This window comes from Stegostoma tigrinum, chromosome 27 (assembly GCF_030684315.1).
Source record: "Stegostoma tigrinum isolate sSteTig4 chromosome 27, sSteTig4.hap1, whole genome shotgun sequence".
NCBI lineage: Eukaryota > Metazoa > Chordata > Chondrichthyes > Orectolobiformes > Stegostomatidae > Stegostoma > Stegostoma tigrinum.
In genome coordinates, this window is record NC_081380.1 from 3,155,466 (window position 1) to 3,437,903 (window position 282,438).

Here is a 282,438-nt window from a genome sequence, read left to right on the forward strand (position 1 = left end):
TTGTGAATTGCATAGGGTCATAGAGCCACACAGCATGGCAACAGAGCCTTTGGGCCAAATTGTCCACGCTGACCAGGTGTTTTTAACTAAACCAGTCGCACTTGCTTTCATTTGGCCCTGTATCCCTCCACGACTTTCGTATCCACGTACCTGACCGAATGTCTTTGAAACGTTGTGATTGTACCTGACTTTAGCACTTGCTCTGGCAGCTTGTTCCATGTGCACGCCACTATGGGTATGAAAAAGTTAGCTGTCAGGTCAGTTTTAAACCTTTCTGCTTTCACCGTAAACGTACGCTGTCCAATTTTGGACCCCCCTGTCCTGGGGAAAAGACCCTGGCTGTTCACCTTATGTATGCCCCTGTTGATTTCCTGAACCTTTGTAAGGTCGCCTTTCAACCTTCAACGCTTCAGGGAAAACTGTCCCAGCCTATGCGGCCTGTGCGTAGAATTCAAAGCCTCCAGTGCCGGCAACATTGTTGTAAAGCTTTTCTGTAGACTTTGTAGTTTAATATTATCCTTGCAGTTGAAGTGCTGTTAAGATGGTTGTCTGCAGCATGAGTACCTGATAGATGCAGCCAAGAGCCTGACAGCAAGCAAAGAAAGAAAGACGCTTTGCACTTGATCGTACTTGAATCCGAATGCCGTCTCGAAGCCAAGTTTCTACGTTGTATTCCCGCACGGCTGTTGATCCTCGTATCTCACTGACCTTATTCACTGCGCTGTGTGTTTTGCATTTGTGCTTTAGAGAGCTGTTGTTGTGTTCCAGATAGTAGCTGTTTACTTGCTGCTGTCTCAAATGGAACTATCCCCTTCTCCAGTGCGAAGCAACACTCTCCCGTTATTCACCGAGATGCTTTCAGTTTGTCTGAGGTGGTGCCCGTTTTCAGCTGGCAATAAGCAGCACCTCGATGGAGGGGCAAGCTGAAGCTGGCCAGTGTGCTGTGCGAGTGTGTAAGTGGGTGAGCGTGCGCGGGTGTATTAGTGCGAGCTGTGTTAAGAGAGGGCGGAGGAGTTGCTGCGTAATGTTGTGATCTTGTGTCTGTAATGGAGAGCTTGCTGGGTTGGTGGGTAGGACCAGCAAGACACGGAAAGAGGGTTGTGGCGTTTGTAAAAGTTGTTTGCGAACACAGGAGAAAAGACATGTTGAGAAAGCACGTGGACTCGTGGCAAAAGAGCCCGGGGTGGTCTGTGAGCAGAATTGGCCAGAGTGTCCGGGAGAAAAAGCCGCCTCCCGAGGGTGGGCACTGTCAGTGATGTGGGAGCAGATATTTGGAGTGAATGAGTGAGGGAGGGGGTGAGTGAGTGTGTGTGTGGGTGAGGTAGTACCTGGTGCAAGAAGGGCAGATTTGAAGATGTAAGTGCGATAACGAAGAAGGCTGAAAGCAGTGGCGCCGGCTTGATGCGATTTATCCGGTGAGTTATTGAGAGAATTGTTAACGGTGGGGGTGACGTATGTTTGGTGTCGTGAGGCCGCGCGGATGGATGGAGTTAAGGCCAGAATGGGACGAGCCATGACGACGTTGACTGTGTTTGTGGTGTGTGATTTGTGAGAGTGTGTTGTTCTGGAGAGTGTAAGAGTTGTAGTCTGTGCCTGTGAGAGCGGAGAGAAGGAGAATAGGTTGGAGAGCACGAGGAGAGGAATAGTGCGCTATAAATTTGTGGGTGCAGTGAAATGCCGCAGTGCGTAGAAGGGAATGAAAACTGGGCTACGTGCTTGCAAGATGTCAGAAATGCTGGCAGTCAGCGCCTACGGCCATACTAGTCTGAAAACGCCCGATCTCGTCTGATCTCGGAAGCTAAGCAGACTCAGGCCTGGTTAGTACTTGGATGGGAGACCGCCTGGGAATACCAGGTGCAGTAGGCTTTTGCAGCCAGCAGAGGCTGCCCGCAGCCCTGCACTCTGACGCTGCCATTCATGAAGCCACCAAGGTCCTTTTAACTGCGTGCTCATTCGCTCTGTCTGCCTGTGTCTTTCACTTTTGCTTCGTGCAGTCAAAGCTGCGCTTTCCCTGCAGGAACTTGTTCTCCTTTGCATGATGTCTTCCGCTGTATTTGCATTCTGTCGTTTTCTTCAGGATGACTGTGTCCTTTGTGCCTGGACTGTCGCACGTCGCTCGTCAGATGCTGAAGCAGTGCTCCACAAGTACAACGGAATGTCGGACGGTATCCAGACTTGGGCTGACAAGTGACAAGTAACGTTGGCGCCCCACAATTGCCAGGAAATGATCGTCTCCAAGAAGAGACCATCTCAGCACCCCACCCCTGATATTGAATGTTGTTACCAGCAGTATTCATGTAAGGCCCGGTCTGTTCCAACGTTATCCCGTCATCACTAGTGGGCTGTGGGGTTCACTGGCTGGACCAGCATTTCTTGCCCATCCGTGGTTGCCGTCGAGAAGGTGGTAGTGCGCTGCCTTCTTCAGCCTCTGCAGTACATGTGCTGTGGGTGACCCACATCACCCTGAGGGAAGAAATTCCATGATTTTGACTCAGCAAAAGTGAAGGAAGGGTGAAATATTTCCAAGTCAGGATTTTGAGTAGCTTGGAGGGGATCTTGAAGGTGGCGGTGTTCCCATGTATACGCTGCCCCTGTCCTTCCGGATGGAAGCGGTCGTAGGTTTGGACCGTGGTCTACGTGGATTTCTGGTGAGTTTCAGAAGTGCATTTTGTTGGCAGTATACACTGCTGCGACTAAGCGTCGGTGGTGTAGGGAGTGGATGTTTGTGGATGTCGTGGCGATCAGGCGCACTGCTTGGTCCTGGATGATGTCAGCCTCCTTGAGTGCACTCATCCAGGCGAGCGGAGAGTATTCCATCACGCTCCTGCGTGGACAGCCGTTGGGGTGACAGGAGGTGAGTTACTCGCTGCAGTATTGCTAGCCTCTGATCTGGTACCCCCCCACCACGGATGTTGATACTGGGGGATTATGCCTCCTCAGTCTGTCTTGAAATCATTTTTAATTCCACAAAAGCACAGGATTCTGCGAACCTGGTCGCTGAGACCACATATTGACCAGCAGAGTGTTTTTTTTACCCTTCGCGTTGAACGTCTGTCATTCATCAGCGACATTCACCTAGGTGTCAAAGTGGGATTTCAAAGCTTTTGAATTTTCTGTAGTGTCTGTTTTGTGCTCGTCGGCAAAGTTCGTGGTGACGACAGTTTGAACGAGTCCCTTTCCGATCACAACAAGAGTGCGGCGGTGTGTTGCTGCTGTAGCTTGTTAAAGAAATGGTAGCTTATCATTTTGCCGTTGCGCGTGGGCAGATTGCCCGTTTGCTTCATATCGCCATGGAACTGGGAGGGGAAGATGTGCAGCCGTTGTACCTCTCACAGTGTTTCAGCTTTGGGCAGTTTCCTTTGTGATTCAGTTGCCTGTTGCAGCCTTGACAGCTGGGAACATTGCTGTGTCTCTCTCTGTTAGTAGTCGTGCGTTTTTTTTGTACAGCTCATGAGTACCTAGGACCAGCTTCACGTCTGACAGCATGCTGTGAGATCGGCAGAAAGCAGTTCATTGTGAATTGCATAGGGTCATAGAGCCACACAGCATGGCAACAGAGCCTTTGGGCCAAATTGTCCACGCTGACCAGGTGTTTTTACCTAAACCAGTCGCACTTGCTTTCATTTGGCCCTGTATCCCTCCACGACTTTCGTATCCACGTACCTGACCGAATGTCTTTGAAACGTTGTGATTGTACCTGACTTTAGCACTTGCTCTGGCAGCTTGTTCCATGTACACACCACTATGGGTATGAAAAAGTTAGCCGTCAGGTCAGTTTTAAACCTTTGTGCTTTCACCGTAAACGTACGCTGTCCAATTTTGGACCCCGCTGTCCTGGGGAAAAGACCCTGGCTGTTCACCTTATGTATGCCCCTGTTGATTTACTGAACCTTTGCAAGGTCGCCTTTCAACCTTCAACGCTTCAGGGAAGACTGTCCCAGCCTATGCGGCCTGTGCGTAGAATTCAAAGCCTCCAGTGCCGGCAACATTGTTGTAAAGCTTTTCTGTAGACTTTGTAGTTTAATATTATCCTTGCAGTTGAAGTGCTGTTAAGATGGTTGTCTGCAGCATGAGTACCTGATAGATGCAGCCAAGAGCCTGACAGCAAGCAAAGAAAGAAAGACGCTTTGCACTTGATCGTGCTTGAATCCGAATGCCGTCTCGAAGCCAAGTTTCTACGTTGTATTCCCGCACGGCTGTTGATCCTCGTATCTCACTGACCTTATTCACTGCGCTGTGTGTTTTGCATTTGTGCTTTAGAGAGCTGTTGTTGTGTTCCTGATAGTAGCTGTTTACTTGCTGCTGTCTCAAATGGAACTATCCCCTTCTCCAGTGCGAAGCAACACTCTCCCGTTATTCACCGAGATGCTTTCAGTTTGTCTGAGGTGGTGCCCGTTTTCAGCTGGCAATAAGCAGCACCTCGATGGAGGGGCAAGCTGAAGCTGGCCAGTGTGCTGTGCGAGTGTGTAAGTGGGTGAGCGTGCGCGGGTGTATTAGTGCGAGCTGTGTTAAGAGAGGGCGGAGGAGTTGCTGCGTAATGTTGTGATCTTGTGTCTGTAATGGAGAGCTTGCTGGGTTGGTGGGTAGGACCAGCAAGACACGGAAAGAGGGTTGTGGCGTTTGTAAAAGTTGTTTGCGAACACAGGAGAAAAGACATGTTGAGAAAGCACGTGGACTCGTGGCAAAAGAGCCCGGGGTGGTCTGTGAGCAGAATTGGCCAGAGTGTCCGGGAGAAAAAGCCGCCTCCCGAGGGTGGGCACTGTCAGTGATGTGGGAGCAGATATTTGGAGTGAATGAGTGAGGGAGGGTGTGAGTGAGTGTGTGTGTGGGTGAGGTAGTACCTGGTGCAAGAAGGGCAGATTTGAAGATGTAAGTGCGATAACGAAGAAGGCTGAAAGCAGTGGCGCCGGCTTGATGCGATTTATCCGGTGAGTTATTGAGAGAATTGTTAACGGTGGGGGTGACGTATGTTTGGTGTCGTGAGGCCGCGCGGATGGATGGAGTTAAGGCCAGAATGGGACGAGCCATGACGACGTTGACTGTGTTTGTGGTGTGTGATTTGTGAGAGTGTGTTGTTCTGGAGAGTGTAAGAGTTGTAGTCTGTGCCTGTGAGAGCGGAGAGAAGGAGAATAGGTTGGAGAGCACGAGGAGAGGAATAGTGCGCTATAAATTTGTGGGTGCAGTGAAATGCCGCAGTGCGTAGAAGGGAATGAAAACTGGGCTACGTGCTTGCAAGATGTCAGAAATGCTGGCAGTCAGCGCCTACGGCCATACTAGTCTGAAAACGCCCGATCTCGTCTGATCTCGGAAGCTAAGCAGACTCAGGCCTGGTTAGTACTTGGATGGGAGACCGCCTGGGAATACCAGGTGCAGTAGGCTTTTGCAGCCAGCAGAGGCTGCCCGCAGCCCTGCACTCTGACGCTGCCATTCATGAAGCCACCAAGGTCCTTTTAACTGCGTGCTCATTCGCTCTGTCTGCCTGTGTCTTTCACTTTTGCTTCGTGCAGTCAAAGCTGCGCTTTCCCTGCAGGAACTTGTTCTCCTTTGCATGATGTCTTCCGCTGTATTTGCATTCTGTCGTTTTCTTCAGGATGACTGTGTCCTTTGTGCCTGGACTGTCGCACGTCGCTCGTCAGATGCTGAAGCAGTGCTCCACAAGTACAACGGGATGTCGGACGGTATCCAGACTTGGGCTGACGAGTGACAAGTAACGTTGGCGCCCCACAATTGCCAGGAAATGATCGTCTCCAACAAGAGACCATCTCAGCACCCCACCCCTGATATTGAATGTTGTTACCAGCAGTATTCATGTAAGGCCCGGTCTGTTCCAACGTTATCCCGTCATCACTAGTGGGCTGTGGGGTTCACTGGCTGGACCAGCATTTCTTGCCCATCCGTGGTTGCCGTCGAGAAGGTGGTAGTGCGCTGCCTTCTTCAGCCTCTGCAGTACATGTGCTGTGGGTGACCCACATCACCCTGAGGGAAGAAATTCCATGATTTTGACTCAGCAAAAGTGAAGGAAGGGTGAAATATTTCCAAGTCAGGATTTTGAGTAGCTTGGAGGGGATCTTGAAGGTGGCGGTGTTCCCATGTATACGCTGCCCCTGTCCTTCCGGATGGAAGCGGTCGTAGGTTTGGACCGTGGTCTACGTGGATTTCTGGTGAGTTTCAGAAGTGCATTTTGTTGGCAGTATACACTGCTGCGACTAAGCGTCGGTGGTGTAGGGAGTGGATGTTTGTGGATGTCGTGGCGATCAGGCGCACTGCTTGGTCCTGGATGATGTCAGCCTCCTTGAGTGCACTCATCCAGGCGAGCGGAGAGTATTCCATCACGCTCCTGCGTGGACAGCCGTTGGGGTGACAGGAGGTGAGTTACTCGCTGCAGTATTGCTAGCCTCTGATCTGGTACCCCCCCACCGCGGATGTTGATACTGGGGGATTATGCCTCCTCAGTCTGTCTTGAAATCATTTTTAATTCCACAAAAGCACAGGATTCTGCGAACCTGGTCGCTGAGACCACATATTGACCAGCAGAGTGTTTTTTTTACCCTTCGCGTTGAACGTCTGTCATTCATCAGCGACATTCACCTAGGTGTCAAAGTGGGATTTCAAAGCTTTTGAATTTTCTGTAGTGTCTGTTTTGTGCTCGTCGGCAAAGTTCGTGGTGACGACAGTTTGAACGAGTCCCTTTCCGATCACAACAAGAGTGCGGCGGTGTGTTGCTGCTGTAGCTTGTTAAAGAAATGGTAGCTTATAATTTTGCCGTTGCGCGTGGGCAGATTGCCCGTTTGCTTCATATCGCCATGGAACTGGGAGGGGAAGATGTGCAGCCGTTGTACCTCTCACAGTGTTTCAGCTTTGGGCAGTTTCCTTTGTGATTCAGTTGCCTGTTGCAGCCTTGACAGCTGGGAACATTGCTGTGTCTCTCTCTGTTAGTAGTCGTGCGTTTTTTTTGTACAGCTCATGAGTACCTAGGACCAGCTTCACGTCTGACAGCATGCTGTGAGATCGGCAGAAAGCAGTTCATTGTGAATTGCATAGGGTCATAGAGCCACACAGCATGGCAACAGAGCCTTTGGGCCAAATTGTCCACGCTGACCAGGTGTTTTTACCTAAACCAGTCGCACTTGCTTTCATTTGGCCCTGTATCCCTCCACGACTTTCGTATCCACGTACCTGACCGAATGTCTTTGAAACGTTGTGATTGTACCTGACTTTAGCACTTGCTCTGGCAGCTTGTTCCATGTACACACCACTATGGGTATGAAAAAGTTAGCCGTCAGGTCAGTTTTAAACCTTTGTGCTTTCACCGTAAACGTACGCTGTCCAATTTTGGACCCCGCTGTCCTGGGGAAAAGACCCTGGCTGTTCACCTTATGTATGCCCCTGTTGATTTACTGAACCTTTGCAAGGTCGCCTTTCAACCTTCAACGCTTCAGGGAAGACTGTCCCAGCCTATGCGGCCTGTGCGTAGAATTCAAAGCCTCCAGTGCCGGCAACATTGTTGTAAAGCTTTTCTGTAGACTTTGTAGTTTAATATTATCCTTGCAGTTGAAGTGCTGTTAAGATGGTTGTCTGCAGCATGAGTACCTGATAGATGCAGCCAAGAGCCTGACAGCAAGCAAAGAAAGAAAGACGCTTTGCACTTGATCGTGCTTGAATCCGAATGCCGTCTCGAAGCCAAGTTTCTACGTTGTATTCCCGCACGGCTGTTGATCCTCGTATCTCACTGACCTTATTCACTGCGCTGTGTGTTTTGCATTTGTGCTTTAGAGAGCTGTTGTTGTGTTCCTGATAGTAGCTGTTTACTTGCTGCTGTCTCAAATGGAACTATCCCCTTCTCCAGTGCGAAGCAACACTCTCCCGTTATTCACCGAGATGCTTTCAGTTTGTCTGAGGTGGTGCCCGTTTTCAGCTGGCAATAAGCAGCACCTCGATGGAGGGGCAAGCTGAAGCTGGCCAGTGTGCTGTGCGAGTGTGTAAGTGGGTGAGCGTGCGCGGGTGTATTAGTGCGAGCTGTGTTAAGAGAGGGCGGAGGAGTTGCTGCGTAATGTTGTGATCTTGTGTCTGTAATGGAGAGCTTGCTGGGTTGGTGGGTAGGACCAGCAAGACACGGAAAGAGGGTTGTGGCGTTTGTAAAAGTTGTTTGCGAACACAGGAGAAAAGACATGTTGAGAAAGCACGTGGACTCGTGGCAAAAGAGCCCGGGGTGGTCTGTGAGCAGAATTGGCCAGAGTGTCCGGGAGAAAAAGCCGCCTCCCGAGGGTGGGCACTGTCAGTGATGTGGGAGCAGATATTTGGAGTGAATGAGTGAGGGAGGGGGTGAGTGAGTGTGTGTGTGTGGGTGAGGTAGTACCTGGTGCAAGAAGGGCAGATTTGAAGATGTAAGTGCGATAACGAAGAAGGCTGAAAGCAGTGGCGCCGGCTTGATGCGATTTATCCGGTGAGTTATTGAGAGAATTGTTAACGGTGGGGGTGACGTATGTTTGGTGTCGTGAGGCCGCGCGGATGGATGGAGTTAAGGCCAGAATGGGACGAGCCATGACGACGTTGACTGTGTTTGTGGTGTGTGATTTGTGAGAGTGTGTTGTTCTGGAGAGTGTAAGAGTTGTAGTCTGTGCCTGTGAGAGCGGAGAGAAGGAGAATAGGTTGGAGAGCACGAGGAGAGGAATAGTGCGCTATAAATTTGTGGGTGCAGTGAAATGCCGCAGTGCGTAGAAGGGAATGAAAACTGGGCTACGTGCTTGCAAGATGTCAGAAATGCTGGCAGTCAGCGCCTACGGCCATACTAGTCTGAAAACGCCCGATCTCGTCTGATCTCGGAAGCTAAGCAGACTCAGGCCTGGTTAGTACTTGGATGGGAGACCGCCTGGGAATACCAGGTGCAGTAGGCTTTTGCAGCCAGCAGAGGCTGCCCGCAGCCCTGCACTCTGACGCTGCCATTCATGAAGCCACCAAGGTCCTTTTAACTGCGTGCTCATTCGCTCTGTCTGCCTGTGTCTTTCACTTTTGCTTCGTGCAGTCAAAGCTGCGCTTTCCCTGCAGGAACTTGTTCTCCTTTGCATGATGTCTTCCGCTGTATTTGCATTCTGTCGTTTTCTTCAGGATGACTGTGTCCTTTGTGCCTGGACTGTCGCACGTCGCTCGTCAGATGCTGAAGCAGTGCTCCACAAGTACAACGGAATGTCGGACGGTATCCAGACTTGGGCTGACAAGTGACAAGTAACGTTGGCGCCCCACAATTGCCAGGAAATGATCGTCTCCAAGAAGAGACCATCTCAGCACCCCACCCCTGATATTGAATGTTGTTACCAGCAGTATTCATGTAAGGCCCGGTCTGTTCCAACGTTATCCCGTCATCACTAGTGGGCTGTGGGGTTCACTGGCTGGACCAGCATTTCTTGCCCATCCGTGGTTGCCGTCGAGAAGGTGGTAGTGCGCTGCCTTCTTCAGCCTCTGCAGTACATGTGCTGTGGGTGACCCACATCACCCTGAGGGAAGAAATTCCATGATTTTGACTCAGCAAAAGTGAAGGAAGGGTGAAATATTTCCAAGTCAGGATTTTGAGTAGCTTGGAGGGGATCTTGAAGGTGGCGGTGTTCCCATGTATACGCTGCCCCTGTCCTTCCGGATGGAAGCGGTCGTAGGTTTGGACCGTGGTCTACGTGGATTTCTGGTGAGTTTCAGAAGTGCATTTTGTTGGCAGTATACACTGCTGCGACTAAGCGTCGGTGGTGTAGGGAGTGGATGTTTGTGGATGTCGTGGCGATCAGGCGCACTGCTTGGTCCTGGATGATGTCAGCCTCCTTGAGTGCACTCATCCAGGCGAGCGGAGAGTATTCCATCACGCTCCTGCGTGGACAGCCGTTGGGGTGACAGGAGGTGAGTTACTCGCTGCAGTATTGCTAGCCTCTGATCTGGTACCCCCCCACCGCGGATGTTGATACTGGGGGATTATGCCTCCTCAGTCTGTCTTGAAATCATTTTTAATTCCACAAAAGCACAGGATTCTGCGAACCTGGTCGCTGAGACCACATATTGACCAGCAGAGTGTTTTTTTTACCCTTCGCGTTGAACGTCTGTCATTCATCAGCGACATTCACCTAGGTGTCAAAGTGGGATTTCAAAGCTTTTGAATTTTCTGTAGTGTCTGTTTTGTGCTCGTCGGCAAAGTTCATGGTGACGACAGTTTGAACGAGTCCCTTTCCGATCACAACAAGAGTGCGGCGGTGTGTTGCTGCTGTAGCTTGTTAAAGAAATGGTAGCTTATAATTTTGCCGTTGCGCGTGGGCAGATTGCCCGTTTGCTTCATATCGCCATGGAACTGGGAGGGGAAGATGTGCAGCCGTTGTACCTCTCACAGTGTTTCAGCTTTGGGCAGTTTCCTTTGTGATTCAGTTGCCTGTTGCAGCCTTGACAGCTGGGAACATTGCTGTGTCTCTCTCTGTTAGTAGTCGTGCGTTTTTTTTGTACAGCTCATGAGTACCTAGGACCAGCTTCACGTCTGACAGCATGCTGTGAGATCGGCAGAAAGCAGTTCATTGTGAATTGCATAGGGTCATAGAGCCACACAGCATGGCAACAGAGCCTTTGGGCCAAATTGTCCACGCTGACCAGGTGTTTTTAACTAAACCAGTCGCACTTGCTTTCATTTGGCCCTGTATCCCTCCACGACTTTCGTATCCACGTACCTGACCGAATGTCTTTGAAACGTTGTGATTGTACCTGACTTTAGCACTTGCTCTGGCAGCTTGTTCCATGTGCACGCCACTATGGGTATGAAAAAGTTAGCTGTCAGGTCAGTTTTAAACCTTTCTGCTTTCACCGTAAACGTACGCTGTCCAATTTTGGACCCCCCTGTCCTGGGGAAAAGACCCTGGCTGTTCACCTTATGTATGCCCCTGTTGATTTCCTGAACCTTTGTAAGGTCGCCTTTCAACCTTCAACGCTTCAGGGAAAACTGTCCCAGCCTATGCGGCCTGTGCGTAGAATTCAAAGCCTCCAGTGCCGGCAACATTGTTGTAAAGCTTTTCTGTAGACTTTGTAGTTTAATATTATCCTTGCAGTTGAAGTGCTGTTAAGATGGTTGTCTGCAGCATGAGTACCTGATAGATGCAGCCAAGAGCCTGACAGCAAGCAAAGAAAGAAAGACGCTTTGCACTTGATCGTACTTGAATCCGAATGCCGTCTCGAAGCCAAGTTTCTACGTTGTATTCCCGCACGGCTGTTGATCCTCGTATCTCACTGACCTTATTCACTGCGCTGTGTGTTTTGCATTTGTGCTTTAGAGAGCTGTTGTTGTGTTCCAGATAGTAGCTGTTTACTTGCTGCTGTCTCAAATGGAACTATCCCCTTCTCCAGTGCGAAGCAACACTCTCCCGTTATTCACCGAGATGCTTTCAGTTTGTCTGAGGTGGTGCCCGTTTTCAGCTGGCAATAAGCAGCACCTCGATGGAGGGGCAAGCTGAAGCTGGCCAGTGTGCTGTGCGAGTGTGTAAGTGGGTGAGCGTGCGCGGGTGTATTAGTGCGAGCTGTGTTAAGAGAGGGCGGAGGAGTTGCTGCGTAATGTTGTGATCTTGTGTCTGTAATGGAGAGCTTGCTGGGTTGGTGGGTAGGACCAGCAAGACACGGAAAGAGGGTTGTGGCGTTTGTAAAAGTTGTTTGCGAACACAGGAGAAAAGACATGTTGAGAAAGCACGTGGACTCGTGGCAAAAGAGCCCGGGGTGGTCTGTGAGCAGAATTGGCCAGAGTGTCCGGGAGAAAAAGCCGCCTCCCGAGGGTGGGCACTGTCAGTGATGTGGGAGCAGATATTTGGAGTGAATGAGTGAGGGAGGGGGTGAGTGAGTGTGTGTGTGGGTGAGGTAGTACCTGGTGCAAGAAGGGCAGATTTGAAGATGTAAGTGCGATAACGAAGAAGGCTGAAAGCAGTGGCGCCGGCTTGATGCGATTTATCCGGTGAGTTATTGAGAGAATTGTTAACGGTGGGGGTGACGTATGTTTGGTGTCGTGAGGCCGCGCGGATGGATGGAGTTAAGGCCAGAATGGGACGAGCCATGACGACGTTGACTGTGTTTGTGGTGTGTGATTTGTGAGAGTGTGTTGTTCTGGAGAGTGTAAGAGTTGTAGTCTGTGCCTGTGAGAGCGGAGAGAAGGAGAATAGGTTGGAGAGCACGAGGAGAGGAATAGTGCGCTATAAATTTGTGGGTGCAGTGAAATGCCGCAGTGCGTAGAAGGGAATGAAAACTGGGCTACGTGCTTGCAAGATGTCAGAAATGCTGGCAGTCAGCGCCTACGGCCATACTAGTCTGAAAACGCCCGATCTCGTCTGATCTCGGAAGCTAAGCAGACTCAGGCCTGGTTAGTACTTGGATGGGAGACCGCCTGGGAATACCAGGTGCAGTAGGCTTTTGCAGCCAGCAGAGGCTGCCCGCAGCCCTGCACTCTGACGCTGCCATTCATGAAGCCACCAAGGTCCTTTTAACTGCGTGCTCATTCGCTCTGTCTGCCTGTGTCTTTCACTTTTGCTTCGTGCAGTCAAAGCTGCGCTTTCCCTGCAGGAACTTGTTCTCCTTTGCATGATGTCTTCCGCTGTATTTGCATTCTGTCGTTTTCTTCAGGATGACTGTGTCCTTTGTGCCTGGACTGTCGCACGTCGCTCGTCAGATGCTGAAGCAGTGCTCCACAAGTACAACGGAATGTCGGACGGTATCCAGACTTGGGCTGACAAGTGACAAGTAACGTTGGCGCCCCACAATTGCCAGGAAATGATCGTCTCCAAGAAGAGACCATCTCAGCACCCCACCCCTGATATTGAATGTTGTTACCAGCAGTATTCATGTAAGGCCCGGTCTGTTCCAACGTTATCCCGTCATCACTAGTGGGCTGTGGGGTTCACTGGCTGGACCAGCATTTCTTGCCCATCCGTGGTTGCCGTCGAGAAGGTGGTAGTGCGCTGCCTTCTTCAGCCTCTGCAGTACATGTGCTGTGGGTGACCCACATCACCCTGAGGGAAGAAATTCCATGATTTTGACTCAGCAAAAGTGAAGGAAGGGTGAAATATTTCCAAGTCAGGATTTTGAGTAGCTTGGAGGGGATCTTGAAGGTGGCGGTGTTCCCATGTATACGCTGCCCCTGTCCTTCCGGATGGAAGCGGTCGTAGGTTTGGACCGTGGTCTACGTGGATTTCTGGTGAGTTTCAGAAGTGCATTTTGTTGGCAGTATACACTGCTGCGACTAAGCGTCGGTGGTGTAGGGAGTGGATGTTTGTGGATGTCGTGGCGATCAGGCGCACTGCTTGGTCCTGGATGATGTCAGCCTCCTTGAGTGCACTCATCCAGGCGAGCGGAGAGTATTCCATCACGCTCCTGCGTGGACAGCCGTTGGGGTGACAGGAGGTGAGTTACTCGCTGCAGTATTGCTAGCCTCTGATCTGGTACCCCCCCACCGCGGATGTTGATACTGGGGGATTATGCCTCCTCAGTCTGTCTTGAAATCATTTTTAATTCCACAAAAGCACAGGATTCTGCGAACCTGGTCGCTGAGACCACATATTGACCAGCAGAGTGTTTTTTTTACCCTTCGCGTTGAACGTCTGTCATTCATCAGCGACATTCACCTAGGTGTCAAAGTGGGATTTCAAAGCTTTTGAATTTTCTGTAGTGTCTGTTTTGTGCTCGTCGGCAAAGTTCATGGTGACGACAGTTTGAACGAGTCCCTTTCCGATCACAACAAGAGTGCGGCGGTGTGTTGCTGCTGTAGCTTGTTAAAGAAATGGTAGCTTATAATTTTGCCGTTGCGCGTGGGCAGATTGCCCGTTTGCTTCATATCGCCATGGAACTGGGAGGGGAAGATGTGCAGCCGTTGTACCTCTCACAGTGTTTCAGCTTTGGGCAGTTTCCTTTGTGATTCAGTTGCCTGTTGCAGCCTTGACAGCTGGGAACATTGCTGTGTCTCTCTCTGTTAGTAGTCGTGCGTTTTTTTTGTACAGCTCATGAGTACCTAGGACCAGCTTCACGTCTGACAGCATGCTGTGAGATCGGCAGAAAGCAGTTCATTGTGAATTGCATAGGGTCATAGAGCCACACAGCATGGCAACAGAGCCTTTGGGCCAAATTGTCCACGCTGACCAGGTGTTTTTAACTAAACCAGTCGCACTTGCTTTCATTTGGCCCTGTATCCCTCCACGACTTTCGTATCCACGTACCTGACCGAATGTCTTTGAAACGTTGTGATTGTACCTGACTTTAGCACTTGCTCTGGCAGCTTGTTCCATGTGCACGCCACTATGGGTATGAAAAAGTTAGCTGTCAGGTCAGTTTTAAACCTTTCTGCTTTCACCGTAAACGTACGCTGTCCAATTTTGGACCCCCCTGTCCTGGGGAAAAGACCCTGGCTGTTCACCTTATGTATGCCCCTGTTGATTTCCTGAACCTTTGTAAGGTCGCCTTTCAACCTTCAACGCTTCAGGGAAAACTGTCCCAGCCTATGCGGCCTGTGCGTAGAATTCAAAGCCTCCAGTGCCGGCAACATTGTTGTAAAGCTTTTCTGTAGACTTTGTAGTTTAATATTATCCTTGCAGTTGAAGTGCTGTTAAGATGGTTGTCTGCAGCATGAGTACCTGATAGATGCAGCCAAGAGCCTGACAGCAAGCAAAGAAAGAAAGACGCTTTGCACTTGATCGTACTTGAATCCGAATGCCGTCTCGAAGCCAAGTTTCTACGTTGTATTCCCGCACGGCTGTTGATCCTCGTATCTCACTGACCTTATTCACTGCGCTGTGTGTTTTGCATTTGTGCTTTAGAGAGCTGTTGTTGTGTTCCAGATAGTAGCTGTTTACTTGCTGCTGTCTCAAATGGAACTATCCCCTTCTCCAGTGCGAAGCAACACTCTCCCGTTATTCACCGAGATGCTTTCAGTTTGTCTGAGGTGGTGCCCGTTTTCAGCTGGCAATAAGCAGCACCTCGATGGAGGGGCAAGCTGAAGCTGGCCAGTGTGCTGTGCGAGTGTGTAAGTGGGTGAGCGTGCGCGGGTGTATTAGTGCGAGCTGTGTTAAGAGAGGGCGGAGGAGTTGCTGCGTAATGTTGTGATCTTGTGTCTGTAATGGAGAGCTTGCTGGGTTGGTGGGTAGGACCAGCAAGACACGGAAAGAGGGTTGTGGCGTTTGTAAAAGTTGTTTGCGAACACAGGAGAAAAGACATGTTGAGAAAGCACGTGGACTCGTGGCAAAAGAGCCCGGGGTGGTCTGTGAGCAGAATTGGCCAGAGTGTCCGGGAGAAAAAGCCGCCTCCCGAGGGTGGGCACTGTCAGTGATGTGGGAGCAGATATTTGGAGTGAATGAGTGAGGGAGGGGGTGAGTGAGTGTGTGTGTGGGTGAGGTAGTACCTGGTGCAAGAAGGGCAGATTTGAAGATGTAAGTGCGATAACGAAGAAGGCTGAAAGCAGTGGCGCCGGCTTGATGCGATTTATCCGGTGAGTTATTGAGAGAATTGTTAACGGTGGGGGTGACGTATGTTTGGTGTCGTGAGGCCGCGCGGATGGATGGAGTTAAGGCCAGAATGGGACGAGCCATGACGACGTTGACTGTGTTTGTGGTGTGTGATTTGTGAGAGTGTGTTGTTCTGGAGAGTGTAAGAGTTGTAGTCTGTGCCTGTGAGAGCGGAGAGAAGGAGAATAGGTTGGAGAGCACGAGGAGAGGAATAGTGCGCTATAAATTTGTGGGTGCAGTGAAATGCCGCAGTGCGTAGAAGGGAATGAAAACTGGGCTACGTGCTTGCAAGATGTCAGAAATGCTGGCAGTCAGCGCCTACGGCCATACTAGTCTGAAAACGCCCGATCTCGTCTGATCTCGGAAGCTAAGCAGACTCAGGCCTGGTTAGTACTTGGATGGGAGACCGCCTGGGAATACCAGGTGCAGTAGGCTTTTGCAGCCAGCAGAGGCTGCCCGCAGCCCTGCACTCTGACGCTGCCATTCATGAAGCCACCAAGGTCCTTTTAACTGCGTGCTCATTCGCTCTGTCTGCCTGTGTCTTTCACTTTTGCTTCGTGCAGTCAAAGCTGCGCTTTCCCTGCAGGAACTTGTTCTCCTTTGCATGATGTCTTCCGCTGTATTTGCATTCTGTCGTTTTCTTCAGGATGACTGTGTCCTTTGTGCCTGGACTGTCGCACGTCGCTCGTCAGATGCTGAAGCAGTGCTCCACAAGTACAACGGAATGTCGGACGGTATCCAGACTTGGGCTGACGAGTGACAAGTAACGTTGGCGCCCCACAATTGCCAGGAAATGATCGTCTCCAAGAAGAGACCATCTCAGCACCCCACCCCTGATATTGAATGTTGTTACCAGCAGTATTCATGTAAGGCCCGGTCTGTTCCAACGTTATCCCGTCATCACTAGTGGGCTGTGGGGTTCACTGGCTGGACCAGCATTTCTTGCCCATCCGTGGTTGCCGTCGAGAAGGTGGTAGTGCGCTGCCTTCTTCAGCCTCTGCAGTACATGTGCTGTGGGTGACCCACATCACCCTGAGGGAAGAAATTCCATGATTTTGACTCAGCAAAAGTGAAGGAAGGGTGAAATATTTCCAAGTCAGGATTTTGAGTAGCTTGGAGGGGATCTTGAAGGTGGCGGTGTTCCCATGTATACGCTGCCCCTGTCCTTCCGGATGGAAGCGGTCGTAGGTTTGGACCGTGGTCTACGTGGATTTCTGGTGAGTTTCAGAAGTGCATTTTGTTGGCAGTATACACTGCTGCGACTAAGCGTCGGTGGTGTAGGGAGTGGATGTTTGTGGATGTCGTGGCGATCAGGCGCACTGCTTGGTCCTGGATGATGTCAGCCTCCTTGAGTGCACTCATCCAGGCGAGCGGAGAGTATTCCATCACGCTCCTGCGTGGACAGCCGTTGGGGTGACAGGAGGTGAGTTACTCGCTGCAGTATTGCTAGCCTCTGATCTGGTACCCCCCCACCACGGATGTTGATACTGGGGGATTATGCCTCCTCAGTCTGTCTTGAAATCATTTTTAATTCCACAAAAGCACAGGATTCTGCGAACCTGGTCGCTGAGACCACATATTGACCAGCAGAGTGTTTTTTTTACCCTTCGCGTTGAACGTCTGTCATTCATCAGCGACATTCACCTAGGTGTCAAAGTGGGATTTCAAAGCTTTTGAATTTTCTGTAGTGTCTGTTTTGTGCTCGTCGGCAAAGTTCGTGGTGACGACAGTTTGAACGAGTCCCTTTCCGATCACAACAAGAGTGCGGCGGTGTGTTGCTGCTGTAGCTTGTTAAAGAAATGGTAGCTTATCATTTTGCCGTTGCGCGTGGGCAGATTGCCCGTTTGCTTCATATCGCCATGGAACTGGGAGGGGAAGATGTGCAGCCGTTGTACCTCTCACAGTGTTTCAGCTTTGGGCAGTTTCCTTTGTGATTCAGTTGCCTGTTGCAGCCTTGACAGCTGGGAACATTGCTGTGTCTCTCTCTGTTAGTAGTCGTGCGTTTTTTTTGTACAGCTCATGAGTACCTAGGACCAGCTTCACGTCTGACAGCATGCTGTGAGATCGGCAGAAAGCAGTTCATTGTGAATTGCATAGGGTCATAGAGCCACACAGCATGGCAACAGAGCCTTTGGGCCAAATTGTCCACGCTGACCAGGTGTTTTTACCTAAACCAGTCGCACTTGCTTTCATTTGGCCCTGTATCCCTCCACGACTTTCGTATCCACGTACCTGACCGAATGTCTTTGAAACGTTGTGATTGTACCTGACTTTAGCACTTGCTCTGGCAGCTTGTTCCATGTACACACCACTATGGGTATGAAAAAGTTAGCCGTCAGGTCAGTTTTAAACCTTTGTGCTTTCACCGTAAACGTACGCTGTCCAATTTTGGACCCCGCTGTCCTGGGGAAAAGACCCTGGCTGTTCACCTTATGTATGCCCCTGTTGATTTACTGAACCTTTGCAAGGTCGCCTTTCAACCTTCAACGCTTCAGGGAAGACTGTCCCAGCCTATGCGGCCTGTGCGTAGAATTCAAAGCCTCCAGTGCCGGCAACATTGTTGTAAAGCTTTTCTGTAGACTTTGTAGTTTAATATTATCCTTGCAGTTGAAGTGCTGTTAAGATGGTTGTCTGCAGCATGAGTACCTGATAGATGCAGCCAAGAGCCTGACAGCAAGCAAAGAAAGAAAGACGCTTTGCACTTGATCGTGCTTGAATCCGAATGCCGTCTCGAAGCCAAGTTTCTACGTTGTATTCCCGCACGGCTGTTGATCCTCGTATCTCACTGACCTTATTCACTGCGCTGTGTGTTTTGCATTTGTGCTTTAGAGAGCTGTTGTTGTGTTCCTGATAGTAGCTGTTTACTTGCTGCTGTCTCAAATGGAACTATCCCCTTCTCCAGTGCGAAGCAACACTCTCCCGTTATTCACCGAGATGCTTTCAGTTTGTCTGAGGTGGTGCCCGTTTTCAGCTGGCAATAAGCAGCACCTCGATGGAGGGGCAAGCTGAAGCTGGCCAGTGTGCTGTGCGAGTGTGTAAGTGGGTGAGCGTGCGCGGGTGTATTAGTGCGAGCTGTGTTAAGAGAGGGCGGAGGAGTTGCTGCGTAATGTTGTGATCTTGTGTCTGTAATGGAGAGCTTGCTGGGTTGGTGGGTAGGACCAGCAAGACACGGAAAGAGGGTTGTGGCGTTTGTAAAAGTTGTTTGCGAACACAGGAGAAAAGACATGTTGAGAAAGCACGTGGACTCGTGGCAAAAGAGCCCGGGGTGGTCTGTGAGCAGAATTGGCCAGAGTGTCCGGGAGAAAAAGCCGCCTCCCGAGGGTGGGCACTGTCAGTGATGTGGGAGCAGATATTTGGAGTGAATGAGTGAGGGAGGGGGTGAGTGAGTGTGTGTGTGGGTGAGGTAGTACCTGGTGCAAGAAGGGCAGATTTGAAGATGTAAGTGCGATAACGAAGAAGGCTGAAAGCAGTGGCGCCGGCTTGATGCGATTTATCCGGTGAGTTATTGAGAGAATTGTTAACGGTGGGGGTGACGTATGTTTGGTGTCGTGAGGCCGCGCGGATGGATGGAGTTAAGGCCAGAATGGGACGAGCCATGACGACGTTGACTGTGTTTGTGGTGTGTGATTTGTGAGAGTGTGTTGTTCTGGAGAGTGTAAGAGTTGTAGTCTGTGCCTGTGAGAGCGGAGAGAAGGAGAATAGGTTGGAGAGCACGAGGAGAGGAATAGTGCGCTATAAATTTGTGGGTGCAGTGAAATGCCGCAGTGCGTAGAAGGGAATGAAAACTGGGCTACGTGCTTGCAAGATGTCAGAAATGCTGGCAGTCAGCGCCTACGGCCATACTAGTCTGAAAACGCCCGATCTCGTCTGATCTCGGAAGCTAAGCAGACTCAGGCCTGGTTAGTACTTGGATGGGAGACCGCCTGGGAATACCAGGTGCAGTAGGCTTTTGCAGCCAGCAGAGGCTGCCCGCAGCCCTGCACTCTGACGCTGCCATTCATGAAGCCACCAAGGTCCTTTTAACTGCGTGCTCATTCGCTCTGTCTGCCTGTGTCTTTCACTTTTGCTTCGTGCAGTCAAAGCTGCGCTTTCCCTGCAGGAACTTGTTCTCCTTTGCATGATGTCTTCCGCTGTATTTGCATTCTGTCGTTTTCTTCAGGATGACTGTGTCCTTTGTGCCTGGACTGTCGCACGTCGCTCGTCAGATGCTGAAGCAGTGCTCCACAAGTACAACGGGATGTCGGACGGTATCCAGACTTGGGCTGACGAGTGACAAGTAACGTTGGCGCCCCACAATTGCCAGGAAATGATCGTCTCCAACAAGAGACCATCTCAGCACCCCACCCCTGATATTGAATGTTGTTACCAGCAGTATTCATGTAAGGCCCGGTCTGTTCCAACGTTATCCCGTCATCACTAGTGGGCTGTGGGGTTCACTGGCTGGACCAGCATTTCTTGCCCATCCGTGGTTGCCGTCGAGAAGGTGGTAGTGCGCTGCCTTCTTCAGCCTCTGCAGTACATGTGCTGTGGGTGACCCACATCACCCTGAGGGAAGAAATTCCATGATTTTGACTCAGCAAAAGTGAAGGAAGGGTGAAATATTTCCAAGTCAGGATTTTGAGTAGCTTGGAGGGGATCTTGAAGGTGGCGGTGTTCCCATGTATACGCTGCCCCTGTCCTTCCGGATGGAAGCGGTCGTAGGTTTGGACCGTGGTCTACGTGGATTTCTGGTGAGTTTCAGAAGTGCATTTTGTTGGCAGTATACACTGCTGCGACTAAGCGTCGGTGGTGTAGGGAGTGGATGTTTGTGGATGTCGTGGCGATCAGGCGCACTGCTTGGTCCTGGATGATGTCAGCCTCCTTGAGTGCACTCATCCAGGCGAGCGGAGAGTATTCCATCACGCTCCTGCGTGGACAGCCGTTGGGGTGACAGGAGGTGAGTTACTCGCTGCAGTATTGCTAGCCTCTGATCTGGTACCCCCCCACCGCGGATGTTGATACTGGGGGATTATGCCTCCTCAGTCTGTCTTGAAATCATTTTTAATTCCACAAAAGCACAGGATTCTGCGAACCTGGTCGCTGAGACCACATATTGACCAGCAGAGTGTTTTTTTTACCCTTCGCGTTGAACGTCTGTCATTCATCAGCGACATTCACCTAGGTGTCAAAGTGGGATTTCAAAGCTTTTGAATTTTCTGTAGTGTCTGTTTTGTGCTCGTCGGCAAAGTTCATGGTGACGACAGTTTGAACGAGTCCCTTTCCGATCACAACAAGAGTGCGGCGGTGTGTTGCTGCTGTAGCTTGTTAAAGAAATGGTAGCTTATAATTTTGCCGTTGCGCGTGGGCAGATTGCCCGTTTGCTTCATATCGCCATGGAACTGGGAGGGGAAGATGTGCAGCCGTTGTACCTCTCACAGTGTTTCAGCTTTGGGCAGTTTCCTTTGTGATTCAGTTGCCTGTTGCAGCCTTGACAGCTGGGAACATTGCTGTGTCTCTCTCTGTTAGTAGTCGTGCGTTTTTTTTGTACAGCTCATGAGTACCTAGGACCAGCTTCACGTCTGACAGCATGCTGTGAGATCGGCAGAAAGCAGTTCATTGTGAATTGCATAGGGTCATAGAGCCACACAGCATGGCAACAGAGCCTTTGGGCCAAATTGTCCACGCTGACCAGGTGTTTTTAACTAAACCAGTCGCACTTGCTTTCATTTGGCCCTGTATCCCTCCACGACTTTCGTATCCACGTACCTGACCGAATGTCTTTGAAACGTTGTGATTGTACCTGACTTTAGCACTTGCTCTGGCAGCTTGTTCCATGTGCACGCCACTATGGGTATGAAAAAGTTAGCTGTCAGGTCAGTTTTAAACCTTTCTGCTTTCACCGTAAACGTACGCTGTCCAATTTTGGACCCCCCTGTCCTGGGGAAAAGACCCTGGCTGTTCACCTTATGTATGCCCCTGTTGATTTCCTGAACCTTTGTAAGGTCGCCTTTCAACCTTCAACGCTTCAGGGAAAACTGTCCCAGCCTATGCGGCCTGTGCGTAGAATTCAAAGCCTCCAGTGCCGGCAACATTGTTGTAAAGCTTTTCTGTAGACTTTGTAGTTTAATATTATCCTTGCAGTTGAAGTGCTGTTAAGATGGTTGTCTGCAGCATGAGTACCTGATAGATGCAGCCAAGAGCCTGACAGCAAGCAAAGAAAGAAAGACGCTTTGCACTTGATCGTACTTGAATCCGAATGCCGTCTCGAAGCCAAGTTTCTACGTTGTATTCCCGCACGGCTGTTGATCCTCGTATCTCACTGACCTTATTCACTGCGCTGTGTGTTTTGCATTTGTGCTTTAGAGAGCTGTTGTTGTGTTCCAGATAGTAGCTGTTTACTTGCTGCTGTCTCAAATGGAACTATCCCCTTCTCCAGTGCGAAGCAACACTCTCCCGTTATTCACCGAGATGCTTTCAGTTTGTCTGAGGTGGTGCCCGTTTTCAGCTGGCAATAAGCAGCACCTCGATGGAGGGGCAAGCTGAAGCTGGCCAGTGTGCTGTGCGAGTGTGTAAGTGGGTGAGCGTGCGCGGGTGTATTAGTGCGAGCTGTGTTAAGAGAGGGCGGAGGAGTTGCTGCGTAATGTTGTGATCTTGTGTCTGTAATGGAGAGCTTGCTGGGTTGGTGGGTAGGACCAGCAAGACACGGAAAGAGGGTTGTGGCGTTTGTAAAAGTTGTTTGCGAACACAGGAGAAAAGACATGTTGAGAAAGCACGTGGACTCGTGGCAAAAGAGCCCGGGGTGGTCTGTGAGCAGAATTGGCCAGAGTGTCCGGGAGAAAAAGCCGCCTCCCGAGGGTGGGCACTGTCAGTGATGTGGGAGCAGATATTTGGAGTGAATGAGTGAGGGAGGGGGTGAGTGAGTGTGTGTGTGGGTGAGGTAGTACCTGGTGCAAGAAGGGCAGATTTGAAGATGTAAGTGCGATAACGAAGAAGGCTGAAAGCAGTGGCGCCGGCTTGATGCGATTTATCCGGTGAGTTATTGAGAGAATTGTTAACGGTGGGGGTGACGTATGTTTGGTGTCGTGAGGCCGCGCGGATGGATGGAGTTAAGGCCAGAATGGGACGAGCCATGACGACGTTGACTGTGTTTGTGGTGTGTGATTTGTGAGAGTGTGTTGTTCTGGAGAGTGTAAGAGTTGTAGTCTGTGCCTGTGAGAGCGGAGAGAAGGAGAATAGGTTGGAGAGCACGAGGAGAGGAATAGTGCGCTATAAATTTGTGGGTGCAGTGAAATGCCGCAGTGCGTAGAAGGGAATGAAAACTGGGCTACGTGCTTGCAAGATGTCAGAAATGCTGGCAGTCAGCGCCTACGGCCATACTAGTCTGAAAACGCCCGATCTCGTCTGATCTCGGAAGCTAAGCAGACTCAGGCCTGGTTAGTACTTGGATGGGAGACCGCCTGGGAATACCAGGTGCAGTAGGCTTTTGCAGCCAGCAGAGGCTGCCCGCAGCCCTGCACTCTGACGCTGCCATTCATGAAGCCACCAAGGTCCTTTTAACTGCGTGCTCATTCGCTCTGTCTGCCTGTGTCTTTCACTTTTGCTTCGTGCAGTCAAAGCTGCGCTTTCCCTGCAGGAACTTGTTCTCCTTTGCATGATGTCTTCCGCTGTATTTGCATTCTGTCGTTTTCTTCAGGATGACTGTGTCCTTTGTGCCTGGACTGTCGCACGTCGCTCGTCAGATGCTGAAGCAGTGCTCCACAAGTACAACGGAATGTCGGACGGTATCCAGACTTGGGCTGACAAGTGACAAGTAACGTTGGCGCCCCACAATTGCCAGGAAATGATCGTCTCCAAGAAGAGACCATCTCAGCACCCCACCCCTGATATTGAATGTTGTTACCAGCAGTATTCATGTAAGGCCCGGTCTGTTCCAACGTTATCCCGTCATCACTAGTGGGCTGTGGGGTTCACTGGCTGGACCAGCATTTCTTGCCCATCCGTGGTTGCCGTCGAGAAGGTGGTAGTGCGCTGCCTTCTTCAGCCTCTGCAGTACATGTGCTGTGGGTGACCCACATCACCCTGAGGGAAGAAATTCCATGATTTTGACTCAGCAAAAGTGAAGGAAGGGTGAAATATTTCCAAGTCAGGATTTTGAGTAGCTTGGAGGGGATCTTGAAGGTGGCGGTGTTCCCATGTATACGCTGCCCCTGTCCTTCCGGATGGAAGCGGTCGTAGGTTTGGACCGTGGTCTACGTGGATTTCTGGTGAGTTTCAGAAGTGCATTTTGTTGGCAGTATACACTGCTGCGACTAAGCGTCGGTGGTGTAGGGAGTGGATGTTTGTGGATGTCGTGGCGATCAGGCGCACTGCTTGGTCCTGGATGATGTCAGCCTCCTTGAGTGCACTCATCCAGGCGAGCGGAGAGTATTCCATCACGCTCCTGCGTGGACAGCCGTTGGGGTGACAGGAGGTGAGTTACTCGCTGCAGTATTGCTAGCCTCTGATCTGGTACCCCCCCACCACGGATGTTGATACTGGGGGATTATGCCTCCTCAGTCTGTCTTGAAATCATTTTTAATTCCACAAAAGCACAGGATTCTGCGAACCTGGTCGCTGAGACCACATATTGACCAGCAGAGTGTTTTTTTTACCCTTCGCGTTGAACGTCTGTCATTCATCAGCGACATTCACCTAGGTGTCAAAGTGGGATTTCAAAGCTTTTGAATTTTCTGTAGTGTCTGTTTTGTGCTCGTCGGCAAAGTTCGTGGTGACGACAGTTTGAACGAGTCCCTTTCCGATCACAACAAGAGTGCGGCGGTGTGTTGCTGCTGTAGCTTGTTAAAGAAATGGTAGCTTATCATTTTGCCGTTGCGCGTGGGCAGATTGCCCGTTTGCTTCATATCGCCATGGAACTGGGAGGGGAAGATGTGCAGCCGTTGTACCTCTCACAGTGTTTCAGCTTTGGGCAGTTTCCTTTGTGATTCAGTTGCCTGTTGCAGCCTTGACAGCTGGGAACATTGCTGTGTCTCTCTCTGTTAGTAGTCGTGCGTTTTTTTTGTACAGCTCATGAGTACCTAGGACCAGCTTCACGTCTGACAGCATGCTGTGAGATCGGCAGAAAGCAGTTCATTGTGAATTGCATAGGGTCATAGAGCCACACAGCATGGCAACAGAGCCTTTGGGCCAAATTGTCCACGCTGACCAGGTGTTTTTACCTAAACCAGTCGCACTTGCTTTCATTTGGCCCTGTATCCCTCCACGACTTTCGTATCCACGTACCTGACCGAATGTCTTTGAAACGTTGTGATTGTACCTGACTTTAGCACTTGCTCTGGCAGCTTGTTCCATGTACACACCACTATGGGTATGAAAAAGTTAGCCGTCAGGTCAGTTTTAAACCTTTGTGCTTTCACCGTAAACGTACGCTGTCCAATTTTGGACCCCGCTGTCCTGGGGAAAAGACCCTGGCTGTTCACCTTATGTATGCCCCTGTTGATTTACTGAACCTTTGCAAGGTCGCCTTTCAACCTTCAACGCTTCAGGGAAGACTGTCCCAGCCTATGCGGCCTGTGCGTAGAATTCAAAGCCTCCAGTGCCGGCAACATTGTTGTAAAGCTTTTCTGTAGACTTTGTAGTTTAATATTATCCTTGCAGTTGAAGTGCTGTTAAGATGGTTGTCTGCAGCATGAGTACCTGATAGATGCAGCCAAGAGCCTGACAGCAAGCAAAGAAAGAAAGACGCTTTGCACTTGATCGTGCTTGAATCCGAATGCCGTCTCGAAGCCAAGTTTCTACGTTGTATTCCCGCACGGCTGTTGATCCTCGTATCTCACTGACCTTATTCACTGCGCTGTGTGTTTTGCATTTGTGCTTTAGAGAGCTGTTGTTGTGTTCCTGATAGTAGCTGTTTACTTGCTGCTGTCTCAAATGGAACTATCCCCTTCTCCAGTGCGAAGCAACACTCTCCCGTTATTCACCGAGATGCTTTCAGTTTGTCTGAGGTGGTGCCCGTTTTCAGCTGGCAATAAGCAGCACCTCGATGGAGGGGCAAGCTGAAGCTGGCCAGTGTGCTGTGCGAGTGTGTAAGTGGGTGAGCGTGCGCGGGTGTATTAGTGCGAGCTGTGTTAAGAGAGGGCGGAGGAGTTGCTGCGTAATGTTGTGATCTTGTGTCTGTAATGGAGAGCTTGCTGGGTTGGTGGGTAGGACCAGCAAGACACGGAAAGAGGGTTGTGGCGTTTGTAAAAGTTGTTTGCGAACACAGGAGAAAAGACATGTTGAGAAAGCACGTGGACTCGTGGCAAAAGAGCCCGGGGTGGTCTGTGAGCAGAATTGGCCAGAGTGTCCGGGAGAAAAAGCCGCCTCCCGAGGGTGGGCACTGTCAGTGATGTGGGAGCAGATATTTGGAGTGAATGAGTGAGGGAGGGTGTGAGTGAGTGTGTGTGTGGGTGAGGTAGTACCTGGTGCAAGAAGGGCAGATTTGAAGATGTAAGTGCGATAACGAAGAAGGCTGAAAGCAGTGGCGCCGGCTTGATGCGATTTATCCGGTGAGTTATTGAGAGAATTGTTAACGGTGGGGGTGACGTATGTTTGGTGTCGTGAGGCCGCGCGGATGGATGGAGTTAAGGCCAGAATGGGACGAGCCATGACGACGTTGACTGTGTTTGTGGTGTGTGATTTGTGAGAGTGTGTTGTTCTGGAGAGTGTAAGAGTTGTAGTCTGTGCCTGTGAGAGCGGAGAGAAGGAGAATAGGTTGGAGAGCACGAGGAGAGGAATAGTGCGCTATAAATTTGTGGGTGCAGTGAAATGCCGCAGTGCGTAGAAGGGAATGAAAACTGGGCTACGTGCTTGCAAGATGTCAGAAATGCTGGCAGTCAGCGCCTACGGCCATACTAGTCTGAAAACGCCCGATCTCGTCTGATCTCGGAAGCTAAGCAGACTCAGGCCTGGTTAGTACTTGGATGGGAGACCGCCTGGGAATACCAGGTGCAGTAGGCTTTTGCAGCCAGCAGAGGCTGCCCGCAGCCCTGCACTCTGACGCTGCCATTCATGAAGCCACCAAGGTCCTTTTAACTGCGTGCTCATTCGCTCTGTCTGCCTGTGTCTTTCACTTTTGCTTCGTGCAGTCAAAGCTGCGCTTTCCCTGCAGGAACTTGTTCTCCTTTGCATGATGTCTTCCGCTGTATTTGCATTCTGTCGTTTTCTTCAGGATGACTGTGTCCTTTGTGCCTGGACTGTCGCACGTCGCTCGTCAGATGCTGAAGCAGTGCTCCACAAGTACAACGGGATGTCGGACGGTATCCAGACTTGGGCTGACGAGTGACAAGTAACGTTGGCGCCCCACAATTGCCAGGAAATGATCGTCTCCAACAAGAGACCATCTCAGCACCCCACCCCTGATATTGAATGTTGTTACCAGCAGTATTCATGTAAGGCCCGGTCTGTTCCAACGTTATCCCGTCATCACTAGTGGGCTGTGGGGTTCACTGGCTGGACCAGCATTTCTTGCCCATCCGTGGTTGCCGTCGAGAAGGTGGTAGTGCGCTGCCTTCTTCAGCCTCTGCAGTACATGTGCTGTGGGTGACCCACATCACCCTGAGGGAAGAAATTCCATGATTTTGACTCAGCAAAAGTGAAGGAAGGGTGAAATATTTCCAAGTCAGGATTTTGAGTAGCTTGGAGGGGATCTTGAAGGTGGCGGTGTTCCCATGTATACGCTGCCCCTGTCCTTCCGGATGGAAGCGGTCGTAGGTTTGGACCGTGGTCTACGTGGATTTCTGGTGAGTTTCAGAAGTGCATTTTGTTGGCAGTATACACTGCTGCGACTAAGCGTCGGTGGTGTAGGGAGTGGATGTTTGTGGATGTCGTGGCGATCAGGCGCACTGCTTGGTCCTGGATGATGTCAGCCTCCTTGAGTGCACTCATCCAGGCGAGCGGAGAGTATTCCATCACGCTCCTGCGTGGACAGCCGTTGGGGTGACAGGAGGTGAGTTACTCGCTGCAGTATTGCTAGCCTCTGATCTGGTACCCCCCCACCGCGGATGTTGATACTGGGGGATTATGCCTCCTCAGTCTGTCTTGAAATCATTTTTAATTCCACAAAAGCACAGGATTCTGCGAACCTGGTCGCTGAGACCACATATTGACCAGCAGAGTGTTTTTTTTACCCTTCGCGTTGAACGTCTGTCATTCATCAGCGACATTCACCTAGGTGTCAAAGTGGGATTTCAAAGCTTTTGAATTTTCTGTAGTGTCTGTTTTGTGCTCGTCGGCAAAGTTCGTGGTGACGACAGTTTGAACGAGTCCCTTTCCGATCACAACAAGAGTGCGGCGGTGTGTTGCTGCTGTAGCTTGTTAAAGAAATGGTAGCTTATAATTTTGCCGTTGCGCGTGGGCAGATTGCCCGTTTGCTTCATATCGCCATGGAACTGGGAGGGGAAGATGTGCAGCCGTTGTACCTCTCACAGTGTTTCAGCTTTGGGCAGTTTCCTTTGTGATTCAGTTGCCTGTTGCAGCCTTGACAGCTGGGAACATTGCTGTGTCTCTCTCTGTTAGTAGTCGTGCGTTTTTTTTGTACAGCTCATGAGTACCTAGGACCAGCTTCACGTCTGACAGCATGCTGTGAGATCGGCAGAAAGCAGTTCATTGTGAATTGCATAGGGTCATAGAGCCACACAGCATGGCAACAGAGCCTTTGGGCCAAATTGTCCACGCTGACCAGGTGTTTTTACCTAAACCAGTCGCACTTGCTTTCATTTGGCCCTGTATCCCTCCACGACTTTCGTATCCACGTACCTGACCGAATGTCTTTGAAACGTTGTGATTGTACCTGACTTTAGCACTTGCTCTGGCAGCTTGTTCCATGTACACACCACTATGGGTATGAAAAAGTTAGCCGTCAGGTCAGTTTTAAACCTTTGTGCTTTCACCGTAAACGTACGCTGTCCAATTTTGGACCCCGCTGTCCTGGGGAAAAGACCCTGGCTGTTCACCTTATGTATGCCCCTGTTGATTTACTGAACCTTTGCAAGGTCGCCTTTCAACCTTCAACGCTTCAGGGAAGACTGTCCCAGCCTATGCGGCCTGTGCGTAGAATTCAAAGCCTCCAGTGCCGGCAACATTGTTGTAAAGCTTTTCTGTAGACTTTGTAGTTTAATATTATCCTTGCAGTTGAAGTGCTGTTAAGATGGTTGTCTGCAGCATGAGTACCTGATAGATGCAGCCAAGAGCCTGACAGCAAGCAAAGAAAGAAAGACGCTTTGCACTTGATCGTGCTTGAATCCGAATGCCGTCTCGAAGCCAAGTTTCTACGTTGTATTCCCGCACGGCTGTTGATCCTCGTATCTCACTGACCTTATTCACTGCGCTGTGTGTTTTGCATTTGTGCTTTAGAGAGCTGTTGTTGTGTTCCTGATAGTAGCTGTTTACTTGCTGCTGTCTCAAATGGAACTATCCCCTTCTCCAGTGCGAAGCAACACTCTCCCGTTATTCACCGAGATGCTTTCAGTTTGTCTGAGGTGGTGCCCGTTTTCAGCTGGCAATAAGCAGCACCTCGATGGAGGGGCAAGCTGAAGCTGGCCAGTGTGCTGTGCGAGTGTGTAAGTGGGTGAGCGTGCGCGGGTGTATTAGTGCGAGCTGTGTTAAGAGAGGGCGGAGGAGTTGCTGCGTAATGTTGTGATCTTGTGTCTGTAATGGAGAGCTTGCTGGGTTGGTGGGTAGGACCAGCAAGACACGGAAAGAGGGTTGTGGCGTTTGTAAAAGTTGTTTGCGAACACAGGAGAAAAGACATGTTGAGAAAGCACGTGGACTCGTGGCAAAAGAGCCCGGGGTGGTCTGTGAGCAGAATTGGCCAGAGTGTCCGGGAGAAAAAGCCGCCTCCCGAGGGTGGGCACTGTCAGTGATGTGGGAGCAGATATTTGGAGTGAATGAGTGAGGGAGGGGGTGAGTGAGTGTGTGTGTGGGTGAGGTAGTACCTGGTGCAAGAAGGGCAGATTTGAAGATGTAAGTGCGATAACGAAGAAGGCTGAAAGCAGTGGCGCCGGCTTGATGCGATTTATCCGGTGAGTTATTGAGAGAATTGTTAACGGTGGGGGTGACGTATGTTTGGTGTCGTGAGGCCGCGCGGATGGATGGAGTTAAGGCCAGAATGGGACGAGCCATGACGACGTTGACTGTGTTTGTGGTGTGTGATTTGTGAGAGTGTGTTGTTCTGGAGAGTGTAAGAGTTGTAGTCTGTGCCTGTGAGAGCGGAGAGAAGGAGAATAGGTTGGAGAGCACGAGGAGAGGAATAGTGCGCTATAAATTTGTGGGTGCAGTGAAATGCCGCAGTGCGTAGAAGGGAATGAAAACTGGGCTACGTGCTTGCAAGATGTCAGAAATGCTGGCAGTCAGCGCCTACGGCCATACTAGTCTGAAAACGCCCGATCTCGTCTGATCTCGGAAGCTAAGCAGACTCAGGCCTGGTTAGTACTTGGATGGGAGACCGCCTGGGAATACCAGGTGCAGTAGGCTTTTGCAGCCAGCAGAGGCTGCCCGCAGCCCTGCACTCTGACGCTGCCATTCATGAAGCCACCAAGGTCCTTTTAACTGCGTGCTCATTCGCTCTGTCTGCCTGTGTCTTTCACTTTTGCTTCGTGCAGTCAAAGCTGCGCTTTCCCTGCAGGAACTTGTTCTCCTTTGCATGATGTCTTCCGCTGTATTTGCATTCTGTCGTTTTCTTCAGGATGACTGTGTCCTTTGTGCCTGGACTGTCGCACGTCGCTCGTCAGATGCTGAAGCAGTGCTCCACAAGTACAACGGGATGTCGGACGGTATCCAGACTTGGGCTGACGAGTGACAAGTAACGTTGGCGCCCCACAATTGCCAGGAAATGATCGTCTCCAACAAGAGACCATCTCAGCACCCCACCCCTGATATTGAATGTTGTTACCAGCAGTATTCATGTAAGGCCCGGTCTGTTCCAACGTTATCCCGTCATCACTAGTGGGCTGTGGGGTTCACTGGCTGGACCAGCATTTCTTGCCCATCCGTGGTTGCCGTCGAGAAGGTGGTAGTGCGCTGCCTTCTTCAGCCTCTGCAGTACATGTGCTGTGGGTGACCCACATCACCCTGAGGGAAGAAATTCCATGATTTTGACTCAGCAAAAGTGAAGGAAGGGTGAAATATTTCCAAGTCAGGATTTTGAGTAGCTTGGAGGGGATCTTGAAGGTGGCGGTGTTCCCATGTATACGCTGCCCCTGTCCTTCCGGATGGAAGCGGTCGTAGGTTTGGACCGTGGTCTACGTGGATTTCTGGTGAGTTTCAGAAGTGCATTTTGTTGGCAGTATACACTGCTGCGACTAAGCGTCGGTGGTGTAGGGAGTGGATGTTTGTGGATGTCGTGGCGATCAGGCGCACTGCTTGGTCCTGGATGATGTCAGCCTCCTTGAGTGCACTCATCCAGGCGAGCGGAGAGTATTCCATCACGCTCCTGCGTGGACAGCCGTTGGGGTGACAGGAGGTGAGTTACTCGCTGCAGTATTGCTAGCCTCTGATCTGGTACCCCCCCACCGCGGATGTTGATACTGGGGGATTATGCCTCCTCAGTCTGTCTTGAAATCATTTTTAATTCCACAAAAGCACAGGATTCTGCGAACCTGGTCGCTGAGACCACATATTGACCAGCAGAGTGTTTTTTTTACCCTTCGCGTTGAACGTCTGTCATTCATCAGCGACATTCACCTAGGTGTCAAAGTGGGATTTCAAAGCTTTTGAATTTTCTGTAGTGTCTGTTTTGTGCTCGTCGGCAAAGTTCATGGTGACGACAGTTTGAACGAGTCCCTTTCCGATCACAACAAGAGTGCGGCGGTGTGTTGCTGCTGTAGCTTGTTAAAGAAATGGTAGCTTATAATTTTGCCGTTGCGCGTGGGCAGATTGCCCGTTTGCTTCATATCGCCATGGAACTGGGAGGGGAAGATGTGCAGCCGTTGTACCTCTCACAGTGTTTCAGCTTTGGGCAGTTTCCTTTGTGATTCAGTTGCCTGTTGCAGCCTTGACAGCTGGGAACATTGCTGTGTCTCTCTCTGTTAGTAGTCGTGCGTTTTTTTTTGTACAGCTCATGAGTACCTAGGACCAGCTTCACGTCTGACAGCATGCTGTGAGATCGGCAGAAAGCAGTTCATTGTGAATTGCATAGGGTCATAGAGCCACACAGCATGGCAACAGAGCCTTTGGGCCAAATTGTCCACGCTGACCAGGTGTTTTTAACTAAACCAGTCGCACTTGCTTTCATTTGGCCCTGTATCCCTCCACGACTTTCGTATCCACGTACCTGACCGAATGTCTTTGAAACGTTGTGATTGTACCTGACTTTAGCACTTGCTCTGGCAGCTTGTTCCATGTGCACGCCACTATGGGTATGAAAAAGTTAGCTGTCAGGTCAGTTTTAAACCTTTCTGCTTTCACCGTAAACGTACGCTGTCCAATTTTGGACCCCCCTGTCCTGGGGAAAAGACCCTGGCTGTTCACCTTATGTATGCCCCTGTTGATTTCCTGAACCTTTGTAAGGTCGCCTTTCAACCTTCAACGCTTCAGGGAAAACTGTCCCAGCCTATGCGGCCTGTGCGTAGAATTCAAAGCCTCCAGTGCCGGCAACATTGTTGTAAAGCTTTTCTGTAGACTTTGTAGTTTAATATTATCCTTGCAGTTGAAGTGCTGTTAAGATGGTTGTCTGCAGCATGAGTACCTGATAGATGCAGCCAAGAGCCTGACAGCAAGCAAAGAAAGAAAGACGCTTTGCACTTGATCGTACTTGAATCCGAATGCCGTCTCGAAGCCAAGTTTCTACGTTGTATTCCCGCACGGCTGTTGATCCTCGTATCTCACTGACCTTATTCACTGCGCTGTGTGTTTTGCATTTGTGCTTTAGAGAGCTGTTGTTGTGTTCCAGATAGTAGCTGTTTACTTGCTGCTGTCTCAAATGGAACTATCCCCTTCTCCAGTGCGAAGCAACACTCTCCCGTTATTCACCGAGATGCTTTCAGTTTGTCTGAGGTGGTGCCCGTTTTCAGCTGGCAATAAGCAGCACCTCGATGGAGGGGCAAGCTGAAGCTGGCCAGTGTGCTGTGCGAGTGTGTAAGTGGGTGAGCGTGCGCGGGTGTATTAGTGCGAGCTGTGTTAAGAGAGGGCGGAGGAGTTGCTGCGTAATGTTGTGATCTTGTGTCTGTAATGGAGAGCTTGCTGGGTTGGTGGGTAGGACCAGCAAGACACGGAAAGAGGGTTGTGGCGTTTGTAAAAGTTGTTTGCGAACACAGGAGAAAAGACATGTTGAGAAAGCACGTGGACTCGTGGCAAAAGAGCCCGGGGTGGTCTGTGAGCAGAATTGGCCAGAGTGTCCGGGAGAAAAAGCCGCCTCCCGAGGGTGGGCACTGTCAGTGATGTGGGAGCAGATATTTGGAGTGAATGAGTGAGGGAGGGGGTGAGTGAGTGTGTGTGTGGGTGAGGTAGTACCTGGTGCAAGAAGGGCAGATTTGAAGATGTAAGTGCGATAACGAAGAAGGCTGAAAGCAGTGGCGCCGGCTTGATGCGATTTATCCGGTGAGTTATTGAGAGAATTGTTAACGGTGGGGGTGACGTATGTTTGGTGTCGTGAGGCCGCGCGGATGGATGGAGTTAAGGCCAGAATGGGACGAGCCATGACGACGTTGACTGTGTTTGTGGTGTGTGATTTGTGAGAGTGTGTTGTTCTGGAGAGTGTAAGAGTTGTAGTCTGTGCCTGTGAGAGCGGAGAGAAGGAGAATAGGTTGGAGAGCACGAGGAGAGGAATAGTGCGCTATAAATTTGTGGGTGCAGTGAAATGCCGCAGTGCGTAGAAGGGAATGAAAACTGGGCTACGTGCTTGCAAGATGTCAGAAATGCTGGCAGTCAGCGCCTACGGCCATACTAGTCTGAAAACGCCCGATCTCGTCTGATCTCGGAAGCTAAGCAGACTCAGGCCTGGTTAGTACTTGGATGGGAGACCGCCTGGGAATACCAGGTGCAGTAGGCTTTTGCAGCCAGCAGAGGCTGCCCGCAGCCCTGCACTCTGACGCTGCCATTCATGAAGCCACCAAGGTCCTTTTAACTGCGTGCTCATTCGCTCTGTCTGCCTGTGTCTTTCACTTTTGCTTCGTGCAGTCAAAGCTGCGCTTTCCCTGCAGGAACTTGTTCTCCTTTGCATGATGTCTTCCGCTGTATTTGCATTCTGTCGTTTTCTTCAGGATGACTGTGTCCTTTGTGCCTGGACTGTCGCACGTCGCTCGTCAGATGCTGAAGCAGTGCTCCACAAGTACAACGGGATGTCGGACGGTATCCAGACTTGGGCTGACGAGTGACAAGTAACGTTGGCGCCCCACAATTGCCAGGAAATGATCGTCTCCAACAAGAGACCATCTCAGCACCCCACCCCTGATATTGAATGTTGTTACCAGCAGTATTCATGTAAGGCCCGGTCTGTTCCAACGTTATCCCGTCATCACTAGTGGGCTGTGGGGTTCACTGGCTGGACCAGCATTTCTTGCCCATCCGTGGTTGCCGTCGAGAAGGTGGTAGTGCGCTGCCTTCTTCAGCCTCTGCAGTACATGTGCTGTGGGTGACCCACATCACCCTGAGGGAAGAAATTCCATGATTTTGACTCAGCAAAAGTGAAGGAAGGGTGAAATATTTCCAAGTCAGGATTTTGAGTAGCTTGGAGGGGATCTTGAAGGTGGCGGTGTTCCCATGTATACGCTGCCCCTGTCCTTCCGGATGGAAGCGGTCGTAGGTTTGGACCGTGGTCTACGTGGATTTCTGGTGAGTTTCAGAAGTGCATTTTGTTGGCAGTATACACTGCTGCGACTAAGCGTCGGTGGTGTAGGGAGTGGATGTTTGTGGATGTCGTGGCGATCAGGCGCACTGCTTGGTCCTGGATGATGTCAGCCTCCTTGAGTGCACTCATCCAGGCGAGCGGAGAGTATTCCATCACGCTCCTGCGTGGACAGCCGTTGGGGTGACAGGAGGTGAGTTACTCGCTGCAGTATTGCTAGCCTCTGATCTGGTACCCCCCCACCGCGGATGTTGATACTGGGGGATTATGCCTCCTCAGTCTGTCTTGAAATCATTTTTAATTCCACAAAAGCACAGGATTCTGCGAACCTGGTCGCTGAGACCACATATTGACCAGCAGAGTGTTTTTTTTACCCTTCGCGTTGAACGTCTGTCATTCATCAGCGACATTCACCTAGGTGTCAAAGTGGGATTTCAAAGCTTTTGAATTTTCTGTAGTGTCTGTTTTGTGCTCGTCGGCAAAGTTCGTGGTGACGACAGTTTGAACGAGTCCCTTTCCGATCACAACAAGAGTGCGGCGGTGTGTTGCTGCTGTAGCTTGTTAAAGAAATGGTAGCTTATAATTTTGCCGTTGCGCGTGGGCAGATTGCCCGTTTGCTTCATATCGCCATGGAACTGGGAGGGGAAGATGTGCAGCCGTTGTACCTCTCACAGTGTTTCAGCTTTGGGCAGTTTCCTTTGTGATTCAGTTGCCTGTTGCAGCCTTGACAGCTGGGAACATTGCTGTGTCTCTCTCTGTTAGTAGTCGTGCGTTTTTTTTGTACAGCTCATGAGTACCTAGGACCAGCTTCACGTCTGACAGCATGCTGTGAGATCGGCAGAAAGCAGTTCATTGTGAATTGCATAGGGTCATAGAGCCACACAGCATGGCAACAGAGCCTTTGGGCCAAATTGTCCACGCTGACCAGGTGTTTTTACCTAAACCAGTCGCACTTGCTTTCATTTGGCCCTGTATCCCTCCACGACTTTCGTATCCACGTACCTGACCGAATGTCTTTGAAACGTTGTGATTGTACCTGACTTTAGCACTTGCTCTGGCAGCTTGTTCCATGTACACACCACTATGGGTATGAAAAAGTTAGCCGTCAGGTCAGTTTTAAACCTTTGTGCTTTCACCGTAAACGTACGCTGTCCAATTTTGGACCCCGCTGTCCTGGGGAAAAGACCCTGGCTGTTCACCTTATGTATGCCCCTGTTGATTTACTGAACCTTTGCAAGGTCGCCTTTCAACCTTCAACGCTTCAGGGAAGACTGTCCCAGCCTATGCGGCCTGTGCGTAGAATTCAAAGCCTCCAGTGCCGGCAACATTGTTGTAAAGCTTTTCTGTAGACTTTGTAGTTTAATATTATCCTTGCAGTTGAAGTGCTGTTAAGATGGTTGTCTGCAGCATGAGTACCTGATAGATGCAGCCAAGAGCCTGACAGCAAGCAAAGAAAGAAAGACGCTTTGCACTTGATCGTGCTTGAATCCGAATGCCGTCTCGAAGCCAAGTTTCTACGTTGTATTCCCGCACGGCTGTTGATCCTCGTATCTCACTGACCTTATTCACTGCGCTGTGTGTTTTGCATTTGTGCTTTAGAGAGCTGTTGTTGTGTTCCTGATAGTAGCTGTTTACTTGCTGCTGTCTCAAATGGAACTATCCCCTTCTCCAGTGCGAAGCAACACTCTCCCGTTATTCACCGAGATGCTTTCAGTTTGTCTGAGGTGGTGCCCGTTTTCAGCTGGCAATAAGCAGCACCTCGATGGAGGGGCAAGCTGAAGCTGGCCAGTGTGCTGTGCGAGTGTGTAAGTGGGTGAGCGTGCGCGGGTGTATTAGTGCGAGCTGTGTTAAGAGAGGGCGGAGGAGTTGCTGCGTAATGTTGTGATCTTGTGTCTGTAATGGAGAGCTTGCTGGGTTGGTGGGTAGGACCAGCAAGACACGGAAAGAGGGTTGTGGCGTTTGTAAAAGTTGTTTGCGAACACAGGAGAAAAGACATGTTGAGAAAGCACGTGGACTCGTGGCAAAAGAGCCCGGGGTGGTCTGTGAGCAGAATTGGCCAGAGTGTCCGGGAGAAAAAGCCGCCTCCCGAGGGTGGGCACTGTCAGTGATGTGGGAGCAGATATTTGGAGTGAATGAGTGAGGGAGGGGGTGAGTGAGTGTGTGTGTGTGGGTGAGGTAGTACCTGGTGCAAGAAGGGCAGATTTGAAGATGTAAGTGCGATAACGAAGAAGGCTGAAAGCAGTGGCGCCGGCTTGATGCGATTTATCCGGTGAGTTATTGAGAGAATTGTTAACGGTGGGGGTGACGTATGTTTGGTGTCGTGAGGCCGCGCGGATGGATGGAGTTAAGGCCAGAATGGGACGAGCCATGACGACGTTGACTGTGTTTGTGGTGTGTGATTTGTGAGAGTGTGTTGTTCTGGAGAGTGTAAGAGTTGTAGTCTGTGCCTGTGAGAGCGGAGAGAAGGAGAATAGGTTGGAGAGCACGAGGAGAGGAATAGTGCGCTATAAATTTGTGGGTGCAGTGAAATGCCGCAGTGCGTAGAAGGGAATGAAAACTGGGCTACGTGCTTGCAAGATGTCAGAAATGCTGGCAGTCAGCGCCTACGGCCATACTAGTCTGAAAACGCCCGATCTCGTCTGATCTCGGAAGCTAAGCAGACTCAGGCCTGGTTAGTACTTGGATGGGAGACCGCCTGGGAATACCAGGTGCAGTAGGCTTTTGCAGCCAGCAGAGGCTGCCCGCAGCCCTGCACTCTGACGCTGCCATTCATGAAGCCACCAAGGTCCTTTTAACTGCGTGCTCATTCGCTCTGTCTGCCTGTGTCTTTCACTTTTGCTTCGTGCAGTCAAAGCTGCGCTTTCCCTGCAGGAACTTGTTCTCCTTTGCATGATGTCTTCCGCTGTATTTGCATTCTGTCGTTTTCTTCAGGATGACTGTGTCCTTTGTGCCTGGACTGTCGCACGTCGCTCGTCAGATGCTGAAGCAGTGCTCCACAAGTACAACGGAATGTCGGACGGTATCCAGACTTGGGCTGACAAGTGACAAGTAACGTTGGCGCCCCACAATTGCCAGGAAATGATCGTCTCCAAGAAGAGACCATCTCAGCACCCCACCCCTGATATTGAATGTTGTTACCAGCAGTATTCATGTAAGGCCCGGTCTGTTCCAACGTTATCCCGTCATCACTAGTGGGCTGTGGGGTTCACTGGCTGGACCAGCATTTCTTGCCCATCCGTGGTTGCCGTCGAGAAGGTGGTAGTGCGCTGCCTTCTTCAGCCTCTGCAGTACATGTGCTGTGGGTGACCCACATCACCCTGAGGGAAGAAATTCCATGATTTTGACTCAGCAAAAGTGAAGGAAGGGTGAAATATTTCCAAGTCAGGATTTTGAGTAGCTTGGAGGGGATCTTGAAGGTGGCGGTGTTCCCATGTATACGCTGCCCCTGTCCTTCCGGATGGAAGCGGTCGTAGGTTTGGACCGTGGTCTACGTGGATTTCTGGTGAGTTTCAGAAGTGCATTTTGTTGGCAGTATACACTGCTGCGACTAAGCGTCGGTGGTGTAGGGAGTGGATGTTTGTGGATGTCGTGGCGATCAGGCGCACTGCTTGGTCCTGGATGATGTCAGCCTCCTTGAGTGCACTCATCCAGGCGAGCGGAGAGTATTCCATCACGCTCCTGCGTGGACAGCCGTTGGGGTGACAGGAGGTGAGTTACTCGCTGCAGTATTGCTAGCCTCTGATCTGGTACCCCCCCACCGCGGATGTTGATACTGGGGGATTATGCCTCCTCAGTCTGTCTTGAAATCATTTTTAATTCCACAAAAGCACAGGATTCTGCGAACCTGGTCGCTGAGACCACATATTGACCAGCAGAGTGTTTTTTTTACCCTTCGCGTTGAACGTCTGTCATTCATCAGCGACATTCACCTAGGTGTCAAAGTGGGATTTCAAAGCTTTTGAATTTTCTGTAGTGTCTGTTTTGTGCTCGTCGGCAAAGTTCATGGTGACGACAGTTTGAACGAGTCCCTTTCCGATCACAACAAGAGTGCGGCGGTGTGTTGCTGCTGTAGCTTGTTAAAGAAATGGTAGCTTATAATTTTGCCGTTGCGCGTGGGCAGATTGCCCGTTTGCTTCATATCGCCATGGAACTGGGAGGGGAAGATGTGCAGCCGTTGTACCTCTCACAGTGTTTCAGCTTTGGGCAGTTTCCTTTGTGATTCAGTTGCCTGTTGCAGCCTTGACAGCTGGGAACATTGCTGTGTCTCTCTCTGTTAGTAGTCGTGCGTTTTTTTTGTACAGCTCATGAGTACCTAGGACCAGCTTCACGTCTGACAGCATGCTGTGAGATCGGCAGAAAGCAGTTCATTGTGAATTGCATAGGGTCATAGAGCCACACAGCATGGCAACAGAGCCTTTGGGCCAAATTGTCCACGCTGACCAGGTGTTTTTAACTAAACCAGTCGCACTTGCTTTCATTTGGCCCTGTATCCCTCCACGACTTTCGTATCCACGTACCTGACCGAATGTCTTTGAAACGTTGTGATTGTACCTGACTTTAGCACTTGCTCTGGCAGCTTGTTCCATGTGCACGCCACTATGGGTATGAAAAAGTTAGCTGTCAGGTCAGTTTTAAACCTTTCTGCTTTCACCGTAAACGTACGCTGTCCAATTTTGGACCCCCCTGTCCTGGGGAAAAGACCCTGGCTGTTCACCTTATGTATGCCCCTGTTGATTTCCTGAACCCTTGTAAGGTCGCCTTTCAACCTTCAACGCTTCAGGGAAAACTGTCCCAGCCTATGCGGCCTGTGCGTAGAATTCAAAGCCTCCAGTGCCGGCAACATTGTTGTAAAGCTTTTCTGTAGACTTTGTAGTTTAATATTATCCTTGCAGTTGAAGTGCTGTTAAGATGGTTGTCTGCAGCATGAGTACCTGATAGATGCAGCCAAGAGCCTGACAGCAAGCAAAGAAAGAAAGACGCTTTGCACTTGATCGTACTTGAATCCGAATGCCGTCTCGAAGCCAAGTTTCTACGTTGTATTCCCGCACGGCTGTTGATCCTCGTATCTCACTGACCTTATTCACTGCGCTGTGTGTTTTGCATTTGTGCTTTAGAGAGCTGTTGTTGTGTTCCAGATAGTAGCTGTTTACTTGCTGCTGTCTCAAATGGAACTATCCCCTTCTCCAGTGCGAAGCAACACTCTCCCGTTATTCACCGAGATGCTTTCAGTTTGTCTGAGGTGGTGCCCGTTTTCAGCTGGCAATAAGCAGCACCTCGATGGAGGGGCAAGCTGAAGCTGGCCAGTGTGCTGTGCGAGTGTGTAAGTGGGTGAGCGTGCGCGGGTGTATTAGTGCGAGCTGTGTTAAGAGAGGGCGGAGGAGTTGCTGCGTAATGTTGTGATCTTGTGTCTGTAATGGAGAGCTTGCTGGGTTGGTGGGTAGGACCAGCAAGACACGGAAAGAGGGTTGTGGCGTTTGTAAAAGTTGTTTGCGAACACAGGAGAAAAGACATGTTGAGAAAGCACGTGGACTCGTGGCAAAAGAGCCCGGGGTGGTCTGTGAGCAGAATTGGCCAGAGTGTCCGGGAGAAAAAGCCGCCTCCCGAGGGTGGGCACTGTCAGTGATGTGGGAGCAGATATTTGGAGTGAATGAGTGAGGGAGGGGGTGAGTGAGTGTGTGTGTGGGTGAGGTAGTACCTGGTGCAAGAAGGGCAGATTTGAAGATGTAAGTGCGATAACGAAGAAGGCTGAAAGCAGTGGCGCCGGCTTGATGCGATTTATCCGGTGAGTTATTGAGAGAATTGTTAACGGTGGGGGTGACGTATGTTTGGTGTCGTGAGGCCGCGCGGATGGATGGAGTTAAGGCCAGAATGGGACGAGCCATGACGACGTTGACTGTGTTTGTGGTGTGTGATTTGTGAGAGTGTGTTGTTCTGGAGAGTGTAAGAGTTGTAGTCTGTGCCTGTGAGAGCGGAGAGAAGGAGAATAGGTTGGAGAGCACGAGGAGAGGAATAGTGCGCTATAAATTTGTGGGTGCAGTGAAATGCCGCAGTGCGTAGAAGGGAATGAAAACTGGGCTACGTGCTTGCAAGATGTCAGAAATGCTGGCAGTCAGCGCCTACGGCCATACTAGTCTGAAAACGCCCGATCTCGTCTGATCTCGGAAGCTAAGCAGACTCAGGCCTGGTTAGTACTTGGATGGGAGACCGCCTGGGAATACCAGGTGCAGTAGGCTTTTGCAGCCAGCAGAGGCTGCCCGCAGCCCTGCACTCTGACGCTGCCATTCATGAAGCCACCAAGGTCCTTTTAACTGCGTGCTCATTCGCTCTGTCTGCCTGTGTCTTTCACTTTTGCTTCGTGCAGTCAAAGCTGCGCTTTCCCTGCAGGAACTTGTTCTCCTTTGCATGATGTCTTCCGCTGTATTTGCATTCTGTCGTTTTCTTCAGGATGACTGTGTCCTTTGTGCCTGGACTGTCGCACGTCGCTCGTCAGATGCTGAAGCAGTGCTCCACAAGTACAACGGAATGTCGGACGGTATCCAGACTTGGGCTGACAAGTGACAAGTAACGTTGGCGCCCCACAATTGCCAGGAAATGATCGTCTCCAAGAAGAGACCATCTCAGCACCCCACCCCTGATATTGAATGTTGTTACCAGCAGTATTCATGTAAGGCCCGGTCTGTTCCAACGTTATCCCGTCATCACTAGTGGGCTGTGGGGTTCACTGGCTGGACCAGCATTTCTTGCCCATCCGTGGTTGCCGTCGAGAAGGTGGTAGTGCGCTGCCTTCTTCAGCCTCTGCAGTACATGTGCTGTGGGTGACCCACATCACCCTGAGGGAAGAAATTCCATGATTTTGACTCAGCAAAAGTGAAGGAAGGGTGAAATATTTCCAAGTCAGGATTTTGAGTAGCTTGGAGGGGATCTTGAAGGTGGCGGTGTTCCCATGTATACGCTGCCCCTGTCCTTCCGGATGGAAGCGGTCGTAGGTTTGGACCGTGGTCTACGTGGATTTCTGGTGAGTTTCAGAAGTGCATTTTGTTGGCAGTATACACTGCTGCGACTAAGCGTCGGTGGTGTAGGGAGTGGATGTTTGTGGATGTCGTGGCGATCAGGCGCACTGCTTGGTCCTGGATGATGTCAGCCTCCTTGAGTGCACTCATCCAGGCGAGCGGAGAGTATTCCATCACGCTCCTGCGTGGACAGCCGTTGGGGTGACAGGAGGTGAGTTACTCGCTGCAGTATTGCTAGCCTCTGATCTGGTACCCCCCCACCGCGGATGTTGATACTGGGGGATTATGCCTCCTCAGTCTGTCTTGAAATCATTTTTAATTCCACAAAAGCACAGGATTCTGCGAACCTGGTCGCTGAGACCACATATTGACCAGCAGAGTGTTTTTTTTACCCTTCGCGTTGAACGTCTGTCATTCATCAGCGACATTCACCTAGGTGTCAAAGTGGGATTTCAAAGCTTTTGAATTTTCTGTAGTGTCTGTTTTGTGCTCGTCGGCAAAGTTCATGGTGACGACAGTTTGAACGAGTCCCTTTCCGATCACAACAAGAGTGCGGCGGTGTGTTGCTGCTGTAGCTTGTTAAAGAAATGGTAGCTTATAATTTTGCCGTTGCGCGTGGGCAGATTGCCCGTTTGCTTCATATCGCCATGGAACTGGGAGGGGAAGATGTGCAGCCGTTGTACCTCTCACAGTGTTTCAGCTTTGGGCAGTTTCCTTTGTGATTCAGTTGCCTGTTGCAGCCTTGACAGCTGGGAACATTGCTGTGTCTCTCTCTGTTAGTAGTCGTGCGTTTTTTTTGTACAGCTCATGAGTACCTAGGACCAGCTTCACGTCTGACAGCATGCTGTGAGATCGGCAGAAAGCAGTTCATTGTGAATTGCATAGGGTCATAGAGCCACACAGCATGGCAACAGAGCCTTTGGGCCAAATTGTCCACGCTGACCAGGTGTTTTTAACTAAACCAGTCGCACTTGCTTTCATTTGGCCCTGTATCCCTCCACGACTTTCGTATCCACGTACCTGACCGAATGTCTTTGAAACGTTGTGATTGTACCTGACTTTAGCACTTGCTCTGGCAGCTTGTTCCATGTGCACGCCACTATGGGTATGAAAAAGTTAGCTGTCAGGTCAGTTTTAAACCTTTCTGCTTTCACCGTAAACGTACGCTGTCCAATTTTGGACCCCCCTGTCCTGGGGAAAAGACCCTGGCTGTTCACCTTATGTATGCCCCTGTTGATTTCCTGAACCTTTGTAAGGTCGCCTTTCAACCTTCAACGCTTCAGGGAAAACTGTCCCAGCCTATGCGGCCTGTGCGTAGAATTCAAAGCCTCCAGTGCCGGCAACATTGTTGTAAAGCTTTTCTGTAGACTTTGTAGTTTAATATTATCCTTGCAGTTGAAGTGCTGTTAAGATGGTTGTCTGCAGCATGAGTACCTGATAGATGCAGCCAAGAGCCTGACAGCAAGCAAAGAAAGAAAGACGCTTTGCACTTGATCGTACTTGAATCCGAATGCCGTCTCGAAGCCAAGTTTCTACGTTGTATTCCCGCACGGCTGTTGATCCTCGTATCTCACTGACCTTATTCACTGCGCTGTGTGTTTTGCATTTGTGCTTTAGAGAGCTGTTGTTGTGTTCCAGATAGTAGCTGTTTACTTGCTGCTGTCTCAAATGGAACTATCCCCTTCTCCAGTGCGAAGCAACACTCTCCCGTTATTCACCGAGATGCTTTCAGTTTGTCTGAGGTGGTGCCCGTTTTCAGCTGGCAATAAGCAGCACCTCGATGGAGGGGCAAGCTGAAGCTGGCCAGTGTGCTGTGCGAGTGTGTAAGTGGGTGAGCGTGCGCGGGTGTATTAGTGCGAGCTGTGTTAAGAGAGGGCGGAGGAGTTGCTGCGTAATGTTGTGATCTTGTGTCTGTAATGGAGAGCTTGCTGGGTTGGTGGGTAGGACCAGCAAGACACGGAAAGAGGGTTGTGGCGTTTGTAAAAGTTGTTTGCGAACACAGGAGAAAAGACATGTTGAGAAAGCACGTGGACTCGTGGCAAAAGAGCCCGGGGTGGTCTGTGAGCAGAATTGGCCAGAGTGTCCGGGAGAAAAAGCCGCCTCCCGAGGGTGGGCACTGTCAGTGATGTGGGAGCAGATATTTGGAGTGAATGAGTGAGGGAGGGGGTGAGTGAGTGTGTGTGTGGGTGAGGTAGTACCTGGTGCAAGAAGGGCAGATTTGAAGATGTAAGTGCGATAACGAAGAAGGCTGAAAGCAGTGGCGCCGGCTTGATGCGATTTATCCGGTGAGTTATTGAGAGAATTGTTAACGGTGGGGGTGACGTATGTTTGGTGTCGTGAGGCCGCGCGGATGGATGGAGTTAAGGCCAGAATGGGACGAGCCATGACGACGTTGACTGTGTTTGTGGTGTGTGATTTGTGAGAGTGTGTTGTTCTGGAGAGTGTAAGAGTTGTAGTCTGTGCCTGTGAGAGCGGAGAGAAGGAGAATAGGTTGGAGAGCACGAGGAGAGGAATAGTGCGCTATAAATTTGTGGGTGCAGTGAAATGCCGCAGTGCGTAGAAGGGAATGAAAACTGGGCTACGTGCTTGCAAGATGTCAGAAATGCTGGCAGTCAGCGCCTACGGCCATACTAGTCTGAAAACGCCCGATCTCGTCTGATCTCGGAAGCTAAGCAGACTCAGGCCTGGTTAGTACTTGGATGGGAGACCGCCTGGGAATACCAGGTGCAGTAGGCTTTTGCAGCCAGCAGAGGCTGCCCGCAGCCCTGCACTCTGACGCTGCCATTCATGAAGCCACCAAGGTCCTTTTAACTGCGTGCTCATTCGCTCTGTCTGCCTGTGTCTTTCACTTTTGCTTCGTGCAGTCAAAGCTGCGCTTTCCCTGCAGGAACTTGTTCTCCTTTGCATGATGTCTTCCGCTGTATTTGCATTCTGTCGTTTTCTTCAGGATGACTGTGTCCTTTGTGCCTGGACTGTCGCACGTCGCTCGTCAGATGCTGAAGCAGTGCTCCACAAGTACAACGGAATGTCGGACGGTATCCAGACTTGGGCTGACAAGTGACAAGTAACGTTGGCGCCCCACAATTGCCAGGAAATGATCGTCTCCAAGAAGAGACCATCTCAGCACCCCACCCCTGATATTGAATGTTGTTACCAGCAGTATTCATGTAAGGCCCGGTCTGTTCCAACGTTATCCCGTCATCACTAGTGGGCTGTGGGGTTCACTGGCTGGACCAGCATTTCTTGCCCATCCGTGGTTGCCGTCGAGAAGGTGGTAGTGCGCTGCCTTCTTCAGCCTCTGCAGTACATGTGCTGTGGGTGACCCACATCACCCTGAGGGAAGAAATTCCATGATTTTGACTCAGCAAAAGTGAAGGAAGGGTGAAATATTTCCAAGTCAGGATTTTGAGTAGCTTGGAGGGGATCTTGAAGGTGGCGGTGTTCCCATGTATACGCTGCCCCTGTCCTTCCGGATGGAAGCGGTCGTAGGTTTGGACCGTGGTCTACGTGGATTTCTGGTGAGTTTCAGAAGTGCATTTTGTTGGCAGTATACACTGCTGCGACTAAGCGTCGGTGGTGTAGGGAGTGGATGTTTGTGGATGTCGTGGCGATCAGGCGCACTGCTTGGTCCTGGATGATGTCAGCCTCCTTGAGTGCACTCATCCAGGCGAGCGGAGAGTATTCCATCACGCTCCTGCGTGGACAGCCGTTGGGGTGACAGGAGGTGAGTTACTCGCTGCAGTATTGCTAGCCTCTGATCTGGTACCCCCCCACCGCGGATGTTGATACTGGGGGATTATGCCTCCTCAGTCTGTCTTGAAATCATTTTTAATTCCACAAAAGCACAGGATTCTGCGAACCTGGTCGCTGAGACCACATATTGACCAGCAGAGTGTTTTTTTTACCCTTCGCGTTGAACGTCTGTCATTCATCAGCGACATTCACCTAGGTGTCAAAGTGGGATTTCAAAGCTTTTGAATTTTCTGTAGTGTCTGTTTTGTGCTCGTCGGCAAAGTTCATGGTGACGACAGTTTGAACGAGTCCCTTTCCGATCACAACAAGAGTGCGGCGGTGTGTTGCTGCTGTAGCTTGTTAAAGAAATGGTAGCTTATAATTTTGCCGTTGCGCGTGGGCAGATTGCCCGTTTGCTTCATATCGCCATGGAACTGGGAGGGGAAGATGTGCAGCCGTTGTACCTCTCACAGTGTTTCAGCTTTGGGCAGTTTCCTTTGTGATTCAGTTGCCTGTTGCAGCCTTGACAGCTGGGAACATTGCTGTGTCTCTCTCTGTTAGTAGTCGTGCGTTTTTTTTGTACAGCTCATGAGTACCTAGGACCAGCTTCACGTCTGACAGCATGCTGTGAGATCGGCAGAAAGCAGTTCATTGTGAATTGCATAGGGTCATAGAGCCACACAGCATGGCAACAGAGCCTTTGGGCCAAATTGTCCACGCTGACCAGGTGTTTTTAACTAAACCAGTCGCACTTGCTTTCATTTGGCCCTGTATCCCTCCACGACTTTCGTATCCACGTACCTGACCGAATGTCTTTGAAACGTTGTGATTGTACCTGACTTTAGCACTTGCTCTGGCAGCTTGTTCCATGTGCACGCCACTATGGGTATGAAAAAGTTAGCTGTCAGGTCAGTTTTAAACCTTTCTGCTTTCACCGTAAACGTACGCTGTCCAATTTTGGACCCCCCTGTCCTGGGGAAAAGACCCTGGCTGTTCACCTTATGTATGCCCCTGTTGATTTCCTGAACCCTTGTAAGGTCGCCTTTCAACCTTCAACGCTTCAGGGAAAACTGTCCCAGCCTATGCGGCCTGTGCGTAGAATTCAAAGCCTCCAGTGCCGGCAACATTGTTGTAAAGCTTTTCTGTAGACTTTGTAGTTTAATATTATCCTTGCAGTTGAAGTGCTGTTAAGATGGTTGTCTGCAGCATGAGTACCTGATAGATGCAGCCAAGAGCCTGACAGCAAGCAAAGAAAGAAAGACGCTTTGCACTTGATCGTACTTGAATCCGAATGCCGTCTCGAAGCCAAGTTTCTACGTTGTATTCCCGCACGGCTGTTGATCCTCGTATCTCACTGACCTTATTCACTGCGCTGTGTGTTTTGCATTTGTGCTTTAGAGAGCTGTTGTTGTGTTCCAGATAGTAGCTGTTTACTTGCTGCTGTCTCAAATGGAACTATCCCCTTCTCCAGTGCGAAGCAACACTCTCCCGTTATTCACCGAGATGCTTTCAGTTTGTCTGAGGTGGTGCCCGTTTTCAGCTGGCAATAAGCAGCACCTCGATGGAGGGGCAAGCTGAAGCTGGCCAGTGTGCTGTGCGAGTGTGTAAGTGGGTGAGCGTGCGCGGGTGTATTAGTGCGAGCTGTGTTAAGAGAGGGCGGAGGAGTTGCTGCGTAATGTTGTGATCTTGTGTCTGTAATGGAGAGCTTGCTGGGTTGGTGGGTAGGACCAGCAAGACACGGAAAGAGGGTTGTGGCGTTTGTAAAAGTTGTTTGCGAACACAGGAGAAAAGACATGTTGAGAAAGCACGTGGACTCGTGGCAAAAGAGCCCGGGGTGGTCTGTGAGCAGAATTGGCCAGAGTGTCCGGGAGAAAAAGCCGCCTCCCGAGGGTGGGCACTGTCAGTGATGTGGGAGCAGATATTTGGAGTGAATGAGTGAGGGAGGGGGTGAGTGAGTGTGTGTGTGGGTGAGGTAGTACCTGGTGCAAGAAGGGCAGATTTGAAGATGTAAGTGCGATAACGAAGAAGGCTGAAAGCAGTGGCGCCGGCTTGATGCGATTTATCCGGTGAGTTATTGAGAGAATTGTTAACGGTGGGGGTGACGTATGTTTGGTGTCGTGAGGCCGCGCGGATGGATGGAGTTAAGGCCAGAATGGGACGAGCCATGACGACGTTGACTGTGTTTGTGGTGTGTGATTTGTGAGAGTGTGTTGTTCTGGAGAGTGTAAGAGTTGTAGTCTGTGCCTGTGAGAGCGGAGAGAAGGAGAATAGGTTGGAGAGCACGAGGAGAGGAATAGTGCGCTATAAATTTGTGGGTGCAGTGAAATGCCGCAGTGCGTAGAAGGGAATGAAAACTGGGCTACGTGCTTGCAAGATGTCAGAAATGCTGGCAGTCAGCGCCTACGGCCATACTAGTCTGAAAACGCCCGATCTCGTCTGATCTCGGAAGCTAAGCAGACTCAGGCCTGGTTAGTACTTGGATGGGAGACCGCCTGGGAATACCAGGTGCAGTAGGCTTTTGCAGCCAGCAGAGGCTGCCCGCAGCCCTGCACTCTGACGCTGCCATTCATGAAGCCACCAAGGTCCTTTTAACTGCGTGCTCATTCGCTCTGTCTGCCTGTGTCTTTCACTTTTGCTTCGTGCAGTCAAAGCTGCGCTTTCCCTGCAGGAACTTGTTCTCCTTTGCATGATGTCTTCCGCTGTATTTGCATTCTGTCGTTTTCTTCAGGATGACTGTGTCCTTTGTGCCTGGACTGTCGCACGTCGCTCGTCAGATGCTGAAGCAGTGCTCCACAAGTACAACGGAATGTCGGACGGTATCCAGACTTGGGCTGACAAGTGACAAGTAACGTTGGCGCCCCACAATTGCCAGGAAATGATCGTCTCCAAGAAGAGACCATCTCAGCACCCCACCCCTGATATTGAATGTTGTTACCAGCAGTATTCATGTAAGGCCCGGTCTGTTCCAACGTTATCCCGTCATCACTAGTGGGCTGTGGGGTTCACTGGCTGGACCAGCATTTCTTGCCCATCCGTGGTTGCCGTCGAGAAGGTGGTAGTGCGCTGCCTTCTTCAGCCTCTGCAGTACATGTGCTGTGGGTGACCCACATCACCCTGAGGGAAGAAATTCCATGATTTTGACTCAGCAAAAGTGAAGGAAGGGTGAAATATTTCCAAGTCAGGATTTTGAGTAGCTTGGAGGGGATCTTGAAGGTGGCGGTGTTCCCATGTATACGCTGCCCCTGTCCTTCCGGATGGAAGCGGTCGTAGGTTTGGACCGTGGTCTACGTGGATTTCTGGTGAGTTTCAGAAGTGCATTTTGTTGGCAGTATACACTGCTGCGACTAAGCGTCGGTGGTGTAGGGAGTGGATGTTTGTGGATGTCGTGGCGATCAGGCGCACTGCTTGGTCCTGGATGATGTCAGCCTCCTTGAGTGCACTCATCCAGGCGAGCGGAGAGTATTCCATCACGCTCCTGCGTGGACAGCCGTTGGGGTGACAGGAGGTGAGTTACTCGCTGCAGTATTGCTAGCCTCTGATCTGGTACCCCCCCACCGCGGATGTTGATACTGGGGGATTATGCCTCCTCAGTCTGTCTTGAAATCATTTTTAATTCCACAAAAGCACAGGATTCTGCGAACCTGGTCGCTGAGACCACATATTGACCAGCAGAGTGTTTTTTTTACCCTTCGCGTTGAACGTCTGTCATTCATCAGCGACATTCACCTAGGTGTCAAAGTGGGATTTCAAAGCTTTTGAATTTTCTGTAGTGTCTGTTTTGTGCTCGTCGGCAAAGTTCATGGTGACGACAGTTTGAACGAGTCCCTTTCCGATCACAACAAGAGTGCGGCGGTGTGTTGCTGCTGTAGCTTGTTAAAGAAATGGTAGCTTATAATTTTGCCGTTGCGCGTGGGCAGATTGCCCGTTTGCTTCATATCGCCATGGAACTGGGAGGGGAAGATGTGCAGCCGTTGTACCTCTCACAGTGTTTCAGCTTTGGGCAGTTTCCTTTGTGATTCAGTTGCCTGTTGCAGCCTTGACAGCTGGGAACATTGCTGTGTCTCTCTCTGTTAGTAGTCGTGCGTTTTTTTTGTACAGCTCATGAGTACCTAGGACCAGCTTCACGTCTGACAGCATGCTGTGAGATCGGCAGAAAGCAGTTCATTGTGAATTGCATAGGGTCATAGAGCCACACAGCATGGCAACAGAGCCTTTGGGCCAAATTGTCCACGCTGACCAGGTGTTTTTAACTAAACCAGTCGCACTTGCTTTCATTTGGCCCTGTATCCCTCCACGACTTTCGTATCCACGTACCTGACCGAATGTCTTTGAAACGTTGTGATTGTACCTGACTTTAGCACTTGCTCTGGCAGCTTGTTCCATGTGCACGCCACTATGGGTATGAAAAAGTTAGCTGTCAGGTCAGTTTTAAACCTTTCTGCTTTCACCGTAAACGTACGCTGTCCAATTTTGGACCCCCCTGTCCTGGGGAAAAGACCCTGGCTGTTCACCTTATGTATGCCCCTGTTGATTTCCTGAACCTTTGTAAGGTCGCCTTTCAACCTTCAACGCTTCAGGGAAAACTGTCCCAGCCTATGCGGCCTGTGCGTAGAATTCAAAGCCTCCAGTGCCGGCAACATTGTTGTAAAGCTTTTCTGTAGACTTTGTAGTTTAATATTATCCTTGCAGTTGAAGTGCTGTTAAGATGGTTGTCTGCAGCATGAGTACCTGATAGATGCAGCCAAGAGCCTGACAGCAAGCAAAGAAAGAAAGACGCTTTGCACTTGATCGTACTTGAATCCGAATGCCGTCTCGAAGCCAAGTTTCTACGTTGTATTCCCGCACGGCTGTTGATCCTCGTATCTCACTGACCTTATTCACTGCGCTGTGTGTTTTGCATTTGTGCTTTAGAGAGCTGTTGTTGTGTTCCAGATAGTAGCTGTTTACTTGCTGCTGTCTCAAATGGAACTATCCCCTTCTCCAGTGCGAAGCAACACTCTCCCGTTATTCACCGAGATGCTTTCAGTTTGTCTGAGGTGGTGCCCGTTTTCAGCTGGCAATAAGCAGCACCTCGATGGAGGGGCAAGCTGAAGCTGGCCAGTGTGCTGTGCGAGTGTGTAAGTGGGTGAGCGTGCGCGGGTGTATTAGTGCGAGCTGTGTTAAGAGAGGGCGGAGGAGTTGCTGCGTAATGTTGTGATCTTGTGTCTGTAATGGAGAGCTTGCTGGGTTGGTGGGTAGGACCAGCAAGACACGGAAAGAGGGTTGTGGCGTTTGTAAAAGTTGTTTGCGAACACAGGAGAAAAGACATGTTGAGAAAGCACGTGGACTCGTGGCAAAAGAGCCCGGGGTGGTCTGTGAGCAGAATTGGCCAGAGTGTCCGGGAGAAAAAGCCGCCTCCCGAGGGTGGGCACTGTCAGTGATGTGGGAGCAGATATTTGGAGTGAATGAGTGAGGGAGGGGGTGAGTGAGTGTGTGTGTGGGTGAGGTAGTACCTGGTGCAAGAAGGGCAGATTTGAAGATGTAAGTGCGATAACGAAGAAGGCTGAAAGCAGTGGCGCCGGCTTGATGCGATTTATCCGGTGAGTTATTGAGAGAATTGTTAACGGTGGGGGTGACGTATGTTTGGTGTCGTGAGGCCGCGCGGATGGATGGAGTTAAGGCCAGAATGGGACGAGCCATGACGACGTTGACTGTGTTTGTGGTGTGTGATTTGTGAGAGTGTGTTGTTCTGGAGAGTGTAAGAGTTGTAGTCTGTGCCTGTGAGAGCGGAGAGAAGGAGAATAGGTTGGAGAGCACGAGGAGAGGAATAGTGCGCTATAAATTTGTGGGTGCAGTGAAATGCCGCAGTGCGTAGAAGGGAATGAAAACTGGGCTACGTGCTTGCAAGATGTCAGAAATGCTGGCAGTCAGCGCCTACGGCCATACTAGTCTGAAAACGCCCGATCTCGTCTGATCTCGGAAGCTAAGCAGACTCAGGCCTGGTTAGTACTTGGATGGGAGACCGCCTGGGAATACCAGGTGCAGTAGGCTTTTGCAGCCAGCAGAGGCTGCCCGCAGCCCTGCACTCTGACGCTGCCATTCATGAAGCCACCAAGGTCCTTTTAACTGCGTGCTCATTCGCTCTGTCTGCCTGTGTCTTTCACTTTTGCTTCGTGCAGTCAAAGCTGCGCTTTCCCTGCAGGAACTTGTTCTCCTTTGCATGATGTCTTCCGCTGTATTTGCATTCTGTCGTTTTCTTCAGGATGACTGTGTCCTTTGTGCCTGGACTGTCGCACGTCGCTCGTCAGATGCTGAAGCAGTGCTCCACAAGTACAACGGGATGTCGGACGGTATCCAGACTTGGGCTGACGAGTGACAAGTAACGTTGGCGCCCCACAATTGCCAGGAAATGATCGTCTCCAACAAGAGACCATCTCAGCACCCCACCCCTGATATTGAATGTTGTTACCAGCAGTATTCATGTAAGGCCCGGTCTGTTCCAACGTTATCCCGTCATCACTAGTGGGCTGTGGGGTTCACTGGCTGGACCAGCATTTCTTGCCCATCCGTGGTTGCCGTCGAGAAGGTGGTAGTGCGCTGCCTTCTTCAGCCTCTGCAGTACATGTGCTGTGGGTGACCCACATCACCCTGAGGGAAGAAATTCCATGATTTTGACTCAGCAAAAGTGAAGGAAGGGTGAAATATTTCCAAGTCAGGATTTTGAGTAGCTTGGAGGGGATCTTGAAGGTGGCGGTGTTCCCATGTATACGCTGCCCCTGTCCTTCCGGATGGAAGCGGTCGTAGGTTTGGACCGTGGTCTACGTGGATTTCTGGTGAGTTTCAGAAGTGCATTTTGTTGGCAGTATACACTGCTGCGACTAAGCGTCGGTGGTGTAGGGAGTGGATGTTTGTGGATGTCGTGGCGATCAGGCGCACTGCTTGGTCCTGGATGATGTCAGCCTCCTTGAGTGCACTCATCCAGGCGAGCGGAGAGTATTCCATCACGCTCCTGCGTGGACAGCCGTTGGGGTGACAGGAGGTGAGTTACTCGCTGCAGTATTGCTAGCCTCTGATCTGGTACCCCCCCACCGCGGATGTTGATACTGGGGGATTATGCCTCCTCAGTCTGTCTTGAAATCATTTTTAATTCCACAAAAGCACAGGATTCTGCGAACCTGGTCGCTGAGACCACATATTGACCAGCAGAGTGTTTTTTTTACCCTTCGCGTTGAACGTCTGTCATTCATCAGCGACATTCACCTAGGTGTCAAAGTGGGATTTCAAAGCTTTTGAATTTTCTGTAGTGTCTGTTTTGTGCTCGTCGGCAAAGTTCATGGTGACGACAGTTTGAACGAGTCCCTTTCCGATCACAACAAGAGTGCGGCGGTGTGTTGCTGCTGTAGCTTGTTAAAGAAATGGTAGCTTATAATTTTGCCGTTGCGCGTGGGCAGATTGCCCGTTTGCTTCATATCGCCATGGAACTGGGAGGGGAAGATGTGCAGCCGTTGTACCTCTCACAGTGTTTCAGCTTTGGGCAGTTTCCTTTGTGATTCAGTTGCCTGTTGCAGCCTTGACAGCTGGGAACATTGCTGTGTCTCTCTCTGTTAGTAGTCGTGCGTTTTTTTTGTACAGCTCATGAGTACCTAGGACCAGCTTCACGTCTGACAGCATGCTGTGAGATCGGCAGAAAGCAGTTCATTGTGAATTGCATAGGGTCATAGAGCCACACAGCATGGCAACAGAGCCTTTGGGCCAAATTGTCCACGCTGACCAGGTGTTTTTAACTAAACCAGTCGCACTTGCTTTCATTTGGCCCTGTATCCCTCCACGACTTTCGTATCCACGTACCTGACCGAATGTCTTTGAAACGTTGTGATTGTACCTGACTTTAGCACTTGCTCTGGCAGCTTGTTCCATGTGCACGCCACTATGGGTATGAAAAAGTTAGCTGTCAGGTCAGTTTTAAACCTTTCTGCTTTCACCGTAAACGTACGCTGTCCAATTTTGGACCCCCCTGTCCTGGGGAAAAGACCCTGGCTGTTCACCTTATGTATGCCCCTGTTGATTTCCTGAACCTTTGTAAGGTCGCCTTTCAACCTTCAACGCTTCAGGGAAAACTGTCCCAGCCTATGCGGCCTGTGCGTAGAATTCAAAGCCTCCAGTGCCGGCAACATTGTTGTAAAGCTTTTCTGTAGACTTTGTAGTTTAATATTATCCTTGCAGTTGAAGTGCTGTTAAGATGGTTGTCTGCAGCATGAGTACCTGATAGATGCAGCCAAGAGCCTGACAGCAAGCAAAGAAAGAAAGACGCTTTGCACTTGATCGTACTTGAATCCGAATGCCGTCTCGAAGCCAAGTTTCTACGTTGTATTCCCGCACGGCTGTTGATCCTCGTATCTCACTGACCTTATTCACTGCGCTGTGTGTTTTGCATTTGTGCTTTAGAGAGCTGTTGTTGTGTTCCAGATAGTAGCTGTTTACTTGCTGCTGTCTCAAATGGAACTATCCCCTTCTCCAGTGCGAAGCAACACTCTCCCGTTATTCACCGAGATGCTTTCAGTTTGTCTGAGGTGGTGCCCGTTTTCAGCTGGCAATAAGCAGCACCTCGATGGAGGGGCAAGCTGAAGCTGGCCAGTGTGCTGTGCGAGTGTGTAAGTGGGTGAGCGTGCGCGGGTGTATTAGTGCGAGCTGTGTTAAGAGAGGGCGGAGGAGTTGCTGCGTAATGTTGTGATCTTGTGTCTGTAATGGAGAGCTTGCTGGGTTGGTGGGTAGGACCAGCAAGACACGGAAAGAGGGTTGTGGCGTTTGTAAAAGTTGTTTGCGAACACAGGAGAAAAGACATGTTGAGAAAGCACGTGGACTCGTGGCAAAAGAGCCCGGGGTGGTCTGTGAGCAGAATTGGCCAGAGTGTCCGGGAGAAAAAGCCGCCTCCCGAGGGTGGGCACTGTCAGTGATGTGGGAGCAGATATTTGGAGTGAATGAGTGAGGGAGGGGGTGAGTGAGTGTGTGTGTGGGTGAGGTAGTACCTGGTGCAAGAAGGGCAGATTTGAAGATGTAAGTGCGATAACGAAGAAGGCTGAAAGCAGTGGCGCCGGCTTGATGCGATTTATCCGGTGAGTTATTGAGAGAATTGTTAACGGTGGGGGTGACGTATGTTTGGTGTCGTGAGGCCGCGCGGATGGATGGAGTTAAGGCCAGAATGGGACGAGCCATGACGACGTTGACTGTGTTTGTGGTGTGTGATTTGTGAGAGTGTGTTGTTCTGGAGAGTGTAAGAGTTGTAGTCTGTGCCTGTGAGAGCGGAGAGAAGGAGAATAGGTTGGAGAGCACGAGGAGAGGAATAGTGCGCTATAAATTTGTGGGTGCAGTGAAATGCCGCAGTGCGTAGAAGGGAATGAAAACTGGGCTACGTGCTTGCAAGATGTCAGAAATGCTGGCAGTCAGCGCCTACGGCCATACTAGTCTGAAAACGCCCGATCTCGTCTGATCTCGGAAGCTAAGCAGACTCAGGCCTGGTTAGTACTTGGATGGGAGACCGCCTGGGAATACCAGGTGCAGTAGGCTTTTGCAGCCAGCAGAGGCTGCCCGCAGCCCTGCACTCTGACGCTGCCATTCATGAAGCCACCAAGGTCCTTTTAACTGCGTGCTCATTCGCTCTGTCTGCCTGTGTCTTTCACTTTTGCTTCGTGCAGTCAAAGCTGCGCTTTCCCTGCAGGAACTTGTTCTCCTTTGCATGATGTCTTCCGCTGTATTTGCATTCTGTCGTTTTCTTCAGGATGACTGTGTCCTTTGTGCCTGGACTGTCGCACGTCGCTCGTCAGATGCTGAAGCAGTGCTCCACAAGTACAACGGAATGTCGGACGGTATCCAGACTTGGGCTGACAAGTGACAAGTAACGTTGGCGCCCCACAATTGCCAGGAAATGATCGTCTCCAAGAAGAGACCATCTCAGCACCCCACCCCTGATATTGAATGTTGTTACCAGCAGTATTCATGTAAGGCCCGGTCTGTTCCAACGTTATCCCGTCATCACTAGTGGGCTGTGGGGTTCACTGGCTGGACCAGCATTTCTTGCCCATCCGTGGTTGCCGTCGAGAAGGTGGTAGTGCGCTGCCTTCTTCAGCCTCTGCAGTACATGTGCTGTGGGTGACCCACATCACCCTGAGGGAAGAAATTCCATGATTTTGACTCAGCAAAAGTGAAGGAAGGGTGAAATATTTCCAAGTCAGGATTTTGAGTAGCTTGGAGGGGATCTTGAAGGTGGCGGTGTTCCCATGTATACGCTGCCCCTGTCCTTCCGGATGGAAGCGGTCGTAGGTTTGGACCGTGGTCTACGTGGATTTCTGGTGAGTTTCAGAAGTGCATTTTGTTGGCAGTATACACTGCTGCGACTAAGCGTCGGTGGTGTAGGGAGTGGATGTTTGTGGATGTCGTGGCGATCAGGCGCACTGCTTGGTCCTGGATGATGTCAGCCTCCTTGAGTGCACTCATCCAGGCGAGCGGAGAGTATTCCATCACGCTCCTGCGTGGACAGCCGTTGGGGTGACAGGAGGTGAGTTACTCGCTGCAGTATTGCTAGCCTCTGATCTGGTACCCCCCCACCACGGATGTTGATACTGGGGGATTATGCCTCCTCAGTCTGTCTTGAAATCATTTTTAATTCCACAAAAGCACAGGATTCTGCGAACCTGGTCGCTGAGACCACATATTGACCAGCAGAGTGTTTTTTTTACCCTTCGCGTTGAACGTCTGTCATTCATCAGCGACATTCACCTAGGTGTCAAAGTGGGATTTCAAAGCTTTTGAATTTTCTGTAGTGTCTGTTTTGTGCTCGTCGGCAAAGTTCGTGGTGACGACAGTTTGAACGAGTCCCTTTCCGATCACAACAAGAGTGCGGCGGTGTGTTGCTGCTGTAGCTTGTTAAAGAAATGGTAGCTTATCATTTTGCCGTTGCGCGTGGGCAGATTGCCCGTTTGCTTCATATCGCCATGGAACTGGGAGGGGAAGATGTGCAGCCGTTGTACCTCTCACAGTGTTTCAGCTTTGGGCAGTTTCCTTTGTGATTCAGTTGCCTGTTGCAGCCTTGACAGCTGGGAACATTGCTGTGTCTCTCTCTGTTAGTAGTCGTGCGTTTTTTTTGTACAGCTCATGAGTACCTAGGACCAGCTTCACGTCTGACAGCATGCTGTGAGATCGGCAGAAAGCAGTTCATTGTGAATTGCATAGGGTCATAGAGCCACACAGCATGGCAACAGAGCCTTTGGGCCAAATTGTCCACGCTGACCAGGTGTTTTTACCTAAACCAGTCGCACTTGCTTTCATTTGGCCCTGTATCCCTCCACGACTTTCGTATCCACGTACCTGACCGAATGTCTTTGAAACGTTGTGATTGTACCTGACTTTAGCACTTGCTCTGGCAGCTTGTTCCATGTACACACCACTATGGGTATGAAAAAGTTAGCCGTCAGGTCAGTTTTAAACCTTTCTGCTTTCACCGTAAACGTACGCTGTCCAATTTTGGACCCCGCTGTCCTGGGGAAAAGACCCTGGCTGTTCACCTTATGTATGCCCCTGTTGATTTACTGAACCTTTGCAAGGTCGCCTTTCAACCTTCAACGCTTCAGGGAAGACTGTCCCAGCCTATGCGGCCTGTGCGTAGAATTCAAAGCCTCCAGTGCCGGCAACATTGTTGTAAAGCTTTTCTGTAGACTTTGTAGTTTAATATTATCCTTGCAGTTGAAGTGCTGTTAAGATGGTTGTCTGCAGCATGAGTACCTGATAGATGCAGCCAAGAGCCTGACAGCAAGCAAAGAAAGAAAGACGCTTTGCACTTGATCGTGCTTGAATCCGAATGCCGTCTCGAAGCCAAGTTTCTACGTTGTATTCCCGCACGGCTGTTGATCCTCGTATCTCACTGACCTTATTCACTGCGCTGTGTGTTTTGCATTTGTGCTTTAGAGAGCTGTTGTTGTGTTCCTGATAGTAGCTGTTTACTTGCTGCTGTCTCAAATGGAACTATCCCCTTCTCCAGTGCGAAGCAACACTCTCCCGTTATTCACCGAGATGCTTTCAGTTTGTCTGAGGTGGTGCCCGTTTTCAGCTGGCAATAAGCAGCACCTCGATGGAGGGGCAAGCTGAAGCTGGCCAGTGTGCTGTGCGAGTGTGTAAGTGGGTGAGCGTGCGCGGGTGTATTAGTGCGAGCTGTGTTAAGAGAGGGCGGAGGAGTTGCTGCGTAATGTTGTGATCTTGTGTCTGTAATGGAGAGCTTGCTGGGTTGGTGGGTAGGACCAGCAAGACACGGAAAGAGGGTTGTGGCGTTTGTAAAAGTTGTTTGCGAACACAGGAGAAAAGACATGTTGAGAAAGCACGTGGACTCGTGGCAAAAGAGCCCGGGGTGGTCTGTGAGCAGAATTGGCCAGAGTGTCCGGGAGAAAAAGCCGCCTCCCGAGGGTGGGCACTGTCAGTGATGTGGGAGCAGATATTTGGAGTGAATGAGTGAGGGAGGGTGTGAGTGAGTGTGTGTGTGGGTGAGGTAGTACCTGGTGCAAGAAGGGCAGATTTGAAGATGTAAGTGCGATAACGAAGAAGGCTGAAAGCAGTGGCGCCGGCTTGATGCGATTTATCCGGTGAGTTATTGAGAGAATTGTTAACGGTGGGGGTGACGTATGTTTGGTGTCGTGAGGCCGCGCGGATGGATGGAGTTAAGGCCAGAATGGGACGAGCCATGACGACGTTGACTGTGTTTGTGGTGTGTGATTTGTGAGAGTGTGTTGTTCTGGAGAGTGTAAGAGTTGTAGTCTGTGCCTGTGAGAGCGGAGAGAAGGAGAATAGGTTGGAGAGCACGAGGAGAGGAATAGTGCGCTATAAATTTGTGGGTGCAGTGAAATGCCGCAGTGCGTAGAAGGGAATGAAAACTGGGCTACGTGCTTGCAAGATGTCAGAAATGCTGGCAGTCAGCGCCTACGGCCATACTAGTCTGAAAACGCCCGATCTCGTCTGATCTCGGAAGCTAAGCAGACTCAGGCCTGGTTAGTACTTGGATGGGAGACCGCCTGGGAATACCAGGTGCAGTAGGCTTTTGCAGCCAGCAGAGGCTGCCCGCAGCCCTGCACTCTGACGCTGCCATTCATGAAGCCACCAAGGTCCTTTTAACTGCGTGCTCATTCGCTCTGTCTGCCTGTGTCTTTCACTTTTGCTTCGTGCAGTCAAAGCTGCGCTTTCCCTGCAGGAACTTGTTCTCCTTTGCATGATGTCTTCCGCTGTATTTGCATTCTGTCGTTTTCTTCAGGATGACTGTGTCCTTTGTGCCTGGACTGTCGCACGTCGCTCGTCAGATGCTGAAGCAGTGCTCCACAAGTACAACGGGATGTCGGACGGTATCCAGACTTGGGCTGACGAGTGACAAGTAACGTTGGCGCCCCACAATTGCCAGGAAATGATCGTCTCCAATAAGAGACCATCTCAGCACCCCACCCCTGATATTGAATGTTGTTACCAGCAGTATTCATGTAAGGCCCGGTCTGTTCCAACGTTATCCCGTCATCACTAGTGGGCTGTGGGGTTCACTGGCTGGACCAGCATTTCTTGCCCATCCGTGGTTGCCGTCGTGAAGGTGGTAGTGCGCTGCCTTCTTCAGCCTCTGCAGTACATGTGCTGTGGGTGACCCACATCACCCTGAGGGAAGAAATTCCATGATTTTGACTCAGCAAAAGTGAAGGAAGGGTGAAATATTTCCAAGTCAGGATTTTGAGTAGCTTGGAGGGGATCTTGAAGGTGGCGGTGTTCCCATGTATACGCTGCCCCTGTCCTTCCGGATGGAAGCGGTCGTAGGTTTGGACCGTGGTCTACGTGGATTTCTGGTGAGTTTCAGAAGTGCATTTTGTTGGCAGTATACACTGCTGCGACTAAGCGTCGGTGGTGTAGGGAGTGGATGTTTGTGGATGTCGTGGCGATCAGGCGCACTGCTTGGTCCTGGATGATGTCAGCCTCCTTGAGTGCACTCATCCAGGCGAGCGGAGAGTATTCCATCACGCTCCTGCGTGGACAGCCGTTGGGGTGACAGGAGGTGAGTTACTCGCTGCAGTATTGCTAGCCTCTGATCTGGTACCCCCCCACCGCGGATGTTGATACTGGGGGATTATGCCTCCTCAGTCTGTCTTGAAATCATTTTTAATTCCACAAAAGCACAGGATTCTGCGAACCTGGTCGCTGAGACCACATATTGACCAGCAGAGTGTTTTTTTTACCCTTCGCGTTGAACGTCTGTCATTCATCAGCGACATTCACCTAGGTGTCAAAGTGGGATTTCAAAGCTTTTGAATTTTCTGTAGTGTCTGTTTTGTGCTCGTCGGCAAAGTTCATGGTGACGACAGTTTGAACGAGTCCCTTTCCGATCACAACAAGAGTGCGGCGGTGTGTTGCTGCTGTAGCTTGTTAAAGAAATGGTAGCTTATAATTTTGCCGTTGCGCGTGGGCCGATTGCCCGTTTGCTTCATATCGCCATGGAACTGGGAGGGGAAGATGTGCAGCCGTTGTACCTCTCACAGTGTTTCAGCTTTGGGCAGTTTCCTTTGTGATTCAGTTGCCTGTTGCAGCCTTGACAGCTGGGAACATTGCTGTGTCTCTCTCTGTTAGTAGTCGTGCGTTTTTTTTGTACAGCTCATGAGTACCTAGGACCAGCTTCACGTCTGACAGCATGCTGTGAGATCGGCAGAAAGCAGTTCATTGTGAATTGCATAGGGTCATAGAGCCACACAGCATGGCAACAGAGCCTTTGGGCCAAATTGTCCACGCTGACCAGGTGTTTTTAACTAAACCAGTCGCACTTGCTTTCATTTGGCCCTGTATCCCTCCACGACTTTCGTATCCACGTACCTGACCGAATGTCTTTGAAACGTTGTGATTGTACCTGACTTTAGCACTTGCTCTGGCAGCTTGTTCCATGTACACGCCACTATGGGTATGAAAAAGTTAGCCGTCAGGTCAGTTTTAAACCTTTGTGCTTTCACCGTAAACGTACGCTGTCCAATTTTGGACCCCGCTGTCCTGGGGAAAAGACCCTGGCTGTTCACCTTATGTATGCCCCTGTTGATTTACTGAACCTTTGCAAGGTCGCCTTTCAACCTTCAACGCTTCAGGGAAGACTGTCCCAGCCTATGCGGCCTGTGCGTAGAATTCAAAGCCTCCAGTGCCGGCAACATTGTTGTAAAGCTTTTCTGTAGACTTTGTAGTTTAATATTATCCTTGCAGTTGAAGTGCTGTTAAGATGGTTGTCTGCAGCATGAGTACCTGATAGATGCAGCCAAGAGCCTGACAGCAAGCAAAGAAAGAAAGACGCTTTGCACTTGATCGTGCTTGAATCCGAATGCCGTCTCGAAGCCAAGTTTCTACGTTGTATTCCCGCACGGCTGTTGATCCTCGTATCTCACTGACCTTATTCACTGCGCTGTGTGTTTTGCATTTGTGCTTTAGAGAGCTGTTGTTGTGTTCCTGATAGTAGCTGTTTACTTGCTGCTGTCTCAAATGGAACTATCCCCTTCTCCAGTGCGAAGCAACACTCTCCCGTTATTCACCGAGATGCTTTCAGTTTGTCTGAGGTGGTGCCCGTTTTCAGCTGGCAATAAGCAGCACCTCGATGGAGGGGCAAGCTGAAGCTGGCCAGTGTGCTGTGCGAGTGTGTAAGTGGGTGAGCGTGCGCGGGTGTATTAGTGCGAGCTGTGTTAAGAGAGGGCGGAGGAGTTGCTGCGTAATGTTGTGATCTTGTGTCTGTAATGGAGAGCTTGCTGGGTTGGTGGGTAGGACCAGCAAGACACGGAAAGAGGGTTGTGGCGTTTGTAAAAGTTGTTTGCGAACACAGGAGAAAAGACATGTTGAGAAAGCACGTGGACTCGTGGCAAAAGAGCCCGGGGTGGTCTGTGAGCAGAATTGGCCAGAGTGTCCGGGAGAAAAAGCCGCCTCCCGAGGGTGGGCACTGTCAGTGATGTGGGAGCAGATATTTGGAGTGAATGAGTGAGGGAGGGTGTGAGTGAGTGTGTGTGTGGGTGAGGTAGTACCTGGTGCAAGAAGGGCAGATTTGAAGATGTAAGTGCGATAACGAAGAAGGCTGAAAGCAGTGGCGCCGGCTTGATGCGATTTATCCGGTGAGTTATTGAGAGAATTGTTAACGGTGGGGGTGACGTATGTTTGGTGTCGTGAGGCCGCGCGGATGGATGGAGTTAAGGCCAGAATGGGACGAGCCATGACGACGTTGACTGTGTTTGTGGTGTGTGATTTGTGAGAGTGTGTTGTTCTGGAGAGTGTAAGAGTTGTAGTCTGTGCCTGTGAGAGCGGAGAGAAGGAGAATAGGTTGGAGAGCACGAGGAGAGGAATAGTGCGCTATAAATTTGTGGGTGCAGTGAAATGCCGCAGTGCGTAGAAGGGAATGAAAACTGGGCTACGTGCTTGCAAGATGTCAGAAATGCTGGCAGTCAGCGCCTACGGCCATACTAGTCTGAAAACGCCCGATCTCGTCTGATCTCGGAAGCTAAGCAGACTCAGGCCTGGTTAGTACTTGGATGGGAGACCGCCTGGGAATACCAGGTGCAGTAGGCTTTTGCAGCCAGCAGAGGCTGCCCGCAGCCCTGCACTCTGACGCTGCCATTCATGAAGCCACCAAGGTCCTTTTAACTGCGTGCTCATTCGCTCTGTCTGCCTGTGTCTTTCACTTTTGCTTCGTGCAGTCAAAGCTGCGCTTTCCCTGCAGGAACTTGTTCTCCTTTGCATGATGTCTTCCGCTGTATTTGCATTCTGTCGTTTTCTTCAGGATGACTGTGTCCTTTGTGCCTGGACTGTCGCACGTCGCTCGTCAGATGCTGAAGCAGTGCTCCACAAGTACAACGGGATGTCGGACGGTATCCAGACTTGGGCTGACGAGTGACAAGTAACGTTGGCGCCCCACAATTGCCAGGAAATGATCGTCTCCAACAAGAGACCATCTCAGCACCCCACCCCTGATATTGAATGTTGTTACCAGCAGTATTCATGTAAGGCCCGGTCTGTTCCAACGTTATCCCGTCATCACTAGTGGGCTGTGGGGTTCACTGGCTGGACCAGCATTTCTTGCCCATCCGTGGTTGCCGTCGAGAAGGTGGGAGTGCGCTGCCTTCTTCAGCCTCTGCAGTACATGTGCTGTGGGTGACCCACATCACCCTGAGGGAAGAAATTCCATGATTTTGACTCAGCAAAAGTGAAGGAAGGGTGAAATATTTCCAAGTCAGGATTTTGAGTAGCTTGGAGGGGATCTTGAAGGTGGCGGTGTTCCCATGTATACGCTGCCCCTGTCCTTCCGGATGGAAGCGGTCGTAGGTTTGGACCGTGGTCTACGTGGATTTCTGGTGAGTTTCAGAAGTGCATTTTGTTGGCAGTATACACTGCTGCGACTAAGCGTCGGTGGTGTAGGGAGTGGATGTTTGTGGATGTCGTGGCGATCAGGCGCACTGCTTGGTCCTGGATGATGTCAGCCTCCTTGAGTGCACTCATCCAGGCGAGCGGAGAGTATTCCATCACGCTCCTGCGTGGACAGCCGTTGGGGTGACAGGAGGTGAGTTACTCGCTGCAGTATTGCTAGCCTCTGATCTGGTACCCCCCCACCGCGGATGTTGATACTGGGGGATTATGCCTCCTCAGTCTGTCTTGAAATCATTTTTAATTCCACAAAAGCACAGGATTCTGCGAACCTGGTCGCTGAGGCCACATATTGACCAGCAGAGTGTTTTTTTTACCCTTCGCGTTGAACGTCTGTCATTCATCAGCGACATTCACCTAGGTGTCAAAGTGGGATTTCAAAGCTTTTGAATTTTCTGTAGTGTCTGTTTTGTGCTCGTCGGCAAAGTTCATGGTGACGACAGTTTGAACGAGTCCCTTTCCGATCACAACAAGAGTGCGGCGGTGTGTTGCTGCTGTAGCTTGTTAAAGAAATGGTAGCTTATCATTTTGCCGTTGCGCGTGGGCAGATTGCCCGTTTGCTTCATATCGCCATGGAACTGGGAGGGGAAGATGTGCAGCCGTTGTACCTCTCACAGTGTTTCAGCTTTGGGCAGTTTCCTTTGTGATTCAGTTGCCTGTTGCAGCCTTGACAGCTGGGAACATTGCTGTGTCTCTCTCTGTTAGTAGTCGTGCGTTTTTTTTGTACAGCTCATGAGTACCTAGGACCAGCTTCACGTCTGACAGCATGCTGTGAGATCGGCAGAAAGCAGTTCATTGTGAATTGCATAGGGTCATAGAGCCACACAGCATGGCAACAGAGCCTTTGGGCCAAATTGTCCACGCTGACCAGGTGTTTTTAACTAAACCAGTCGCACTTGCTTTCATTTGGCCCTGTATCCCTCCACGACTTTCGTATCCACGTACCTGACCGAATGTCTTTGAAACGTTGTGATTGTACCTGACTTTAGCACTTGCTCTGGCAGCTTGTTCATGTGCACGCCACTATGGGTATGAAAAAGTTAGCCGTCAGGTCAGTTTTAAACCTTTCTGCTTTCACCGTAAACGTACGCTGTCCAATTTTGGACCCCCCTGTCCTGGGGAAAAGACCCTGGCTGTTCACCTTATGTATGCCCCTGTTGATTTCCTGAACCTTTGCAAGGTCGCCTTTCAACCTTCAACGCTTCAGGGAAAACTGTCCCAGCCTATGCGGCCTGTGCGTAGAATTCAAAGCCTCCAGTGCCGGCAACATTGTTGTAAAGCTTTTCTGTAGACTTTGTAGTTTAATATTATCCTTGCAGTTGAAGTGCTGTTAAGATGGTTGTCTGCAGCATGAGTACCTGATAGATGCAGCCAAGAGCCTGACAGCAAGCAAAGAAAGAAAGACGCTTTGCACTTGATCGTACTTGAATCCGAATGCCGTCTCGAAGCCAAGTTTCTACGTTGTATTCCCGCACGGCTGTTGATCCTCGTATCTCACTGACCTTATTCACTGCGCTGTGTGTTTTGCATTTGTGCTTTCGAGAGCTGTTGTTGTGTTCCTGATAGTAGCTGTTTACTTGCTGCTGTTTCAAATGGAACTATCCCCTTCTCCAGTGCGAAGCAACACTCTCCCGTTATTCACCGAGATGCTTTCAGTTTGTCTGAGGTGGTGCCCGTTTTCAGCTGGCAATAAGCAGCACCTCGATGGAGGGGCAAGCTGAAGCTGGCCAGTGTGCTGTGCGAGTGTGTAAGTGGGTGAGCGTGCGCGGGTGTATTAGTGCGAGCTGTGTTAAGAGAGGGCGGAGGAGTTGCTGCGTAATGTTGTGATCTTGTGTCTGTAATGGAGAGCTTGCTGGGTTGGTGGGTAGGACCAGCAAGACACGGAAAGAGGGTTGTGGCGTTTGTAAAAGTTGTTTGCGAACACAGGAGAAAAGACATGTTGAGAAAGCACGTGGACTCGTGGCAAAAGAGCCCGGGGTGGTCTGTGAGCAGAATTGGCCAGAGTGTCCGGGAGAAAAAGCCGCCTCCCGAGGGTGGGCACTGTCAGTGATGTGGGAGCAGATATTTGGAGTGAATGAGTGAGGGAGGGTGTGAGTGAGTGTGTGTGTGGGTGAGGTAGTACCTGGTGCAAGAAGGGCAGATTTGAAGATGTAAGTGCGATAACGAAGAAGGCTGAAAGCAGTGGCGCCGGCTTGATGCGATTTATCCGGTGAGTTATTGAGAGAATTGTTAACGGTGGGGGTGACGTATGTTTGGTGTCGTGAGGCCGCGCGGATGGATGGAGTTAAGGCCAGAATGGGACGAGCCATGACGACGTTGACTGTGTTTGTGGTGTGTGATTTGTGAGAGTGTGTTGTTCTGGAGAGTGTAAGAGTTGTAGTCTGTGCCTGTGAGAGCGGAGAGAAGGAGAATAGGTTGGAGAGCACGAGGAGAGGAATAGTGCGCTATAAATTTGTGGGTGCAGTGAAATGCCGCAGTGCGTAGAAGGGAATGAAAACTGGGCTACGTGCTTGCAAGATGTCAGAAATGCTGGCAGTCAGCGCCTACGGCCATACTAGTCTGAAAACGCCCGATCTCGTCTGATCTCGGAAGCTAAGCAGACTCAGGCCTGGTTAGTACTTGGATGGGAGACCGCCTGGGAATACCAGGTGCAGTAGGCTTTTGCAGCCAGCAGAGGCTGCCCGCAGCCCTGCACTCTGACGCTGCCATTCATGAAGCCACCAAGGTCCTTTTAACTGCGTGCTCATTCGCTCTGTCTGCCTGTGTCTTTCACTTTTGCTTCGTGCAGTCAAAGCTGCGCTTTCCCTGCAGGAACTTGTTCTCCTTTGCATGATGTCTTCCGCTGTATTTGCATTCTGTCGTTTTCTTCAGGATGACTGTGTCCTTTGTGCCTGGACTGTCGCACGTCGCTCGTCAGATGCTGAAGCAGTGCTCCACAAGTACAACGGGATGTCGGACGGTATCCAGACTTGGGCTGACGAGTGACAAGTAACGTTGGCGCCCCACAATTGCCAGGAAATGATCGTCTCCAACAAGAGACCATCTCAGCACCCCACCCCTGATATTGAATGTTGTTACCAGCAGTATTCATGTAAGGCCCGGTCTGTTCCAACGTTATCCCGTCATCACTAGTGGGCTGTGGGGTTCACTGGCTGGACCAGCATTTCTTGCCCATCCGTGGTTGCCGTCGAGAAGGTGGGAGTGCGCTGCCTTCTTCAGCCTCTGCAGTACATGTGCTGTGGGTGACCCACATCACCCTGAGGGAAGAAATTCCATGATTTTGACTCAGCAAAAGTGAAGGAAGGGTGAAATATTTCCAAGTCAGGATTTTGAGTAGCTTGGAGGGGATCTTGAAGGTGGCGGTGTTCCCATGTATACGCTGCCCCTGTCCTTCCGGATGGAAGCGGTCGTAGGTTTGGACCGTGGTCTACGTGGATTTCTGGTGAGTTTCAGAAGTGCATTTTGTTGGCAGTATACACTGCTGCGACTAAGCGTCGGTGGTGTAGGGAGTGGATGTTTGTGGATGTCGTGGCGATCAGGCGCACTGCTTGGTCCTGGATGATGTCAGCCTCCTTGAGTGCACTCATCCAGGCGAGCGGAGAGTATTCCATCACGCTCCTGCGTGGACAGCCGTTGGGGTGACAGGAGGTGAGTTACTCGCTGCAGTATTGCTAGCCTCTGATCTGGTACCCCCCCACCGCGGATGTTGATACTGGGGGATTATGCCTCCTCAGTCTGTCTTGAAATCATTTTTAATTCCACAAAAGCACAGGATTCTGCGAACCTGGTCGCTGAGACCACATATTGACCAGCAGAGTGTTTTTTTTACCCTTCGCGTTGAACGTCTGTCATTCATCAGCGACATTCACCTAGGTGTCAAAGTGGGATTTCAAAGCTTTTGAATTTTCTGTAGTGTCTGTTTTGTGCTCGTCGGCAAAGTTCATGGTGACGACAGTTTGAACGAGTCCCTCTCCGATCACAACAAGAGTGCGGCGGTGTGTTGCTGCTGTAGCTTGTTAAAGAAATGGTAGCTTATAATTTTGCCGTTGCGCGTGGGCAGATTGCCCGTTTGCTTCATATCGCCATGGAACTGGGAGGGGAAGATGTGCAGCCGTTGTACCTCTCACAGTGTTTCAGCTTTGGGCAGTTTCCTTTGTGATTCAGTTGCCTGTTGCAGCCTTGACAGCTGGGAACATTGCTGTGTCTCTCTCTGTTAGTAGTCGTGCGTTTTTTTTGTACAGCTCATGAGTACCTAGGACCAGCTTCACGTCTGACAGCATGCTGTGAGATCGGCAGAAAGCAGTTCATTGTGAATTGCATAGGGTCATAGAGCCACACAGCATGGCAACAGAGCCTTTGGGCCAAATTGTCCACGCTGACCAGGTGTTTTTAACTAAACCAGTCGCACTTGCTTTCATTTGGCCCTGTATCCCTCCACGACTTTCGTATCCACGTACCTGACCGAATGTCTTTGAAACGTTGTGATTGTACCTGACTTTAGCACTTGCTCTGGCAGCTTGTTCATGTGCACGCCACTATGGGTATGAAAAAGTTAGCCGTCAGGTCAGTTTTAAACCTTTCTGCTTTCACCGTAAACGTACGCTGTCCAATTTTGGACCCCCCTGTCCTGGGGAAAAGACCCTGGCTGTTCACCTTATGTATGCCCCTGTTGATTTCCTGAACCTTTGCAAGGTCGCCTTTCAACCTTCAACGCTTCAGGGAAAACTGTCCCAGCCTATGCGGCCTGTGCGTAGAATTCAAAGCCTCCAGTGCCGGCAACATTGTTGTAAAGCTTTTCTGTAGACTTTGTAGTTTAATATTATCCTTGCAGTTGAAGTGCTGTTAAGATGGTTGTCTGCAGCATGAGTACCTGATAGATGCAGCCAAGAGCCTGACAGCAAGCAAAGAAAGAAAGACGCTTTGCACTTGATCGTACTTGAATCCGAATGCCGTCTCGAAGCCAAGTTTCTACGTTGTATTCCCGCACGGCTGTTGATCCTCGTATCTCACTGACCTTATTCACTGCGCTGTGTGTTTTGCATTTGTGCTTTCGAGAGCTGTTGTTGTGTTCCTGATAGTAGCTGTTTACTTGCTGCTGTCTCAAATGGAACTATCCCCTTCTCCAGTGCGAAGCAACACTCTCCCGTTATTCACCGAGATGCTTTCAGTTTGTCTGAGGTGGTGCCCGTTTTCAGCTGGCAATAAGCAGCACCTCGATGGAGGGGCAAGCTGAAGCTGGCCAGTGTGCTGTGCGAGTGTGTAAGTGGGTGAGCGTGCGCGGGTGTATTAGTGCGAGCTGTGTTAAGAGAGGGCGGAGGAGTTGCTGCGTAATGTTGTGATCTTGTGTCTGTAATGGAGAGCTTGCTGGGTTGGTGGGTAGGACCAGCAAGACACGGAAAGAGGGTTGTGGCGTTTGTAAAAGTTGTTTGCGAACACAGGAGAAAAGACATGTTGAGAAAGCACGTGGACTCGTGGCAAAAGAGCCCGGGGTGGTCTGTGAGCAGAATTGGCCAGAGTGTCCGGGAGAAAAAGCCGCCTCCCGAGGGTGGGCACTGTCAGTGATGTGGGAGCAGATATTTGGAGTGAATGAGTGAGGGAGGGTGTGAGTGAGTGTGTGTGTGGGTGAGGTAGTACCTGGTGCAAGAAGGGCAGATTTGAAGATGTAAGTGCGATAACGAAGAAGGCTGAAAGCAGTGGCGCCGGCTTGATGCGATTTATCCGGTGAGTTATTGAGAGAATTGTTAACGGTGGGGGTGACGTATGTTTGGTGTCGTGAGGCCGCGCGGATGGATGGAGTTAAGGCCAGAATGGGACGAGCCATGACGACGTTGACTGTGTTTGTGGTGTGTGATTTGTGAGAGTGTGTTGTTCTGGAGAGTGTAAGAGTTGTAGTCTGTGCCTGTGAGAGCGGAGAGAAGGAGAATAGGTTGGAGAGCACGAGGAGAGGAATAGTGCGCTATAAATTTGTGGGTGCAGTGAAATGCCGCAGTGCGTAGAAGGGAATGAAAACTGGGCTACGTGCTTGCAAGATGTCAGAAATGCTGGCAGTCAGCGCCTACGGCCATACTAGTCTGAAAACGCCCGATCTCGTCTGATCTCGGAAGCTAAGCAGACTCAGGCCTGGTTAGTACTTGGATGGGAGACCGCCTGGGAATACCAGGTGCAGTAGGCTTTTGCAGCCAGCAGAGGCTGCCCGCAGCCCTGCACTCTGACGCTGCCATTCATGAAGCCACCAAGGTCCTTTTAACTGCGTGCTCATTCGCTCTGTCTGCCTGTGTCTTTCACTTTTGCTTCGTGCAGTCAAAGCTGCGCTTTCCCTGCAGGAACTTGTTCTCCTTTGCATGATGTCTTCCGCTGTATTTGCATTCTGTCGTTTTCTTCAGGATGACTGTGTCCTTTGTGCCTGGACTGTCGCACGTCGCTCGTCAGATGCTGAAGCAGTGCTCCACAAGTACAACGGGATGTCGGACGGTATCCAGACTTGGGCTGACGAGTGACAAGTAACGTTGGCGCCCCACAATTGCCAGGAAATGATCGTCTCCAACAAGAGACCATCTCAGCACCCCACCCCTGATATTGAATGTTGTTACCAGCAGTATTCATGTAAGGCCCGGTCTGTTCCAACGTTATCCCGTCATCACTAGTGGGCTGTGGGGTTCACTGGCTGGACCAGCATTTCTTGCCCATCCGTGGTTGCCGTCGAGAAGGTGGTAGTGCGCTGCCTTCTTCAGCCTCTGCAGTACATGTGCTGTGGGTGACCCACATCACCCTGAGGGAAGAAATTCCATGATTTTGACTCAGCAAAAGTGAAGGAAGGGTGAAATATTTCCAAGTCAGGATTTTGAGTAGCTTGGAGGGGATCTTGAAGGTGGCGGTGTTCCCATGTATACGCTGCCCCTGTCCTTCCGGATGGAAGCGGTCGTAGGTTTGGACCGTGGTCTACGTGGATTTCTGGTGAGTTTCAGAAGTGCATTTTGTTGGCAGTATACACTGCTGCGACTAAGCGTCGGTGGTGTAGGGAGTGGATGTTTGTGGATGTCGTGGCGATCAGGCGCACTGCTTGGTCCTGGATGATGTCAGCCTCCTTGAGTGCACTCATCCAGGCGAGCGGAGAGTATTCCATCACGCTCCTGCGTGGACAGCCGTTGGGGTGACAGGAGGTGAGTTACTCGCTGCAGTATTGCTAGCCTCTGATCTGGTACCCCCCCACCGCGGATGTTGATACTGGGGGATTATGCCTCCTCAGTCTGTCTTGAAATCATTTTTAATTCCACAAAAGCACAGGATTCTGCGAACCTGGTCGCTGAGACCACATATTGACCAGCAGAGTGTTTTTTTTACCCTTTGCGTTGAACGTCTGTCATTCATCAGCGACATTCACCTAGGTGTCAAAGTGGGATTTCAAAGCTTTTGAATTTTCTGTAGTGTCTGTTTTGTGCTCGTCGGCAAAGTTCATGGTGACGACAGTTTGAACGAGTCCCTCTCCGATCACAACAAGAGTGCGGCGGTGTGTTGCTGCTGTAGCTTGTTAAAGAAATGGTAGCTTATAATTTTGCCGTTGCGCGTGGGCAGATTGCCCGTTTGCTTCATATCGCCATGGAACTGGGAGGGGAAGATGTGCAGCCGTTGTACCTCTCACAGTGTTTCAGCTTTGGGCAGTTTCCTTTGTGATTCAGTTGCCTGTTGCAGCCTTGACAGCTGGGAACATTGCTGTGTCTCTCTCTGTTAGTAGTCGTGCGTTTTTTTTGTACAGCTCATGAGTACCTAGGACCAGCTTCACGTCTGACAGCATGCTGTGAGATCGGCAGAAAGCAGTTCATTGTGAATTGCATAGGGTCATAGAGCCACACAGCATGGCAACAGAGCCTTTGGGCCAAATTGTCCACGCTGACCAGGTGTTTTTAACTAAACCAGTCGCACTTGCTTTCATTTGGCCCTGTATCCCTCCACGACTTTCGTATCCACGTACCTGACCGAATGTCTTTGAAACGTTGTGATTGTACCTGACTTTAGCACTTGCTCTGGCAGCTTGTTCATGTGCACGCCACTATGGGTATGAAAAAGTTAGCCGTCAGGTCAGTTTTAAACCTTTCTGCTTTCACCGTAAACGTACGCTGTCCAATTTTGGACCCCCCTGTCCTGGGGAAAAGACCCTGGCTGTTCACCTTATGTATGCCCCTGTTGATTTACTGAACCTTTGCAAGGTCGCCTTTCAACCTTCAACGCTTCAGGGAAGACTGTCCCAGCCTATGCGGCCTGTGCGTAGAATTCAAAGCCTCCAGTGCCGGCAACATTGTTGTAAAGCTTTTCTGTAGACTTTGTAGTTTAATATTATCCTTGCAGTTGAAGTGCTGTTAAGATGGTTGTCTGCAGCATGAGTACCTGATAGATGCAGCCAAGAGCCTGACAGCAAGCAAAGAAAGAAAGACGCTTTGCACTTGATCGTGCTTGAATCCGAATGCCGTCTCGAAGCCAAGTTTCTACGTTGTATTCCCGCACGGCTGTTGATCCTCGTATCTCACTGACCTTATTCACTGCGCTGTGTGTTTTGCATTTGTGCTTTAGAGAGCTGTTGTTGTGTTCCTGATAGTAGCTGTTTACTTGCTGCTGTCTCAAATGGAACTATCCCCTTCTCCAGTGCGAAGCAACACTCTCCCGTTATTCACCGAGATGCTTTCAGTTTGTCTGAGGTGGTGCCCGTTTTCAGCTGGCAATAAGCAGCACCTCGATGGAGGGGCAAGCTGAAGCTGGCCAGTGTGCTGTGCGAGTGTGTAAGTGGGTGAGCGTGCGCGGGTGTATTAGTGCGAGCTGTGTTAAGAGAGGGCGGAAGAGTTGCTGCGTAATGTTGTGATCTTGTGTCTGTAATGGAGAGCTTGCTGGGTTGGTGGGTAGGACCAGCAAGACACGGAAAGAGGGTTGTGGCGTTTGTAAAAGTTGTTTGCGAACACAGGAGAAAAGACATGTTGAGAAAGCACGTGGACTCGTGGCAAAAGAGCCCGGGGTGGTCTGTGAGCAGAATTGGCCAGAGTGTCCGGGAGAAAAAGCCGCCTCCCGAGGGTGGGCACTGTCAGTGATGTGGGAGCAGATATTTGGAGTGAATGAGTGAGGGAGGGTGTGAGTGAGTGTGTGTGTGGGTGAGGTAGTACCTGGTGCAAGAAGGGCAGATTTGAAGATGTAAGTGCGATAACGAAGAAGGCTGAAAGCAGTGGCGCCGGCTTGATGCGATTTATCCGGTGAGTTATTGAGAGAATTGTTAACGGTGGGGGTGACGTATGTTTGGTGTCGTGAGGCCGCGCGGATGGATGGAGTTAAGGCCAGAATGGGACGAGCCATGACGACGTTGACTGTGTTTGTGGTGTGTGATTTGTGAGAGTGTGTTGTTCTGGAGAGTGTAAGAGTTGTAGTCTGTGCCTGTGAGAGCGGAGAGAAGGAGAATAGGTTGGAGAGCACGAGGAGAGGAATAGTGCGCTATAAATTTGTGGGTGCAGTGAAATGCCGCAGTGCGTAGAAGGGAATGAAAACTGGGCTACGTGCTTGCAAGATGTCAGAAATGCTGGCAGTCAGCGCCTACGGCCATACTAGTCTGAAAACGCCCGATCTCGTCTGATCTCGGAAGCTAAGCAGACTCAGGCCTGGTTAGTACTTGGATGGGAGACCGCCTGGGAATACCAGGTGCAGTAGGCTTTTGCAGCCAGCAGAGGCTGCCCGCAGCCCTGCACTCTGACGCTGCCATTCATGAAGCCACCAAGGTCCTTTTAACTGCGTGCTCATTCGCTCTGTCTGCCTGTGTCTTTCACTTTTGCTTCGTGCAGTCAAAGCTGCGCTTTCCCTGCAGGAACTTGTTCTCCTTTGCATGATGTCTTCCGCTGTATTTGCATTCTGTCGTTTTCTTCAGGATGACTGTGTCCTTTGTGCCTGGACTGTCGCACGTCGCTCGTCAGATGCTGAAGCAGTGCTCCACAAGTACAACGGGATGTCGGACGGTATCCAGACTTGGGCTGACGAGTGACAAGTAACGTTGGCGCCCCACAATTGCCAGGAAATGATCGTCTCCAACAAGAGACCATCTCAGCACCCCACCCCTGATATTGAATGTTGTTACCAGCAGTATTCATGTAAGGCCCGGTCTGTTCCAACGTTATCCCGTCATCACTAGTGGGCTGTGGGGTTCACTGGCTGGACCAGCATTTCTTGCCCATCCGTGGTTGCCGTCGAGAAGGTGGGAGTGCGCTGCCTTCTTCAGCCTCTGCAGTACATGTGCTGTGGGTGACCCACATCACCCTGAGGGAAGAAATTCCATGATTTTGACTCAGCAAAAGTGAAGGAAGGGTGAAATATTTCCAAGTCAGGATTTTGAGTAGCTTGGAGGGGATCTTGAAGGTGGCGGTGTTCCCATGTATACGCTGCCCCTGTCCTTCCGGATGGAAGCGGTCGTAGGTTTGGACCGTGGTCTACGTGGATTTCTGGTGAGTTTCAGAAGTGCATTTTGTTGGCAGTATACACTGCTGCGACTAAGCGTCGGTGGTGTAGGGAGTGGATGTTTGTGGATGTCGTGGCGATCAGGCGCACTGCTTGGTCCTGGATGATGTCAGCCTCCTTGAGTGCACTCATCCAGGCGAGCGGAGAGTATTCCATCACGCTCCTGCGTGGACAGCCGTTGGGGTGACAGGAGGTGAGTTACTCGCTGCAGTATTGCTAGCCTCTGATCTGGTACCCCCCCACCGCGGATGTTGATACTGGGGGATTATGCCTCCTCAGTCTGTCTTGAAATCATTTTTAATTCCACAAAAGCACAGGATTCTGCGAACCTGGTCGCTGAGGCCACATATTGACCAGCAGAGTGTTTTTTTTACCCTTCGCGTTGAACGTCTGTCATTCATCAGCGACATTCACCTAGGTGTCAAAGTGGGATTTCAAAGCTTTTGAATTTTCTGTAGTGTCTGTTTTGTGCTCGTCGGCAAAGTTCGTGGTGACGACAGTTTGAACGAGTCCCTTTCCGATCACAACAAGAGTGCGGCGGTGTGTTGCTGCTGTAGCTTGTTAAAGAAATGGTAGCTTATAATTTTGCCGTTGCGCGTGGGCAGATTGCCCGTTTGCTTCATATCGCCATGGAACTGGGAGGGGAAGATGTGCAGCCGTTGTACCTCTCACAGTGTTTCAGCTTTGGGCAGTTTCCTTTGTGATTCAGTTGCCTGTTGCAGCCTTGACAGCTGGGAACATTGCTGTGTCTCTCTCTGTTAGTAGTCGTGCGTTTTTTTTGTACAGCTCATGAGTACCTAGGACCAGCTTCACGTCTGACAGCATGCTGTGAGATCGGCAGAAAGCAGTTCATTGTGAATTGCATAGGGTCATAGAGCCACACAGCATGGCAACAGAGCCTTTGGGCCAAATTGTCCACGCTGACCAGGTGTTTTTAACTAAACCAGTCGCACTTGCTTTCATTTGGCCCTGTATCCCTCCACGACTTTCGTATCCACGTACCTGACCGAATGTCTTTGAAACGTTGTGATTGTACCTGACTTTAGCACTTGCTCTGGCAGCTTGTTCATGTGCACGCCACTATGGGTATGAAAAAGTTAGCCGTCAGGTCAGTTTTAAACCTTTCTGCTTTCACCGTAAACGTACGCTGTCCAATTTTGGACCCCCCTGTCCTGGGGAAAAGACCCTGGCTGTTCACCTTATGTATGCCCCTGTTGATTTCCTGAACCTTTGCAAGGTCGCCTTTCAACCTTCAACGCTTCAGGGAAAACTGTCCCAGCCTATGCGGCCTGTGCGTAGAATTCAAAGCCTCCAGTGCCGGCAACATTGTTGTAAAGCTTTTCTGTAGACTTTGTAGTTTAATATTATCCTTGCAGTTGAAGTGCTGTTAAGATGGTTGTCTGCAGCATGAGTACCTGATAGATGCAGCCAAGAGCCTGACAGCAAGCAAAGAAAGAAAGACGCTTTGCACTTGATCGTGCTTGAATCCGAATGCCGTCTCGAAGCCAAGTTTCTACGTTGTATTCCCGCACGGCTGTTGATCCTCGTATCTCACTGACCTTATTCACTGCGCTGTGTGTTTTGCATTTGTGCTTTAGAGAGCTGTTGTTGTGTTCCTGATAGTAGCTGTTTACTTGCTGCTGTCTCAAATGGAACTATCCCCTTCTCCAGTGCGAAGCAACACTCTCCCGTTATTCACCGAGATGCTTTCAGTTTGTCTGAGGTGGTGCCCGTTTTCAGCTGGCAATAAGCAGCACCTCGATGGAGGGGCAAGCTGAAGCTGGCCAGTGTGCTGTGCGAGTGTGTAAGTGGGTGAGCGTGCGCGGGTGTATTAGTGCGAGCTGTGTTAAGAGAGGGCGGAAGAGTTGCTGCGTAATGTTGTGATCTTGTGTCTGTAATGGAGAGCTTGCTGGGTTGGTGGGTAGGACCAGCAAGACACGGAAAGAGGGTTGTGGCGTTTGTAAAAGTTGTTTGCGAACACAGGAGAAAAGACATGTTGAGAAAGCACGTGGACTCGTGGCAAAAGAGCCCGGGGTGGTCTGTGAGCAGAATTGGCCAGAGTGTCCGGGAGAAAAAGCCGCCTCCCGAGGGTGGGCACTGTCAGTGATGTGGGAGCAGATATTTGGAGTGAATGAGTGAGGGAGGGTGTGAGTGAGTGTGTGTGTGGGTGAGGTAGTACCTGGTGCAAGAAGGGCAGATTTGAAGATGTAAGTGCGATAACGAAGAAGGCTGAAAGCAGTGGCGCCGGCTTGATGCGATTTATCCGGTGAGTTATTGAGAGAATTGTTAACGGTGGGGGTGACGTATGTTTGGTGTCGTGAGGCCGCGCGGATGGATGGAGTTAAGGCCAGAATGGGACGAGCCATGACGACGTTGACTGTGTTTGTGGTGTGTGATTTGTGAGAGTGTGTTGTTCTGGAGAGTGTAAGAGTTGTAGTCTGTGCCTGTGAGAGCGGAGAGAAGGAGAATAGGTTGGAGAGCACGAGGAGAGGAATAGTGCGCTATAAATTTGTGGGTGCAGTGAAATGCCGCAGTGCGTAGAAGGGAATGAAAACTGGGCTACGTGCTTGCAAGATGTCAGAAATGCTGGCAGTCAGCGCCTACGGCCATACTAGTCTGAAAACGCCCGATCTCGTCTGATCTCGGAAGCTAAGCAGACTCAGGCCTGGTTAGTACTTGGATGGGAGACCGCCTGGGAATACCAGGTGCAGTAGGCTTTTGCAGCCAGCAGAGGCTGCCCGCAGCCCTGCACTCTGACGCTGCCATTCATGAAGCCACCAAGGTCCTTTTAACTGCGTGCTCATTCGCTCTGTCTGCCTGTGTCTTTCACTTTTGCTTCGTGCAGTCAAAGCTGCGCTTTCCCTGCAGGAACTTGTTCTCCTTTGCATGATGTCTTCCGCTGTATTTGCATTCTGTCGTTTTCTTCAGGATGACTGTGTCCTTTGTGCCTGGACTGTCGCACGTCGCTCGTCAGATGCTGAAGCAGTGCTCCACAAGTACAACGGGATGTCGGACGGTATCCAGACTTGGGCTGACGAGTGACAAGTAACGTTGGCGCCCCACAATTGCCAGGAAATGATCGTCTCCAACAAGAGACCATCTCAGCACCCCACCCCTGATATTGAATGTTGTTACCAGCAGTATTCATGTAAGGCCCGGTCTGTTCCAACGTTATCCCGTCATCACTAGTGGGCTGTGGGGTTCACTGGCTGGACCAGCATTTCTTGCCCATCCGTGGTTGCCGTCGAGAAGGTGGGAGTGCGCTGCCTTCTTCAGCCTCTGCAGTACATGTGCTGTGGGTGACCCACATCACCCTGAGGGAAGAAATTCCATGATTTTGACTCAGCAAAAGTGAAGGAAGGGTGAAATATTTCCAAGTCAGGATTTTGAGTAGCTTGGAGGGGATCTTGAAGGTGGCGGTGTTCCCATGTATACGCTGCCCCTGTCCTTCCGGATGGAAGCGGTCGTAGGTTTGGACCGTGGTCTACGTGGATTTCTGGTGAGTTTCAGAAGTGCATTTTGTTGGCAGTATACACTGCTGCGACTAAGCGTCGGTGGTGTAGGGAGTGGATGTTTGTGGATGTCGTGGCGATCAGGCGCACTGCTTGGTCCTGGATGATGTCAGCCTCCTTGAGTGCACTCATCCAGGCGAGCGGAGAGTATTCCATCACGCTCCTGCGTGGACAGCCGTTGGGGTGACAGGAGGTGAGTTACTCGCTGCAGTATTGCTAGCCTCTGATCTGGTACCCCCCCACCGCGGATGTTGATACTGGGGGATTATGCCTCCTCAGTCTGTCTTGAAATCATTTTTAATTCCACAAAAGCACAGGATTCTGCGAACCTGGTCGCTGAGGCCACATATTGACCAGCAGAGTGTTTTTTTTACCCTTCGCGTTGAACGTCTGTCATTCATCAGCGACATTCACCTAGGTGTCAAAGTGGGATTTCAAAGCTTTTGAATTTTCTGTAGTGTCTGTTTTGTGCTCGTCGGCAAAGTTCGTGGTGACGACAGTTTGAACGAGTCCCTTTCCGATCACAACAAGAGTGCGGCGGTGTGTTGCTGCTGTAGCTTGTTAAAGAAATGGTAGCTTATAATTTTGCCGTTGCGCGTGGGCAGATTGCCCGTTTGCTTCATATCGCCATGGAACTGGGAGGGGAAGATGTGCAGCCGTTGTACCTCTCACAGTGTTTCAGCTTTGGGCAGTTTCCTTTGTGATTCAGTTGCCTGTTGCAGCCTTGACAGCTGGGAACATTGCTGTGTCTCTCTCTGTTAGTAGTCGTGCGTTTTTTTTGTACAGCTCATGAGTACCTAGGACCAGCTTCACGTCTGACAGCATGCTGTGAGATCGGCAGAAAGCAGTTCATTGTGAATTGCATAGGGTCATAGAGCCACACAGCATGGCAACAGAGCCTTTGGGCCAAATTGTCCACGCTGACCAGGTGTTTTTAACTAAACCAGTCGCACTTGCTTTCATTTGGCCCTGTATCCCTCCACGACTTTCGTATCCACGTACCTGACCGAATGTCTTTGAAACGTTGTGATTGTACCTGACTTTAGCACTTGCTCTGGCAGCTTGTTCATGTGCACGCCACTATGGGTATGAAAAAGTTAGCCGTCAGGTCAGTTTTAAACCTTTCTGCTTTCACCGTAAACGTACGCTGTCCAATTTTGGACCCCCCTGTCCTGGGGAAAAGACCCTGGCTGTTCACCTTATGTATGCCCCTGTTGATTTCCTGAACCTTTGCAAGGTCGCCTTTCAACCTTCAACGCTTCAGGGAAAACTGTCCCAGCCTATGCGGCCTGTGCGTAGAATTCAAAGCCTCCAGTGCCGGCAACATTGTTGTAAAGCTTTTCTGTAGACTTTGTAGTTTAATATTATCCTTGCAGTTGAAGTGCTGTTAAGATGGTTGTCTGCAGCATGAGTACCTGATAGATGCAGCCAAGAGCCTGACAGCAAGCAAAGAAAGAAAGACGCTTTGCACTTGATCGTGCTTGAATCCGAATGCCGTCTCGAAGCCAAGTTTCTACGTTGTATTCCCGCACGGCTGTTGATCCTCGTATCTCACTGACCTTATTCACTGCGCTGTGTGTTTTGCATTTGTGCTTTAGAGAGCTGTTGTTGTGTTCCTGATAGTAGCTGTTTACTTGCTGCTGTCTCAAATGGAACTATCCCCTTCTCCAGTGCGAAGCAACACTCTCCCGTTATTCACCGAGATGCTTTCAGTTTGTCTGAGGTGGTGCCCGTTTTCAGCTGGCAATAAGCAGCACCTCGATGGAGGGGCAAGCTGAAGCTGGCCAGTGTGCTGTGCGAGTGTGTAAGTGGGTGAGCGTGCGCGGGTGTATTAGTGCGAGCTGTGTTAAGAGAGGGCGGAGGAGTTGCTGCGTAATGTTGTGATCTTGTGTCTGTAATGGAGAGCTTGCTGGGTTGGTGGGTAGGACCAGCAAGACACGGAAAGAGGGTTGTGGCGTTTGTAAAAGTTGTTTGCGAACACAGGAGAAAAGACATGTTGAGAAAGCACGTGGACTCGTGGCAAAAGAGCCCGGGGTGGTCTGTGAGCAGAATTGGCCAGAGTGTCCGGGAGAAAAAGCCGCCTCCCGAGGGTGGGCACTGTCAGTGATGTGGGAGCAGATATTTGGAGTGAATGAGTGAGGGAGGGTGTGAGTGAGTGTGTGTGTGGGTGAGGTAGTACCTGGTGCAAGAAGGGCAGATTTGAAGATGTAAGTGCGATAACGAAGAAGGCTGAAAGCAGTGGCGCCGGCTTGATGCGATTTATCCGGTGAGTTATTGAGAGAATTGTTAACGGTGGGGGTGACGTATGTTTGGTGTCGTGAGGCCGCGCGGATGGATGGAGTTAAGGCCAGAATGGGACGAGCCATGACGACGTTGACTGTGTTTGTGGTGTGTGATTTGTGAGAGTGTGTTGTTCTGGAGAGTGTAAGAGTTGTAGTCTGTGCCTGTGAGAGCGGAGAGAAGGAGAATAGGTTGGAGAGCACGAGGAGAGGAATAGTGCGCTATAAATTTGTGGGTGCAGTGAAATGCCGCAGTGCGTAGAAGGGAATGAAAACTGGGCTACGTGCTTGCAAGATGTCAGAAATGCTGGCAGTCAGCGCCTACGGCCATACTAGTCTGAAAACGCCCGATCTCGTCTGATCTCGGAAGCTAAGCAGACTCAGGCCTGGTTAGTACTTGGATGGGAGACCGCCTGGGAATACCAGGTGCAGTAGGCTTTTGCAGCCAGCAGAGGCTGCCCGCAGCCCTGCACTCTGACGCTGCCATTCATGAAGCCACCAAGGTCCTTTTAACTGCGTGCTCATTCGCTCTGTCTGCCTGTGTCTTTCACTTTTGCTTCGTGCAGTCAAAGCTGCGCTTTCCCTGCAGGAACTTGTTCTCCTTTGCATGATGTCTTCCGCTGTATTTGCATTCTGTCGTTTTCTTCAGGATGACTGTGTCCTTTGTGCCTGGACTGTCGCACGTCGCTCGTCAGATGCTGAAGCAGTGCTCCACAAGTACAACGGGATGTCGGACGGTATCCAGACTTGGGCTGACGAGTGACAAGTAACGTTGGCGCCCCACAATTGCCAGGAAATGATCGTCTCCAACAAGAGACCATCTCAGCACCCCACCCCTGATATTGAATGTTGTTACCAGCAGTATTCATGTAAGGCCCGGTCTGTTCCAACGTTATCCCGTCATCACTAGTGGGCTGTGGGGTTCACTGGCTGGACCAGCATTTCTTGCCCATCCGTGGTTGCCGTCGAGAAGGTGGGAGTGCGCTGCCTTCTTCAGCCTCTGCAGTACATGTGCTGTGGGTGACCCACATCACCCTGAGGGAAGAAATTCCATGATTTTGACTCAGCAAAAGTGAAGGAAGGGTGAAATATTTCCAAGTCAGGATTTTGAGTAGCTTGGAGGGGATCTTGAAGGTGGCGGTGTTCCCATGTATACGCTGCCCCTGTCCTTCCGGATGGAAGCGGTCGTAGGTTTGGACCGTGGTCTACGTGGATTTCTGGTGAGTTTCAGAAGTGCATTTTGTTGGCAGTATACACTGCTGCGACTAAGCGTCGGTGGTGTAGGGAGTGGATGTTTGTGGATGTCGTGGCGATCAGGCGCACTGCTTGGTCCTGGATGATGTCAGCCTCCTTGAGTGCACTCATCCAGGCGAGCGGAGAGTATTCCATCACGCTCCTGCGTGGACAGCCGTTGGGGTGACAGGAGGTGAGTTACTCGCTGCAGTATTGCTAGCCTCTGATCTGGTACCCCCCACCGCGGATGTTGATACTGGGGGATTATGCCTCCTCAGTCTGTCTTGAAATCATTTTTAATTCCGCAAAAGCACAGGATTCTGTCAACTTGGTCGCTGAGACCACATATTGACCAGCAGAGTGTTTTTTTTACCCTTCGCGTTGAACGTCTGTCATTCATCAGCGACATTCACCTAGGTGTCAAAGTGGGATTTCAAAGCTTTTGAATTTTCTGTAGTGTCTGTTTTGTGCTCGTCGGCAAAGTTCATGGTGACGACAGTTTGAACGAGTCCCTTTCCGATCACAACAAGAGTGCGGCGGTGTGTTGCTGCTGTAGCTTGTTAAAGAAATGGTAGCTTATAATTTTGCCGTTGCGCGTGGGCAGATTGCCCGTTTGCTTCATATCGCCATGGAACTGGGAGGGGAAGATGTGCAGCCGTTGTACCTCTCACAGTGTTTCAGCTTTGGGCAGTTTCCTTTGTGATTCAGTTGCCTGTTGCAGCCTTGACAGCTGGGAACATTGCTGTGTCTCTCTCTGTTAGTAGTCGTGCGTTTTTTTTGTACAGCTCATGAGTACCTAGGACCAGCTTCACGTCTGACAGCATGCTGTGAGATCGGCAGAAAGCAGTTCATTGTGAATTGCATAGGGTCATAGAGCCACACAGCATGGCAACAGAGCCTTTGGGCCAAATTGTCCACGCTGACCAGGTGTTTTTAACTAAACCAGTCGCACTTGCTTTCATTTGGCCCTGTATCCCTCCACGACTTTCGTATCCACGTACCTGACCGAATGTCTTTGAAACGTTGTGATTGTACCTGACTTTAGCACTTGCTCTGGCAGCTTGTTCCATGTACACACCACTATGGGTATGAAAAAGTTAGCCGTCAGGTCAGTTTTAAACCTTTGTGCTTTCACCGTAAACGTACGCTGTCCAATTTTGGACCCCGCTGTCCTGCGGAAAAGACCCTGGCTGTTCACCTTATGTATGCCCCTGTTGATTTACTGAACCTTTGCAAGGTCGCCTTTCAACCTTCAACGCTTCAGGGAAGACTGTCCCAGCCTATGCGGCCTGTGCGTAGAATTCAAAGCCTCCAGTGCCGGCAACATTGTTGTAAAGCTTTTCTGTAGACTTTGTAGTTTAATATTATCCTTGCAGTTGAAGTGCTGTTAAGATGGTTGTCTGCAGCATGAGTACCTGATAGATGCAGCCAAGAGCCTGACAGCAAGCAAAGAAAGAAAGACGCTTTGCACTTGATCGTGCTTGAATCCGAATGCCGTCTCGAAGCCAAGTTTCTACGTTGTATTCCCGCACGGCTGTTGATCCTCGTATCTCACTGACCTTATTCACTGCGCTGTGTGTTTTGCATTTGTGCTTTCGAGAGCTGTTGTTGTGTTCCTGATAGTAGCTGTTTACTTGCTGCTGTCTCAAATGGAACTATCCCCTTCTCCAGTGCGAAGCAACACTCTCCCGTTATTCACCGAGATGCTTTCAGTTTGTCTGAGGTGGTGCCCGTTTTCAGCTGGCAATAAGCAGCACCTCGATGGAGGGGCAAGCTGAAGCTGGCCAGTGTGCTGTGCGAGTGTGTAAGTGGGTGAGCGTGCGCGGGTGTATTAGTGCGAGCTGTGTTAAGAGAGGGCGGAGGAGTTGCTGCGTAATGTTGTGATCTTGTGTCTGTAATGGAGAGCTTGCTGGGTTGGTGGGTAGGACCAGCAAGACACGGAAAGAGGGTTGTGGCGTTTGTAAAAGTTGTTTGCGAACACAGGAGAAAAGACATGTTGAGAAAGCACGTGGACTCGTGGCAAAAGAGCCCGGGGTGGTCTGTGAGCAGAATTGGCCAGAGTGTCCGGGAGAAAAAGCCGCCTCCCGAGGGTGGGCACTGTCAGTGATGTGGGAGCAGATATTTGGAGTGAATGAGTGAGGGAGGGTGTGAGTGAGTGTGTGTGTGGGTGAGGTAGTACCTGGTGCAAGAAGGGCAGATTTGAAGATGTAAGTGCGATAACGAAGAAGGCTGAAAGCAGTGGCGCCGGCTTGATGCGATTTATCCGGTGAGTTATTGAGAGAATTGTTAACGGTGGGGGTGACGTATGTTTGGTGTCGTGAGGCCGCGCGGATGGATGGAGTTAAGGCCAGAATGGGACGAGCCATGACGACGTTGACTGTGTTTGTGGTGTGTGATTTGTGAGAGTGTGTTGTTCTGGAGAGTGTAAGAGTTGTAGTCTGTGCCTGTGAGAGCGGAGAGAAGGAGAATAGGTTGGAGAGCACGAGGAGAGGAATAGTGCGCTATAAATTTGTGGGTGCAGTGAAATGCCGCAGTGCGTAGAAGGGAATGAAAACTGGGCTACGTGCTTGCAAGATGTCAGAAATGCTGGCAGTCAGCGCCTACGGCCATACTAGTCTGAAAACGCCCGATCTCGTCTGATCTCGGAAGCTAAGCAGACTCAGGCCTGGTTAGTACTTGGATGGGAGACCGCCTGGGAATACCAGGTGCAGTAGGCTTTTGCAGCCAGCAGAGGCTGCCCGCAGCCCTGCACTCTGACGCTGCCATTCATGAAGCCACCAAGGTCCTTTTAACTGCGTGCTCATTCGCTCTGTCTGCCTGTGTCTTTCACTTTTGCTTCGTGCAGTCAAAGCTGCGCTTTCCCTGCAGGAACTTGTTCTCCTTTGCATGATGTCTTCCGCTGTATTTGCATTCTGTCGTTTTCTTCAGGATGACTGTGTCCTTTGTGCCTGGACTGTCGCACGTCGCTCGTCAGATGCTGAAGCAGTGCTCCACAAGTACAACGGGATGTCGGACGGTATCCAGACTTGGGCTGACGAGTGACAAGTAACGTTGGCGCCCCACAATTGCCAGGAAATGATCGTCTCCAACAAGAGACCATCTCAGCACCCCACCCCTGATATTGAATGTTGTTACCAGCAGTATTCATGTAAGGCCCGGTCTGTTCCAACGTTATCCCGTCATCACTAGTGGGCTGTGGGGTTCACTGGCTGGACCAGCATTTCTTGCCCATCCGTGGTTGCCGTCGAGAAGGTGGGAGTGCGCTGCCTTCTTCAGCCTCTGCAGTACATGTGCTGTGGGTGACCCACATCACCCTGAGGGAAGAAATTCCATGATTTTGACTCAGCAAAAGTGAAGGAAGGGTGAAATATTTCCAAGTCAGGATTTTGAGTAGCTTGGAGGGGATCTTGAAGGTGGCGGTGTTCCCATGTATACGCTGCCCCTGTCCTTCCGGATGGAAGCGGTCGTAGGTTTGGACCGTGGTCTACGTGGATTTCTGGTGAGTTTCAGAAGTGCATTTTGTTGGCAGTATACACTGCTGCGACTAAGCGTCGGTGGTGTAGGGAGTGGATGTTTGTGGATGTCGTGGCGATCAGGCGCACTGCTTGGTCCTGGATGATGTCAGCCTCCTTGAGTGCACTCATCCAGGCGAGCGGAGAGTATTCCATCACGCTCCTGCGTGGACAGCCGTTGGGGTGACAGGAGGTGAGTTACTCGCTGCAGTATTGCTAGCCTCTGATCTGGTACCCCCCCACCGCGGATGTTGATACTGGGGGATTATGCCTCCTCAGTCTGTCTTGAAATCATTTTTAATTCCACAAAAGCACAGGATTCTGCGAACCTGGTCGCTGAGACCACATATTGACCAGCAGAGTGTTTTTTTTACCCTTCGCGTTGAACGTCTGTCATTCATCAGCGACATTCACCTAGGTGTCAAAGTGGGATTTCAAAGCTTTTGAATTTTCTGTAGTGTCTGTTTTGTGCTCGTCGGCAAAGTTCATGGTGACGACAGTTTGAACGAGTCCCTCTCCGATCACAACAAGAGTGCGGCGGTGTGTTGCTGCTGTAGCTTGTTAAAGAAATGGTAGCTTATAATTTTGCCGTTGCGCGTGGGCAGATTGCCCGTTTGCTTCATATCGCCATGGAACTGGGAGGGGAAGATGTGCAGCCGTTGTACCTCTCACAGTGTTTCAGCTTTGGGCAGTTTCCTTTGTGATTCAGTTGCCTGTTGCAGCCTTGACAGCTGGGAACATTGCTGTGTCTCTCTCTGTTAGTAGTCGTGCGTTTTTTTTGTACAGCTCATGAGTACCTAGGACCAGCTTCACGTCTGACAGCATGCTGTGAGATCGGCAGAAAGCAGTTCATTGTGAATTGCATAGGGTCATAGAGCCACACAGCATGGCAACAGAGCCTTTGGGCCAAATTGTCCACGCTGACCAGGTGTTTTTAACTAAACCAGTCGCACTTGCTTTCATTTGGCCCTGTATCCCTCCACGACTTTCGTATCCACGTACCTGACCGAATGTCTTTGAAACGTTGTGATTGTACCTGACTTTAGCACTTGCTCTGGCAGCTTGTTCATGTGCACGCCACTATGGGTATGAAAAAGTTAGCCGTCAGGTCAGTTTTAAACCTTTCTGCTTTCACCGTAAACGTACGCTGTCCAATTTTGGACCCCCCTGTCCTGGGGAAAAGACCCTGGCTGTTCACCTTATGTATGCCCCTGTTGATTTCCTGAACCTTTGCAAGGTCGCCTTTCAACCTTCAACGCTTCAGGGAAAACTGTCCCAGCCTATGCGGCCTGTGCGTAGAATTCAAAGCCTCCAGTGCCGGCAACATTGTTGTAAAGCTTTTCTGTAGACTTTGTAGTTTAATATTATCCTTGCAGTTGAAGTGCTGTTAAGATGGTTGTCTGCAGCATGAGTACCTGATAGATGCAGCCAAGAGCCTGACAGCAAGCAAAGAAAGAAAGACGCTTTGCACTTGATCGTACTTGAATCCGAATGCCGTCTCGAAGCCAAGTTTCTACGTTGTATTCCCGCACGGCTGTTGATCCTCGTATCTCACTGACCTTATTCACTGCGCTGTGTGTTTTGCATTTGTGCTTTAGAGAGCTGTTGTTGTGTTCCTGATAGTAGCTGTTTACTTGCTGCTGTCTCAAATGGAACTATCCCCTTCTCCAGTGCGAAGCAACACTCTCCCGTTATTCACCGAGATGCTTTCAGTTTGTCTGAGGTGGTGCCCGTTTTCAGCTGGCAATAAGCAGCACCTCGATGGAGGGGCAAGCTGAAGCTGGCCAGTGTGCTGTGCGAGTGTGTAAGTGGGTGAGCGTGCGCGGGTGTATTAGTGCGAGCTGTGTTAAGAGAGGGCGGAGGAGTTGCTGCGTAATGTTGTGATCTTGTGTCTGTAATGGAGAGCTTGCTGGGTTGGTGGGTAGGACCAGCAAGACACGGAAAGAGGGTTGTGGCGTTTGTAAAAGTTGTTTGCGAACACAGGAGAAAAGACATGTTGAGAAAGCACGTGGACTCGTGGCAAAAGAGCCCGGGGTGGTCTGTGAGCAGAATTGGCCAGAGTGTCCGGGAGAAAAAGCCGCCTCCCGAGGGTGGGCACTGTCAGTGATGTGGGAGCAGATATTTGGAGTGAATGAGTGAGGGAGGGTGTGAGTGAGTGTGTGTGTGGGTGAGGTAGTACCTGGTGCAAGAAGGGCAGATTTGAAGATGTAAGTGCGATAACGAAGAAGGCTGAAAGCAGTGGCGCCGGCTTGATGCGATTTATCCGGTGAGTTATTGAGAGAATTGTTAACGGTGGGGGTGACGTATGTTTGGTGTCGTGAGGCCGCGCGGATGGATGGAGTTAAGGCCAGAATGGGACGAGCCATGACGACGTTGACTGTGTTTGTGGTGTGTGATTTGTGAGAGTGTGTTGTTCTGGAGAGTGTAAGAGTTGTAGTCTGTGCCTGTGAGAGCGGAGAGAAGGAGAATAGGTTGGAGAGCACGAGGAGAGGAATAGTGCGCTATAAATTTGTGGGTGCAGTGAAATGCCGCAGTGCGTAGAAGGGAATGAAAACTGGGCTACGTGCTTGCAAGATGTCAGAAATGCTGGCAGTCAGCGCCTACGGCCATACTAGTCTGAAAACGCCCGATCTCGTCTGATCTCGGAAGCTAAGCAGACTCAGGCCTGGTTAGTACTTGGATGGGAGACCGCCTGGGAATACCAGGTGCAGTAGGCTTTTGCAGCCAGCAGAGGCTGCCCGCAGCCCTGCACTCTGACGCTGCCATTCATGAAGCCACCAAGGTCCTTTTAACTGCGTGCTCATTCGCTCTGTCTGCCTGTGTCTTTCACTTTTGCTTCGTGCAGTCAAAGCTGCGCTTTCCCTGCAGGAACTTGTTCTCCTTTGCATGATGTCTTCCGCTGTATTTGCATTCTGTCGTTTTCTTCAGGATGACTGTGTCCTTTGTGCCTGGACTGTCGCACGTCGCTCGTCAGATGCTGAAGCAGTGCTCCACAAGTACAACGGGATGTCGGACGGTATCCAGACTTGGGCTGACGAGTGACAAGTAACGTTGGCGCCCCACAATTGCCAGGAAATGATCGTCTCCAACAAGAGACCATCTCAGCACCCCACCCCTGATATTGAATGTTGTTACCAGCAGTATTCATGTAAGGCCCGGTCTGTTCCAACGTTATCCCGTCATCACTAGTGGGCTGTGGGGTTCACTGGCTGGACCAGCATTTCTTGCCCATCCGTGGTTGCCGTCGAGAAGGTGGGAGTGCGCTGCCTTCTTCAGCCTCTGCAGTACATGTGCTGTGGGTGACCCACATCACCCTGAGGGAAGAAATTCCATGATTTTGACTCAGCAAAAGTGAAGGAAGGGTGAAATATTTCCAAGTCAGGATTTTGAGTAGCTTGGAGGGGATCTTGAAGGTGGCGGTGTTCCCATGTATACGCTGCCCCTGTCCTTCCGGATGGAAGCGGTCGTAGGTTTCGACCGTGGTCTACGTGGATTTCTGGTGAGTTTCAGAAGTGCATTTTGTTGGCAGTATACACTGCTGCGACTAAGCGTCGGTGGTGTAGGGAGTGGATGTTTGTGGATGTCGTGGCGATCAGGCGCACTGCTTGGTCCTGGATGATGTCAGCCTCCTTGAGTGCACTCATCCAGGCGAGCGGAGAGTATTCCATCACGCTCCTGCGTGGACAGCCGTTGGGGTGACAGGAGGTGAGTTACTCGCTGCAGTATTGCTAGCCTCTGATCTGGTACCCCCCCACCGCGGATGTTGATACTGGGGGATTATGCCTCCTCAGTCTGTCTTGAAATCATTTTTAATTCCACAAAAGCACAGGATTCTGCGAACCTGGTCGCTGAGGCCACATATTGACCAGCAGAGTGTTTTTTTTACCCTTCGCGTTGAACGTCTGTCATTCATCAGCGACATTCACCTAGGTGTCAAAGTGGGATTTCAAAGCTTTTGAATTTTCTGTAGTGTCTGTTTTGTGCTCGTCGGCAAAGTTCATGGTGACGACAGTTTGAACGAGTCCCTCTCCGATCACAACAAGAGTGCGGCGGTGTGTTGCTGCTGTAGCTTGTTAAAGAAATGGTAGCTTATAATTTTGCCGTTGCGCGTGGGCAGATTGCCCGTTTGCTTCATATCGCCATGGAACTGGGAGGGGAAGATGTGCAGCCGTTGTACCTCTCACAGTGTTTCAGCTTTGGGCAGTTTCCTTTGTGATTCAGTTGCCTGTTGCAGCCTTGACAGCTGGGAACATTGCTGTGTCTCTCTCTGTTAGTAGTCGTGCGTTTTTTTTGTACAGCTCATGAGTACCTAGGACCAGCTTCACGTCTGACAGCATGCTGTGAGATCGGCAGAAAGCAGTTCATTGTGAATTGCATAGGGTCATAGAGCCACACAGCATGGCAACAGAGCCTTTGGGCCAAATTGTCCACGCTGACCAGGTGTTTTTAACTAAACCAGTCGCACTTGCTTTCATTTGGCCCTGTATCCCTCCACGACTTTCGTATCCACGTACCTGACCGAATGTCTTTGAAACGTTGTGATTGTACCTGACTTTAGCACTTGCTCTGGCAGCTTGTTCATGTGCACGCCACTATGGGTATGAAAAAGTTAGCCGTCAGGTCAGTTTTAAACCTTTCTGCTTTCACCGTAAACGTACGCTGTCCAATTTTGGACCCCCCTGTCCTGGGGAAAAGACCCTGGCTGTTCACCTTATGTATGCCCCTGTTGATTTCCTGAACCTTTGCAAGGTCGCCTTTCAACCTTCAACGCTTCAGGGAAAACTGTCCCAGCCTATGCGGCCTGTGCGTAGAATTCAAAGCCTCCAGTGCCGGCAACATTGTTGTAAAGCTTTTCTGTAGACTTTGTAGTTTAATATTATCCTTGCAGTTGAAGTGCTGTTAAGATGGTTGTCTGCAGCATGAGTACCTGATAGATGCAGCCAAGAGCCTGACAGCAAGCAAAGAAAGAAAGACGCTTTGCACTTGATCGTACTTGAATCCGAATGCCGTCTCGAAGCCAAGTTTCTACGTTGTATTCCCGCACGGCTGTTGATCCTCGTATCTCACTGACCTTATTCACTGCGCTGTGTGTTTTGCATTTGTGCTTTAGAGAGCTGTTGTTGTGTTCCTGATAGTAGCTGTTTACTTGCTGCTGTCTCAAATGGAACTATCCCCTTCTCCAGTGCGAATCAAAACTCTCCCGTTATTCACCGAGATGCTTTCAGTTTGTCTGAGGTGGTGCCCGTTTTCAGCTGGCAATAAGCAGCACCTCGATGGAGGGGCAAGCTGAAGCTGGCCAGTGTGCTGTGCGAGTGTGTAAGTGGGTGAGCGTGCGCGGGTGTATTAGTGCGAGCTGTGTTAAGAGAGGGCGGAGGAGTTGCTGCGTAATGTTGTGATCTTGTGTCTGTAATGGAGAGCTTGCTGGGTTGGTGGGTAGGACCAGCAAGACACGGAAAGAGGGTTGTGGCGTTTGTAAAAGTTGTTTGCGAACACAGGAGAAAAGACATGTTGAGAAAGCACGTGGACTCGTGGCAAAAGAGCCCGGGGTGGTCTGTGAGCAGAATTGGCCAGAGTGTCCGGGAGAAAAAGCCGCCTCCCGAGGGTGGGCACTGTCAGTGATGTGGGAGCAGATATTTGGAGTGAATGAGTGAGGGAGGGTGTGAGTGAGTGTGTGTGTGGGTGAGGTAGTACCTGGTGCAAGAAGGGCAGATTTGAAGATGTAAGTGCGATAACGAAGAAGGCTGAAAGCAGTGGCGCCGGCTTGATGCGATTTATCCGGTGAGTTATTGAGAGAATTGTTAACGGTGGGGGTGACGTATGTTTGGTGTCGTGAGGCCGCGCGGATGGATGGAGTTAAGGCCAGAATGGGACGAGCCATGACGACGTTGACTGTGTTTGTGGTGTGTGATTTGTGAGAGTGTGTTGTTCTGGAGAGTGTAAGAGTTGTAGTCTGTGCCTGTGAGAGCGGAGAGAAGGAGAATAGGTTGGAGAGCACGAGGAGAGGAATAGTGCGCTATAAATTTGTGGGTGCAGTGAAATGCCGCAGTGCGTAGAAGGGAATGAAAACTGGGCTACGTGCTTGCAAGATGTCAGAAATGCTGGCAGTCAGCGCCTACGGCCATACTAGTCTGAAAACGCCCGATCTCGTCTGATCTCGGAAGCTAAGCAGACTCAGGCCTGGTTAGTACTTGGATGGGAGACCGCCTGGGAATACCAGGTGCAGTAGGCTTTTGCAGCCAGCAGAGGCTGCCCGCAGCCCTGCACTCTGACGCTGCCATTCATGAAGCCACCAAGGTCCTTTTAACTGCGTGCTCATTCGCTCTGTCTGCCTGTGTCTTTCACTTTTGCTTCGTGCAGTCAAAGCTGCGCTTTCCCTGCAGGAACTTGTTCTCCTTTGCATGATGTCTTCCGCTGTATTTGCATTCTGTCGTTTTCTTCAGGATGACTGTGTCCTTTGTGCCTGGACTGTCGCACGTCGCTCGTCAGATGCTGAAGCAGTGCTCCACAAGTACAACGGGATGTCGGACGGTATCCAGACTTGGGCTGACGAGTGACAAGTAACGTTGGCGCCCCACAATTGCCAGGAAATGATCGTCTCCAACAAGAGACCATCTCAGCACCCCACCCCTGATATTGAATGTTGTTACCAGCAGTATTCATGTAAGGCCCGGTCTGTTCCAACGTTATCCCGTCATCACTAGTGGGCTGTGGGGTTCACTGGCTGGACCAGCATTTCTTGCCCATCCGTGGTTGCCGTCGAGAAGGTGGGAGTGCGCTGCCTTCTTCAGCCTCTGCAGTACATGTGCTGTGGGTGACCCACATCACCCTGAGGGAAGAAATTCCATGATTTTGACTCAGCAAAAGTGAAGGAAGGGTGAAATATTTCCAAGTCAGGATTTTGAGTAGCTTGGAGGGGATCTTGAAGGTGGCGGTGTTCCCATGTATACGCTGCCCCTGTCCTTCCGGATGGAAGCGGTCGTAGGTTTCGACCGTGGTCTACGTGGATTTCTGGTGAGTTTCAGAAGTGCATTTTGTTGGCAGTATACACTGCTGCGACTAAGCGTCGGTGGTGTAGGGAGTGGATGTTTGTGGATGTCGTGGCGATCAGGCGCACTGCTTGGTCCTGGATGATGTCAGCCTCCTTGAGTGCACTCATCCAGGCGAGCGGAGAGTATTCCATCACGCTCCTGCGTGGACAGCCGTTGGGGTGACAGGAGGTGAGTTACTCGCTGCAGTATTGCTAGCCTCTGATCTGGTACCCCCCCACCGCGGATGTTGATACTGGGGGATTATGCCTCCTCAGTCTGTCTTGAAATCATTTTTAATTCCACAAAAGCACAGGATTCTGCGAACCTGGTCGCTGAGGCCACATATTGACCAGCAGAGTGTTTTTTTTACCCTTCGCGTTGAACGTCTGTCATTCATCAGCGACATTCACCTAGGTGTCAAAGTGGGATTTCAAAGCTTTTGAATTTTCTGTAGTGTCTGTTTTGTGCTCGTCGGCAAAGTTCATGGTGACGACAGTTTGAACGAGTCCCTCTCCGATCACAACAAGAGTGCGGCGGTGTGTTGCTGCTGTAGCTTGTTAAAGAAATGGTAGCTTATAATTTTGCCGTTGCGCGTGGGCAGATTGCCCGTTTGCTTCATATCGCCATGGAACTGGGAGGGGAAGATGTGCAGCCGTTGTACCTCTCACAGTGTTTCAGCTTTGGGCAGTTTCCTTTGTGATTCAGTTGCCTGTTGCAGCCTTGACAGCTGGGAACATTGCTGTGTCTCTCTCTGTTAGTAGTCGTGCGTTTTTTTTGTACAGCTCATGAGTACCTAGGACCAGCTTCACGTCTGACAGCATGCTGTGAGATCGGCAGAAAGCAGTTCATTGTGAATTGCATAGGGTCATAGAGCCACACAGCATGGCAACAGAGCCTTTGGGCCAAATTGTCCACGCTGACCAGGTGTTTTTAACTAAACCAGTCGCACTTGCTTTCATTTGGCCCTGTATCCCTCCACGACTTTCGTATCCACGTACCTGACCGAATGTCTTTGAAACGTTGTGATTGTACCTGACTTTAGCACTTGCTCTGGCAGCTTGTTCATGTGCACGCCACTATGGGTATGAAAAAGTTAGCCGTCAGGTCAGTTTTAAACCTTTCTGCTTTCACCGTAAACGTACGCTGTCCAATTTTGGACCCCCCTGTCCTGGGGAAAAGACCCTGGCTGTTCACCTTATGTATGCCCCTGTTGATTTCCTGAACCTTTGCAAGGTCGCCTTTCAACCTTCAACGCTTCAGGGAAAACTGTCCCAGCCTATGCGGCCTGTGCGTAGAATTCAAAGCCTCCAGTGCCGGCAACATTGTTGTAAAGCTTTTCTGTAGACTTTGTAGTTTAATATTATCCTTGCAGTTGAAGTGCTGTTAAGATGGTTGTCTGCAGCATGAGTACCTGATAGATGCAGCCAAGAGCCTGACAGCAAGCAAAGAAAGAAAGACGCTTTGCACTTGATCGTACTTGAATCCGAATGCCGTCTCGAAGCCAAGTTTCTACGTTGTATTCCCGCACGGCTGTTGATCCTCGTATCTCACTGACCTTATTCACTGCGCTGTGTGTTTTGCATTTGTGCTTTAGAGAGCTGTTGTTGTGTTCCTGATAGTAGCTGTTTACTTGCTGCTGTCTCAAATGGAACTATCCCCTTCTCCAGTGCGAATCAAAACTCTCCCGTTATTCACCGAGATGCTTTCAGTTTGTCTGAGGTGGTGCCCGTTTTCAGCTGGCAATAAGCAGCACCTCGATGGAGGGGCAAGCTGAAGCTGGCCAGTGTGCTGTGCGAGTGTGTAAGTGGGTGAGCGTGCGCGGGTGTATTAGTGCGAGCTGTGTTAAGAGAGGGCGGAGGAGTTGCTGCGTAATGTTGTGATCTTGTGTCTGTAATGGAGAGCTTGCTGGGTTGGTGGGTAGGACCAGCAAGACACGGAAAGAGGGTTGTGGCGTTTGTAAAAGTTGTTTGCGAACACAGGAGAAAAGACATGTTGAGAAAGCACGTGGACTCGTGGCAAAAGAGCCCGGGGTGGTCTGTGAGCAGAATTGGCCAGAGTGTCCGGGAGAAAAAGCCGCCTCCCGAGGGTGGGCACTGTCAGTGATGTGGGAGCAGATATTTGGAGTGAATGAGTGAGGGAGGGTGTGAGTGAGTGTGTGTGTGGGTGAGGTAGTACCTGGTGCAAGAAGGGCAGATTTGAAGATGTAAGTGCGATAACGAAGAAGGCTGAAAGCAGTGGCGCCGGCTTGATGCGATTTATCCGGTGAGTTATTGAGAGAATTGTTAACGGTGGGGGTGACGTATGTTTGGTGTCGTGAGGCCGCGCGGATGGATGGAGTTAAGGCCAGAATGGGACGAGCCATGACGACGTTGACTGTGTTTGTGGTGTGTGATTTGTGAGAGTGTGTTGTTCTGGAGAGTGTAAGAGTTGTAGTCTGTGCCTGTGAGAGCGGAGAGAAGGAGAATAGGTTGGAGAGCACGAGGAGAGGAATAGTGCGCTATAAATTTGTGGGTGCAGTGAAATGCCGCAGTGCGTAGAAGGGAATGAAAACTGGGCTACGTGCTTGCAAGATGTCAGAAATGCTGGCAGTCAGCGCCTACGGCCATACTAGTCTGAAAACGCCCGATCTCGTCTGATCTCGGAAGCTAAGCAGACTCAGGCCTGGTTAGTACTTGGATGGGAGACCGCCTGGGAATACCAGGTGCAGTAGGCTTTTGCAGCCAGCAGAGGCTGCCCGCAGCCCTGCACTCTGACGCTGCCATTCATGAAGCCACCAAGGTCCTTTTAACTGCGTGCTCATTCGCTCTGTCTGCCTGTGTCTTTCACTTTTGCTTCGTGCAGTCAAAGCTGCGCTTTCCCTGCAGGAACTTGTTCTCCTTTGCATGATGTCTTCCGCTGTATTTGCATTCTGTCGTTTTCTTCAGGATGACTGTGTCCTTTGTGCCTGGACTGTCGCACGTCGCTCGTCAGATGCTGAAGCAGTGCTCCACAAGTACAACGGGATGTCGGACGGTATCCAGACTTGGGCTGACGAGTGACAAGTAACGTTGGCGCCCCACAATTGCCAGGAAATGATCGTCTCCAACAAGAGACCATCTCAGCACCCCACCCCTGATATTGAATGTTGTTACCAGCAGTATTCATGTAAGGCCCGGTCTGTTCCAACGTTATCCCGTCATCACTAGTGGGCTGTGGGGTTCACTGGCTGGACCAGCATTTCTTGCCCATCCGTGGTTGCCGTCGAGAAGGTGGGAGTGCGCTGCCTTCTTCAGCCTCTGCAGTACATGTGCTGTGGGTGACCCACATCACCCTGAGGGAAGAAATTCCATGATTTTGACTCAGCAAAAGTGAAGGAAGGGTGAAATATTTCCAAGTCAGGATTTTGAGTAGCTTGGAGGGGATCTTGAAGGTGGCGGTGTTCCCATGTATACGCTGCCCCTGTCCTTCCGGATGGAAGCGGTCGTAGGTTTCGACCGTGGTCTACGTGGATTTCTGGTGAGTTTCAGAAGTGCATTTTGTTGGCAGTATACACTGCTGCGACTAAGCGTCGGTGGTGTAGGGAGTGGATGTTTGTGGATGTCGTGGCGATCAGGCGCACTGCTTGGTCCTGGATGATGTCAGCCTCCTTGAGTGCACTCATCCAGGCGAGCGGAGAGTATTCCATCACGCTCCTGCGTGGACAGCCGTTGGGGTGACAGGAGGTGAGTTACTCGCTGCAGTATTGCTAGCCTCTGATCTGGTACCCCCCCACCGCGGATGTTGATACTGGGGGATTATGCCTCCTCAGTCTGTCTTGAAATCATTTTTAATTCCACAAAAGCACAGGATTCTGCGAACCTGGTCGCTGAGGCCACATATTGACCAGCAGAGTGTTTTTTTTACCCTTCGCGTTGAACGTCTGTCATTCATCAGCGACATTCACCTAGGTGTCAAAGTGGGATTTCAAAGCTTTTGAATTTTCTGTAGTGTCTGTTTTGTGCTCGTCGGCAAAGTTCATGGTGACGACAGTTTGAACGAGTCCCTCTCCGATCACAACAAGAGTGCGGCGGTGTGTTGCTGCTGTAGCTTGTTAAAGAAATGGTAGCTTATAATTTTGCCGTTGCGCGTGGGCAGATTGCCCGTTTGCTTCATATCGCCATGGAACTGGGAGGGGAAGATGTGCAGCCGTTGTACCTCTCACAGTGTTTCAGCTTTGGGCAGTTTCCTTTGTGATTCAGTTGCCTGTTGCAGCCTTGACAGCTGGGAACATTGCTGTGTCTCTCTCTGTTAGTAGTCGTGCGTTTTTTTTGTACAGCTCATGAGTACCTAGGACCAGCTTCACGTCTGACAGCATGCTGTGAGATCGGCAGAAAGCAGTTCATTGTGAATTGCATAGGGTCATAGAGCCACACAGCATGGCAACAGAGCCTTTGGGCCAAATTGTCCACGCTGACCAGGTGTTTTTAACTAAACCAGTCGCACTTGCTTTCATTTGGCCCTGTATCCCTCCACGACTTTCGTATCCACGTACCTGACCGAATGTCTTTGAAACGTTGTGATTGTACCTGACTTTAGCACTTGCTCTGGCAGCTTGTTCATGTGCACGCCACTATGGGTATGAAAAAGTTAGCCGTCAGGTCAGTTTTAAACCTTTCTGCTTTCACCGTAAACGTACGCTGTCCAATTTTGGACCCCCCTGTCCTGGGGAAAAGACCCTGGCTGTTCACCTTATGTATGCCCCTGTTGATTTCCTGAACCTTTGCAAGGTCGCCTTTCAACCTTCAACGCTTCAGGGAAAACTGTCCCAGCCTATGCGGCCTGTGCGTAGAATTCAAAGCCTCCAGTGCCGGCAACATTGTTGTAAAGCTTTTCTGTAGACTTTGTAGTTTAATATTATCCTTGCAGTTGAAGTGCTGTTAAGATGGTTGTCTGCAGCATGAGTACCTGATAGATGCAGCCAAGAGCCTGACAGCAAGCAAAGAAAGAAAGACGCTTTGCACTTGATCGTGCTTGAATCCGAATGCCGTCTCGAAGCCAAGTTTCTACGTTGTATTCCCGCACGGCTGTTGATCCTCGTATCTCACTGACCTTATTCACTGCGCTGTGTGTTTTGCATTTGTGCTTTCGAGAGCTGTTGTTGTGTTCCTGATAGTAGCTGTTTACTTGCTGCTGTCTCAAATGGAACTATCCCCTTCTCCAGTGCGAAGCAACACTCTCCCGTTATTCACCGAGATGCTTTCAGTTTGTCTGAGGTGGTGCCCGTTTTCAGCTGGCAATAAGCAGCACCTCGATGGAGGGGCAAGCTGAAGCTGGCCAGTGTGCTGTGCGAGTGTGTAAGTGGGTGAGCGTGCGCGGGTGTATTAGTGCGAGCTGTGTTAAGAGAGGGCGGAGGAGTTGCTGCGTAATGTTGTGATCTTGTGTCTGTAATGGAGAGCTTGCTGGGTTGGTGGGTAGGACCAGCAAGACACGGAAAGAGGGTTGTGGCGTTTGTAAAAGTTGTTTGCGAACACAGGAGAAAAGACATGTTGAGAAAGCACGTGGACTCGTGGCAAAAGAGCCCGGGGTGGTCTGTGAGCAGAATTGGCCAGAGTGTCCGGGAGAAAAAGCCGCCTCCCGAGGGTGGGCACTGTCAGTGATGTGGGAGCAGATATTTGGAGTGAATGAGTGAGGGAGGGTGTGAGTGAGTGTGTGTGTGGGTGAGGTAGTACCTGGTGCAAGAAGGGCAGATTTGAAGATGTAAGTGCGATAACGAAGAAGGCTGAAAGCAGTGGCGCCGGCTTGATGCGATTTATCCGGTGAGTTATTGAGAGAATTGTTAACGGTGGGGGTGACGTATGTTTGGTGTCGTGAGGCCGCGCGGATGGATGGAGTTAAGGCCAGAATGGGACGAGCCATGACGACGTTGACTGTGTTTGTGGTGTGTGATTTGTGAGAGTGTGTTGTTCTGGAGAGTGTAAGAGTTGTAGTCTGTGCCTGTGAGAGCGGAGAGAAGGAGAATAGGTTGGAGAGCACGAGGAGAGGAATAGTGCGCTATAAATTTGTGGGTGCAGTGAAATGCCGCAGTGCGTAGAAGGGAATGAAAACTGGGCTACGTGCTTGCAAGATGTCAGAAATGCTGGCAGTCAGCGCCTACGGCCATACTAGTCTGAAAACGCCCGATCTCGTCTGATCTCGGAAGCTAAGCAGACTCAGGCCTGGTTAGTACTTGGATGGGAGACCGCCTGGGAATACCAGGTGCAGTAGGCTTTTGCAGCCAGCAGAGGCTGCCCGCAGCCCTGCACTCTGACGCTGCCATTCATGAAGCCACCAAGGTCCTTTTAACTGCGTGCTCATTCGCTCTGTCTGCCTGTGTCTTTCACTTTTGCTTCGTGCAGTCAAAGCTGCGCTTTCCCTGCAGGAACTTGTTCTCCTTTGCATGATGTCTTCCGCTGTATTTGCATTCTGTCGTTTTCTTCAGGATGACTGTGTCCTTTGTGCCTGGACTGTCGCACGTCGCTCGTCAGATGCTGAAGCAGTGCTCCACAAGTACAACGGGATGTCGGACGGTATCCAGACTTGGGCTGACGAGTGACAAGTAACGTTGGCGCCCCACAATTGCCAGGAAATGATCGTCTCCAACAAGAGACCATCTCAGCACCCCACCCCTGATATTGAATGTTGTTACCAGCAGTATTCATGTAAGGCCCGGTCTGTTCCAACGTTATCCCGTCATCACTAGTGGGCTGTGGGGTTCACTGGCTGGACCAGCATTTCTTGCCCATCCGTGGTTGCCGTCGAGAAGGTGGGAGTGCGCTGCCTTCTTCAGCCTCTGCAGTACATGTGCTGTGGGTGACCCACATCACCCTGAGGGAAGAAATTCCATGATTTTGACTCAGCAAAAGTGAAGGAAGGGTGAAATATTTCCAAGTCAGGATTTTGAGTAGCTTGGAGGGGATCTTGAAGGTGGCGGTGTTCCCATGTATACGCTGCCCCTGTCCTTCCGGATGGAAGCGGTCGTAGGTTTGGACCGTGGTCTACGTGGATTTCTGGTGAGTTTCAGAAGTGCATTTTGTTGGCAGTATACACTGCTGCGACTAAGCGTCGGTGGTGTAGGGAGTGGATGTTTGTGGATGTCGTGGCGATCAGGCGCACTGCTTGGTCCTGGATGATGTCAGCCTCCTTGAGTGCACTCATCCAGGCGAGCGGAGAGTATTCCATCACGCTCCTGCGTGGACAGCCGTTGGGGTGACAGGAGGTGAGTTACTCGCTGCAGTATTGCTAGCCTCTGATCTGGTACCCCCCACCGCGGATGTTGATACTGGGGGATTATGCCTCCTCAGTCTGTCTTGAAATCATTTTTAATTCCGCAAAAGCACAGGATTCTGTCAACTTGGTCGCTGCGACCACATATTGACCAGCAGAGTGTTTTTTTTACCCTTCGCGTTGAACGTCTGTCATTCATCAGCGACATTCACCTAGGTGTCAAAGTGGGATTTCAAAGCTTTTGAATTTTCTGTAGTGTCTGTTTTGTGCTCGTCGGCAAAGTTCATGGTGACGACAGTTTGAACGAGTCCCTTTCCGATCACAACAAGAGTGCGGCGGTGTGTTGCTGCTGTAGCTTGTTAAAGAAATGGTAGCTTATAATTTTGCCGTTGCGCGTGGGCAGATTGCCCGTTTGCTTCATATCGCCATGGAACTGGGAGGGGAAGATGTGCAGCCGTTGTACCTCTCACAGTGTTTCAGCTTTGGGCAGTTTCCTTTGTGATTCAGTTGCCTGTTGCAGCCTTGACAGCTGGGAACATTGCTGTGTCTCTCTCTGTTAGTAGTCGTGCGTTTTTTTTGTACAGATCATGAGTACCTAGGACCAGCTTCACGTCTGACAGCATGCTGTGAGATCGGCAGAAAGCAGTTCATTGTGAATTGCATAGGGTCATAGAGCCACACAGCATGGCAACAGAGCCTTTGGGCCAAATTGTCCACGCTGACCAGGTGTTTTTAACTAAACCAGTCGCACTTGCTTTCATTTGGCCCGTATCCCTCCACGACTTTCGTATCCACGTACCTGACCGAATGTCTTTGAAACGTTGTGATTGTACCTGACTTTAGCACTTGCTCTGGCAGCTTGTTCCATGTGCACGCCACTATGGGTATGAAAAAGTTAGCCGTCAGGTCAGTTTTAAACCTTTCTGCTTTCACCGTAAACGTACGCTGTCCAATTTTGGACCCCCCTGTCCTGGGGAAAAGACCCTGGCTGTTCACCTTATGTATGCCCCTGTTGATTTCCTGAACCTTTGTAAGGTCGCCTTTCAACCTTCAACGCTTCAGGGAAAACTGTCCCAGCCTATGCGGCCTGTGCGTAGAATTCAAAGCCTCCAGTGCCGGCAACATTGTTGTAAAGCTTTTCTGTAGACTTTGTAGTTTAATATTATCCTTGCAGTTGAAGTGCTGTTAAGATGGTTGTCTGCAGCATGAGTACCTGATAGATGCAGCCAAGAGCCTGACAGCAAGCAAAGAAAGAAAGACGCTTTGCACTTGATCGTACTTGAATCCGAATGCCGTCTCGAAGCCAAGTTTCTACGTTGTATTCCCGCACGGCTGTTGATCCTCGTATCTCACTGACCTTATTCACTGCGCTGTGTGTTTTGCATTTGTGCTTTAGAGAGCTGTTGTTGTGTTCCTGATAGTAGCTGTTTACTTGCTGCTGTCTCAAATGGAACTATCCCCTTCTCCAGTGCGAATCAAAACTCTCCCGTTATTCACCGAGATGCTTTCAGTTTGTCTGAGGTGGTGCCCGTTTTCAGCTGGCAATAAGCAGCACCTCGATGGAGGGGCAAGCTGAAGCTGGCCAGTGTGCTGTGCGAGTGTGTAAGTGGGTGAGCGTGCGCGGGTGTATTAGTGCGAGCTGTGTTAAGAGAGGGCGGAGGAGTTGCTGCGTAATGTTGTGATCTTGTGTCTGTAATGGAGAGCTTGCTGGGTTGGTGGGTAGGACCAGCAAGACACGGAAAGAGGGTTGTGGCGTTTGTAAAAGTTGTTTGCGAACACAGGAGAAAAGACATGTTGAGAAAGCACGTGGACTCGTGGCAAAAGAGCCCGGGGTGGTCTGTGAGCAGAATTGGCCAGAGTGTCCGGGAGAAAAAGCCGCCTCCCGAGGGTGGGCACTGTCAGTGATGTGGGAGCAGATATTTGGAGTGAATGAGTGAGGGAGGGGGTGAGTGAGTGTGTGTGTGGGTGAGGTAGTACCTGGTGCAAGAAGGGCAGATTTGAAGATGTAAGTGCGATAACGAAGAAGGCTGAAAGCAGTGGCGCCGGCTTGATGCGATTTATCCGGTGAGTTATTGAGAGAATTGTTAACGGTGGGGGTGACGTATGTTTGGTGTCGTGAGGCCGCGCGGATGGATGGAGTTAAGGCCAGAATGGGACGAGCCATGACGACGTTGACTGTGTTTGTGGTGTGTGATTTGTGAGAGTGTGTTGTTCTGGAGAGTGTAAGAGTTGTAGTCTGTGCCTGTGAGAGCGGAGAGAAGGAGAATAGGTTGGAGAGCACGAGGAGAGGAATAGTGCGCTATAAATTTGTGGGTGCAGTGAAATGCCGCAGTGCGTAGAAGGGAATGAAAACTGGGCTACGTGCTTGCAAGATGTCAGAAATGCTGGCAGTCAGCGCCTACGGCCATACTAGTCTGAAAACGCCCGATCTCGTCTGATCTCGGAAGCTAAGCAGACTCAGGCCTGGTTAGTACTTGGATGGGAGACCGCCTGGGAATACCAGGTGCAGTAGGCTTTTGCAGCCGGCAGAGGCTGCCCGCAGCCCTGCACTCTGACGCTGCCATTCATGAAGCCCCCAAGGTCCTTTTAACTGCGTGCTCATTCGCTCTGTCTGCCTGTGTCTTTCACTTTTGCTTCGTGCAGTCAAAGCTGCGCTTTCCCTGCAGGAACTTGTTCTCCTTTGCATGATGTCTTCCGCTGTATTTGCATTCTGTCGTTTTCTTCAGGATGACTGTGTCCTTTGTGCCTGGACTGTCGCACGTCGCTCGTCAGATGCTGAAGCAGTGCTCCACAAGTACAACGGGATGTCGGACGGTATCCAGACTTGGGCTGACAAGTGACAAGTAACGTTGGCGCCCCACAATTGCCAGGAAATGATCGTCTCCAATAAGAGACCATCTCAGCACCCCACCCCTGATATTGAATGTTGTTACCAGCAGTATTCATGTAAGGCCCGGTCTGTTCCAACGTTATCCCGTCATCACTAGTGGGCTGTGGGGTTCACTGGCTGGACCAGCATTTCTTGCCCATCCGTGGTTGCCGTCGAGAAGGTGGTAGTGCGCTGCCTTCTTCAGCCTCTGCAGTACATGTGCTGTGGGTGACCCACATCACCCTGAGGGAAGAAATTCCATGATTTTGACTCAGCAAAAGTGAAGGAAGGGTGAAATATTTCCAAGTCAGGATTTTGAGTAGCTTGGAGGGGATCTTGAAGGTGGCGGTGTTCCCATGTATACGCTGCCCCTGTCCTTCCGGATGGAAGCGGTCGTAGGTTTGGACCGTGGTCTACGTGGATTTCTGATGAGTTTCAGAAGTGCATTTTGTTGGCAGTATACACTGCTGCGACTAAGCGTCGGTGGTGTAGGGAGTGGATGTTTGTGGATGTCGTGGCGATCAGGCGCACTGCTTGGTCCTGGATGATGTCAGCCTCCTTGAGTGCACTCATCCAGGCGAGCGGAGAGTATTCCATCACGCTCCTGCGTGGACAGCCGTTGGGGTGACAGGAGGTGAGTTACTCGCTGCAGTATTGCTAGCCTCTGATCTGGTACCCCCCCACCGCGGATGTTGATACTGGGGGATTATGCCTCCTCAGTCTGTCTTGAAATCATTTTTAATTCCACAAAAGCACAGGATTCTGCGAACCTGGTCGCTGAGACCACATATTGACCAGCAGAGTGTTTTTTTTACCCTTCGCGTTGAACGTCTGTCATTCATCAGCGACATTCACCTAGGTGTCAAAGTGGGATTTCAAAGCTTTTGAATTTTCTGTAGTGTCTGTTTTGTGCTCGTCGGCAAAGTTCATGGTGACGACAGTTTGAACGAGTCGCTCTCCGATCACAACAAGAGTGCGGCGGTGTGTTGCTGCTGTAGCTTGTTAAAGAAATGGTAGCTTATAATTTTGCCGTTGCGCGTGGGCAGATTGCCCGTTTGCTTCATATCGCCATGGAACTGGGAGGGGAAGATGTGCAGCCGTTGTACCTCTCACAGTGTTTCAGCTTTGGGCAGTTTCCTTTGTGATTCAGTTGCCTGTTGCAGCCTTGACAGCTGGGAACATTGCTGTGTCTCTCTCTGTTAGTAGTCGTGCGTTTTTTTTGTACAGCTCATGAGTACCTAGGACCAGCTTCACGTCTGACAGCATGCTGTGAGATCGGCAGAAAGCAGTTCATTGTGAATTGCATAGGGTCATAGAGCCACACAGCATGGCAACAGAGCCTTTGGGCCAAATTGTCCACGCTGACCAGGTGTTTTTAACTAAACCAGTCGCACTTGCTTTCATTTGGCCCTGTATCCCTCCACGACTTTCGTATCCACGTACCTGACCGAATGTCTTTGAAACGTTGTGATTGTACCTGACTTTAGCACTTGCTCTGGCAGCTTGTTCCATGTACACACCACTATGGGTATGAAAAAGTTAGCCGTCAGGTCAGTTTTAAACCTTTGTGCTTTCACCGTAAACGTACGCTGTCCAATTTTGGACCCCGCTGTCCTGGGGAAAAGACCCTGGCTGTTCACCTTATGTATGCCCCTGTTGATTTACTGAACCTTTGCAAGGTCGCCTTTCAACCTTCAACGCTTCAGGGAAGACTGTCCCAGCCTATGCGGCCTGTGCGTAGAATTCAAAGCCTCCAGTGCCGGCAACATTGTTGTAAAGCTTTTCTGTAGACTTTGTAGTTTAATATTATCCTTGCAGTTGAAGTGCTGTTAAGATGGTTGTCTGCAGCATGAGTACCTGATAGATGCAGCCAAGAGCCTGACAGCAAGCAAAGAAAGAAAGACGCTTTGCACTTGATCGTGCTTGAATCCGAATGCCGTCTCGAAGCCAAGTTTCTACGTTGTATTCCCGCACGGCTGTTGATCCTCGTATCTCACTGACCTTATTCACTGCGCTGTGTGTTTTGCATTTGTGCTTTAGAGAGCTGTTGTTGTGTTCCTGATAGTAGCTGTTTACTTGCTGCTGTCTCAAATGGAACTATCCCCTTCTCCAGTGCGAAGCAACACTCTCCCGTTATTCACCGAGATGCTTTCAGTTTGTCTGAGGTGGTGCCCGTTTTCAGCTGGCAATAAGCAGCACCTCGATGGAGGGGCAAGCTGAAGCTGGCCAGTGTGCTGTGCGAGTGTGTAAGTGGGTGAGCGTGCGCGGGTGTATTAGTGCGAGCTGTGTTAAGAGAGGGCGGAGGAGTTGCTGCGTAATGTTGTGATCTTGTGTCTGTAATGGAGAGCTTGCTGGGTTGGTGGGTAGGACCAGCAAGACACGGAAAGAGGGTTGTGGCGTTTGTAAAAGTTGTTTGCGAACACAGGAGAAAAGACATGTTGAGAAAGCACGTGGACTCGTGGCAAAAGAGCCCGGGGTGGTCTGTGAGCAGAATTGGCCAGAGTGTCCGGGAGAAAAAGCCGCCTCCCGAGGGTGGGCACTGTCAGTGATGTGGGAGCAGATATTTGGAGTGAATGAGTGAGGGAGGGTGTGAGTGAGTGTGTGTGTGGGTGAGGTAGTACCTGGTGCAAGAAGGGCAGATTTGAAGATGTAAGTGCGATAACGAAGAAGGCTGAAAGCAGTGGCGCCGGCTTGATGCGATTTATCTGGTGAGTTATTGAGAGAATTGTTAACGGTGGGGGTGACGTATGTTTGGTGTCGTGAGGCCGCGCGGATGGATGGAGTTAAGGCCAGAATGGGACGAGCCATGACGACGTTGAATGTGTTTGTGGTGTGTGATTTGTGAGAGTGTGTTGTTCTGGAGAGTGTAAGAGTTGTAGTCTGTGCCTGTGAGAGCGGAGAGAAGGAGAATAGGTTGGAGAGCACGAGGAGAGGAATAGTGCGCTATAAATTTGTGGGTGCAGTGAAATGCCGCAGTGCGTAGAAGGGAATGAAAACTGGGCTACGTGCTTGCAAGATGTCAGAAATGCTGGCAGTCAGCGCCTACGGCCATACTAGTCTGAAAACGCCCGATCTCGTCTGATCTCGGAAGCTAAGCAGACTCAGGCCTGGTTAGTACTTGGATGGGAGACCGCCTGGGAATACCAGGTGCAGTAGGCTTTTGCAGCCGGCAGAGGCTGCCCGCAGCCCTGCACTCTGACGCTGCCATTCATGAAGCCACCAAGGTCCTTTTAACTGCGTGCTCATTCGCTCTGTCTGCCTGTGTCTTTCACTTTTGCTTCGTGCAGTCAAAGCTGCGCTTTCCCTGCAGGAACTTGTCCTCCTTTGCATGATGTCTTCCGCTGTATTTGCATTCTGTCGTTTTCTTCAGGATGACTGTGTCCTTTGTGCCTGGACTGTCGCACGTCACTCGTCAGATGCTGAAGCAGTGCTCCACAAGTACAACGGGATGTCGGACGGTATCCAGACTTGGGCTGACGAGTGACAAGTAACGTTGGCGCCCCACAATTGCCAGGAAATGATCGTCTCCAAGAAGAGACCATCTCAGCACCCCACCCCTGATATTGAATGTTGTTACCAGCAGTATTCATGTAAGGCCCGGTCTGTTCCAACGTTATCCCGTCATCACTAGTGGGCTGTGGGGTTCACTGGCTGGACCAGCATTTCTTGCCCATCCGTGGTTGCCGTCGAGAAGGTGGTAGTGTGCTGCCTTCTTCAGCCTCTGCAGTACATGTGCTGTGGGTGACCCACATCACCCTGAGGGAAGAAATTCCATGATTTTGACTCAGCAAAAGTGAAGGAAGGGTGAAATATTTCCAAGTCAGGATTTTGAGTAGCTTGGAGGGGATCTTGAAGGTGGCGGTGTTCCCATGTATACGCTGCCCCTGTCCTTCCGGATGGAAGCGGTCGTAGGTTTCGACCGTGGTCTACGTGGATTTCTGGTGAGTTTCAGAAGTGCATTTTGTTGGCAGCATACACTGCTGCGACTAAGCGTCGGTGGTGTATGGAGTGGATGTTTGTGGATGTCGTGGCGATCAGTCGCACTGCTTGGTCCTGGATGATGTCAGCCTCCTTGAGTGCACTCATCCAGGCGAGCGGAGAGTATTCCATCACGCTCCTGCGTGGACAGCCGTTGGGGTGACAGGAGGTGAGTTACTCGCTGCAGTATTGCTAGCCTCTGATCTGGTACCCCCCCACCGCGGATGTTGATACTGGGGGATTATGCCTCCTCAGTCTGTCTTGAAATCATTTTTAATTCCACAAAAGCACAGGATTCTGCGAACCTGGTCGCTGAGACCACATATTGACCAGCAGAGTGTTTTTTTTACCCTTCGCGTTGAACGTCTGTCATTCATCAGCGACATTCACCTAGGTGTCAAAGTGGGATTTCAAAGCTTTTGAATTTTCTGTAGTGTCTGTTTTGTGCTCGTCGGCAAAGTTCATGGTGACGACAGTTTGAACGAGTCCCTTTCCGATCACAACAAGAGTGCGGCGGTGTGTTGCTGCTGTAGCTTGTTAAAGAAATGGTAGCTTATAATTTTGCCGTTGCGCGTGGGCAGATTGCCCGTTTGCTTCATATCGCCATGGAACTGGGAGGGGAAGATGTGCAGCCGTTGTACCTCTCACAGTGTTTCAGCTTTGGGCAGTTTCCTTTGTGATTCAGTTGCCTGTTGCAGCCTTGACAGCTGGGAACATTGCTGTGTCTCTCTCTGTTAGTAGTCGTGCGTTTTTTTTGTACAGCTCATGAGTACCTAGGACCAGCTTCACGTCTGACAGCATGCTGTGAGATCGGCAGAAAGCAGTTCATTGTGAATTGCATAGGGTCATAGAGCCACACAGCATGGCAACAGAGCCTTTGGGCCAAATTGTCCACGCTGACCAGGTGTTTTTAACTAAACCAGTCGCACTTGCTTTCATTTGGCCCTGTATCCCTCCACGACTTTCGTATCCACGTACCTGACCGAATGTCTTTGAAACGTTGTGATTGTACCTGACTTTAGCACTTGCTCTGGCAGCTTGTTCCATGTACACACCACTATGGGTATGAAAAAGTTAGCCGTCAGGTCAGTTTTAAACCTTTGTGCTTTCACCGTAAACGTACGCTGTCCAATTTTGGACCCCGCTGTCCTGGGGAAAAGACCCTGGCTGTTCACCTTATGTATGCCCCTGTTGATTTACTGAACCTTTGCAAGGTCGCCTTTCAACCTTCAACGCTTCAGGGAAGACTGTCCCAGCCTATGCGGCCTGTGCGTAGAATTCAAAGCCTCCAGTGCCGGCAACATTGTTGTAAAGCTTTTCTGTAGACTTTGTAGTTTAATATTATCCTTGCAGTTGAAGTGCTGTTAAGATGGTTGTCTGCAGCATGAGTACCTGATAGATGCAGCCAAGAGCCTGACAGCAAGCAAAGAAAGAAAGACGCTTTGCACTTGAGCGTGCTTGAATCCGAATGCCGTCTCGAAGCCAAGTTTCTACGTTGTATTCCCGCACGGCTGTTGATCCTCGTATCTCACTGACCTTATTCACTGCGCTGTGTGTTTTGCATTTGTGCTTTAGAGAGCTGTTGTTGTGTTCCTGATAGTAGCTGTTTACTTGCTGCTGTCTCAAATGGAACTATCCCCTTCTCCAGTGCGAAGCAACACTCTCCCGTTATTCACCGAGATGCTTTCAGTTTGTCTGAGGTGGTGCCCGTTTTCAGCTGGCAATAAGCAGCACCTCGATGGAGGGGCAAGCTGAAGCTGGCCAGTGTGCTGTGCGAGTGTGTAAGTGGGTGAGCGTGCGCGGGTGTATTAGTGCGAGCTGTGTTAAGAGAGGGCGGAGGAGTTGCTGCGTAATGTTGTGATCTTGTGTCTGTAATGGAGAGCTTGCTGGGTTGGTGGGTAGGACCAGCAAGACACGGAAAGAGGGTTGTGGCGTTTGTAAAAGTTGTTTGCGAACACAGGAGAAAAGACATGTTGAGAAAGCACGTGGACTCGTGGCAAAAGAGCCCGGGGTGGTCTGTGAGCAGAATTGGCCAGAGTGTCCGGGAGAAAAAGCCGCCTCCCGAGGGTGGGCACTGTCAGTGATGTGGGAGCAGATATTTGGAATGAATGAGTGAGGGAGGGTGTGAGTGAGTGTGTGTGTGGGTGAGGTAGTACCTGGTGCAAGAAGGGCAGATTTGAAGATGTAAGTGCGATAACGAAGAAGGCTGAAAGCAGTGGCGCCGGCTTGATGCGATTTATCCGGTGAGTTATTGAGAGAATTGTTAACGGTGGGGGTGACGTATGTTTGGTGTCGTGAGGCCGCGCGGATGGATGGAGTTAAGGCCAGAATGGGACGAGCCATGACGACGTTGACTGTGTTTGTGGTGTGTGATTTGTGAGAGTGTGTTGTTCTGGAGAGTGTAAGAGTTGTAGTCTGTGCCTGTGAGAGCGGAGAGAAGGAGAATAGGTTGGAGAGCACGAGGAGAGGAATAGTGCGCTATAAATTTGTGGGTGCAGTGAAATGCCGCAGTGCGTAGAAGGGAATGAAAACTGGGCTACGTGCTTGCAAGATGTCAGAAATGCTGGCAGTCAGCGCCTACGGCCATACTAGTCTGAAAACGCCCGATCTCGTCTGATCTCGGAAGTTAAGCAGACTCAGGCCTGGTTAGTACTTGGATGGGAGACCGCCTGGGAATACCAGGTGCAGTAGGCTTTTGCAGCCAGCAGAGGCTGCCCGCAGCCCTGCACTCTGACGCTGCCATTCATGAAGCCACCAAGGTCCTTTTAACTGCGTGCTCATTCGCTCTGTCTGCCTGTGTCTTTCACTTTTGCTTCGTGCAGTCAAAGCTGCGCTTTCCCTGCAGGAACTTGTTCTCCTTTGCATGATGTCTTCCGCTGTATTTGCATTCTGTCGTTTTCTTCAGGATGACTGTGTCCTTTGTGCCTGGACTGTCGCACGTCGCTCGTCAGATGCTGAAGCAGTGCTCCACAAGTACAACGGGATGTCGGACGGTATCCAGACTTGGGCTGACGAGTGACAAGTAACGTTGGCGCCCCACAATTGCCAGGAAATGATCGTCTCCAAGAAGAGACCATCTCAGCACCCCACCCCTGATATTGAATGTTGTTACCAGCAGTATTCATGTAAGGCCCGGTCTGTTCCAACGTTATCCCGTCATCACTAGTGGGCTGTGGGGTTCACTGGCTGGACCAGCATTTCTTGCCCATCCGTGGTTGCCGTCGAGAAGGTGGTAGTGCGCTGCCTTCTTCAGCCTCTGCAGTACATGTGCTGTGGGTGACCCACATCACCCTGAGGGAAGAAATTCCATGATTTTGACTCAGCAAAAGTGAAGGAAGGGTGAAATATTTCCAAGTCAGGATTTTGAGTAGCTTGGAGGGGATCTTGAAGGTGGCGGTGTTCCCATGTATACGCTGCCCCTGTCCTTCCGGATGGAAGCGGTCGTAGGTTTGGACCGTGCTCTACGTGGATTTCTGGTGAGTTTCAGAAGTGCATTTTGTTGGCAGTATACTCTGCTGCGACTAAGTGTCGGTGGTGTAGGGAGTGGATGTTTGTGGATGTCGTGGCGATCAGGCGCACTGCTTGGTCCTGGATGATGTCAGCCTCCTTGAGTGCACTCATCCAGGCGAGCGGAGAGTATTCCATCACGCTCCTGCGTGGACAGCCGTTGGGGTGACAGGAGGTGAGTTACTCGCTGCAGTATTGCTAGCCTCTGATCTGGTACCCCCCCACCGCGGATGTTGATACTGGGGGATTATGCCTCCTCAGTCTGTCTTGAAATCATTTTTAATTCCACAAAAGCACAGGATTCTGCGAACCTGGTCGCTGAGACCACATATTGACCAGCAGAGTGTTTTTTTTACCCTTCGCGTTGAACGTCTGTCATTCATCAGCGACATTCACCTAGGTGTCAAAGTGGGATTTCAAAGCTTTTGAATTTTCTGTAGTGTCTGTTTTGTGCTCGTCGGCAAAGTTCATGGTGACGACAGTTTGAACGAGTCCCTTTCCGATCACAACAAGAGTGCGGCGGTGTGTTGCTGCTGTAGCTTGTTAAAGAAATGGTAGCTTATAATTTTGCCGTTGCGCGTGGGCAGATTGCCCGTTTGCTTCATATCGCCATGGAACTGGGAGGGGAAGATGTGCAGCCGTTGTACCTCTCACAGTGTTTCAGCTTTGGGCAGTTTCCTTTGTGATTCAGTTGCCTGTTGCAGCCTTGACAGCTGGGAACATTGCTGTGTCTCTCTCTGTTAGTAGTCGTGCGTTTTTTTTGTACAGCTCATGAGTACCTAGGACCAGCTTCACGTCTGACAGCATGCTGTGAGATCGGCAGAAAGCAGTTCATTGTGAATTGCATAGGGTCATAGAGCCACACAGCATGGCAACAGAGCCTTTGGGCCAAATTGTCCACGCTGACCAGGTGTTTTTAACTAAACCAGTCGCACTTGCTTTCATTTGGCCCTGTATCCCTCCACGACTTTCGTATCCACGTACCTGACCGAATGTCTTTGAAACGTTGTGATTGTACCTGACTTTAGCACTTGCTCTGGCAGCTTGTTCCATGTACACACCACTATGGGTATGAAAAAGTTAGCCGTCAGGTCAGTTTTAAACCTTTCTGCTTTCACCGTAAACGTACGCTGTCCAATTTTGGACCCCGCTGTCCTGGGGAAAAGACCCTGGCTGTTCACCTTATGTATGCCCCTGTTGATTTACTGAACCTTTGCAAGGTCGCCTTTCAACCTTCAACGCTTCAGGGAAGACTGTCCCAGCCTATGCGGCCTGTGCGTAGAATTCAAAGCCTCCAGTGCCGGCAACATTGTTGTAAAGCTTTTCTGTAGACTTTGTAGTTTAATATTATCCTTGCAGTTGAAGTGCTGTTAAGATGGTTGTCTGCAGCATGAGTACCTGATAGATGCAGCCAAGAGCCTGACAGCAAGCAAAGAAAGAAAGACGCTTTGCACTTGAGCGTGCTTGAATCCGAATGCCGTCTCGAAGCCAAGTTTCTACGTTGTATTCCCGCACGGCTGTTGATCCTCGTATCTCACTGACCTTATTCACTGCGCTGTGTGTTTTGCATTTGTGCTTTAGAGAGCTGTTGTTGTGTTCCTGATAGTAGCTGTTTACTTGCTGCTGTCTCAAATGGAACTATCCCCTTCTCCAGTGCGAAGCAACACTCTCCCGTTATTCACCGAGATGCTTTCAGTTTGTCTGAGGTGGTGCCCGTTTTCAGCTGGCAATAAGCAGCACCTCGATGGAGGGGCAAGCTGAAGCTGGCCAGTGTGCTGTGCGAGTGTGTAAGTGGGTGAGCGTGCGCGGGTGTATTAGTGCGAGCTGTGTTAAGAGAGGGCGGAGGAGTTGCTGCGTAATGTTGTGATCTTGTGTCTGTAATGGAGAGCTTGCTGGGTTGGTGGGTAGGACCAGCAAGACACGGAAAGAGGGTTGTGGCGTTTGTAAAAGTTGTTTGCGAACACAGGAGAAAAGACATGTTGAGAAAGCACGTGGACTCGTGGCAAAAGAGCCCGGGGTGGTCTGTGAGCAGAATTGGCCAGAGTGTCCGGGAGAAAAAGCCGCCTCCCGAGGGTGGGCACTGTCAGTGATGTGGGAGCAGATATTTGGAATGAATGAGTGAGGGAGGGTGTGAGTGAGTGTGTGTGTGGGTGAGGTAGTACCTGGTGCAAGAAGGGCAGATTTGAAGATGTAAGTGCGATAACGAAGAAGGCTGAAAGCAGTGGCGCCGGCTTGATGCGATTTATCCGGTGAGTTATTGAGAGAATTGTTAACGGTGGGGGTGACGTATGTTTGGTGTCGTGAGGCCGCGCGGATGGATGGAGTTAAGGCCAGAATGGGACGAGCCATGACGACGTTGACTGTGTTTGTGGTGTGTGATTTGTGAGAGTGTGTTGTTCTGGAGAGTGTAAGAGTTGTAGTCTGTGCCTGTGAGAGCGGAGAGAAGGAGAATAGGTTGGAGAGCACGAGGAGAGGAATAGTGCGCTATAAATTTGTGGGTGCAGTGAAATGCCGCAGTGCGTAGAAGGGAATGAAAACTGGGCTACGTGCTTGCAAGATGTCAGAAATGCTGGCAGTCAGCGCCTACGGCCATACTAGTCTGAAAACGCCCGATCTCGTCTGATCTCGGAAGTTAAGCAGACTCAGGCCTGGTTAGTACTTGGATGGGAGACCGCCTGGGAATACCAGGTGCAGTAGGCTTTTGCAGCCAGCAGAGGCTGCCCGCAGCCCTGCACTCTGACGCTGCCATTCATGAAGCCACCAAGGTCCTTTTAACTGCGTGCTCATTCGCTCTGTCTGCCTGTGTCTTTCACTTTTGCTTCGTGCAGTCAAAGCTGCGCTTTCCCTGCAGGAACTTGTTCTCCTTTGCATGATGTCTTCCGCTGTATTTGCATTCTGTCGTTTTCTTCAGGATGACTGTGTCCTTTGTGCCTGGACTGTCGCACGTCGCTCGTCAGATGCTGAAGCAGTGCTCCACAAGTACAACGGGATGTCGGACGGTATCCAGACTTGGGCTGACGAGTGACAAGTAACGTTGGCGCCCCACAATTGCCAGGAAATGATCGTCTCCAATAAGAGACCATCTCAGCACCCCACCCCTGATATTGAATGTTGTTACCAGCAGTATTCATGTAAGGCCCGGTCTGTTCCAACGTTATCCCGTCATCACTAGTGGGCTGTGGGGTTCACTGGCTGGACCAGCATTTCTTGCCCATCCGTGGTTGCCGTCGAGAAGGTGGGAGTGCGCTGCCTTCTTCAGCCTCTGCAGTACATGTGCTGTGGGTGACCCACATCACCCTGAGGGAAGAAATTCCATGATTTTGACTCAGCAAAAGTGAAGGAAGGGTGAAATATTTCCAAGTCAGGATTTTGAGTAGCTTGGAGGGGATCTTGAAGGTGGCGGTGTTCCCATGTATACGCTGCCCCTGTCCTTCCGGATGGAAGCGGTCGTAGGTTTGGACCGTGCTCTACGTGGATTTCTGGTGAGTTTCAGAAGTGCATTTTGTTGGCAGTATACTCTGCTGCGACTAAGTGTCGGTGGTGTAGGGAGTGGATGTTTGTGGATGTCGTGGCGATCAGGCGCACTGCTTGGTCCTGGATGATGTCAGCCTCCTTGAGTGCACTCATCCAGGCGAGCGGAGAGTATTCCATCACGCTCCTGCGTGGACAGCCGTTGGGGTGACAGGAGGTGAGTTACTCGCTGCAGTATTGCTAGCCTCTGATCTGGTACCCCCCCACCGCGGATGTTGATACTGGGGGATTATGCCTCCTCAGTCTGTCTTGAAATCATTTTTAATTCCACAAAAGCACAGGATTCTGCGAACCTGGTCGCTGAGACCACATATTGACCAGCAGAGTGTTTTTTTTACCCTTCGCGTTGAACGTCTGTCATTCATCAGCGACATTCACCTAGGTGTCAAAGTGGGATTTCAAAGCTTTTGAATTTTCTGTAGTGTCTGTTTTGTGCTCGTCGGCAAAGTTCATGGTGACGACAGTTTGAACGAGTCCCTTTCCGATCACAACAAGAGTGCGGCGGTGTGTTGCTGCTGTAGCTTGTTAAAGAAATGGTAGCTTATAATTTTGCCGTTGCGCGTGGGCAGATTGCCCGTTTGCTTCATATCGCCATGGAACTGGGAGGGGAAGATGTGCAGCCGTTGTACCTCTCACAGTGTTTCAGCTTTGGGCAGTTTCCTTTGTGATTCAGTTGCCTGTTGCAGCCTTGACAGCTGGGAACATTGCTGTGTCTCTCTCTGTTAGTAGTCGTGCGTTTTTTTTGTACAGCTCATGAGTACCTAGGACCAGCTTCACGTCTGACAGCATGCTGTGAGATCGGCAGAAAGCAGTTCATTGTGAATTGCATAGGGTCATAGAGCCACACAGCATGGCAACAGAGCCTTTGGGCCAAATTGTCCACGCTGACCAGGTGTTTTTAACTAAACCAGTCGCACTTGCTTTCATTTGGCCCTGTATCCCTCCACGACTTTCGTATCCACGTACCTGACCGAATGTCTTTGAAACGTTGTGATTGTACCTGACTTTAGCACTTGCTCTGGCAGCTTGTTCCATGTACACACCACTATGGGTATGAAAAAGTTAGCCGTCAGGTCAGTTTTAAACCTTTCTGCTTTCACCGTAAACGTACGCTGTCCAATTTTGGACCCCGCTGTCCTGGGGAAAAGACCCTGGCTGTTCACCTTATGTATGCCCCTGTTGATTTACTGAACCTTTGCAAGGTCGCCTTTCAACCTTCAACGCTTCAGGGAAGACTGTCCCAGCCTATGCGGCCTGTGCGTAGAATTCAAAGCCTCCAGTGCCGGCAACATTGTTGTAAAGCTTTTCTGTAGACTTTGTAGTTTAATATTATCCTTGCAGTTGAAGTGCTGTTAAGATGGTTGTCTGCAGCATGAGTACCTGATAGATGCAGCCAAGAGCCTGACAGCAAGCAAAGAAAGAAAGACGCTTTGCACTTGATCGTGCTTGAATCCGAATGCCGTCTCGAAGCCAAGTTTCTACGTTGTATTCCCGCACGGCTGTTGATCCTCGTATCTCACTGACCTTATTCACTGCGCTGTGTGTTTTGCATTTGTGCTTTAGAGAGCTGTTGTTGTGTTCCTGATAGTAGCTGTTTACTTGCTGCTGTCTCAAATGGAACTATCCCCTTCTCCAGTGCGAAGCAACACTCTCCCGTTATTCACCGAGATGCTTTCAGTTTGTCTGAGGTGGTGCCCGTTTTCAGCTGGCAATAAGCAGCACCTCGATGGAGGGGCAAGCTGAAGCTGGCCAGTGTGCTGTGCGAGTGTGTAAGTGGGTGAGCGTGCGCGGGTGTATTAGTGCGAGCTGTGTTAAGAGAGGGCGGAGGAGTTGCTGCGTAATGTTGTGATCTTGTGTCTGTAATGGAGAGCTTGCTGGGTTGGTGGGTAGGACCAGCAAGACACGGAAAGAGGGTTGTGGCGTTTGTAAAAGTTGTTTGCGAACACAGGAGAAAAGACATGTTGAGAAAGCACGTGGACTCGTGGCAAAAGAGCCCGGGGTGGTCTGTGAGCAGAATTGGCCAGAGTGTCCGGGAGAAAAAGCCGCCTCCCGAGGGTGGGCACTGTCAGTGATGTGGGAGCAGATATTTGGAATGAATGAGTGAGGGAGGGTGTGAGTGAGTGTGTGTGTGGGTGAGGTAGTACCTGGTGCAAGAAGGGCAGATTTGAAGATGTAAGTGCGATAACGAAGAAGGCTGAAAGCAGTGGCGCCGGCTTGATGCGATTTATCCGGTGAGTTATTGAGAGAATTGTTAACGGTGGGGGTGACGTATGTTTGGTGTCGTGAGGCCGCGCGGATGGATGGAGTTAAGGCCAGAATGGGACGAGCCATGACGACGTTGACTGTGTTTGTGGTGTGTGATTTGTGAGAGTGTGTTGTTCTGGAGAGTGTAAGAGTTGTAGTCTGTGCCTGTGAGAGCGGAGAGAAGGAGAATAGGTTGGAGAGCACGAGGAGAGGAATAGTGCGCTATAAATTTGTGGGTGCAGTGAAATGCCTCAGTGCGTAGAAGGGAATGAAAACTGGGCTACGTGCTTGCAAGATGTCAGAAATGCTGGCAGTCAGCGCCTACGGCCATACTAGTCTGAAAACGCCCGATCTCGTCTGATCTCGGAAGTTAAGCAGACTCAGGCCTGGTTAGTACTTGGATGGGAGACCGCCTGGGAATACCAGGTGCAGTAGGCTTTTGCAGCCAGCAGAGGCTGCCCGCAGCCCTGCACTCTGACGCTGCCATTCATGAAGCCACCAAGGTCCTTTTAACTGCGTGCTCATTCGCTCTGTCTGCCTGTGTCTTTCACTTTTGCTTCGTGCAGTCAAAGCTGCGCTTTCCCTGCAGGAACTTGTTCTCCTTTGCATGATGTCTTCCGCTGTATTTGCATTCTGTCGTTTTCTTCAGGATGACTGTGTCCTTTGTGCCTGGACTGTCGCACGTCGCTCGTCAGATGCTGAAGCAGTGCTCCACAAGTACAACGGGATGTCGGACGGTATCCAGACTTGGGCTGACGAGTGACAAGTAACGTTGGCGCCCCACAATTGCCAGGAAATGATCGTCTCCAATAAGAGACCATCTCAGCACCCCACCCCTGATATTGAATGTTGTTACCAGCAGTATTCATGTAAGGCCCGGTCTGTTCCAACGTTATCCCGTCATCACTAGTGGGCTGTGGGGTTCACTGGCTGGACCAGCATTTCTTGCCCATCCGTGGTTGCCGTCGAGAAGGTGGGAGTGCGCTGCCTTCTTCAGCCTCTGCAGTACGTGTGCTGTGGGTGACCCACATCACCCTGAGGGAAGAAATTCCATGATTTTGACTCAGCAAAAGTGAAGGAAGGGTGAAATATTTCCAAGTCAGGATTTTGAGTAGCTTGGAGGGGATCTTGAAGGTGGCGGTGTTCCCATGTATACGCTGCCCCTGTCCTTCCGGATGGAAGCGGTCGTAGGTTTGGACCGTGCTCTATGTGGGTTTTTGGTCAGTTTCAGAAGTGCATTTTCTTCACAGTCTGCACTGCTGCGACTGAGCATCAATGGTGTAGGGAGTGGATGCCATCGCGCTCAAACGCGCTGCTTTGTCCTGGATGGTGTCAGCCTTCGAGTGTTGTTGCGGCTGCACTCATCCGGGCGAGTCGGGAGTATTCCATCATGCTCCTCGAACATAGAGAAGTACAGCACCATGCCCTTCTTCCACCTAACACCTTAAAACTATGACCCCTCCTTTCCAGTCAGTCCTTCCCTCGGCAAAGGTCTCTTGCTATCGCCTCTATCCATGCCTCTCATTACCTTGTACACCTCGATCAGAGAACAGTCGGAGCTCAGTCAACCTGCCCTCGTAAGACAAGCCCTCCAGTCCAGGCAGCATCGTGGTGAAGCTCCTTTGCAACCTCTGCAAACCCTCCACGTCTTTTCTATAATTGGGTGACCAGAACTGGACACAATATTCCAATTGTGGTCTCACCCTGGTTTTGTCGAGCTGCAGCATAACCTCGCGGCCCTTAAACCCAAGCCCCCTGTAAATGAAAGCCAAAACACCATATGGTTTCTTAACAACCTTCTCCACTTGGGTGGCAAGTTTGAGGGAGCTATGCACTTGCACTCCAAGATCCCGCTGTTCCTCCACACTGCCGAGAATCCTGCCTTTAATCCTATATTCAGCATTTAAGTTCTACCTTCCAAAATGCACATCACATTTATCCAGGTTGAACTCCGTCTGCCATTTCTCAGCCGAGCTCTGCATTCTGTCAATGTCTCGCTGAAGCCTGCAATAGCCCTCCATACTAATCAACGGCACCTCCAACCTTCGTGTCATCAGCAAACATACTCACCCACCCCTCAACCAAGTCATTTATAAAAAGTACGAAGAGCACAGGCCCAGGAACAGAGCCCTGCGGGACACCACTCAGCACTGACCTCCAGGCAGAATACTTAACATCTAACTCTCTGCCTCCTGTCAGCCAACCAATTCTGAATTCAGACTGCCAACTCACCCTATATCCCATACCTCCTGACTTTATGAACGAGCCTGCAGTGGGGAACCTTATCAAATGCCTTGCTGAAGTCCATGTACACCACATCCACTGCTCGACCCTCGTCAAGCTATCTCGTGACTTCCTCAAAGAACTCAATAAGATTTGTAAGGCATGACCTGCCCCTCACAAAGGCATCCTGACTCCCTTTCGTCACGCTATGCTTTTCCAAATAGTCATAACTCCTATCCCTCAGAATTCTTTCCAAAACCTTGCTGACCACAGACATAAGACTGACTGGTCTGTAATTTCCAGGGATTTCCCTATTCCCTTCCTTGAAAAGGAGGAACAACATTTGCCTCCCTCCAATCTTCCGGTATGAATTTGCCTCCCTCCAATATTACGCTCCTGTCTGTCATTGCAGAGAGAAGGAGAATAGGTTCGAGAGCAAGAGGAACAGAATAGTGCAATATCAGTTTGTGGCTCCAGTGATATGCTGTAAAGCAGAGAAGTGAACAAAAACTGGGGGTGCGTGTCTGCAAGGAGTCAGAAATGTGAGTGCTCAGCGCCTATAGCCATACTAGTCTGAAAATGCCCAATCTCATCTGATCTTGGTAGTTAAGTAGACTCAGGCCTGGTTAGTACTCAGATGGGTGACCACCTGGGAATACCAGGCGCCGCAGGCTTTTGCAGCCAGAGGCTGCTCTGCACTCTCTCACTCCCATTCAATAAGCCACGAACGTCCTTTTAATTGCTTGCTCATTCGCTCTGTCTTCCTGTCTCTTTCACTTTTGCTTCGTGCAGTCAAAGCTGTGCTTTCCCTGCAATAGCAGGTTCTCCTTTGCACGATGTCCTCTGCTGTATTTGCAATATGTATTTGCATTAACTACTTGCTCATTCGCTCGATCTGCCTGTGTCTTTCACTTTAGCTTTCCCCATCTTTCTTACTCCTTTTCCTGCAATCCACTAAAACTTTATAAGTACTTGAGTTTGAAGTGAAAGCTCCAACAACCAGTCATCAATTCTTTTGCTGAAGTGCACAAACAGTTGTTTTTGCCCAGCGATGCCTCACTTTGGATTACCACACTTCCCCAATCGATGTCATTGTGACCCTCTTTGCTAAGAATCTTCTGAATCGTGTTTGGAAAGGCCACGAATGCAAAAACGTCACGATGAGAGCTTGGTACGTGACCACAGTCAATCATCCAGCATGGCATATGTGAACACTCAAAATTCTCAGTTTGTCAGGGAGACCCAGCTTAGACACGTGACAGGTAGGTCGTGCCTGAAAGACCACACTGAAGAGGTTTCGAAGAGGTGACTAAAAAAGTTGGCAGGATACAGCATCGATGGATGTTGTTTACACAGGCTTCCAGAAGAAATGTGACAAAGTCCCTCTTAAGTTGGTAGAAGAATGTTTCCAGTGTTGTCGCTATCGTTTGCTATTGCTTTATGGCCTGTCTGCACCACGTGGATAAGCAATATTGGCTTTAGTATTGAGAGTGGATTTGGCTTTAAATTAGTGACCTCATTTTGTGTGGACATTTATGATATGGGGATCATAACATGACCAAGTTCAATGTGGTGCGTGAAGGTGAAAAGTATGAATCAGCTGCTGGAGTTTAGGATTTTGGTAAAGCTGGCTTGATCAAGATGAGACAGAGCCTCTCCAGAATACGGCGCGAAGATCTGTTGATGGCTCTAAGCTGATGAACCGTGGAGAACGTTCAATGTAATGTTGATCACAGGAGGAAACCAGCTTGTACCCCTGCATGAGTCACGTTCCACTTCACTGAAAGTAAACAAACATGAACAAATAAATATCAGCATCGATCCTGCTGAATGGGGGAGATGCAAAGACCAGCAAAGGGTACACGGAAATGTCGAAGAGCTACTAATGAGATTATTAAAGCAAACTTGCAGGGACATCAAAATGAATGTGAAGACATTCTACAATAACCTAAAAGGAAAATGAGTGTTCAACAGTAATGTTGGTCTATTCAAAACTGAAGACTGGGTATTGTCAATGACTGCAGGGGAATGGCAGAATTGTTCAATAAAGCCTAGCCTGCAACATCACTATCGGTTTAAGAAAAAGAAAAGAAAAGCAGACATGATAAAATAGCTTTTTTGATCCAGCTGTTATTTGAAGGATAAGTATTGGTTGCAACAGGGCTAAGAAATTGTCATTTTTTTCTGTGGAATCTGTCATGAAAAGATATGCATTAGTGAAGTAACTTCACTACCTATTTACCATGCTTTAGGGAATGCAGTAATGAAATGCATGTTTTGGAGCGATGATGTAATAACTTACAAAAGCCAATCACATCCCAAAAGACTAATTTCGAAAAACAACCTCACCCAGATTGGATATTTTCCTTTTTTTTTACATCCATTCATTTGTGTGCATTTAAGGAGAAGTTATTATAATAAGGCAAGAAGGTCACAGAAAATATGAATGGGGAGCAACATGGCTCTTAGAAATAGCAAGACGATAGTTATCATAAGGATAAGATTGCTGTTGGTTATGCAGGCAGGCTTGTATTGGAAAGATACCAAGTTCGCATTGCTAGGTCTGCCCATGGCCTGTACTGCACTGTAGTGTTCTATCTTCTATGTTCTCTGACTGAGCTGCACAAAATGGTTGACGGCTGGCCATGCATAGTGCAGAAGTGGTTGACAGTAGTTCGAGCACGTGGGAAAATATGTGCTTAATCTCGTCGCTGCAGGCAGAACAAATGGTAATTTTGTATAATCAAGGTCACTTAAATGAAATAGAATGTGCAGCTGCAATTGCTTACATAGATGAGAACATTTCATACTAATTAGTTGTTTCTCTTGAATTGTTTTAGCAATGTTTTACGATGTTAGGAATAGGCTTTTACTTAAGATTCTTCAGATAATCTTAAATGTACATTCCTAAGTAGTTATAGATCCACATGTATACAAGTAATCGCCACAAACATGAAAGCGAACGATTTAAACTAGTTTCAGTCAGTAAAAACGATGCCCCAGCACTCCCCACTCAATTTATCACTCCAGGGAGGAATGAATACAGAGATCGGCAGACATTGGAATGTGGATTGAAGGAGCACGTTAAGACACAAATTGTTAGCTAAAGGATTCGAACATTAGATGTAATGACATAACTTTGTTGGAACTGATCAAAAATCAATACTCTTTTGTACTTCCTGCAATGAGGAATTTAAAGGTCCCTGAAATCATAGGCAAGTATCCAATTAATTGACAGTTAACACAGTGCAGCTGGCAAGTCTTGCTTGAATACAGTATCCAATGTGAAAAACCACGAGAGGAAAGACAAATAAAGTCTGGCAAAACATCATGCTAGACCGGACGTGGACCACAAGCCTGTCCGTCTCAGTGATTAGCAAGCTTGAACTGTGTAAGATGCTGTACAAGAGAGCCAGTTACAGAGGGACAACTTGGTGTAGCTGACCAATACTTATCAAAGTGGGGTGTAGGAAATGTGCACTCTCAGTCTAAGCTGTATAAGACATTCTGAAGCTTTTTATTTACCTCTTTTCCTGTGTGCTGTAAATCACAATAAAGATCACCAGATTCCACCGCCTGACTTGGATTCTCATTGAAAATGAGATCTGACCCACCCTGCCTGTGCTATCAAATGGGAAATGAAATTGTCGAACCAACAGCAATCAGTGTGAATCTGTCGTGATGGTTTCCACTCAGATTGAAAGGAAATTACTCTGAAAGTGGATAATCAATCAATCGGAACCCAACATTGAGAGAAGTTGGGGAAGAACTTACAAAGATTCCCAACATTTGGATATGAACTGTGCCAAAGGAGTGGAGAACAAGGATGTGACATCACTCCACAAGGAATTTACCTCAGAATGGTGGGTGCATTAAATAACATATTAGATTCTCTGAAGTGTAAACGTAGGGTTCCACTGGAGTTGATTACCTCATTCCCAGTTTTACTTTGCAGCGGTGTGTATACAGGGTCTAATTCTGTGTGTTTATTGATAGCCTTCTTGTTGTGGAACCAGGCCTCCAGGAATTCCTGTGCCTGTCTCTGCTTGGCTTGTCCTAAGATCCTGATGTTGTCCCAATCAAACGGGTGGTCCTCCTTTTCTGCATGTATGAAGCCGCGTGAGAATTGATCATGTCTTTTTGTTGCCGGTTGGGTGTTCATGTATTGTCATAGCCAGTTTTCTTTCTGTTTGTCCAATGTAAATTTTTTCACGGTCCTTGTATGGAAACTTGTATATGATGCTGGTGCTGTCAATTGTGGGTGAGGGGGCCTTTGTTTCTTGTTAGCAGTTGGTGTAGGTTGCCCAGCTAAATAGCAAGGTTTGTTATCAGAATTTGGGGTTCATCTGCCTTCAATTGTTGGGAATTAGAGGGACTAAATGTTTGAGTAAAATTGTGGTTGATTCAGTCACCGAGTCAATCCACCAGTCCGCAGGCGCCCCACCACCATGCTGGACAACATCATCAGTGCAGCCCCGATGAAGAGCTGCTGCACCCTCGCACCCGCCATTCAAACTGCAGAGGCCACCAGAGCTGAGCACCTCATCTACGTTGCCCCCCAGTAGTGGTTTGCATACGGAGTCTAACGCCATCCGTTCACTGATGGCCCTCCTCGTGGAGAACCAGGCTCTTAAACATTTACTCTTCACTACCAATGGACAGCAGCAGCACGTGCACCATCAACAAAATGCAATGCACCAAAGTAGCAAGGTTCAGTCGACAGCACCTTCTAAACCCACAACCTCTACTCTAAAGCAGCAGATACATGGGTACACCACCACCTGTAAGATCTCTTCAAGCAACTCACCAACCTGACTGGGAATTATATTGATCTTCCTTCAGTGTTGCTGGATCAAAAGCCTGGAATTCCTTTCTAAACTGTACTGTGAGGTCCCTATTCCCCCAAAAATATGCAGCAGCAGAAGGCAGCAACTCACCTCCACTTTCAAAAGGTGCTATTAGGAAGGGGCAATGAGCACAGGTGTAGCCATTGACGTCTATATCCAATGAATGAATAAAAGGCAGAACCAGATGGAAATGCAATCTGCTTTGTGACATGTGGACAGTCTTCTGGTTAGCTGACTCAGCACTTCACAATTATTGTTTATTTTCCCTGAAGTTTTGTCTGCAGAGCTTGCTCCAATGTAAAATGAGTTCTGTCAGGGATAATTTAGGTTTTCAAATATTTGTTCCTGAATCTAATTAAAACAATGGGACTTACAATCAAGCAAACTGATATATTCCTCTTAATTCTTTCCACTGGAACCAAGTTACAAATTATGTTCCAACCCAAGAGCTTGTCCAATGCAGGAATATGTTTGCTCAGCCCGTAGGGCTCTGCTGCTTAAAACATTGTTTCTGCAGCAGGTCAGTGACCGTTTTTTCTCTTCTTTCCCACTGCTTTAAATATTACTGTCCCCACCCCACGATTGAAACAGGATCAAAGATTATTTCCTCATGAATGCAGCCCATGATGACAACAGAAGAGATCATTTCTTCCCAGTCCTTAGTGGTTTTTTTTGTCATTTTTTTAATAATTGAAGAATTTCACTGAAAACAACCCAAATACTACTTATTGGTGGTATATACAAACACAGAAAAAAACCTTCAGTAAATTAGGAGGTAGAATACAGAATGCACAAAGTGCCCCACAACAAATCAGAGGTTATTCTTGTTCAGTCGATTTAAACCCCTGAGAACTAGAATTCTTCGCCATTCTTGGAAGAAATCCTGGAAGTATCTGGGTAATTACAGGATAACTGACAGGTAATCACAAGCCTGAAAGAAAACAAAAATACAAATTACAACAAGTTAGTATAAAAACTACATTTGAGAGGGTTACATATGAAGACATTTGAAAAGTATTTCATACAATATTCTGTTATTAAAATTAATTTACTTGTGTCACTTCTGTGAGGTTGTGCAAGCGAGAACTGCATATTCCTGCTAAATTAATTTGCAAATTCATCATCCTGACTTGGAACTGGATCATCATTCGTTCAAGGTCCCTGAGATAAAATCTTACAACTCCCTCACTAACAGCAATGTGATGTTCCTATAATCACATGGAGTGCAACATTCAAGAAGGCAGCTTACTACTGCCTTCTCAATGACAGTTGGAGATGGGCAATAAATGTTGACCTGCCAGTGACACCCACATCCCTCGGAATAAATAATAAAAGTCTGATGCAAACACCAGCAAATATCTCCACCTCTAACGTTATGATGGAGGGAAGGCCATTGCTGAAGCAGCTGAAAATGGTTGGGCTTAAGACATTAAAGAATTCCTGGGGAGGTTGCTGGTGTCCAGTATCCACAACTATCTCTCTTTGGACTAGCTCATGGAGAATTTTCTTCTGATTGCCATTAACTTGAGCTTTTCATGAACCCCTTGATCCCAATACTTTGTCAAATGCAGCTTTGATTTCAAGTGTAGTCACTCTCTTTCTTGCATTTAGCTTTTGTCCACGTTTGAAGCAATGCTGTAATGAGGTCTGAAACTGTCAGGGCCCTGATGGAACCCAAACTGAGTCAGCCAACAGGTTATTGCTGAGCAGGTGCTGCTTGATAACACGGTCAATGATCTTATTCATCACTTTGCTGATGATTGAGAACAGACTGAGAGGGTGCTAACTGGCTGGATTTGATTTGTCCTGCTTTTTATGAATAGAATCAATATTTTTGCAGAGTTTCTAATTGTGTAGCTGTCTGGAACAGATTAGTTAGAGGTGTGGCAAGCTCTGGAACACAAGTCTTCAGTACCATTGCCCGAAAGTTGGCACGGTGTATAGTCTTTGCAATATCCAGTGACTTCGGCCATTCTTCGATACCACATGGAGGGAAACAAATCTGCAATGCTGGAGGAGATGGAGATAAATCATTCACTCGTCTTCCAAGTCAAGATTGATGAAAATGCTTCAGCCTTATCTTTTAGATTGATGTGCTCTCCTGTCATTGAGGATGAGGACCTTTTTGGAGCATCCTCCTCCAGTGAGTCGTTTAATTGTCCATCACCATTCACAACCGAGATGGCACTGTAGAGTTTAGATCTGAGTTGTGGGTTATGGGATCACATAGCCTGGTTTGCTGCATGCTGCTTATGATGTTTGGAATGCACATTGTCCTATTACATAGCTTCACCAAGTTGACACTTCATTTTTAGGTATGCCTGGTCTGCTCCAGACATGCACTCCAGTGTTTTTTGTTGACCAGGGCTGGTTACCTGGTTTGACAGAGTGGGGTATATGTCAAGTCATTAGGTTGCAGATTGTGGCTGAATATAATTCTGCTGCTGATGATGGCTCACGGTGCCACATGGATGCTCAGTCTTGAACTGCTAGATGTTCAAAGTCTACCCTGCTTAGTAAAAAGCATACTACACAACACAATGGAGGGTATTCTCAATATGAAGATGGAACTTTGTCTCCACAAGCACTGTTCGGTGATCATTCATAGACAGATGCATCCGTGACAGTTTGGTGGGTAAAGATGAAATCAAGTATATTTTTCCCTCTTGTTAGTGCCCTCATCACCTCTCGCAGACCCAGTCGAATGGCAATGTCGTTTAGGCCTTGTCAGCTCGGTCAGTAGTAGTGGCGCTGTTGGCCTATGTTTACAGATGAACATTGAAGTTCCCTCCCAGAGAATAATCTGTGCCCTAGCTGTGTTCAGTGCTTTCTCCAAATGGTGTACAAAATGGATGAGCAATAATTCATTAACCAAACGGAGTGGTAATCAGCAAGTTACCTTGGCCATGTTGGACCTGATGCCATGAAACTTTATGGTTCCAGAGTCAATGTTGAGGATTCCCAAGGCAACTCCCTCCAGACTGTTTCCCACTGCTAGACCTGTCTTATCCAGGAATGGAAATGACAACAGTCCATACAGATCATGGTCTGCAAGATATAATTCTGTTAGTATGACTGTGTTGCTTGTAGCTTAACTGGTTGCTGGAAAGCTGTCTCAATTTTGGCACTGGCCTCCAAAATGTTGGTAACGGGGAACTTTGAAGGACTAGTTTTGCCATGTGCTATTTGGCTCGAGCAATGTTGGATGGTCCCTCTAGTTTCATTCCTTTCTTTAGTAGCAGTTTCATACAACTCAGTGGCTTGCTCGGACATTTCAGAGGCCAGTTGAGAGTTACCCATATTTCTCAAGGGATCAAGGGATTACAGCTTGACTGGCAGACTTCCAGATTCATTCAGACCAGGATAAATTGTTGGTGTAATTTTAAGACTTAGTCAGTTTTCATTTCTGGAATGGTGAATTGATTAAATTAGCACTTATTTTATCAATATTTTCAAGAAAATATCTTTTAGTCCATCAAAATTTGATTACAAGTCAGCTTAAAGTGTATATCTGTACACAGAAATATGTCATAAAGTGGCTCCCCCACACGGACCAGGAAAACTGCTATTATTTAAAACAATTGCTGATTTTAAAAAGATTTTACAACTTTCCAATTGGCAATAAATGCACTCACTACGGTACAGAAGAGAGTCAGTGTCATTCCTGCATTTGTCAATCAAAAATGTCACTTCCGAAAGTGAGACCACATATCTCTTACCTTTAAACCTCGCCCTCACAACCTTTCAGGGCCCAGAATTTGGAATCTTAGTCACAACAGCAGTGAATGGTTTTGTATAGATTTAGTAAAACTTGGCATCTGTCCCCTATGCCTCCATTTGTAAAGCCCATCAAAAATTCAGGTTTCATTATGAAACATTTCTCAACCACATCAGATAGTTACATACATCCTGGTGTTCCATATTATGCAATCTCCTCTGTTTCCTTCAATCAGATCCAATGCAATATTTGGACAGCAACAAACACTTGATGCTCACAAATAACAATCCTACAAACAAAAGGAAAATAGGAACAAAAACAAAAATTGCTGGAAAAGCTCAGCAGGTCTGTCAGCATCTATAAAGAAAAATCAGTTAACATTTTGTGTCCAGTGACTCCTCCTCAGGAACCGTTAACTCTGATCTTTCTTCACAGATGCTGCCAGACCTGCTGAGCTTTCCAGCGACTTCTGTTTTGTTCCCGATTTACAGCATCTGCAGTTATTTCAGTTTTTATACAAAGGAGAATATCCTGAACTAACAGGGGTGTATATATGACTCCTGATTTTACTTCAGTGTTTAAGATTTACAAAACATCTAGAAAATCAGCACCACCTGATTCACCGATAATAACACTACCTTTATCCAAACAAGTGGGTGTTCACAGAAACAGTACACTTTGCTTTGAGTGGTAACTATGTTTTCATGATATGTTTAAACGAACCACACTTACAAATGCCCAGTATGGTGCACACATAACAAAGTGCTGTGGATATTGGAAATTTAAAATACAAATAGAAAATGCTGGAAGTACCTAGAAGGCCAGACAACAACTCTGGAGGGAGAAATGTGTTAACACTTCAGGTACACAATCTGCACAAGTTCTAATGTACAGCTTCTGACCTGTTTTTCTCTACACAGATGCTGCTGGACATGCTGGGCATTTCCAACATTTTCTATTTTATTGGGGCAAAAATAATTTCTTTTGCCAGCCCTCCAGAAAGCACTCGGATATCTTCTGAATATCTCATTCCGTTTCAGCAAAAAACCCTGCAGCAGCTGCCTGAGATCTGGTTTGGCACAATGTAAGCATGAATTTTAAAAAAATCAAAGTATGAAAAAAACGTAAATGATCTACTGAGTAAAACAAAAGTCAATGAATAAAATAACTAAAGAAATTAATAAAAAGTGCCAAAAAGCAGAACTAACTAGAAGTAAAGACACTTCTCCTGCTGTGATGGAACAGCATGGTGAAAACCCATACTTTCCCAAAAGCTGAGGAACTGTCACATCACTGTAGCAAAGTTGTCGAGTAAACCCTCCCGCTTACCTGACAGCTCATGAGAAGTGTGGGCTCTGCTTCTATACCATTCACCACAGAGAAGCTTGGACAATGTGCACATAGAGTGCTATGTTCTGTGACACTGTATTCCAGAAGAGCTCGAAACTGCTGCACTGTTACCTCCTGCAAGTAAATGAACAGAATCTGCAAACATTTCAATAGACCGGAGACACACTTGGCTAACACAGCTCTCATTTAGCAGGAATTAAACCAATTTATCTGTATTGAGAGATGTATCGTCCACAAATTGAATCATATAATCACGCTGTCCAGAATAGCTCCTTTGGGCCATTGAGCCTGTACCACTAAAAAATGTCAGGCAGTGACTGTCTCTAACAAGACCATCAGTTCTAGACAACCAAATACAGTACTGTCACTGAATTCCCCCATCAACATTTTAGACATCGCCATTGATGGTAAATTGAACTGAAGTGGCCGTTTCAATAATACTGGTGCAGGAACAGGTCAAAGACAGGTAATTCTGAATCTTCTGGCTCAAAGCTGTATACTTGGCACAAAACAATGATCTGAAAGAATATTCTTCACTTGCCTGGATAAGTGCAATTCCAACAACACGCAAGAAACCCAACACCATCTATACGTGGCAGCCCACCTAACCAGCACTCCACTCAACACATTAAGTGTGCACTCTGTCCGTAACCAATACACAGTGGCAGCACTGTGCACTATATAAAAGGTATATTGCAGCAACTCACTGTGCATCTTTGATGCTACATTAAAAACCTGTGACTGTTATCATCTAGAAGGACAAGGGCAGCAGATGCATCAGAACATCACCACTTACAGGTTGCCCTCCAAAGTATACATCAACTTATCTTGGAAGTATGTCACCATTCTTTCGCTGTCATGGTGAAAACCCTGGAATCCATTGCAAACAGTACTGCAGGTTATCCATAGAACAGATGGACTATAGTAGTTCAAGGCGGCAGCTCACCACACCACCTTCTCAAGGGTGATTAGGATTAAGCACTAAATGCTGGCCCATCAATCCCCACATCCTCTGAATAAATTTAAAAATCGTCTGTGCAGTTAGGGGACTGTAAACTCAGTACTATGTGCCCAATCATCAATTTCATGAAAGAAGCAAAAAGAAGGGAGTCAGATCCCCGTATGCAAGAAACTTACCCTTGCAGTAATGTACATTCCACATGGACATGTAATAAAGTCATTGCTCACGTTTAAGTAGTTCCTGCAAAAAGGAAGCAGATTTTGTTAGATTGTTCCTGTTTCCACTGAAGTAGTTCTGGCAAGCACGAAGGACAGTAAACGTACATTGTCATCAAAGACGCTGTACTACTTCCAGGTTCAATTCACACACCCCAAACCCTCATCCCTTTAATTAATGACACATAGCTCCATACTAAACTGCTGTTCATGAAGATCGTCAGCAAAAAAATCACTTTATAAAGCCAGGTCCCACCTCCTTAGATGAGAAGCAATAGGAGACAGTGATAAATTGACTTCTATATCCTATTATCTTGTATTTGTGTCCAATATAGATGTTTGACAAAAGGGAAACTGACACTCACTGTTTTGAGCAAACATAATCAAGTTAAAGTCTAATTATAGAAAAGCAAAAGAAAGACAGTCGAATAATCAGAAGTCTAAACTATAGTTCACATTACTTTTGGAAAGAACTGCCTTTGAACCTGAGCATTGTGATTAAATTGTTTTTGTGTTGTATTTTTCCACTCCAGATACTTATCTAATCAAGGCCAAAGGGGAACTGAGACATGGTGAACGGCCAAGGAGGCATGCATATCTCTTCCCAAGCCATGGTCATGTTACTGGTTTGGACTGCTAATGCATAGAATACCCATCAACGTTAATCCCACCAGATTGACATTTCACAAAAAATAATTTTAGGAACCTTGTTCAGCAAAGTTTGAGATGGATTTATTTTAATTGCATGAAAATCTGTATCCTTATCTACTGTACATTTCTGGTGCTTAATAAATCTGGTAAGTTTCAGCCTCAATCAATGTACAGTCTAGAGTTTATTTTGCTTCCCAAAGTAAAGGAAAACAAACGATATAAACCAAAATACAGTGCAGAAGATTTGCGATTTAATCCCTGGATTCAACTAGAGCTCTTTACATAATAAGGGCAAAGACTGACTTTGGATTGACGGCTCAATTAAGGAATATTCTGATCCAAAGAATTTATTGAGAGTTAGGTCTTAAAACAATACATCAGATTGTAAGCAAGACATAGCTTCCATCACAATGGAATTTAACACTGGTGTTCTACTTTTAAACACTGGCAAATGCTCAAGTAATCATTTGCCATGCATAAACAAACAGTGCTGGCTGACTGGGAGGAAGGAAATATCACATGTAAGCCCAGTGCAAGTCATAGCAGCTGGAATGCTGGGACATCTTTCTTTTTTTCCCATTCAAAAATTTTAACGCTTTTGCAACCTAATTGGATATGAAGATCTGAGATCAAACCAGGACCCCACTGGTCTGCTAAGTCACTTTAAAAGTCGTTTCAAAATTTCAATTAATTGTGTTCTAAAGTTAGACAACTTCAAGCCAACAATGCTCCAATTGTACAGTTCTCATTATTTAAAAAAAATTAATTTTCTCTCCAGTTTCTCTCCTATAAATCATTTGTATATCTTAAAACAATTTATCTAAGAAAGCAAAAGCAGAAGTATGCCATTCAGCCCAAGGCCTGCTCCATCATTCAATTTCATCACACCCGATCTGTACACATCTCCATCCAATTTTGATTCTGTAAACTATAATACTTTTCACCAAACAGAAATCAAGCTGTTTTGGAATTCTGAATTAACACCTAGCCGGTTACAGAATAATTCCAGATTCTAATTATCTTCACGGTGAAGAACCACTTTCTGACATTCCCCAAGTGGTTGAGCCCTAATTTTCAAGTTATGCCTCTCCTTGTTCTAGGCTGGTGCTTCTCAAAAACTTTCTTCCACTGCGACCTCATTTTGAGGATGGAAAATTGTGGTAACTTCTCCTGACATTTGAGAAAGCAAGAGCTGAAGGTCTGTTAGAGCAGAAGCATGGCTGTTGTAATTTGATCACAGCTCCATGGTAGCCATTACTGCCTCAGTTCCCACATTTATCCAAACATTTTAGCTCTCAACCCCAATTGAGATCCCAACTCCTACTTTGGGAAGTCCTGTTCTCAGCTTTCCCAGCAAGGTAAATAATTTTTCTGTTGTCCACCTTTCACTCCATTTGTCATCTAAATACTTAAATTAGATCACTCTTCAATACATTATAACCACCAAAATGAAAACCTGGTTTATGCAACATGTGTTTTAGCCCCTGTACCAATTTGATTCATCTGCTTGCACCCCCTCCTGGGCCAACATATCCTGCCTGCTGCTTGCCGGACACAACAATTCCAAATGCATGATATAACTCCTAACATAACTTCCGTTCCTCTGGTACTCAAGCCCCCTTGCTTTAAAAATAGCTTTAAAGAAACTCGGGAAATTAGCTAGAAATGCAAAACACAGCTGATTGCAGCAGATTTACCTGTTACATAATGGACAAATGATTCTGTTTGGAACATCAAATCCGTCAATCATGGCATTTAAACAGGCTTCATCGAAACGTAAGCTGGCCTCATACTCCTCAATAATGGCTTGTTCTACAAGAAGTATAGAAGACACAATATATTACTAAAATCTTAAAAGAAAATCTATTCTGCAAAACTTGCTTGGAAGGAGAATTCTTCAAAAGCGCTCTATTATTCTATTTCTTAAATCAAGGCGTTTATTGTATAAAAGAATTCACAACTTCCTGCTAAGTTCTTCTTTCACAACCTGGAAATTCTATTATTCTTCTACATTGGTACCAGCTTCTTCAGGTTCCTTTGCTGGTACTTTTCTCTGCTCACACTTTAATTCTCTCATATACCATCCGTTTTATTTGACTTTGCTAAACCATTTCTGTATTTGAAGCATCAAAACATAAAGAGTAGGTCAATGCTTATAAAAATAAAATCACTGCCATTCATGCCGAGTTTATTTTCACCTATTGCAAGCACATTTATCCTAGTTCATCAGCAATAACAAGCTGAAATAGTCAACATCTTATTTGGCTTTCCATCTGCTGAAATACATTTCAATTGCCTGTTCACCCATTAAGTCCAAATTCTGCTGCATTGATGTTTACAAGTATGAATCAAGTAATCACCACTGAACACTGCTCTTTTCATTGCTGCCTTGACTTTGAATTAGCTGCAGGAATATACAGTCAAGTTTTACAGCATCATTCTCCCTCCCATCTACATTGCGCAACAGAAACAATTCTACAGACTGAAAACCAGAGAGACAAGGAAATGACCAGACCAAATCTAGGAGAGATTTCCAATTTCTTATGATAGTTTAGCCTCACCTAACAGAAATTGACACTGGGAAAATATGAAGCTGGTAATAATGTTATCCAGAAAACTTGTTGGTGAATACTTGTTCAGCATAACATAATCTATTTATCAAGTTCATCATGCTTTAACAATTTCAGAACATGAACATTCCTTCTTTGGCTATTATCTAGCCCAACATTCCCAGTCATGTTTTCGGCTACTTTCAGCACTACCAACGCATTTTCAACTACTCATTGTCCCCATTATCAGCTAAGTAGCTTGACTTATTATCAACAGTTCCTTTGTCTGTCTACCCTTTTCTCCTCTCTCTCTAGGCTACATCCCCACCAGTTCACTCACTCTCTATGCTTCACCACCACAAAACCACCCCAGTGATCCCATCATCAGGAGGAGTACCACGTCTTCCGAGCTGCTTCTAACTCAAAAGAAGCGTCACTGGATTTAAAACATTACTTCTGTTTTTCTCCAACAGATGCTGTGAGAGCTGCTGAGTTTGTCCAACAACTTCTCTTTTTGTTTGTTTCATCAATGATATTTTCTTAGCTGAGTTGTCACCAGCCTCGGATCAATTTCTTTGCAACTCAGCCGTTCAGCATATCTGTATTGTTTCCAAATTATGGAATTGTTTATTAGTGTACTTTCAACCTCAAGTATTGAGCTATTTCAATATTTCCAAACACGTGGATCATGTAACTATTTAAAACAACAACAGTAATTGAACAGTGGTATACAGTTCTTGAGGCAATTTAAAAGGAATTGGTAACACCAGTCTAAAATTTGTGAGAAATTAAAAAGGATTAGAATATATTAAGCAGTAAAGGAGGGGTGGTGAGGATTTCCTTCTGCTCAGAGAACAGATTTTTAAAAGGATTATGCTTCTATTATATTTGGTAATTAGAACACAGGTTTCGGCAAACAAGTGGATAGAAAAATGCATTGTACATGATGATGTCAAATTCACATCAGCGTACAAAGGTCAACTGACCAAATTTTCTTCAGCCCAAGCCCATTTGGGGAACAGGGATGAAGACAATATTACAATATTCATGCCAGTCTTCAATGATGTCTACTGAGAAGGAATAGCTTGTAGGTGTATTTACCTTCGCTGAGGAGGTCTTGTTGAATTTTCTCAAGTTCTGCCAATTCATTTATATCCTCCAGTGTATTAAGAACCTGGGGAACAAATCAAACCAAATAAACATGACTCCAATGGTACACTTCTAATATGGTAAATGCTCCAGAAATTTGAATAAACAGAATGAGAGTGTATTGTGAAGTTAAAACCACACTGGTTAATTTCTTGTTTGAAAGGGCATGGAGCACACTGCTACAGAAGGTGATGGCTTCAGAATTAATTCAGGCATTTTCAATGAAGTGAAATAGAAAGGGCTAAGAAGGGCAGACAATGAGCATTAAAATGCTAAGGAATTATCAAGGACAAAAACAATAAGATGAACAGTTTCCTGCTGTTTCCATATTGCCAAAATGAGTTGGAACTATAAAGATGCTAAATTAAAAGAGAATTGCTAATAATCTGTAACTATTAAAGCAATATGCATATTCCATCTAATCAGTGCAGGAGAATGTAACGGTGTGATAAGCTTCACAGTGTTTCCACTCTAAATGTGGGCAGTGAAATGTCTAAATAACAAGGCTGTCAGGGAATTTGGTTTCATTACAGGTATAGGAATACCTTATTCAAGACCAGGATGTAAAATATATCTCATCTTATCAAGAAATAAAGATGGAAAAGTCGTAATGCCATATTACTTTACAAAACATTCAGACTAAGAAGCATATTTCACAAAGCTTAGAATGTATCATTTATTAAATTCAATGACCAAAGAAAACTAATCCAATTGATTTCATTGGCCTGCTTTACCATCCAAGTTCCAATGCAAGATTTTTAAAAAAATCACATCCAATCAGTTGCCACAGGCTGCCAGATGAAACAGGATCAGAGGGCAAGACTTCAGTATTTAAAAATTACTTAAGGATCAGAAGAGTACTAACCCTTTCTCTGCAACAATTTAATTAAAGAATATGGCTATTAACAGTTCAATGAGACCAATGCTTGGATAATCACAGGCAGCAACTGATTCTTAGGGCAGTTCACTAAAAATTCAGGACAATGTTAACAGATATTTTTTAGGCTCAGTTTCTAGATACAGACTTCTATATACATCAAAGCAAACCCCACTTATTACCGTTGAACATATTTACTTTTATTCTACCCCAATTTTTGAATTAGGATTAATATAAATCGACTTTTTGTGAAGTGACTTCTCTTCAAAACATTACAAATACAGACATTCTTGAAAAAGACCATAATTACACTTTCAACGGTTCAGTTTAACAAGACTCCCCGCAAAGTAATTACCTTAGAAATATAATTTCTGAAATATCCAATTAATGTGGAAGGTCTGTCCAATCGAATATTACACCTTATAGCTTCAATTAAAACACATTAGGACTTTGCCATTATTTAGGCCTTCTCAAAATATCTGCTTCATGACAGATGTACGCAGTTTGCTCCTTACAAAAAAAAAGGCTGGAAATACATTGTTTAATATGTATTCTTTTGTGGCTTGTGAGCATCACTTATTGCCCATCTCTAATTGCCCGTGAAGTGTTCGAGAATCACCTTCTCGAATTGCTGTTATACATATATGGTTACATTGTACAATGCTTAACACAAGAATCTGAATTGTCCATATGTTCCCCCCATGTTATTTTAATGGAGATTCCATCCTGATATATTTGTATTTGCAACACAACTTCAAAGTGTACAAAGTTAAAAAATGGAATTAGGTCAGAAGGGATTTGAGACTGACAAACCTCTGTTAAACTTCCCTTTTTCCACAATGATTGAAAATCATCATCTCGGGCTTTCAAGGCTCTCCATTCTTCATCCATCACCTCTTGAACGAGGAAGGATCCATTCAGGCTGCAGTTGGAATTCTCACCTACATGCCTGTACCTGTCTAACAGTTTTGCTCTGCTATTCTTTAGTCTTTCTATGCACTTCTGGTGAGAAATAATAGAGGGAATGAAAGTCATTGCATATCATGAACAAATAAATTTTTCTTATTTAGAGAACTAATAACGTATCTACAATTTATTTGGAAAGATATAACCCACTGCCTATTTGTAAATATGTTTAAAACAACATTTAAAATAAAAACAATGGGGGAAATTCCTATTTAACCACATTCTGTAAATGGAAAGGCATTGCAGTTCACAGTATACTTCAAAATTAAAGAATGATTAGATTTAGACAGCATTTTTCATACTTCAGGCACTTCATGTAAAAGAGATTATTCTGAATGATTTGTTTAACATTTTCTTCAATCGTAAACAATGTCTTGCTCATCTATTAACTCTGATGTAATATTCTGGATTCAGTTTACTTATTATTATATTGAGATTCTCTCAACCAATTCTTTAGATTGTAGATGAGTTTTGACCTTCACTACTTGTTCATTTTAAACACTTAACACCAGTTCTTACCTATGACCGTATTAATGCAGGAGGCCTCCTACTGTAACGGGGATGACAACAACTTGCACTTCGACATACTGAAACATTCCAAAAGGCTTAAACTGATCTGATAAAAATGTCAATACTGCCATTGGATTGACACATCAGTCAAGTTCTCAATACCTGTTCGATATAGGTGGAATCCACCATACCATGACAGCATTTGAAGACAAGCAATTTCTGATGTTCTGGTCAACATATCTCCCTCAAAAAAACCATTAAAACAAAGATCTGACTTTCAATCTCTCTGCTGCTATGGGGCATTCTTTTCACAGAATTGCAGCCATAACTCCCAGTTCACTGCAAAATCTGTTGAGATTTTCCAAGTAGCTCTCTTTACAAGTTAAAGTTCAGCAGTAATGATTGTCCCACCCACAAGGTTAAACAATACAATTTCACATTATAAAGTCACTTTTACAATGCACAATCAATTCTCAGAGCTTCAAAAAGGGAACTTCCTTCGGAATACTGCTTAATAAGGTCTAACTCTGAGGTCCAGCTTTGTCAGCCATCACAGAGTCCATGAATTAAGCAGTAAATCATTGCAAGATTTCACCTTGTCCTTCCCCATGATATTGACATTTTTCTGCAAGTAGATCCCTGGGCACTGTGTGATAATGCGATGACTTTAAGAGGTGTGTTCATCTTGTTTTTTTTAAAATGGAGAGGTTGAGACAGAAGTACCAAGTGGTCTATTTCAAGCCAACAAAATAAACGCTTGTGTGGCCTTGGGCCTTTTTAAAAGAAAAGTCGGGGCAATAGAAGCAGCATTAATGGGTGGAGTCTGGGTCCCACAGAATCAGGATTTTTTTTAGTTTAGCTCTTTGTTACAGATAAAAGCAGTAATTTTCTTCCTGCTGCGAGAATTGTATGTGAGACAATGTGTTTTACTGATTCTACCTTTGCCAAGGGGTGTGTGTTTGGCCTGTTACTATATTGAAACAGTTGCTGTGTAGTGGTTAAAAAATGTATCATTCTGTTTAGTTTTCCAATTGAGTTAGTTATATCAAGTCTTCTTTCTTTTGTTTATATTTTAACTAAAAGGTAACACTGAAGTACATTTTGCTTAAAGCCAAGTAGTGTAACCTTGAATTAATCTGGAATACAGCACCTTACCTTTGCCTTCAAGTAAGAAAAAGTTAGAGTCTAGACTATCTCCTTGAAATAAAAACCAAAAGAACTGTGGATACTGTAAATCAGGAACAAAAACAGAAATTGCTGGAAATGCTCAGCAGTTCTGGTAGCATCCATGAAGAAAAAATCAGGGTTAAAGTTTTGGGTCCAGTGACCCTTCCTCAGAACTGATGGTGGTCAGGAAAATGTCAGTTTCCATACAGAAGATAGACAGGAGGATGGAGTAGGGAGTGAACGATAGGATAAAGAAGACAGCCCAAAGACAGAGAGGAGCAGGTGGATAGGAGATGGAGTTGATTACAATCTGGGTAGGAGGGCGAATAGCTGTTAATGGGGACAGTCAGTGACTAACAATAGGCTGTGTGTAATGACAGGCTATGTGATAACAAGGCCTGGAATGTGGGAAAGGGAGCTAGGACACTGGGGAGATTAGAGCCTAAAATTATTGTACTCCATATTGAGTCCAGAGGGCTGCAGGGTCCCCAAGTGGAAGAGGTGTTGTTCTTCCAGCTTACACTGAACCAAGTCTGAGACAGAGATATTAGCCAGAGGACAGGGTGGTGTGTTAGCGTGGACAGGAACTGGAATCTTAGGGTCTTTTTTACAAGCAGAACATAGATGTTCTGCGAAGTGGTCACTCAGTTCAACTACAGGGAGTGTGATAATCAAGCCTGGCACAGTATTCACACACACTTTCAGAGGGATAGCTAGATAGCAATCAAAGTTGACTTCTCCCTATATCTTCATTTAGAGGTACAGAACACACAAGAAGACACAGAAGTATAAACAAAATTTATAACAATCAGAGATCATTGATCCGGCTACCAGGTGTTTATTACAAACCCCAAAAAGACAGCAGGCAATAGAAAAGCAGACATGTAGATAATATGATGTGTGTAAAAACAATAATAGGGTAATTATATTAGCGGATTTCAACTTCTCCAATATTAATTAGGACAGTCATACCATTAACGGTTCAGCAGGTACAGATTTCTCGAAACATGTAGAAAGATCCAACAAGGGACAGTGCAGTGTTGGCTAATTCTGGGTAAGAAAGCCAAACAAGTGTTTGAGGTGGCAACAAGAGAGCATTTTAGTAATAGCAAGCACAACACTGTGCGTTTTAAGCTTGTTGTGGAGAAGGAGAAAGGTGGTCCGCAAGAAAAAAATACACCGTTTTGGAAATGGGGGAAGGCAGAGTTTATTAAAATAATGCAGGATCTGGCCAAAGTAGACTGAGAACAGTGGTAAATCTGCAACAGAATGGTGAGTGGAATTGGCAAGAGTACAGACACAACGTGTTCCTTTTTAGAGAGTGAAATGTTGGGGCAACAAGCCTAGAGAACACTAGATATGAGGAATGGATAAGGAAAAGTGAGGCTTTTAACAGGTACAAAGGGAGCAATTCAAACCTAACAGATTATAAAAAGTGCAGGGGATGTGACTTAAGAAAGCAACTGGTATGGAAAAGAGGGGATATGAAAAGACACTGGTGGATAATATCAGGGATAATCCCAAAATATTCTGTAAATATATCAAGGGGAAGAGGATACCAAGGCAAAAAGTAAGGCCCATTAGGGGACAGGGGGGTGGGGATGAATTTGCACGTGGAGCCGAAAAGACATTGACAGAGTACAAAATGAGTACTTGACATCTGTCTTCAATTTGGACGAGGATATTTAGGTACAGAATTCTGGAAGAGGGTCTATGAGGTTCTTGAGCTGTTTGACAGAGAAAGTGAGGAGTATTTGAGCTTTGGCAGGCTTAGAAGTGGACAAATCCCCAGGTTCAGATGCGTTTGTATCCCAGGCTGCTGTGGGAAACAAGGAAGGAGATTATGGAGGATCTGACCTAAATTTTTAATTCTTTTTTGGCCACAGGGAAGGCGCGAGAGGACTGGAGCACTGCAAACGTCATTCTACTTTTCAAGAAGGGGGCAGTAGAAATAAACTTGGAAATTACTGGCCAGCGAATCAGAAATCAGTGATAAGGAAATATTGAAAAACGTAGTACCACACAACATAGGAGGAGTAGGCCAAGCGTGCTTTGCCATTAATTACGATTAGATTCCCTAGTGTGGAAACAGGCCATTCGGCCCAACAAGTCCACACCGTCCCTTGAAGCATCCCACCCAGACCCCATGATCATGGCTAATCATCCAATTCAATTACATGTTCCTCTTTTGATTTGATCCCTTCAGCCCTAAATGCTACATCCAACTCCTTCCCGAAATCACACAATGTTTTCTTAACTGCTTTCTGTGGTAGTGAATTCCATAGGCTCACCACTGTCTGAGTAAAGAAGTTTCTCCTCATCTCAGTATTAAATAGTTTACCTCGTGCCCTTAGAATGTTATTCATGAGTCTGGATTCCCTGTCATTAGTAACATCTTTCCTGTATCTATCTGTCTAGAACTTTATTGTTTTCTATGAAATCCCCTCATTCTCTTCAAGTCCAGCAAATATAATTCTAAAGGATTCAATTACACCTCATACATTACTCCTGCAATCCCAAGATTCACTCTGGTAAACCTTTACTGCACTCCTCTATAGCAAGGAAGCTTTTCCTCAGATAAGGAGGCAAAAATGCCAAAGCCCTGTATAACAGCAGCAGACTTCCCTGCTGTTGAATATCCTTGCAACGAAGGCCAACAATAATGTGCTGAATGATGCCCATTCAGATTTCACCAGGGCCACTCAGCTCTTGACCTCATCACAGCCGTTGTTCAGACATAGACAAAACAGCTAAATTCTGGAGATGAGATGAAAATGATAGCCTTTGACACCCACCAACGCATCATTCGATGAAGTGTGGAATCAAGAAGCCCTAGCATGACTAGAATCAATAGGTATCGGGGGCAAACTCTCTGCTGGTTGGAGTTACACATGGCAGAAAGGAAGATGGTCATGTTTGTTGGAGGTCAGTTATCTCAGCTCCAGGGCATCTCTAAAGGAGTTCCTCAGGGTAGTATCCTAGGCCCAACTATCTTCAGCTGCTTCATCAATGATTTTACCTGCACCATAAGATCAGAAGTGGGGACGTTCGTCAATAATTGCACAATGTTCAGCATTATTCACAACACCTCAGATACTAAAGCAGTCCACGTTCAAATGCAATAAGACAGGGACACTATCCAGGCTTGGGCTGACAAGTGGCAAGTAACATTGGTGCCACACAGTGCCAGGAAATGACCATCTCCAATAAGAATTCATTTACCCATTGCCCATTGATGTTCAACGATTATCACTGAATCCTCCACTATCAACATCCTGGAGGTTATCATTGACCAGAAACTCAGTTTGGCTCACCATATAAACACCGTGGCTACAACAGCAGGTTACAGGTGAGGAATGCTGTAGCGAGTAACTCACCTCCTGATTCCCCAAAGCCTGTCCACCATGTACAAGGTACAAGTTGGGAGAGTGATAGAATACTCCCCACTTGCCTAGATAAGTGCAACTCCAACAACACTGAAGGAGCTTGACAACATCCAGAACAAAGCAGCCCACTGGCATCACATCTATATACATCCACTCCCTCCACCACCAACGCTCAGTAAGGATAGTGTTTGCCATCTATAAGATGCACTGAGGAAATTCACCAAAGCTCCTTTGACAGCACTTTCCAAATCCACAACCACTTTCATCCGGAAGGTCAAAGGCAGCAGATATATGGAACACCACCAATTGCAAATTCCCCTCCAACCACTCACCATCTTGACTTGAAAATATATTGCTATTCCTTCACCGTCGTTGGGTCAAAATCCTGGAATCTTCTCCCTAAGGGCATTTGGGGTCAACCTCAGCATGTTTACTGCAGCAGTTCAAAACAGCAGCTCAACAACACCTTCTCATGGACGACTAGGGATGGGTAATAAATCCTGGGCAGCAAGTGATGCCCAAGTCCTACCATCAAATACATTCTAGGGAACTCCAAAGTAACAGAAATATCTAGGGCTACTTGCCAACAGATCCCTAACAGTGACAGGAGAGGTTACTAGGGTGGATAAGAAGGCAAACAGGACACATGACCCTTGAGTTTATCAGTTGTGGCATAGATCATAAAAGCAGGGAGGTTATCTTGTAGACATGTAGGACTTTGGTTACGCCATAGCTGCAGTATCATGTGTAGTTCTGGTCACTGTGTGAGAAAAGGGTATGATTGCACCTGACAAGAGTGCAGATGAGATTCACCGGGATGCTTTGTGTAATAGAGTAGTTTAGCTCGAAAGAGCGGCTGAATATGGTCAGTGTGTTTTCTTTAGAGCAGAGAATGCTGAGAGAGGACCTGATTTAGCTGTAATAAGATCAGGAGGGATATGGAGAGGGTGGACAGAAAGCAGCTTTTGGTCTCAGTTAAAGGGTCAAGAACAAGTGGCCATACTTTAAGGTGAAAGGCACAAGATTTAGAGGTTAGAACTGGAGAACACAGCAGGCCAGGCAGCATCAGCAGCAGTAAAGCTGACCTTCTGGGTCAGGACCTGCTATATTCCTCTGGCTCCAAGCTGTCTTATCTCAGACTCCAGCGTCGACATTTCTTACTATCTCCAGGTTTAGAGGAGATTTGAGTTAAACGGTTTTCACCCAAAGGATAGAGGAAATTGCAATGCACTGCCTGGGAGGGTAGCTGAGACAGGAAGCTTCCTGACCTTTAGAAATTACATGGATGAACACTCAAACTGTCATAATATTCAAGACTATGGGCCCAGTGCTAGAAAATGGAGCTAGTGCAGATTTAGAGCTTTTTTTCGTGGTGCAGACAAAATGGGCTGAAGGGCCTCTACTGTACTGTACGATCTGATGGCAGCAGGGCAATGAAGAGGCTAGAATTTTAGGAGTGCAAGTATCTCAGATAGTTAGGACTGAAAGAGATTAGAAAAAGGGAAGGGTAACATAACAGGGTCAGAGAGGAATAGTGCAGAGAACACGATAAAGTAGATCGGTGAACGGAAGTATGATGGTGACATGGCAGTTGGTGAAAGGCAGCAGAGGTTTGGAAGACGGCAAATTTCAGGAAGGTAGAATGCAGCCAGACAGGAATGTATTTGTTGATTCTGGAAGTAGTAAATGGCATGAATGAAGGCTTCATCAGTATAAGAACTGAGGCAGGGGTAAAGACAAACATGAATTCGTGAGCTGGAAAAAGAGCATTTCATTCACAGTATGATTTTGACGAACATCAGGATGAGAAGGATACATACACAGGCTCCTACTTATTGACTACAGCTCTGCATTCAACAACATAATTCCAAACAAACTCATCTCTCAACTCTGAGACCTAGGTCTTCCACTGCCCCCGTAACTGGACCGTCGACAATCAGTAACAATAGATGACAACACCTCCTCCACAATAATCCTCAACATTAGTGCCCCAGAAGGCTGCGTACTCAGCTCCTTACTATAGTCCTTATACACTCATGACTATGACGTCAAATTCTGCCCCTATTCCATTTACAAGTTTTCTGACAACACCACCCTATTAGGTCAGGACTTTCTTGGAACTTCTCCTTCCAATGGTAGGAAAGAGTACAAGAAAGAGATTGAGTACTTAGCGGCACGGTGTAAGTACGACAAACTCTCCATCGACGTCAGCAAAAAGAAGGAGCTAGTCACTGACTTCAATAGTGCTGAGGTGGAGATGGTTGATAGCATCAAGTTCCTGGGAGTGATCATTAACAACATTCTGTCTTGGTCCACCCACCTCGACACAATGGTCCACAAAGCACAAGAACATCACTACTTCTTCAGGAGGCTAAGGAAATTCAGCACATCCACAAAGAATCTTTCCAATGTTTACAAATGCACCATAGAAAGCATCCTATCTAGATGCATTACAGTGTAGTATAGCGACTGCTCTCTCCAAGAATGCAAGAAACTACAGAGAGTTGTGAACACAGCCCAGTCCATCACGCAAACATGCCTGCCATCCATTGACTCATCTATACTTCCAACAGCCTCGGGAAAGCAATCAACATAATCAAAGACCCCTCCCACCCCAGTTATACTCTCTTGTACCCTCTTCCATCGGGCAGACGATGTACAAGTTTGAATACACGTATGAACAGATTCAAGAACAGCTACTTCCCCACTGTTATCAGACCTTTAAATGGATTTCAAATATTAATGTTGATCTTTCTCTGCACCTTCTCTACAGCTGTAACACTGTACTCTGCTCTATAATCATGATGCAGTTTGTATGTTATGATCTACCTTTATAGTAAGCAAAACAATACTTTGCACTGTTTCTCAGTACATGTGACGACAATAAATCAAAATCAAAGCTCACATCAGGGTTAAATATGATATAATCTTGATTACTCAGACAAGTGCTGGGGAGAGATGGAGCAGTAGATTCTGTGGTACAATCCTAATGTAATAGCTTCAGTCTTGGCAATATTCAATTGTAGACAATTTCTACTTTATCTGCATTGGATTTATGTTGAGTAATTTGCCAACTTACAGACAAAAGTGTTGAGAGCAGCGTTCCTCCCAATATTTTCTTTTGCAAGACCTCAGAGGACTTTGGAATCAGACGTCATGCTGCAAAAGGAGTTTGTGTGCATACTTGGTCGAAAAAGAGATGACAACAAGCTGGGTATCATCAGCAGAACTGTACCTCAGGTACCCTGTCCAAACATAGCCTCCTTGAAAATTATGTATTGCATTGGAAGCATTTCAGTGTAAGTTAACTTGGCCAATTCATGGGTTAAAGTGATTGATTTTTATGCAAAGCTTGACTATACTGGGTTTATCGCTCTTGTAATTTATAAGAGCGGGAGGTGATTTGACTGGAACAGTGTTTAAAACTCAGAGGTCTCGGATTTAAGATGCACATGACCAGGAATTTATTTAAAAGCGACGTGCGAATTAAGCAAGGGTGATGTGAGAAAAATCATTTTCATGTGACAAGCAGTTATGTTATAAAATGCACTTTCTGGAAACAGTGGACGCAGTTTAATTGAGGCTTTGGATGTTTATTTGGCTAGTAATGACATTCAGGGGTGTGGGGGAAAGGCAGGGGATTGGCACGATGCAATGGAGCCGAAAGGCCTCCCTCTGCGCAACAATAATTCGGCGAATCTTCTCTGAGGATCGTGAGTGTTTGAGCTCTTGTCCTGTCAGCGGTAAAACGGTGGAGATATTCACGGTTGAAATTGCTAAGGGTTACGGTGGACTGTGGCCAGTGGAGCTAAAGCCACAGTCGAGCCAGCCCTGATCTTATCGAATGGCGGAGAGGGCCCCGAATGGCCTCCCCTGGACCCAAACAGCTCACCTTCCTGTACGTCTCCTTCCAGGGAGCAGGGCGGCTTTTGTATAGATCTCTATGCCTGGAATCCGCTTCCATCCTCCTTCCGAAGCCCACGGTCGGCCCCGTGTGACCGAATCAGGGTCGAAATTGCAGCTCGATCATCGCCATGACAACCACCCCACCTTCCCCATCAGGCCCACTGCGCAGGCGCACTATACGCGAAGCCGGCACGTGGACGGTCGGCTCGGCTGCCATTGGCTACTCGTCATAGTGATGCACATCCAGGACGTCCGAGGGAAGATGGCGGACGGCTGTGAGCGGTGGTGGGGTGAGCTCCTGAACCACCCCCTGTTAGACCGACTGAAAAGGGGTGATAGATATTTGGACGATCCGGTCAAGAACCTTGTCTTCTGCGTTGATAGTGATCTTTTCTTCTGGGACATGAACGAAAGCGTGTTCTATGCTGCCAATCTCCGGAACCTGAACGCCAGCATCGACTCCTACCAGGTACAAACCGGGTGTGTGTGTGTGTGTGTGTGTGTGTGTGTGTGTGTGTGTGTGTGTGGCAGACAGGAGCCGACAAAGACTAACCACGTTGGCGGCGGCGAGGGTCAGGTCGGGCCTGAAGAGATCGAAGATGAGGCAACGGAGTAAAGGCGTGTGGTGGCTGGAGAGTGGGAAAGATTGGGATTGTTTTCTGGTGTATGAGCTAATTTACCAAAGCCAAGAGCTGCGGATGCTGAAATTCAGAAACAAAAACAGAAATTGCTGGACAAACTCAACAAGTCTAGCAACATTTATGAAGAGAAAGTAAGTTTTTAATGTTTTGGCTGCAGTGACCCTTCTTCAGAACTGATTGTATCTAAGTACAAAGCTTGACAAGGATGGGTTGGGGGAGGAGTAAATGATGGGTAGAGATGGAGCCCAAAGAGAGGAAAAACAGTTGATTGGGCAAAAAAATGGGTAGAGGTTGTCTGCTGTATTGATGAACCGTCTCTCACACCCTTACTTCAGTTCCCACACATCAGGCCTTGTCATCACATGGGCTGCCAATACAAACAGCCCATTGCCAGCCACTCATGGTCCCCATTAGTAGCTATTCATTCTCTCAGTCTGGCCATTACCCATTCACTTGGCTGCCCAAATGATTCAGAAGATAATTACCTCTGAAGTTCTGCTTAATTTGATGTCTAGCTCCTCATACTGAATGGAGAACCTATACAGTTGTCCTCCTTGTATTTTTGGTATATTCATGGATCCAGCTCCTCCCATTGTATGATTGCCAAAACCTGAGCCAATGACATAAATCCTAGCACAGGACAGTCCCCTGTCTCTGCAGAGAACAGAGTCAACCTCACATTACTATACTGTGCCCTACTACCATTACTTTTCTTTTTGCTCCCCTGCTTGAGTGGCTTGTTCATTCACTGAACAGTTAAAGGCTAAGGCTCCTGCACTCTTGCCCTCATCCTACCCTATTTCCCTCTGCTACAGTGCTCCTACTGTCCTTGACAACTGGTCAAATCAGAAGACCCTATTCTAAGTGGTGGAATTGCCTCAGGATACAAAATATTCTGGTACATTGCCGCATCGCTGACACAGAAGCTCACTTGTACTGCAGCCATGACCTGCCACCTGTCTTGCACTATTTAATGAACTACATAATTATTTTTATCCCATTATTTATTTTTCCTTATAATATTAATCTCTCCCTCCACTCCTATACTATTTTAAACCTTAGGAATAAAATTAAACTGAACCATTTACCACATGCTCATTAAGCAGCTAGCTTTCAGCCCTATATTAGAGTTCCTGTAAGATGGTTGTGATGTACATAAATGCAGTTTTTCATGCCATAGAAGTTCAATTGTTTACTTTGTTCACCTACAGACTTTACTACCTATAAATCCACCGCTATTTGAAGTGAATGAGGTTCTTCTCAGCCCAACGCAGCATCATGTGCTACTCATTGGAACTAAAGGCATGATGGTTTTGGAACTACCCCAGCGATGGGGAAAGAGGTCTGAATTTGAAGGTGGAAGAGACACGATTAATTGTCGGTAAGTGTTTTATATGTTTCCATTTTTGTTTTTTTTTGAAGTGAAATGGTTTCAGCTGAGGCCCTGGTATTCATAATGTTATATCACTAAATGGAAAATAATTAAGTGAAGAAGTTTAAACCCTCCTGGACTTCCTGAGGAATAGACAGAGTGCCAAAAGCACAATTTGTAAATTATCACTTACTCTGTTGGCAGAAAGAAACTGCTAGTTCACTTCTGACTCTCAAAAGTTACTCAATGAAATATGTTGTGGCAGTTTTTTTTCCATGATCACATTGCAAAAAAAAAGCCCTTTTTTTAAACTGCCAGTAATCCCAATGTAATGAAATCAAAATAAGTAATGGTAGAATAAAAGCAAAGTACTGTAGGTGCTGAAGATCTGAGCTGGAGAAAGTCAGCAGGTTTGACCGCATCTGTGGAGAGAGAAACGGTTAATGTTTCAAGTCTGATATGTCTCAACCATTCCCAAATAAGTCATTTTGGACTTGAAATGTTAGTTTTGTTTTTCTCTCTCCACAGATGTTGTTAGACTAGCTGAGTTATCCAGTGCTTTTCTGTTTTGTTTTCAGTGATGCCTGAAATACTCAGCAATTCAGACGATCTTTGTTATAAGTTGGAAAAAAACTTGCTGTTTCAGGCTGATGACATTTTGGCAAACTTCAAAGGAAAAGTCATCAACCTAAAACTTTCAACATTATCCCTTCACAGATGCTGCCAGATCTGATGAATATTTCTAGCATATGCAGTATTTTGCTTTAGCCATGATTTATTGAAATTGACGGTTTGGATATTTAACTTCTGTTCATACTTGATTAATCATTCTTTCTCATTTCCCTTTGTCTTGATGTTCATTCATATGATATTTTTCAGATAAGTTTGGATGAATGGTGTATGTTCATGTCAACATGTTTGCACATCTATTTTTTCATAGATTTATTTTCAGTGTATGGTGTCATAGTCCTAAAATCGCTGGATTCACTGTCCAGGCATTCAGGCTAATGTTCTGGGTACATGGATTCAAGTATAACCTTGGTTGGTGGAATCTAAATTCAGTTGATAATCTGGAATCTGTGCTCTGCTTAGACTGGTGTATGTGAGCCATCAGACCTACAGCAATGTTGTTGATTATTCGTTGTCCTCTGAAATATCCTAGCAAGCAATTTAGTTAAAGCAACATTAAGGATGGGTAACAAATGTTGGTCTTGCCAGTTATGCTCATATCCTATGAAAGAATAACTAAACTACTGTTATTTAAATAATTAAGAGAAAAAAAGCATAATATTCTTTGTAGTCCAAAATAACTTTACCTGATGTGAATATTTTCCTGCCCAGTAAACTAGTGTTTTCCCATACATTGCGCACATTGGCTGTCCTAAATGTTTTATTTTAAAGGTCTGTTTTGTGTAGACCATGCCTTTTTAAAAAAACCAAATGGTTTCAGTGTAAGCTAGTTATGCCACCATTATCAAATTGGTTTGTGAAATATCCCAGTCTGTTGACAATCCAGACTATAATCAACAAGCCAAAATGTTTAAAGTTGAAATGGTTAAGGATCCTGCTGAAGATTTAGTTTGACTTCTTTTTTGACCAAAGACAATTTGTTGGCTGCTTGGAAATTCTTTCTGATCTCTACTTATGTTTGTGGGTTGAGCTTATTGGGTTGATTGACAAACAGCATTTCTTTATAAAAGCTGTTCAGGGTATCTGTACCCTTTTTCATAAAGGAGAAAATATTTTGGGCACTAAATATTTGTTTTTTTTTTGAAATTGCAGAACAGTCCCTATAGCAGAAAGATTTTTCACTAGTTCGACATCACTGACGTTGAAGCATGCTGCTTGGTACCCTAGTGAAACTGAGGAACCACATGTTGTCATGTTGACCTCTGATAATTCTATAAGGTAATGTAATACACTGCTTGATCTAAAAGTTGCATTGCTTCATATTGGTGTTCCGTAACTTGACTATTCTGCACTAAGCCAGCACTTCAAATTCATGAAACCTAACTGATGTAAAACATTTAAAACTAAAGAAAGATATCCATTCGACTTTTTGGGAATGAAATGTTTGTCAGCTGTATACTTCTTTCCCCTTCCTCACAGCTGGTCCAAAATTTCATGTGGGCATTTTACTTGTCTTGGGAAGATTGATTCAGGTGAACATCTGCGGACATAAGAGTCCTGTGTGTCTGTTAATTTGCCAGTACCATGGGCCCACAATTTTAAAACTGATTTTTTGCTATTACTGCACAGTGTGATCTTGTAAACTTGGGACAGCATGGCAGGCAGGTTTACTCTGGCTTTAATAGGATCATTTAACGTTAATGTGGTCTCTCACATTGTTTTGTTGCATGCCCATTAGTGGAGATCGAAGTAGGTGAATACTTGTTCTCTTCCCATAACTATTCAATTATGTCATCATAGGTTTTATGATTTAAAGCAACCACAGACTCCAGTGAAGACATTCAGCCTTACTCAGTGTGAAGAGGAAAATATTCTACCAGCATCACGGTAAAAATGTTTATCTTTTTGCTTGTTCTGTGACATGATTTATACTCTTACTTTTTCTTAAATATAAGATTTGTAAAATAAACATTAATATTATTTTGCCAACTTGTGTTTTTCATCTGCTGACCCTTCCTGCTAAAACCCAAATGGCTAAATTATCATAGTTTACTTTTTCCCTGTTATTGTGTTTTTGAGCATTATCTCTTAATTGTCTGCAGAAAGTACAAACTTATCTGTTGTATATGAAAGAACCCGTATTTGTATAACTTCTTTCTTGTCCTCAGCAACCCAAAGCACTCAGTGACAAATACTGTTAGCATTGCTGCTGTATTTGCTTCCATTATATGTGCAGCATGTTCTGTCAAACATTTGCAATTATTCCTGCTCCTCTGCTGCGTGACTCAGTGTTCCTTTGGCTCCATACTATTGATTTGTTTATTTGTATTGGTTGAGAATAAGATGTTGTTCTGATCATACCATGGACGGTGTATGATATATTCTGAGAACTGCATTATGGAAAGGATATTTGAAACACAGAAAGCATCGGCAAAGCTAATGAACACTTGAGAAAAACTCAGCAGTTTGAATAATAAATCCTTTCTGTTCACTCACATAGATAAGCAGGACTTAGCACCTTCTATGAAAGACAGCACCTGTAACAATATAGCAATCTTTATTGCTGCACTGAACAGTTAGTTCTGATGAAAGGTCGTTCATCCAAATTGTAAATTGTTTCTTCCTCTGCATACATTGGCAACAATGGTGTTGTCATAAAGCCCATCTGAGCTGAAGTACTTTATAAATTTATCAACTGCAGAAAACTTCATTAATTTTTGTTCACCAGAGGCTCATAACCAAAAAAAAATCTTAAATTACTTCTCACTCCAGAGGAAGCAAACTTTCATTTGTTATCTCTCTGGGCCTTCTACACATAACCTATTGGGTTCACCTTTATGCTTGTTTTATCCAGGGAAGTTGTTTATTCTTTCTTCGTGACATGCCTGTCTTTTATTGGCTTTGGTGCTTTCCATGTTTCAAACATCCTTTCTATAATGTAGTTCTCAGAATATACAGTACTCCATTTGTGGTATGATCAAGCCAACATCTTGTATATTTTCAATGACAACTTTATACTTGATAGCTCATAAGCCCCTTATTCTATTATTTCTGTTAGAACTTTTCCACCTGTGCTTACATCTTTAAAGGTTAATGTACCTGGAGGTGTTTTGCTTTTCCTCTGTTTACTAAGGATTTCTGAATATATTCAAAGAGAATTTTGATTTTTGATTTGATTTATTGTTGTCACATGTACTTAGATACAGTGAAAAGTTTTTTTTGCGTGCAGTACAGGCAGATCATAGCATACAAAGGTCATAGGGTGATTGAGCGGAGCGAGGAATACAAAGTTACGGCTGCAAAGGTGGTGAACAGACCTGGAATTGAGGATTAAGAGTGCAGAACAATTTCAAGAAATCAGAATGGGATCTGCTGTAGAGAGCTGGCAAAGAGTTACCCTATGTCAGCATTGCCTCGAAATCAAATATGAGATGGCTGCTTTTGAAAATAGTCAATCACATATTTGACCCTATGACCTTCGTACACTATGATCTGCCTGTGCTGCACGCAAAAAAAAATCTTTTCACTGTATTTAAGTACATGTGACAATGATAAATCAAATCAAATCAAAATTCTGTTTGAATATGTTCAAAAACCCTTGGGAAACAAAGGAAAAGCAATGTATGAAGTGCATTCAGGCAATAGTGATTACAGACAGAAAGAGCTATGTTTTTTTCCCGAAGGCACATTGCTGCAAAAACCAAATGTTCATAAATCTAACAGCTGTTGAAATCAGATTTTTATTTCCACATTTAGACAAAACTGATCTCAAATCTTGGATGATCAATGATCATGTTGATTAGTGGAGCAGGGCCAAATGACCTACTCTTGCTCCAATTTTCAATGTAAACTGATTTGGTTTCAAGTTTTCTTGATTTTTTTTTAAAGTACATTTTATCCAGGACATTTGGATTACTTGTCCAGTAATGGGTACCACGCTGTTGTATCAGTGCTTATGCAGTGCTTGTTTATCAAATTGCCTGGGTCAGTTCCTTTCTTTGTAATTGGCTATTTTTCTCAACCGGTTCTTTTTGATTGTGTGTTCTTTAAAATTTTGTTTGGACTAATGGAGTTATAGTTGCTGTTTCCTAGATGTTCACCAACTGTTGGACCTTATCTGGATTTCACTACTACTTTTAAGCAACAGCTAGAACTGCCTCCTCCTTTATAAATGCAAATTCTTTCCCTCTTTCAAGTACAATTTTATATACAAAGAGAATCATATCTTGAGAACGAGAGTATAATGAAATAAATTAATGTGCAAGTGGGGCACAAGTGATGAGAGAAGAAAAAGTTTCACACTGAGTGGTTAGGCTATGGAGTGCGCTGCCTGGAATGTGGTAGTGTCAAGTTTGTTTTCTGAGACCCTCATGGACTTGCTGCAATAACAAGACACTGACCTGTTTAGAAAAACACAAATCCTTTTATTACCAAGCAAGTACAAGCTGTGGAAAATCACTGTACTCAACCCGGCACAGAGTGCAGAGTCTCGCAAGTAATTCTCCCCGAGCAGCGGACAGTCCCTGCTTTTTATACTTTACAAAAGACATGATACATAAAGCGATTTCACAATTTACAATGGCATGATATGCAAAACAATTACTACAACAGACAAAAACATTATACCAAGCAATTATTACATCAACAACATAAAAGACCAGGATATAGTATCGATTGCGAGTGAAGTAGCTGCTAATAGCAGGAGGCGATTTTGAGTTGTTGTCTGGGACAGATTGTGATTTCAAGTTGCCAATTTGTCTGGCTGGAACAAAGTCAGTGCCCTGGCCCCTTTGCCAGCGACAGAAGTTACATGCTTTAGAGGTTTCACCCCTTTATAAATTTTCCCCATCTAACCTTATTTGAAACAGTTTGATTCTAATTTTAATTCAGCCAGGAAGCTTAAGACGGTGCCTGCGTACCGATGTGTGAGAGGATAAGGAGTTACAAAAGCTTTACATTGAATTCCCAGCTGGGCAGGAAGCTTTAGGGCAGTGCCTGCATACCTATGTGTAGGTAGATAAGAGTTTACTTCTATAATTTAAAGTCTCTGTATCGGAATCAAATGCAGATAAAAGACTTTAATTTATAGAAGCATATGAATCAATGGGATGTTATCACATTAACATCTCAGTAGAGGCAGATTTACTTCGACATTCAAAGGCCATTGATTCAAAATGCTGTGCAGGGATGTATGGAAAAGCAGGAAATTGGTTCTAGATATTTGACCTGGTGCAGTCACAATGGGCTGAATGGCATCCAACTGTACTGTAATAATTCTGTGATTCTGTTTCTTTGAACATGCTGACTATCACTCTAGATCATATACAGCGTCACTTGGGGAAATTGCAGTTGCTTTTGATTTTGGTCCTTTGACATCCGCTCCTGGGCGTCGTTCCAAAGAAGAGGTTCAGGTGTATCCACTTTACATCCTGTATGAAAATGGCGAGACCTTCTTGATATATTGCAACCTCATTCACAACAGGTAATCTATCTGTAAATGTGTGCCACTGACCCTGTGGAAAGGGGGTGGTGCGAAGGCAACAGAGATAAATAAGCTTCAGAAAAATGTCAGTGTTTTAAAGTTTTTTTTTAAACCTGATTCATATTGTTAGCTACTTCTGTTAAATCATGTAATTTGTATTGGGGAATTGATGACCATCTGGAGTAGGAGATCTTTGTGCTTTACATTGTAATGCATCTCTGAAGTGAACTGAGGCTCAGAATTTTTGAGTTCACCATCTTTTCTGCAACAGGCAGAACTGGAGCTGCCGGAATAAAATGGGGAATTAGTGTGATAAAAGGATCTCATCGAAGTAAATGAACCAAAAATGTATTTTTAATCAACTTATTATCCTAGATTATTAGGTCATTTACAGATCCTTTAGGGCAATAGTTATGTGATGTTGGATGGGAAGATATTTTGATGTGCAGAAAGCATGTTCTAGCTTCTAGTCTTAGTCAGAGATTTAACAGTTCCAGCAGTCAACCCACAGTCAGTGAAGAGATCAGATGTCAAGCCTTTGCTTTTTGTGGGAGGCAACCAAAGAATAATGTAATGCACTCAAGTCAATTGGGAGTGACAAGTAAAAGCTTGCACGTTTTGACCTCATTTAGTTATAAGGCTGAACAAAAACGTATTATTTGGTCCACTCCAGGACCAAGTGAATAGTTCATTATTTTGTGCATAATGCACAGAATTTATATTAGCTTAGTGAGGTTTCGTATTATACTTCCAGCACTTGCTGGAATATAAAGTGGCTTCGTGACACTCTAGGAATAAGTGAGACAGAGGCAGGAAACTATTGGCCTGTTAGCCTATCATCTGTTATCGGGAAAGTGCTGGAATCTGTTTTGAAGTAGCTAAGAGGGCATTTTAGGAAATCATAACATAGCAGAGTTAACTTAGTTTTGTGAGAGGGAAATCATATTTGACAAATGTATTCATTCTTTAGCAAGGTAGCAAGCAGGTTGGAAAGAAGGAAGCCTACAGATATACTGTATTTGAATTTCCAAAAAGTATTTGATAACATGTTACTTAAAAGTTTAGTAGTAAAGATAAAAGTTCATCAGGTTGAAATAATATATTGGTTTCAATAGACAATTGGCTAATGATTTGGAATAAATGGATAATTCTTGGATTGTCAAACTGCATCAAAACGAGAGCTGTAGACATCAGAGCTGGACTCTGGACTATTTGACTTGTTTGAAAGGACCAATTATTTTAGTCAAATTTGAATGTACAGAGAAGATAGCAAAGCACAATCTGCAAATTCTTATGGGCAAAAAGGTATTGCCAGATGGTGTCTATAATTATGAGTCTGTGTAAGGTGGTTGACTTTGAAGGGAGGAGTAGAAAAGCAGAAAATTATCTAAAAGCACTGTGCTGCAGTACAGAGGGATTTGAGTAGTGTTGAAAATGAATCACCAATGTTAAGTGTGAGGGTACTGCAACTACTCAAGTTGAAAAGAATTTTGGCCTTTATTGAAGTGGAATAGAAAACTTAAAAGTTTTGTAGCAACTATGCAGGGTGTTGGGACAACCATACTTATGAGTATTATATACAGTTTTGGTTTTCTTCCTTAAATAAGGATGTATGAGTATTGGAGGGCTTTAGAGAAGATACACTTCTGATGGCCTTCTCAGGAAAAGTTGAGCAGGTGGACACTAGTAGAGACTGATTTTTGAACTGTAAATGGAGTTGAGAGCTATGGAGGACAGGAAGGGAAGTGCGGTTGGGGACACTGTCCAATCAACCATGATCTTATTGTGGTGGAACAGGCTCAATGGGCTGATTTAATGATTCTTTCTATTATGTTCATGTCTTGTTTCATTCTCTCAAGGAATGCATGAGTCATTTGCCAGGCCAATATCTGTTACCCATCTCTGACTGATCTTTGAATTAAGTGGCTTGCTAGGTAATTTTAGATGCATTTACAGTTCAGCGACATTGCTATGCGTGTGGAGTGATATCTAGGCCAAACCTGGGGAGGGTGTGAGATTAACTTCTCTAAAGGACATTAGTGAGCCATTTGGAATTTTGCCAAATTTATTGTTCCAGCAGTAACCATTACTGAGAGTTATATTAATTGCATTTAAATTCAACCTATTTTCTGAGAGCATTAGCCTGGATTAGTGGCTCAGCAACCTACCTCTGTGCCATGATCTCTTCTAACTTAGTGATATAGCCAGTCTAGAGTGTAAATCTGCCCACTCTTCCAAGATTTGAGGAGCTTAATGGGCTGTTGGATACATGTACAGAATACAGAAAGGACCTTTGATTGTCAACGCCCTCCCCTGCCAACACACAAGACACCTCAGATCATGCTAACATTAATCTAGATATTAATGAAAGTGAACTCTAGAGATTGAGGTCTGCTTAGAAGTGTAACCAGAAGATTTATTCAGTAACCCCAAAATTTATGGCAGTATTCTAATTAATTTGTAACTTTTAATTCATCGATTGAAATGGAGTTCAGCAGTTGCCAAGACTAGTAACATTATGGATTTAGGATTTTTTTTAACTTTTGTAATAGTTTCATTCTCATCTGAGTAGCTATCTTTGTTGGTACTACAAAATGTGACATGAACTTTACTTCTCTCCTAGCACTGGTCTTGTAGGGAAGTTATTGGGTCCTCTGCCAATGCACCCAGCTGCTGAGGATAATTACGGCTATGATGCTTGTGCCATACTGTGCCTTCCCTGTACCCCCAACATTCTGGTTATTGCTACACAATCCGGCATGTTATACCACTGTGTGGTTCTTGAGGGGGATGAAGAGGAGGACCAGGTGGTAAGATAGAAATGGATCATGTGCATATAAGAAATATGTGTTTGGAATGTGATTAATTTGGATCTTGATAACGTTTGTATATTTTTGTGGCTTTTTCTTCTCTTTCCTGTCTCTCCCTTCTCCCTATCCTTCACCCATCAAACACTGCAACCTTCAATCTGCCTCCTTTGTAGTAGATAGATAAGTTGCTGATGTGATATTGTCCCCAGTTCATTGTTTTCAATGTGTAGTGTCCAAACAGTCTTGCCTGTGTATGTTTTATGAGGCAGAAGCAAAATTACAAAAATCAATGCAGTAGATAAAACAGCAGGAACAAGCCATCTGAAGTGCAAACAATTGTTGTGTTACTACAAAGAGAATAAACTTGCAGAACCTAATTGATATTTTACCATGGATAATTATGCAATGCTACAATTTGGTAAGATGAATAAGGACATTGCACTTCCATTGGAAGGTAAGAGCCCAAACAGGGCGGAGGAGAAATTGGATTCCTGGTATATCTATGCAAGTCATGAAGTAGAGACCTAGATTAAAATGCCTTCCCTTTTTAAAGGCAAACTAAGCAAATGGGGTTCATTTGTTATAACAAAAGTGTGGAGCTGGATGAACACAGCAGGCCAAGCAGCATCTCGGGAGCACAAAAGCTGACATTTCAGGCCTAGACCCTTCATCAGATAGGGGGATGGGGAGAGGGAACTGGAATAAATAGGGAGAGAGGGAGAGGCAGACCGAAGATGGAGAGAAAACAAGATAGGTGGAGAGGAAAGTATAAGTGAGGAGGTAGGGAGGGGATAGGTCAGTGGGGAAGATGGACAGGTCAAGGAGGTGGGATGAGGTTAGTAGGTAGGAAATGGAGGTGCGGCTTGAGGTGGGAGGAAGGGATGGGTGAGAGGAAGAACAGGTTAGGGAGGCAGAGACGAGCTGGGCTGGTTTTGTGATGCAGTTGGGGGAGGGGAAGAACTGGGCTGGTTTTGGGATGCAGTGGGGGAAGGGAAGATTTTGAAGCTTGTGAAGTCCACATTGATACCATTGGGCTGCAGGGTTCCCAAGCGGAATATGAGTTGCTGTTCCTGCAGCCTTCGGGTGGCATCATTGTGGCACTGCAGGAGGCCCATGATGGACATGTCATCTGAGGAATGGGAGGGGGGAGTTGAAATGGTTGGCGACTGGGAGGTGCAGTTGTTTGTTGCGAACCGAGCGGAGGTGTTCTGCAAAGCGGTCCCCAAGCCTCCGCTTGGTTTCCGCAATGTAGAGGAAGCCACACCGGGTACAATGGATACAATATACCACATTGGCAGATGTACAGGTGAACATCTGCTTGATAGGGAAGGTCATCTTGGGGCCTGGGATGGGGGTGAGGGAGGAGGTGTGGGGGCAAGTGTAGCACTTCCTGCAGTTGCAGGGGAAGGTGCCGGGTGTGGTGGGGTTGGAGGTGTGTGTGGAGCGGACAAGGGAGTCGCGGAGAGAGTGGTCTCTCTGGAAGGCAGACAAGGGTGGGGATGGAAAAATAGCTTGGGTGATGAGGTCGGATTGTAGATGGCAGACGTGTTGGAGGATGATACATTGTATCCGGAGGTTGGTGGGGTGGTATGTGAGAACGAGTGGGATCCTCTGGGGGCGGTTGTGGCGGGGACGGGGTGTGAGGGATGTGTTGTGGGGAATGCGGGAGACGCGGTCAAGGTTCCAATTCCCTGGCCCCCAACACACCATGGACTCCCCACCTACGTCCGTGACACCACCCACGCCCTCCACCTCCTCCGGGACTTCCAATTCCGTGACCCCTAACACCTCATTTTCACCATGGATGTCCAGTCCCTATACTCCTGTATTCCTCATGCAGATGGCCTCAAGGCCCTCCGCTTTTTCCTGTCCCGCAGGCCCAACCAGTCACCCTCCTCCGACACCCTCATCCGCCTAGCCGAACACGTCCTCCCCCTCAACAACTTCTCTTTGGATTCCTCCCACTTCCTACAGACAAAGGGGGTGGCCATGGGTACCCGCATGGGCCCAAGCTCTGCCTGCCTCGTAGGTTATGTGGAACAGTCCTTCTTCCGCCCCTACACAGGCCCCAAACCCCACCTCTTCCTCCGTTACATTGATGACTGTATCGGTGCCGCCTCTTGCTCCCCAGAGGAGCTCGAACAGTTCATCCACTTTACCAACACCTTGCACCCCAACCTCAAGTTCACCTGAGCCATCTCCAACACATCCCTCACCTTCCTAGATCTCTCAGTCTCCATCTCAGGTAACCAGCTAGAAACTGATGTCCATTTCAAGCCCACTGACCCCCACAGCTACCTAGAATACACCTCCTCCCACCCATCCTCCTGCAAAAATTCCATCCCCTATTCCCAATTCCTCCGCCTCCGCCGCATCTGCTCCCACGATGAGGCATTCCACTGCCGCACATCCCAGATGTCCATGTTCTTCAAGGACCGCGACTTTCCCTCCGCAGTGGTAGAGAATGCCCTTGACCGCGTCTCCCACATTCCCCGCAACACATCCCTCACACCCCGCCCCCGCCACAACCGCCCCCAGAGGATCCCCCTCGTTCTCACATACCACCCCACCAACCTCCGGATACAATGTATCATCCTCCGACACTTCCGCCATCTATAATCCAACCCCAACACCCAAGACATTTTTCCATCCCCACCCTTGTCTGCCTTCCAGAGAGACCACTCTCTCTGCGACTCCCTTGTCCGCTCCACACTCCCCTCCAACCCCACCACACCCGGCACGATCCCCTGCAACCGCAGGAAGTGCTACACTTGCCCCCACACCACCTCCCTCACCCCCATCCCAGGCCCCAAGATGACCTTCCATATCAAGCAGATGTTCACCTGCACATCTGCCAATGTGATATATTGTATCCATTGCACCCAGTGTGGCTTCCTCTACATTGCGGAAACCAAGCGGAGGCTTGGGGACCGCTTTGCAGAACACCTCCGATCAGTTTGCAACAAACAACTGCACCTCCCAGTCGCAACCCATTTCAACTCCCCCTCCCATTCCTCAGACGACATGTCCATCATGGGCCTCCTGCAGTGCCACAATGATGCCACCCAAAGGTTGCAGGAACAGCAACTCATATTCCACTTGGGAACCCTGCAGCCCAATGGTATCAATGTGGATTTCACAAGCTTCAAAATCTCCCCTTCCCCCACTGCATCCCAAAACCAGCCCAGTTCTTCCCCTTCCCTCACTGCATCACAAAACCAGCCCAGCTCGTCCCCTCCCGCTACTGCATCCCAAAACCAGCCCAGCCTGTCTCTGCCTCCCTAACCTGTTCTTCCTCTCACCCATCCCTTCCTCCCACCTCAAGCCATGCCTCCTTGGCCTGTCCATCTTCCCTACTGACCTGTCTCCTCCCTACCTCTTCACCTATACTCTCCACCTATCTTGTTTTCTCTCCATCTTTGGTCCGCCTCCCCCTCTCTCCCTATTTATTCCAGTTCCCTCTCCCCATCCCCCTCTCTGATGAAGGGTCTAGGCCCGAGACGTCAGCTTTTGTGCTCCTGAGATGCTGCTTGGCCTGCTGTGTTCATCCAGCTCCACACTTTATTATCTTGGATTCTCCAGCATCTGCAGTTCCCATTATCCGGGGTTCATTTGTTGGCAGTTTGAATTAAAATTCAAAGTTATGTTAAACTTCTGTTGCACCTTAGTTACAATATGCTGGAGTGCTACACAATTTTGGTCTTGATATTAAAAAAGATATGCAGGCATTTTAATAGGTTCAGTGAAGAATCATTGCATCATTTACAAACTGTGGTTATAATAACATGAACAAGCAACTGGGCCTCTTTCACACAGCTGAGGGGCCTGCTGATGTCCAAGTTAAGGTACATTTACAAAACGTTTTCCACTTATTGAGATGATCAGATTAGAGTTTATAAATATAAGATAGTCGCCAACCAATCCAGAATGGAAATCAGCAAATTCTTTATATAATGTGGTCCGAATATGAAATGTGTTATTACAAGGTTTAGTTGAGAAAGATAATATAGAACCTCTTAGGGGAAGCCAGACAGGTACATGGGGGTGGAAGAAATCGACATTTGCTGATGATAAGAATAGAAAATAGCAGGACCATGAGTCAATAGACTAAGTATCACAAACTGAAATAATGTCAGACTCTCAAGATTTTATGAAATACATAAAATGACTGCCACAATGTAGCTGGCATTTCCAGTTGTGCAGATATTTACTGTTTAATGCTGGCTGAACTGATTCAAAGTGCAATTATGTTAACTGAAATGATGATATAATTAGAAATGTCTGTGTAATTACATTGGCTTACTTGCATTGTTTGAGATAATGTGGATATTATACATTGTTGGAAATTTGAAGATTTATACTGTTCGTGTTTACTTTTAGCCCAGTGAATCTTGGGACCTGAGGTGCGAATCTCTTCCTTCACTGTACGTGTTTGAATGCGTGGAATTAGAATTGAGCTTGAAGCTGGTAACGGGAGATGATGTTGAGCAAATGCAATCTGACTTCTCATGTCCCATCAGATTGCATAAAGGTATGGTGTGATGTCTTTCATATGCTCCTACATTTATTTACTTATATAACTTAAAACCAGGTAACTGACAGCTGATATAATTGCTTTGGTATTATATGCAATAAATCTCCTAGTCTTATTCCATTGTTTTAACCCAAATAAACATTCTATTTGAATGAGATTTTCATATGTGAGTCAGTTTTTTTGCCTATTAATCCACAATGTGTCATAATTTAGACTTGTGCCAAGTCTGGTTCAATATAGCCACAGTGAGGAGTAGTATCTGTCATTTATTCATTTAATTTTATCATTCTAGATCCATTATGTCCAACACGGTATCATTGCACACATCTAGCTGGTGTGCATAGCATTGGGCTGACATGGGTCAACGAACTGGAAAATTTCTTCAGCGCAGGTAGGTCTATAAATTGAAACAAAAATGGAAATTGCTGGAAAAACTCTGATCTGGCAACATCTGTGGAGAGAAAATAGTTAACATTGAGTCCAATGACCCTCCTTTGGAACTAGAAGTAACAAGGAAAAAGTGGTCAGAGATAATGGGAACTGCAGGTGCTGGAGAATCCGAAATAACACAGTGTGGAGCTGGATGAACACAGCAGGCCAAGCAGCATCTTAGAGCACAAAGGTGATGTTTCGCGCCTAGACCCTTCAGAAAAAGGAAAAAGTGGTATTTGGAAGCAAGCAGATCGGTAGAGAAGAAACAGAGTGCAAAAAAGGGACTGTTCTTACTAAGCTAGAGAAGCAAGGAGGTGATAATGGAGACTGAGTGAACATGGGTTGGCTGTGCTGAAAGCAACCCGTCTCATGACAGGATCTCTGGTTGTGAAGGTAGATTATAGACATGGAAGGACATGTTCGTGCTTTGAAATCGTTCAACTTGATATTGATTCTTGAAGTCTGTAATGTACCTAATGGGAGATGAGTTTTATCTTCAGTTTACGTTGAGCTTTGCTGGAGCACAGCAGCAGGTCTGAACAGAAATGTTGGCATAGGTACATAGTGGTGTTGAAAGGGCTGATAACTTGAAATTTGGGGTTACTTCTATGGGCAGAGTTTAGGTATTCTGCAAAGTGGTTACCCAGTCTATATTTTGTCTCTCCAGTCTAGAGGAGACTGCATTGTGCGCAGCGAATATAGATTAGATTGAGCAAAGTACAAACAAATAGCTGCTTCACCTGCAAGATGTGACTGGGGCCTTGGCTGGTGAGGAGGGAGGAAGTAAATGGAGGTGTTGTGCGTTCTGCAGCTGCATGGGAAGATACTTTGTGAAGATGTTGGTGATGGAGGAAGAGTGGGCGAGCGTGTTCCAGGGGAACAATCCCTGCAGAATGCTGACAAGGGTGAGGAGGGGACTATATGTCTTGACGTAGCATTCTGCTGAAGGTATGAACTTAGTGGCTTATTCAGAGTCATAGATCTCTACAGCATAAAAACACCATTCAGTCCATCATTTCAATGCCACTGAAAAATAAACACCTAACTGTTTAACTATGATCCTTTGGATAGGGAGACTTGTGTGGGGGAAATTAAGAACAGGGAGGCCCCTATCGTCCTTGTGGGAAGAAAGCAGAAGTGTGGGAAATGGGTCAGACACTGCTTGGGGCCCTGTCAACTATGGTAGTGGGGCATCCTCAGTTGAAAAAAATGTTCAACCTGTCTGAGGCACTCCTATAGAAGGTGATATCATCAGAATTGATGCAATCGAGATAGCTTTATGACATTAATGCATTTGAAAGTTGTGGTTAGATTTCTTCTTGTTAGAGATATTCATTTTGTGTGGCGTGAATGATACTTGTCACTTATCACATCAAGCCCTATCATTTTCCCGGTCTTGCTGAATTCAGACACGGGCTGCTTAGTATCCAAGGAGCTGTGAATAGTACTGAACTTTGCCCAATCCCCACTTAGAAAACCCCTACTTCTCACTTTATTGATGGAAGGAAGGTTGATAATGTAGCTGCAAATGGTTATGTCTAAGACGGTACCATGAGGAGCTCCTGCAGTGATGTTTTCAGACAATGACTCATAATCACAGCCATCCTCCTTTCTCCTGAAAGACTCCAACCAGCAGACCATTTCCCCTTTCATTCCTATTGATTGTATTTTCATGCAGGCTGCTTGATGCCACCAGTGATCAAATATTGCCTTGATGTTCAAAGTAGTCACTCTCAGCTCACCTCTGGAATTCATCTCTCTTTTTGTCCATGCTTGAACGAAGGCTGTAATGAGATCGGGGCTGAGTGGCCCTGGCAGAGCCCAAACTGAGCACCTTTTGAGCAAATTATTACTGAACAATTGAGTATTTACATCATTTTACTGATGATCACAGGTAGACTGATAGGGTGGTAACTGGCTAGGTTTAATATGTGCTGGTTTTTGTGGACAGACTATACATGTGCAAAACCTCATTGTTGGGTAATTGACAGGATTGTAGCTCTGTTAGAGCAGGTTGGGTAGAATTGTAGCTGTTTCTGGAACACGAGTGTTGGCAGATCTTGGAGACTTCGCAGTATCTGGGCCTTTAGCCGTTTCTGTATTGTGTACTGAGTCAAGTTGTTTGAAGGCTGTTGCTGGCTCATCTGCGGGATAACTCTCCTGATTCTTGCATTAACCCCAAGATGCTTGTGCAGAGGACTTTGCAGATATGACATGACCATGCCATTTGTAATTTTCACCCAGTTGATACTTGATGGTCTGTCCACTTTTAATTCTTTAGATTTTGTAGCAATTATCATTATAACTGACTGGCTTGTTTGATCATTTCAGAGGGCAGTTAAGAGTCAACCACATTGTTGTGGGTCACGAGTCAACCGTAGGTCACACCTGGAAATGATGATAGATTTCCTTCCCTAGATGAGACTAGTAAATCACTTTTGGAAAATAAAGTAGTCGAGATCGGCCTCATCTGTTGACTTTGGTAATTTTTGCCAGTCTTTTAAATTCTATTAGCTTGCATTTCCCCATTCCTGAGGATTGTTGATAACCTTTCTTTTTTTAATGCCTGTAGATGAAGAAGATAAAAGTGCACTTCAGGAGTTGGTAGCAGAGCAGAAATGCTTAGTAGAACATGTCCTGTGCACCAAACCACTGCCATGCAGGTATCATCTTCCTATGTTCCTCAGTGCTCTGTAGCTGGAAACTATTTGTTTTATACTGTCCTTTTATACATCCTTGATGTTTTAACCTGTTTTGTGATATTTTAAGTATTGCAAATGTTTTACAAATTGTTACTTTTTGCCACTGCCATACTTAAGCCAAGCAAGCCGGATTTTACGCTAATGTTGAAACTTTATCTGCTGATCTCCTGAGTGGTGTCTAGGACTGGCCTACTTTTTCTCTTTAGCAGTGTTTGGTTTGAAAGCTAACATTGAGAATTGAATTTTGAACAGCTTTTTTGAGAGAAGGAGAGAACAAGCGAAGTGATGTTTACACATGGGAAAAATAATTGCAGGTTAATTATTGCTCTAAAAACAGCGAAGATGATTTGCGTCAGTATATTCGTTATGTTCAAGGACTGGCAGCCGACTGGATGTTGCATTCGTGAATCTAGGCAGGGTCGGTGCTGGCCAACCAACCACAAACTGTTGAAAGAAGTAGGAACCATAGACTCAAATGGTTTTGACTAGATGTTTGGTCAGAAAGATGTGTTGAATTTTACTCAGTTGAAGAATTGTTAAATGCTCTGTGAAAAGAATTCCACTTCTTATTACAAATAAGTCAATATCCTATGGTGCATGCTGGAAGCTATTTGCATTGACCAGTGACTTTGATTATATCTTGCATGAATTCCATATCACTCTGCTGTCATGAACAATCTGTGTCTCGTCCTCAAAGATTCAAACGAGCTTGTGAAACATGCCCTACCCCACAGAAAGCCATGTTAATTATTGCTAATCAGTCCATATTTTTCTAAATATCAGTAAATCCCTAAAAATCATGTTCAAAAATTTCCCTGCAGCTGATGTAAGGATCACTGGCCTACAATTCCCCAGATTATCCCTGTTGCCCTTCCTAAACAAAGGAGCAGCGTTTGCTGTTCTCCAGTGACTAAACAGGATGCAACGATTTTGTACAAGGCCACAGCAATTTCCTCGCCCGCCTCACTCCATATTCTGAGAGAGATCCCATTCAATCTGGGGACCTGTCTACCTTTTAATGCTTTTAAAACACCCAATACCACCACTTTTCTTGTTGACATGCCCCAAATATGAACATACGCCTCCCATGATTCACCGTCCACCATGTCCTTATCATTTGTAAATACCAGTGCAAAGTATTCGTTGAGGATCTCACCCACTTTCTCCGTCTCCATGAATTAATTACCTCTCTTGTCCTTGAGTGGAACTACTCTTTTCCCCAGCTACCTTCTTGCTCCTTATATACATTTATAATACCTTGGGATTTTCCTTAATTCTGACTGCCAAAGACATTTCATGGCCTTTTTTTGGCCCTCCTAATTCGTTCTTTGAGTTCTTTCCTACTATCTCAGGCCTCTGTCTTCTGTTTCCTAAACCTAATGTATGCCTTTTTTTCTCTTTGACTAAGCTCGCAATTTCTCTTGTCATCCAAGGTTTCTGAATCTTGCCATAGTTCTTCATTTTCATGGGAGCATTGTAAATTTTCTGGCGGCACCAAGATAGGAAGCATTGTAAGCAGTTTAGATGAAAGCATAACATTACAAAGATAGATTGATAGCCTAAATGAATAGGCAAGAACTTTAGCAAATGTGCTGTCGTCCACTTTGGAGCCAGAAAAGGATAGAACAGCACTTTTTTTTCTTAATGATAAAGCTGAGACAGTGAAAATCCGTATGGACTGCTTTTTTTTTGAAGGGCTGGGTGGCAGATACGTCATTGAAATGTCTTCAGGGCCTTAAAATCAAATGATCAAAATGGCTGCTGGATTGCTGGCCTTCTACACCTAGAGTGCTGAAGTGCTGTTCTAGTTAATCATGCTTAAATAAGACAAAAGGATAAAGGTAAAAAGATAAAAACAACATATAGGGAGTTGTAAATCAAACTATCTGCAGGTTTTGTTTCATTTATTCATGACATGTAGGCGTTGTAATACTGATTTTACAAACACTGAGCTCATAATTGATTCACTGAGCTGACTGATTTTTGTACAAACGTTTCGCCTCCCTTCTGGGTGCCATCTTCAGTGCTGTCTAGCCTCCATTGAAGCGCAGTTGTTCTGTCCCGAATTGATATGGTTTGGTCTGTCATGATGGGTAGCCCTGTTTCCAGTTTGGCACCATAGTGGTATGGAGATGGGGTCTTTTCACCATGTTTGTTTGTCACACCAGTGGTTGAAAAACCAGGCTTCCAGGAATTGTGGCCATCCTACCCTACATTAGAAACACATCGGAACTGACTACAAGACTCCTGCAACCTCTTGGAATAATGATAACACACAAACCAATAGTCACACCTCACCAGTTACTCTCCAAGGCGAAAGACCACATACCCATAGTGAACAGGACTAACGTGATATATGAAATACCATGCAGCAACTGCGAGAAACCCTGCATAGGACAGACAGGCAGGAAACTTGCCACCAGGATACGTGAACACCAATTTGCAGCAAAACAGTACGACCAACTCTCCCATGTTTCAATAAAGTCTGATAAAGAAGGTCATTAGTTTAACCGGGACAAAGTAACAATACAAGGATGAGCAAAACAAAAATAAGCACGAGAATTCCTGGAGGCCTGGTTTTCAACCACCAATGTGATAAACGAACATGTTGAAGTAGACCCCATCTATATACCGCAACGGTGCACAACTGGAAACAGAACTAACCACCATGACAAATGGGACCAAATAAATTGAGGGATAGAACAACTGCGCTTCAGTGAAAGCTAGACAGCACTGAAGATGTCACCTAGAAGGGAGATAAAACATTTGCACAAAAACCAAAGAGCTCAGCGAACCAACCAACAATTCCAGCCACAACCCAAGCTACAGGTCTTCACAAAAACATTAAACCGAGCTTGTAGGTTGAACCTAGTTCTTTATTTTAAAGTAGTCAATTATACAAGTAGGTATCTGGGATTTCTAGTCACAAAATCACTGTCTCAATTCTTAAAATATTTTTTGTCACTTATTTGCTAAGAAAACTGATAGCTGCGTTATTTTCACCTTGTGTATGTTTCTTCAAATTCTTACAGTCCACCTGCACCAGTCAAAGGATTCTGGATCATTTCAGATTTGTCCCTCGGAGCTGCGATGATTTGTATTACTGATTCTTTTGAATGTATTATTAGAGAATTGCTGTAAGTACTTTTCTTGTATCATTTAATTAATGGGTTTAACAGTGTAGTGCTTGAGAAAGTGATCATCTGATTTATCATAAATTTTTCTGCCAGAACAAAAACAGAAGTTGCTGGAAAAGCTCAGCAGGTCTGGCAATACCTGTGAAGAAAAAAATCCGTTAACATTTCTTGTCTGGTGACCCTTCCTCAGAACCAGAGCTGAAACGCTGATTTTTTTTTTCGTTTCTTCACCGATGCTGCCAGACCTGCTGAGCTTCTCCAGCAACTTCTTCTGTTTTATAGCATCTGCAGTTTTGTTTTGGTTTTCAAACATACGGACCAAGAGAATTGTGGACTGGTGAAGTCTTGAGACTGTCGGTCTGCTGAACATATTGGTGGCATTGAGTATTTGACATGACTCCTACTCCTAAGCGGTATCCGGTTCTCCATTAGAAAGATGCAAGTACACAAAGTTTGAATAAAAACAAAAATATTGAGTTCTGCTGAAACCATTCATGGCCCTAGCACCCAGTATGAGATCGATTCTTTGGGTAAGTTGCAGACGACACTAAGGTTGGTGGAGTTGTGGATTGTGACGAAGGATGCTGTAGGTTGCAGAGAGACAGAGATAAGCTGCAAAGCTGGGCTGAGAGGTGGCAAATGGAGTTTAATGCAGACAACTGTGAGGTGATGCACTTTGGTCGGAGTAACCAGAAGGCAAAGTACAGGGCTAATGGTAATGATTCTTAGTAGTGTAGATGAGCAGAGAGATCTCGGTGTCCATGTACACAGATCCTTGAAAGTTGCCACCCAGGTTGACAGGGCTGTTAAGAAGGCATACATTGTTTTCGCTTTTATTAATAGAGGAATCGAGCTCTGGAACCAAGAGGTTATGCTGCAGCTGTACAAAACTCTGGTGCGGCCGCACTTGGAGTATTGTGTACAGTTCTGGTCACCGCATTAGAAGAAGGATGAGGAAGCTTTGGAAAGGGTGCAGAGGAGATTTACTAGGATGTTGCCTGGTATGGAGGGAAGATCTTACGAGGAATGGCTGAAGGACTTGAGGCTGTTTTCATTAGAGAGAAGGTGGTTGAGAGGTGACTTAATTGAAACATAAAATAATCAGAGGGTTAGATAGGGTGGAGAGGGAAAGCCTTTTTCCTAGGATGGTGACGGCGAGCACGAGGGGGCATAGCTTTAAATTGAGGGGTGAAAGATATAGGACAGATGTCAGAGGTAGTTCCTTTACTCAGAGTAGTAAGAGAATGGAATGCTTTGCCTGCAACGGTAGTAGATTCGCCAACTTTTAGGTACATTGAAGTTGTCATTGGATAAGCATATGGACGTACATGGAATAGTGTAGGTTAGATGGGCTTGAGATCGGTATGACAGGTCGGCACAACGTCGAAGGCCGAAGGGCCTGTACTGTGCTGTAACGTTCTATGTAAGTTATCAGAGGCCAGCCAGCATTTGCACATCTACACCCCATTGTGGATAACCAACTTGGGGCTGTGGCAGGGAGGAAAAACTATTAGTTTGGAAGCGTCTGCCTGAGATATTGTGGCTACAGTTGGAATATATTATGGGAAAATGTAAAGTTATCCACTTTTGTAGAAAAAATTAAGCAGTATTTGCAGACTGTGGTAGGTTCATAGTGTCCTATTGCGTGAAACACACTGTATCAGCATGCTAAATTTTAAGTAATTAGGAAAGCAATAAAATGTTGGTGTATATTGCAGTGTAGATGAGATGTGAAAGTAGATGGCATTTTGATGCAGGTCATTGAGAGTATTGTGTAAAGTTTCAATCTCTTTATTTAGGAAAAGTTATCCTTGCATTGGAAGCAGCTCAGAAGTTTGACTGGGTAGATTCCATTTCAGGAAAGTTGGGCCTATGCTCATTGCGTGACAGGTAGATGCTGAGAGGATTTTTCCCCTTGTGGGGAATGCAGTTGCCTATTTAAGGTGGAATACAAACAAATTTCTTCTTTCAAGACAGTCAGTAATCTTTAGAATTTTTTGCCACAGAGAACGATGGGGATTGGGGGTGGAATATAATTGCTGAGAGACAGACTTTTAAACTTTAGGGGAATCGAGGGCTGTAGGAAACAGACAAAAATGAAGTTGCGCAAAGATCAGAGCGGCCATGATTTGACCGGGAGGGGAGCAGGGTGGCTGAGTGTCTTACTGCACTTATTCATGATGCTGTCATGTAATAATGCCATTGAGTAATCTGTACCTGGTATGGGCTTGATACTTTCAACAACTCATTTGAAACTGTCTGAACGCTGACTTGGTCAGTAATAAATAGTAATAAATTTGTTGATGTTTGCAGGACCACTACAAGGCCAGTGTCACCGCCGTTATTGTGTTCCAACCCAGAAAGCAGCTGTATGGCATCTCCACTGCGAAACTTTGCAAGCAGTTCCTTTGAGCAACATATTAGAAACATTTTGCGTCGTAGTACAACCAATCCACTGCTACTGAGGTATTGTTTTAATCCATTGACATGTTCCCGTTCAGCTTCTTTCATTGCATTCAACCAGGTTTCCGTAACTTCTCCAAGCCGACTAATGCGAAATAATTAGTGGAATCATATAATGACATAACACAACTAGAACCATATAGTACAAAACAACAATAAAATTCTATATTTGACTTGTGCTGAGTTCACTGACCTTAGTTAAGGCAGTGCAGTTTCCTTCCCAACACTGAATCCTGTAAGGCTGGAAATACCTAGTTAGGTACGGTTGAGGTGCTCTGTCTGGAGAAGTACTACTTGCTGTACCATTTTGTTTGTTCATTTTGGTGAATGGTTTGTGAGCTGTTTCCATTTGTGAAATGTTCCCTGGGTCAGCATCTTCTGAAGTGAAAAATTTAATAAAGTGGTGTTTCCTACCTGGAGAAACTGAATTTGCAATGATGAGGCATTCTGATCTCCCATACATGTCCAGATTTGAACAGTGATCTTGATTGAAATTCGTACTTGGCTGTGTCTTGAAATAAATGTTGGCATTTCTGCGATCAATGCTTTCATTCTGGGGTGACTAACGGAGCATCCATTCAATGCTTAACCCAGCTTTCTGAAAAAAGGTGCGTATGCAACTGACTGGCTTTTGGGTCACCTCAGGGAGCAATCGAGTCACTGTAGGACTGGAATTTTGTCAGGCCAAGGAAGGATGGCAGATTTTGTTTCTGAACTGTCAAGTATAGACCCAACTTTTCTGAAAAGGGATCTCCCCAGCTGAACTTCTGAGCTGCTTCTAATGCAATATAACTTTCCTTAAAGAAAGAGTTAGTGAGCCAGCTTTTTTTTTTAATAACAATATGACTCTTGCATGGTCACATCTACTGATGTCAATTTCTTAGGTTAGATTTCAAACTGAATTCAGATTCCTGCATTCTCCGAGTTAATGCTTTAGAAGGCTAAATGTTACACCTTTCAAAAATGAGCTAGCATGTGGATATTTAAAAGGAGGCAGTAGTATAGTGGTAGTGTCACTGGTCTAGTAACCATGAGGCAAATGCTCCAGAAACACTGGTAAAATCCCACCATGGTGGCTGATGGCAATTCCTAACCAATTAATAAATCTAGAATATATATCTTTGACTCCACCTGTTCAGAGATTGTTATACACCTAAGGAACAAATGGGCCTTGAACCCAGGTCTCCTTGCTCAGAGGTAGGGAACCACTTCACCACAAGAGCTGGGTCCACTTTTGTTTGGCATTGAAATAAATGGTTTAGATGAGAACATAAAAAGCATGGTTAATAGGTTCGTGGATGGACTGGTTGAACTGCTGGGTCTGTTTCTGTGCAGTATGACTAAGGGCCCATTAAATCTGGAATATAGCGTTAGTACCAGTAATGTTGCCATGAAACTACTGACACTTGTTATGAAAGCTCATCTGGTTTGCTAATGTTTTCTAGGGAAGAGAATTCGTCATTGTTACTTGGACTCCACAATCACAGCAATGCAGTTGATTCTTAACTTGCCTCTGAAATAACCTCCTAAACCATTCAGTACAATACCAATAAGGGAAAGGCAACAAATGGTGGCTTTGTTAGCAATTCCCACATCCCATAATAAAAAGTCAAGAAAATATTTCAAGCTTAAAATGTAAATGTTATCTCCTCAACCCTAGTGGATCCATAAAGGAAAGGTTATAATCAGACCTGGAGGATGGAGTTCTGCTCAACCAGATAATTAATGTGTATTATATGCTTCTGATGGGAATCTTTTAAGTCATGTCAGCCTTCATCAGTAATTCTGTTTACATATCCAAGCACCATTTGTGTCTGATATTCGCATGGTTTTTCAATTGACCATGTGTGAAATGGCAGATGAATTCTTGGGATTGTGTATCACTGGCTAGGCCAGCAGCTACTACTCATCCCTAATTGGCCATAGAAGTAGGTGGCAACTGTCACCTCGAATCTGTGCAGTGTTGGTACACGCACAGTTAAGCACGCAGTTCCAAGACTGTGACCCGGTGACTCTGAAGGTACAGTAATATTTCCAGGTCAGAATGGTGAGTAATTTGGAAGGGAACTTGCAGGTGGTGTGCCCATATCCTTTAGATGGTAACAATTTCAGGTTTGGAAATTGCTGTTGAAAGAAATTTGGTGAATTGCCAAGAAGTTCAAACTCATCGGTGCACATCTTCACTCTTCATTTCAGGTCATCAGATGCAGTAGGAGCTCCTCCGCCACAGGAATGTCTGCAGCTGTTGAGTCGAGCCACTCAGGTCTTCAGAGAAGAGTACATCCTTAAACAGGATCTTGCACGTGAAGAGATCACACGCAGGTAATAAAATCACCTGACTGATTTGAACCAAAAAGCTGCATTTTTATAGTGCGTTTAAGCTAATGAAATGACCCAAAGCACACTATGCAAATGTGGTCAAACTGCAAATGTAGTCACGCGAGATTGTAGGACAGATGGGGAAGGAGATCTTAAAAGTCTGGTGGAAGGATGGAGAGGTTAGAATACAGACATTGCGAATGGGTGAAACCTTTTGGAGAGATTAGAAAACAGGATGTATTTTTAAAATTGCTGTGTTTCTCAGTGGGTGTCTTTGTAGATCTGTGAAGATGGAAAAATGTGGTGAAAGTTTCAACAGTGTCAGCATGATTTGGAATGGACTTCAGATTCTCTCAGATGGAAGATGAGAGGGTGGCCAGAAGAACATTGAAATAGTCCAGTCTAGAAGTAACCTACATGTGGATGAGCGTTTCAACAGCTAGTGACTGGCTGAATCAGGCAGTCTTATGGCACAAGTGGTGCACTAAGTTTATAACTGACAAAAAGTGAGAATAAGGGAGTGGCAACTAACCCTGTTTCCTTCAGTCCTTTTAAAAGGTGTTCCTTACTAAAACAAAACTAGTTTTTAAACACACACTGAAAGCGCCCATTTCCTGCTGCTATTTTGAAGGGTTTTCCAACTTTTTAATTTCCCTTAATTGGCATATTAGGCAATATTTGTTCCCTTGTGATTTGCCATTTCTGCTTTATCAAATCTTTTGACTTTAGAACATAGAACATAGAACAGTACAGCACAGAACAGGCCCTTCAGCCCACAATGTTGTGCCGACCATTGATCCTCATGTATGCACCCTCAAATTTCTGTGACCATATACATGTCCAGCAGTCTCTTAAATGACCCCAATGACCTTGCTTCCACAACTGCTGCTGGCAACGCATTCCATGCTCTCACAACTCTCTGCGTAAAGAACCTGCCTCTGACATCCCCTCGATACTTTCCACCAACCAGCTTAAAACTATGACCCCTCGTGCTAGCCATTTCTGCCCTGGGAAATAGTCTCTGGCTATCAACTCTATCTATGCCTCTCATTATCTTGTATACCTCAATTAGGTCCTCTCTCCTCCTCCTTTTCTCCAATGAAAAGAGACCGAGCTCAGTCAACCTCTCTTCATAAGATAAGCCCTCCAGTCCAGGCAGCATCCTGGTAAACCTCCTCTGAACCCTCTCCAAAGCATCCACATCTTTCCTATAATAGGGCGCCCAGAACTGGACGCAGTATTCCAAGTGCGGTCTAACCAAAGTTTTATAGAGCTGCAACAAGATCTCACGACTCTTAAACTCAATCCCCCTGTTAATGAAAGCCAAAACACCATATGCTTTCTTAACAACCCTGTCCACTTGGGTGGCCATTTTAAGGGATCGATGTATCTGCACACCAAGATCCCTCTGTTCCTCCACGCTGCCAAGAATCCTATCCTTAATCCTGTACTCAGCTTTCAAATTCGACCTTCCAAAATGCATCACCTCGCATTTATCCAGGTTGAACTCCATCTGCCACCTCTCAGCCCATCTCTGCATCCTGTCAATGTCCCGCTGCAGCCTACAACAGCCCTCTACACTGTCAACGACACCTCCGACCTTTGTGTCATCTGCAAACTTGCTGACCCATCCTTCAATTCCCTCGTCCAAGTCATTAATAAAAATTACAAACAGTAGAGGCCCAAGGACAGAGCCCTGTGGAACTCCACTCACCACTGACTTCCAGGCAGAATATTTTCCTTCTACTACCACTCGCTGTCTTCTGTTGGCCAGCCAATTCTGTATCCAAGCAGCTAAGTTCCCCTGTATCCCATTCCTCCTGACCTTCTGAATGAGCCTACCATGGGGAACCTTATCAAATGCCTTACTGAAGTCCATATACACCACATCCACAGCTCGACCCTCATCAACCTTTCTAGTCACATCCTCAAAAAACTCGATAAGGTTTGTAAGGCATGACCTACCCCTCACAAAGCCGTGTTGACTGTATTTGATCAAGCCATGCTCTTCCAGATGGTCACAAATCTTATCCCTCAGAATCCTTTCTAACACCTTGCAGACGACAGACGTGAGACTTACCGGTCTATAATTGCCGGGGATTTCCCTATTCCCTTTCTTGAAGAGAGGAATTACATTTGCCTCTCTCCAGTCCTCAGGTACGACTCCAGTGGAGAGCGAGGATACAAAGATCTTCGCAAGTGGCGAAGCAATTGCATTTCTCGCTTCCCAAGGCAGCCGAGGACAAATCTGATCCGGGCCTGGCGACTTGTCAATCTTAATGTTTGACAAAATTTTCAGCACATCAGCTTCGTCTATCTCTATCCATTCCAGCATGCACACCTGCTCTTCAAAGGTTTCATTCACTACAAAGTTCGTTTCTTTCGTAAAGACAGAAGCAAAAAACTCATTTAGGGCTTCCCCTACCTCCTCAGGCTCCACACACAAGTTCCCTATGCTATCCCTGATCGGCCCTACTCTTTCTTTGACCATTCTCTTATTCCTCACGTAAGTGTAAAATGCCTTTGTGTTTTCCCGGATTCCTTCTGCCAAGCCTTTCTCGTGCCCCCTCCTGGCTCTCCTCAGACCATTTTTGAGCTCCTTCCTTGCCTGCATGTAATCCTCTCTAGCTGAACTTGACCCTAGCTTCCTCCACCTTATGTAAGCTACCTTCTTCCTTTTCACTAGAAGCTCCACCGCTCTCGTCATCCAAGGTTCCTTAATCTTACCCCTTCTTGCCTGTCTCAGAGGGACATATTTACTCATCACTCCCAACAACTGTTCCTTAAACCGTCTCCACATGTCTATAGTTCCCTTACCATGGAACAACTGCTCCCAGTCCATGCTTCCTATCTCATGTCTAATCGCATCATAGTTTCCTCTTCCCCAATTAAATATCCTCCCATTCTGCCTAATCCTCTCCTTCTCCATAGCTATGTAGAATGTGAGGCAGTTATGGTCACTATCACCAAAATGCTCTCCCACCACAAGATCTGATACCTGCCCTGGCTCGTTTCCAAGCACCAAGTCTAGAATGGCCTCTCCCCTCGTCGGCCTGTCAACGTACTGCGTTAGGAAACCCTCCTGAACACACCTTACAAAAACAGCTCCATTCAAATCTTCTGTTCGAAGGAGGTTCCAATCAATATTAGGAAAGTTAAAGTCACCCATTACAACAACCCTACTGCGTGCACACTTTTCCAAAATCTGTCAACCTATGCTTTCTTCAATCACCCTGCTGCTATTGGGGGGCCTGTAGTAAACCCCTAACGAGGTGACTACTCCCTTGCTGTTCCTAATTTCCACCCATACTGACTCAGTAGGCAGATCTTCCTCGACAAAGGAAGCTTCTGTAGCTGTGATACCCTCTCTGATTAGTAGTGCTACACCCCCTCCTCTTTTTCCCCCCTCCCTATTCTTTTTAAATGTTCTAAACCCTGGAACATCCAGCAACCATTCCTGCCCATGAGAAACCCATGTCTCTGTTATGGCCACAACATCATAGCACCAGGTACTGACCCATGCTCTAAGTTCATCACTTTTATTCCTGATACTCCTTGCATTAAAGCAAACACACTTTAACCGATCCCTTGGTTCCTTCCCAGGAAAATCCTTCCCACTAGCTGGTCTACCTCTTGTTACTGCCTCACCTGCATCAACGCTCACCTCTGATATACAGCTCAGGTTCCCACCCCCCTGCCATACTAGTTTAAACCCTCTCGAACTACTCGAGCAAACCTTGCACCCAGGACATTGGTCCCCTTCCAGTTCAGATGCAACCCGTCCTGCTTGTACAGGTCCCACCTTCCCCAGAAGGCATCCCAATTATCAACATATCTGAAGCCCTCCCTCCTACACCAGCTGCGTAGCCACGTGTTCAGCTGCGCCCGCTCCCTGTTCCTCATCTCGCTATCTCGTGGCACCGGTAGTAAACCAGAGAACACTACTCTGTTCGTCCTGCTCTGCAGCTTCCATCCTAACTCCCTGAAATCACTTTTTATATCCTCAAACCTATTTCTGGCTATATCATTTGTGCCAATATGTAACACGATTTCTGGCTGTTCGCCCTCCCCTTTTAGAACTTTATACACCCGATCGGAGACGTCCCGGACCCTGGCACCAGGGAAGCAACATACCTTCCGGGAATCCCGATCTTGCCCACAAAATCTCCTGTCGATTCCCCTAACTATCGAGTCCCCTACCACGAGTACACTTCTATTCTGCCCCCTTCCCTTCTTTGCCACAGTGTCAGGCTCAGTGCCAGAGAACTGACTACTATGGCTTTCCTCTGGTAGGTCATCCCCCCCCCAGCAGTATCCAAAACGGTATACTTATTGCTGAGGGGAATGCCCACAGGGGATCTCTGCCCTGTCTGTCTGTCCCCTTTCCTCCCCCTAACTGTGACCCATCTATCCTCGTCCTGAGCCTTAGGAGTGACCAACTCCCGATAACTCCTCTCAATTACCCCCTCTGCCTCCTGAATGATCCGTAGTTCATCCAGCTCCAGCTCCATTTCCCTAACACGGTTTTCAAGGAGCTGTAGCTGGGTGCACTTCCCGCAGATGTAGCCAGCGGAGACGTGTGCCACATCTCCCAACTGCCACATTCTGCAGGAGGAGCAAGCAACTGCCCTAGCATCCATACCCCACTTATCTGAACACCCACTCAATACTAAAGTAGAAAGCTTACGTCAAATAATAATAACAAATTAATAACAAACTTATGTTCAATAGAGAAAGTTTAGAATGAACCTTACCTTATTAACTAGGTTAGAGGAGGAGGGCGGGTGGGAGACACTGCAGTTGTAGAGTCTCGGGTTTAGCCGCCTTGCTGATATATATGGTCACTGCTTTCCTTCCCGGCTGCCCCTCTGGTCCTCGTCACTTCCTCCGCTGCTCCCACTCCTTCTCTGAAAGAGGAAAAAAAAACACCGCTGCCCACTATCGGGAAGTAATTTTAAAAATAAACTGCTTTACCTTAGCTGCAGTCTTCCGGGTCCGTCTTGCCTCCGCTGCTGCTCGCACTTTGTTGAAGGAGGATTGAAATTCAGTAGTTTGGCCTGCATCTTGCCGAAAGATGGAGGTTCACTATTTTTAATTTTAATTTCTAACAAACTTTGCATTGTAAGCTGAAAGTTGTATCTATGTAAAGAAAATTCAAGTGTTTACTTCATAAAGCTTAACCATTTCATCTTTTGAAAAGGAAGTTTATTTAGGAACATAGGAAGAACATGAGCAGGAGTAAGCTGTTCATCTCCTCATGCCTGCTCCATCATTCTAAATCATGACTAATCTTCTACCTGCATGTCTCATTCTGCCATATCTTCCATCTTATTTGACTTCAATTGTAACTGGAAATCTGTCAATCTCTCTCTTGAAATTAGTTGTTGACCGAGTTTCCATTAGACCCCCTAAGCTGGAGTATTCCGAGGATGTTCCTCCTCATCTCAGTGTCAGAATACAAGGCAAGTCATCTAAGGACTGTGCTCCGTAGTTCTGGACAACTGTCTATCCCTTTTTAAGAATTTTTAAAATTTCTGAGTTTGTTTCTCATTTTTCTAAACTGCAGAGAATACAGGACCAGTCTCCTCAGTCTCTCCTCATAAGATCATCTTAACTCCTAAGAATCTGTCTGATGACTCTGTTGCACCAGAACTACACGCAACACTAGAAGTGTGATTTAACTAGTGTTCTGTGTAATTGAAGCAAGAGTTCTCTGCATGAAAATGAATACACAAGCAATCAAGACTAACATGTCATCTGGATAGTTCCAGTTAAAGCGTCATGTGTGAATACATAGCTAATCAAGAAAACTGTAAACAAAATTTTGTTTAAACTTAAATAAGCTTGTTTTCCCTGAGATGTCTCCCTCTTGTTTCTGGCCCCACTTCCTGCTCCCATGCCCTCTAATGACACTTCCCTTTAGTTGTTCTCCTGTCCCAAACAGGCACTGCTGCCTGTCGCGTGTGTCCACTGCCCGCACCCTACCACAAACCCCCCCTCCCCCGCCGCCTAGTAAAATTATCCCCAACTGAAGCACTATTGGGAATAGGCATCAAATTCTGGCCTTGTCATCGATGCCCACTTCTCTCAATTTTGAAACATTGCAAAAAGTAATTGTTGATCTCATTGTCTGCCTTATGGTCATGGCTGAGGGTGTGAAAGAGCAAAGGATAAACCAAGAAACAACAAATTGATCAGCCTGTCCTTTGTGGTGCGTAAAATATTGGAAACAGTTCTGAGGGACTGAATGAATCTGCATTTGGAGAAGCTAGGATTAATCAAGAACAGTCAACATATTTTTGTTAAGGAAATGTCATATCTTCAAAAATTCAATTAATTTGATCAGAGGTGACCGAGTATCGTGTACTTGGATGTCAGCACGTCTTTTGATGACATCTAGCATGAGAAACTGATAGGCATGGGACCCAAAGAAATATGTCAAATTAGATCCAGAATTGGCTGAATGGCAGGAAGGCAGAGGATGATAGTTGAGGGTTTTCTTATAACTGAAAGTCCTTATCTAGTGGGATCCTGCAGCTTTTGCTGTTTGTGATTTATATAAATCATTTAGACTTGAATGTAAGAAGGCTGATCAGTAAGTTTGTTGATACAAAAATTGGTAGAGTGATAAGTAATGAAGATATAGACATGCTGATCAAATAGGCTGATCAGTAGCAAATGGAGTTCAATCTGGATAAATGTGTGGTGATGCACTTTGGGCAAGACTGACAGGGCAAAGAAATACATGGTGAACAATAGGACCCTAAGAAGCACTGAAGATCAGAAGGATGTTGGGATGTATGAACACTGATCTCTTAGCCACTTTATCCATCTATCCTGATATCTTGGGAAATATAGTATATTTGCTTTTATTAGTTGAGGCATGGACTTTAAGAGGAGCGAGGTTAATCATTGGTTAGGCCACTGATACAGTATTGTATACGGCTCTGGAATCCACATTGGAGAGGAGATATGATTACACTGGAGCAGGTACAGAGAAGATTTATCAGAATATGCCGGGGTTGAAGAGATGCAGTTAAGAGAGAGAACTTTCCTCAGAACAGATGAGATTGAGAAGGGGCATAATTGAGATGTATAAAATTGAGGACATACGTAGGTAGGCAGGAAGAAACTTCATGCTTGATGGAGGGGTCAGTGACCGGGGGCATAAATTTAAGGTAAGAGGAAAAAGGTTTCGGGAAGATGTGAGGGAAATCTTTTTCACCCAGACAGTGTTGATAATGTGGAACTTACTGCCTGCGAGGGTGGTAAAGGCAGAAACCCTCAACATTTGAGGAGTACTTATATTCCTTGTAGTACTTATGTCTTGTCTTTGCAACTGAACATCTATGGTTATGGACCAAGTGCTGGAAAGTGGGATTAGAATAGATGGTCGTTTTGACCAGAGTGAATACTGAATAGAATAATTTTTTTTTGTATATATTTTTAAAAATTCAATGAATAGCATTTAAGTCACCATACCACAGCATATATACTAATAACAGAAGGCATAGATAAGAAAAAGTTAAGACCAAAGTACATCTTGGTTCAATTCAGGGTTCTGGGGTTCAGGAAAGGACAGTACTGCTGCAAGTCTGCCATGGTACACCTCTGGATTACTGGGCCGGGAGCTGCTGCTGAAGCAGATCATCCAAGCCAAGCCATAAGATCCCACAGAAGCCGCTCCAAGGACCAGTCTTGTCACCGCCAACCTGTCTTATGGAATTCCAGGCTGTGCCACCAAAGACTCCAAAGCAGACCAGAATGCCGCCACAATGACCATGCCGAGCCACCACCATTACTGCAACAGCAGCTCAAAACATTCCTCCTCCACCTCACTATCACCCACCAATGTAGCAGCCATTATAGAGTCCTGGTGCTGCCAGATCCCATTCCGGGCTCAATAGTCACCTCACCTTCGTCTGCATGGGCCCTGCTCGAAGCTCACCAGCCACAGTCATGCCCTGGGCCCCAATGAAGCTGCCTTCTGCCAAAGAAAAAGGAAAAAGGGGGGAATAAAAAGAACTTGATGGGCCAAATGACCTTTCCCTATGCTGTATCTTTGTGACTCTTGGTGAAGAGAGCAATGAATGTCCTTCTATAAAGTCACATTTTTACTTTGCTTAAGTTCGTTAGTCCTGCTAGCTCCTCCTTTAAAAGCATTAGACTCTTTTAACCGAGAAATGATCACATTACACTGTACAACTATTGATCTGGGAATCAGAAGCATGCAGCATGAAAGGAGGCTATTTGACCTATCGTGTTTGCACCAACTAACAAAATGTTATTCAGTCGAATCCCAGTTTCTGGCTGTTCTGTAGCCTTCTAGGTTGCAACATTTCAAGTGTGTGTCCTAGCCAGCAATGCCCTCCTCCCATAAATGAATTGAAAATAGATGCCTCAAATGTTATGAGGGGTTTGGCTTTTTGAAGTCCCATCTAAATCTCCAACTGCTTGCCCTCAATCCACTCCTATGAGGTTATGGACCTCTCAACCAACAGGGGATAGAGTCTTCCAACCTGTTCTGTATTGATTTTCAGCTCTTCATTTATGTCTCCTGTTGGCCAAAGAAACCCAACCTTTCCCCTTAATAATATTTTCCGCAGTCAAGGCAGCATCTTTATAATTTCCCCGTATCTCCTCCAATTTCAAAATCTGTGTTGGCCCATTGTGAAAATAAGTATGAAGAGGCCACTAAGAACTGTATCAATGTCCTCTGTCTCGAAACACAAATTAGCATTTTTGACACTAATGGGTCCTCCTTTAATTGTTTTTCTATACTTATTATGAATCTTTGTTTTATTCATTTTTAGTTCCCTTTGTTCATTTTTTTTTTAAACTAACCTTTTACTTTCATCCCTATACTACTCGTGCTGTAGGTTTTCTACAATGTTGAACCTTTGTTACCTGAAATCCCGTTTTTCCTCTATCCCTCCTTCAAGCTTCTTGATATCCAGCAGGGGCTGAATTTGTTTGCACATGTTTTTCTTTAACCCTTAGAGCCCTTATATCTTCTCTTACTAGATTTCTTCCTCTTGATCTGGCATTAATTTACCCTTTAATTAACTTATCCAAGTTCACACTAGCAATATCGTATTTCAACTTAGATCAATAGCTTTTTCTTGTTCAGAACCTGTCTTCCTGATCTTTGACTTTTTATCCATGCTGACAATATAATCCCCATGATCCCTTCCAACAAAGTGCTGCCCTTATGATACTAATTCCACCTCCCATGATTCAATCTTTAAAAAGTAAGTTTGAAACCACAAAACTACCCCTTTCTTGTTAGGTATGGGTTGCACTGGCTAGAAAGGTTTTCCTGAATACATTGTTTGTTCCCTTGTGCCTTTCACACCAATTCTATTTTTGTTAGTGTTAGAGTCATTGAAATCCCCCTGTTTTACCATCCTGTTTTAGAACAGCTATAACTTCAATTGCTATTTTATACTGCAATGTTGTGATGCTATTGAATTGACTGTATCATCAAGGTTTGACAGTAAAAGCAGAAACCTGTTCTACATTCCAGGGTAAAGCTACTGGAAAGTCAGAAGAAGAAGCAAATGCAGGATATTGTGCACTGTGTCAAGGACAAGTAAGTACGTTTCATCTTTAAATTGATACACGTGGAGGCACTTAAAAGCCACTCAGTAACATGTTCAGAATGAAGCTTTTATTGTGATGGCTTACCTGATTTAATACCACAGCAGTTTAATTCGTTTTCTGAAACTGTCCTACGTTTCCGCAGAAGCTCTTCTATCTCTGAAAAAGAACATTGCAACTTTACATCTTAAGCTTTGTTGAATTAATTTATTTTCAGAAAAAGTTTGTAAGGATCAAACAGTTGAAATTCTTGTCACAAACCTTTTGAAGATAACTTTTAAATCTCTAATGCTACTGGAAAGAAAACTGTTGGATGTGACTTCAGTTTTTAAAACATTTACTATAATACACTATCTAAAATCAACATAGTTCAAATATTAATGAACTGCCAGAAGATATTATAAATGTAATTTCACTTTAAATAGACAATACAGGAAAAATATTTGTGGTTAGATGTATAGAAAATAGGAGCAGGATGATCATCCATACCCTTGTGATCTCTTATGCATTGAGAACAATATCTAACTCCCTCAATTTATTCAATGATTTGATTTGTTTCAAAAACTCTTCCTCCGCTTCACAGGATCTCTCACTTCCCACTTTATTATCACAGCCCTTGAGTCACATTCACCGGCCGCTGAAGTCCCCAGACCTACCACCAACAAGGCACGTATTTAGGAACCCCCTCTCAATCAACTCATGGCATCCCTGGTAACACAGGAACCCCTTTTAACCCTCATCTCCTGCCTATCATGATTCTTGTGCTATTGATAAGTAACGGATTAAATAACTTGGATTCAGTTTACTTGAAAACCTCCAGGTTTATCTAGCAGCTCAGACTATAACTTGCAGTTTCAGATAACTCTGCCTCCTGACTTTAGTTTGCTTCTGGTGGGCTGAGTGTGACAGTTGGTTGTGAATTTCCACCCTGGTCCTTGGCTCAGTAGTAGATGTGGCTCTTAAGGAATCGTCCCCTTGAGCTCCCTTCTCCCCTCCTGTTAGATGAACTAGTGGCCCAGACAACCCTGAGACCACTGCTGTTGTACATTGCTTTTTCTGGCTTCACCTGTCTCTTCCAACACAGTAAGGCTGTGCCCTGAGACCTGCTTCAGTATCAGTTTCTGTTTGATGACTGCCTAATATGAAACTTGCAGTCAGAGAAAATCTTGCTTATTTCTTGTCTACGCAAATTCTGTGTTCTGAAGTACCAGATGGAAAACAATGAAGTTGGCTTTCTCTGATGATGTTGGAATTCTTGAAACCTCATGATGCCATAACTAGGAAACCAATTAAACCTCTTTCAAAATACTCCCCGGCTTTCTGGAAATATCACAGAAACGGCAATTTATATTTTCTCTGAAGTACAGGGGCTATCATATTTAACTGTGGAAGTTGATTTTAAAATCCTTCTGTAGAAATTTCAGTCTGCTAACACAACTCATTCCAGTCTGTCCACAATTATCTGCCCTAAAAACCCCCTTGAATGTATTATGTCATAAATTTGTTTCATAATGTCATCGGGATATTTTGTTACATTAATAGTGCTATTTAAATGAAATTTGTTGGAGCTGACTGTTGAAGGAACTTTAACAATCTAATATAATTACATTTTTGCAACCTAAGTGATGGGGAGATGGGATGGAAAGTCAGCCTGAGCCAGAAGTCACCAATCTCACTGTTGATGTTTTTCACTATTTCCTGTTTGATTTGTTGATTTATATATATTTTGTAAATACAATGATTGAAATTGGATTGAAATTACCAGCAGCAATTCTTTGTCTTTCAAATTGGTGCAATTCAGCTTCGGAGGTGTTGATCAAAACCAATTTCTTCTATTAGGAAGGCCATGCGGGAAATGGCAGAGATACTTGCTGACAAGTTTGAAGATGCAAGAGACAACCAAGAGGACATCATGATTAGGTATGAGCCAAGAATAGGAGGATGTATCTGTAAGTAGAGAAGTGGGTGGACATCTATAGTTTTAGAAAAACAGATTCACTTTAACTTACCTGTGCTTTACAGAGTGAAGAGAATCTTGCACAGTTTGAATTCAAAGCTTCCTGTGCTATCGGATAGCGAGAAAGACATGAAGAAAGAACTTAAAAGCATCAGTGAGCAACTCGAGGACCTGGGAAACGGTGTCAAGCAGGTGCGAATAATCTTGAAACTTGTATTGTTTCTTATTTTCTTAAGGTAGCTGGTTCTCAGGAGATTTTTTCCTTTAAAACTTCGAAAAACACTGAAACAAAACCACTCCAATTATATTAACTGTTAATTACAATACTGAGCTGTTTTAAAATGCACTTCCAACTGGGTTGCTCTTCAGAATTACATACAGACATTGTCAGCTTGGTTCAATAGATTGAAGTTTTAGTTTGGACTCCAATTGTAGAGGGTTCAGGCTCTTCTTTTTTGGTTTTGGAATTGATATAATTTTGGAATTAGCATTGGTATACTGAATCACTGTTGATGTGTTGAGGTTGTATGATGTGGGATCTAGCTGATCCCATTGAGAATGGCAGTAACCACATCTGCAGCAAGTGTTGGCTGCTTGAGGATCTCTGGCTCAAAATTGATGAGCTGTAATCCAAACTTCAAACACTGCAGCACATCCCGGAGTGGGGAGATATCTGGATGCTGTGTTCCAGGAGGCAGTCACACCTAGTAGATTAACGTTAATTCAATCAGCAGCCAGACAGCAGTGAGTGACTGCAAGTGAGGCAGGTAGAGCTACCCTTAGGACAGGAACATAGGAGCTGCAGCCCTTGATATTGTCCAACAAGTACGAGGCACTTGCTCCCTGCATGGATGAGGAACAGGCATGCAGGAGGGATGAGTCAACTGACCGTGGCACCATGGTTCAGGAAGCCTTTCCAATCAGGGGAGCTAAAAGGACAGATTGTAGTTGTAAGGGATTCCATCACCAGGGGGATAGACAGTATCCTTTGCAAGCAGGATAGAGAATCCCGCATGGTGTATTGCCTGCCCAGTGCCAGAGTGCGAGACATCTCTTGAGAGGATACTGGAAAAGGAGGGGGAGGATCTTTGTTCTGGTCCACGTAGGTACCAACAACATAGGCAGGACGAGGGAAAAAAGACCTGTTTCGGGATTGTGAAAAGCTAGGAACAAAATTTTTGAAAAAAACAGATTTTCTATGGTCATAATCTCTGGACTGCTGCACAAGCCATGTGCAAATTGGAATAGGGAGGTGAGAATCAGAGAAGTAAACACGTGGCAAAAAGATTGGTATCGGAAAGAGGGTTTCCCTTTCATGGAGCATTGGCATCATTTTTGGGACAGGAGGGATCTATACCGCTGGGATGGACTCTACCTGAACAGGGCCAAGTCCAGTGTTCTGGCAAAAAGCATAAATAGTGTGGTTAGTAGGACTTAGAATTGGGGGGAAGGGAGGAGTGAGCGTACAGAGAATATAACAATAAATAGAAGGCAAAGCAGCAGGTTAGCAGGTGACGAGGAAGCTTCAACTCCATTGCAAATCATGCCAGAAGTTAAAGGGAAGGAGAACTCGAGCTGTAAGTAATGGAGGTGATAGGACTCAAAAAGGTGCAAAAACTAGCATAAGAGCACTTTATCTGAATGCTGGGAGCATTCGAGACAAGGTGGATGAGTTGACGGCGCAAATCATGGCAAATGGGTATGACTTAGTGGCCATTACAGAGACATGGTTGCAGGATGGTCATGACTGGGAGTTAAACGTCCAGGGGTATCAAACTGTTCGGAAGGACAGACAGGTAAGGAAGGTGGTGTCGCTCTGATTTTTAAGGAAGATACCAGGGCAATAGTGAGAGATAACAAGGTTTTACTGAACAAAGGGTTGAATCCATTTGGGTGCAATTTAGGAATAGGAGGGAGAAGAAGCCACTGATAGGTGTGGCCTATAGGCCACCAAATAATGACATCGTGGTGAGACGAGCAATAAGCATAGAAATAGCTAATGCTTGTAAAAATGGTACTGCAATTATCATGGGGGATTTTAATCTACATATCAATTGGTCAAACCAGGTCAGTCATGGCAGCCTTGAGGAGGGGTTTATAGAATGCATCCGCGATAATTTCCTTGAACAATATATAATGGAACCTACAAGGGAGCAAACTATCCTAGATATAGTCCTGTGTAATGCGACAGGAATACTTAATGATCTCACAGTTAAGGATCCTCTTGGAAGGAACGATCACAGTATGGTCGAATATGAGAAGGTCAAATCCAGTACCCATATCCTGTGCTTAAACAAAGGAGACTATGATGGGATGAGGGAGGAGTTAGCTAAAGTAAAATGGGAGCCAAAACTTGGTGGTGGGTCAATTGAGGAACGGTGGAGGACTTTCAAAACGATTTTTCAGTGCTCAGCAGAAATATATTCCAATGATAAGGAAGAACTCTAGGAAATGAGATAGTCAGCCATGGATGTCTAAAGAAATGAAGAAAAGTAAAATAGATTATGAGAGTAAACTAGCTCAGAATATAAAAACAAGCAGCAAAAATTTCTATAAATATTTAAATCATAAAAGTGGCAAAAGTAAACAATGGTCCTTTAGAGGATGAGAAAGCCAATTTAGCAACTGGGAATGAGGAAATAGCTGAGGAATTAAACAGATATTTTGTGTCGGTCTTCACAGTGGAAGACATAAATTAAATGCTGAAAACTGATGGCAAGAAGGTTGTAGCAGGTGAGGACCTAGAAACTATCATTATCACGAATGAGACAGTCCTGGGCAAGCTAATGGGGCTAAAGGTAGACCAGTCCCCTGGCCCTGATGAAATACATCCCAGGGTACTAAAAGAGGTGATGGGCGAAATAGCAAATGCACTAGTAATTATTTATCAAAATTCACTGGACTCTGGCTGTTTTCCAATCTGCGGGAACCACCCAATGTGACACCACTGTTTAAAAAAGGAAGTAGACAGAAAGCAGGTAACTATAGACCAGAGATAGTAGGAACTGCCAATGCTGGAGGATCTGAGACAACAAGTTGTAGAGCTGGATGAACACAGCAGGTCAAGCAGCGCCAAGCAACTATAGGCTAGTTAGCTTAACTTCAGTATTGGGGAAAATGCTTGAATCTGTCATTAAGGAAGAAACAGCAAGACATCTGGGTATAAACTGTCCCATTGGGCACACCCAGCATGGGTTCGTGAAGGGTGAGTCATGCTTAACTAATTTGGTGGAATTCTTTGAGGACATTACTGGCCTGGTGGACAATGGGAAAACCTGTAGATGTGGTGTATCTGGATTTCCAGAAGGCATTTGACAGACAAGGTGCCACACCAAAGGCTGCTCCATAAGATAAAGTTGCACAGTATTACAGGTGATGTATTGGCATGGATAGAGGATTGGTTGACTAGTAGAAAACAGTAGGGGTAAATGGGTGTTTCTTTGGTTGGTGGTCAGTGGCTAGTGGAGTTGGGGACTAAGTGTGGTGTGTCAAAATTTGCAGATGACACTAAGATGAATGGTAGAGCAAAGTGTGTAGAAAACAGAAATTCTGCAGAGATAGATAGTCTAAGTGAGTGGGCAAAGGTTTGGCAGATGGAGTACAATGTTGGTAAGTGTGAGAGCATCCATTTTGGTAGGAATAACTGCAAAATTGACTGTTTTAAATGGTAAAAAATTGCAGCACACTGCTGTCCAGAGGGACTTGGGTGTCCTTGTGCATGAATCACTAAAAGTAGGATTGCAGGTGCAACAGGTAATTAAAAAGGCAAATGGAATTTTGTCTGTCATTGCTAGAGGGATGGAGTTTAAAAACAGGAAGGCTATGCTGCAGCTGCACAGGGTCCTGGTGAGGCCACACCTGGAGTACTGTGCAGTTTTGGTCTCCTTACTTGAGAAGGGATATACTAGCACTGAATGGGGTGCAGAGGAGATTCACTTGGTTGATTCCAGAGTTGAGAGGATTGGATTATGAGGAGAGGCTGAATAGGCTGGAATTATACTCATTGGAATTCAGGAGAATGAGAGGAGATCTCATGGAAACATATAATACTATGAAGGGAGTAGATAAGGTTGAGGCAGGGAGGTTGTTTCCACTGGCAGGTGAAACTCGGACTAGTGGGCATAGCTTCAAAATCGAAGGAAGCAGATGTAGGACTGATGCCAGGAGAAACAACTTCACACAAAGGGTTATGAATCTGGAAATCCCTGCCCAGTGAAGCAGTTGAAGCTACCTCCCTGAATGTTTTTAAGGCAAGGCTAGGTAAATTTTTGAACAGTAAAGGAATTGAAGGTTATGGTGAGCGGGCGGGTAGAAATGACTCAGAGGAGGTTTAAGTGATATGTGCCAAACATTGGCAAATGAGACATGGTCAGATTAAGATGACTGGTCAAATCTGGCAAGTTGGACCATGCTGTATGACCCTATGATAAATTACATTTGCTTCAATGCAAGAGGCCTGACAAGGCAGATGAATTTAGGGCATAGTTGAGAGCATGGGATTGGGATTCGTAGCTATTATGCGGTTCAGTGATGGACAGGATTGTCAGCTTAATGCCCCAGGGTAGAAATGCTATAGGAAGGATAGAACAGGAGGCAAGAGAGGAATGGGAAGTAGCATGCTTGGTTAGGGTTAGCATTACAGCAGGTCTTAGGGAGGATATGCCTGGACATTGGGATTGTATTACAGGTGTTTTGCTCTCTCGCTCTCTCGCTCTCTCGCTCTCTCGCTCTCTCGCTCTCTCGCTCTCTCGCTCTCTCGCTCTCTCGCTCTCTCGCTCTCTCGCTCTCTCGCTCTCTCGCTCTCTCGCTCTCTCGCTCTCTCGCTCTCTCGCTCTCTCGCTCTCTCTTCGCCCCCGCCCCCGGGTAGTAATTGAGATGCAAATATGTAAGGATATTTCTCATATTTGATCAGGACCCGAGCAAGGTGTATCTGAGGATTTGTGGAAAGCTAGGGAAGTGATTGCTGGGCCCCTTGCTGAGATATTAGGGTGGAATAATGTGGTGCCATTATTTAAGAAAGATGGTAAGGGAAAACCAGGTTGCCTGTATGGACTTCAGCAAGGCATTGACAAGGTTCTGTGTGGTGTCCTGGTTAGCAAGGTTAGATCACTTGGAATCCAGGGAAAGCTAGCCATTTGGATACAAAATTGGCTTGGATATGGGATTCAAGCTATGGTAGAGGATTGTTTTTTCTTTGGACTGGAGGTCTGTGACCACCAGTGTGCTGCAAGGATTGGTGCTTTGTCCTCTGCTTTTTGTCATTTTATATTATATAATTGATGTGGATGTGAATATAGGAGGAATGGTTAGTAAGTTTGCAGGTGACACCAAAATAGATGGTCTAGTGGACAATGAAGGTCATCTCAGAGTACGATGGGACCTTGATCAGATGGGCCGAGGTGTGGCAAATGGAGTTTAATTTCGATTAAATGTGAGGTGTTGCATTTTGATAAGGGAAATTCGGGCAGGGACTTGTGCACTTATTGGTAGAGTTCTGGCAAATGTTGCCGAACAGCGATCTTAGGGTCCATGTTTGAGGTTCCTTGAAAATGGAGTTGCAGGTAAATTGGGTACTGAAGATGGCATTTGGTACGCTTGCGTTTATTTATCAGTGTGGAGGTCATGTTACAGCTGTACTGGACATTGTTTAGGCCACTTTTAGAACACAGGAATCAATTCTGGTCTCCCTGTTATAGGAAAGATGTTGTGAAACTTGAAAGGATTCAGAAAACGTTTACAGGGATGTTGCCAGGGTTGGAGAGTTTGAGCTGTAGGGAGAGGCTGAATAGGCTGGGGATATTTTCCCTGGAGTGTGACCTTTGTAGAGGCTTATAAAATCATGAGGGACATGCGTAGGGTGAATAGCCAGATCTTTTTCCTGGGGTAGGGATGTCCAAAACTAGAGGGCATGGGTTTAAGGTGAGAGGGAAAAGATTTTGGAGACCTGAGGGGTAACTTCTTCACGCACAGGGTGGCCTGTGAATGGAACAAGGTGCAGGCGGGTACAATTACAACACTTTTTTAAAAGCAATATGAATGGATATATGAATGGGAAGCACTTAGAGGGATATGGGCCAAATGTTGCCAGATGGGACTAGGTCAGATTGGGATGTCTGGTTAACTCTAATGAGTTGGACTATAGGGTTTGTTTCCATGCTGTCTGATACTATGACTATAAGTTCTTACTGCCTTTTGTTTTTCAGACTACCCTGTCTAAATTGGGGCAGCACGGTGACTCAGTGGTTAGCACTTCAGCCTCACAGCGCCAGGGACCCGGGTTCAAATCCAGCCTCGGATAACGGTCTGTGCAGAGTTTGCACGTTCTCCCCGTGTCTGTGTGGGTTTCCTCCGGGTGCTCCAGTTTCCTCCCACAGTCCAAAGATGTGCAGGCTAGGTGGATTGGCCAAGCTAAATTGCCCCTGGTGTTCAGGGGTGTGTGGGTTATAGGGGGATAGGTCTGGGTTGGATGCTTCAAGTGGCGGTTGTGGACTTGCTGGGCCGAAGGGCCTGTTTCTTCACTGTAGGGAATCTAATCTAATCTAAATCCTCTGGTTAGAACTGATATTTGTCGCATTGTTTTGTTTTTACTTCCAATTTGATACTATCCTTTGCTTTCCTTGACCTACTGAACCTACTGCAGCGTCAGCCGCAGCTTAATTAGCAGAACTCCTATCTCTGAATTAGAAATTAGTGTACCCAAGTCCTACTCGGCAGTTCGGGACAAGAATCCAGGCTGACACTCCAGTGCCATTGAGTGAGGAGTATTGCATTGTCAAAGGGTCTATCTTTTCAGTTGAGATTAGATTAGATTCCCTACAGTGTAGAAACAGGTCATTTGGCCCAACAAGTCCACACCGCCCCTTGAAGCATCCCACCCAGACCCATTCACCTATAATCCACGCACCCCCTGAACACTATGGACAATTTAGCATGGCCAATCCATCTAGCCTGCACATCTTTGGACTGTGGGAGGAAACCGGAGCACCCAGAGGAAACCCACGCAGACTCGGGGAGAATGTGCAAACTCCACACAGGCAGTCGTCCAAGGCTGGAATTGAACTCGAGTCCCTGGAGCTGTGAGGCTGCAGTGCAAACCACTGCGCCTCTGTGCCGCCCCTACAAAGCTTGACATTGGTGGCCCTTCCTGAAATAGGTACACAAGATTCTATGTTACTATTTCAAAAAGCAAGCCAATATCCTAGCCAATATTTATCCCTCAAAAAAATCTTTATCTGATCTTTTAATACTATTTCTGGGTTCTTGCTATGTGAAACATGTCCATAAAGTGCTTTTGAGACACTGATGGTCATAAAAGTGCTATACCAATGCAGATCTCCTCTTGTGGCTAATTTTTTTTTTTTTAAAAATTAGCTGGAGTTGACCTGTTTGGTTGTGTTTGATGCTTTTTGGTTGTGAAGGAATTCAAATCATTTGCAGTGATGTCTGGTTTTGCTCAAATGTAACTTACTATAAATGAATCAATTTGCCATTTGTTTTTAATATATCTGAGTAAAATTCAGCAAGCGGTTTTGTGATAACTTTCATCTGAAGGCAGGAAGTGGATTTACAGTACATGCTGGTGTTTAAATCAGAATGTTGCAGTGTTCCCTAATTAATGTAATCAAATCCATTTCATCTCAGGTGCGTATGAAGAATGAATACCAGCAGAGGGAAATACATGAGCAAGATAGTCCGCGGAAGAAGAGCATCTCACTCAGTGTGTCCCAGAAGAAATGCATTCAATCTGTCTTAAAGGAACAGTAAGTACCAAAGATATCAAATGGGTCAGTTGAATTGCAAACGTAGGGAGTACTGTTGAATAAGCCAAAATGGTCAGCTAGCCAGTTTTGTAGATCAAGTGTGAGAAACAAGCACTGTTTTATTTGTCTAGGCCCGAAACGCCAGCCTTCCTGCTCCTAAGATGCTGCTTGGCCTGCTGTGTTCATCCAGCTCTACACCTTGTTATCTTGGATTCACCAGCATCTGCAGTTCCTATTATCTTTTATTAGATAGATCCTTTTTTTTAAAGAAAAGAAGTGGGGTTGTAAAGATGTCTTTTTTAGACTGGGAGAAGGTGCAACAATCGGTCTTTAAACCAGAAACGTGTAGCTTGTACAGACACAAAAACAATCTATTTACTTTCCAGTTACTATCAATTCTGAGGAAGGGTCACCAAACCTGAAGCGTTAACTGATTTTTTTTTTCACCATACTGCCAGACCTGCTGAGTTTTTCCAGGAACTTTCATTGATTTTGCTTCCAATTTCAACCCTGCCCCCACACTCACCTGGTCTATCTTTGATTCCTCTCTTCTATTCCTCAACATCTGTTTCCATTTCTGGGGATAGATGGGTCACTAATACCCACTATAAACCCACTGACTCCCCCAGCTACCTGGACTATACGTCCTCACACCCTGCTTCCTGTAAAGACTCCATCCCATTCTCTTGTTCCTCCCTCTCCATCGCGTATGTTCAGATGAGACCAACTACGACAAGGGAGGATATGAAATGTACACTTTCTTCAGCTCTGTTGTCGATAGGGCCCTCCAAGCAGGTCCGACCCATGTCTGCCCTTACCCCTTCTCTTCCCTCCCAACAATGATAGTGTTCCCCTTGTCCTTACCTACCATCCCACCAGCATGCACATCCAAAAAATCATCAGATACCATTTCTGCCACCTCCAGGGCCCAAGTATACCTTCCAAGTGAAGCGCTTTACCTGCACTTTCCAAAATCTAGTCTACTGCATTCGCTGTGCACAATGTGGCCTCCTCTACATTGGGGAAATAAGCATAGACTGAATGATTGCTTCACAGAACCTGTACGTCCTGCTTGCAAAAAAGTCCCTGAGCTACCTGTTGCCTGCCAGTTTGACACACTACCCTGTTGCCTGGCCAACATCTCGTTCTCTGGCATGGTGCAGTGACGCTCAACGTAAGCTGGAAGAACAAGATTTCCTTTCCCACTTGGAGACCCTGCAACCCTCTGGACTGCAACTTCTGTTTTTTCTTTGTTTCTGACTTAACGCATCCATGGTTCTTTTGGTTTCTATTTAATTCAGTATGTATCTTGGTCTAATTTTACTCTGTTGACATTGACCGCACTTCTTAATTTTCTCGGCATGTAAAAATGTTCCTGCATGCACAATTGAACTCTGTTTCAACATCAGATTGCACCAGAGAATTCCACATGCTAATTGTTTATACAGTTCTCCCCTATGTAGACTTCCTTTGCGATTTGCCTTAAACTTATGTTTGCATTACTGTCTCTCTGACCAGTGGAGACAATTTGTCACCATTATACTGTAAATCGTCATACTACTAACAGCTTTGTTAGGGCACCTGTTAGTTATCTTTGTTCAAGTGGTGAGAAAAACCTCGAAACATTTTCTGATCTTGCTTCAAAAGTGTGGCCATCCTCCTTTGGTAACGTGCTGCTGAATTTGCCCTGCGCTACTTCCTTTCCTTTGACGTATTTCCTAGGATGCTTAAATCCCCCAAGTTGCAACTGCTGCTGTAATTCTGTTCATTTGACTACAACAAAGGTTGAATACCAAGTGAGCTTAGCAGTTGGGTTGGCTACTCAGGTTTCACAAAAAGTCTAAACACAGGCAATCTTCCTTATTACAAAAAAAAAGTATTAGTTTGAGTGAGTCAAAGTACCCTCTTGCTGTAAGTGTTTCATGCTTTTGTAGTCTTGTCCCTCCAGTCACTAATTTTTCCCAATCCTACAACATGCGAGATACTTCCTCCAATTCTGTCAGCTTGAGCCTCCCTGGTTTTAATATTGGTAATGTTGATGGTTGTGCTTTCAGCTACTTAGGCTCCAAGTTCTGGAATTTCCTCCTAAAACTTTCCAATCTGCTTCCTAAAAAATCTAGCTCTTCAATTATTAGGTTATCTGTTTTGTCTGTGACTAGAAGCCAAGTTTCCTTTAATAATGGGGTACAATGGGATGTTTTACTACTTTTAAGGCACTTCGCTGTTCTAGAAAAATGTAACTTGCAAATGTCACCCCACCCAGTACTTAGCCACCTTCAGAAGGAATGAAAAGAAGATGCCACCAACAGATTTCTTAGGACAAGCTCAGTTTGTCAAATGGCAAGCCATGACTAGAGTTTTGGACAATCCAGGGCCCTTGTACAGCCAATGGTCCACTTCATGGGCCTCAATACCCTTTTGCTTGTGTCTCACCACAAACATTTAATACTGCATATTACCAAGGAGCATCCCCTGCACAGACTGAGTGACAGAATAATTCCCTTTGAATTGAGCATATGCGTAGGCTCTCCTTTTGGCTTTGGGGGCTTTTAATTACTTAATAAATAAAGTCTGAATGAAGGGGATGATGTTGCATTTTCTTATTGAACCCTTTCTGTCTTAGTTGTGATCACTCAATCCATCGATCGGTGTTCTTTTCACAATCTTCTTCTATCTGTATGACTTAGTCTTTAGCAAAACTTGGATGCGTTGCTTTCAAGTCTTAGTCTTAGAGTTTTATAGGCAAATGATAAGATCTCATTACAAATCCCTGTGATTATCACTGATCACATCCATCAACTGGAATATATACATATGATCCCTGTCTGCTATCTTCTGACCAATTCTCCAACAAATCAAAAGATTATCTCCAATTCCACGAGCTCCCAACACTATTAGCAGTCCAATGTGTGAAACCTTACTAAATATCTTCTGGAATCCCAGGTGTGTAAAATATGTAGACACTCTGCTCTGTCCCATGATTGTTTGCTCTTCATATTCTATTAGGCATGTTAAACATGTCTTGTATCTATGGCTAACAGACTCTGCTAATTTTTCAGACTTCAAGCAGTGCATTCCAGATAATCCATTATTCACTTTGTAAAAGCTTCTACCACTGGAAGTAGTTTCTCCTAATTGTCTCTCTCCGATCCTTTTATGATTTTTGGACCTGGAAGCATAGGAGCAGAAAAAGGCCATTTGGCTCCTATGAGCTAACAGCCTGTTCCTAATTCCATGTACTTCAATATAGCCCTTAATACCTTTTTAGAAAGAATAAAATATCTGTTAAATGTCTCCTTAACCTTCTCGTCAGAGAACTTGTAGTCATTGCACGTGGTTGAAGTCTGACACCCCAGTGCTATCTGAGTACATCTATTCTGGATCCATGTGGAGGACTTAACACTCGTCCTAAAAGTATTGGCCTTGATTGTGCTCAGTATTTTGGCTGTGTCATGACAAGTTTTATTTTTTATCTTTTTGGTGGTTTAGTATAATTTACATAATCTTGTACTCAAAGCCTCATTATTTGTAATGCACAGGCTCTTGTATGCCCTTGAGAAGCATGCTAAAAGTGCAATCATGACAGGGACAGTTATTGTAGATTAATTTGCCCATGCTTGAGAAGAATGTCAGTAATGCTTAACTGGTGAGTGTGTTCTGCACCAGTGCCAGGCTCACGTTCATGACTTCTCATAAAATCCCTACAGTCTGGAAACTGGCCATCCAGCCCAATAAGTCCACGCCAACTGCCTGCAAAGTATCCCACATAGACTCGCCCCCATAACCTTTCCCTGTAACCCTGTATTTCCTATGGCGAATCCACTCAGCATACATATCCTTGGACATGATGGGCAATTTAGCATGGCCAAACCACCTAACCTGCACACCTTTGGACTGTGGGAGGAAACTGGAGCAGAACACTGAGAATGTGCAAACTCCAAACAGACACACCCCCAAGGGTGGAGTTGAACCCAGGTCCCTGGCATTGTGGGACAGCAGTGCTAACCACTGAGCCACCATGCTACCCACTCACTTAATGTACTTGACTTTTCACAGGAGCTGTCAAAGTGGTTGTCTGTAATGTTGGATCTTTAAATTGCAGAATACAGCGGTTAGCTCATGTTTAAAAATGGAAGGCCATAGTTTTGACTTCCCCTAACTTTTCTGCAGCACAAGGAACCTTTCAGAATGTAGTATACCTCTGTATTCCTGAAAGAGTCCTGATTGCAATCTGTCGAAATGCAGAGCTCTGTTAAAAAGCAGAGTATCAGTCTGAGTGATTAGAAAATGGCTCATTATTTCTTGAAAGATGATGACTAGTACTAACTAACTGTTCATGTCTGTTTAATGTCTTAATTTTCTTTTTCAGGAGTGAACGTATTACTGAAATGGTGAGGAAAATTAATGACATCAGAACTCATGTGAACTTTTAGTCCTGAGCTTGTCTAATCTGCACAATGATGGAAGGCACGATGTTTGAAAATTCAGTGGAAGACAACCAATTCCACTGAAATAAGATTAAGGAAAACAAAAATGACAGCATTTTGGCTATTGCTGGTCCTACTCAAATTCCAGCTCCAATGCGTTTTGTACAGAATTCATTCTGGGTGGAATGTCACAAGGTTTTATTTTCAGTCGGCATAAAGACCCAAACTGGTGTAACCTTGCATCTCAGATCTTTTTATATAACAGTTCTTTAGTCCAAAGGAATCACAGAGACACTAGTGCTCCACCAAGAATTAGCAGATTTCCAATCATACAAACTGGTTCTTATGTTTCATAAACTCCAAATTACTAATTATCCACTTCTTGCTGGACTAATTGCCTCCAGTGGATGGGTTATTTTGTTTTTCTCTGATTTCTGCCTTTTGCTATGTACAGTTTCACCTTTTGCTGGAAATGCAGTTCTTTCTGTACAAGTCTAGCATCCTGGTCAAACACCCTACCAAATCAAAGCCTGATTCTAGTATTGTGTTTCACTCAAAGCAGCAAAATATTTGCTTTATTAGCTCACTTGGTCATTGCTTTAACCAGGGGAAAAATGCCCCTCTCTGTCTGAGGATCCTGTACTCTACATTATGTCTGCCACAGGGTAGATGAACCTCCATCCCTACAGCTGGTTCTGTTCGAAATCATACCTCTGGCATGACCACAACTATAGGCACATGTATTTCATGCTTATGCTACTGTTTTCTTTCACCTTTTAAAATCAATATTTCTGGGATTTTTTTGATGCATAGGGGAAACGTCCATACCTTTCACCAGTGTTTTGTAGTGTTTTTGTTGGACCAGTTTGGAAGGCCCTGCCCAATATTATAATATCCCTTGACAATGCTTGCAGTTTCAGTCTGCACACTTGTTTTACTGTTTAGGAGAAAGTGTCTAATTACATTTCCTGATCTCAACACTTGGGGGCAGTGTTGATACAGCCACCTGGCTTTACCTCCCTTGGCCAGCTGAGTGAAGAAACCAGCCTCACGCTTACTCTGGCCTTCTGACCAATGGCTCCCACTGAAAAGTCAGTGCAAGCCCAGTGACTGTGGGATCAGAATTTGGTCTGTATCCATCATTCCCCACAAAAAATGGTCACTTGGGTGAGATGATGGATAGGGGAGGTGGAAAGAGAGAAAACAGTTTGCACAGAAACTTTATTTGGCAGATGACAGTAATTTTGACAGGAGGGATGACAACTCCAAACATTTTTAAATGTTTGGAATATTTTGGAATATTGTTGTAAATGAATCTGACAAGTTTTGTACTTGTATCTAGTTTATTTTTGCAGCTTAACTGTTGACTTATGAAAAGCAAATGCTCTGTTTGGAGGTGTGATGCTACCGTAATTCTTTCATCCCAAGCCTGTAAATGTGAAGCAGAAGGAGGATGGAGTAATTTTAACTTAATATTACCCCAAATATTTTTTGATAAAATAATGTTAACATTTTCACCCAGATCTTACAGCCGTTCTTCAAGATCTTTTTGTAAAATGAAGTACCTTGATATGCAATTTTGTGTACTTTATGCATCCGTGTGAATAAATGCTTTTGTATGGTTTGTGTTGTATTGTTGATGAAAGAGCTAATTCGCAAGTTGTATAGTAAGGCTGAGGGAAAATTGAAAGAAAGAAGAGTACAGCACAGGAACGGGTCCTTCAGCCCTCCAAGCCTGTACTGACATGTTTTGCCCATCCATATTAAAACTGTCTTCACTTACAGGGCCTGTAGCCCTCTATTCCCTCCTTATTCATGTATTTGTCAAAGTGTGTCTTGAATGCTGCTGTTGTCTGCTTCCACCACCTCCTCTTGCACTCACCACCCTTTGTGAAAAACGTGCCTTGCACACCTATGTTAATCTTGCCCCTTCACACCTTGAACCTGTGCCCTATAGTTATTGACTCCTCCACCCTGGGGGACAGAGCTGCATACTTTCTACTCCATCCATGCCATTTGCAATCTTTTGCACTTCTTTCGCCCCTCAACCTCCTCCATTCCAGTGAAAGCAAACTCCAACCTTTCTTTCTTCATAGCTGAAATCCCCCATGCCAGCCAACACACTGGTAAATCTTTTCTGTGTTCTCTCCAAAGCATCCACATCCTTCTGGCAGTGTGGTGACCAGAACTACACACAGTATTCTAAGTATGGCCGAACTAAACTTCTATAAAGCTGCAGCATAACTTTCTCTATCCTTCTACTCAATGCACCTTGCAATGAAGGGAAGCATGCCATAGGCCTTTTTTTAAACTAGCATATTTACCTGCACTGCCACCTTTTGTGATCTGTGGACCTGCACACCCAGACCCCTCTGCATATCAATACTCCAAAGGGTTCTGCCATTCACTGTACACTTTCCACCTGTAGTTGACCTTCTAAAATGCATTACTGCACGTTTATCCTGATTAAACTCCATCTGCATTTTCCTGCCCATTGCCTCCAATTCTGCTGTTATGATGTCGCTTCTTATCCATTTCTTAACTGGAAATAGGTCAGGTGCCATCTGTGGGCAAGGAGAGAACACTTGGGTTGATGACTGTCAGTGAAAGATGTAACAGACTTGTACAGAGGCAGTGAAGGAAGCATAGTGGAAATACTGCAAGGGAGGGTGTGAGAGGCTTGAAAATATAGGAGCAGTCCCTTAAATGCCTGCCTCCATTCTGAATCATTGTTAATCATCAGCCTGACTGCCATGTACCTATATTATCCCTTCATGTCATCGGTATCTAGAAATATCTGCATTTCACTCTTGAATTTGCCTAATAACTAAGCCTCCATACACCACTAGAGTAGAGAATTCTCAACATTCACCATCCTTTGACAGATCCACTGGTGAAAGGATGATATATGACAAAAAACAGATCACAAAATTAAAATTCACCTGCAAGATGATGCCAATATGATTGTTACTGTGCAGACCAGTTGTCGTCGTCGTCGTCGTCTAGTGTGGTGGAACGCATTGAATCTGGAAGGCTAAAAGTGACTGATTGAAAGACGAGGTGCTGTTTCTCATTAAAATGATATGAGACCAAGGACAGAGAGGCCAGGATGGAACTGAGTCAGGAGTCTGTTGCAAGTGACTGAAGTTCAGGGCCACACTTTATGAACTCAAGCAGAGATGCACCAGAAGGTCTCACCCAGACTGCTTTTGGTTGTTATCACTGTAGACAAATTGTGCTGTTATAAGATAAGGCAACTGTGAGAAATAGGAACAGGAAGTATGTCATTCAGTAATCAAGCCTGGTCCATCATTTATTAAGAACATTGTTGATCTGCTTTATGCCCTCACCCACTTGTGGATTAAAACTCTAACCGATCTATCAGTGGCTCCGTGGTTAGCACGAATATTGAACAGCAACCACGACCCAGGTTCGATTCCACCCTGGCTGGAGTGACTGGCTGTGTGGAGATTGCACGTTCTCCCTGTGACTGCATGGGTTTCCTTGCAAAATGTGCAGGTTAGGTGGATTGGCCATGCTAAATTGCCTGTAGTGCCCATGGATCTGCAGGCTAGGTGGATTAGATATTGGAGGATAGGTCTGAGTTGGATGCTTGAAGGGATGGTGTGGACTTGATGGGATGAATGGCCTGCTTCCCAACTGCAGGGATTCTATGAGCAATAAAGGCTGAAATTCCATTTGCCATCTTAATTAGTTGCTGCACCTGAATATTAACATTTGATGATTCATGCGCAAGAATGCCCAGATCCTTCAATGCAACTCTTGTTTTGGAGAGTCTCTATATTTAAATAGTCTGTCATTTGACTCTCTAACTGAAGTGCATGACTACAGATTGTTATAGCATTTGACTGACGACAACGTGCAAAATTGCCCAGGTATGTCATGTACATAAAAAGCAGTAGAAGTCCAACACAGCTAATTATGGCCCCATCAGTCTACCCTTGATCATCAGTGAAGTGATGGAAGTCGTCATCAAAAATGCTATCAAGCAGCACCTGCTCAGTGATGCCCAGTTTGGGCTCCACCAGGGCCACTCAGCTCCTGACCTCATTACAGCCTTGGTTCAAACATGGAGAGTAGAGCTGAATTCCAAAGGTGAGGTGAGACTGACAGTCATGGACGTGAAAACTGGGTATCAAGGGCAGGCTCTCCATTGGTTGGTGTCCTACAGTGGAAGACAGTCATGGTTATAGAGTCATTGAATCAAATTGCATGGAAACAGACCCTGTGGCCCAACTTGTCCAGGTTTCTGAAACTAAACTGATGCCACTTGTCTATATTTGGCCCATATCCCTCTAAACCTTCCTTATTCACGTACCTAGATAATAAAATGTGAGGCTGGATGAACACAGCAGGCCAAGCAGCATCTCAGGAGCACAAAAGCTGACGTTTCGGGCCTAGACCCTTCATCAGAGAGGGGGATGGGGAGAGGGAACTGGAATAAATAGGGAGAGAGGGGGAGGCGGACCAAAGATGGAGAGTAAAGAAGATAGGTGGAGAGAGTGTAGGTGGGGAGGTAGGGAGGGGATAGGTCAGTCCAGGGAAGACGGACAGGTCAAGGAGGTGGGATGAGGTTAGTAGGTAGATGGGGGTGCGGCTTCGGGTGGGAGGAAGGGATGGGTGAGAGGAAGAACCGGTTAGGGAGGCAGAGACAGGTTGGACTGGTTTTGGGATGCAGTGGGTGGGGGGGGAAGAGCTGGGCTGGTTGTGTGGTGCAGTGGGGGGAGGGGACGAACTGGGCTGGTTTAGGGATGCAGTGGGGGAAGGGGAGATTTTGAAACTGGTGAAGTCCACATTGATACCATATGGCTGCAGGGTTCCCAGGCGGAATATGAGTTGCTGTTCCTGCAACCTTCGGGTGGCATCATTGTGGCAGTGCAGGAGGCCCATGATGGACATGTCATCTAGAGAATGGGAGGGGGAGTGGAAATGGTTTGCGACTGGGAGGTGCAGTTGTTTGTTGCAAACTGAGCGGAGGTGTTCTGCAAAGTGGTCCCCAAGCCTCCGCTTGGTTTCCCTAATGTAGAGGAAGCCGCACCGGGTACAGTGGATGCAGTATACCACATTGGCAGATGTGCAGGTGAACCTCTGCTTAATCTTGGGGCCTGGGATAGGGGTGAGGGAGGAGGTGTGGGGGCAAGTGTAGCATTTCCTGCGGTTGCAGGGGAAGGTGCCGGGTGTGGTGGGGTTGGAGGGCAGTGTGGAGCGAACAAGGGAGTCACGGAGAGAGTGGTCTCTCCGGAAAGCTGACAGGGGAGGGGATGGAAAAATGTCTTGGGTGGTGGGGTCGGATTGTAAATGGCAGAAGTGTCGGAGGATGATGCATTGTATCCGGAGGTTGGTAGGGTGGTGTGTGAGAACGAGGGGGATCCTCTTAGGGCGGTTGTGGCGGGGGCGGGGTGTGAGGGATGTGTTGCGGGAAATATGGGAGACACGGTCAAGGGTGTTCTCGATGACTGTGGGGGGAAAGTTGCGGTCCTTAAAGAACTTGGACATCTGGGATGTGCGGGAGTGGAATGTCTTATTGTGGGAGCAGATGTGGCGGAGGCGGAGGAATTGGGAATAGGGGATGGAATTTTTGCAGGAGGGTGGGTGGGAGGAGGTGTATTCTAGGTAGCTGTGGGAGTCGGTGGGCTTGAAATGGACATCAGTTACAAGCTGGTTGCCTGAGATGGAGACTGAGAGGTCCAGGAAGGTGAGGGATGTGCTGGAGATGGCCCAGGTGAACTGAAGGTTGGGGTGGAAGGTGTTGGTGAAGTGGATGAACTGTTCGAGCTCCTCTGGGGAGCAAGAGGCGGCGCCGATACAGTCATCAAAGTACCGGAGGAAGAGGTGGGGACACCGACGGAACCCCGCCCACGGCCGACGCCGATGGAACCCCGCCCATGGCCAACGGAACCCCGCCCATGGCCGACGCCGGCGAAACCCCGCCCACGGCCGACGCCGACGGAACCCCGCCCACGGCCGACGGAACCCCACCCACGGCCGACGGAACCCCGCCAACGGCCGACGACCTCATCGCTCCGCCCACAACCTCCACAGCCAGCAACCCCAGAGAACACAGCCACACTGTGCCCTGCCACATCTTCACCATCCCCCCAGACCTCCCACTGACTGAGGACGAACGGTCAGTCCTTAGCAAGGGGCTCACCTTTGTCCCCCTACAACCACACATCAACGAATACCAGTCACGGTCGGACATAGAGCAGTTTTTCCGCCGTCTTCGCCTCCATGCTTACTTCTTCAACCGGGAACCTAACCCTCCTTCCACTGACCCCTTCACCCGCTTCCAGCACAAGTCCTCCTCCTGGACACCACCCCCAGGCCTCCTACCCTCCCTCGACCTCTTCATCTCCAACTGCCGTCGAGACATTAACCGCCTCAACTTCTCCACCCCTCTCACCCACTCCAACCTCTGCCCGCAGAACGGGCAGCCCTCCGCTCCCTCCGCTCCAACCCCAATCTCACCATCAAACCCGCAGACAAGGGTGGCGCAGTGGTAGTATGGCGCACTGACCTCTACATCGCCGAGGCCAGACGCCAACTCTCCGACACCACCTCCTACCGCCCCCTCGATCATGACCCCACACCCGAGCACCAAACCATCATCTCCAACACCATTCACGACCTCATCACCTCAGGGGACCTCCCACCCACAGCCTCCAACCTCATTGTTCCCCAACCCCGCACGGCCCGTTTCTATCTCCTTCCCAAAATCCACAAACCTGCCTGCCCTGGTCGACCCATCGTCTCAGCCTGCTCCTGCCCCACCAAACTCATCTCCACCTATCTGGACTCCATTTTCTCCCCTTTGGTCCAGGAACTCCCCACCTACGTCCGTGACACCACCCACGCCCTCCACCTCCTCCAGGACTTCCAATTCCCTGGCCCCCAACACCTCATATTCACCATGGACGTCCAGTCCCTATACATCTGCATTCCGCATGGAGATGGCCTCAAGGCCCTCCGCTTCTTCCTGTCCCGCAGGCCCGACCAGTCCCCGTCCACCGACACTCTCATCCGCCTAGCTGAACTCGTCCTCACACTCAACAACTTCTCTTTTGACTCCTCCCACTTCCTACAGACTAAGGGGGTGGCCATGGGCACCCGCATGGGCCCCAGCTATGCCTGCCTCTTTGTAGGTTACGTGGAACAGTCCCTCTTCCGCACCTACACAGGCCCCAAACCCCACCTCTTCCTCCGGTACATTGATGACTGTATCGGCGCCGCCTCTTGCTTCCCAGAGGAGCTCGAACAGTTCATCCACTTCACCAACACCTTCCACCCCAACCTTCAGTTCACCTGGGCCATCTCCAGCACATCCCTCACCCCTGGACCTCTCAGTCTCCATCTCAGGCAACCAGCTTGTAACTGATGTCCATTTCAAGCCCACCGACTCCCACAGCTACCTAGAATACACCTCCTCCCACCCACCCTCCTGCAAAAATTCCATCCCCTATTCCCAATTCCTTCGCCTCCGCCGCATCTGCTCCCACGATAAGACATTCCACTCCCGCACATCCCAGATGTCCAAGTTCTTTAAGGACCGCAACTTTCCCCCACAGTCATCGAGAACGCCCTTGACCGCGTCTCCCGTATTTCCCGCAACACATCCCTCACACCCCGCCCCCGCCACAACCACCCTAAGAGGATCCCCCTCGTTCTCATACACCACCCTACCAACCTCCGGATACAACGCATCATCCTCCGACACTTCCGCCATTTACAATCCGACCCCACCACCCAAGACATTTTTCCATCCCCACCCCTGTCTGCTTTCCGGAGAGACCACTCTCTCCGTGACTCCCTTGTTCGCTCCACACTGCCCTCCAACCCCACCACACCCGGCACCTTCCCCTGCAACCGCAGGAAATGCTAAACTTGCCCCCACACCTCCTCCCTCACCCCTATCCCAGGCCCCAAGATGACATTTCACATTAAGCAGAGGTTCACCTGCACATCTGCCAATGTGGTATACTGCATCCACTGTACCCGGTGCGGCTTCCTCTACATTGGGGAAACCAAGCGGAGGCTTGGGGACCGCTTTGCAGAACACCTCCGCTCAGTTTGCAACAAACAACTGCACCTCCCAGTCGCAAACCATTTCCACTCCCCCTCCCATTCTCTAGATGACATGTCCATCATGGGCCTCCTGCACTGCCACAATGATGCCACCCGAAGGTTGCAGGAACAGCAACTCATATTCCGCCTGGGAACCCTGCAGCCATATGGTATCAATATGGACTTCACCAGTTTCAAAATCTCCCCTTCCCCTACTGCATCCCTAAACCAGCCCAGTTCGTCCCCTCCCCCCACTGCACCACACAACCAGCCCAGCTCTTCCCCCCCACCTACTGCATCCCAAAACCAGTCCAACCTGTCTCTGCCTCCCTAACCGGTTCTTCCCCTCTCCCATCCCTTCCTCCCACCCGAAGCCGCACCCCCATCTACCTACTAACCTCATCCCACCTCCTTGACCTGTCCGTCTTCCCTGGACTGACCTATCCCCTCCCTACCTCCCCACCTATACTCTCTCCACCTATCTTCTTTACTCTCCATTTTCGGTCCGCCTCCCCCTCTCTCCCTATTTATTCCAGTTCCCTCTCCCCATCCCCCTCTCTGATGAAGGGTCTAGGCTCGAAACGTCAGCTTTTGTGCTCCTGAGATGCTGCTTGGCCTGCTGTGTTCATCCAGCCTCACATTTTATTATCTTGGAATTCTCCAGCATCTGCAGTTCCCATTATCTCTTATTCATGTACCTGTCTGAATGTATTTTAAATGTTGTGAGTGTAATCCTTTGGCAGTTCATTCTACATGAGAACCATTCTTACCTGGTCTGGCCTATATGTGAATCCAGACCCACGGCAATGTAATTGACTCACAACTGCCCTCTGGACAATAAATGCTGCCTAGCCAGCAATCCCCTCATCCTGTGAATGAATAAAGGACAAAACATTGACCCTCAGGTCCCTTTTAAATCTTTTTCCTCTCACCTTAAAGATGGGTGGGGGGGCGTTTAAAACTAGATAAAAGATTTTCTACTATTCACTTTGTCTATGCCCCTCATGATTTTACAAACTCTACAAGGTCACCTCTTAACCTCTTAGAGCATGGATCAGTACCTGGTGCTATGATGTTGTGGCCATAACAGAGACATGGGTTTCTCATGGGCAGGAATGGTTGCTGGATGTTCCAGGGTTTAGAACATTTAAAAAGAATAGGGAGGGGGGAAAAAGAGGAGGGGGTGTAGCACTACTAATCAGAGAGGGTATCACAGCTACAGAAGCTTCCTTTGTCGAGGAAGATCTGCCTACTGAGTCAGTATGGGTGGAAATTAGGAACAGCAAGGGAGTAGTCACCTCGTTAGGGGTTTACTACAGGCCCCCCAATAGCAGCAGGGTGATTGAAGAAAGCATAGGTCGACAGATTTTGGAAAAGTGTGCACGCAGTAGGGTTGTTGTAATGGGTGACTTTAACTTTCCTAATATTGATTGGAACCTCCTTCGAGCAGAAGATTTGAATGGAGCTGTTTTTGTAAGGTGTGTTCAGGAGGGTTTCCTAACGCAGTACGTTGACAGGCCGACGAGGGGAGAGGCCATTCTAGACTTGGTGCTCGGAAACGAGCCGGGGCAGGTATCAGATCTTGTGGTGGGGGAGCATTTTGGTGATAGTGACCATAACTGCCTCACATTTTACATAGCTATGGAGAAGGAGAGGATTAGGCAGAATGGGAGGATATTTAATTGGGGAAGAGGAAACTATGATGCGATTAGACATGAGTTAGGAAGCATGGACTGGGAGCAGTTGTTCCATGGTAAGGGAACTATAGACATGTGGAGATGGTTTAAGGAACAGTTGTTGGGAGTGATGAGTAAATATGTCCCTCTGAGACAGGCAAGAAGGGGTAAGATTAAGGAACCTTGGATGACGAGAGCGGTGGAGCTTCTAGTGAAAAGGAAGAAGGTAGCTTACATAAGGTGGAGGAAGCTAGGGTCAAGTTCAGCTAGAGAGGATTACATGCAGGCAAGGAAGGAGCTCAAAAATGGTCTGAGGAGAACCAGGAGGGGCACGAGAAAGGCTTGGCAGAAGGAATCCGGGAAAACACAAAGGCATTTTACACTTACGTGAGGAATAAGAGAATGGTCAAAGAAAGAGTAGGGCCGATCAGGGATAGCATAGGGAACTTGTGTGTGGAGCCTGAGGAGGTAGGGGAAGCCCTAAATGAGTTTTTTGCTTCTGTCTTTACGAAAGAAACGAACTTTGTAGTGAATGAAACCTTTGAAGAGCAGGTGTGCATGCTGGAATGGATAGAGATAGACGAAGCTGATGTGCTGAAAATTTTGTCAAACATTAAGATTGACAAGTCGCCAGGCCCGGATCAGATTTGTCCTCGGCTGCTTTGGGAAGCGAGAAATGCAATTGCTTTGCCACTTGCGAAGATCTTTGCATCCTCGCTCTCCACTGGAGTCGTACCTGAGGACTGGAGAGAGGCAAATGTAATTCCTCTCTTCAAGAAAGGAAATAGGGAAATCCCTGGCAATTATAGACCGGTAAGTCTCACGTCTGTCGTCTGCAAGGTGTTAGAAAGGATTCTGAGGGATAAGATTTATGACCATCTGGAAGAGCATGGCTTGATCAAATACAGTCAACACGGCTTTGTGAGGGGTAGGTCATGCCTTACAAACCTTATCGAGTTTTTTGAGGATGTGACTAGAAAGGTTGATGAGGGTCGAGCTGTGGATGTGGTGTATATGGACTTCAGTAAGGCATTTGATAAGGTTCCCCATGGTAGGCTCATTCAGAAGGTCAGGAGGAATGGGATACAGGGGAACTTAGCTGCTTGGATACAGAATTGGCTGGCCAACAGAAGACAGCGAGTGGTAGTAGAAGGAAAATATTCTGCCTGGAAGTCAGTGGTGAGTGGGGTTCCACAGGGCTCTGTCCTTGGGCCTCTACTGTTTGTAATTTTTATTAATGACTTGGACGAGGGAATTGAAGGATGGGTCAGCAAGTTTGCAGACGACACAAAGGTCGGAGGTGTCGTTGACAGTGTAGAGGGCTGTTGTAGGCTGCAGCGGGACATTGACAGGATGCAGAGATGGGCTGAGAGGTGGCAGATGGAGTTCAACCTGGATAAATGCGAGGTGATGCATTTTGGAAGGTCGAATTTGAAAGCTGAGTACAGGATTAAGGATAGGATTCTTGGCAGCGTGGAGGAACAGAGGGATCTTGGTGTGCAGATACATAGATCCCTTAAAATGGCCACCCAAGTGGACAGGGTTGTTAAGAAAGCATATGGTGTTTTGGCTTTCATTAACAGGGGGATTGAGTTTAAGAGTCGTGAGATCTTGTTGCAGCTCTATAAAACTTTGGTTAGACCGCACTTGGAATACTGCGTCCAGTTCTGGGCGCCCTATTATAGGAAAGATGTGGATGCTTTGGAGAGGGTTCAGAGGAGGTTTACCAGGATGCTGCCTGGACTGGAGGGCTTATCTTATGAAGAGAGGTTGACTGAGCTCGGTCTCTTTTCATTGGAGAAAAGGAGGAGGAGAGGTGACCTAATTGAGGTATACAAGATAATGAGAGGCATGGATAGAGTTGATAGCCAGAGACTATTTCCCAGGGCAGAAATGGCTAGCACGAGGGGTCATAGTTTTAAGCTGGTTGGTGGAAAGTATAGAGGGGATGTCAGAGGCAGGTTCTTTACGCAGAGAGTTGTGAGAGCATGGAATGCGTTGCCAGCAGCAGTTGTGGAAGCAAGGTCATTGGGGTCATTTAAGAGACTGCTGGACATGCATATGGTCACAGAAATTTGAGGGTGCATACATGAGGATCAATGGTCGGCACAACATTGTGGGCTGAAGGGCCTGTTCTGTGCTGTACTGTTCTATGTTCTATGTTCTATGTTCTATGTTAACCTCCTATGCTCCAGGGAAAAATGTCCCAGCTTCTCCTTGTAACTCAAACTCTCTGTTCCCAGCTCGACATCCTTGTAAATCTTTTCTGAACCCTCTCTGATTTAATACTTTATTTCCTATTGCAGGTTGTTGGAGGCCAGTCATCTCAGCTCTAAGGATTCCTCAGGATAATGCCCAAGGACCAACCATCTTCAGCTGCTTCATAATGACCTTCCCTTCTATCATAGGGTTAGAAGTGAGGATGTTCACTAATGATTACACATGTTCAGCACCATTCATCACTCCTCAGATGTTGAAGCAGCCCATGTTCAAATGCAACAAGATCTGGACAATATCCAGGCTTGGGCTGACAAATGGCAAGTAACAAATAGCAGGCTATCACTATCACCAATAAAAGACATTCTAACCAATATCCCTTGACATTCAATGGTGTTACTGTCACTGAATCCCTCACTACCAACATCCTGCGAGTTATCAAACTTAACTGGACTCATAACATAAACACAGTGGCTACAAGAGCAGGGCAGAGGCTAGGAATAACTCAAGTCCTGACTCCCCAAAGCCTGTCCAACAAATGCATAGCAGCAGTGAGATGGAATACTACCCACTTGCCTGGATGAGTGCAGCTCCAACAACACTCAAGAAGCCTGACACCATCCAGAACAAAGCAGCCCACTTAACTGGCACTACATCCATAAGCATCCATTCCTTCCACTACCAAAGGCCAGTAGCAGCAGTGTTACTATTCACAAGATGCACTGCAGAAACTCACTGAAGATTCTCAGACAGCACCTTCCAAACCCCACAACCACTTCCACCTCTAAGGACAAGGGCAGCGGATGTATTGGAACACTATCACCCAAAAGTTCTCCTCCAAGCCACTCACCATCCTGACTTGGAAATATGTCACCGCTCTTTCATAACAGCCGGGTCAAAATCCTGGAAATCTTTCCCTAATGGCATTGTGGGCAAGCCCCCACAGCAGGAGGAATGCAGGAGTTCAAGAAGGCAGCTCACCACAGCTTTCTAAAGGGCAACTAGGGACAGGCGATAAATGCTGGCCACTAATGAATTTAAAAAAAAACTTTCTTCCATTAATGCTGCTTATCTGATGTCTTTGGGATGTTTATGATATCCATGACGATTGATGTAAAATATTGGTTTAAATTATCTGCCATTTCATTGTTCACTCTTATTCATTCACAAGCAGCATCCTCCAAGGTTCCCACATTTACTTTAGCTACCTTTGCTGATTCTTGTTTTGTGTCAGATCTCATAGCCCTTAACTCTTATTTTAAATATATTTTTACCTCCTCTTCAAATAATTTTGGGAGCCAGCTTCCACAACTGTCTGAGGCAGACAATTCCAAATATTCACTGTTCTCTAGGAAAAGTTATTGAAGCTCTTGCTTTAAATCTATTTTTGTGTTATCTCCAAATTTAGTTAGAGCGCATTCACCTCCTTCCTCAAGTTATTAAAATATGTTGTAAACAGTCGCAGTCCCAGAATTAGCCCAAATGGAACCTTTAAGATCAAAAGATATAGGAGGGGAATTGGGCCATTCGGCTGAACAAGCTTGCTTTGACAATTGATCATGGGTGATATTTTTCTGAACCCCATTCTCCCGCCTTCTCGCTATGACCCTTGATCCTCTTACCAATTCAGAACATATTACTCTCTCTTAATTACGCTCAATGAATTAATCTCCAATGCCTCTTGTAGCAATGAGTTCCACAATCAACATCTCTGGCTGAAGAACTTCTGCTTCATCTCAGTTCTAAAAGGTTATACTTTCACCCTGAGGCTGTGACCTCAGGTCCCATTCTCTCCTACTAATGGAAACATTGTCTTCAGGTCTACTCTATCCAGTCCTCTCTGTATTCTGTAGGTTTCAATGATGCACCTTATCTTTCTAAACTCCATAGTGTATGGATTTAGAGTCCTCAACCGCTTCTCATGTGACCAGCTCCTTATCCCCAGGATCATTTTTGTAAACCTCACCTGGACACCCTCCAAATGTCAGCACATCTTTCCAGGGTCCAAAACTGCTCACAATATTCCGAATGTGGTCTAACGAACGAAGCGCTTCAGCTCTTATATCCTAGCTTTCTTGAAATGATTGTTAATATTACATTTGCTTTCCTGACTGCTAATTGAACTTGCACGTAACCTGAGGAGAATTCGGAATGTAAGCTCCCAAGTCCTTTTGTGTGTCAGATTTCTGAAGCCTTTCTCTATTTATAAAATAGTCTATACCTCTTTTCTTCCTATCAAAGTGCATAATCTCACACTGTCACACAGGAGATACCTGTGATCCTGGGTAGATTCAAAACAGAAAGCTGAAACTTGAGTTGATATTCATGGGGCTTGTGTCTCAGCTGAAGGCAGTCACTGCGGACTGTGATGTGGCTGTGCAAGCGTTTTGTTTTAGCAGACATAACATGGTGTAGAGCTGAATGAACACAGCAGGCCAAGCAGCATCTTAGGAACAGGAAAGCTGACGTTTCGGGCCTAGACCCTGCAATTCCCTGGTGTTCTGGGAATGACTTCCCCCATCGAGGCAACTCTGAACCATTACAGTTAGGGCGTCTACCATGCGCTGGTCTAGTTCCTTTAACAACCTCGGAGAGAAACCGCCAAATGCCGGGCATATATCACCCTTTAATTCCATTCATTTCCTCATTACCGATGTTTTATTCGTGATCATTTTATTCAGTCCCAGTTCCACTTTTCATTTCATCGGGACTTCCGGAAAGCTATCTTTCATTTTTGCTGTAAATACAGCGGCAAAAGTAATTATTCAACATCTCTGCCATTTCCCATCGTCATTAACAACACCCTACTTTCGGTTTGAATGGACAAACACAGCACTTGACTACCCACTTTCCCTTTCGACCAGCATACAATTTCTTCCTGATTTCGATGTCCTTATTAAGTTTCCTTCTATAATCCCTTTTAACAGCTCTCCTACACTGCTTTGTGACCTTTGCTCGTCTTGGCATCTTTCCTCTTCAGCAGGATCTATGCTATCTTTTGTCCATGGCTGCTTTCTTCTGTGAAGCAGAGCTTTCCCATCTCAGGCGTATAAACTGGTTTTTGTCTTGTGTTCAATGTTTCTTTAAATATCCTCCACTGTTCTTCAGTTGTTTTAGCCATCAGCAGAGCTTCCCACATTATTGCGGACAGTCTCTGTCTCACCTCAGTCATATCAGCTTTTCCTACATCCTAAACTCGAGCAACTGATTTATGCTTTTCGCTTTCAAACACCGCGTTGAACTTGGTCACATTATGATCCCCATATCATTAATGTCCACGCACAATTCGGTCATTAATTAAATCCACTCAACACTCATTACTAAATCCAATATTGCTTCTCCACGTGGAGCATACAGGCCATCGGCAGTGGCAAACAATACTCTAGACATTCACTACCTTTCTGACTGGTGCTTGTTTACCTCTCCCAATCTATGTTAAACTTAAAATTCCTCACAAGTATTACTCTGGCTTTGTTACATATTGCCTGTTTTTCAGCATTTTTATAAACTATGACTTCAGAGCTGCTACCAGGGATGCTGTACGTATCACCTACTTCAGTTTTACGTCCTTTACTGGCATGGCACTTCGCTGGCAATTAGATCGAAGCGTTAATCTTCATTTGTGCCATTGCGTACACCTATGTTTTGTGAATGCTTCCCTAGTTTTTCACAATGACTCTTTGTACGTTTCTTATTTGCTCCTGTTGTATGATTATCATCAAAGTAATGACTGAACTTGCTATGTTTGCTGACCCATTCTCCTTGCCTTTAAGCCATGTCGAGACGCTGTTCTATGAAGTCAACTGGTGACTTCAGATTTGGTCAAACTTCCGTCACATACCAAGCTCTCACCGTGATGTTTTTTGCATTCGTGGCCTATCAAAACACTATTTAGAAGATTCTTAGCAAAGAGGGTCCCACTGACACCGATTGGGTAAGTATGGTAATCCAAAGTGAGGCATCAATTGGCAAACACAGCTATGTGTTCTTCAGTAAAAGACTTGCTGCTTTGTTGCTGGAGCTTTCGCTTCAATCTCAAGTATTCACGATGTTTTTGTGGACTGCAGGAAAATGAGTAAGAAAGACACGGGGCAACGGAAAGTGAAAGAGACAGGCAGACGGAGCGAACGAGCAAGCAGTGAACAGCACCTCGGCGGCTTGATGAATGGCAGTGTGAGTGCGCAGGGCTGCGGGCAGCCTCTGCTGGCTGCAAAAGCCTACAGCACCTGGTATTCCCAGGCGGTCTCCCATCCAAGTACTAACCAGGCCTGAGTCTGCTTAGCTTCCGAGATCAGACGAGTTCGGGCGCTTTCAGACTAGTATGGCCGTAGGCATTCAATAATGCCATTTCCGACTCTGTAAACCCACACTGACAACACTCCTATTTCATCATACCACCTGACTGACGAAACATTTCTTCTACCTTCGCCTTTCTCTTCTACCATCTTCACCGTCAATTCTTCTGCCCTACGTGCACGCACTCTCTCACACAAATTAAAAGCCTTTCCCTTCACTTTCAGTACACAACAGGGCCGTTTCACGCTCGCTCACTCTGCTCCATTTCACCATTCATTCGCATCCAAGCTTCTCTGCAACTAAACTCCTTTCTAAATTGTAAGCACAGTGACATACACCACCGCGCTGTTCATCTCCTGCAGCGTCTGCCTCCATTCAACCACATCAGCCCCTGATCCCGAACCACTTTTCATTTCAGCCGGACTTCCAGCAACCTATCCTCCATTTCTATTGTAAATAGAGGCAACAGTACCAACACATTTTGGCCATCCCAAACCGTCCAGAGAGCGCGGTAAAGTGTTAACCACATTGTTGAGTCTGGAGCTGATGTAGCCTTGACCAGATAAGTGTAGTAAATTTCCTTTCCTAAAGGACCATCAGTGCACTTGATGAGGTTTTTGATTTGATTTTATTATTGTCACATGCACTGAGATACACTGAGAAGCATTGTGCACATGGTGACCAGAGAAATAATACCTTACATACGTACATCAAGGTAATTAGAACAGAATTCAGAATATGATATTACAACTACAGGGAAAGATCATCTGTAACGTAGGACTGGTCCATTCATAAGTCTGATAACAGCAGGGAAGCAGCTGTTCTTAAATCCTATTAACAACAAACAACAGTAATTACCTGGTTGTCATATTAACTAGTGTTTCATTTCAGATTTGCGTTGAATTCAAATTTAACTGTATGCCACAGTGTAATTTGAACCTATGCCCCTACTGCATTAACCTGGGGCTCTGGATTACTAGTCCAACAACATTACAACTGCTTCCCTTTGTGCTGGAATTATTGGTCTGTAGCTACACTACAGTACTGTTAGGGAGTGCCAGGATTTAATCTTGCACCAGGAAAGGAACACCATTTCCCAGTCAGGATGGTGACGCTCTTGGCAGGGATCTTACTCGTGGTAGTGTTCCCAAATATCTGCTAGCCTTGAGCTTTCAGGGAATAGTGGTCAGAGAAAAATTGGTGAGCTACTGCAGTGCATCTCATAGATGGCATCAGTGAAGGAAATAGATAGGGTATCAATTCAGCAAGTAAGTTATTCTAGATGGTGTTGATCATCTCAAGTGCTGCTGGTGCTGCACTCACACAGGCAAGTCAGGAGTATTCTGTCACATGAGAAGATATTTTTCCATGCACAAACAGGGTGCACTGTTGCACAGAACAATTATTACAAAATGTAACTGGCTGTAAAGTATTTGGAGCATCCGGAGGTTACAAAGATGATATACAAACGTAAATCGTCTATCTTTCTGTAATTCTACATTCCTGCTCACTCCCTGCATCCTTTAATCTTCAAAAACATAAAATTCCACTTCAAAGAATTTACAGATGAAATAAAATTCATACCTGAACTTAAAGATGCAAAAAAAAATGCTTGAAATAAGATAACACAGTGTGGAGCTGGAAGAACACTGCAGGCCAGGCAGCATCAGAGGAGCAGGAAAGTTGACATTTCAATTCGGGACCCATGTTCAGAAATGCCCGGCCTGCTGTGTTCCTCCAACTCCACGCTCGAAATGAGTTATTGTTCTATAGCTGCCATTTCTAGGAATTATATGAATGCTAGAAAGTTCCTTACTCTTTTTCCTTTCTTTCCTCCCCCCATAAGATTAGGCATTACTGGTAGGGTCAGCATTTCATCAGAACTCAGTGCCTTGCTGGGCTACTTCAGAAGCAGTTATGAGTCAAGAACATTGCTGTGGATCTGGAATCACGTGTAAGGCCAAACCAGGTAAGGACATCAGATTTCCTTCTGCAGAAAGGACATTAGTGGACCAGACTGACTTTTACAACATTCAACGATGGTCACCTATCAGAGACTCACTTTCAACTCTGGATTTATTAACTGAATTTAAATTCCATTTGAATCTGCTGCCTGAAGGATACAGAGATGGCCCTCTGGATTACTACTCCAGCAACATAACCACTGTGCCATCTTCCTGGGTCACTTGAATTGCACACCCTACACAATCCCAACCCAAGAAATCAGGAGAACCAAAGTTTGACATCATGTTTAATCAATACTTCATTTTTACGGGAACATCTGAGGCCAATGACATTGTGAGGAGAAAGTAATCTGGTTAATGTGCTCACATACACACACACACACTTCCATAATTAGAGTACAATTCAGGAGGCATCATTTTGGGTATTTCAGCATCCCAAGCTGCTCTGTACATTATATAGAGATGGATGCCAATTACACAGAGCCATTCAGTACCAAAGAATATCTTTGTACAAAATCTATTGTGAAATAATTTAAAGCCAAGGATCATTCTGCCATTTAACAAGCATCATCATTGCAGGATGATCTTTCCCAGGAGGCAGAGAGACAAATGTTAATTGTATACATCAATGATTAACACTTTATAAAACTATTCAAATTGTCCAGAAACTTGATATACTCCTGGTGTTCTAAAGCTGTGCTCAGCTCAACAAGTTCATCAGCAAAAGTGTTATCAACCCCACGGTCCGCCAGGAAGTCCATCAGATGATCATAGAGGGCCTGTGGGAGACACAGAGGTTATGGTCTGCATATACAGTCAATAAAGCTGTGACAAACAACCCAATCCAAAGTCTTGGCAGGCAGTCTTGACTAAAACTAAGCAGTGTGCACTGGAAATATGAAATCAAATACCTCTAAACCAGCCACTGGGTGGTTAAAATGCAAATAATGGTCAGGCTGCCTCTAAAGCATTGAGGAACATCACTGACAAACCTATAACACTGCTCCTGCATAGATCAGCTCACAAGATCAAAGCACACCATATGAAATGATAAAACTCATTTACTCAATATATGGTCCACACCCCAAACATCAACCTGAAAACTTCAGCAGCATGACTGATGGGTATGCTGCCCATATCCACAGCAACATAAAGTGAAGGTAGGATCAGGTTCTGCTGTGACGGCCAATGTGTTTAAATAACAGACCAACACATCACAAAGCTTTCTACACAGGTAGGTAGCTAGTCAGAAAGCACTAAAAGCTGAGCAGCTCCTGATGAAGACATTAGGCAGTGAGGAGACCCCAAAAGCAGATGAGGACGGTGAAGGTGGATAGCAAATCCAGAAAATTAGTACTATGGTGGAGCAGAAAACATTTCAGCATTGGAACCTCACTCCAGAATTTCAAACAAATTCATAACATGCTTTGATAAATCAACACCCAATTTGCTTGCCCCCACTCACCCAGTCAAGGGAGTCTGTATTAAGGGTATAGCTGGTTTCTTTCCAACTGTCTTCTCCCGTGGGCTGAAAGCTGACCTCTCTGATGGCAAAGATGTCACTGTCATCCTCATCACCACGCCCAATCTGTAACCATTTCAGACATCAAAATGAACAATGCATGAACAATGAGCACTTTAAACAGTGTACTGTGAGTGGCCATACTGAGCGGTTATATCCAAATAGCAACGTTAATATCAGCAACATCATGGGAACAGCAATTACTGCTTCTCTAATTAAGGCACATTGTGACTTGGACAGAGATAACCAAGTCACCTGTGGCTCAGTCAACATCCCAAACTTCCAAGCGCCACCCCATTGTGGAAGCACAAAGACAGCAGTTGTTCAAGGCTCACGCCCTCCTCCTTAGGCAACAAGGGAATAGTTAATAAATATGATGTCAACTCCATGGAATTTTTTCAGTTTTTCAAAGCATATTCTTAGCCTTCTCATAGTCTTTGTATCCAAAAGGTCAACTTTGTTCCCAACCTCATCTTCTAACTTCAATTTAAGTTAAACAAAAAGGACCCATCTCTTTGAACATGTCCTTGACCACTCAGTAGGACATTGGTGATCGGTTTTCTCACCGGTTTGCTGAGTTCCTGTTGCCTTGTAACTTGTCAAGCTGCCATACTACCCCCTGCCTTCCTTTCAAGTTGGAGGTATGCAAACTCAAGCTTACTAACAGTCGACTGTCATAATCACATTTTGCGAGATGTGGTTTGATGTGAAGAAACACCACCCTTATTTCAAGTGACACTCATTCATGATCATTCTAAAGGGCACTCGGTCACTGCCCCAGGTTTTTCATTTTGCTGAGTAAAGCTCTCCATCCTGATATTTTAATTTAAATCACCACATGTTAAGGAACAAATTTAAATTTACAAGGGCAGATTAGAGGTTTTGAACCCTGTAGAACATTATACCTCGATTCCCCCAAAATCTGCCCACCATCTACAAGGCACAATGATGGAATGCTCCTCACTTTCCTGGATAAATGCAGCTGAACAATACCCAGGAAGGTCAATGCCATCCAGTACAAAGCATTTTCATCAGCACTCATCTATCATCAATGCATAGCAGCAGCAGTATGTACCATCTACAAGATGCACTGCAGCAACTTTCCAAGGATCATTCAAAAACACCTTTCAAACCTGCAATCTCTACCACCTACAGGAAAAGGGCAGCAGATAAAAGGAAACAGCACCAGTTGCAAGTTCTCCTCCAAGCTACAAACCATCCTGACTTGGAAATACAACACTGCTCCTTCAGAAACATTCTGGAGCTCCATCTGCAATGGCACTATGGGTGTCCCTGCACCACACGGAGTGCAGCAGTTGAAGGAAGTAGCACACCACCTTACCAGGGCAGCTGGGTTGGGCAATTAAAGCTAACTCTGCCATGTGCCACTATTTTCTCTTTCCAAACAAATCATCTTGCTCTGCAACTACAATCCCATTCTAATAAATTCTGACTGTTTCTTGGTCCTATCCCTGTTGGAACTGCAAATTGTTCCTCAGACATTGTACCAACTTCCTTTAAATTAGCATTATCCCCATAAAAATATACGCCTGATCTTTCACAGATCCTTGAACGTGCTATAACCTCCAACGACTTTCAGGGTAGGAAATTTGCTGTGCTTATGTGGCCTGGTCTACATGACTTCAGACCCACAGCAAAGCCACTGACTCTTAACGGCCCTCTGGGAAGTTACAGAAAGGCAATAAACAGCTAGGGAAGCCAACATCCGATGAGTGAATAAAAAGAACAACCAACTCCACGCCCTCTTCTTCCACTCCATCCTCACACCAAGAGGGTCCTAAGTGAACGATTAACATTGTGTGGCCTGTGCACCTTGTCCTCCCCGTGAAGATGAAATGAAGGACAATGAGAGCAGGCTGAATAGGAACTTTAAAAAGGCAACTGGATAACTGCTCAAAAAGGAATAACGTTCATGTCTACGGCAACAAAGCCACAGAGTAGGACAAGGTGGACAGCTCTTTCATAGTTGGAACAAACACGATATGTCGAACAACAACCTCTGTGTTGCGGATTCTACAAACATGTCAGATTCCAAACACCCTTCAGTCCCTAACAGGAGACTGCTCTCACCAGATTCCACTCTCACCCATGTAGAGATAAACAGTGCAGCTCCACTGACTGCCTCTTCAACATCACATCTGGAGTTCCACAAGGGTCTGTCCAGCAGGTTACTTACTGCCTCTCAGTGGGATCACTTGCAAATACCTGATCAAAGCCTAGGTTAAGTGTTTTAAGAAGCTTCCCGAAATCTCAGTAACGTCCTAACATAGCCCTGTTGGCACACTGGATCACCACATGCTATTTTGTGCAGAAGAAAGCAAAGAAAAATCTATAACTGGCTTTCTGACTAAATGCCAACATGAATACCCACCTCATCTTCAGGATAGTGGCAGTCAAAAACCAGGCTCTGGTTATTCGACAGCTTGGTCACTTCCACAACAAAGTTTGGGGTCGAGATGATTTCAGGCTGTAAAAGAATTTAATTATTTGTTAGATAGAAGGTGACATTTTATACTTATTATGTTGTTTAGATGTACACGAAGTCAAGATTCCAAGTTACACCAGCCTCCCAACAGACCCAGCTGTTTTTGTAAATGGGTAGGGGCAGGGGAAGGGGCAAGAAGCAAAATTCAATGAATTCTCAGACTTTAATTCACCTCCCCCCAACTCTCTCCCATTACCTCTAGCTGTGTTCTTTCTTCCAAATGATTCTGTTCAACCAACACATTTTCTGACTTAGTCTTCATGCAGTTCAATGCTTCAATCACTAAATTTTAATTATACTAATTAGAAGCCTGGAGGATTGGGAATCAGTGTAGTCAGCAAGAATGGGAGAAAAAGTGAAAACCTAGACAGAAGCAGCAATATTTAGGTTTATGTAAGGTGGAAGACAGGAACAGTTTAGTTGAGAAACAACAGTATAGGTGAGGATTACAACATGGCGGTGTGTGGTGTGTTTAAATTGGATGGGGGGGGATGGATTTGATGGGGAATTAGCCAATCTTTACAGTGGAATAAATATTATAAGTACTTTACCATTTTGATTAATCATCTTAACAGTTACTTAGATTACGCCTGAATTTTCTATATTTAATCGCACTCTGCTTAGGGCACTGAACATATAGATACAACTTCTTCACATCTCAAATGGACCAGATATTAGGCTTTGCCTTTTACAGGCCTTCTTTATGATATTCTTGGCCTGCTTCCTGTTACTTTAAACATATGTTTCAGAACTCCTCCACTGTTGGTGTTACCTTCTCACTGCTATTTTCACTTTTCCACCAACTTAAGCCACATCTTCAGATCAACAAAAACAATTAGAAATACCCAACTACAGCCAACACTTGGACACACCAACAAAATATGTAGGGGGCCTTACAGCATCTCTTCCTTAGCTTTCAACTGCTCTCCATCAGACCCAACACAGTCATTCTCTGTATTAGAATGGCACCAACACTGCTCCTGAGATTTCCCCCTTGTATCTTCAAAGCTCCATGCAAGCTGTCCAAAATACCTTCCCTCTTTGTAATTCAGCATTCATTTGGGTAATTCTTAACTCTTTCTTCAAGATTTCCCCTCAGCTGCCTCTCCAGCCTCAAGTTTTTAAAAAGGCAAGCTTCAGCTCATTCAGTTACTTCTTCCTGATGTATGTTGTCTCTTTACAACTTTATGGTTATTAGTATTTGTTTTTTTTTGAGAAACCATAATACTGCTGGCTTAAATGCTTGATCAGGATTAAAAACGTTCATGGGAATGGTTTACAATTCCAAATATCTAATGCATTTAAATGCAAACAGAATGAGGAGTGGGTCTAAAATGCCGCAAAAAAACACAAGTTAACAAGCCCAAGGTGTGATAGTATATTTTTGACATCAGTTATTTCTAAAATATTAGAAGTGCAAACCCTGAAATTAAGAGTCACAAATGATTCAGGAAATTTGACAGATAGTAGGAACGACCGACACTGGAGAATCTGAGATAACACGGTGTGAAGCTGGATGAACACAGCAGGCCAAGCAGCATCAGAGGAGCAGGAAGGCTTGATGTTTCGGGTCAGGACCCTTCTTCAGAAAGTTTTCTGAAGTAGGGTCCTGACTGAAACATCAAGCCTTCCTGCTCCTCTGATGCTGCTTGGCCTGCTGTGTTCATCCAGCTTCACACCATGTTATCTCAGGAAATTTGACAGATGTTCAAACAAACAGCTGTATCTTTCTGTTCAACACTGCATCTCAAATATTCAAAAACTGCAGGTTCCCACCCTCTGGGCACATTCTTCAAAAGTGAATCTCAGCAAAATCTAACATTCCATTCACTCGTAGAGATCGGTGTTGTGTAGCAAATAGCAAAAGGGCCCTACCTGCATGTGCTCAATCAACAGCAGGGTTGTGCCTGGTTGTTGCACTAACCCCTGGCTTTCCCTGACCTGCTACCTCTGGGCACTGTCAGTAGACTTCTTCCACGTGCCAGCACGGCCCACAGTGGTGGGGCAGGCAAGGAAGTGAGAATTTTATGTTAAAAAAGAGGTTTTGTTTATTATTCATGCACGGATTGAGGGCGCCAATGGCTCGGCCATCCCCAACGTCAGTTAAAAGTCAACCACACTCCCGTGGGTCAGGCGTCACGTGTAGACCATACCAGGTAAGGGTGGCAGTTTCGTTCCCTGAAGGACATTGGTTCACTAGTGGTTATTCCAACAGTAGGCAATTGATTTGTGGTTATCATTAGGCTCTTGATTCCGGATTTTCTTTTGCCGTGGCGGAATGTGAACCTCAAACGTTCCCTGGGTCTCGGGATTAACAGTCCAACAATAAAACTACTTAGGCTGTCACCTCCCCCAAATGATTGGATGGCAAGAAATAAAAATGGACAAGGATTTAATTTAAAAAAAAGGAAGAGTTATGAAGATGGAAGGATAACACTTGATGGATAGAATTAGGAAAAATGTGAACAATATGAAAGACTGAAAAGGATGAGGAAATGAATTGAGGACACTGACGTTTATAAGCATCACCGTCTTGAATTCAATCCCACTGCTCAAAAGCCTTCATTGGTTACCCTTGATTTTCTACTTACATTTCTCTTTACAGTGGGCAATGAATACCCAAGTACAATTTCTTCATGAATCACGTGAATCCAGGTATTATCCCTCATCTTTCAATTGTCACTTATGTGAGACCAGTGGATTCTTCTGCGTGGCTATGCCCACAGAATAACTTAAAAGGGCCAACTCAGAGATCTCTGAAGAGGCTTCTCAGATGCAACATTCATTCAACTGGGTTTAAAAACAGGACATTTATGAAGTCTTGTGGCATCAGATCAAACGCAGGCAAGGAAACCTCAATGCCCACCTCCTGCTGCCCCTCAGCTGATGATTCAATACTCCTTCGTGTTGAGCACTGCTTGGAGGATGTGTGGAGCCTGGTATGGGTGAAGAATGCCTGCTGGGCAGGGACTTTAGTGTCCATCATCAACAGCAGCACCAGTACTCACCATGCTGGTCAAGTTGTAAAGAATATACTTGTCAGACATGTCCTGCAATAGGTAGCAAGGGATGCTACAAAAGGGAAAAGCCTACAATCTGTCTGCTGCATCTGCAACTAACTAATACAATGTCAGGAGTGACCACTGCACAGTCCTCGTGGAGATAAAAATCCCACCCTGACGTGAAGAAGACCCTCCATTATTCCATGGGGTATTGCCACAGTACTGAATGGGATAGTTTTCAAACAGACCTAGCGTATCAAAACCAGGCATCCACGAGGCATTAGCTGCAGAGCTGTTAACAATCACAATCACAATCTGTAACCTCATGGCAGGGGAGATCCCCATTCTACTATCAAGGCAAAAAAAGTGGTTCGATGAAGAGTGAAGATGGCATGCCAGATTCAGCACCTGGCATACCTAAAAAACAAAAGACGTCAACCTGGTGTAGCTACAAAGCAGAAGTAATTTCATGCTAAACTCACTGGAGGAGGATGCTCCAGATACCCACACCCTCAAATGATAGGGTGCATCAGTGCAAAATAAAACTGAAGCAAATGCAATAATCTTCGGCTGGACATGCTGAGTGGACAATCCATCTCAGACCCTTCTGTTTCTTTTGGGGGGTGGGGGGTATGCGTGCAACCAATATCACACATGTCAGTCTTCAACCAATTTGGTTCACTCCACCTGATATCAAAAAAAATGGTTGGAGGTACTGGATATTACGAAGACCATGGCCTTGTCAACGTTCAACGTTCCAGCAACAATACTGAAGATTTAGAGTCATAGTCATACAGCACGGAAGCAGACTGTTCAGTCTAACTCATCTGTGCCCACCAGTCACCCCATCTTACCTAGACACAAGACTTGTGCTGCTCCGTCGCCAAGCCATTCGAATACAGCTGCAACCCTGGCATCTCCCTAACCATGTTAAAAATTTCCCAGTTATGTCCTGTGCACAAACAGCAAGACCAATCCAACCCAGCACAAGAGTTCAGAAGTGAAGGACTTCAAAACTTTACACAATCTCAAAGTGAAATCTCTGTTCACTTATTTTAACATTTGACGTCTGTCAAAACAAAATGTGAAATGATATTGTCACAATAACCAATTGCACTTTAAAGGGCAATTCAAGTCACATCAATATTTTGAGAACTTCAACATAAACTGGGAGGTGCCGATCTAAATAATTGTTCGGTCTTTAGGTTAAGAAAGCCAAATTTAATGAAGTAAAGTCAGCCTAGTCCTCTGATAGGGTACCCGTTGAAATGCAGTTCAAAGAGACATGAGTGAAGAAAAATGAGAGAATGGGAACAGGTTGGATTACCACGATTGGGACATTATTGCTCATGTGACAGGTAAACTGACAAGCTGGGCTGAGTGGCCTGTTTCATTGCTGCGCATTTTATAGGTTTTACCATGTGGACTCCTGTCTGTGCTTTCTGTTCCTTTCCCCAGTGACAGCAGACTAATAGGAAGAGCCTGCTACTGTCCAGCAGACAAAAACAAGACGACTGAGCAAAGGCCTCAAACAGCATAAACACACAACGCGAGTCGGCAGCAACGGTGTAAGCGGTACAGTCCTCTTTGTACCTGTCCTCACGTTCCTCATTTAAATACTGCTGTAGCGCTAACGTTAGGTTGGACAAGGGCAAGAGGGTAAGGCCTATAGCAAGTTACCTTCCACATGCCTTGACTGTACCCAGATCCACCTCTCCGTACCACCCAGTGAGACCACACGTCCAAATACAGAACTCGTATGCCCAGGTAGGTTTTTACAAAAGTTCAAGTTCAACCCATTCTGGTTCAAACTTTTCACCCAGTCAGTTATCGAGACCAATGGCGTTCACTGTTCTAATATTGCCTGCTTTGGGATTCTAGGAAATAAAGTGGTGCTTTAAAGGGCTTTTAAATACTCATGTACATTCTGTTCACATAGACAGACCTCCAACTCCTATCTATACAAAATTCCACTCAACCCAGGGCACAGGATGAACAATACACAGTGGAGTTTGTTTAATTAATGCCTGTTTAATTACCTCTCAACTTTACTAAGGTGACAGTCAAGAGTACTGTGCAAGTTCAATCCAACTCACCTCATTCTCTGAACCCTTCTGTCCTTCCTGTGGTTCCTCCTCCATTGTTGGCGGAATGCTGTTATTGATATTAAAGGAGACTGTAACTCTACAAACAGAAAGAGGTAAATGGTCACTATGGATAAAGAAGTAGTCAAAAAGGTGTCACCAGCTGCAATTCTGAACTGCAAAGAATCGGAGAATGACAGGGAGCACGTTCTGATCTCAAACTGCTCACAGCCAAACTTCATTTAAAACTGGGACTAGTAATATATTTGTCATGACATTTAAGAACTTGACAATGATGTACTAAAGCTGAATACTGGTCCTGCACAGGCTAAGGAACTATCAGAATCTACATGCAATGGTGAACATTATAATCTTAATTTGATACTGTAAGCTTTCTAGACTAAATATACAGTGAAATTCTATGATAACTCAGCTCAATATACAAAACTGATTATGGTTTGGGGGGGGGGGTCTTATGAGTTCAAAATTAATTAAATCTCTATTTAATCCTCATTTTGCTTGCTAAAAATTTTCTCGTTAACATGATGCATCTATTATGCAATCTCACTTATTAGACTCTAGAGTCCAAGTTATAACAGACTCCCATTATAGAAGCGCTGTTGTCTTGTGCAGGTTCACAGGCACATGCTTCACAGGAGGCTCCACAACACTGAGGATGTCACCCAGTAAACAGGACAAAATATCTGCTACCAAACCTCCCAGCTCGGCAAACACACCAACATCTACAACCAGTACTGCAGCCACAAATCTTCACTCAAATCCTGGACTTCCAAATGTATTTCAACATATTTTCTAAAATTAAAATGCATTTTTCAGAGTGTAGTACATACTCATTCTACATTCAATTCTTTTGGGGCAGAAGTAACTGGTGCTGAGGTATTGGATTGTTGGCTTAGTTTTCACTTGACTGAGACGTTGTGGATTTAAATGCCCTGCTCCAGGAGTTTGTATATTGATAAAAACAATTACTGCTGATTCAGATCTTAAATACAAGCTGCTGGAGAAATCCAACAGATAACGGCACCATCTCCAGATCCAAAAATGTTACACTGGACTCAATGTTATTTGCTTGGGGAAGCGAAGGCCTGGAGATATTAGCTTTAAGCTATTAATCTGACCGTGGCAAACAGATTTCCTTCCTAAAGAAAAGAAGCTGTCGTTCTTACCTGGTCTGGCCTACACGTGACTGAGGATAACATGGTTGATCTTAACTGTCCGCTGGGATAGAGGATAAATGCTGGCCCTGCCAGAGACACCCATGAGGGAATGAAAAAGAAACTTTAACAGAAACTATCAGCCATGTGGCCTTTGTTACGTACTCCTGTCCATCATCTACTGCACAACAGGAAGTGCTTTCTTTAGGATGAATTGTTAAAGAAATACCATCAAGTTCAGGTGAGATTTTAAAAACAAATCCATGGAACTTGTTTAAAAAAAAACAAATTCTTTTCCTATCCACAATCCACTGACATGATTTTAACTAAAAACATACAAATTGGCTGCTTGCCCAAATGATACCCGAGTGACCTCACTTACTTTTCACCATCAACTTTCCTTACAAGTTTCGCCTCAGTCCCATTCAGCCCAATTTCCCAGCCTCCTGACACCTTCGGCAGTGTTGAACTCTTCTGGATTTTCTTCTCCTCCTTGATTTCATCAGTGAGAAATTGAGCGAATGCTTTGTCACCTACAGGGACAATGCAAATCCAGCCAGTTGAGATCAGATACAAGAACACCCCATCATGTTTCACACAGACAGCGACCCAAAGCTCTCGCTGGTTTCACAGCCAAGGACTTGGCCCTGAAGAAGAGGAGACCTTCAACTTAGAGCCTAAGTTATAGAAGTCAATAGTATAGAAAAGGGCCCTTTAAACCCATTGAGTTTAAGAATAATCATCTAACCATTCTAATCCCACTTTGCAGCACAGCCTGGGTGGGATTGTCTGGCCAAGTTGTGGACAGCAGTGCACAGCACACCAGAGCAGAGAGCCCCACCATGGAACCAGGGAGAGGTGGGCGAGGGGCTGAGAACAGGGATGGGGAGCTGGGGGGCGGGGAACCGGGACGATGGGGAACCTGGGGGGGGGGGGTTTGGTGGTGGTGGGCAGGGGACCTGGGGGGAGGGGGGGGGTTGGTGGTGGTGGGCGGGGGACCTGGGGGGGGGGGGGGGGGGGCTTGGTGGTGGTGGGCGGGGGGGGCGGGGACCGGTTGTGCACCCACCCCCTCCCTTACCCTCCGTGTGCAGGGCCCCGCAGCCGCAGGACACGCCGTTGAGAAGGTGGCTGGAACGGAGCGGCCTGCGGCCCGAGGCCGAGCTGGAAAGCAACCACATGGAGCGAGCGAGGCCGCGGATCCCAGGGGGCCCGGTCCGCAGGACGGAGGCGATCGGCGGTGTCAAGGTGGCCTGAGGGCCCAGGCGGGAGGAGACCGACACGAGCCGGGACAGGAACGAGAGCCTCAGCATGGCAGCAGGGAACGGCGTGAAGATCGTGACCCGGAACCGGAAAAAATCAGAGCAACACCATGTTCCTCCCACCCCCAACCACAACCTATCAGCTGCAGGAATGGAGGAACCAATCAGCTGCAGGGATGGAGGAACCAATCAGCTGCAGGGATGGAGAACCAATCAGCTGCAGGGATGGAGGAACCAATCAGCTGCTGGGATGGAGGAACCAATCAGCTGCTGGGATGGTGGAATCAATCAGCTGCTGGGATGGAGGGAGCAATCATATATTCAAATTGAGCAGCCAAAGAACGATTGGGATCCTTGGATGAATCCACTCTTAAGAGTGAGGGACCAATTAACTGCTTGGATTGAGAGACCGATCAGTTTCTGGGCTCGCAAGACCAATCATCTACTGGGATGAAGGGACCAATCACCTGCTGGGATCTAGGGAACAATCATTAATGGGAAAGTGAGACCAAACAGCATCTGTGATCGAGGGAACAATTAGTTGCTGGGGTTGATGGAGAAAACAGCTGCTAGGATTGAGATACTCATCCGCTTCTGGAATCAAGAGTCCAAATCAGCTGCTGCAATTCAGGGGCCAATCATCTTCTTAGATCAAGGGACTGGTAGCTACTGGCAATGAGCACTAAATGAGATTCTGAGATTGAGGGACTAATTGAGCGGAGGTGTAGCAGTGCTGCGTTCAAGCTCCTGAGTTTGTCCACATACATCTGCTTTTCTTTTTAAATTCCTTTTTGCTTTCGTTTTCTCCTTTTTTTGGTGATGGATGTTGCCTAAGCATGTTCCGGAAGCAGCAGGAGGAAATTGGAGGTGGCTGCTTCAGTGCTGAAGGGATTGTGGCTTTGTCAGGTCTGGAGCGTGGAGCGACGGAAATGTGGAAAGAGCGAGAGGTGACTGAGGTCTCCCCGCATCTGTGACAGCAGTGGTGAGAACCAGACAGCCGACATCTCCCAGAGACTGAACTAAGCAAAGGAGTTCGAGGCCACAGCATGCCTAAGCACACAAGAAAATGTTGCAACTTTAACTTTAATTTCTTTATTTTTCCAATTAATATTAAGGACTTTAATATTAGCTATTACTTTATTTCTCTATTTTTCTGTTTACACCATGATAAACTGTAATGTTTAACTTTTAACATTGTTTCTCTCCTTTACCACTTTCTACCTGGGTACCATTGTACCTGAGAGATAGTAAGAACTGCCGATGCTGGAATCAGAGATAACACAGTGTGGAGCTGGAGGAACACAACAGAAGGGTCCCAACCTAAAATGTCAGCTTTCCTGCTCCTTTAATGCTGCCTGGCCTGCTGTGTTCCTCCAGCTCCACGCTGTGTTACCATTGTACCTAAGATGTGGCAACATTGTACACTTTTCATCTGACAATAAAACATCTAAGTCTAAAACCAAATTTAATCAGCTGCTGGGATTGAGGGACCAATCAACTCTGGAAATGGATGGAACCAATCAGCTGCTTGAGCTGAAGACACAATCAGTTACTGGGATGAAGGGATCAATCACCTGCTGGGATCGAAAGATCAATTAACTTCACGGGATGGAAACACCAATCAACGCTAGGATTGAGAGACCAATCAGCTACTGAGATCAAGGGACCAATCAGCTGCTGCGATGAAGAAACCAATCAGCTTCTGGAATTCAGAGAACAATTAGTTACTGGAATTGGTGGAGCATTCAGCTGGTGGGATCAAGAGACCAATCAGTTGCTGGTGTGGAGGGACCAGTGACAGTGAAGTTCAAAGATCACAGCAACCCCAGTGGGATCGAGGGACCAATCAGCTGCTGAAATGGGTGGAACCAATCAACTGCTGGTTTTTGAACCAGTCAGCTGCTGAAATGGGTGGAACAAATCAACTGGTTCAAAAACCTAGCAATCAGCTAGGGTAAAGGGATGAATCAGCTTTAGGTGTTAAGGAACCAATCAACTCTTAGAATTGAGAGATCAGCTTCTGGGATTGAGGGGCCAATCAACTGTTAGGATTGTGGAACTAAACAGCTGGTGATTTTGAAAAACAAATCAATTGTTGGAATCAAGGAACCAATCAAAGGCATCTAGTCCCAATTTGATACCTGATTTCAATGACAAAAGGGATACAGGATTGTGGAAGGGAATTGTTAGATTGGATGTCTTCCACCTTCACAGGATACTGGATATCACTTGGAGAGACAACATCTAAAAAGATATGCTGCAATAGTCTGGACACAGGTGACTACTGAAGATTGAGAGAGAGATTCAACTGAGACCGACAGGATATATAGTCTCTCTCCCGCCAAGTCAGGAAGGCTGTAATGAGTTGGATCAAAGGATGAGGTTTTGTTCTTTGAATTTACATTGAACTTCATTAGAAAATGGCAGCAAACTGAGGACAGTGAGGTCAGAAAGGAACAAAGTGGAACCTTGAGATCGTGCTTATGGACTGCATGGAAATGTTCTGCAAAGAATTGCAGGATTGTTGCAGCATAGAAAGAGACCATTCGGCCCATTGTGTCTTTGTCAGACCTCAGGATGTGCAATTTGCTCAGAGCCTTTCCTCCATAGCCCTGTACTGTCTTCCTTTTTCAATAATAATCCAATTCCCTCCCAAAGCCATTGACTGAATCTGACTCCAACAAACTCTCAGGTTTTGCATTCCAGATCCTAGCCACTCCATGCATTGCAGAAGTTGATGGGTTGACTAAACACAAATTGGGTGCCTGCTTTCTCATCATGTCTGGAAGCAATGGAGACACAAGTTTGCCCTTGAGTTTAATGATTTTAGATTATAAGCTCTGCATCACTTTTTATTTGGAAACTACTATTGCTGATTCTATTTCTCTTAATGACAGAAACTCTGGACACAAGCTTTATTTCTTTATTAGATTTAGTTCCCCTCTAAGATTCCACTGCTGGCCCTGGTAATTGCATTTGGATGATGTTGCCTGGAGGTTGTGTGTTGTCTCATCACCTTGGAATCAGAGGTCAAACATAGAAAATGCTGGTGCTAAGGTGAAGAAACAGATAAGAGAAGACCTAGACCTAGACAAGCTCTACCTACGTTTGTATAGTTGCCTTAGTCTGGGAGATATATTCTCAGTGTTGGACATCAAGGGGGAACATCAGAAACAAATAGAAGGAACCAAATCAATTCCATCTTTTGACCATCTGGTACATTGTCCATGTAGAACTCTAAACCTATAATTGGATAATGCCATTACTTGCCACCTTCCAAAGTCCCTTTCCTCCCTAATCCCTGCCTAAAACATTGCAGCTTTTAATTCCAGTTGCTGTCCATGTTTAAGCTAGGTCTCAGCTATAGTCACTACATTAGAATTAGCTTTTGCACATGTACTGAAATGATGACAGTGAAAAGTTTATAAGTCCTCACTTAACGCACCATCTTAGGTACAAAGGTACCTAAGTGCAGCTTCTTTAGTTACAAGATCTTAGAAAACAGAGAAATGAAAAGCCCAGCATTGCAGAAATAAAAGTTCAGAACAAGGGTCTTCCAGCCCAGACCATGCTGGCACCTAGCCACCAGGCCTTGGCTCCAGACTGCACGGGGTTTCACCTGGGAGATTGCTCTGGAATCACCTCAAGACTGGGAGTCCACGCTGAGGCCAGACCAGCTCAAGAGACCATCATGCCACACTGGACCACTGCCACGGGAGGCCACTATGTCAGGCTGAGAGGACCTCTCATCATGTTTGTGCTGAGGCCAGGAGTCAATTGAGGGCAGGAGGGAAGAAGAGGAAAAAGACAATGAGCAAGAAAAGAGCAGGCAGAGCAGACAAGCTTTGGCTGAAGCGTCATACTCTGTCACCATCTTGGACCACAGCTCCATTTGTTTGATCTTTTAAAGTGATATGCAAACCAAGCAAACGCGATGTGAGAATACTTTTTCACACAGCATGAATCAGGATATTGAATGCATGACCTGGAAATGTGGAGGCAAGTTCAATTGAAGCATTCAAGAGAGCTTTGGATACTTTTGGATAGTAATGGTGTGTTTGGGGTATGGGAAAGGAAAGGGGATTGGTTATAGATAATACATTCGGTGCAGGGACATTTCTGCTCGAATTCTGTGATTCTGATTTTCTATGTACCTTGTCTTGCTTTGACTGTGTTTCGTTGTCTCACGCCATGTCAGTTTTATCCTCTTTTACTTTTTCGTCTTCAGCTTTTTGTCCCTCTGCCTTATCCTGTTACTTGTGTGCAGCAGGAGGAAAATTGAAAGCAAAAGAAAAATGGTGAAAGGAAAGACAACGAAGGAGAGAGCAGTTAAAAGGACTTTTGTAGCTTAATAAATGGGGGCGTCAGAGTGCAGGGCTGCAGGCAGCCTCTGGTGGCTGCAAAAGCCTATGGCACGTGGTATTCCCAGGCAGTCTCCCACCCAAGTACTAACCAGGCCTGAGTCTGTTTAGCTTCCGAGATCAGATAAGATCGGGCACTTTCAGACTAGTATGGTTGTATGCACATGCTGCCTGCATTTTCTGCTCTTTAAAGGTAGGCAGTGCTGACAACACTGTGTTATGTGTTTGTTCATACTTCTCAGAAGGATTTTTGTTGTGTTTATACATTTATATATGTGTTGCTAACACTTTGTTCCACTTGCTGGTTTTAATGTTTTCTTCAAGCCTCTAAATAGAAAGGTACTATATTAAGGTCACATGATTTCAAATCAATTGGATGCTGTCAGGACCCCACGAAAAATAGTTTGTTGTAATCAGGGAGCCTGCGTCTCTGGAGGTGGAGCCCCAAAAGAGTAAGGTGGGGATAGGGGTGGAAGGGGTTAGAATGGGAATATAGCGTTGAGAAGGAAGTTCAGCTACGATCATATGGAAAGGCAGAGCAGGCTCAATTAGCTAAATGGCCTTCTCCTGGCCCTATTTTCTCTCATCTGTTGAATAAGCCCTTCTATGTTAATACTATTGGCCCTGGTCCATGGCACCCTCTATTGCCCAGTCCTGGTGGTGATCTGCTGTAGAGTCTCCTCCTTAAATGTTTGATGCCATGTTTTCTTCAGTCAGCCTGTCTTCTTTTTCCCTCTGGTGGTATTCGTTCTCGTGTCATTTTGGCTGGGAGTGCAACCAGGAGGCAGACTACGTACACTGCCAATCTCAGTTATGTCTCTCTTACAAACTATTGTATATACTAGTGCCAGGATCATATGTGTTCAAGTAGCAGGAAACCCATTCAGTTCAGGTGTCATTCTAATCTCCTAATGTTTGATCTCCTTTCTTTAATACTCCATTCCATTTGAAATAAAAGCCATCATTCCATTTGCTTTCTCTATGGCATGCTTTCCTTCATTGGGCAGGGTGTTGAGTACAAGAGTTGGCAGGTCATGTTGCAGTTGTATAGGACTTTGGTTCGGCCACATTTAGAGTACTGTATGCAGTTCTGGTCGCCACATTACCATAAGGATGTGGATGCTTTGGAGAGGGTGCGGAGGAGGTTCACCAGGATGTTGCCTGGTATGGAGAGTGCTAGCTATGAAGAGAGCTTGAGTAGATTAGGATTATTTTCATTAGAAAGACGGAGATTGAGGGGGGACCTGATTGAGGTCTACAAAATCATGAGGGGTATAGACAGGGTGGATAGCAAAAAGCTTTTTCCCAGAGTGGGGGCCTCCATTACTTGGGGTCATGAGTTCAAAGTGAGAGGAGGAAAGTTTAAGGGAGATATGCGTGGAAAGTTCTTTACACAGACAGTGGTGGGTGCCTGGAATGCGTTGCTTGCGGAGGTGGTAGACGCAGACATGTTAGCGTCTTTTAAGATATATTTGGACAGGTACATGGATGGGCAGGGAGCAAAGGGATACAGACCGTTAGAAAATAGATGACAGGTTAGACAGAGGATCTTGATCGGCGCAGGCTTGGAGGGCCAAAGGGCCTGTTCCTGTGCTGTAGGTTTCTTTGTTTCTTTGTTTACTACCTGCTGAACTTGGATGTTAGGATTTTTGTGATTGATGCATGAAAAACTCCCAATCCTTCTGCACTGCAGTTTTCAGTATTCTTTCTCTTTTAAATAATATTTCAGCTCTTCTCATCTTTCTGCCAAATTTTGTTCCATCTGCCAAGTTTTTACCCACTATTTAACCTGCTAAAATTCCTCGATAGACGCCATGTGATCCTTGCCACTTGCCTTCCCACTTTTTTTGCTCTGCCCTGGGACATGGACGTTGCCGGCTGGCCAGCAAGTATTGCCCATAGATTATTGTCATTGAGAAGGTGGCGGTGAACTACCTTCTTGGACCACTGCAGCCCATATGATGTAGGTAGATCCACAAGGCCATTAGGGAGGAAATTCTAGAATTGTCACCAACGACACTGAAGGGACAGCGATATATTTCCAACTAAGGATGATGTGTGGCCTGGAAGGGAACTTGCAAGTGGTGGTGTTCCCATGTATCTGCTACCCTTGTCCTTCTGGATGGAAGTGGTCATGTGTTTGGATGGCAATGTCTGAGGAGCTTTGGTGAATTTCAGCAGTGCATCTTGTAGATTACTCCAGACTGCTGCTATTGAGCATCAGTGTTGAAGGGAGTGGATGTGATGCCAATTAAGTGGGCTGCTCTGGCCTGGATAGTGTCAAGCTTCTTGAGTATTTTTTTGGCTGCACTCATCCAGGAAAGTGATGGGCATTCTATCACACTCCACTACATTCCTGACTTGTGCCTTGTCGATGTTTGACAGGCTTTCAGGTGTCAGGAGGTGAGTTACTTGTTGCAGAATTCCTAGACTCTGACCTGCTGTTATAGCCACTGTATTTATATGGCAAGTTCGATTGAGTTTCTGGTCAATAGTAACTCCCAGGATGCTGACAGTTGGGGACTGAGTGATGAAAATACCACTGAATGTCAAGGGGCAATGGTTAGATTGTTTCTTATTGAAGATGGTCATAGCCTGGCATTTGTGTGTCTCCAATGTTACTTGCCCTTTGTCAGCCCAAATATTATCCAGGTCTTATTGCACATGAACGTGGACTGTATCAGTATCTGAGGTGTTGTGAATGTTGCTGAACATTGGACAATGATCAGTGAACATCCCCATTTCTGACCTTACAGTGGAGGGAATGTCATTGATAAAGCAGCTGGAGGTGGTGAGGCCGAGGGCACTACCCCAAGGAACTCCTGCAGAGATGTCTTGGAGCCGAGATGATTGACCCCCAACAACCAAAACTGTCTCCCTGTGAGCCTTGTGTGACTCCAACCAGTGGAGATTTTGCCTCCTGATACCATTGATTCCAGTTTTTCCAGGGCTCATTGATGCCACACTTGGTCGAACACAGCCTTGATGTCAAGGGCTGTCACTCTCACCTCACCTGTGGAATTCACCTCTTTTGTCCACGTTGGAACCAAGGCTGTAATGAGGTCAGGAGCTGAGTGGCCCTGACAGAATGAATATGCAGGATTGCCACTGCCCTTACCCACTGTCTAGTGAGAGCGCTGCCAAGGAAACAATGTTGGTGGATATCCAGAAAGGATATTAATGCTGGTATTTTTGAGCAGTTTTTAAGGTGCAGTAGATTGTTGTGAATGGTCAAGAAATGACTGCAAATTGGTGACTGGAGGTGAGATTGTTGATTCCACAGCTGTAACTACATCATTTTCCGATGTGAATGGGCGTGTGGTTAATTGGTCTGTTCGCAATCTTACGAACGTTTTCAATATTGAATAATTGCAACTTTTCTAAAAGCACCCAGGTTTGTGTCCCAGCCCCAACTATCTCCAGCTGCTTCCCCAATATTCTTTCCTCCATCATAAGGTCAGACATGGGGGATGTTCGCTGATGATTGCACATGTTCAGCACCGTTCGCAACTCCTCAGATACTGGGGCTGTCCATGTTCAACTACAGCAAGAACTGGGTGATGTTCAGGTTTGGTGTGATAAATGGCATTTACATTCATGCTACACAAGTGTCTGGCAATGATCATCCTCAACAAGAGAGTATCTAACTCTCACCTGCTTGAGGTCAATGGAGTTACCATCACTGAATCCCCCACTCTCAATTTCCTAGCTATACCTTTGAACAGAAGTGAACTGGACCAACAATACAAATACTGTGATAACAAAATGTGAAGCTGGATGAACACAGCAACCAAGCAGCATCTTAGGAGCACAAAAGCTGATGTTTTGGGCCTAGACCCTTCATCAGAAAAGGGCGAGGGGGAGAGGGTTCTGAAATAAATAGGGAGAGAGGGGGAGACGAATTGAAGATGGATAGAGGAGAAGATAGGTGGAGAGGAGACAGACAAGTTAAAGGGGCGGGGATGGAGCCTGTAGAGGTGAGTGTGGGTGGGGCGGTAGGGAGGGGATAGGTCAGTCCGGGGAGGACGGACAGGTCAAGGGGGCGGGGTGAGGTTAGTAGGTAGAAAATAGAGGTGTGGCTTGAGGTGGGAGGAGGGGATAGGTGAGAGGAAGAACAGGTTAGGGAGGCGGAGAGGAGCTGGGCTTGTTACCTCCCCACCTACACTCACCATTACTGGCTCCATCCCCGCCCCTTTAACTTGTCTGTCTCCTCTCCACCTATTTTCTCCTCTATCCATCTTTGATCCACCTCCCCCTCTCTCCCTATTTATTTCAGAACCCTCTCCCCCTCGCCCTTTTCTGATGAAGGGTCTAGGCCCAAAATGTCAGTTTTTGTGCTCATAAGATGCTGCTTGGCCTGCTGTGTTCATCCAGCTCCACACTTTGTTATCTCGGATTCTCCAGCATCTGCAGTTCCTATTATCTCTAATACAAATACTGTGGCTACATGAATATTGCAGAGACTGGGAATTCTGTAGCAACTAATTCACCTCTTATTTCCTCATAGGCAGTCCATCATCTACAAGGCAAGTCAGGAATGTGGTGGAATAATCCTCGCTAGTCTGGATGAGTGTGAGTCTAACACTCAAGAAGCTCAATACCGTCCAGGACAAACAAACCTACTCGATCAGCACAACATTCATCATCTTCTGTAGCAGCAGCGTGTACCCTCTACAAGATGCACTGCAAAAATTCTCCATATCCTGTGACAGCCCTTTCAAAGCCCACAACCTCTACCGCGTGGACGGACAAGGATCGCAGATGCCTAGGGACACTAACCCCTGCATGCCCACCTCCAAGCCAATCACCAGTCTGACACCATTCCTTCAGCATCCCTAATGGCATTAAACCAGATGGGCCAAATGGTTCAAGAAAGTAGTTTATTCTCTCCAGAGCAGTTAAGGATGGACAACAAATACTAACCTTCCCAGCAGCGCTAAATCCACAAAAGAATAACTTAAGAGATCTCTAAGTTAAGCAAACAGTCACAGAGTTGGAAACAGACCCGTCGGTCCAACATGTCCATGCTGATCAGATATTCTAAAATCATCTAGTTTTACTAGCTGGCATTTGGCCAATATCTGTCTAAACCCTTCCTATTCATGTACCCATCCAGACGCCTTTTCAATGTCATAATTGTACCAGCCCCCACCACTTCCCCTGGCAGCTCATTCCTTACGTGCACCGCCCTCTGTATGAAAAAGTTGACACTCAATCTCCACTCACCTTAAACCTATGTCCTCTAGTTTCAAACCCCCCTGTCCTGGGAAAAAATACGTTGGCCACTTACCCGATCCATGGCCCTCATAATTTTATAAATCTCCATACAGTCACCCGTCAGCCTACGATGCTTCATCGAAAACAGCCCACCCAGCCTCTTCCTATAGCTCAAGCCCTCATTTATTTCCTTGTAAATCATTTCTGAACCCTTTCAAGTTTAACAACATTTTTTCCTAAAGCAGGGAGACCAGAATTATATGCAGTATTCCAAAAGTGGCCTAACCAATGTCCACACTCAGGCCTGGTGAGAGACAACAAGGTGTAGAGCTGGATGAACACAGCAGGCCAGGCAGCATCAGAGACGCAGGAAAGATGAAATTTCGGGTCTAGACCCTTCTTCAGAAATGGGAGAGGGGAAGGGGGCTCAAATAAATAGAGAGAGGGTGAGGCGATGATAGAAGGTGGATAGTGGAGCAGATAGGTGGGGAGAAGACAGAGAGGACAAGGAGGCAGGGATGAAGCCAGTACAGGTGAGTGTAGGTAGGGAGCTGGGATGGGGGTTGGTCAGTGAGGAGAGAGGGGGCGGGTAGGTGGGAGGGAAGACAGACAGGTCAAGGAGATGGGGATGTGGCTAGTAGGTAGGAAGTGGGGGTGGGAGGTTGGTCGGTGAGGTGGAAGGAGTAGATAGGTGGGAGAAAAGAAGGACAGATCAAGGAGGCGGGGACAAGAGGGGTGGTTTTGGGATGTGGTTGGAGGTGGAGGAGATTTTGAAGCTTGTAAAATCCATAGTGAGACTACTGGGCTGCAGGGTTCCCAGGCAGAATATGAGGTGCTGTTCCTCCAGCTTTTAGGTGGCATCATTGTAGCACTGGAGAAGGCCCACAATGGACATGTTGTCCAAGGAGTGGGAGGGGGAGTTGAAGTAGTTTGTGACTGGGAGGTATTGTCATTTGTCACAAACCGAGAGTAGGTGCTCCACAAAATGGTGTTCAAGCCTCCACTTGGTTTCCCCGATGTAGAGGAGGCCACAACGGGAACGGTGGATACAATGTACCACATTAGCAGATGGGGCCTAAGATGGAAGTGAGGGGGGTGCGCGGTGTAGGGGCAGGTATAGCGCCTCCTGTGGTTGCTGGGAAAAGTGCCGGGGATGGTGGGGCTAATGGGGAGTGCGTAGCGGACAAGGGAGTCACAGAGTGTGGTCCCTCCGGAAGGCAGATAAGGGTGGGGAGGGAAATATGTGCTTGGTAGTGGGGTCAGATTGCTGGTGGCGGAAGTGGCGGAGAATGATGTTTTGAATTCAGAGGATGATGGGGTGATACATGAGGATAAGGGGAATTCTGTCTTTGTTGTTATTGGGGGGGTGGTGTGAGGGGTGAGGTACAGGAAACTCAAGAGATGCGGTCGAGAGCGTCTTCGACCACTGAGGGGGTAAATTGCGGTCCTTGAGAAATGAGGACATCTGGGATGTCCAGGAGTGGAATACCTCATCTAGCGAGCAGATGCAGCAGAGGTGAAGGAATTGGGACTAGGGGATTGCATTCTTGCAGGAAGGTGGGTGAGAGGAGCTGTATTCTAGGTAGCCGCGGTAGTCGGTGGGCTTGAAATAGATGTCAGTTTCCAGTGGTCACCAGAGATGGAGACAGAAAGGTCCAGGAAGGAGAGAGAAGTGTCAGAGATAGTCTAGGTGAACTTAAGGTTGGTGTGGAAGGTGTTGGTCAAATGGATGAACTGTTCGAGCTCCTCGTGCGAGTACGAGGTGGCGCCAATACAGTCATCAATGTACCGGAGGAAGAGATGGGGGATAGGGCCAGTATAGCTTTGGAAGAGGGACTGTTCCATGTTACCTACAAAGAGACAGGCATAGCTTGGGTCCATGCAGGTACCCATGGCCACCCACTTTGTCTGTAGGAAGTGGGAGGAATTGAAAGAGAAGTTGTTAAGGGTGAGGACGAGTTTGGTTGAGCAAATGAGGCGTCGGTGGAGGGGGACTGGTTGGGCCTGCAGAAGAAGTGGAGGGCTTTTAGGCTATCTGCGTCGGGAATGCAAGTATACAGGGACTGGATGTCCATGGTGAAAATGAGGTGTTGAGGACAAGGGAATCAGAGATGTTGGAGGAGGGAGAGGTCATGGCTACTGTCAGGGACATAGGTGGGAAGTTCCTGCACCAAGGGGGAGAAAATGGAGTTGAGATAATTGGAGATAAGTTCGGTGAGGCAGGAGCAGGCAGAGACAATGGGTTGACCAGGGCAGTTGGGTTTGTGGATTTTGGGAAGGAGATAGAAGTGGGTGGTGCAGGGTTGGGGAACAATGAGGTTGGAGGCTGCAGTTGGGAGGTCGCCTGAGATGACAAGGTTGTGGATGGTCTGGGAGATGATCTTTTGGTGGTTAGGGGTGGGGTCATGATCAAGGGGGCGATAGGAGGAGGTGTTGGACAGCTGGCATTTGGCCTCAGTGATGTAGAGGTCACTGCACTTCCCTTGTCCGTGGGTTTTATGGTGAGGTTGGGATTGGAGTGGAGGGAGCTGAGGACTGTACATTTTGTGGGGGAGAGGCTGGAGTGGGTGAGAGGGGTGGAGAGGTTGAGGCGATTGATGTCACGACAGCAGTTGGAGATGGAGGGGTCGAGGGAGGAAAGGTGAGGGAGCGGTATTGATGCTTGGGTGGAGGGGGATAAAAACGAGTCCTTTACTGAGGACTGCCCATTCATCCTCAGTGAGGGGTGTCCTGGGGAGTAAAGACCAGGCAGGGCTTGGGGGACTGGTGTTTACTGTGGAGCTGCTCGCTGTGGGGGCGCTGTGTGGAGCGGTGTCGGAGCTGGGTGGAGTGGTGTCAATGCCGGGTGGAGCGGTGTCAGTGCTGGGCAGAATGGTGTTGGTGCTGGGCGGAACGGTGTCAGCACTGTGCCGAGCGGTGTCGGCCCTGTGTGGAGTGGTGTCGGTGCTGGGCGGAATGGTTTCAGAGCTGTGCGGGGCGGTGTCAGAGCTGGGTGGAGCGGAGCTGGTGCTGTGCAGAGTGGCATCGGTGCTGGGCGGAGCGGTGTCAGTGCTGGGCGGAGCGGTGTCAGTGCTGGGCGGAGCGGTGTCAGTGCTGTGTGGAACAGTGTCGGTGCTGGATGGAGTGGTGTTGGTGCTGGGCAGAATGGTGTCAGAGCTGTGCGGCACGGTGTCGGCATTGTGCGGAGCGGTGTCAGTGCGGGGTGGAGCGGTGTTGGTGCTGGGCGGATCGGTGTCAGTGCTGTGCGGAGCGGTGTCGGTGCTGGGCAGAGCAGTGTCGGTGCTGTGTGGAGTGGTATCGGGGCGGAGCGGTGTCGGTGCTGGGCAGAGCAGTGTCGGTGCCGGGTGGAACGGTGTCAGTGCTGGGCGGAGCGGTGTCGGTGCTGGGCGGAGCGGTGTCGGTGCTGGGCGGAGTGGTGTCGGTGCTGGGCGGAGCGGTGTCGGTGTCGGTGCAGGGCGGAGCGGTGTCGGTGCCGGGCGGAGCGGTATCAGTGCTGGGCGGAGCGTTGTCAGTGCCGGGCAGAGCGGTATCAGTGCTGGGCGGAGCGGTGTCAGTGCTGGGCGGAGGGTTGTCAGTGCCGGGCAGAGCGGTATCAGTGCTGGGCGGAGCGGTGTCAGTGCCGGGCGGAGCGGTGTTGGTGTTGGGTGGAGCGATGTCAGTGCTGTGCGGAACGGTGTCGGTGCTGGGCAGAACGGTGTCGGTGTTGGGTGGAGCGGTGTCGGTGCTGGGCGGAGTGGTGTCGGTGCTGGGCGGAGCGGTGTCGGTGCTGGGCAGAGCAGTGTCAGTGCTGTGCGGAACGGTGTCGGTGCTGGGCAGAACGGTGTCGGTGTTGGGTGGAGCGGTGTCGGTGCTGGGCAGAGCAGTGTCAGTGCCGGGTGGAACGGTGTCAGTGCTGGGCGGAGCGGTGTCGGTGCTGGGCGGAGCGGTGTCGGTGCTGGGCGGAGTGGTGTCGGTGCTGGGCAGAGCGGTGTCGGTTCTGGGTGGAGTGGTGTCGGTGCTGGGCGGAGCGGTGTCAGTGCTGTGCGGAACGGTGTCAGTGCTGGGCAGAACGGTGTCGGTGTTGGGCGGAGCGGTGTCAGTGCTGGGCGGAGCGGTGTCAGTGCTGGGCGGAGCGGTGTCGGTGCTGGGCGGAGCGGTGTCGGTGCTGGGCAGAGCAGTGTCAGTGCTGTGCGGAGCGGTGTCGGTGCTGGGCAGAGCAGTGTCGGTGCCGGGTGGAACGGTGTCGGTGCTGGGCAGAGCGGTGTCGGTGCTGCGGGGAGCGGTGTCAGTGCTGTGCGGAACGGTGTCGGTGCTGGGCAGAACGGTGTCGGTGTTGGGCGGAGCGGTGTCGGTGCTGGGCGGAGCGGTGTCGGTGCTGGGCGGAGCGGTGTCGGTGCTGGGCAGAGCAGTGTCGGTGCTGTGCGGAGCGGTGTCGGTGCTGGGCAGAACGGTGTCGGTGTTGGGTCGAGCGGTGTTGGTGCTGGGCGGAGCGGTGTCGGTGCTGGGCGGAGCGGTGTCGGTGCTGGGCAGAGCAGTGTCAGTGCTGTGCGGAGCGGTGTCGGTGCTGGGCAGAGCAGTGTCGGTGCCGGGTGGAACGGTGTCGGTGCTGGGCAGAGCGGTGTCGGTGCTGGGCGGAGCGGTGTCAGTGCTGTGCGGAACGGTGTCGGTGCTGGGCAGAACGGTGTCGGTGTTGGGTGGAGCGGTGTCGGTGCTGGGCGGAGCGGTGTCGGTGCTGGGCGGAGCGGTGTCGGTGCTGGGCAGAGCAGTGTCAGTGCTGTGCGGAGCGGTGTCGGTGCTGGGCAGAGCAGTGTCGGTGTCAGGTGGAACGGTGTCAGTGCTGGGCGGAGCGGTGTCGGTGCTGGGCGGAGCGTTGTCAGTGCCGGGCAGAGCGGTATCAGTGCCGGGCGGAGCGGTGTCAGTGCTGGGCGGAGCGGTGTCAGTGCTGGGCGGAGCATTGTCAGTGCCGGGCAGAGCGGTATCAGGGCTGGGCGGAGCGGTGTCAGTGCTGGGCGGAGTGTTGTTGGTGTTGGGCGGAGCGATGTCAGTGCTGTGCGGAGCGGTGTCAGTGCCGGGCAGAGCGGTATCAGTGCTGGGCGGAGCGGTGTTGGTGTTGGGCGGAGCGATGTCAGTGCTGTGCGGAGCGGTGTCAGTGCTGGGCGGAGCGGTGTCGGTGCTGGGCAGAGCGGTGTCGGTGCTGGGCGGAGCGGTGTCGGTGCTGGGCGGAGCGGTGTCAGTGCTGGGCGGAGCGGTGTCGGTGCTGGGCGGAGCGGTGTTGGTGCCGTGCGGAGCGATGTCGGTGCCGTGCGGAGCGGTGTCGGTGCTGGGCGGAGCGGTGTCAGTGCTGGGCGGAGCGGTGTCGGTGCCGGGCGGACCGGTGTCGGTGCTGTGCGGAGCGGTGTCAGTGCTGTGCGGAGCGGTGTCAGTGCTGGGCAGAACAGTGTCGGTGTTGGGTGGAGCGGTTTCGGTGCTGGGCGGAGCGGTGTCGGTGCTGGGCAGAACGGTGTCGGTGTTGGGCGGAGCGGTGTCGGTGCTGGGCGGAGCGGTGTCGGTGCTGGGCAGAACGGTGTCGGTGCTGTGCGGAGCGGTGTCAGTGCTGGGCGGAGTGGTGTCGGTGCTGGGCAGAACGGTGTCGGTGTTGGGTGGAGCGGTGTCGGTGCTGGGCGGAGCGGTGTCGGTGCTGGGCAGAACGGTGTCGGTGCCGTGCGGAGCGATGTCGGTGCCGTGCGGAGCGGTGTCGGTGCTGGGCGGAGCGGTGTCAGTGCTGGGCGGAGCGGTGTCGGTGCCGGGCGGACCGGTGTCGGTGCTGTGCGGAGCGGTGTCAGTGCTGTGCGGAGCGGTGTCAGTGCTGGGCAGAACAGTGTCGGTGTTGGGTGGAGCGGTGTCGGTGCTGGGCGGAGCGGTGTCGGTGCTGGGCAGAACGGTGTCGGTGTTGGGCGGAGTGGTGTCGGTGCTGGGCGGAGCGGTGTCGGTGCTGGGCGGAGCGGTGTCGGTGCTGTGCGGAGCGGTGTCAGTGCTGGGCGGACTGGTGTCAGTGCTGGGCAGAACGGTGTCGGTGTTGGGTGGAGCGGTGTCGGTGCTGGGCGGAGCGGTGTCGGTGCTGGGCAGAACGGTGTCGGTGTTGGGCGGAGTGGTGTCGGTGCTGGGCGGAGCGGTGTCAGTGCTGTGCGGAGCGGTGTCAGTGCTGGGCAGAAGGGTGTCGGTGTTGGGTGGAGCGGTGTCGGTGCTGGGCGGAGCGGTGTCGGTGCTGGGCAGAACGGTGTCGGTGTTGGGCGGAGTGGTGTCGGTGCTGGGCGGAGCGGTGTCGGTGCTGGGCAGAGCGGTGTCGGTGCTGTGCGGAGCGGTGTCAGTGCTGGGCGGAGCGGTGTCGGTGCTGGGCAGAGCGGTGTCAGTGCTGGGCGGAGCGTTGTCAGTGCCGGGCGGAGCGGTGTTGGTGCTGGGCGGAGCGTTGTCAGTGCCGGGCGGAGCGGTGTCAGTGCCGGGCGGAGCGGTGTCAGTGCTGTGCGGAACGGTGTCGGTGCTGGGCAGAACGGTGTCGGTGTTGGGTGGAGCGGTGTCGGTGCTGGGCAGAGCAGTGTCGGTGCCGGGTGGAATGGTGTCAGTGCTGGGCGGAGCGTTGTCGGTGCTGGGCGGAGCGGTGTCGGTGCTGGGCAGAGCAGTGTCGGTGCCGGGTGGAACGGTGTCAGTGCTGGGCGGAGCGTTGTCGGTGCTGGGCGGAGCGTTGTCGGTGCTGTGCGGAGCGGTGTCGGTGCTGGGCGGAGCGGTGTCGGTGCTGGGCGGAGCGGTGTCAGTGCTGTGCGGAACGGTGTCGGTGCTGGGCAGAACGGTGTCGGTGTTGGGTGGAGCGGTGTTGGTGCTGGGCGGAGTGGTGTCAGTGCCGGGCGGAATGGTGTCGGTGCTGGGCAGAGCCGTGTCGGTGCCGGGTGGAACGGTGTCAGTGCTGGGCGGAGCGGTGTCGGTGCTGGGCAGAGTGGTGTCAGTGCCGGGCAGAGCGGTATCAGTGCTGGGCGGAGCGGTGTCAGTGCTGGGCGGAGTGTTGTCAGTGCCGGGCAGAGCGGTATCAGTGCTGGGCGGAGCGGTGTTGGTGTTGGGCGGAGTGGTGTCAGTGCTGGGCGGAGCGGTGTCAGTGCTGGGCGGAGCGGTGTCAGTGCCGTGCGGAGCGGTGTCGGTGCTGGGCGGAGCGGTGTCGGTGCCGGGCGGAGCGGTGTCGGTGTTGGGCGGAGCGATGTCAGTGCCGTGCGGAGCGGTGTCGGTGCTGGGCGGAGCGGTGTCAGTGCTGTGCGGAACGGTGTCGGTGCTGGGCAGAACGGTGTCGGTGTTGGGTGGAGCGGTGTCGGTGCTGGGCGGAGCGGTGTCGGTGCTGGGCAGAGCAGTGTCGGTGCTGTGCGGAACGGTGTCGGTGCTGGGCAGAACGGTGTCGGTGTTGGGTGGAGCGGTGTCGGTGCTGGGCGGAGTGGTGTTGGTGCTGGGTGGAGCGGTGTCGGTGCTGGGCAGAGCGGTGTCGGTGCTGTGCGGAGTGGTGTCAGTGCTGGGCGGAGCGTTGTCAGTGCCGGGCAGAGCGGTGTCAGTGCCGGGCAGAGCGGTATCAGTGCTGGGCAGAGCGGTGTCAGTGCCGGGCGGAGCGGTGTTGGTGTTGGGCGGAGCGATGTCAGTGCTGTGCGGAGTGGTGTCGGTGCTGTGCGGAGCGGTGTCGGTGCTGTGCGGAGCGGTGTCAGTGCTGGGCGTAGCGATGTCGGTGCTGGGCGGAGTGATGTCGGTGCTGGGCGGAGTGGTGTTGGCGCTGTGTAGAGTGGTGTCAGTGCTGGGCGGAGTAGTGTCAGTGCTGGGCGGAGTGGTGTTGGCGCTGGGTGGAGCGATGTCGGCACTGGGCGGAGCGGTGTCAGAACTGGACGGAGCAGTGTTGGTGCTGGGCGGAGCGATGTCGGCACTGGACGGAGCGGTGTCAGTGCCGGGCGGAGCGGTGTTGGTGTTGGGCGGAGCGATGTCAGTGCTGGGCGGAGTGGTGTTGGCGCTGGGTGGAGCGATGTCGGCACTGGGCGGAGCGGTGTCAGTGCCGGGCGGAGCGGTGTTGGTGTTGGGCGGAGCGATGTCAGTGCTGGGCGGAGTGGTGTTGGCGCTGGGTGGAGCGATGTCGGCACTGGGCGGAGCGGTGTCAGTGCCGGGCGGAGTGGTGTCAGTGCCGGGCGGAGCGGTGTCGGTGCTGGGCGGAGCGGTGTCAGTGCTCTGCGGAGTGGTGTCGGTGCTGGGCAGAGTGGTGTCAGTGCCGGGCGGAGCGGTGTTGGTGTTGGGCGGAGCGATGTCAGTGCTGTGCGGAGTGATGTCGGTGCTGGGCGGAGTGGTGTTGGCGCTGTGTAGAGTGGTGTCAGTGCTGGGCGGAGTAGTGTCAGTGCTGGGCGGAGTGGTGTTGGCGCTGGGTGGAGCGATGTCGGCACTGGGCGGAGCGGTGTCAGAACTGGACGGAGCAGTGTTGGTGCTGGGCGGAGCGATGTCGGCACTGGACGGAGCAGTGTCGGTGCTGGGCGGAGCGGTGTCAGTGCTGGGCGGAGCGGTGTCAGTGCCGGGCGGAGCGGTGTTGGTGTTGGGCGGAGCGGTGTCAGTGCCGGGCAGAGCGGTGTCAGTGCTGTGCGGAGCGGTGTCAGTGCTGGGCGGAGTGGTGTCAGTGCCGGGCGGAGCGGTGTCGGTGCTGTGCGGAGCGGTGTCAGTGCCGGGCAGAGCGGTGTCAGTGCTGTGCGGAACGGTGTCGGTGCTGGGCAGAACGGTGTCGGTGTTGGGTGGAGCGGTGTCGGTGCTGGGCGGAGTGGTGTCGGTGCTGGGCGGAGCGGTGTCGGTGCTGGGCAGAGCAGTGTCAGTGCTGTGCGGAACGGTGTCGGTGCTGGGCAGAACGGTGTCGGTGTTGGGTGGAGCGGTGTCGGTGCTGGGCGGAGTGGTGTCGGTGCTGGGCGGAGCGGTGTCGGTGCTGGGCAGAGCGGTGTCGGTGCTGTGCGGAGCGGTGTCAGTGCTGGGCGGAGCGGTGTCGGTGCTGGGCAGAGCGGTGTCGGTGCTGGGCAGAGCGGTGTCGGTGCTGTGTGGAGTGGTGTCAGTGCTGGGCGGAGCAGTGTTGGTGCTGGGTGGAGTGGTGGCAGTCCTGGGCGGAGCGGTGTCGGTGCTGGGCGGAGTGGTGTCGGTGTTGGGTGGAGCGGTGTCGGTGCTGGGCGGAGCGGTGTCGGTGCTGGGCAGAGCGGTGTCGGTGCTGTGCGGAGCGGTGTCAGTGCTGGGCGGAGCGGTGTCGGTGCTGGGCAGAGCGGTGTCGGTGCTGTGCGGAGCGGTGTCAGTGCTGGGCGGAGCGGTGTCAGTGCTGGGCGGAGCGGTGTCAGTGCTGGGCGGAGCGGTGTCGGTGCTGGGCAGAGCGGTGTCGGTGCTGTGCGGAGCGGTGTCAGTGCTGGGCGGAGCGGTGTCGGTGCTGGGCAGAGCGGTGTCAGTGCTGGGCGGAGCGGTGTCGGTGCTGGGCAGAGCGGTGTCGGTGCTGTGCGGAGTGGTGTCGGTGCTGTGTGGAGCGGTGTCGGTGCTGGGCAGAGCGGTGTCGGTGCTGGGCGGAGTGGTGTCAGTGCTGGGCGGAGCGTTGTCAGTGCCGGGCAGAGCGGTGTCAGTGCCGGGCAGAGCGGTATCAGTGCCGGGCGGAGCGGTGTCAGTGCCGGGCGGAGCGGTGTTGGTGTTGGGCGGAGCGATGTCAGTGCTGGGCGGAGTGGTGTCAGTGCCGGGCGGAGCGGTGTCGGTGCTGGGCGGAGCGGTGTCAGTGCTCTGCGGAGTGGTGTCGGTGCTGGGCAGAGTGGTGTCAGTGCCGGGCGGAGCGGTGTTGGTGTTGGGCGGAGCGATGTCAGTGCTGTGCGGAGTGGTGTCGGTGCTGGGCAGAGCGGTGTCGGTGCTGTGCGGAGCGGTGGCAGTCCTGGGCGGAGCGGTGTCGGTGCTGGGCGGAGTGGTGTCGGTGCTGTGCGGAGCAGTGTCGGTGCTGGGCGGAGCGGTGTCGGCGCTGGGAGTAGCGATGTCGGTGCTGGGCGGAGTGATGTCGGTGCTGGGCGGATTGGTGTTGGCGCTGTGTGGAGTGGTGTCAGTGCTGGGCGGAGTAGTGTCAGTGCTGGGCGGAGTGGTGTTGGCGCTGGGTGGAGCGATGTCGGCACTGGGCGGAGCGGTGTCAGAACTGGACGGAGCAGTGTTGGTGCTGGGCGGAGCGATGTCGGCACTGGACGGAGCAGTGTCGGTGCTGGGCGGCGCGGTGTCAGTGCTGGGTGGAGCGGTGTCGGTGCTGGGTGGAGTGGTGTCAGTGCTGTGCGGACTGGTGTCGGTACTGTGCGGAGCGGTGTCAGTGCTGGGTGGAGCGGTGTCAGGAATGCCACTCCGCCCAGCGCCTCACAGCCAGCAGCTCCACAGTATACACCAGCCCCCCAGCCCAGCTGGGTTTTCACCATGTCCCCAGAACACCCTCTCACTGAGGACAAATTGTCAGTCCTCACTAAAGTGCTCACGTTTATCTTTACCAGACATCAACGACCAACGCTCACGCCTGGACGTTGAACAGTTTTTTTACCGCCTCCGCCTCTGCTTCCACACTTACTTCTTCAATCGCAAGCCTAACCCTCCCTTTACTGACCCCTTCTCCCACCTCCCAACACAAACCCTCCTCCTGGGCACCACTCCAAGGCCTCCTACCCTCCCTCAAACTCTTCATCTCTAATTGCCATCGAGATATTGATCGCCTCTACCTCTCCACCCCTCTCACCCACTCCAACCTCTCCCCCGCGGAACGTGCAGCCCTCTGCTCCAATCCCAACCTCACCCTAAAACCCGCGTACAAGGGAGGTGCAGTTGTAATATGGTGCGCTGACCTCTACACCACCCATGCCCTCCGCCTCCTCCAAAACTTGATTCTGTGGACCTCAACACCTCATCTTCACTATGGACATCCAGTCCCTATACACTTGCATTCCCCATACAGATGGCCTAAAAGCCCCCCGCTTCTTCCTGTCCCGCAGGCCTGACCAGTCCCCCTCCATTGACATCCTTATCCACTCAGCTGAACTCGTCCTCACCCTCAACAAATTCTTCAATTCCTCCCACTTCCTACAGACAAAGGGGGTGGCCTGGCCATGGGTACCCGCATGGGCCCAAGCTATGCCTGCCTCTTTGTAGGTTACGTGGAACAGCCCCTCTTCCATAGCTACACTGGCCCTATCTCCCACATCTTCCTCCGTTACATTGACGACTGTATCTGCACTGCCCTGTACCCCCACGACGAGCTTGAACAGTTCATCCACTTCACTAACACCTTCCACCCCAACTTTAAGTTCACCTGGACCATCTCTGTTACATCTCTCTTCCCTGGACCTCTCTGTTTCCATCTCTGGTAACCACCTGGAAACTGATAACTATTTCCACAGCTACCTAGAATACATCTCCTCCCACCCACCCTCCTGCAAGAATGCAATCCCCTATTCGCAATTCCTCCGCCTCCACTGCATCTGCTTCCAGGATGAGTTGTTCCACTCCTGGACATCCCAGATGTCCTCGTTCTTCAAGGACTGAAATTTCCCCTCCACAGTAGTCAAAAATGCATTTCTTGCGTTTCCTGCACCTCAGCCCTCACACCCCCTCCCTGCAATAACAACAAAGACAGAATTCCCCTTTTCCTCATGTATCACCCTATCATCCTCCGGATTCAACGCATCATTCTCCACCACTTCTGCCACCTGCAATCTGACCCCACTACCAACGATATATTTCCCTCCCCACCCTTATCTGCCTTCCAGAGGGACTGCTCTCTCCATGACTCCCTCGTCTGTTCCACGCTCCCCACTAGCCACCCATCCCTGGCACCTTTCCCTACAACTGCAGGAGGTGCTACACCTGCCCCTACACCTCCCCCCCCCATCACTTCCACCCCAGGCCCCAAAAAAACCCTTCCACATCAAACACATGTCCATCTGCACATCTGTTAATGTGGTATATTGTATCTGCTGTACCTGTTGTGGCCTCTTCTACATTGGGGAAACCAAGCGGAGGCTTGGAGACCGCTTTGCAGAACACCTACGCTCAGTTCATGACAAACGACTGCACCTCCCAGTCGCGAATCACTTCAATTTCCCCTCCCACCCCTTGGACGACATGTCCATCTGGGTATCCTCCAGTGTCACAACGATGCTACCCGAAGGCTGGATGATTAGAACCACATATTCCACGTGGGAACCCTGCAGCCCAATGGTTTCAATGTGGACTTTACATGCTTCAAAATCTCCCCAGCTCCAACCACATCCCAAAACCATCCCCTCTCACCCCCACCTCCTTGACCTGTCCTTCTTTTCTCCCACTTATCCGCTCCTCCCATCTCACTGACCAACCCCTATTGCCACTTCCTACCTACCAGTTTCATCCCCGCCTCCTTGACCTGTCTGTCTTTCCCATCACCTACCCGGCCCTCCCTCCTCACTGACCAACTCCCACCCCAACTCCGTACCTACACTCATATGTACTGACTTCAACCCCGGCTCCTTGACCTGTCCATGTTCTCTCCACCTATCTGCTCCTCTATCCATCTTCTATCATTGCCTTGCCCCCTCTCCATTTAGTTCTGAGCCCCCATTAACTACCCCATTTCTGAAGAAGAGTTCGGACCCGAAACGTCAGCTTTCCTGCTCCTTTGATGCTGCCTGGCCTGCTGTGTTCTTTCAGCTCTACACCGTGTTATATCAGACTCCAGCATCGGCAGGTCCTACTATCTCAGGCCTGGTTAGCATTTGGATGGGAGATTGCCTGGGAATACCAGGTGCAGTAGGTTTTTGCAGCCAGCAGAGGCTGCTCGCAGCTCTGCACTCTCTCACTGCAGTTAATCAATCATCGTTTCCTAGACTGTTTTCTTTGAGTGCAATCTGTCTCTTGTAAACACACACTAGCTCTTCTTTCTCTTGCTTCACCTGCACTTGTGGCTATAAAAATGTAAGGGAGTGGGGTTGGGCATGACACAGAAGGAGGCAAAGTGGTAGAATAGAAATTGGCAGATAAATACTGCAGCTGCACTGTTATTCAGAACAGCTTTTGATTTGACTTCCAGATTCAACTTTGTTCATTTTCTTGCAAGTCCAGCAGATTGAGATGTAGGACACTGTAAGTAGGAAGCCCAGAGCTCATGTAGGTGCCTGTTATGAAGAGGTTGAAAAGGCTTCGTAAAAATGTAAAGATGTCAAATATTATATATCTTTAACGGTCGAGGTGGACACTAGCATGTGGGAGGTAATGCCAATGTAACAAGGGAAAAAAGATCAGATAAATGAACTCAATTCATGCTCACACAGCTACATTCATGCAATAATGTTTTCTGCTTCGACCAATCCACGTCAAATTGAATTCCATTTTCTCACTACTCTGTGAGTGTGCTGCGAAAGAATTCCTTGAAGATCTATCTTTGATCCTCTCAGGGGCTGTCTTATATCTGTGCTCCCTTGTTCTGAACTCACTCATGCTCACAAGAAACAGTTACCCCTCATTATGCCCGCATTCTGCCAGTTCATGCTAAAGTCCTTTTCTCTTATATTGTGTTTAGTTTAAAGCAGCATGAATATTTTATATGTTCTGTTGAGGTCCCTCTCGGAGATATAGAGACTAACAATTGCTGAGCCCTCCCCACAGATCTTTACATTTATATCAGTCTTACTCCCCCGAATCCTCTCCAATTTTTATAACACTAAGCATCTTTTGTGTTGAATAAAAAGCCATTAACAATATTTATTCAAGTCTGCCAGGTTTCTAATATCACAGTCTAATTTTGTTTGAATACTCCTGGTGATTTATACATAATTTACAAATGATCTGATTTAGCCAAGTACCAGAAAGGTCTCCGTGCTTGCAACATAAATCCTGGTCAAATAAAAATTATATTATACAGTGCATTTAAAATGAAAACAAAATTCTCTGTCTACCAAACACAGATTGGATAGTCTTACATTTCTAAAAGACCTGAAGAATGGTAACTTTAAGTCGTACTATACTGCAGGAAGGGATTTATTCCAGTCATTGCTCATAGAAAGGAGACAAAGGCCTTTTGTTATAAGTTTTAATAGAAGGTAGATGAAGCTTAGACTGATAATTTTATTGTTTGTATTCAGCGAGACTATCAACAAAAGATATTTCCATGACCCTTTTTGGTTTCTTTAACCATTCCAAGACAAATATATTGCTGATCTTGAAAATACAGATGGGCTGATTGGGAAACTCCAAAGGTGGTCATTGTTTTAGTTTTCACCCTAATTTTACCTTCTCTATTTGTGGGACTGGCCAAACAAATTTGCATTTATATAGTGCTGTTCTCAGACTCAGGACTTGGTTAAAGGCTTCTTGGCCAATGAAATATTTTCTGAAGTGTGGTCACTGCTGTAGCCCCAGGAATGTATGGCACAGAAGAAGATCTTTGGGCTTATCTTCATCAAGGAAGAGTTTTCCAGCCTCATCTGGCTTTCCTTCTCTTGGCCTGCATCGCCCTCGTAATCGTTTCTTTAACCAATGTCATGACTCTCCTCTTCCTTTTTTTTAGCACCCTTGTTATTGTTATCGAAAGATATAGGAATATTGAACTGGCCCTTTTTAAATCAAACCTCAGTACAATATCTATATAAATGATTTGGATATGAATGTAGGAGGTACTAAGTTTGCAGATGATACCAATAGTGAACAAAAACGAAGTTGCTGGAAAAGCTCAGCAGGTTTGGTAGCAGCTGTGACGGTAAAGATTACGATTAAAGTTTTGGGTCTGGTGACCCTTCCTCAGAATACAGCATTTATGGCATCAGATTTACACAGATTTACAGCATCAGCAGTTCTTTTGGTTTTTATTTAGTGGACAGTGAAGATGGTTATCTCTGAGTACAACGGGACCTTGATCAGATAGACCAATGGGCTGGGGAGTAGCAGATGGAGTTTAATTTAGATAAATGTGAGGTATTACATTTTGATAAGGCGAGCCAGGGCAGGTATGGCCCCGGGGAGTGCTGCTGCACAAACAGACCTGGAGGTGCAGGTGTTCCTTGAAAGTGGAGTCACAGGAAGACAAGGCAGTGGAGAAAGCATTTGGCATGCTTGCCTTCACTGATCAGAACATTGAGTGTAGGAGTTGGGAGGTCATGTTGCACCTGTACAGGGCATTGGTTAGGCCACTTTTAGAATGCTGTGTTTAATTCTTGTTGCCCTTCTATAGGAAGGATTTTGTTAAACTTGAGAAAGGGCAGGAAAGGGTTACAGGGATGTTGCTAGGTTGGAGTGTTTGAGTTATGTGGAGAGGTTGAATAGGCTGGTGCTTTTATCCCTGGAGCTTTGGACACTGTGGGTGTGATGTTATAGAGATTTATAAAATCATGAGGGGCATGGATGTGGTGAATAGCCAAGGTCTTTTTCCCACGGTAGGGGAGTCCAAAACTAGAGGGCATAGGTTTAAGGTGAGAGGGGAAAGATTTAAAAAGGACCCGAGGATTAACTTTTTCACACAGAGGGTCGTGCATGTATGGAACATGCTATCAGACGAAGGGGTGCAGGCTGCTTCAATTACGACATTTAAAAGGCATCTGGATGGGTACATGAATGGGAAGTGTTTCGAAGGATGTGGGCCAAATGCTGGCAAATGGGACTGGGTCAGATTGGGATGTTGGTTCTCATGGACAAGTTGCACCGATGGGTCTATTTCTGTGATGTATAATACTATGACTCTTATATCATATTTCCAGGCATCTATCTGGTGCTTCTCATTGACTGTCTCATTCATTTGACTTCTGCATTGCAATTTTATTTTATTTGTTAACATTTGTTGTCTATTTTCTAGCTTTTGTTTCCTCTGCCATCCAAATTGAGTAACTACTTTTCTGCCTTCCCTTCTGTGTCTATGGTCAGCTCCCCATTCTCCCTAGCCAGGGTGGTTTAAGTGCTCCTCAATGGCATGAGCAAACCTCCTTTCCACAGTATTGCATACGGCATTGGGAACAATCCAAAGATAACTGCTTCTAAAACAGGTGACTAATTGGAAGATAGGTGCATTGATTTTACAGCCAATGAACTATTTTGAAATGTGGATTCTGGAAATGTTTCTTCAGCCTGGTAAGTAGGAAATATATCCGCTCAAGAAGATAGGGAGGCAGGAAACAGGAAACTATAGGCCAGGTAGCTTGATGAATATCGCAGGGAAAGTGTTAGGGTTTAAAGACATTATAGCTGTGCACTTAGAAAAAAAAGCAGAAAGGTAGTCAGGAATCATTAACATGGTTTTGTGATGGGTAAATTATTTTTAACCAATTTATTGGAGTTTTTGAAGAAGTAACATGCACTTCGGATGAAGGGGAACCTGTACTTGGATTTCCAGAAGTAATTGATAAGGTGCCACATTAAAGGTTATTGTGAAAAATAAAAGCTCATGGTGCAGGGGATAACATATTGGCGTGGACAGAAGAGTGGTTGGCTAGCTGAAAACAGAGTGCTTGTATCAGTAGGCGTCTGATTTGCAGGGTGCGATGGGTGGAATCCCTCAAGATTCTGTGCTGGGGCTACCACACGTTGCAACATACATCGATGATAGGAGCGAAGGTAGCTAAATTTGCATACAACAAAGTATGTTGTGAGGGAGACATAATCATAGAATCCCCATAGTGTGGAAGCAGGCCATTCAGCCCATCAAGTCAACAGTGACCCTCTGAAGAGCATCATAGCCAGATCTACCCTCTACCTTATCTCTGTAACCCTGCACCTCCCATGGCTAATCCATCTAGCCTGCCCATCCCTGGACACTATGGCTAATCCAGCTAACCTGCACTGTGGGTGGAAATCAGAGCACCTGGAGGAATCTTACGCACGCACGGGAAGAATGTGCAAATTCCACACAGAGGATGGAATCAAACCTGGGTCCCTGGCATAGTAAGGCAGCAGTGCTAACCACTGAGGCACTGTGTCACTCATTAGGGGGTTGAATTTTATCTTTTTGCGGCTAAGTGTCAGTTTTCTTGGACTTATTGGAAAGTGTTTCCCTGCAAGATCCAGCAAAATCTTTCCCCATATCTTAACAAACTCACCTCATTAACAAATTACCCCACACCTATGAAGCTTTTTGTCCAGTTTTAGCCCATTTCTACCACCTGCCCTACCTGAAAAACCTTACCATTTCTGGGATATCCCAGAATTGACCACCATCCCTGGTGCTTGGATTACCTTCAAAAGGCTGCTATGTAAGCATTATCAGACTGGAACTGGTCTGCACAGATCTAGACATTGCCCTCAGATGTGGCAGATAAAGGATAATTGGCACCTTTGCAAGCAGGAAGGTGGATGACTTGCTGGATGGGGTGTTGCAGAGGGAGGTCCTGCTGGATAGGGTGGTGCCGAGGGAGGTCCTGCTGGATGGGGTGGTGCTGAGCGAGGTCCTGCTGGATGGGGTGGTGCAGAGGGAGGATGCCCTCCTCCTCCAGAACCAGTAGAGGAGTCTATGATATCAGCCCATGCTAACATGGTCTAAGGTTGCCACCCAGGTAAGTGTAGTCTCAGTCATCTGGAGGAATGCCCAGCACTATAGGAAGAAGCCCAAGGACCTTCTCCACTCAACCAGGGTAAGGGTCACCATCTTCTCTCTGTTACATCATATTTACCGTCTATGCTACTGTACCCACCTCCCGCCAAAGTTCATATTCTGTCATTCTCACTGTTGCTTCAGTGTCTTCATCCTTGCCCCCACCAACCCCACCTCCGATATATACCACTAATCTGTGCGTCCTCTGTGCTGCCCACTCACTCACTCAGAGCACCTCCCCTCCTGCACCAACAACAATAGCTGTGCAATTCACTCTTATCTCCCACTGTCACTGCCTCTATCACATTCCGGGTGAAACAGCCACAAAAAGGCAAAGAAAACCAAGATGGTTACTGTGCTGCCTGACATTCAGTTCCTCATCCCTTTATGTGAAGACAATCCTGATTCTGATCACTCCGAGCAGCTGACCCAAACCCCTGGACTGGTATCAGAGGCTGCCCTTGACTAACTGTGCAATTCTCCATGAGGACTGGCTATTCCCACTTGACTTAACTGAGGTTTGCATGGCAAATTTCCTAGCTTTGTGTCTGCTCTAAGCAAAGCAGCATGGCAATAGAACAGGACAGTGAGCCTGGTCTTTCTGGCTGATGGGCAAGGCAGGCATGCTATGAAGATCCAGGGCGATTCCATGTGAGCAAGAAGAAACAGATAGCTCAGAGACACAGCTTTGTCCAGTAATGAGCTGGATGTGTGTCACTGAGAGTGCAGTGTCCTTGCTGCATTATGACAGTTGGTGTTGCTCCCTGAGGTGCAGCATCGAAGTGCAATGGAGTGGAAATGTGCCTTGATGGTTCTTCAAATCTGGCACATGTTAACTGCCAGTGTCCATAGACAGGAGGCGTGTGAGCCTGGTGCCCATGGAGCATGCCTTGAGAAGTTGGTGCCTCATGTCCAACTTGGAGGTCCTTTGCAGCATACAGCAAGCTGAGGTCTCTGGGTACCCGCTCTGGTTTCCACATTGAGAGATCTTGGCATCTACAATAAAACTAGGGATGCTGGAGATCTGAAACAAAAACAACAATTTCTGGAGAAGCTCAGCAGGTCTCTGGGAAGAAAGCAGATGTAACATATCAAGTCTGGTGGCTCTGTATCAGAATGGCATCTTGACATCTAGTTTGCTCACACCAGATGGAAGGATGAGATAATGAATATTAAAGAGGTGAGGAGTGAAGTTTAACTGGAAACATGCTGCTGCAGCGTGAGAATCTAACTTTGATGGTCCAGGACTTAGTTAAAAGGTGCAGCAATTACTCCAATTTTCAAGATAGGCTTTGCATAATCTGCATGGACATCTCATATGATTCTCCCATGTTTCTCATCCCAGCCCATGCTGTTCAGGCTTCCATCAGATTCCAATCCAAGGTGTTTGTAGAAAGATATAATTAATTTGAGGGATTGTGCAGAAATCCGACAGATGGAGTACAATCTGGGTAAATATGAAGCTGTTCACTTTGGTAGGAAAAATTAAAAGCAGAAGATTATTTTAACACACAACAACTGCAGCATTCCCAGGTGCTGAGGGGATTAGATTTTCTGGTTATTGAGTCACAACAGATTAGTATGTAGGTACAGCTTATATTCAACAATACTAATGGATTACTATCCTTTATTACATTAAGAGTTGGACATAAAAATGATAATGTTTAGTTATATAGGACACTGATGTGACCACATCTTGAACACTGTGTGCAGGTTTGGTCTCCTCATTTAAGGAAGGATGTAAGTGCTTTGGAGGTGGTTCAGAGGAGGTTTATTGGGTTGATACCTGTAATCAGTGTGTTGTCTAATGGAAACAGGTTGGGCTTGTTTCCACTGGAGTTTAGAAGAGAGAGAGGTAATTTGATTGACACTTACAAGATCCTAAATGGTCTTGGCAAGATGGATCAGAATGTGGGTGATTTTGATTATGGGGTTAAGATGAAACCTATATAAGACATTAGTTAAACCTCAGCTGGAGTATTGTCTATAGTTCTGGGTGCCAGACTATCAAAAGAATGTGAATGCATTGGAGAGATTCTAGGAGAGGCCAGGGATGAGATGCTTCGATAATAAAGGAAAATTGGAGAAGATGGGATGGTTTTCCTTGGAGAGGACTGAAAACAACAAATGCTTGAGATCACTGTGGATCAGACAGCATCCATGGTGAGACAGCAAGCTTACATTTCAAGTCTAGATGACTCTTCATCAGAGCTGAAGTGAAGTGTGGAAGATGTAGCAGTTAAAAGGCATAGTTTGAAGATGAGATGTTGTTCCTCCAGTTTGTGCTGTGATTCACTGGAACACTGCAGCATGCTGTTAACAGACAAGTGGGTATGCTAGAGGCTTTTTATAGCTTTCTGGACTTAATGTTGACTTCAACACCTTCAAATGGTGAACCAACTCCCATTTCTTCCCTTCCTTTTGGTTTTACTTGTTACATTATCTGTCAACATCTCCTCTCTCTCCTCTTCCCACCCCAGTAGAACATTACTCTTTCGAGTTAGCAGTTAGACACACCATTGTTCTGCCTTTCTCACATTCTGATCATTTAATCTGAACTATCAACATCTTTTCTCAACCAGCACTCTACACCGACCGCCACCACTTCCCTGCCCCCCCCCAACTATAGCATAAATGCTGCCCCCTCCGCACTTCACTTCCGATGAGGAGGCATCTAGACTGGAAACATAAATTAGCTGCATCTCCCTGGATGCTGTCTGGCCCGCTGTGATCTCCAGCATTTTAAAAAAAAATTTTTTGTACAGATGCTAGCATCTGCAGTAATTTGCTCCTTCCATGGAGAGGACAAGAGGAGGTGTGCTGGGAAATTTCAGTCATGACAGATTTGGACAGAGTGGACAGGGAGAAATTATTTCCAGTCATAAATGGGTCAAAAACAAGGGGGCCCAATTTTAAAGTGGTTTTAGCAGAAGAAGCAAATGTGAGATGAGAAAGAACTTTTGTGCAAAGTAAATAGTTAGAGTCTGGAATGCACTGCTTGGAAGTTTGATGGATGCACATTCAATTGATGCATTCAAGAGAGCATTTAATGGTTATTTAAGTAGAAACAAGATGCAGGATGGTGGGAAAAAGGTAGGAGATTGATACTAAGTTGAAAAAGGACAGTGCAGACATGATGGCTGAATGACCCACCTTTTGCGCTGTAAAAATACAGTGATTCCAAGGGACTACACTATGGCCTGGAAGGGCCCGGGAAAGTACTGATGGTCAGTACTTGGTTTGCTTATCACAGATTCCCTGAAAGCTAAGGCGGTTATGAAGGCATTTGGGACACTTTATTAGCCAAAGAATAACGTACAAGAACAGGGAGATTTATGCTGGAACTGTATGAAATGCTAGTTCAGCCACTGCAGGAATATTGTGTGCCGTTCTGGTCACCACATTATAGGGTGGATGTAGTTGCACTGGAGGGGGTGTAGAGGTGATTTACTAGGATACTGCCTGGGCTTGAGGGTCTGAGCTATGAGGAAAGATTGGAGACTGGGTTTGTTTTCATAGAGGGATAGCGATATACAGAATGGAAACAGACCCTTAGGACCAACTCATCCATTCCAACCAGATACCCTATATAAATCTAGTCCCATTTGCCAGCATTTGGCCCACATCTCTCTAAACCCTTCCTATTCATACACCCATCCAGATGCCATTTAAATGTTGTAATTGTACCAGCCTCCACCATTTTCTCTGGCAGCTTATTCTACACACACACCACCCTCTGCTTAGAAAGGTTGCCCCTTATGTCCCTTTTATACCTTTCCCCTCTCACCTTAAACCTGTGCCCTCTAGTTTTGGACTCACCCACCCTGGGGAAATAACCTTGGCTATTTACCGTCTCCATGCACCTCATGACTTTATAAACTCTCCCAGCTCACCCCTCAGCCTCTGATGCTCCAGGGAAAATAGTCCCAGCCTATTCAGCTCCTCCCTATAGTGCAAACCCTCCAATCCTGACAACATCCTCGTAAATCTTCTCTGAACCCTTTCAAGTTTCACAACATCCGTCCAATAGGAGGGAGACCAGAATTGCACGCAATATTCCGAAAGTGGCCAAACCAATGTTCTGTATAACCGCAACATGACCTCCCAACTCCTGTATTCACTCACTAATAAAGGCAAGCATACCAAACGCCTTCTTCACTATCGTATCTGCCTGCAATTCCACTTTCAAGGAACTATGTACTTGCTCTCCAAAGTCTTTGTCCAGCAACACTCCCTACGAACTTACCATTAAGTATATACGTCTTGCCCTGATTTGCCTTTCCAAAATGCAGCACTTCATATTTATCTAAATTAAACTCCATATGCCACTCCTCAACCCATCTGATCAAGATCCTGTTGTACTCTGAGGAAACCTTCATCGCTGTCCATCCCACCTCCAATTTTTGTGTCATCTGCAAACTTGCTAACCATACCTCCCACGTTCACATCCAAATTATTAATATAAATGACAAAAAACAGTGGACCCAGCACCATCCCTTGTGGCACACCGCTAGTCACAGACCGCCAGTATGAAAGGGAACCTTCCACCACTGCCTTCTGTCTTCTACCTTTGAGTCAGTTCTGTATCCAAATAGATAGTTCTCTCTGTATTCCATGTGATCTAACCAATCTATCTTGAGGAACCTTGTTGAATGCCTTACTGAAATCTATATAGATCACATCCATCATTCTGCCTCATCAATCTTCTTCATTATGTCTTCAAAAAAACTCAATCAACTGAGTGAGGCATGGTTTCCCACACACAAAGCTATCTTGACTATCTCTAATCAGTCCTTGGAGCAGTGAGAATTGAGAGGGGACCTGACAGAGGTGTGAAAGATTATGAGGGACATAGACAGGATGGAGAAGGAGGCATTTTCTAGACCAGGTAAAAACTGAATGAACTGCGGATGCTGTAAATCAGGAACAAAAACAAGGTTGCTGGAGAAGCTCAGCAGGTCTGGCAGCGTCTGTGAAGGAGAAAATAGAGTTAACGTTTTGGGCCCAGTGACCTTTCCCTAGAATGGGGAGGGTTCTGAGGAAGGGTCACAGGACCTGAAACGTTAACTCTGTTTTCTCCTTCAGAGATGCTGCCAGACGTGCTGAGCTTTTCCAGCAACTTTGTTTTTGTTCCATTTTCTGGACCCACTTTCTATTCCTTTACTCATGCCATTATCATCTCCTTTTGCCTTGCACCATCAGCCATTTGTTTGCATTTGTAGAACCATGAATTGAATTTTCTCTGTTACCATTTCTGGGGATAGGCTGTTGACCAATATCCACTACAAACCACCAGCACCCAACTACCTCACAACCTCCTTCCTATAAAGAACCATATTCCATTCTCCCAGTTCCACCATCTCTGTCACATCTGTTCTGTTGATGCCAGATTTGACTAGAGATCCTCTGAAATGCCCAACTTCTTCCCTCAACCAAGGATTCCCCACCACTATGGTTGACAGGGCCCTCAGACGGGTCTGACCCATTTCCTGCACTTTGGCCCTCAACCCCTCTCTTCGCCTCCTGCAAAACAACAGGGCCTGCCTCATCCTCACCTATCATCCCACCAGCATCTACATCCAAAGGATCATTAACTGCCATTTCCACCACATCCAGTGGGATGTCACTGCCAAACACATATTCCCCTCCCTTACCTTGTCCGCCCTTCTGCAGGGACTCTTCCTTCTGGGACACCTTGGTCCACTCCTCCTCCATTCCCAACACCTCACCACACTCCCATGGCACCTTCCCATGCAACTGCAGAAGATGTAACACCTGCCTGCTTACTTCCTCCCTTCTGACTATCCAAGGTGAAGCAGCACTTTACACAATCTGGTCTACTGCACTCACTGTGGCCTCATCTACATTGGCGAAATAGAGCGAAGACTGGGTGACTGCTTTGCAGAGCATTGAAACTGCCCACAAAAAAGACCCTGAGCTTCCAGATGCCTATCACTTCAACACACCACTGTGTTCTCTGCCCAACATCTCTATCTCATGCTTGCTTCAGTGCTCCAGCAGAGCTCAGTGCAAACTGGAAAAACGGCGTCTTATTTTCTGCTTGGGAACACTCCAACCTTCAGGACTCGACACTGAGTTCAATAATTTTAGGGCCTGAGCACCTTCTCCTATGTTCTTAACCCAACCCTGACACACCTGACCTTGTCATCGCCTGGGCTGCTACCACACACAGCCCATTGTCAACTAGCAATGGTCCCCATGAGCAGCTATTGATGTTCCCTGACTGACCATGACCCATTCCTTTTTCTGTTCAACTGTTTTTCTCTCTCTCTCTCTGGACTCCATCTACACTTCTTCCCTTTTGTAACAACCTTTTCCTTGCTACAGTCAGTTCTGACGAAGGATTACTGGACCCACAACCTTAACTCTGCTTTCTCTCCACAGATGCTGTCAGACCTGCTGAGTTTTTTTCAGAAATTCCTGTTCTACCTACCATTCTGTCATTTAATCTCACCTGTTTCCTAAATTGTCAGCGACTCTCCCTTCTGTACCTGCCTCCCCTACCCATGGCCCCTTCTTACACTGCCAGTCTTAAAAACTGTGATATACCTCAGTGCCCTCAGTCCTGATGAAGGGCCATCAATCTGAAATATTAACTTTCTCTCTTTCCCTCCTCAGCCTGCTATGCAATTTCAGAATTGTCTGTTTTCATTTCAGATAAATCCAGCCTCCACAGTATTTTGCTTTGAGCTATCTTTAGCACATGCTGCAGCGTGAATGTTTATCGCGTCTCTCGACAGCAGCCTTTAAAGCAGTGAAGTACAAATATTGTTCACCAGCCATTCAATGACTGATACAACAATGTTCATCATCTATCGTGAGAAACCTGTGTAACTGCAAATACGGCAGGGGCTTTCTTGAGAGAATGACTATAAAATTAGTTTTTAGTGATATTGCTTGAGGGTTTAAATATTGGCCACAACACCAAGAGCACTCCCACGCTTATTTTCAAAGAGAGCTGCAGTGTCCTTCGTCTCCATGTGAGAACTTCAGTCTCCAAAAACACGCAAGAAGCTCGACACTATCCAGGACAAGACAGCTTGCTTGACTGGCGTCTTATCTGGCACCTTCAACACTCCTTCCCTCTACCATTAACACACAGTAGCAACAGTGTGGACCATCTTTAAGATGCACTGCAGAAAGTCTCCTCTGACAGCACCATCCAAACCTATGACCATTGTCATCTAGAAGGACAAAAACAGCAGATGCATAGAGACACCAGCACCTGCAAATTTTCCTCCAAACCAGACATCATACCAATTTGCAACTGTTCTTTCACTGTTGCTGGTCAAAATTTGAAATACCTTCCTTGATGACCCCGAGGGTCTACATCCCAAGGATTGCAGCAGTTCAAGAACATGGCTCATCACCACCTTCTCCAGGACAACTCACAATGGGTAATAAATGCTGGCTGCATATCATGAATGACTTTAAAAAGTCTGGTAGCCTTAAGACTATATCTTCAACAGTGCAGCACTCTCAAAACTGCACTGCAGTTTCAGTGTAGGCACAGTCCCTGGAGTGAAAGTTAAAACTACAAGTTCATAAACAAGGGTGTGACCACTGAGCCTGTAAATTTCTTTAAATTTCCTACCATTTTTTCAGCTGAAACTTGAACAAAATAAACAAATAGGCTTTTCTTCCTTTCTGTGGCTTTCAGCCTGATTTGCTGAAGTTACAGCAGAGACAATCCTGAGAAACTGAAACTCCCTAGTCTTTATTTAGCATCTCATTTGAATGATGCGCTGAATTTAAGAATTCCTTTTGTCTAGGGTAGCCTGAAATCTTCATTTTGCAGTTTTGTGACTCTATTTCAGTCATTTCTTTAGGAAACTAACTAAGGCTTCCCGTGCTGGGCTAATCACCAGTATCCTGCTGATCATACTTAACAGCTTGGTAATAAGCAATGGAGTGTCAGGGAACTGAAGTGTGGGATTTTTGCTGCAGGGTTGATCCATGCCATAGTCTCAACAGGTTATATCTACCCATTATAACCAACTCAACCTTATTACTCATCAGGGCTTGCTATGGAGCAATGGCTACATTTAAAGGGAGATGGCTAGTTTACATCATTCCCTCACAACCTATCCCGCACTTCATGGCTATTCTCCCATCATACCATCTCCTCCCTCTTCCATTTCTCCTCCTCCATTGTTAGCACTTCCCTCACTGTTATCCCCTCCTTTACCATTAACACCTCCCTCACTGTTACTCCTTCCCTCACTGTTGTCCCCTCCCAGACTGTTATTCCCTCCCTCACTGTTGGCCTCCCCTCATTATTAACTCCCTTCTCTCACCAATGTCCCCTCTCTCATGTTACCTCCTCTCTCACAGCTATGCCTACTTTTCACAACCATCACATCAACATCCCCTACCTCCAGTGTCCAACGACTTCTATCTTTCTCACTCTTCTAAATGCTGAAGAAAGGTCACTGGAGGGGCAACTTTTTCAGGTAGAGGCTAGTGTGTATATGGAAATGAATTGCCAGAAGAAGTGGTTGATGCAGGTCCAGTTATACCATTTTAAAAAATTTGGACAGATACATGGACAGGAAAGGCTTAAAAGGATATGGGCCAAATGCAAGAAAGTGGGACTAATTTAGTTTGGGAAACCTGGTCAGGGTGACAACTTGGACGGAAGGACTTGTATGACTCTATGACTCGAAATGTTAATGTTGTTTTCTCTTCACAGATGCTGCCAGATCTACTGACTTTCTCCAACAATTTCTTCAGTTTCGGTGCGATTTGTGAATGTGTGCATGAACATATGTTTGAGTAAATGTATCTGGGTGTGTCCAAGTGTGTGCGTGTGTGGATGTGCGAGTGTGAGTGGGCATATGAATGAATATGTCAGAATGTATGAATTTGTGTAAGTGTCTGTGTTATCTGCAAGCTGAAAAGATGAGGTAAGAGAGTAAGACAATAAGGAAAATGCTGAGAAGAGCACACAGGAAAGGACAGAATGTGCAAATTTAAATGGCACCAGAGATAAGGCTGGAGGTTACTAAAACAGTAAAGGAACAGAAATAACAGCTTTGAATCTGAATATATACAACACTCATAGCGAAACTCCCAGTTCATATATTTGTGAGTTTACAAATGGAAACATAGAAAACAGGAGTAGGCTATTCAGCCCACCATTCTATATGATCATGGCTGAACATCTAACTCCATGCCCTGTTCCTGCTTTCTCCCCATAACTTTTGATCCCTCTAGCCCTAGGGACTATATTTAAACTATTTTTGAAAACATTCAATATTGTAACCTCAATTGCTTTCTATGGAAAAGTATTTCACAGAGTCAACACTCTCTGGGTGAAGAAACCTTTCCTTATCTGAGTCCTAAATGATTTACTTTGTATCCTTAGACTGTGACCCCAGGTTTTGGACTCCTTGGTCATTGGGAATATCATCCTGCATTGACCTTGTCTAGGCCTGTTAATGACTCAGGCTGGAGCAGTTTCAGTTTTGCATTAAATGTTGCACAGACGGAAAAGTTCTGTTTTGTATTTCCATAACAGGGTAATTTGACAGACATGAGGTACATTATTACAGGGAGGAAGATGGAGAAGAGCTTTGGTGCAATGACACAACCTTGTATGACCCTAATCTTCACTCAAATAGAGTCCTTGTTGTATTATGAATACAAAGTTTTATAAGATAATTATGTTTTGGGCTGTTTCTTAAATTCATCCTAAGGCAAGGTGGAGGATAAAAGATCATGTGATTTGCTTCAAGTTTCACTCCAGAAAAAAACCTGAGTGATTGGTTATCATTAGGAACGGGACCAACAAGTTGAGACTTGCTTGGAGCAAGGTGCAAGATGTTCACACCTGGAATCAAAGACAGAAACAGCTCGGTGAACAGAAACAGAGAGGTCTCACAGAAATGAAAGGCTGGAGCTGGTGTGGTCAACAGATTGGAGAAAGCTGTGAGTTCTCTGTTACCTACCATGCAGAATATGAGAGAGACAATGGTCTCTGGTCAAAGAGATGCATTCTGCGGCAATTTTAAAACCCTGGAGGATTTATCCTGGAAAGTCTGGGAGGTGATATTGCTGAAGTGGGTCTTACTGCTGGTCATTGATTTTTGGACTCTCCAAATATAGAGGGAAGCACCTAATGACTCAACAAAACAGGGAGCCATGAAGCAATTGGAGGCTGGGAGCGACAGGAGATTCTATCCCATAAAGACTGTAATCCAGTGGAGGAGTGTGATAAATACAATGAATACCAGACCCACCACAATGAAGCCTTTGATAAAACTACGGCCAATATGGCCACGAGGAATGGGCTACTGGATCCACCATGCTGTGCTATTGCAGCAGGCCCTTGCAACTGTAGTCCTCTACTGTAGTCACAGGAAAGAAGGAAAGGTGAACTTTGTAAAAAAGAGAAATGAAGAAACAAAACAAACAAAAGCAAAAGAAGGAACTCCCACCCCAGTTGAGTCCGAACACTTCCTACCCTATCCCCAGCGCCATCTTGTATAATGAGAAAACAGGCCTTTCATTACAGTCAGAAAACTAAGCCAATCTTCAGTCCAACAGCAACCCTTGTTGATATAATTTGCTGTAAGATGAGGACTAATTCTGTATTGAGGGAGCTTCCTCTCAATGAAGGCTGACATGGGCAGCAAAACACTTGAGAGACGTCTCTAAAGCATTCCTGAAAATGTTAAACGATCTGCTTCGTTATTGTTTGTGATCAACCAAAACAGACAGTGGTCATTCAGGATTACAGGGTAGGCATGGCCCACACTGGACTATTAATCCAGAGACCCAGACAAAGTTCTGGGGACTTTAGTTTGAATCCTGCCATGGCAGACGGTGGAATTTGAATTCCATAAATATCTGGAATTAAGAATCTAACAATGACAATGAATTCATTGCTGATTGTCAGGAAAAAGCCACCTGGTTCACTCATGCCTTTTAGGGAAGGAAACTATCATCCCTACCTGGTCTGACCTATGTGTGACTCCAGACCTGTAGCAATGTGGTTGACACTCAACTGCCCTCTAGGCAATTAAGGATGTGGAATAAATGTTGCTTAGCCAGCAATGCCCTCATCCTGTGAATGAATAAAGAAAAATAAAATGCTGAACATCTTGACATAGTTCATCAGATGTATGGAGAAAACTCATTAGCCTACATGCACCGGCTGCCCACACATGGCAGAGTCCACGAATCCTGCTTTGGACTTATCAGATACCCCTCAAACTGGAATGGAAGCATATCATCTCTGAACCCAAGGGATTGTCCAGGAAGGCAGGAACTGGTGTTATTGTGTGAGTGCTTGTGTTTGTATGTTGTTAAACAAAGAAGGAACACTCGTCTGTTGGTCATACCTAGGCATGAGTAAAGGTTATAATTTATGCAATTTTCAATAGTAATTACCACTAAGTGATGTTTAATAGGTGTTTCTTTTAGTTTGCTCGTTACAGCAAAACTCTTAAATCTTGAAATCTTGATAAATGATTCCTCTAAATTAATCACCGGGATTCAAATATTTTTTAAAAGTCATTGGTCTTTCTGTGAATTACTGCAGAAGTCTCACTGGTAAGGATCGCAGCTTGCATGTCATTGTGAAGTAGGTAAAGAACAGTGATAAATTTCTGAGAGGCACGAAACTTCAGGAAGATATTTCCACAAGACTTCATGGGTAACAAGTCAAATACTTTTGTGAAGTTGCTATTCTGTGCTGTTTACATGAATTTGCCAGACAGTGAAGATATTGTCTTTGGTGTCCCACACTTGTGTGCATACTCAGTCAGATATTGAACTCCAGGTCATTGTCAGCTCTTTGAATAGAATAGATTAGAGTAGAATAGCAATTCATTGTTACATGTATTTATGAAAATACAATGAGATGTCTGTAAGTCACCACAATTTGACCCCATTTTAATCACAGAAATTATAAAAAGATATAATTGAGTCAAAGTTCATCTTTTGTCCCTCCATGACAATCTGGGTTTACGGAATGGCTGTGGGGCTTCGCTGAAACTTCTCCTGAGACCATTAAAGCAAGGATTTCTGGACCAGACCCACCACACTTATCAGACTTACCAGAAACCCCTCAAACTGGAAGGCTAATACGTCATTTCTGATTCTAAAGGACTTCCCAGGAAGGCAGAAACTGGTGTTATTGTGTGAGTGCTTGTGTTTGTATGTGTATTAAATAAAGAAGGAACACTTGTCTCAGAGTTCTGCATCATATACAATCATGATATAATTTTCACCTCCACTGATTCTGTTGTTTGTTAACTTGGCAGCGTAGGCTGAGCTAAACAGCCACACTGTCATTAGCATACTGATGGGTTCAGTAACTTGCCAGGAGATTTTCCTGGTAAAACAACAGCTCACTCCTCATTCCATTAACTGACAAAATTCCTCTGCATTCAAATCACTGCAGTCCTTGACACATGACAGTGGGAGCTGGCCACAAGATTCTTCCCAACTTTCAATCAGTTTTGCTTCTGTAGTGATTGTAATGAGGTCAATCAGGTGGACCTCATAGAATATAAGTTCCCTGAGTGGGGATGTTTATCTGTTCCAATCAGGAGCCCTGGGTGACAGATAAGAACAGGAGTGCATCCTGGGCCCAGCCAGGCTGACTATACACAGGTCCAGGCAGCAGGCCGTGGAGAGGCTTGTCTCTGCTGACTGCCTGCCCCTATTCCGCTGTTATGCTTGAGCCAGAGTGTCCTTGGATAGGGGACATGCAGCGTCCACCAATGTTCTTGATGACTTTAGGGAGAGGTGGGCCCCATGGATGATGGAGATTTTTTACTGCGCCCTCCATCTTTGATTTAGGCCTTACCCTCTCTTTTTTCATGTAAGCATTGCCCTTATCAGTCTTTGCTTGTTTATATTTCACGAGCCACGCAAGTGCTTTCCTGGTGGTGGCAAATATTGAATAAAGTTTCAGAACGATGGGCGTCTATTTTACTGTGTCACTACACATTCACACAAAGCTGCATGGGACATGGGGAGAATATAAGCTCTGCTGCTGGGCCCCCTTTGGGTGCAGTGGTAGTGTGGGGGAATAAAAAAAGGTGTCAGACATCCTGTTCACGCTAGAGCTGGCTCTGAGGGAGATGAACTGTGTCAAAGGCTCTCCACATGTAATTAGAGGGTGACTTGGTGATGGGACAGTGGCCTCAGTGGTGTCATTTCATTGGTAATGGCAGAAAAGCATATTCCTGAAGAAATTCACTCACAACAGTTGTTTTTGAGTTGGGGTAAGCATTTCTGACATATGCCATTATTTGGGGAGCTTAATTTGTTCAATCCTGCAGTTGAAGACTGGGCCCAGTATGTGGAAAGAAGGTGTTATTATTTCTGGCAAATGACATTGGGGCAGATGAAAAGCAGTGAGTAATTCTCACAGCTTGTGGACCTGCAGCTTTTTTGCTTAGTAGGAGCCTAAATTTCCTTGAGGCACCAGATACTAAAACATTTCAAGAAGTGATAGATTTAGTTAAGGTAATAACAACCCCAAGCCTCCTCTAATTCTGAAATACTATCAATTTTACGAGGCAATGCAAGAACCAGGAGAATCCGTATTGGGATTTTTGACCAGGTTAAGTTGACTAGCAGAGGAATGTGGCTTCGGTTTAATCCTTAATGAGATACTAAGAGACCATTTGGTATGTGGGATTAATGACGTAACAATTAATGAAGCCCCAACTGGACTTCAAACAAGAACTATAACCGGCTTTATCATTGGAAAATACAGCAAGTGGAGCATAGAAGTTGGAGGGTATTCCGATGGAAGTGGACACTCTCACCAGTCCTATTGAGCTCGGGGAACGTCACTTGAGTGAAGGTCATTGCAAAGGCTCACTCAGGACATATCCTTAACAGTGGGACTTTAGTCAGCCCATAGCAAACCCCAAAACAAAGCCTAGCCTTGGACAAGTGGTTAAAATTTTCTTCAGGATCTGTAGTTGTCGCCGCTATGCTGACTTGAGACAGCAAAAGAATTCCACTGCACCTAGATTGAGTAAAAGAGCATGCAGGCTGGTATCTAGGAGAGTGGACACCCTGGAAAGCCCACCTACATCTGGTCTGGAACAGTTAAATTGCTCAGCAACATCCAAATCAGAATCAATCTAAATAAACACCTGGTTAGATTAGATTAGAGTCCCTACAGTGTGGAAACAGGCCCTTTGGCTCAACATGTCCACACCACCCCTTGAAGCATCCCACCCAGACCCATTCCCCCTATAACCCACACACCCCTGAACACTACAGGCAATTTAGTATGGCTGATCCACCTAGCCTGCACATCTTTGGCCTGTGGGAGGAAACCGGAGCACCCGGAGGAAACCCACACAGACACGGGGAGAATGTGCAAACTCCACACAGGCAGTCACCCGAGGCTGGAATCAAACCTGGGTCGCTGGTGCTGTGAGGCTGCAGTGCTAAACATTGAGCCACTGTGCTTCCCCATTCCATTAACTGGATGGGCTTAATGATTCCCTCACTTTCCAGTCTTCTGATATCTGTTTCTACTTGGTACTATTACTATGGTAACCTCATTCTAATGGAGGTGAATACTGCTGTGGCTGTTTCAGTGATCACAGAGCCAGTCTTTAAAAAAATTCACTCCGGATTACAATCCTTAAGACTGATACCTATACCAGGGAACCTTTACAGATTAAGGTACAACTTTGGTTCCACTCTCTTATGAGAAGCAGCTTGTTCAGTTACCACTGATTGTAGTAAAAGGTTTGGACCCAAGCCTGACGGGGTGAAATTGATTGAGAAAGATTCACTTAGATTGGCTCAACATTTTTTGATTAGAAAAAGGCTGTCTGAGTAAAATCCTAATTAAATACTCGGAATTCTTTCAGGCAAGTCTGGGGACTACCAATGGAGACAAGGCTGCATCGCATGTTGACCAGGAAGCAATTCCATGATTCTGCAAAGGACACCCAGTGCCATTTGTCTTATGGACAAAGTAGAAACAGAAATCAGAAGACTGGAAAGTGAAGAAATCATTAAACCAATCCAGTTAGTGGAATGGGCAGCACTGGTCATATTGACTGTAAAGCCCAACAGGTCGGTTCGCCTTTGTGGGGATTTTAAACAAACGGTAAACCACTTTTCACAGCTGGATAAATACCCAATCCCTCGCAAAGAGGATTCAAACACTAAGCTGACAGGACGGCTGTCCTTCACGAGGTTGTACATTAGCATGCATACGTGCAATTGTGGTTCATTGAGGATTCCCAGAAGTATACTATAACTAATACAGATAAGGATTTGTACCAATATACGAGACCGCCATCGGGGCTACTGTCAGCCTGTGCAATATTTCAGCAGAAGATGCTAAACATTTTACAGGGTCAACCTGAGGATGCCACTATCTGGATGACGAGCCAATAACAGGGAAGACCAATAAGAAGCACTGAGATAACATGGACATTTCCATAGGTATTTCTCCCAGGCGGACATATGCCTTAGAAGTGACATATATTTGTTCCAGGCACCCCAAATGACCTCTGTGGGCTACAGAGTCAACAGGATCGGGTTACATCTGTTACATGATAAAGTGAGGGCAACCAAAAGTGCCCCAGCTCCCATATCTGTACCCAAACTTAGGTCTATCCTTGGGCTGGTGAATTATCACAGAAAGTTCATACACAACCTATCTTCCATCCTGACACCTTTGCATCAACTCTTTAAAAAAGGGTCAGCCTTGCAAATGGTCATGTAGCCAAGCCAAAGCTTTCAGGGAAGTGAAGAAGCAGTTGTCATTCTCTAGTATGTTCGCACACTATGATCCCAAGTGACATCTGGTATTAACATGCAATGCTGTTCCAAGCGACATTGGGGTAGCATTACTTCATAGGTAGCCTAATAGAGAGGAACACCCATCAGCGTATGCATCCAGAATTTTGGTTAATTCAAAGTGCAGATACGCCATTGTTACTCTGATGAGGTCAGGGGGAGATGGATCATTCAAATCTTTGTCTAACTATGTGGTGTTGCCATGTCATCCCTAAACATCTTGCCAAGATTATTCCAATGCCTCCACTTTTCATCTTAAAACAACTGCCAAACCTTAAACAGACCATCGTTTGTAGCAAACTACCCAGCATTCTGAACACTACTGACCACAAAACCACACAACCCTGCCATGGCAACCTCTGCAAGACATGTCAGATCATTGACAAGGACTCTACCATCATACATGGGAACACCACCCACCACGCGCACAGCAGATGCTTATGTGAGTCAGCCAACGTTGTCTACCTCATACATTACAGGCAAGGATGCCCCGAGGCATGGTACATTGACGAGATCATGCAGATGCTACAACAACAGATGAATGGACACTGTGCAACAATTGCCAGACAGGCTGTTCCCTTCCAGTTGGGGAACACTTCAGCGGTCAGGGACATTTCAGCCTCCGATCTTCAGACAAGTGTCCTCCAAAGTGGATTTCAAGATACACAACAATGCAGAATCGCCGAGCAGAAACTGCTGGCCAAGTTCCATACCCATGATGACGGCCTCAACCATGAGCTTGGGTTCACGTCACATGACATGTGACCCCCACCACATTGTTCTGTATCTGTAAAATCTTCCTTGCTGTCCTGTTTTGACGTCATAACCTTGATAAATTGTTGTGATCTCTTTATCTTAATTAGTTCGTACAGTTCTGGATTACTTATTACTTTCATTCGACCCTCGGCATGTGACTGTTATACCTATCATGTTATTCCAGTCATTTGGTTTGTCTCCAGAACCACATTATTTTTAATTTTTTTGTAATTATCTCTTTGCCTCATTTAATCAGATTATAGATCATCCCTTCACTTGCTATTCAGCCGTTGACACTTTACTCACACTATCCAACATTCTTGGCGTCCTGCAGACGTGTTATTTGACACCACTCACACCATTTGTATGAAGTTTTGATCTCTCTGCCTATAAATTCTGTGTCAGTGTGCTCTTCTCTCTCACTTCACTGTGAAAGCTTATCATTTCAAATAAACCTAGTGGACTATAACCTGATATTATGTGACTTCTGACATTATCCCCAAACTTGAGGGGGAGGGGAGATGTTTTGAACCATTGTGAACATGCCTGGAGTATTTTGCCATGGAAAAGGACTGTGTTGTTTAACTGATCATACCTGGCTGGACAGAAATACACCAAGGAGAATCAGCTCTTAGGCACGCTGAATAACATGACAATATTTGAGATGGTGGTGATATGTTTGACTTTAAGAAGGGGTGAAATTGAAGACTTTATTGCAGTTGGAAGAATGGTCAGGATTATTCAGTCTGACTCTGGCTTATAATCGACACCAGCCAGACCAGCTCTATTGGGGATTATAAGTGCTTCAGCCAAATCATAGTGATCTCAGTCCAGGGATATGAGGAAAGTCAGATCAGCTATGATCCTACTGAAAGGTGGAGGAGGCTAGAGAGACTGGACAGCCTACTCTTGTGCCTAATTCATGTGGCCTTATTCTGGCCATATAACTACTATCAATTCTTATAAAACCCATCTTCTTCACTGATGTCTTTTAGGGAAGGAAATCTGCCATCCTTACCTGGTCTGGCCTACATGTGACTCCAAACCCACAGCAATGTGGTTGATCTTTAACTGCCTTCTGTGATGGGCACCAAAACCTGGGAGGGTTAACCAGGAAGAAACAGAAACAGGGAGTGATACTCCCTCTCTCTTTGGGCAATAGACTGGTCATCAGGCTCCCTGTGTTGATCTACATGTCACACGTCTGACCCATAATGTACTGTGGTCCTTTGGAAATCACCTGAGCTATATCTGAAGATTGGAATTGGATACTATCTGTAGTAACATGCAGAAACGCCCAGAACAAGATGGAAAATCATACCCAACTTCACCCTTGTCCTAATAGCCACCTTTGGGCATGTCTGCATCAAGCTGTGTGTCACTATACGTTACCCGTACCTAGTCTGGCCATATTACTACAGAATATTCAATTCAGTTGTGGAGAAGTTTGAACAGAAAATCATCTTTGACCATCAGCTTCCTGCTCCTAAGATACTGCTTGGCCTGTTGCGTTCATCTAGCTCTATACCTTGTTATCTCAGATTCTCTAGCATCTGCAGTTCCTATTATCTCTGATGCAATTTTAACCCCAGCCGACACACTTGTTGCCCTTGTGAGAGGTAAGAAGATGCTTGGCCTCTTCGGATGGTTTCCTATTCAAACTGTCAAACCTATATGGCAGATTGCCACATTGTCAGCACTTTCAGGCAGACACCAAAATATAGCTTGGCTGTGGTGAGAAGGGTTGTCCCTGTTTATACCTTTTGGAACACCTGGCGTCTCAACCCTCTCCACACTTTGCCCTTGAGGAGGCTGTGTTGGGAAGAGACTTCTGCCCACCTCCTTCTAGAATGTGCCTTTGCGAAAGAGGTCTTCAAACAAGGACCAGTGGTTTTTGTTGAGGTTTATCTCTGGCAGCTCTGTAAGTCAGGAGTAAGCGCTCTGCAGCCTGCTCCCAGTGAGATAACTGTCAAGTGCTGCTGGAGAGCCCTCAACTTGGTGACAGATTTTCTTTGGTCTGCCTGAAACTTGCTGGTCTGTTAATACTAAGAGCTACCAGTGACTGAGTGTTACAGACTGGCACATCTTTCGCTGATGACACCACTGTATTAGGACATATATTTAACAATGACGAGTCAAATTACAGAAGGGAGACAGAGAGCTTGGTGAAGTGGTGAAATGAAAACACAGTCTGTCTCTCAACACTGGCAAAACTAAAGAACTGATTATCGACTTCAGAAAGAAAGGAGGAGAACATGTCCCCATCTACATCAACAGAACTGAGGTTGAGACGGTGCAAGACATCAAGTTCCTTGGAGTGGCAATAATCGGCAACCTGTCCTGGACATCCCATGTGGATACGACAGCGAAGAAGGCACAAAAAAGCCTCTTCTTCTTCAGGCGGCTCAGGAAATTTGGCATGTCCATAACATCCCTCACTAACTTCTACAGATGCCCCATTGAAAGCATACTGTTTGGGTGCATAACAGCCTGGTATGGCAGCTGCTCGGCCCAGGACTGTAAGAAACTACAGAAAGTGGTGTGCACAGCCGAAACCATTAGAAAGCCAACCTTCATCCATGGGCTCCATTTACACTGCTCATTGCCGCACAAGGGTTCCCAACATCATCAAAGACCCATTGCACATAGTAATGATCTCCTACAACCTATTCTATCGGGCAGAAGATACAGAAGTCTGAACACACACTTGAGCTGGTTCAGAACAGCTTTTTCCTGGCCATTACCAGACCGGTGAATGGATTCTCTAGTCTCAGATAATGCTGATCTTGCATCTTGTTAATCTTGCCTAGCGCACTCCCTGTGCAATGTAACCTGCGCGCAGCTGTCTAAGTCTTTTTGACCTGCACATCTTTTGCTTACCATGATCTGCCTGTACCACTCAGAAATGAAGATTTCCACTGTATTTTGTTAAATGTGACAATAAATAAATCAACTAATCAATCATATGGGCTATGCCTCAGCTTTCCAGGACCTAACGTCTGAGAATTGCCGTCTTCCCCAGTCCCAGCTCATTATAGCTCTCTTTCCTTTAAGACACCACTTAAAATTTACTTATTCGACAAATTTTGTCTACTGTCTCTCCTACATGACTCAGTATTAATTTTTATTAAAACTCTTGGAAGCGTCTTAGATGTTGTCTGTCAGAGGCACTACATAAATGCAAATTGTTGCTAATTTTGTTGCGATTTTTGGGGCCTGGATCTAAGTGCACATTAACATTACTGCAGTAAAAGTCCCAGGTGAGATGATTCAAGGTAAGCTTCTCCTGGATTTTGTGAACAATCAGCTGTTAATTAACTGCTCAGCACACAGTTATGTCCTGGTGGCAGTCGAAGATGTAATCCTTGTCATGGTGCTTCGTTAATTATTGCATAGGCATAAAAGAAGAACTGAGGCTTTGATTGCAGTCAAATTATTCAATTTATCTAGAGGTTAAGTAGCATTGGCTGAAATTTGAGGTTAGATGCATTACCCTTTTATCAGACAAGGGCGTATCTCCCAGGAATTAAACAATGCAATAAATGGACCAAAATGATGGCAGTCTATGATTCTCCAGGTTTCTCATTTTGACTTGTGAAGGTATGTGCTAATGCTGTGACACAATCTCATGTGTGGTGACTGACCTCTGACAGCCATTCCTAGTGCTAATGCATTTTTTAAAATTAAATCATTCATGACACATTGGCCAGCATTTAATGCTGCTCCATCATTGCTCGTGAGAAGGTGGTGGGAAGCTGCCTTTTTGAATCGCTGCAGTCCACATGCTGTAGGGACATCCAAAGTGCTGCTGGGGAGGGCAACACTACCGACATTGAAATTATGGTGAAACTATTTCAAAGTCCGGATGGTAAGTGGCTTGGAGGGGAACTTCAGGCAGTGTCCCCACATATTTGCTGCTCTTGCCCTTTGGAACAGTAGCGGTCATGGGTTTAGAAGGTGCTATCAAAAGAGACTTACTGAATTGTTGCAGTACATCTTGTAGATAGAACACACTGGTTCTATTGAGCATTGTAGGTGGAGGGAGTGAATGTTTGTGGATGTGGTAGCAATCAACTAGGCTGCTTTGTCCTGGATGGTGTGAAGCTTCTCGAGTATTGCTGGAGTTGGAAGCAAGCGGCAAGCATGCTGACTTGCGTTTTGTAGTGGGTGGACTGGCTTTGGGGAGTCAAGCAGTGAGTTATTCGCCAACGTACTCCCAACCTCTGACTTGCTCTTGTCATTTGTATGGCTGGTCCAGTTCAGTTTCTGCTCAATGGTAATAAAGTAAATTTGCCACAGACCCAGAGGACCATGAGCTGCTCGCTCATGAGTCAGAGACGACTGATGGTGGTTTCACCTGAGGGTCACCACGCCTTAGGTGAGGGGAGGGGTTGAGAAGGAGGGGCCTTTATGGTAACCTCAAACCGGTGCAGGAATTGAACCCAAGCTGTTGGTGTCACTCTGCAAACGGGCCATTCAAATTAATTGGCCCCTGTGAATGGTAATGATACATATTCAACGTTATAATCAGTGAACCCTGAGCCTGCAGTCCTCTCGGTACCCATTACTGTTCAGTCGACAGTAACCGGACAGGGCCCTAAGGCCTAGCTGCTGACATTAGCCAAGACCTCTGAGCAGATATTGTACTGCAGCCTCCTTTGCCCATGTACCTTGGCTCTCTGATGTGTTTGGCAAAATCCACCCTGGGTGGAAAGCAAATGTTTTCACATGTTGCTGCGAGGCCTAGTGGGGTTTTGAAGTCGTATTTTACCAAAATCACCTAATTAATTATCTACCCAGCCCCATGGTATCTCTCTCATCTGATCTCAGATCCATTTTGACATGTACTATGTCCAAAACAACTTACCACTCAGCAGATATCCACGAGAAGGATGGCATCAATGACATCTTTAAAAGGCTGCTGGGCACCTGGATGAGCAATAGCATTCTGAATCTGCCCAGTTCCCCCAGAAGGTACCTTCTTGATCTCTGAGGATAAGAGGTTTCAGAGAAAGCATTGACAAGGCTGCCCCCTTACATCCGCCACCAGCTCAGATACTGACACCTCAGTGGGAGCGCAGTTTGGTGAGACCCTCCCTGTGACAGCCCTGCAGTAAGTCAAGGAAGAAGTGGCCCAGGCAGTTAGAAATCGGAGGGCTGCCAGAGATCAGGCACCTGCTGGACCTCAGGCAGGACAGGATCCTGTGGGCTCAGCAATCAGAGACTTGGTTCACATGCACAGGGAGGGACAGCAGCAGCAGACAGGAATGGAAATGTGGGACAAATGGCCCTCGCTGCCCAGAAGCTGCAGCAGTGCGGTGAGTCACATGACCATCCAGCCACCTCCATGCATAGGTTGGTGCTGTCACGGAGAGCCTGGTCCAGCAGTGTCAGGGTCACACTCACCTGCAGTCCATCACCCCAACCACTGGTCCTCAGGACCGAGGATATGGCAACAAGGAGAAGGGTTGGGGGGAACCTTAAGCTCAGTAAGGAAACAGGATGGTGCCTGGAGGCATCCAGCTGGAAGAAGCAGCACATACCTGGTCAGGCTATCCACCACCAACATTGCCTACCTACCTCCAAACCTCTGAAGTTCAGGCTGAGGAGGGTCCACTTGCTTCTAGCAAAAAGATCCTCAGAATGACTGCACCCCCACTGTCAGCCTGCCAAACCTCCAGGATCAATGGGCTCCACTGGTGAACAAGTTCCCTGCTCCCCTGCTGTGGGACCAAGGAGTGCACTGAGATGCAGTGGGAGGGAAAGGAACAAGAAACTGCATCAAGAGCATTTTGGTGGCATGGTCGATAATGACTTGTATGTGACCTCCAGCTTTCATGTAAAACGTTGTGCTTTAATCCAAATGTGCACTTGTTGGTCTTTCTGTGTAGGTGCTAAACACATTGTCACACCATCCGGCAGCACTTCATGGCCACAGATGAGACTCCAGGGATGAAGGTCTGTTGTTGAGACCCTACTGTGTCACCAGGAAGTGTTGGGTCATACTGACACCTTGTCCCTCCCCGTTCAACATCCTAATGTTTAGCTGCCTCAGTATACAAAGGTTCAGCTGCCAATGAGATGCCCAGCAATGGCTGTGCCAGGGAGGTGCAACACAGGGAGGGTCAGTGCTATAGGATGGTTTTGGCAACGTCCTGTCTAAGGGTCCTCTAAGATTCTGCACATGCTGACTGGAAAGCCAGCATATTGACTTTGGAAAAACAATTAGAGGGAATACTGATAAGGGAGTAGGCAGCCAGTATTCCTGGGTGCTGAACATTGTATGGATCTGTGAACAATGTGGTTCCACTTTAACAGCTCTATATTGAGTCACTGGTGCAAATCCCTCCCTCTCTCCCTTCTAGGTTGAGTCACTTACCTGGCCCACTCTGAATGTACTGCAGCAATTTCCTTCTCATTGGACACTTTCCATTCCAGAATGATCAAAGGTGACAATGAGTATCCTCTTCATTCTGACCATGTCAGTGAGCCCCCGAGTAGCTACATTCCCTTCCTTGTAACCCATCCCCTCAACCCCACAGGTTTCACACTTCTCCAAGTCCCCAGTCAACCCGCCTACCATCACCTCCACCTGTCTACCCTTCTCACCCAAATGCAGGCAGACAAGGAACTTTGCCACAGGCCACATCGCTCAGACATTTAGAATGTTCTGCACAAGTACTCTATCTGGATTTTGTATCTTTCGCCTTCCCCAACTAATTGCCTGTAACCTTTGAACTCCTCTTCAGTGACCCCCAAACTGTCCTGATTGACTAACTGAAGACCTTGCAATGAGCCTCTCCCTTATTTATGAGCAAAATTGAATGTTGCCAGCTTGCAACTCTTGAGCAGACACGTCAAGGCACTAGAGCAGTACCACCAATGCTGTCTGCCCAAGATCCTGCGAATCCAATAGGAAGAGGGGCACACCAACACCAGGTTCCTCAACCAGGCCAACAGCCCCAGCATCACGTCACTAACCACCCTTGCTTGGCTATGATGGGCTGGGCACATCGTCCACATGATCAATATGAGTGTCCCCAAACAGATGCTCTACTCCCAGCTTCGAAATGGCAGGCAAACCCCAGGTGGACAGAGGCAGCGCCTCAGTGATACCCTCAAGACCTCACAGGCAAAATGCAGAATTCCCACAGACGCCAAGGCATCCCAGCCCAAGACAACCCAAATTGGAGGAGGAAAATCTGGGAAAGCATCGAGCATGGGACTTGACATCGGGAAAAAATGGAAGCCAGGCGAAAACAGCGAAAGGAGCATGCTGCCACAGCAATGCTCCACTCACCCCTTCCCATGACCACAACCTGTTCTCAGTGTAACAGAGCCTGTGGTAATCATATTGGTCTGTAGAGCCACCTATTGGCTCACCCTGAGAGTGGAAGACAGTCATTTCCATCTGCGAGGGACTACCAATGATGATGACTCGTCATAGATTGCTGGTTTGCTCAGAACAAGAAATGGATACAAATGCAAGATATCATCACACTTCGTTGGAAGAAAGTATGCTTCACCAAATTGAAGTTTTCGTTGCAATGGATTTGGAAATTCAAGAAATCTCTCACATTTAGCTTACACTGCAGAATTTATAGACAACTCTTTCACTTACCCCTTCATACAGCATCTGCTGACATCAGTGGACATCACCCTACCCCATATGTGTTGACATCTCTCTCCATTGCACGAGTAAACAATATCCCCCACTTTTTAAGAAGAGAGACATCAGTTGAATGCTGCTATTTCAAAGCCTTTTCTTCATTGAATGATATTGACTTTACTGATTATTTTCAATCAAGTTTTTTAGCAGTTGACTTTAGTGATAATTTTGTGATCATTATGTGACAGCTGGGATAATTGTAACAATAATTCTAAAATAATTAAGTTTCTATTATCCTGATTTTATTTGAATACCATTGAATAAGAAATTGTAACAATGAGCACAAACAATGCAAGGCAACAGTTTCTAAGCACCACTGGAACCTTGGAGTTGGACAGCTTCAAAGAATTTGGCTGTGAATTGGAGCTGTTCCATCAGATTGTAGAATCTCTGGGGTGAGGGAGGATGAGGGAGGGCAGCAACAGAGAGGGCAATGGGGAGGGAGAGGGCAAGAGAGAACACAGATGGCACACTAAGCACCACTTTAAAAACTGTGTATGCACATATCCCAAAACCAGCCCATGGACTTTTGGCCACTTTTGGAATGTACACACATGCAAGACTTTTAAAGCAGTGCATAGTGCAAATGTGGCGTCATTAAATATGGGCTTTCACGATCCACCAAAGTCAGTGAAGATGTACCAGTCTCCTTTTGAAACAGCTTAAGTAGCTTGTACTGAACCATAGAAACATAGAAAATAGGCGCAGGAGTCAGCCATTCGGCCCTGCAAGCCAGCACGACTGTCCAATATGATCACAGATGATCATGCAATTTCAGTATTCCACTCCCTCTTCCTCTTCATGCCTTTATTCCAAAGGTCCACATCCAGCTCCCTCTTGAATAAAACTAAAAAAACTGGCCCCAATAGCTTTCTGTGGTAGAGAATTCCACAGGTTCACAACTCTGAGTGAAGAAATGCTTCCTCATCTCAGTACTAATGGCTTACACCTTATTCTTAGACTGTGACCCCTTATCCTGGACTTACCCAAAAGCGGGAACATTCTTCCTGCATCTAGCCTGTCCAGTCCCATCAGGATTTTATATATTTCTATGAGACCCCCCCCCCACCCCATTCTCCTAAATTCCAGTGAGTACAAGCCCTGTCGATCCCATCTTCATATTTCAGTCCTGCCATTCCAGGAATCAGTCTGCAAACCTTTGCTGGACTCCCTACTTAGTTGTAGAATCATAGAGTCATATAACATGGAAACAGTCCAACCAGGCCATCCCAAACTAATCTAATTCCCCTGTTTGCTCCTGGCCCATACCCATGCAAGCCTTTCCTATTCCTGTGCATATCCAAATAGCTTTCAAATGTTATATCCATGGATTTCTGGAGTAATTGCAAACCAAACTCCTGGTAGTGCCCCTTCACATATGCATGCACATTAATGGTGCTTCATGAGACAAATAACTTTCACACAGGTTTCTCAACTTGGGTATAGAAGACCGTGGATTTCTTAACACTTCTTCCCTGTTGACAGAAATATGATTTCAATGGCTGCTTTAAGTTTGGTACCAAAAGCAGGTATTTCTGACCAACAATCAGTTTCAAACTTATCTTCCTCCAAAATAGATGTGACAGTTTCAGATGAATAAACCTGTATCACAGGAATTTTGGCCTGTTCAAGTCATTTCCTAGTTTAACTGAGTGACTTACCACAGCTTTCTGCACCATTCTCTTTCCACTGATTGTTCAAAAGTGGAGACTTAATTTTCTATTTCTTTACAATTTCCTCCAAATAGTTGTTCATTCTCTTATCGTATCAGGTTGGTTGATCTTTTCACTTCTCTCGTGTCAGTTCATCAGCTGACTTTAGAGTCACATCTAGAATATTTTTTGATATATTCATTCATTGAATGTGGGCATCCCTCACTAGGCCAGCATTTATTGCCCATCCTTAATTGACCAGAGGACAGTTAAGAGTCAACCATATTGCAGTGGGTCTAGAGTCACATGTAGGCCAGACCAGGTAAAGACGGCAGACTCCCCCTATGAAGGACGTTCATGAATCAGGTGGGTTTTTCCTGACAATCTACAATGGTCATCATTAAACTCTTAATTCCAGATTGTTTACTCAATTTAAATTCCACTACCTACCATGGCTGGATTGGAACACAGGTTCCCAGAACATTAGTTGAGTTTCTTGATTAATAGTCTAATGATAATACCACTAGGCCAATGCCTTGCCAAGTTACACATGTAATCTCTGAAAGAGAGTGAAAATGAGGAGTTAACAGGAGATAATAAGGAAATGGCAGAACAAATGAACAAATGTTTTGCTCGTTCATTTGGTTTCCTTCCAGTTCATTTTGCCTCACACTCTGCACTCATTGCACTGCTACTTCCACCTGATTGTCCTCTGACCCCTTTTACGCCCCGGACTGACAGTTACTTCAAGCCAGCTTTCAAGGCTGGGTAGCCAGCCAGCCCTAATCCCACCCGATCGGACGTTTAATAATGACATATGATAAATTGCCCTGCAGTAAATAGAAAAACAATCACTAGTAATTAAGGAGGCAGTACACGAATTCACGCCGCGTTGAAATTAAATACCTCTTCTGACGGGTTAGTTTTGTCTATTTGGGTCCATTCATCAATATAAGATAATTTTACATGGGTCCATTCTTGTCCTAGCACAATGTCACATTTAGCTGGAGCTCAAGTTGCAGTCCTCCTCAGACAGAACAGCTGGGTTCAAAATCCACGCCAGAGACTGACTGCATAATCTGACACTTCAGTATAGCAGTAAGAACGTGCTGTACTTTTGTAGGTGCTATTTCTTGTTTAAGATATACATTAAAGATTACAAACATTATTTCAAAGAAGAATGAAGGAATTTTAATGTGGCTAATATTTAATCCTCAAATTTGTTAAAACAAGTTATATTATTGGCCATGAAATATATAAGATCCTGAGAGGTTTTGACCGGGTGGATGTAAAAAGGATGGATTCTCTGCTGGGAGAATCTGGAACTAGGATTCAATGTTTAAAAATAAGGATTTGCCTTTTTAAAACTGAGATGAGGAGGAATTTTTCTTTCAGGGCTGTGAGTCTTTGTAACCCTCTTCCTGAGAAGTTGGTCGAAGCAGAGTCTTGAATATTTTTAAGGCAGAGGTGGATGGCTTTGTGTTTGACAAGGGATTGACAGGTTGTCAGGGTAGGCTGAAATTGAATTTGAAATTATATTCAAATCAGCCACTGATATTATTGAATGGTGGAGCAGGGGCCAAGTGGACTACTCCTGCTCTTTGATTATAGTGCAGTACTTTGGGAGCTCCTGAGTTTGCAAAATGCTATATAAATGCCACATTTAATTTTACAAGGATTGGTTTTATTTGTGACATGAGCCTCTTTGCTCACTGTAAGAAATGACTGTTCTTGTGGTCATGGTTGTGGTTTTAACTGTGTTACCTCCCCCCGCCTTGTCTCACCAAAATGTCTGTGATGAAAATTACAATGCAAATTCATGCAAATAGTTGGAAATAGCTGCCTTTGCACTGCATGATAACACTGAACTGCACACATGCTACATTTCCTGCAAGGAATTTAACATCCTTATTTGTAAACAAATGTGCCAATAAGTGATAAAGGCAACAAATGAAAAGATAGAGCTTTGACACATAAAATTCATCTCCATTTCTATCCGTTAATTCAGGAAGTTAGCACTCAGTACCATTAGCAGGCAGAACAATCTGCAAGTGTCGATAATCAGAAAATATTCTTTCTGGCTCATAAATCACCCTGGCTGCTAGCCATGTCTGGGGTTCCCCTTTCAGAGCCAGGATATGAACAACGTGGGAGGTGACAAGTAACAAAAGTCATAAGTAAGAAGAAACAAAAAAAGTGCTAATACTGGAAATTCACAATAGAAAGAGAAAGATAAAAAAATAATTTATTTACTAATTATTTAGATAACTGGTTAGAAAGTCACAGGTCCACATTAGCAGATGATACAAAACGTTAGCAGAGTAGATGGAAGCATAAAATTACAAAGACAATATTGATAGGATAAGTGAATGAACAAAACTCTGTCACCATCTGTAAATTTAACCTAAAAGAAGAAAAGAGAATAGGATATGTTAGAAATGGTGATAAGCTGGAAGGAGTGGCAATCCAAACAGACTTAGGTCCAGGTACACATAATCATTAAAATGTTAAGTGGTGGTATGTAAAAAAAAACAAAAACGTTAATGGGAAGAGGTTAAGAACGCCTACCCTGAAGAAATTACCCTCCTCCCTCCTGACAAACCTCAGTGGGATCTCTCTCCCACTGCAACCTGTCTGTCTCCTCTCCACCTATCTTCTCCTCTATCCATCTTCGATCCACCTCCCCATCTCTCCCTATTTATTTCAGAACCACCTTCCCCTCCCCCATTTCTGAAGAAGGGTCTAGGCCCAAAACATCAGCTTTCCTGCTCCTAAGATGCTGCTTGGCCTGCTGTGTTCATCCAGATCTACACCTTGTTATCTCTGTTAATGATATGCAGGAGGTTACATCCTTAGGACTAGAATACAATGGGGTAGAGTTCTGATGAAAGGTCATTGACCTGAAGTGTTAATTCTGCTTTTCTTTCCATAGCTGCTGCCTGACAGGCTGGGTATTTCTAGCATTTCCTATTCTCGTCAGGAGGAGAAGTTACGCTGCAGCTATACACCCTAGCCAGAGTACACCTGGAGTTACTGTGAGCAGTTCTGAGCATTACACCATAGGAAAGTCCAATGTAGATTCACCAGGAACAACTTGGTGGGTTAAATTATGAGAGAGTGTCTAAAGTGGAGTTGTTTTCCCGCAAATTTACGAGGTTGAATGATGATCTGATTAAGATTTTCAAGGTACTAAGGGATTAATAAATATTGGTGTGACAATTGGAAAGCCTGTGCCAATAGCTGAACCCCACAATTTCATAAGCTGTCACAAATGTATAACTACCCAATTAACCTACCAAAATGAAAAATTTGCCTGACTGGACAAAATCAATTCATACAAGTTTTCTTCATTAACTGCAAAGTAAGTAGCGATTTTTACTCATTACTATTACTCACTACTCATTGCTACTCAGATTACTCATCGCTACCATACAATTTAAACTGTACACCTTTAAAAATATGAACCACACAGACACACAATCATTCATGAACAAGACAGGCAAAAATAGGCAATATGACAGATATGGGTAGAAAAACGTAGACAGGAGAAACAAAGTTTGTAATTCAAGATTCCAGGTCACATGGGTGGAATGAATTGTTTCTCACAGCTCCTTAGACCTTTTTCAGCAATGATGCCACAATGCTACCTGCCCATTGATGGTTGATCTTCGATTCAATAGCTAAATGAGTGGATCTAGGACTTTGCCTGTATTTGGACTTTGCATAGTCTTCAAGTTTTGATTTTTTCTTTCACAGAGAAAAATGGTGACAGGTGCTTTTTATTTGCAGTTTTTGGATGTCTCTAAGTGCACAATGTTCACAGGTCTATTCCAGATTAGAGCTGGACCAATCTGAAGGCAGTCATTATGCAGTTTTTCCCATAACACAAAGAGTCCTGGTGTCACGCTCTCTCATATAGTATCCACTTCACTCTCTTAAAATAACACAATTTTGTGCGACTAAAATGTACATCACACAATCCCACTTGATATTCACACTGCAAAAACTCCTGGCACCTTTTGAAATGTCCAAATTCTATTTTTCAATTTTTAGTCCAAAAAGGAAAAAAAAGATGCACGATCCTTACAGGCTTTGTAATAGGAAATAATGTAAAGGGTGGGCGTAATGTAGCTCCCCTGTCCTCTCATCTCACCTTCTTGTCAACGATCCTGCACCCAGATGGAGTGACCTTAAAGGGCTGGTGGTACGGCCCTCCCTAGATCCTTGTAGATTATAGGATGCATGGGCTGGAATGAATAGGGATTTAAAGTAAGTTGTGCATGCTGCCTCATTTTCTTTCATTCATTCACAGGATGAGGCTGGCTAGACATCACGTATTGTCCAAACTTACTTGCCCAAAGGGCAGTTCAGAGTCAACTGCATTGCTGTGGGTCTGGAGTCATATGTAGACCAGACTAGGAAAGGATGCAGTTTCCTTCTCTAAAGGACATTACTGAACCTGATGGGTTTTTCCCCTAATAATCAATAACGGATTCACGGCCATCATTAGATTCTTAATTCCACCATCTGCCATGGTAGGATTTGAACCTGGGTCCCTAGAATGTTATCCAGGTCTCTGGATTTACAGCCCAGCGATAATGCTACTAAACCATTGCCTTCCCCTTAAATTGTGCCAGTTTTAGTGTTTCCACTTCCTGTTCCTCAGTTGCTTCCTAAAGTGTGGGGTGCCTGACTAGTTTCCAGTTAAGGTAGTAAATTTGTGCTTCAGGCTAGGGACTAAAAAAAGACAATGAAAGTTTCAGGTTTTGAAATGTTGGCAACACATAAACGCTATGCATTTACTGTTTTACCATCAGTAGTATAACATAAATATTCATCCTTTACAGAACCTGTTATGGCAAAATAGACATCCTGTTATTTATGTGTCAAAACCTTTGTATTATAATTTCCTAAGTTTGTGATTGTAATGAGAAATGTCCATGTAAACTTGTCACACTGCTGTTATACCTTCAGAACAGTGGTGGTGCTGTAATTCATTGTGTCACACCTCTCAGTTCTACATCTTGTACCACACACTTTCCTCTACTGCAACCGACTCTACTTCACAAAATACAATCAGGCATGCTTTTTAAACAGTTAGGACTGATGTAGGAGAGGCATACCGACTCCTTGATATTCGCACTGCTCCACTTGATTCAACAAATTTTAAATTTGACCACACTGATATGGCCAAATATGCAGGCTTTAGACTCTGCCTGATTTAGTGTTAGATTCAATACAGCAAAATTTCTTTAGTCAACAAAAAACAATGAGTTTCTTTCAAACAAAACTTCCTCAAACAGCATGCGAAGATTATTGACAATAAATATTTAACTGTGAAAGGATAGATTTAACTAGTATTCTAACACACTAATTTTAACATGAGGCAGGTAACAAACTATGGTTGAATGCCCCACAGAACACTGCAAGCATCACTTGCAATAGAGGCAGATATTGTGAATTTTTCAAAATACCCTGCACCCTCCACACTTCAAACATTACTGATACTGCGGGATCCACTGGAGAGAGACGGATGCATCAGGCCACAAGGAAGGATGTGTGTAATAGATACAGCACGGAAACAGACCCTTCGGTCCGACCAGTCCATGCCAACTACAATCCCAACTAAACTTGTCCCATCTGCCTGTGCTTGGTCCACATTCCTCCAAACATTTCTCATTCACGTACTTACCAAAATCTATTTTAAACGTGGTAACTGTACCGCATCCACCATTTCCTCTGAAAGTTCATTCCACACACGAACCACTCTCTGTAAAAAATAATTGACCCTCAAGTTTTTTTTTCCTCTCAAGTCTTTCTTGTCTTGCCTTAAAAAATATGCCCCCTAGTCTTGAAATCCCTCACCCTAAGGAAAAGACAGCTGGCATTCACCTTATCTATACCCCTCATAATTTTATAAACCTCCAAAAGGTCAACCCTCAACCTCCTACACTCGTGAAAAAAGTCCCAGCCTATCCTTATAACTCAAACTCTCCATTCCCAGCAGAATCCTGATAAATCTCTTCTGAATCCTCTTCAGCTTAATAATATCCTTCCAACAACAGGGAGAGCAGAACTGGGCACAGTACTCTAGAGGAGTCCTCACAAACGTCCTGTACAACCCCAACATAATGTTCCAACTCCCATACTCAAAGGTCTGAGCAATGAAGTCAAGCATGCCAAATGCCTTCTGAAAAAGGAGGCGGTTTTTGGGTGTAGGTTGGCAGCAGGAGGTGTTGGGTCTAGGGGAACCATGCTGGAACAAAAACAAAAAGTTTCTGGAAAAGCTCAGCAGGTCTGGCAGCGTTAAGAGAGTTAACGTTTCGGTCCGGTGACCCTTCATGCTGGGCTGGGGAGCTGCCAGTCATGGGGCTTTTGTGGCCACTGGTCTTGGGGGCTGGGTGAGGGATTGGGGGAGGTGTAGTTGGATGGGGTGAGTGATAATTTGGAGGAGGTAGCAGGTGCTGCAGTTTAATTGTTGCCCAGGAGTTAGACCAGGTTTTAATGCGCAAATATTTCTTGGGTAGCTATCGGCTGAACTCTGAATTATCTGAGTGTAATGGATTCTTTGGAGAGTTGCAGACACAGCGGAAATCTTCAATTTCCCAGGCTATTTCCATTACATCTGCTTTGCAGGAAATTCCTCAAGATGCTGACTCACAAGTGCTGCTGCACCGACTGCTTTGTGACTATGGAATATCTGGGCTATTGTCTTGTCCCGTACATCACTCAACTTCCGCTTTCAGTGACCTGGGCTGTTAGGTCCTGTCTGACCCTTCACCCTTCTCCGTCTGTCTGTCTGTCTGTCCCCTGGTTTACCATGCTACTCACAACGCCGCTCGGCCTGCTGTGTTCATCCGGCTGTACAAAATAAAAACCAAAAGAACTGCGGATGCTGTGAACCAGGAACAAAAACAAAGTCACTGGAAAAGCTCAGCAGGTCTGGCAGCATCTGTGGAGGAGAAAACAGGGTTAATGTTTCAGGTCCGGTGACCCTTCCTCTGAACTGATGGTGGCTGGGAAATTTGTCCGTTTCTATTCGGAAGATAGACAGGAGGATGGAGTAGGGA

The 282,438-nt window shown here is 47.0% G+C and overlaps 3 protein-coding genes, 35 non-coding genes and 1 pseudogene across 39 annotated transcripts; 35 read left to right on the plus strand and 4 right to left on the minus strand.

The window, feature by feature from the left end:
• Positions 1 to 1,747: 1,747 nt before the first annotated feature.
• Positions 1,748 to 1,866, plus strand: LOC132211064 (5S ribosomal RNA). The gene has a single exon (XR_009447371.1). It is a non-coding gene; the product is annotated as a 5S ribosomal RNA (ribosomal RNA).
• A 3,394-nt stretch (positions 1,867 to 5,260) lies between these two features.
• LOC132211065 (5S ribosomal RNA) lies at positions 5,261 to 5,379 on the plus strand. The gene has a single exon (XR_009447372.1). It is a non-coding gene; the product is annotated as a 5S ribosomal RNA (ribosomal RNA).
• Positions 5,380 to 8,775: 3,396 nt separating this feature from the next.
• Positions 8,776 to 8,894, plus strand: LOC132211066 (5S ribosomal RNA). Its single transcript, XR_009447373.1, has one exon. It is a non-coding gene; the product is annotated as a 5S ribosomal RNA (ribosomal RNA).
• A 3,394-nt stretch (positions 8,895 to 12,288) lies between these two features.
• LOC132211067 (5S ribosomal RNA) lies at positions 12,289 to 12,407 on the plus strand. Its single transcript, XR_009447374.1, has one exon. It is a non-coding gene; the product is annotated as a 5S ribosomal RNA (ribosomal RNA).
• A 3,394-nt stretch (positions 12,408 to 15,801) lies between these two features.
• LOC132211068 (5S ribosomal RNA) lies at positions 15,802 to 15,920 on the plus strand. The gene has a single exon (XR_009447375.1). It is a non-coding gene; the product is annotated as a 5S ribosomal RNA (ribosomal RNA).
• A 3,394-nt stretch (positions 15,921 to 19,314) lies between these two features.
• LOC132211069 (5S ribosomal RNA) lies at positions 19,315 to 19,433 on the plus strand. The gene has a single exon (XR_009447376.1). It is a non-coding gene; the product is annotated as a 5S ribosomal RNA (ribosomal RNA).
• A 3,394-nt stretch (positions 19,434 to 22,827) lies between these two features.
• On the plus strand, positions 22,828 to 22,946 carry LOC132211070 (5S ribosomal RNA). Its single transcript, XR_009447377.1, has one exon. It is a non-coding gene; the product is annotated as a 5S ribosomal RNA (ribosomal RNA).
• A 3,394-nt stretch (positions 22,947 to 26,340) lies between these two features.
• Positions 26,341 to 26,459, plus strand: LOC132211071 (5S ribosomal RNA). The gene has a single exon (XR_009447378.1). It is a non-coding gene; the product is annotated as a 5S ribosomal RNA (ribosomal RNA).
• Positions 26,460 to 29,853: 3,394 nt separating this feature from the next.
• LOC132211072 (5S ribosomal RNA) lies at positions 29,854 to 29,972 on the plus strand. The gene has a single exon (XR_009447379.1). It is a non-coding gene; the product is annotated as a 5S ribosomal RNA (ribosomal RNA).
• A 3,395-nt stretch (positions 29,973 to 33,367) lies between these two features.
• LOC132211073 (5S ribosomal RNA) lies at positions 33,368 to 33,486 on the plus strand. The gene has a single exon (XR_009447380.1). It is a non-coding gene; the product is annotated as a 5S ribosomal RNA (ribosomal RNA).
• A 3,396-nt stretch (positions 33,487 to 36,882) lies between these two features.
• Positions 36,883 to 37,001, plus strand: LOC132211075 (5S ribosomal RNA). Its single transcript, XR_009447382.1, has one exon. It is a non-coding gene; the product is annotated as a 5S ribosomal RNA (ribosomal RNA).
• Positions 37,002 to 40,395: 3,394 nt separating this feature from the next.
• On the plus strand, positions 40,396 to 40,514 carry LOC132211076 (5S ribosomal RNA). The gene has a single exon (XR_009447383.1). It is a non-coding gene; the product is annotated as a 5S ribosomal RNA (ribosomal RNA).
• A 3,394-nt stretch (positions 40,515 to 43,908) lies between these two features.
• LOC132211077 (5S ribosomal RNA) lies at positions 43,909 to 44,027 on the plus strand. Its single transcript, XR_009447384.1, has one exon. It is a non-coding gene; the product is annotated as a 5S ribosomal RNA (ribosomal RNA).
• Positions 44,028 to 47,421: 3,394 nt separating this feature from the next.
• LOC132211078 (5S ribosomal RNA) lies at positions 47,422 to 47,540 on the plus strand. Its single transcript, XR_009447385.1, has one exon. It is a non-coding gene; the product is annotated as a 5S ribosomal RNA (ribosomal RNA).
• A 3,394-nt stretch (positions 47,541 to 50,934) lies between these two features.
• LOC132211079 (5S ribosomal RNA) lies at positions 50,935 to 51,053 on the plus strand. Its single transcript, XR_009447386.1, has one exon. It is a non-coding gene; the product is annotated as a 5S ribosomal RNA (ribosomal RNA).
• Positions 51,054 to 54,447: 3,394 nt separating this feature from the next.
• Positions 54,448 to 54,566, plus strand: LOC132211080 (5S ribosomal RNA). The gene has a single exon (XR_009447387.1). It is a non-coding gene; the product is annotated as a 5S ribosomal RNA (ribosomal RNA).
• Positions 54,567 to 57,960: 3,394 nt separating this feature from the next.
• On the plus strand, positions 57,961 to 58,079 carry LOC132211081 (5S ribosomal RNA). The gene has a single exon (XR_009447388.1). It is a non-coding gene; the product is annotated as a 5S ribosomal RNA (ribosomal RNA).
• Positions 58,080 to 61,473: 3,394 nt separating this feature from the next.
• LOC132211082 (5S ribosomal RNA) lies at positions 61,474 to 61,592 on the plus strand. Its single transcript, XR_009447389.1, has one exon. It is a non-coding gene; the product is annotated as a 5S ribosomal RNA (ribosomal RNA).
• A 3,393-nt stretch (positions 61,593 to 64,985) lies between these two features.
• On the plus strand, positions 64,986 to 65,104 carry LOC132211083 (5S ribosomal RNA). The gene has a single exon (XR_009447390.1). It is a non-coding gene; the product is annotated as a 5S ribosomal RNA (ribosomal RNA).
• A 3,393-nt stretch (positions 65,105 to 68,497) lies between these two features.
• LOC132211084 (5S ribosomal RNA) lies at positions 68,498 to 68,616 on the plus strand. Its single transcript, XR_009447391.1, has one exon. It is a non-coding gene; the product is annotated as a 5S ribosomal RNA (ribosomal RNA).
• A 3,393-nt stretch (positions 68,617 to 72,009) lies between these two features.
• LOC132211086 (5S ribosomal RNA) lies at positions 72,010 to 72,128 on the plus strand. The gene has a single exon (XR_009447393.1). It is a non-coding gene; the product is annotated as a 5S ribosomal RNA (ribosomal RNA).
• Positions 72,129 to 75,521: 3,393 nt separating this feature from the next.
• LOC132211087 (5S ribosomal RNA) lies at positions 75,522 to 75,640 on the plus strand. The gene has a single exon (XR_009447394.1). It is a non-coding gene; the product is annotated as a 5S ribosomal RNA (ribosomal RNA).
• A 3,393-nt stretch (positions 75,641 to 79,033) lies between these two features.
• Positions 79,034 to 79,152, plus strand: LOC132211088 (5S ribosomal RNA). The gene has a single exon (XR_009447395.1). It is a non-coding gene; the product is annotated as a 5S ribosomal RNA (ribosomal RNA).
• A 3,393-nt stretch (positions 79,153 to 82,545) lies between these two features.
• LOC132211089 (5S ribosomal RNA) lies at positions 82,546 to 82,664 on the plus strand. Its single transcript, XR_009447396.1, has one exon. It is a non-coding gene; the product is annotated as a 5S ribosomal RNA (ribosomal RNA).
• A 3,393-nt stretch (positions 82,665 to 86,057) lies between these two features.
• On the plus strand, positions 86,058 to 86,176 carry LOC132211090 (5S ribosomal RNA). The gene has a single exon (XR_009447397.1). It is a non-coding gene; the product is annotated as a 5S ribosomal RNA (ribosomal RNA).
• A 3,393-nt stretch (positions 86,177 to 89,569) lies between these two features.
• Positions 89,570 to 89,688, plus strand: LOC132211038 (5S ribosomal RNA). The gene has a single exon (XR_009447345.1). It is a non-coding gene; the product is annotated as a 5S ribosomal RNA (ribosomal RNA).
• A 3,393-nt stretch (positions 89,689 to 93,081) lies between these two features.
• On the plus strand, positions 93,082 to 93,200 carry LOC132211039 (5S ribosomal RNA). The gene has a single exon (XR_009447346.1). It is a non-coding gene; the product is annotated as a 5S ribosomal RNA (ribosomal RNA).
• Positions 93,201 to 96,593: 3,393 nt separating this feature from the next.
• On the plus strand, positions 96,594 to 96,712 carry LOC132211040 (5S ribosomal RNA). Its single transcript, XR_009447347.1, has one exon. It is a non-coding gene; the product is annotated as a 5S ribosomal RNA (ribosomal RNA).
• Positions 96,713 to 100,104: 3,392 nt separating this feature from the next.
• On the plus strand, positions 100,105 to 100,223 carry LOC132211041 (5S ribosomal RNA). Its single transcript, XR_009447348.1, has one exon. It is a non-coding gene; the product is annotated as a 5S ribosomal RNA (ribosomal RNA).
• Positions 100,224 to 103,617: 3,394 nt separating this feature from the next.
• Positions 103,618 to 103,736, plus strand: LOC132211042 (5S ribosomal RNA). Its single transcript, XR_009447349.1, has one exon. It is a non-coding gene; the product is annotated as a 5S ribosomal RNA (ribosomal RNA).
• Positions 103,737 to 107,130: 3,394 nt separating this feature from the next.
• On the plus strand, positions 107,131 to 107,249 carry LOC132211074 (5S ribosomal RNA). Its single transcript, XR_009447381.1, has one exon. It is a non-coding gene; the product is annotated as a 5S ribosomal RNA (ribosomal RNA).
• Positions 107,250 to 110,643: 3,394 nt separating this feature from the next.
• LOC132211085 (5S ribosomal RNA) lies at positions 110,644 to 110,762 on the plus strand. Its single transcript, XR_009447392.1, has one exon. It is a non-coding gene; the product is annotated as a 5S ribosomal RNA (ribosomal RNA).
• A 3,394-nt stretch (positions 110,763 to 114,156) lies between these two features.
• On the plus strand, positions 114,157 to 114,275 carry LOC132211043 (5S ribosomal RNA). Its single transcript, XR_009447350.1, has one exon. It is a non-coding gene; the product is annotated as a 5S ribosomal RNA (ribosomal RNA).
• A 2,340-nt stretch (positions 114,276 to 116,615) lies between these two features.
• Positions 116,616 to 116,734, plus strand: LOC125464793 (5S ribosomal RNA). Its single transcript, XR_007250084.1, has one exon. It is a non-coding gene; the product is annotated as a 5S ribosomal RNA (ribosomal RNA).
• Positions 116,735 to 121,562: 4,828 nt separating this feature from the next.
• Positions 121,563 to 142,409, minus strand: rpain (RPA interacting protein). The gene is made up of 7 exons (XM_048557084.2): positions 142,299 to 142,409; positions 133,191 to 133,379; positions 131,453 to 131,525; positions 129,500 to 129,614; positions 127,113 to 127,176; positions 125,955 to 126,089; positions 121,563 to 121,838 (listed from the first exon to the last, which is right to left on the minus strand). Exons 1-7 carry the CDS (start codon positions 142,368 to 142,370, stop codon positions 121,809 to 121,811), a joined length of 678 nt encoding a protein of 225 aa, XP_048413041.1. The 5' UTR covers positions 142,371 to 142,409; the 3' UTR covers positions 121,563 to 121,808.
• A 151-nt stretch (positions 142,410 to 142,560) lies between these two features.
• Positions 142,561 to 194,202, plus strand: nup88 (nucleoporin 88). 2 transcript variants are annotated; one of them, XM_048557499.1, is made up of 17 exons: positions 142,561 to 142,781; positions 144,165 to 144,334; positions 146,108 to 146,233; positions 146,756 to 146,842; positions 150,273 to 150,437; positions 153,061 to 153,244; positions 157,628 to 157,778; positions 158,074 to 158,172; positions 160,786 to 160,876; positions 163,948 to 164,052; positions 166,366 to 166,518; positions 168,712 to 168,837; positions 178,361 to 178,426; positions 180,274 to 180,354; positions 180,457 to 180,583; positions 188,033 to 188,151; positions 192,521 to 194,202. In XM_048557499.1, exons 1-17 carry the CDS (start codon positions 142,575 to 142,577, stop codon positions 192,582 to 192,584), a joined length of 2,121 nt encoding a protein of 706 aa, XP_048413456.1. In that variant the 5' UTR covers positions 142,561 to 142,574; the 3' UTR covers positions 192,585 to 194,202. The 2 variants fall into 2 exon arrangements, with proteins under 2 accessions (XP_048413456.1, XP_048413455.2); XM_048557498.2 differs by lacking the exon at positions 192,521 to 194,202 and having other exon boundaries at positions 153,061 to 153,247; positions 188,033 to 188,155.
• Positions 194,203 to 208,767: 14,565 nt separating this feature from the next.
• On the minus strand, positions 208,768 to 208,886 carry LOC125464802 (5S ribosomal RNA). The gene has a single exon (XR_007250091.1). It is a non-coding gene; the product is annotated as a 5S ribosomal RNA (ribosomal RNA).
• Positions 208,887 to 209,458: 572 nt separating this feature from the next.
• c1qbp (complement component 1, q subcomponent binding protein) lies at positions 209,459 to 222,471 on the minus strand. Its single transcript, XM_048557425.2, has 6 exons — positions 222,181 to 222,471; positions 221,485 to 221,635; positions 219,940 to 220,027; positions 214,728 to 214,823; positions 212,279 to 212,401; positions 209,459 to 211,592 (listed from the first exon to the last, which is right to left on the minus strand). The coding sequence occupies exons 1-6, from the start codon at positions 222,410 to 222,412 to the stop codon at positions 211,446 to 211,448; spliced, it is 837 nt and encodes a 278-aa protein (XP_048413382.2). The 5' UTR covers positions 222,413 to 222,471; the 3' UTR covers positions 209,459 to 211,445.
• Positions 222,472 to 226,765: 4,294 nt separating this feature from the next.
• LOC125464794 (5S ribosomal RNA) lies at positions 226,766 to 226,884 on the minus strand (annotated as a pseudogene).
• Between the last annotated feature and the right edge of the window lie 55,554 nt (positions 226,885 to 282,438).

What these genes read in the sequence shown, in the direction of transcription:
- rpain (XM_048557084.2), bottom strand. Translation starts at nt 142,370, where the DNA reads ATGGAAGCGGATTCCAGGCATAGAGATCTATACAAAAGCCGCCCTGCT. An exon ending in AAAAGGGAAGTTTAACAGAG is followed by an intron (nt 131,526 to 133,190) that starts GTTTGTCAGTCT and finishes TTTGTTCCCCAG; the next exon opens with GTTCTTAATACACTGGAGGA. An exon ending in CACTTCTCATGAGCTGTCAG is followed by an intron (nt 121,839 to 125,954) that starts GTAAGCGGGAGG and finishes GTTTTCTTTCAG; the next exon opens with GCTTGTGATTACCTGTCAGT.
- nup88 (XM_048557499.1), top strand. Translation starts at nt 142,575, where the DNA reads ATGGCGGACGGCTGTGAGCGGTGGTGGGGTGAGCTCCTGAACCACCCC. An exon ending in CCAGCATCGACTCCTACCAG is followed by an intron (nt 142,782 to 144,164) that starts GTACAAACCGGG and finishes GTTCACCTACAG; the next exon opens with ACTTTACTACCTATAAATCC. An exon ending in AGAGACACGATTAATTGTCG is followed by an intron (nt 144,335 to 146,107) that starts GTAAGTGTTTTA and finishes TTGAAATTGCAG; the next exon opens with AACAGTCCCTATAGCAGAAA.
- c1qbp (XM_048557425.2), bottom strand. Translation starts at nt 222,412, where the DNA reads ATGCTGAGGCTCTCGTTCCTGTCCCGGCTCGTGTCGGTCTCCTCCCGC. An exon ending in CGGGGCCCTGCACACGGAGG is followed by an intron (nt 221,636 to 222,180) that starts GTAAGGGAGGGG and finishes TTGTCCCTGTAG; the next exon opens with GTGACAAAGCATTCGCTCAA. An exon ending in AGGAAAGTTGATGGTGAAAA is followed by an intron (nt 220,028 to 221,484) that starts GTAAGTGAGGTC and finishes TTCTGTTTGTAG; the next exon opens with AGTTACAGTCTCCTTTAATA.